Genomic DNA, 244,006 nt, shown 5'->3' on the forward strand with positions numbered 1-244,006 from the left:
TCAACCCATGACATTGTTTGCTGATGATAGCACTATTACAATTCCATGTAAGGACATTTATCAGTATAATCTTGACATAAATAACTCTATGACATCTTTAATTTCTTGGTTAAAAAATAATAACTTGAAAATCAATTTGCCTCTCGTCTGTGGCGGCCATTTTGCGCGATTCGGCGCATCTGTGTCAGCACTTCGTGGGTGGTCCGCGCGATACCGGCGCGTGTATTTAAAATTACAATATCTCAAAAGTCTTAATAAAAGCTTATATAAAGCTTATATCTTTGAAATCGCAAAGAAATAGGCTAACATAAAAATATGTATTAGTCCAGTTTCAATTTGTAATGTATAATTAGTCCTAATTTGAAATCACGATGAGCTATTATTTTCCCAGTTTATAGTAAAAAATACGTCATAAAAAAACAAAAAAAAAAACGATTTCCAAAGTTTTTTCTTTACACTGCTGAATTAACATTAATTAAAGTAAAAAGAAAACAAACACCACTTGCCATATGTTTTATTTACACAAACACGTTTAACAAAAACGCATCGTCAGCCGCGAGCCGGCCGACTACTTTTCAAGTGTCTAGTATACGTCACAAGTGGGTTCCAGTTACTTCAAGTGCGTGTTTATGCATAGTTAATGTTCTTTCCCGTTCAATTCGTACAAGTAAGAGCAAGAAAGGTACAGCATTACGTCATAAAGCGATAAGATAAAGCGACGGTTCGCAGAGGACTCCTGGAGTCCGCGCCACAGATGACCGTTTTTTGACAGAGAGCTCCTGGAGTCCGTTCAACAGACGAGGGGTTTGACGAAAACAAATATAATGCATTTTGCACAAAGACTGCAAAATCCACTAAACAAAACTAATCTATGATTCTTACACTGTAAAGGAAACTACTGCTACCCGTTTTCTCGGTTTAACCATAGATAGTCGACTTAATTGGAAAGAACATATTGACATATTATGTAAAAAAGTCAGTAGTCTATCTTATGCATTACATAAACTTGCCCACACTATTAATCTTGACGCGTTATTATCGGCATATTACGGCCTTGTTGAGGCTATCCTTAGATACGGTATTATTTTTTGGGGTAATTCAACGAATAAGGATATGGTTTTTAAAATGCAAAAGAGATGCATACGTGCTATGTTCGCTATCCATAGTACTGACAGCTGTAAACCATTTTTTATTAAACACAAGCTCCTTACATTACCGTCCCTCTATATCTTTGAAATAGCTTTATTTGTCCATAAAAACCCTTATCTTTTTCCTCGCAAATCTGATATCATAGAACGTAATCGACGTGATAATAGCAGGCTTTGTGTTCCTCCTGCTAAAACAGCGCTAATGAGTAAAAGTGTTTTATGTAGGGCTCCAATTATTTATAATAAAATTCCAAAGCATGTGAAGAAGTTAAACATAAACCAATTTAAAAAAGCATTAAAAAAAATATTAACTGAAAAATGTTATTACAATATTGATGACTTTCTTAATGATAAATCTCTTTGACAGAACAAAATTATTCATAATTTTATGTATGTAACTAGTGCTGACATATTTAATAAAATCGTAATCATGTTTGTTATTGTAAATTAATTATTATATAATGCGATTAATTAATGTAATAAAAAAAAAATCATATTTGTAATAAGATATATTTTATGTATGTTAGCTTCTAAGTACGCCAGTTTATTTTTTATTTTATTTTTTTGCACGCCAGTCATGGTCAAACATGTTGAAACTAAATATCCATTCCACCTGTAAGGGTCAATTCCCACTGAAAGAGCAGCGGCCGGCAGCGGCCGTAAGAGCACGGAAAATGTAGGAGCGCGGCGCGGTGCGGCGACGCGCGGCGCCGCGCGGCCCGCCGCGCTCGCGCTCAATCCCTTGCAATTACGGCCGCTGCCGGCCGCTGCCGGCCGCTGCTCTTTCAGTGGGAATTGACCCTAATGATCACAGCATTATTATTATCACCTACACATGTTTTTGCAAATAAATCTCTCTTTATCTTTATCATAAATTTTTAATAATTGCTTGGAGATTCTGGTAACTACTTTTACTTAATGACTGCACAAGTGCACAAGACCGTTCAGGGGGTACAGAACTGTTGATCGCAGCGACAACAATTATAAAATTAATCGCATATTTGTAAGCGACCTAAGATTCCGCACAAGATTGGTTTCGATAAAATAATTTATCAATATGAAAGGCCTGTATCGGCATGTAGGGCAAATCAAACCATGTGGGACATACGAACAAACATGTGGTGTGTTACTTTGTTATTAATTGCAGTTGCAAGCTGTGAGTGATTTTTCTTTTTATATTTTATTGAAAAACATAATTATGACTATTCAACATAGAATATAAATTTCTGATGATACCAACAATTTAGCTTTTGAATTAAAAGAACGTCAAAAGAACTCACTGAAAATGGTATATCTTAACAGTTAAATGGTGTAGCTCATTGAAAAATGCGATTCGCTATTATTTTTTATTCGTTTCGCTTGCTATTTTTATTGAAACTACGTAAACTTCTGTTGTCAGGTAATGCAGAATCATTTGAATTAAAGACGGCTGAGCTGTCTTCTCAGACTGTCAGTCGAATTGTAGGCGGGGTGGAGACCACCGTGGAAAGGTATCCATTTATTGTTCAGGTAAGGTCCTGCATGCTCATCGTGTTGCTCGACGAGGTGGGCAAGCTCTTTGAGCGAGTTATCGCAAACCGCCTCGTCGCGCACCTTGGGGGGATAGGGCCGGACCTTGCGGACCACCAGTTCGGTTTCCGCAGGGGGCGCTCAACGGTGGACGCCATCATACGCGTGAGAGCTCTCACGACGGGGGATGCTGTGTCCCGGAGGGGGGAGGGGGGGTCGTCTTGGCGGTGCCTCTTGACATCGCCAACGCCCTTCCCTGGAGCTGCATTAGGGAGGCACTCCGGTATCACCGGGAGCCGACCTACCTTCGTCGCGTGGTCGAGGCCTATCTGTCGGATAGGTCCATCATTTACCCTGGTCACAACGGGGAATGGAACCGGCGAGAGATGTCGTGCTGTGTTCCGCAGGGGTCGGTTCTGGGGCCACTCTTGTGGAACATCGGCTACGACTGGGTGCTGCGCGCCGACCTCCCTAGCGGCGTCAGCGTGGTCTGCTACGCTGACGACACGCTGGTTCTGGCACAAGGGAGGTCGCACCAGGAGGCGGCCGACATAATGACGCGCGGGGTTGCGACAGTCATCGAGAGGATCCAGCTGCTGGGCCTGGAGGTGGCCTTGCACAAATCCGAGGTCATGTGCTTTCATGGGCTTCGGAACGCGCCACCTTCAGGCTCCCAAGTCACGGTGGGGGGGGTTCCCATCGGCGTCGAGAGGGCGATGAAATACCTGGGACTCGTCCTCGACAGCCGGTGGAACTTCGTCGAGCATTTCCGACGTTTGGGCCCCAAACTGGAGAAGTCAGGTGCTGCCTTCAAACGGCTCCTGCCTAATCTGGGAGGCCCAAACGCCCCCTGCCGTAAACTCTACGCGGGGGTCATGCGGTCCATGGCCCTTTACGGGGCCCCGGTATGGGCACGTTCGGTACGGCCGCGGACTGTACACTACCTGAACGTGCCCCAAAGGGTGATAGCCATTAGGCTAATCCGGGGGTACCGCACGATCTCCCGCGAAGCAGCTGGCCTACTTGTTGGACTTGTCTTGTCTTCTTGCGCCCGTACGACTGGCGCGAGGCTCAGCGCCGGGGGGAAACCCCGTTGCCGCGGCAAGTTGTCGCGCAGCGGGCAGAGCACCGGCGCGATCTCATGGTGGCCTGGACGGAGCGACTGTCGCAACCCAGTGCAGGGCACGCCACCATCGTGGTGGTAAGTCCCCTCTTTGAGGAGTGGCTCGGGAGGAGTCATGGCGCCCTCACGTACCGCATGACGCAGGTCCTCACCGGACACGGTTGTTTCGGTAGGTACCTGCACCGAATCGGTCGTGAGGAGGCGCCCGGGTGTCACCATTGTGCGGACTGCCCCGAGGACACGGTGGACCACACAGTCCAGGTGTGCCCCGCATGGGAGGGGCACCGCCGGGTTCTCGTCGAGGCTTTGGGCGGCGGCGACCTCTCGCGCCCGGCCCTGGTTCAGGCCATGGTCCGGGGCTAGAGGGAATGGGATGCCGTCGCCTCCTGCGAAGCGGTCATGCTCGAGAAGGAGGAGGCGGAACGCCAGAGAGTCCGCACCTCTCATCCCGGCCGCCGCGCTGGACCAGGTAGACACCATGGGCGCCGGGTGTCGCGAGATGACTCCCGGCCACCGTAGGCGTGGGTCTGTGGGCGGTGAGTTCGGGGGTGGCTCATCGTCCCTCTATCTACTTAGACGACAGACCCGTGTCGACGGCGCGCGTTGTTCCACGCGCTCCTCAAAGAGATGTCAGCAACCCCAGCGGGGCCCAGCAGGGCCAAGGCCTGCCGGGGCTGCGGGTTGTTCGAAAGAGACACCGCGGCCCTGGTACATAAAAGGCCTATGACGGAACACGACGGTTTTTAGTCAGTAAGAGTCTGACACTCCCTCACCGCTGCTAACCCACAGCGGGAGGGGTCATTTGATGATTTTTGACATCGTTATGGTATATGCGCGAGTCGCTGGACCCGCACGTTTTTAAAATGCATGTAACCTGCGCATGTGCCTCAACATGCGCAAGCTACTTGCAACGTGTAGATGCACCTGTAAACACCAATTCACCGACAGCATAAACTAATAAATAATGTAATTTTTCACGATCCATTTTCTATGTACACAGTTGTTTTACGAAAAAAAACGGACGTTTATGCTGTCGGTGAACTTGGGCCTTAGTATTTTACTACACAGTAGGCACGGGGGTGTAACACCGCCAACTTACAGACTCAATAAGGCTTCTTTATGAAAGTTTCAAAAACCCACATAGAGATTTCGGCAAGGAATCGAACAAGAGACCTCGTGCACATCAGTCGCGATATCGACGACAAGACCAACGAGGCAGTCAAATTACCTATTTCTGTATGATGTAATGATATATCTGGAATGCATTAATATGTTGCAGGTGCTATACAATGGACAGTTCAATTGCGGGGGCTCCTTGCTGACGTCACGGCATGTTCTCTCTGCGGGGCACTGCTTCGTCAATAAGTGAGTACACTAGTGTCACTAGTTAGTACCCCTTTTTTTTTGTTTCAGCTGAGGAAAATGCCTGACGCATATACACACCGCCCAGGGAGACGGTGAGGTTATGTGGGGCTTGCATCCACTAAAAACCTCAGCTTTTGTGCCGTCTTCTCGTACTAACTTTTGGGGTAAGTCTCCTTTGGAGACCAACAGGATTTTGGAGTACCTACTGTTTTAACCCCTGGGCAGGTGGGCCAACAGTACTTTTGTAAATTTCTTCAGCTCCCTCAGTATCCAAGGACGGGTAAAAGGGGACCACGAGACCTAAGCCTTACTTTTTATACGTCAATTGATAGAGCGTAGACTACTTGCGATCTTAGGCTTTGTAAAAGATATTTGAAACCATTTTTGTAAATTGTTTGGTGACTTATTTCAAAGGCTACGATTGTTCTAGCCTCTTATTTAAAAGCCGTACCGAAACATATTTTATTCCTGTCAAACATCTATGGACCAAATGCAGAAAGGCTACAATAGCTTATTCATTACGATTACCCAGCACTTAAATCAATCTTAAGAGCTGGTCATTAGATAAGTATAAAATTAGGCACACTCGATTCGAGCGCTACATTTACATACGCTATTTTATATTTATTGGAAAGGACTTCCCCGTTCTTATCGCGCCGAACAATATAAGTGTGAATTTTGACGTCACGCATGTCTATTAATTATCTTTTAGTGCCCTACCTAACTATTAGGTACTAGAGATTTCTTATCAACAGGAGAAACCTACATATCTGTCGATTTTAATCATAATCGAGTCCAGTTGTTTTGACACAAACAAACTGTCTCGAAAGAAGTTTCTAAAATGAACAAAGATCCTATTTTTTTGCAGATTCGGTTATGTACTACCAGCTATCCTCTTTGCCATTAGGATGGGCACAACATTCCTGAACACTGGTAAGTTTGGATAACTCATATCTTGTTCCCGCTCAAAGTTAAAATTCGTCTTAATTCTACATGATGTAAACAGGTGGATCTCTGCACCAAGTATCGACAGTGATAGTCCACGAATCGTTCAACAACCCGTCCCGGGATAACGACGTGGCCGTGGTGGTGTTGAGTACAGCAGCTACCCTCAGCTCCAGCGTGCAGTTCGCGGTCCTCGGACCCCGGGGACAGGAGCTACCTGACAACACTTCCGTCACCGCCGTCGGGTGGGGGCTCACTAATGTGAGTACGAGAATATCAGCAATTTGTGTAAAATATACCTGATCGGGCCATTGACAGCTCTTGAATAAAAACTGACGAAAGTGTACAAATATCCAATCCGAGACGCAGATATCGCTGTCTAAGGTACGTTTTAGAAGGGCTGTGGGTTGTTCGGGGGCTGCGGGTTGTTCGAAAGAGTTACCGCGGCCCTAGTACATAAAAGGCCTACGACGGAACACGACGGTTTTTAGTTAGTAAGAGTCTGACACTCCCTCACCGCTGCTAACCCACAGCGGGAGGGTCATTTGATGGTTTTTGACGTGGTTAAAAAAAAGGTACGTTTTAGAAGCGAGCCCCTTCGATTCAAAACGTAATTTCATGTAAATGCTCACAAATCAGTAGTAGGTACAGCTGGTAACCGTTTTCGACAATTTAATTAAGATTGAATTTGACTAGTTGGAACCCAGGGTATTGAAAACATTCTTTGTTGAACAGGTGAATAATACAATGGCGTCAACAGTATTGAATGAGGTGACCGTACTGAAAGTCAACCGGTCGGTCTGCGAGGCTCGTTACCGCCTCTTGGAGGAGATATATTCTGCTCCGTTCCCGGTGACCAATAGCATGATTTGTGCCGGAATACTGGATGTTGGAGGTAAGCTACCCTTCATCAGTATGTCATCATCTACCTCTATAGGTATACTACTATATACGATAGGTACCTACACAAGGTAGGTACATAGTAGGACCTATGTATATTCTAGGTATATTATAAAGTAGATACCTAATATTTTTTGTTTTGTTTGATACTACTGCACTGAAACGATTTGAAAAAATTAGGCTATATTTTAAGGGTACAGCAAGTACATGGTTGCCACGGGACGCGGGTGAAAGCTGGTACCTACCAAAAGGTTACTAAGCTAATGTTTAATCGAAGTTCGTCACAAGTATTTCGAAAGAAATTCTACGTATTTTGTAATAGTGAGCAGTTTAGTACGTTTAACATAATAAGTATAATTAGGTAATTATAAGTAAGTAAAATAATGACGTATCGATACGTAGTGCCAATTTATAGCAGCTGATTACAGCTGTCCGGTTAGACTGGTAACCAACCTCAAGATAGCTGGGAAAAGGCTAGGCGAATGTCGTAGACCGTAGTGCAGACTTTTCCTCAAGTTGGCGGCAATATACTTCGAGGGCTTTTATGATGACCAATCGCAAATCATATCTAAGTGATAATTAATCATCTTTTCTTCCTCCGAGCCTTTTCCCAACCATGTTGGGGTCGGCTTCCAGTCTAACCGGATACAGCTGAATACCATTATTCAACATAGAGCGACTTAGGCAGTATTGAACCCCCTCAATACCTACAGTTTGCACGAACAACCCTTACGTAAGCAAATATGTATGGCATATACTCCAAAATTACAAGAATGGATAAAGTGAGGAATGATTACATTAGAGGAAATCTGAAAGTAGCGCCAATTACAAAAAAGATGAGAAGTAGAAGATTGTCATGGTATGGGCATGTAATGAGGAGGGATGATACGCATGCAACAAAATATGTGCTAAGTATGAATGTAGATGGATGGAGAGGGAGGGGAAGACCTAAGAAAAGATGGATGGATTGCCTGAAAGATGATATGAATAGGAAGGGAGTGAGTGTCAGTAGTGACAGGGGAAAATGGAAGAAATTGACATATTGCGCCGACCCCAAGTAAAATTGGGAACAGGGCAGGAGAAAGAAGATACTCCAAAATTAAAGAAGGCTAACTATGTTTCAGGCAAGGACACATGCAATGGTGACTCGGGCGGGCCGCTGCTGTACGGGAATCTGTTGGTGGGAGTCACCTCGTGGAGCTGGGGCTGCGCCGAGCCGACGTGGCCCGGCGTGTACGCCAGGGTCGCGAATTACACCGACTGGATCGAAGCTAAGGTAACCAACGTTAATGCCTGTTTAATGACATATAGTGAGTGCACTTGTGTCCAAGCAAATGCTCGTGCACTATAATACGTCCAGCGTAGTGGGCTAATCTCCTTTCCTGAGAACAGCCGCCGTGGCCGATAATCGGCTAGCCAGGTGGACAATTGGACATCAAAAATATAAATAAGTAAATCAACAATAACCCGTCTTTTCTCAGATTGATTGATCTTCGTTACAGATTCAGCAATATAACTCGGCGACCATCAGCAGAGTCGGGGCCGTTACTCTACTCACGCCTTTATTGTTCCTGATACTCAACTTATAAAATATTACTAGGGAGACGAGTGAAGGAAGGCTTCAGAAGGCTTGGTGAAGTTAAAATGTGATATAATCATCGGCACGGATATTGAGCCCTGACTTTCACCTGCGCAGAAGCGATTGGTTTATTGCCATAAGTGTACGGTGCGCAAAGCGATCTCTTCCGCCGAGAGCTCAATATCCGTGCCGATAACTATACTTATATGTACAGCATGGATGTTGTATTTTGGCCAGACTGAAGAAACTTGTAACGTACAAATTAGATTTAAAACTGCCAACGAAATTCGGGTCGCGATAATAACACTGGTTAACATACCTATTATTATTTTTTTTTTTGTGCAAAGGTGAAATATACAATTTCTTGTAGAATATTTGATACATAATCGAAGTCCAGAACATAAAGTTGCACTAGCACGTAGGGATTTAGAGATATACCCCTCCTAAAGTACCAAAAACGTGCTAGTGCAACTTTATGTTCTGGACTTCGATTACGTATCAAATAATCTATAAGAAATGATATATTTCACCTTTGTACCAAAAATGCTGTTGACCAGTGTAATTGAACAGCATAGTCAACATCATTTATATTTTCCTACGGTTATAATAATTTTGACTGAGCTGAACAATTCAGTGTTTTTTTATAAGATTAGGTAATGTTGTAGGTAGCATACCTAAAGTGTCCTTTTGTATTGAACCTACATTGAATAATAAATAAAATGTAAATATTGAATTAAAAATGATTTGGTTTTAAAATATGTTTTTTCTTACTGAACCTATATAAAATCACAAAGATCGAAATAATTGATTGATGAACAGCAAAGTAGACCATTCTTACACATTCGTAGATCACAAATATGCAATTCGTTTTGCATAAAACTATAACCGAACTGGCTAGCAGTATTTAAGCTGACATTTCCGGAGACAATTAATTTACTGGTAATATCAGCATACTTAGCTTGTGCATCGTCAAACAATTAACTTACTGGGGCCCGATTCTCCTAATTTTACTTAAACGCCATTCGATTCACGTTCGACTGCGATCCAATCACGCCTCGATTACGATTGAAGCGTATGTGGCATTCCGCTATTTTTTCTTTGAAATAAACGTTTTTATCCTTTTCCGTCATTCAATAATGAATCATTTTGTCTGCTAAATGATTTACGATTGCAAAAAGATTGTACAGCAAACTACCGTATAGACCAAAATCACCAAAATAGCAGACCAATCGCACACCAATCAAATGTCAATCTAATACGATTGGTCTTTTATTAGTAGCAGAATGCCCGATACGGTTAAAACTGCTATTACGGTAATATTGCGATTCGATTTCTATTCGATTTTGACATTATTAACTTAGGAGAATCGGGCCCCTGACTAAAACACACTGGTGAAGCGTGTGAACAGCCTGGCTGAGAAAATGACATAATTAATTTTATGTATTATTTAAAATACATATATCTTAATTGAAGAAAGGCATTCACGCTTCACCACCCGTGATGTCCCTTCTTAAGCCCTTTATGTACCAGGGCCGAGGTAGTCCTTTTGGACAATCTCGCAGCCCCGGCAAGAACTCGGCAATCTCCAAGGATCAACCTACGAGAAGCCAGAAACACTAAACACGGAACCGTAGGTACTTATTACGCCATGTTACATAGAGCTTTCATACTATAGGATTTTGGGATAAGCGCAGCAGGATGACACAATATTTATATGGTTGAAGAGGTAGGGCATTTAAGAAAATAAAATACTCGGAATGAAAAATGTTTATTGAAGTATTATTTTTACCTAGAGTCTGTAGGTATTACGCAGTGCGCTCAGGCGACGTCCCAGCGTGGTGCCTGAAAAGTTACAAAAACATTATTTTTAGGCATATTGGTAAATAGAGATTATTTAATACTGGAGATTTAAGGTTATGGCACATTATAGCGGCACCGCAACAGCACGGCTGCACACCAGCATTTCAGTTGTCATTCAATTTAGAGCATTAAATCGTGTGTATTATAATATATTTCGTAATGTCAATATGAAAAAACCAACGGCGAGCAGTCGGCGCGCTTGCCGCTACCACACAACTCGACTCGCCGCCCGCGTGCTGCAAGCGAGCGGACCTCATGCGTACAGCGCGCCGACGGCGTGCTAATTGCGCGCCGACTCCGGGCCGGCAGCGAAACAACGTCATTACGTCGTGTTCAATCATAACATCAATCATAATCGTCTTAAAATAATATTGAGTTTGCGGTGACAGCAAGCTTACACCTCGCGGCTGGCGCGCCGACGGCGAGCGGACAGCGCGTGGTTGGCGCGCTGTCCGCTCGCCGTAGTCTTAATTCGAGGCGACGCCGTGCTGCAGCCGTGCTGTTGCGGTGCTGCTATAATGTGCCACAAGCTTTAGTTGGTTGGTTCTCCCTGGTTTAGTCAAACTGAGAGGTACCTTTTCAAATGTTGCAGAAGTGTACTTCTCTGCGCATACCTCTTCCCGCAGCGTGGGCAAGAGTGTATTTTTTCACCAGAATGAGATGTCATGTGAACTTTAACGTTGTACCGCTTTGCAAACGACTTGTTGCATATGCTGTGAAAAATAGTGAGAGACATTCGATAAAACAATGGTTTGTTAGAACATAATTATCTCATGTGAGTCTTATATTATCCATACTCATAATGCAAAGAGCTCGACGCTTGGGGCAGTTGCTCTGTGGATGTGCTGCTCTTGTCATGATGAGGTCTTCAGTAGGCATGATAAACATTTGGGTACCAACTGCCATTTGAACAACTTTGGCAGTTGTTACGAGTAGTCTGAAGCTAAAAAGTCTGTCAATCAGTCTTACCAATGGGTATCGAGTTGCCTGGGTAACTATTGCGGAGGTCAGATAGGCAGTTACAACCTGTTAGATTAGAAGCTGACGAAAACATAGTTGGGAAAAGGCAAGTCAATAAGTACTAAGTTTGATTTCTTCTTTTGAACACACAAATCTTATCTATTATAGACTTTATTCAATCTAACAGCCAAACGCCTTTCAAAGCTTGCAGCAAAATGCAAATAAGTAATTTGTTTAAGGTACGAACCTGCACGAATATGGCTTGACGCCGGAATGCATCCTGTGATGGTACTTCAATTGATCAGCACTGGAGAGGATCTTGCCACAGAAATCACACAGGAACTCCTTTTCTTTATTTATTCCGTGTTCCTGAAAGTAGACAAAAGTTTAGAACATGGAGAACAAAATGACTGGCGTAGATTTCATAACATAAAATCTCTTAAAAAAGAAGCGCGCCAAAACGCGGGTGTTCGGGGGACGAGGAACGTTAACGCTAGCTCTGCCCTCTACTTTGGAACCCACCCATTTTTTTAGCCAAATCAAAGATTGTCTTTATTGACTATCATATTTTTTTTGGTTTCAGTAAACCGGAGAAATAAGTAAATGAATACCGGCGTATATGTATAGTACAGGTTGATACATTATCTCAAACTTATAATATTTTTAGAATTACAGCCTGAATAACAAAAGTAAAAGTAAAAAATCTATCATCATCATCATCTTAGCCATAGGACGTCCACTGCTGAACATAGGCTTCCCCCTTAGATCTCCACAGATACCTGTTGGAGGCGACCTGCATCCAGCGTCTATACATACCTCTAAATGCAAACTAAGACTGTTGGCACTATCACACTTTTGTCCGCAATGCACACATATGTACCGTTTCAAGCTTGACGATTGTGGATGCATCGAGCTTCTGTGAGCTGTTAAATATCTGTAAATACAAGTCTTTTGTTTTAATAGTATGGAGTGAACTTACACTTACTACTTCTTGTGGGAGAGATAATCGGGCTGATTTTTTGTAGGACATTCTTAGTAGGATTTTCTGACCGACTTTTCGTAGGGCACTCTTACCAGGATTTTCTAACCAACTTGTTGTATTACGTGTGCGTTGCACTATTGCTCATAGAGTTAGAGAGTAACCGAGTGTTCTATTTTTCTTCTACAAAAAATTGGTCACCTATCATGGGACGTGAGCAGGTAGCCTTAGCCTCATCAGCAAAGTTGCTCTTCTGTTCACCGACAACATAAACGTCAGTTTTCTTAAAAGAGCTGTGTACTACGAATAGTCACATTTAAGTTTAAAGGTAAGAAGTTGATTTAAGAAAAACTAATGTTTATAACTTTGGCCTAAGTTGATGATCTAGCTACGGTTTCACAGTGTCCTGTTATCTGCCAGATAACTAACTGACACTTTAACGATAACCAATTAAATTTGGCCTTAGTAAACAAGTACATAGGCTTATAGTTTTTTCTGGTTGGTACTGACCTGGCCATATGAAAGGCTAGCCCACATATACTGCAGACAAAAGGCTTCAGTCCCGTATGGATGTTCTGATGCTGTTCATACCAGGTCTTCACGTTGAAACCCTTGCCACATTTCTCACAGGTGTACTGGAAATAGAATGGGGTTGCTTATATAAATTCATCTAGTTTATGCTACCCTATAAAAAAGTAGGATAGGGTAAGGATAGGGTGCTATTCCCAATATTGCTATGTATTTGTTTTTAGACCCCGGAAAAGGACATAGAGTTTTTGTCACCATCCAGCTACGGGAAGCAGTAATCTCGGGATGCGGGTGAAACCGCGGGCAGAAAGCTACTTTGAGATAAAATTACTTGTACGGGATTGTTAGTCTCATCTAAAGATAAATGTTGTTTCAGAGACCACACTATGATTTTTAATTGCCCCATGCGGGAATCGAAGCCACGACATATAGTTAGGTGATGCAAAGGCCAGTCCCATTACATTGTTTGCAAAACATTCAAAACAATATATTATAAATTGTATATAACGCTACAAACCTTATGTACAGACTGATGTCTGTTCTCATGTTCCTTCAAAGCACCCTGATAAGCAGTAGAATACCCACAATTGTAAGAACACTGAAGTTTTACACCACTGTGAACCCGAGCGTGCCGAATGATCTCCATAACTGTCTTATATGTTCTTCCTGTGAAAAATACATATAAAAATAGATGTCTGCTTATGTAGTATACATAAAACTGCAATATGACTAACAATATAAGCAGCTTTGTTATATGGCATATTTGTATGCCAGAAATGCTGAATAGATTGGGATAACTTTTATACTTTGATGAAGTAGAACTAAAAATATAACCATATTAATAGTGTACAGTTTGTGAAGATATATAAAAAAAGTTTTCATGCTGGATAAACCAATGCTTATCATTTTTTATTTAATACATTGAACGCTAAATGATAAGGTTTTTCTAAAGTTGTGGACATGAAGTAAGGCCTAACTGAGTCATGAAAGTTTATGCTTATGATAAGTGTTTTTTTAATATAAAATAATTTCTTACCGCAAAGCTTACAAATTAACGGTCTCTCATCATTGTGACTATCAACATGTTTTAAAATATCTTTCTTTGTACTAAAATTTTCCTCACAAATATCACAGCCATACATTATACTACCATCTATTTCTTTTTCGGCATATTTTGTACTAATATTCTTATTTAAATGTTCTTTATGATAATGTTTATTGAGATCTGACTGAGAATCACATGGTTTTAAACAAGTGAGACAAGTAAATTGTTTTACAGACTCCTTGTTTGTGTCTATGGTATGATGCGGTTCATTTAATGGCATAGAGTTATTCTCTTTTCTTTTTTTTCTTGGTCGTTTCTTATTTTGAATTTCTGTAGGGCCAGTGTGTAGTTCTTTTTCTATTTTTATAGTTGAAAGTGTTGTTTCATCGTCTGAGCTACTGTGGTTGCTATTAAAACTATCAGCCGGGTCTTCACCTTTTAGACTGTTATAATCCAAATTATTGTCTTTATTTTGAGCTATGTTAAGTTTTCTTTTACTTTTAATTTTGCATTTTTCTGTACCTAATTCAGTATTGCTATCTTCATTTTTTACACACTGACTATCATAAAATATAATTGGTTCAGTTTCTTCTGCTTTAATAGGAAAATTATTAGAAAAATTTAAGTAATACTCCTGCAAAGTGCCTTCTTTTAAATACTTTCTTAATTTATCTTCGTTTTCTTGTACAGTTAAACAGAATTTGGTCATGTCTGATATCTTTTTAATGCATTCATTGCATAATTTGTTTGGCAAAGATTCATCAGTTGATATCTGAAAACAGGCAAAAGCAAATATTTTTGTTACAACAATATAGGTAGGTAGGTAGGAATGGACATGGTATTTCTATATTTAACCCTTGTTATAAAAAAATTACATACACTCTAAAAAAAACATGCTAAAGATTCACTCGTCCGTGGTTTAAGAATAATGTTGTTTAACTTTAATTCATAAAATCATATATTCTTCGCTAAGCAAAACTTTGAAAAGTAAACTTTAGCAAACTTACGTCTATAGTCAGAAAAGTTCGAATTTTACTAAATATGTCGCATTCTTGTATCTTGCACATGTTATTGTCGGATGATGATAAACAAAATCGACATAAATATCCAATATCCATGGTCATTTTAAATTATAAACTGAAATCTCTTCACATTTTCGATTCCATTCCATTCGATTTGTTTGTTGTCAAACAAAATAAATTATATCGTTCCAGTAAGGCATGGTCAAATTCAAAGCATGTCTATTCGCTATCTCTTTCTTGTTTGTATGGAAGATGAAGCAGACAAAAAGAGTCGATTCGTCTGCAATGACAGCGGAAGAGTGGAACGCTATTAAATGTTGCCATAACTCGAGTGTTGATTACCCCTTCAATTTATACAACTTGTTACCTACGACTTTTCTCGAGTATCTATTATTTATACTAATATATAAAGAGGAAAGATGTGATTGTTTGTTTAATCATCGCATCGAATAGTCTCCGAATTTACTGAATCGATTTGAGTACCTACTGGCTGTTTTATTCGGGAGAGAGGAGTTCCCACAGGATGCGGGTGCAACCGCGGGAGAATACATAGGTTGTATATAATATTTGAATATCTTTTTTACAAGTTTTTGCGAGTTTTAACCTAAATATTCGTCATTGTTGTTATTTTGTTGGATTTCGATTCACATATTTTCACTCCAACGAAATATGTACCAATATTATAAAGCTTAAGAGAGGATTTGCTTTATGTTGGCTTGCTTAAATGCGCTAATCTCAGGAATTACCTATATATCCCACTGTGGCAGGAGTGGAAGGAAGTTTCAGACTCTTGCTGATTAACCACCTATGCCCTCTGTGTTTTAGTTAGGGCATCGGTGATTCATTCATCATGTGAAATTCCACAATTTAAACAATAAAAATTGCTTTAAACATAAACAACTAAATATTTTAATACATGCGCTTTTATTGATTCATAGTATTTCGTTGGTTCTATCTTTAGTATTTTTTATTGATAGACCTCTTTTTGTCACGGTGGCTCGGTTTATCATGGGGCAATCCCAGTTACTAATTGCAGTAAATATTTAAAAATTCATGGAACTCTTAAAAAAATATAACTTTATCATATCCTGACAAATAACATAAATATTTATCCGTAATTCCATGTGAATCATAAATTAAAAACGCTAATTGCGTTTAAGGGTAAGTTGCGATAAGATAATAATTAGCCTCTGTACTAATCTGTTTAATACAAAGCCCCATGGGTAGTTGATAGTATTCAATGGAATATCGGTTGTACGTCTAAAGGAAGCGTCCTCTGATAAAAGTACATCCCGTCCAGGGCAAAGACTATTAAATCAAACTGTTTGGATATATTATATTTTTACCTAGTTTTGTATTTTCTCTGGGAAGTTAGTTCTGTAATTTGCTGATTGCTGGGGAGTTTGTTGCGCCACTTCGTCTTCCCAGCAAAAACTCATAGGAAGTGGTGCAGTGTGGGCGTTTTGGGGGCTGTCTTTTGTATTTTTTTTGACGTTCGAAAAGTGCGCAGCCAAGTTTGAATAAATGAGTTTTTGATTTGATTTGTAATAAATATCTGAAAAATAAGTATTTTGATCAAATAACAGATATGTATTTAAAAATGTTGTAAATTGTAGAGGAAGAGATACTTAATTATTCCAAACTAGAACAGGCAGAGGCTGACAAAGATGATAAGTAATCCTAAATTACCATATGATTCGGAACAAAATAATAAAAAAAGAAAAAGCTAAGTACAGACATCAACCACACTAAAATGTTCATTAACACTTAGCAACGTAGGCATGATCAGTGCCGCTGTACAGTCTGCCATGGAGCAACATCTTTGTTGGGTTTCATGAGAACAATATGCAACAATATAAATGAAACAACATTTAAAATGCGTGCGCACCGACAATCAGTCTAGTCCTAAAATATGAAGTAACATGACATGAAAATAATTTATTGTTTTAAATATATTAATTAAATAACAGAAGTATATTGTGTTAAATCGGAATAATTTAAAGTGAAAAATGTTTGTAAAGTGTTTATTATTGTTATTTGTTCTCAGTTTTGTTGAAGCAGACCGTAAGTAATTTTTTAGTCGTGTACCTAATATTAATTTTAAAATATTCGTTTACTTTGGATTGGTATACTTAAAACAATCAAGCAAAGTAGGACACCATAGAGGATTAAAAACATACAATTTTTTGGTACTTCAATGTATAGTCTGAAGAGGAGTTATGTAGGAGTATAATGTTATTAACTATTGAAAAAAGCTTTGAAACAAATATCATTAAGTTATATGCTGGTATTTTTCTCTTTACATTTTCTAATAGGTTTACCAATTTTTGCATGGTCTCAGGTCCATAAATCTTTACTATTTTTTTAAGTACTTCTTTTACATTATTTGCGTTCTAAGATGAAATTCAGTATTACTGAATTTGTCTTAAACAACTAAACGTAAGCTTAAATGCTCTTGCTACTAAATAGCCCATACTTTGGGTGGATACCTAACTGTAGATCGGGTTAATATTAATGCGAATGTATACTTCTTAAGTTGCTTTGTAAGTTTTTAGACTTCCAAGTTGAAGTGTCTTAATATTCAGAAACCTACACTTTTGAATGCTTAGATGGATAGGCGATAGGTATATCGGAGTTGACTTATCGTTCAAATGTTGCGTTAAGATCTTTTCTATGTAAGAAATATTTCTTTAAAACTATTCCTTGATTAGCATACCTTAAATAAATACTCTTCTGTAGTTGCAATGTGTAATTATATGATAACTTTGCATAGTGAGTGATTTTTGGTTTCTGCCGTTTCCGTTGCTATCTCGGTTGTGCCCATCCGCCTGAAGCTGCGTGGGCGAGTATCGTGGAATAAGAAAAAAACTGGATATGGAGTTATTTTGGACTCCTATGATTTTTGTTTTTTTTTTTTTGCTTAAAATATAAGTTGTTGGCCTAACTGGATAGCTAAGTAATCAGAAAATTTTGTTATATAATCTCATGAAAAAAATACGCGACTTTAACGTAGCCTTTCTGACGACTTTCTGAGGTCTGACGTAAAATGCGTCCCATGAGTACCTAGATATTTTTTTTCATTCATTCCCTTTTTCTTCTTACCTCCCCACTCAGAGACATTTAATGATTACTTAAGTCACTCTTTAGTGACGGAATGTCATATAAATCCTTCACTAAGGAATGGCTTAAGTAACCATTAATGACTCTGAGTGGGGAGGTTAGCCTATATTGTTCCACCGCTGGGTAAATGCCTCCCATCTAATCTTCCAATTTACCTTACGACAACGACTTATTTATAAATATACGTATTAGAATATTAATATGTACGTTTATATTTAGAAACACAGAAATCATGACACTGTTTATTTGCAATAGTTAATTGGCTTTCAGATAAGTTTTAATTAATACCTACTTATCTGATGTTCATTAAAACGTGAGTAAAACATGGGATTTCCTGGATAGCCCTGTAGGTACGTCAATATTGATTAAACTATAAACTTCCTCTACAGAAGTACTTAGTTGTTGTTTTGATATGCTAGTAGGTAGGTACCTTATTAAGGCCTACCCAATAGTCGACCATTAAGTATTATGTAGCTATGTGTGTAGGTACGTTCATTATTAAATACCAGCTTCTGCCAACGGTTTCACCCGCATCCCGTGGGAACCTCTGCACGAATCCGGATATAAAGTAGCCTATAACCTACCTCGATAAATGGGCTATCTAACACTGAAGTATTTTTTTCAAATCGGACCAGTAGTCCCTGAGATTAGCGCGTTAAAACAAACAAACTCTTCAGCTTTAGAATATTTGTATAGATATATTTAGTTAGTAAAGTTTTGAGCGGTTTGCGCAACAAATGCGGTAACTCTCAGAGAAATTCAGTCGAAATATACGCGGAACTGTAATCAGATCCTGACTTGCTTAGTGCTTCCATCCACGTCCTTAGGTTTTAAATGCTATGTCGTCGTTTTTTCTTCCATAGTACCTACAAACTTTATTCGGTCAACGGGGATCGTGCCTTAAGACTCGCCCATTACGTTGGATGGCAAGATATTTTATAGTATAAATTAATTGAAATAGTGATTCTTGCTTAAAATAATTGCTGGAAATCCACACCACACCTATATTTCAATTTCCTCCCTAGATAAAAATAGTTACACTCGCTTTCCTCTTGATATATTAAAATAGTTGCATGCGTTACCTTTATTATTTACTTTACACATTCAATTGTCATTATAAATATGATGTTACTCGGATTATTGTCGTGTTTTCCTGTAAATATGTGCACAATGTGATCTAAAAGCAACACAATTATCTGTAAGTGCTTATGTACTTATTTTATAACGCTGAACAATTTGTTTGTTTGTACGCGCCAATCCCTGGAACCACTTAACCGGTAAAGATGTTGAACGTTGGTCCTAATTTATTTAGTAAAAAAGTCCAAGGAAATATCTGACAAGGTTAAAATAAACAACAATACAAACTTACCTATCTTTGTGTTAAAAACACGAGTTTATAATATTATCAGCCGGACGCATGACTCTTGATGGAACGCATGACATCAGACTTCCGTCCTCGTGGAAATAAGACCGTAGCTTGCAGCTTTTTGTAAAAAACACACGCATAAGTTGAAACCCCGAATGATAATATCTATAGGCATATCTGATATCATTTGCCTAGCCTTTTACCGATAGAATAGATAGAAGGATACGAATAGTGCATGTGGCGTTTGGAATATTTTCCGATAAAAATGACAAACGCAATGACTCTTTTCGATGACATCATAATTTTTTACTTTTTGGAAAGAAAGTGGCAACGTCCAGATGTCAGATGATCAGTTCCCTTATTTTAATCAACAAAAGATTCGTTTTGCTGGACGGTAGTTTTATGGCTAAAGCTTCGTATAAAAAACGAACTATCCGTGAGCAAAATGATTCATTTCTGGTTTATAAAAACCAGGATCGACTATAAAAGTAAAAGACACAGCTGAAATTCTGAAATTTATTTGTTGCAGATTATCGTTATTACCGTCCCACAGGATCAGCATGCGTGGTCCCTCGTATCCCCCACGGCCGCGTGCGACCGAAGCAACGGGGGTCTTTTATAAAATATATCTGTTCACCCGGATATACGTTAGTGGGCAACAAATATGCCACGTGTAGAGCTGGACGGTGGGATGAACCAATACCTATTTGTGTTAGTAAGTATTCTTCATCATCTCCCTAGCCTTTTCGCAACTGTGTTGTATGGTGCAGCTGAGAACCAGTGTTTTAGATGGAGCGACTGCCTATCTGACCTTTACAACCCAGTTACCCAGGCAACCCAATACCCCTTGGTAAGACTGGTTGTCAAACTTTCTGTCTAGAAATTAATATATAAATGAATCCCCTTAAAACGACAGGTTAACTTAATGAGAATTCAAATAAATATACTTTTGTATTTTTTAAGTATTTTACTAACATGTTTGTATTCTTTTATTAAGAGTCCGGCTGCCCACCACTGGAAGAAGTAAAGAACGCAGTGACTATCCCGTCTCATAACTGGGCTTGGGTGGTTTATTTTTGTTTACCCGGACATCAACTTGTTGGCTCACCAGCATTATACTGCGATGGATCACAGTGGAACGCTACTGTTCCGGGATGCTATGGTAATACATTATTTATTTACTATATGCAGTCTAGAGACAAGCACACTAATTTAAGTATATTAAACCACAGAGGCATTGTATATAGCGATTTACCCTGCTTTGTGGGTAAATTCTATTGAAGTGGTAATACATTTTTTGAATTCAGAACAATAATTTTCCCGCTTTTTGTAAAATGGTTTCGGTTTCAAATTCATAATAACAAAATTAATATTTTAATTCAATGTACTGAATCAAAATTTTGAGGGCGGGTGTTTGTCGCTATTCAGGAAGTTGTCCTGTGTGACTTTATTGATTAGACCGGAATTATGAGTCAACGAACTATCCGGAACAAATGTGGCTTACGCCCTCTTTACTTTCTTTCAAAAAACCCAGACTAACCGTCATTTGCACAAACGTCCATTAAAGTTAAAGCTTCATTAAATCTTTTGCTAACACTTTTTATCTTGTTGACAAAGAAAGAGTCAGCGATAGATTTAAAGAAGCTTTAACTATAATGGAGCTTTGTGCAACTGCCGGTAAACCCCGAAGAATGTAGGTAATTTTAATTATTAAAAAATGGTAGGTGGGTTGCTAATGGTATTTTTAAAAAATGTGTAACTGCATATGTACTTGTTTTGTAAATCACAAACCTTAACATATCTTAATAATAAAAAATATGTCGCTAAATAGGTACCCTACATTGTTTTTAAATTAATAACTTTTACCAGATAACTCTGCGAAAGTGTCGACTTTTTGCGACTTCGAAGACTCGAACGTTTGCGGGTGGAAACGGGATGACTTGCATGACTTCGACTGGCGATGGTGGAGTAACAGGACTCCCAGTTCCTTCCTTCAAACTGGACCTACTTATGATCATACCTACGGGGCTAATGGCACAGGTGAGATGTTAATTAACGATATATTTAGCAACAATTATAACGTCCACATTTCTTACAACAACTGATTTCATTGAAACTTGAAAGTGAAAATAATAGTTATTAAACAAAAAGTTGTTTTAAGAAAACTGATGTTTATGTTGTCGGTGAACTTAGGCCTTATTAAATACATTAGATGAAGGGTGTTTCTGTATATTTTAATTTGATGTCAAAAGTGCTATTCAGCTTAGTTTGATAACATGAATAATTTTGATTTTGGTAGAATAAATCTTTACCTTATTTATAATACTTTATTTGAAATTAATAAACCAAATGTATTTTATCGGTACGGCATAAGTTTACTTGCTCATTACCTGTACCATAAATACCTAAATCTAGGTATAATATTTTGTACGATGCGTCCGTCGCGTACGTACCGATAAGTGGACGCTTAACTTATATACCTACATAAGTTGCATGAAATAAAAGTCTGAAAGCCTAAAAACTGTGTGTACCCCCACGAGGGAGAGAAGCAAACGAACCGAGAAAAGGAGATTACAGAAGAGTTTCAATTGTTTTTTTTAAATTCTTAATGTGTACTTTTCATTTGCAGGTCACTATATGTACATAGAAAGTACGGGAGCCGTGCCGAATGATACAGCCCGGCTGCTGTCACCAGTGTATGACGCTTCCGTGGCTAAAGATGGCTGCTTCGTCTTCTATTACCACATGTACGGAAGGTAAGTAGACCTTGGTCTTATGATGAGGTACCAATGAAATTGTCCGGGCACATTTGTTCGCGAACAAGATATGTGTACACGTTGGTGTCCACTGCTACAAAGGTTACAATTTCGAGGACATTGTATTACTTATATCATTGTTTTAAGAAAGAAAAAAAGAAAGAAAGAAAGTTTATAAACAGTATTGCACACCGGTGAAATCTCTTCTTGAGACTTTTAAGTAAGGTTCAAGGTGGCGTAACGTGGACTATATGGACAAAAAATCTCAATTGCATCAACGACTCCCTTTTATAAACTCGCCCTGAGAGCAAAAAAATATGAATTGACTGTTATGTAATTATGGTAGTTAAGTGAGGGCCTCTATATTTGGAGCCCCGGGCTGATTTCCAATAGGAAAAGTGATGGGACCTAGGTAGGGTTTCATGACGCCTCCTTTACGCGAAGCCAAGTGCGAGGACTGAGGGCCAAGTTTACCTAGCTTCTATTTAGGTTATATCTAGAAGAGAAGTTTCTCTCATTAGCCTGATAATCAGCCTGATATTTTTATAATTTCAGGTCTGTAGGTGGTCTCAGGGTCTACCAGAAGCCCGATAGCGTATCCATGTACCAGCTGCTGAGTAAAGCAAGCTCAGAAAACTACACCCTTTTCGAGCAGTGGGGAGACCAGGGCAACGAGTGGTATAGCGGTGTTTCCATGCTTTCTGAAGTCAATGAAGATTTCCAGGTTTGTATTGAAGATATTTTTTTTAATAACCAGAAATAAAATTTAAAATAGCCAGAAAGTATGACAACCAGTCACCAGTCTTACCTGGTATCGGGTTTCCCAGGTTTGAAGAGGTCAGGTAGGCAGTCGTATAAGAAGCCAACCCTCTGGACTCTAACGTAGTTGGGAAAAGGCTAAGCATGATGGTGATGATGACTTTAAATAGACAAGCTTTGTCAAGCAAACAATTTGACTAAAAATAGATAAATCATTCGGAGAACAGTTGTAAGGCATGGACTCTAGGAGACCATATTTTGTATTTAAGAAATATAGAATACATGCTAATATTAATTAATTAATTTACCATCAACAGATTGTGATAGAAGGCATAAGAGGCGAAAGCTTCATGAGTGATATAGCCATTGACGACGTTTCTATACAGCATGGCGAAAACTGCACCAGAGCCATAAGTGAAGCCGTCACACCACCTTCTATATTACGTGAGTAGAAAGCCCATTTTCTTATTAATAACTTCCCTGTCTCATGAATCATAAGTCACACACCCATTGTCTAGCTATTGTGTCTGCATCGTGGACAATGAAATGGTTGAATATCTAACCACGTCTCTAAACCTTTCTGACATACCTACTAACTTTAAGTATTGCAGTTTTGCAGTTTTGAAGTATTGTCTGACATTATCTCTATAGCTATTTCAATATCAAGGTGACTGTAATCTACCGATATTCAAGCTACCCAAGATCAGGATGGTTGGCGCTCAATCTGTTTTCTCGTTTTTCCCTATCTCCTTCTTCTTACCGAGCGACATGGAACACGATAGGAGTGGCTTTCATCTTTTGGCAGTCTTTGCGGCTACTAGAAACCAGAAAATCTAACAAACATTCTTACCCATTAAACCAGGATAACAGATAGCAATAGTTACTCCGTGAAAGCACTGGTACTCAGCTGCATGCAGTTAGACTTAAAGCCGAACCCAATTCAGTTGGGAAAACGCTTAGCAGATGAGCAGGCGAGGCTTAGATCCAGTTATCTATTCATCAGAAAAATATTAAGAATGGTGAAGAATCTAACAATAATCTTGGTATTCACAGAAGAATCGTGCGTCGGTCGCTGTGACTATTTCGGCGAAGCTAAGACCCCTCGCGGCTGCAGGTGTAATCTAGTATGTGTGGTCACACAGAACTGCTGTCCTGACTTCTTGGACGTCTGCGATTTTGATGCTAGTAAGTATAGGTTTATATGATACAAGATTTTTCGTTCAAAAATTGTCTTCAAGGAAAATTAACAATATTTTCTTGGCTGTGAATATATAAAAGGTGTGAAGATCTACTTTATTTATTTCTAATTGGAGAGGCTTTAAAACTAAAACTTATTAAAGTTTCATAACATCTGAATGGCTATCTAAAATCTTTGAAGTAAACAAATGTCCGTTAGTTGATCACCAAACTCTTTTACCTACTTAACATAAGTACAAAAGTGTTTCTTTTTTTTGGCACAGATATCTATCCAACAGCACCGGATACGTCTGCATCAAGTGGACCACCACCACAGACACAAAAACTAATCGCTACCACCACTGAAACATTACCTCCCACAACTTCTAGTACCACTACTACCACTAAAAGAACCACTACCACCACCACCACTACGACTACCACAACTACTCCTAAGCCTAAACCAACCACCCGTGTAACATTACCTACAACGAAACTGCTTACTACAACGACTACTACTACATCTGTTTCAACTACAGCTAGACCTACCACTGCTAGGCGAACTACCACTACTCGTAAACCTACGCCTACGCCTAAACCTACTACTACTAGTACTACTAGTAAGCCTAAACCAATACCACGTAAAGAAGCTACTACATTAACAGTGTCAGTATTTCCGATGACATCGACGACAATATTGTTTTCGTCGACGAAACATGAAGATGTAAAAACTACAGATATGGGCAAACATGCTAAAATGGTTGCTAAGAAAAGTGAAGGTAAGTTTTTAAGATGGTAATTTGTAGTTGGTTTATTATTGGTCTTTTATTAACCGACTTCCCAAAAAGCGGAGGTTCTCAATTCGACCGTATTTTTTTTTATATGCAGTTAAGTCGGTCTACTTGGTTCTTGACAGGAGTCACAAGAATGGGCCCATGGGCGTACTTCTTGTACTCGGAATTTAGTTTTGGATTGTCATAAAATTTTACTTCCCTGTAGGTTAGGTACCCACAACCCCGGCTGTTAGCAGCATAGCAAAGGGTTGTCCCTTTGCTATGCTGCTAACAGCCGGGCAGATCGATCGATCATACATAAAGTTAAGCAAATCTTGGTGCAATGCAGAAAGTTTGACTACCAGACTTACCGTGGGGTATCAATTTTAATGGGTAACTGGTTTGAGGAGAAGGTTAGATAAGCAGTTGCTCCATGTGAAACACTGTTACTACGGGGTCAGCTGTATCCAGTTAGACTGGCAGCTGACCCCAACGTAGTTAAGAAAAGGGGCAAACAGCACAATAGGGACCCAGTGTCTTTCACTTCACCTTTTTCAAAGGTTTATCCTCATTTCCAGGCATGAGTGGTGCAACAGTAACAGTGACAGTACTACTGGTATGCATAGCAGTAGTCGGCATACTGTCTGTCGGCTTCGTCATGTCGCGGTCGTCGCGTGGCGTGGCCGCGCTGGCGCGTATCCGTGGCCGTACTATGTCGGACCCAGAAGTGCATTACCTTAAGAGCGATGTTGAAGATGATTAAAATTAATTTCTAGTTTTATATTTGTTTGTTTTATTTGCAATATATTGTAGTGGATTTCTTAATGAGGAAATATTACCTATGTACTCTGCATTACATGATGGCTGGTTTATGTCTAGGTACATACACTCTTTTGCAAAAAAAGCGGGCACCTATGCGAAATCTTGGTTTTAAGGACTTCACGTGCATTTCAAAGGGTTTTAATGACTGTAGTGCGTTACTAGCATCGAAAGGGTTAGCCAAGCATGCGTAAGAGTGTATTCTAAATTTGAATTTCGTAGATTTGCTAAGAAACTGGTTAAACATTGTTTTGGACTAATTCCTGGTAGAAAGTTCGTGGGTGTTTTGAAAAGTTTTTGAGGTGATTTTCAGAAAACTGATAATGCAGTTTTAATTGATGATTAATGTACCTTGCTGTTAAATCAAAACATATTTGAAAAACTATGCGTATTTGCTAAAATCTTCACCTGCTCTAAATGGCCCATGCTGATGATTGATGGCAATGTTAAGAGTTTCGGTATTTTAGTGTAAAGCGTTCTATTGTTTAGATATTGTACCCACGCGGTTTAAAATATCCCTCTCTCATAAATAAACATAATTTAGAGGAGTATCAATACTTTGGGCTTCGACGAAACCAATTTAAAGTTAGCAGAGCCGTTCACAAGTCGGCTCCTATCATACTTTGACATTTAAAAAATACCTAATTTGGTGATAAATTCAAAAATTCTCATATGAAAAATAATGAGAAGGGTTAAAACTATCCAAAAAGTCAAATTATTGCCGTGTTGAAGCTCTCGATAACTCCATAGGTGTCGGGTTACTAAACGATGATTTCGCTGAAATACACGTGAAGTCCTTAAAACCAAGATTTCGCATAGGTGCCCGCTTTTTTTGCAAAAGAGTTTATAAAGGGGGATGTAAGCTATGTAAGTATATTATGTGCTAGCTTTCATCCGATTCCTGAGGTAACTACTTTCCTCGCCCGAAAAAAGTAACTAATAGAGGAAAGTGTGCGACAAAGTCAAGGAGGTCCAAAAATACAACCTTTAGGAACATACTAGAAGCACTATTAAATAATCACAACATGAGAATGTTTGTGTAAAAATATTTACTCAACCTTTCGCTATCCTGTTTTTGCGTTTTACCACACACATTACGTACGAAACATAAAAGCATTTACTCATTTTGAACATAGAAATATGGAAATCCCAGCCCTAAAATAATAATAAAAATTAACATCACCTAAATACACAACCCAAATAAATAAACCCAAAACTTGCCACAGATAACGAAAAATTGCTTATATTTTTGAGCTGGCAACACAAAACCCTGGTATCCCTGTATCGCGGAAGCGCGGGCTAATACGAAACGGTGACCTCGTTTTTGTGTTACCCCGTTAACACAATGTCACCCGGCAATGGTGGCGCAGCCTTCGGCGGCCTTATCGCGCGCTATCGACCCGCCTCGCGGCCGCCATCTTGCGCCGCGCATGCGTACCGCGAATGCGACATCACTGACGTTTCAACAAACCCCACCAGTATCAATCCGAAAATTACGGAAAATTGTAAATAAAATTGTAAATAGAATTCAAACAAAAAAGAAACGTGATATTTTTTATTTATCGACGTAATATTAAAAGATATGCCTGTGCGTGGACAGACTGAACTTTCCTGAAAACAAGTTTTGAAGGTAAGTCGATTTTGCTATTATAAACTATTTTTAAATCGAATTATTGTTTCACAAATTGGATTTTAAACGTCTCGGAGCGCAGTTTTCGTTATAAACACGGGCAGTAAGTTCGTTTGCTTCTCCTTTTATGTAACAGTGAGTTATAAGAATTTATACATATTATGTACGTAGGAAGTGCGGTACTTGAATACATTGTGTGAATTTTGTTAAAATTTCGAATAATTCAATCCCAAATGATATTCCACGGTTTTAACTTCAAAATACTTACGTATTTTATAACAAAATTAACTGAATTCTTGCATGAAATTAGGTTGGTAACTACTGAACTACTTGTCGAATTTTTAGGTCAAAGACGTTTCGTTTCTGCGGCTAAGAAAATATTCTAGCTTCTTGCCTACAAAAATAATAGTTTTGCGACGTTTACAGATTATTTTAAGCTCATTGTTGTACATAAATGTATGTAGTAATATACTTAGTACGTGAAAAATATTTTTCAGGCCTCGATTTCGTTTCTATATGTATTAAGCACAATGCGTACGTTTTTCTCACGACCGTGTCGCGAAAATCGTAACATTAGGGAGTCAAGTCACATACTTTTTTTATTGGATCGTTTGGTATCTTCTTTTGTTTGTAAAAAATAACATAAAAAGTACGCAATTTTCTTGAAGCTTTCGACTTTTTTATATAGGTAAGTACGTGTGGCAAATATTAAGTAGTTCTTTAAGTACAATTATTTTTTGGTATTCGTAGAAAAACATATTTTTAAAGTTAATTAATAAACGTCATTGCGGTTTAACTTGTTCACTCTCAAGGCCAGTTTCGTATGGCATTTGTCCTTGGGCAGCAATCGTGTAGAGTCATCTACTATGCCTTAGTATAACATGAATGATTCATGCTGTTATTCAGATTAAAACTGGTACTATTTAAAACGTTTATTTTAGGTTTAACACATTCCGTTGTTATCTTACTTCCTTTCGCAATGTAAGTAATTTGTTAGTATATTTGTTTTTATTGAATAAATACATTATTTACTAGCAATTTTCACGCGGTTTGACCCGCGTCCCGTGGGAAATACTGCCCGTAGCGATATAAAATTAAGCGTAAGGTACTTGCGAAGAGACTAGCTTTCCAACAGCGACATTTTTAACGGTTCATTAGTTCCGGAGCGTTTGGGGTACCAACAAATACACAAAAAAGATTCCTCTATATTGTATTAGTATAGTAATCTACACATTGTATATATTTACAGTACGACAATTGAATACAAAAACCGACTTCCCAAAACACTAAAAAGCAAAAAAAAAAACTATTTTTAGGTGCATCGTCGGCCTAGAAGTCGGTGTCTAATGGATGTTACTAAGTTAATTTTGCCACCGACTTCTAGGCCGACGATGCACCTAAAAATAGTTTTTTTTTTTGCTTTTTAGTGTTTTGGGAAGTCGGTTTAATTTTTTTGTAAAAAAGTTTTTTATTTAAAGCTTTTCAGTGATACGAATAGTTGTCACTATCCATACAAGTGAGAAGTTCTCATCAATACAAAGAATATAAGTCCAAATACGAGGTATTTTACATATTCAGTTGTCGAGTTCCCTCGACTTACTTTCTCTGGTCTCCATCATCAGATCAGCTCCAAACCTTCACTGTTGCAAAGGTCTTGTCAATACAAATAATTTAAGCCCAAACACGAGGTAGTTTACATATTCAGTTGTCGAGTTCCCTCGACCCTCTCTGGTTTCCATCATCAGATCAGCTCCAAATCTTCACAGTTGAATAGTGCTTTTAGGCGTACACCTGAGTGTCAAGTTTTTACCCTATGTATGCCTACAGCTTTCGAAGGTTGCCCTCGATTTCTCAGGGTTTCCATCATCAGATCCTGACCTGATGACTATGGGACCAACTGGCAGCTATTCCGAGTCGAACAAAAAAAGAATCACGTAAATCGGTCTATAAACCTCGGAGTAATCGATGTACATACATAGAAAAAAAAAAAAAAAAAAAAAAAACATACCGGCCGAATTGATAACCTCCTCCTTTTTGGGAAGTCGGTTAAAAATAACACAGAATTCTGCCTCGCGATCTCGTAGCAAACTCGTAGCACTGAGAGCATTCTCCGTGATTGGATTTCTTAGAACATAACTTCCGTAGGCATTTGTAGCACGCGTAGTCGGCTACGAATCTTGAAGTATATTCTTTCTACTAAGACTATCTTTCGACTTTATGTTGCCTACTTAATATTATTTTGCTGAAAAATTTTAAGTGATAAGAAGATATTTTTGGCTCTATAGTATTTATGAAGAGCGTTTTTTTTGGTTCAAAATACAATTTTCATGTACATTCTCCTTTTATACTTCTCATAAAGTCTTTGATACTTCTGTACAAAATGTAATAGATTAAATTATGTCCTAATCCTAATACAATGAAGAGGAAACATGTTTTTTTGTTTGTTTGTACCCTAATGGCTCCGAAACCACTAAACCGATTTGAAAAATTTTTTCACTGTTGAAAACCTACACTCTTCCTGAGTAACATAGGCATACATTTTATCCCGATACGGACAATAGTTTCCACGGGACTCGAGTGAAACCACGGAAAACGCTTAGTAGTAAAACATAGACGCTGTACCAGGAATATTTTCGGCTCAGATTTGGAAATGTATTCTATTAAATATTTAAGAAGGTATGACAAAGTGTAGGGGCACTGTGTAGGCAGCTGTTCCGTGATATTTTGTTGCACTGTGGGCAGGCAATGTAGGAGGATAGACCGAGTTCAGCGTCACGTGGGAGTGGTACCTTTCAGATATTTGTTGGGATTTGGATTATTATTTATTTTATTTGTATTTATTTAATAATAGATTTCGTCTGTTATTCGTCCGCGTGGAACTAAAACGTTGGGAATATTATCCCTTCTAGGTATCTGATAGTTATCGTTTCCCGCAGTTTTAGCCGTTTTCTGAGAGAAAAACTTCGTATACCCCGACAGTAAATACTCTACAAATGTACAAAATATACGGTTTTGAAATAAACCCATAGCGTTTTGCAATAATTTGCGTCAAATGAAGTATGTTTGTCTATTATTAGCAATAATACTAAGAGCAAAGTAAATGGTTTAGCCATACACCTACACAAATTCAATTCTTAGTCTTGATCTCGAAAACTAATCACAAAACGTAACAAAAGCTTCACACAAGCGTTTTCACCATAAAATGCGAAAAAAAAAACAAAAGAAAAGGCAAAAAGAATATCGAAAACTTTTAAACCAGTAAATCTTTCAAGTTCCAAGTTTCCTTTCATAATAAGAAAGTCTGTCTAAACTGCGTATAGCTTCGAGAGTCTGGCATCGAGCCGAGATAAAGGCATTAGGATGAGTTTCTTTAGAATCTCATCAAGTCGCCCCCGACTGAAACTGCAGCTAGTCTACTGTATTTTTAGATAGAACTTGAAAGGTCAGTTTAAGGCACTAAGATATTATATCTATTTCCATCGGGTTTCCAGTCGAAATCATGAAAATTATTTCAACATCTTGGGTCTCTCTGTCACAATTGCAAATCAACTTTAAGTTGGTTTAAGATATCGCATGATAAACAATTATTAGTTTCTATATAGGTTTAGGTATATAACTTTATAGTTTAAACAAAATAGTTATAAATAATATTTTGATACTTAGTTTTAATATTTCCATTACTATACTTAGATTAAAAGTTATAAATAATTAAATAGTTACTCTTAAATAATCTTTTTTTAAACGACAAAAATTGGTCGCGAAACGTGAACTCATGTCATTGTGTACCTACATTAACGGATTACGTAAGGAAACCGATATCCAAAATAGTAAATAATACTATAAATGTGAATGTGTTTGTTTGTTTGCTCCGCTTTCACGGAGAAACGGTAAAATCAATTGAGGTAACATCTTACTACGTAGATAGGTGATACCTCTTTTTGGGGGGCGAAAGAGAGTACCAAACTCTTACTGACTTGAACTCATCCATGCTTCTTTTGCAATCCTTTGTGTTCACGAGCCCCAGTGACTACACCACCACTAGGCCATTCTTCAGCCTTTACGGTAGTAACCTGGGTAAGGTAAGCCAGGTACTTTTTATCCATCATCTCGCGAGGCCTTTTTCCCAACTATGTTTCACAACTTTTACCTAGTTACCCAAAATAGTTCTTGTAGCGACTAAAACTGAGGAAAACAGACAGGTTCTTAATTAACCTTTATTTGGGTTGTAGTGGTTTAGTTAACTAATTACTGCAATTAGTGTGGGTTACTGGGTACTCCGATAACGATGAGGTAGTCCAGATTAGTCCTGAGAAGGGGTCATTTAATGTAGATATGGGAATACTCTGGAAAATAAATACACCTTTTAGACTTTTGTTTATCAAAAGTATGTGAGGAATGAAGTATGTATAGTTTGTTCCTCTTTCGAGCAAAAAGTACTAAATGGATTTTGATGAAACTTGCAGTAATATAGCTTAATATCAGAAAACATAAAGACTTCCTTTTAACTACGTTCGAGATGTGCCCTCATAACGGGAGTAAAACCGCGGGAGGTAAATACCTCGTAATTTTTAAATAGCTTTATCATAAAAACAATTAATATTTTCTTCATAATCTAGAACATAATAGAGAACAATTTACCCACAATAAATAGTAACACACAATTATTAAATCCACTGTATTAACATTTGATTGTAACCCTTCTCGCAAGTTTAAACATTCAAAGAGAAAAGCCTGAGGCTACGGAATACAGCATTATTTATTCAGTATATACATATATGTGATGTTACTTTAATACCAAATTCTATAACATCAAGGGGAATATACTAATGGGAGTCATGGCTATGAAATCTCGCTTTGATACGGTTAATTCTATGGTTAGAAATACACGGTCGTAATGGGATTTTGTTCACGTCCTATAAGCATAAGTATCTTTTGTTGAGGTTTGCCATCAAAGTTTTCTCTTGTCAAATTTGTGACGAGCAATTCTATAATTATGTGGAGGATAGTAACATTGATGAAATAAGCATATATGTCTTCTTATACTAATTACGTAAAATATTAATCTGTGTAAAATAATCATCTGCCTATTTTTTCCCAAATATTTGGGGTCGGCTTCCGGTCTTTAGCAGATTCTGCTGAGTTGCGAGCGACTGCTTACCTGACTTCCTCAAATATGTAATACTAAGTTAGTAGTAGTCCTTACCCTCAACCTAATGGCTGATGTTCTCAAAAAGCATACTCTTTCATTGTTTTAATTAAACAGAAGTAAGTAGTTTATCAACAAAACACTTTACACCCACTTCAAATTCGTTATCAAGTTTCGTGTAATCGACAGCTACCAAAGGTTATGTTTGAAGGGTAGTTAAGTAATTGTTTGCGTTCAGTTCTTCCCTTAATAACTATAAATGCAATATGGTATACACGTGCCTCATTCGGACTTATACCATATACTGTACAAATACAAAGCCAATATTTTTATTGGGAACTATATTTTTTGTCACCAAAATTTATATTTGTCATCAAGTTGTATCACCTAATAAATAGATCTATCGCCACGAAATATTTTCGTTCTCAGGTAAACAAAGAGTGTTCCCAGGTATGAATTACCAAATTATTGTTAATATAATGTGTTAAATATGAGATGGATTACCAATAAAATTGTAGTGCATTACATGAATATAAACTTCGTTCTTATAATAATAGTTTTATTACTGAAATAATAGCTTGGTGCTCAAAATGGTAGATCTGTCACCAAATAAATCGATTGATCGATCCCTGACTGCGACTCCTTTTTATTTGTTATTTTGTCACCAATACAGTAGTTACATTTTATTTCGTTCAGTTATTAAAATAATGTATTCGTTACCAATTTAATACATCAGTTTATAATTTTAATGAAAATATGTTCAAAGGGAAGAGGAAGGGAAGGGAGACAAATTGGCGCGCTTTCGGGCCTCAACGAATGGGTTGTAGGTTGGTTGTAGGTACGATCATACGATGCGCGGAAAATCATGGAAAATGCAACTGCCCTGCGTTTTACAAAAATTATATGTGCAAGCATATTATCGGATTAGCCATAGGCGTAAAGCTGGCCAACCCCCCACCAGAAGCAAAAAAATTACTTATCTGCCAGAAAAGAAAAAGGGGGCGCCCTTCAAAATCCAAACCAGCGCTGATTATTCAGTGATTGTTATTTTTAACAATAAATATTGATTATCTTGACTTTAATTAAGTGTTTTATTTACTATTAGCTAGAAATTTAATTTAAATATATTTATACTACCTGTGGAAATTAAGACCCTTGGGGGAGGCACATGGCCAGTTAAGTAGTAGACTCTTTTGGTTGAAAGGATGATGACGACCACCCTACATTTTTAGACCTTCATGAAATTTTCTAGTGATATAATATATGATTTATTGGTGATCTCTTTAAATTAGTTTGCTTAAAAACTATTAGGACAAACCTATTATAATACATACAAAACCATTTATTTGGTACTTGACCCCATATCTCCATGATATTCGGTAATTTATTGTGGAATTGATTTTATATTGTTTGGTGACTACATTTTGGTGACAAATCTACTATTTTGAGGGCAAACCCTATTATTTAAAAAACACAAAATGAATTAAATTGGTGACAGCTTAAATCATACCCATTTTTATTTCATATGAACCTATTACAGGTTCTTATGAAACGTCAATACTTAGCAAGGAGCAGGGTTTCATGGGATAGGTCTTATGGAGAAAAGCCGCCAAGAAACTTCGTATACATTCTTTTCAAAACAGAAATGCTTACTACTGCAGTGGTAGAATTTTCTAGATGGGGTAGTTTGGTCCACAACTTCTAGGAACACGGAAAAAAACTTATAGGAAAATAGTGCAGGGCGTTTTATTGGCTGCCTTCTAATTTTCAACCTATTTTGAAACATTGAAACATCTGTGCATCTTATTATAACAAAAAAAAATGAAATCCTTATCGATATTATTAGAATTGAAAAATACACGGACCCTTGTCCACCTAAGTGATGACATAAAATATGAATTAATTATGTATTGAAGGTTCCTACTACGGTTATTTATCTGATAGCGATTATGACCAATTTGTATGCATATGATAAATATTATCATTTAATTAAGTAAAGGTCTACTTGTATGACTGATGGTTACGTACATACTTATATAGAGGATTAACTGCCTCGTTGGTCTAGCTGTCGCAAGTGCGGCTGCTGAGCACGAGGTCTCGGGTTCGATTCCCGAGTCGGGCCGAAATCGCTTTGTGGGTTTTAGAAGACTTTCACATAGCAGCCCGGAGCCTGGAAGGTGGTGATTGATACACCCGTGCATCGGAGAGCACGTAAATGTCGGTCCTGCGCCTGATCTCTTTCCGGTCGTGTCGGATTGCCGTCCCATCGGGCTATGAGAGTTAAGGAATAGTGAGTGCACCTGTGTCTGCGCAAATGCTCGTGCACTATAATATGTCCTGCGCAGTTGGCTAATCTCCTTACATGAGAACAGCCGCCGTAGCCGATAATCGGCTAGGAGAACATCATCATCATCATCATCATCATATAGAGGATAAATTGTGTTGATTGTGTTGATTGAGTTGTCATGTAGCTGAATTTCGTAGAACGTCCTCTTATATAAATATGAGTGAAAATTTTTGATGAAAGATCATAAGATTGTTGTTAAAAACAATAATAAATAATACTACCGTTAACAATAATAAACCAATGAAGGTTTAGCTACATCGATTTAAACGAAATTATTGAAATTTCAGTAACATAGTTTTACGATCTAACAAAATTACATCTGGATTTCCGATGTAAAATATTTTATAAACTCCACGGCGAGCTGGACAGCTCCAAGCTTTACTGGCCGGCGAGGCCTGTGCCGAGATGCCGCTGCCGGTACGCGGTGCGGCGGCGCGGCCCCTGACAGCGCCAAAGCGACGCCGTCAATTTGACTTTTTTCTGTGATTTTGTATTTATTTTTCTTGTAATATTAGTGTTTTTAGTGTTTTTAGCCTATAAGTGTAAATAAAACGAGCCGCAGCACACAGATGCGCATCGGGAATGATATGGATTATAGTGCATGTCAATCTTCTGGATCACTGGATGCCCTAGAGAGATGCCCCCTGTGCCCCCAAGCTCGTTTCTTCAGAGGTAAGCGAGGCTTGAGCGTGCACATTGGGAAGATCCACAAATCCCAATGTGCAGGCTCTGCTAATGCGACCGCTACAAACCCGACACCAACCACCGATCCTTTCTGGCAAAAATTATCTAAATTAAAAAACTCAACTCCGGTATTAAAGCGAGTTCCCCGTGGAGCCAGGCCCCTGGTTGCTCAACACTTGGCAGGTTGTGTTCGCCTGGCTGCACGGGAGAACTCGCAACGTGCTTGGGAGCAATTGCTCACCTTCCCATATAGAGTTTTACACGTTCAGAAAAATTTGGCAAACAAAAAGTCCTTGACAAAACAAATTAAAGACAACTGCGTAAGTTTAGGCCATGAAGATTTCGATACCAAATTACCGACCCAAAGAATTTCTAATATACCCCGCCTAGTGGAATCAAAGCTAGGCGAGGGTGACATTCGGGGGGCTGCTAGAATTCTCTTTAGTAGTGATGTGGTGGCTCCGTGTTCTCCAGACACGCTCTCCGCTCTGGAGAGTAAACACCCAGCCCCAGCAGATGGCCTCTCTTTTCCCGACCCTCCTGATTCAGACGCACATACCCTCACAATTTCAGGTCGACACCTGGTCACAGCCATAGGCTCCTTCAGGAGCGGCTCCGCAGGCGGCCTCGATGGCTTGAGTCCGCAACACCTGAAGGATCTCACCTGCCCAAGCGCCGGGGAAGCAGGTGAGTCGCTCTTGAAGGAGCTTACGGCCCTGACCAACCTTATGCTCTCCGGCAAGGTGGACGAAACCGTCATAGACGTTTTGTATGGAGCAAACCTCTGTGCTTTGCGCAAGAAGGATGGCGGTATTCGTCCAATTGCCGTGGGGACCACTTATCGTCGTATGGCAGCCAAAATCTGCTGTAAATTTTATAGTGAGGACGTTTCGGAAAAATTTCAGCCCCTGCAGCTAGGTTATGGCTCGAAAGGGGGCTGCGAGGCTGCCGTACACGCCCTGTCGACCTACCTAAATTATGGGAACGGAGATGTCATCTTGAAGGTTGACATTAAGAACGCATTCAACTCGGTGAACAGGGACACCTTGCTGGCAGAAGCCAAAAAAGAAATACCCCAAATTTTTAGTTTCCTCTGGCAGTGCTACAGACATCCAACCAAATTACTTTATCGGGACAACCTATTAGAATCCGCTGTTGGCTGTCAACAAGGTGATCCCCTCGGGCCTGTGATCTTTAGTTTGGCAATTAACCCAATAATTCGGCAACTAAATTCTGAATTTAACGTCTGGTATCTCGACGATGGGACCCTGGGAGGCAACAGAGATACCGTACTTAATGATTTCATTTTTCTAAGAGACAAACTCCATAACATTGGCCTTGACCTAAACATTTCCAAATGCGAACTATTTATATCTGACACAACCGACAGACAGACGACACTCCAAAATTTTAACGCAGTAGCCGATGGCATAAAAATAATAGACAAAAGTTCTCTTTGCCTCCTGGGGTCACCAGTACTAGAAGAGTCATTTTCGGATTTTATTGAGAACAAAATTCAAAATTTCAATGATATTTCGGAAAGGTTATTCAAAATTAATATACATTCAGCCATCACCATCCTACGATACTGCTGCTTTGGCCCCAAATTAACCTACATCTTGCGTGCTTCTCATTTATGGAAGCACATCAACCTTTTGGATCAAATTGATAAAATAATTCGACACACACTTTCATCAATTTTAAATGTGGCCTTGGATGACAAAGCTTGGTCTCAAGCTACACTTCCCATCCGTATGGGAGGGCTTGGCGTCCGCAAAATTTCCAGTATTAGTTTACCGGCATTTATTTCCTCCGTCCATGGTACTGACAAATTGATCAGGAAAATCCTACCTATTACACTGATCAATTTTGAGGTGCCATGCCTGGCGGAGGCTATTAATGCCTGGAAAGTCACATGCCCGAATACCGATCTACCCGCCAACCCATCCTCCCAGAGACAGTGGGATGAGCCGCTCTGCAGAGTAATACGGAAAAATCTCATTGATACGTCAATTACTTCTGCGGAGCGAGCACGCCTACTGGCTGTGGGTGAATGGGAGTCAGGTCTTTGGCTTCACGCATTTCCGTCGGCAAACATAGGCACCATGTTTGACGACACCACTTTCAGACTCGCTGTCTGCCTGCGTCTGGGTGCTTCGTGCTGCACTCCTCACCGCTGCCATTGCGGGGAAGCTGTCAACAGCCTCGGTCACCACGGCCTGTCGTGCAGTCGGAGTGCGGGCCGCATACCACGACATGCGAATATCAACGACGTGATCCGTCGGGCTCTTGTTGCCGTCGGCGTGCCAGCCGTACTTGAACCAAATGGTTTGGCACGCGACGATGGCAAGAGACCAGACGGCATGTCGCTATTTCCGTGGAAGATGGGTAGGACTTTAGTGTGGGACGCGACCTGCGTCGACACTCTTGCGCCATCCCATCTTCCTAGAACTGCGTGTTGTGTCGGCTCCGCCGCTTCACAAGCAGAGGACCTCAAACGGCGCAAATATAGTAGCCTTATCGGGAATTACATGTTTGAGCCGTTTGGGGTCGAAACTCTCGGGCCGTGGGGTCCGAGTGCTCACGCGCTTGCGAAGGAAATTTCTAAGCGCCTTGTTGACACTTCCCGTGACCCAAAGGCTGGCTTTTATTTCGCACAGAGGTTGAGCATTGCCATCCAACGTGGCAATGCTGCCAGCCTTCTGGGTACATTACCCGGTGACAGCGATGAGGAGCAATTTTTTGATGCTATGTATTAGTTTTAAGTTGTATATAGAAGTTTATTTTTAATTTTTAAAATTAATGTAAATAAAGTACGTTTCGTTGATTGCGTGGCTCCTAAGTCTTTCAGTGTTTGATTCCAGAGTCGGGTAATTTTATTGGAGATCCAGTGAAAGATGCTAGTAGCTCGCTAAGGGTTATTCCCGCTCGGTAACACCCTTTCATCAACACTGTTGACGATCGGGAAAAAAAAGTTTCGTTCGTTCACAGTGTTGACGAACGCTACTTATTATTTTAGTGTAAAATGGTTATTATGCACATGATAAGGCCACTTTTATTTTCTAGTTAATTGTGTTTTAAAAGATCTAACATAATCCTTTAAAACATTTAAAAAATCCATGACATTTTGTTTCCATATTTAAAAAATAAAAACAGCATTCATGGACACTGCGAACGAACGAAACTTTTTTTTCCCGATCGTCAACAGTGTTGACGAAAGAGTGTTACCGAGCGGGAATAATCGCTCTTTCTTTTTAATTTTTCTAAACAGCGAAAGGTACATAAAGTAGGTACATAAAGCTACACTAGCCGATTTCCGGTTTCCGGATCACCCGCAACCCGTGGGACTGCCCGTACCGGGATAAAATATAGCGTATGTTACTCGAGAAGAGTGTAGCTTTCTAACTGAAAGAATTTTTCAAATCGTCGGTTTAGCAGTTCGGAGATTTAAGGTCTCAGCACACATATGGGATCGGAAAGGGATCGTAACCGTAACGCCTTTCGCCTCGCTGTCAACCAGGCGTCAACCTACCGTATGCACGTAACGAAAGCGTATCAGCAGCGCCTGTACGTCAACTCGGCTACGGCTAGGCGACACCGCGCTTACGCCTCGCCGCCCCCTGGCTGACGCGCAACACGAATGAAATACTCCTTGCGAATGGCGGCGTCTTTAGCAGGCAAGTCGCGGGAGGGGAAAGGGGAAAGGGTGGACGAAGAGATGTGAGCTCGGGTACGGAGAGACGTAAGCGCGGGGACGGAGAAACGTAAGCGCGGGGACGATGAGCCGTAAGCGCGGGAATTCAAGTTCGGAGCCTGTTCCGAGGCGAGGCGATTACGTTATTATTCCGATTAGTGTGCGTTGCAGTAGGGAGTTTAATACAAACCATTCTGAACGGCTCGAGGCGATACGGTGACGATCCCTTTCCGATCCCATATGTGTGCTGAGACCCTTAAGGGCACTAACGAACAAATAACTCCTCTTTATTCTATTTATTATAGCTACACATATCCTTGTTGACTATAACTAAATAGAAAAATGTATAACATACTTTCAACCCCACTTAAACAAAATATTTCCCTCGAAACATGAGAAATAAGATTAATAAACTACTCGACGAAACTAAAAGGCTTCCCGAACATGATTTCCCATAGGAACATCAACCCCTACCCATTATAGCAATAGCATTTAATAACATACTATTAAAGTCTAAATTGGCGTAGTTAGTCTCTCAGCGAGTGGTCTGATTTAAGGCTTTTAAAGAGAATCATTTTCTAGGTATTGATTTTGGTCTAGGTCTTAGGTCTTAGTTTCATGAAAGAATTGGTTGACAAATCTTAATATGATTGAAATTGTCGGTAGACTGACTGATCATTAGTAGTAGGTATATGGTCTAGGTATCTGTTTTTGGAAAATGAAAATTTCACTCAATAAACAAAAAGAAATATCCTCTTTGTTAAGATGTCATGTTTTTCATAAAGACATTCAATCTCTTTACGAAAAACATGAAAATCTTTAATTTCAAAACTATTTTCTCTGTTATGTAGACAAGGCAATTCAGATACACAAAGGACTTTTACTTAACATTAAAGTAAAATCAACAACGATTTGACATATCACGTGCCTCAGGCTGGGCTCAGTTTTCAAAGCGATTTATTGTAACAAGAAAAATATTGGCAAGAGTTCACGAGTATTTTCGGGCCACGGAGTAAGGAAAGAGCGGAGATCCCAAAATGCAGGTAGCTCAGGCGCTTTCTTCTAGGTCAAATTCGTAAGGTTCATAAAACGATCAGTTATGACTGATTTACTTAGGCGTTCGGGTTCTTTGAGATATGTGTCAACGATTTTTGGTATTACAAAAAATGGTCAGGTCCAAAGAGGCGTATCACAGCGAAAACAGTAACGTTCCTCGTCCCCCGCTCTTTCTTAGGCGATTTTCCGTTATGGCTCCTCCGCTAGTCATTTTGTTCTCCATGTTTCGGGGGCACCCGCTGAACGATCGAACTTTGATTTGTCTCGGCTTCCGTTGTATAGAACGACTCTTTAGAAATATTCTTTTGTTTAACATTTAGAGTGGTTTTGCCCCCGACGTCACCCACGCCGACTTCCAAAATGCCACGTGCATTAAAAACATATTTTTAGCCATAAAAAATTTGATTGCTCATTTTTCTTTCAGGGTGACATAATAAATCATTTCTATTTTAAGTACGACTTTAGATAATCTGAAACATGGAAAATTTTGCGACATTTTATATCTTACAAGTATTTACTAATTTCTCTTGGACTTGGTACATGCCTTAAGCAAGACTTAAATTACCAAAACATTAAAAAAGAGCTAAAATTATATTTTCTTTATGTCTATCTAGCCGTGGGGTGCCATGTTTCTTTAAAAGGCCTATGTTAGAGTTAGGTAATAGTATTAAGTATTATTTGTAGCTTGTTTCTTCTACAAACATAACTTTTATATTTGTAGTATGCAAATTACTTATGAAATAACACTCGCTTCTAGTTTACTGTTACCAAGTTTATTTGGAGCATATCGATCAAACATTAATGTTATCACTTCGGAATGATAGTCGAATTTTGCACTTCTAACATACAAGAGACTAGTCTTCATACTTTATGGCGTTTGAATCAATAATGCAGGTAGGATTAAGAGCGGGGCTGCGGCCTGCGGGATTGTTCGAAAGAGATACCGCGGCCCTACATAAAAGGCCTACTACGGATAGTCAGTAAAAGTCTGTCACTCCGTCACCGCTGCTGACCCACAGCGGGACGGGTCATTTGATGATTTTTGGCGTCGTTAAAAAAACGTAGGATTAAGAGTACCCACACACTACAAACTAAGAGTCGGTCGATAGTGTGATTGGTCTCATAAATCAGTATGAAGATGAATGATAGTACGCACATTATAAATCAATCAGGTATTTAGCCGGTATCAGGCCGACTGAAAACTTTGATTGGAATCAAGACATTCTTTAGAAAAAAGTTACCAGCCTTCTGGTCAACTGTCGGCCGACGGTTTAGTCTGTAGTATATACTGTAAAAGGTATGTAGTGGATAGTTAGCAATGTTGTGGATAGTTGAAAGACCTATTGAATAGCACGAACGTTTTGCATGCATAATGTTTTTTCACTTGAACAGAATTGTTTCTTCGAAATACTTCAATCAATTGGTTATAAGTTCAACATCCTGAAACTATGTTGCAGTAGTTATGAACTTATTGATTATTTTGTTATAAGATATATCTATTGAAATATATCTTTTTCGTCACTAACGTTGGAATATAACAAATTTTTACATTACTACGTAGCTATGATTATAAAGCCGTTTTGTGTTTTGCCGTTGGTTCCCCAAAGTCCATCCTACTATATTATGGGTATTAGGTAAGCACTATATATTTTTAAATATTACTAGCTTCCGCCCGCGGTTTCACCCGTCCCCCGAGGGAATTACTTCCCGTGCCCGGATGAAGATAAAATCCTACGTCTGCATCCTGTTTGTAACTTTCTGAGCTATTTTCAGCCAAATGTAACCTACTTGGTTGAAAATAGATACTCGAGCTAGAGGCTCCAAAACTATTGAACCGTTTTTTTTTTCACTATTTGATGCTGCACTATCCCTGAGTTATATCAGCTATATTTTATCTGGACACGTGATGTAGTTCCTCCAAGACGCGGGTGAAACTGCGGGCAAAGAGCTAGTTCAGAATATTTCACATAAAACAGTACATACAGATATTTTCTATTTCTATGATACTTTGAAACAGTTATTCCAGTAATCGGTTTGTTTAGCAAAAGTGTTATAATTATTATAGTTTTTTAAGTAGCATAACAATGGTGGTATATCGTGAGTCATGGGGTTATGGCACTACACGAAGGGGCAAATTAATTTCCCTGTAACACGTCACTTGTTTTCCAATTGTTATGGAAAAGGAAAATTAAATGTAATGTTATATAAGTATGGTACTATTGTTTTGATTGATCGAGTCATTAAGAAATATTAGTTTAGTTGATTGGTTTACTATATCAGCGTATTTAACTATCACGCAAAGGAATAGTGTGTATTGAATTATTTTTACTAGCTGTTACTCTGAGGGAACTATTTCCTACAGTCTGATAAAAAGTAGCCTATGACTTTAACAGGCTATTTGTGTGAAAAATTTCGTTTAAGTCTGTTTAGTAGTTTTGGGCTGAAAGCTGGTCATACAGACATAGTTACTTTTGCATTTATAATGTTAGTTATACATACATCTAAAGTAATCTGGTTGCCAAACATTTTTATACGAATTTGATTGCTCTATTAAGTCGTTTCAACAACCTAATTATTAATATCCTGATTGGCAAACAAACAAAACATTGACCCGGTAATAAAGATATTGGTTCGCCTTGACCGACACCATTTTCATACCGTAGTTATTGTTAAAATTTGGAAAATGGTACCGTTGCCAAGTATTTCCCCCGACTGAAGCCAACTGGGCCATTGGGCTTGACAACTGGACATAAACCTCACATCTTAACGAGGCCTTAAGGACAAAAGGGATGAAGGAAGACAGCTCATTTTCCTTTGAAATGTTAACCTTTTATCTAAATCTCTTCTGTAGTAACGAAAATAGAAACGAAATTAAAAGTGCTGCCTAATTGTTTTTTGTGGTGATTAGAACAATAAGGATAATTGTAACGTTAAAACGTTAAGCTTTTGAACAAACAAATTCTTCGGCGTTTTAATATCAGTATAGACTATATTCCACTCGCGGTTTCACTCGCCTCGCGGGGAAACTCCTTCCCACTTAGAGGTAAAAACTAGCTACTTAGTAGGAGTAAAGTAGTTAGTGTTATTTCAATATATAATCTATATTACTGCCTAGTTTCAACATTTCAGCAGTCGTTTTTCCGCGAAAGAAGGACATCCATCTATCCATACATACAAACTTTCGCATTAATATTATAAGTACTAAATAGTATTTATAACTTTCTCCATAGCATGCGAAAAACGATGTTTTCACGTCTACACATAAAACGAACTAGCCAGCTTATCGACCGGTCAGTCGTACTTTAAAATATTAATACTGCTACGGAGAAACTTGTTAGCGCGTTGAATTATATATGAAAAACTGCTCCAATAACCCACTTAAGTTCTTATGGTGGAAGAAATTTATTGCAACCACGTGACTCGTGTGATGTATTATATTTACTTTATATGCTTCACTTTTATGTAGGTCGTTAAACTTATACTGGTTGAGAGGATATAGGATATGACGTTATTTTTCTTTTAACTAAGGAGTGCTGCGTTTTTATTGTTTTAGAATTTTATTTGTTACGTACTGTTTAAAGTACATACGCCTAGGTACTTAAGCTGCAGCTTAGGTATCGTCGCTTTTTGCTCAAGTTTTTATTTAGGTAGGTATCTGCTCTAAGCAATAATTGGGAGAAAAGCGTAATGAAGAAATTTTAATGCATTAAGTTACTTTATTAATGAAAATAAATAGTAAAGTAACTACTTAAAATAGTTGCTATTATTTGATTGCTTGAATGAATCGAACAGGCTCCGGAAATACTGAAACGTCACATCGATAATTCTTTACCTGTCAGTAAGCTACACTATCTGCGCCAAACATGGGCCATATTTTATTCGGGTACGGGAAGAAGTTTTTCCGGGATCCGAGAAAAACTGCGTAGAACACTTAGTATTTTATAATTGTAGTACTGCAGCTAATGAGATGTTGAGTCCGATTCCAGGTCAGGCAAGTTTGTATATACTTTCTAAGGATATCTTAGACACCAATGACTGTGTTTCGGATGGCACGTTAAACTGTAGGTCCCGGCTGTCATTGAACATCTTTGGCAGTCGTTACGGGTAGTCAGAAGCCAGTAAGTCTGACACCAGTCTAACTAAGGGGTATCGGGTTGCCCGAGTAACTGGGTTGAGGGGGTCAGATAGGGCAGTCGCTCATTGTAAAACACTGGTACTCAGCTACATCTGGTTAGGCTGGAAGCCGACCCCAACATAGTTGGGAAAAAGGCTCGGAGGATGGATGGAGTAGCTAATGAGATGTAGCCATTATATAACGCGGAACTGTAAATTATCCCCCATAGGAGATAACCTGACACGTAGGTACCCTTTTTCGCAGACCAATCTTTAGGGGATGGCGTTGAAGCCAACCAGTGTTGAAAGTTTGTTGCATCCCCGTGGGATATTGTGGAACACAACTTTTGTTATTCGTTTACAACTTGTGCTCTTATAAGAAAATCAAATAAACGAGAAATGGGAAAGAAAGGCGTTTCATTATCCGCTTTTATCTTACTAGCCGTTTTCCCGTGGTATCCCGCGTCCCGTGGAAACTACTATCTGTACCGGGATAAAATATAGCCTATGTTACTTGGGAAAGCGTGTAGCTTTCCAGTGAAATATTTTTTCTACTCAGTTCAGTAGTTTCGGTGCCTTTACTTACCGAGTACGGTAGACTGCACATCAGTGGTAACTGTCATGCACCTTAACTGAATAGTAATAAGTACGATTTTTCTATAAAACTGTTACCACTGACCTGAAGTTGACTGTACAAACAAAAATAAAACAAAAATATGTTTCCTCATTATTTATTAATATTAGGTATAGATTGGTCCAAAGAATTTTTCGGCTCCTTATTTTTTCACAGTACATAATTATTTTCCAACCAGTTTTACCTATTCATAGGGAACAATAAAAAAAGGTGCTAATGAGCTTTTGTACCTGCATCGTCCGAGATAAAAAATAAATAAAAGTAAGTATCATGTTTTCCTCGTTGTGTACATGGGACAGAGAGTAACAACAACAGAAGCGCCTTGTTTGTTCAAGCTTCCCAGAGGTACCGTAAAAAGTAGGACTTATGGCGTTACGTCACTAATGACAATATTGCGGCTTTCGTCACGTTACAGAGGGGATAGGAGGCTGGGTAGGTATAATATAAAAGCTAAGAACATAGTTGCTTACATTATCTTTTATAGCTTTATTTAATAAAGCATATGTGTGAATATAGTGATTGTGTTGAATCTCCCTAAACAGGAGTGAGAAACTCCACAATTTAAACATATGCTTCAGTAAGACGTTGGATCAAAGAATAATATTAATGCTGCTCGACTTAAGGGATCTATCAGACAGGGAGAGGAGGCATTCTGACCGCGTCAGTCAAGTAGAAGTAGTACCTAGTAGTAGAGCTCGAACTCAGAACTGACTGCTTGACCGCTGTCTGTCTGATAGATCCCTAATAGGTATGATGATGTCCAATTTTAATAAGGCATAATATACTGTAATCTTCTTACTTATTTAAAAAAAGTTATGATGCTTTATTGTTCTGATAACCTAACAAAGCTTGTTGTATCCTCGTTAAAAATACAATGGAGAAAAAATCTAACAATTTGTCTCGAACCTCTTTTTAAGGGTCTTATTTGTCTAATTTTAATCCGCAATAACCTTAGTCGAACTTCAACTATTTATAGATATAAACGTTGAAAATTTTCCAAGCTTTCAAGTGGTTTTTATTTATACTAATTGGGAATCTGAGCTCTTCACTTGGAAACAGTGTTCTCTTTCTATGTTTTGTGTATCAATATGTAGACCATTCACAGTCATAAAAACCACTCGAAATATATACTAGACCTCCTATACCTAAGATTCCTATACCTAAGAATATTCTTTGATACGTACTGCAAAATTTTAGTCGATCCATAGTTGGTTTGGGCTCTTGAATCAATATGAAGATGAATGGTAGTACGAACATTACAAAGATCAGGTATTTAGCCGGTATCAGACCAACTGAGAATTTGATTAGAATCGATATTTTCTTAAAAAATATATAGGTAATTTTGCACACCATCGGGTCAACTTTCGGCCGACTGTTTAGTCTATTCTATAGAGTGCGGGTAAGGGCCTTATCATACTAGCGGATTGCGAGCGTCTCCAAAGCGGAGCGGGTGTATGCATAGCGTGATTTATTAGGCTATGACAGCGGTTTAGCCTTGAACATAAAATGGCAGCTCATTTACGTCTAAGTTATTCGTTGAATTATGTAAGCCTGTTGAGAATTTAAGGGGTTTCAGCACGGTGCTACTAAAAGTTTAAGAGGAATATGAAGAAAGCTTGAAAGAAATAGAAGAATAGGGGTAAAAACGGCTTAATGTATAGAAAAGTGATCAAGATAATCTTGCTAGAAAAATAACGGATTCGGAGAATTAATAAGACTCTACTCCTTTCTTAATCGTTTACCTATCTAAGTACAAACATTTCATTTTTCAATGTCTAAAAATAAATATTATATGGTGGATCTTTTGAACAAATAATACCAAAAGTTACGTGAATTACTTTAATAATTTCATCGTGGTAATTGTTAAACGTACTTTGGTCTGAGCAAAACGCAAAACCGAAGCAATTTGTGTTCGCATCTGCGACCAAATGTAGGGTCGAAACTATTCTCCGCTCGCCCAATAAATTTTTGGAGCCAGAAACCGAATTCCGGGCAAAATTTAGGGATCCAATCTTTCTAATTGTCATAATAAAGATGTTTTTGGAGGTCAAACGGCTCCTTTATTTTCTTGAAATTCAATCCGCTCAAATTCTTAGAATTGTACAAGGATTCAAATTGATAGACCATTTTCTGAATAACTAAGGCAGCTTAATGTAAAACAAAAGCATAGTTGGTAAATTGCGTTAATTTAGGTATAAAAAAATCATATCGGCGGTCCCTAAAAATACTAACGTTACATTAGGTAATATGGTTAAATAGTAGGTATAATAATACAAACTTAAATATAGAGGAATGTACAATGAAAGCAAATAATATATTATAGTAAATAACAATAGTAATTGTATTATATGAGGAAGCCATGCGAACTCAACTGATATGAAAATAGAATAAAGTCTTTACGAGTTCGAGTCAGTTATATACTGAAGCTGGTATTGTAGTTCTTCAGATACTGAAATCCTTCTAAATCCTTAAAAATATTGTTATATTGAATCCTTACAGATGCGATAGTAACTTTGTCTGTTTGTCTAAATCAAGGTGCGACAAAATTCCTTAACTGATTTCAATAAAAAGTAGTTTCCACGGGATTAGGAATATAAATGAAGGACATTTTTTCACTGACAGTTAGTGTAAAATATTTATATATTTATATTTAATGTTTTCTGTGGTCTTTTCATATGATTTTCCGTTATAGATATAGTCCAGTTTCAAGACTATTGCTATTATATGCCGAATATTAACCAGCATATAAAAAAACGTAGGTAGGTATTTACATTCACATGAGTACTTAAAGCATTCAGCCCATTTTAAACATTAAAACAACTACAACATTCCTTAATGAATGTTGAAACATGTTTCATCTAGACGAGGGTTAACCCTTAAATAAAGTGCGCTGAATTTTGAAATTTTCCACGTCCTTGCGGTGCGACATTTCAGTAATTTTCTTTGTTGCTATTGTCCTGTAAGTTTTTGTTGTGCGGGAGATTATGTTGACCCTTGCATGGAGGTGGAAATGTATGAGCCTTTTGTACTTATCTACTCTCTGGTTTCTATTTGAATCTGAGATTTGTATTATATGAGGTGGCATGTTCGGTGAGACTTTAGCCGTAAATCTATGGCAGTTTTGACTGGCTCCCATGTCTTAACCAAAGAGACGATTACACCGAAAGTTTTTATGAAATCGGTAGGTTAAACGAGGTTTTAGGTTCTATGAACTGGGAAATGTCGTGGAACTTGTCAAACCTTTGTTTAGAAATCAATCGCTTCTGTAACATAAGTTTCAGATCTAAGTTCCTTCGTCTATTGATGGTTTATTTTATAGCTGCTAAATAAATGTGCTCCTTGAACGAACGTTTATCTTGTTATTGCAAATGATCCAAAAAAATCTTTATCATTTCTGCTTTATATTGCATTCAAAATATTTTTCCATTGTTACATAATAAACGTATTAAAACCTTATCCAAGTGCAACCCCTTTGTCTCTAGAAAATAAACGGAGATTGGGATAAAACAGCAAATAACAGCCAGCGTTCCATTGTTGCAAATAAATACGTATTCCTTGATTATTTTCAGCGAGTCGCTATGAACAACAAATATTGCGAATACAAAGGGAACGAGTAATTGAAAGAAAATAAAGATATTTCAAGACTCTACATCAAATACCGCCTTTTGTTTTATTACGAGTTTTAATAGTAGTGTTTTGATAGAACAATATTATTTAACGTTTTGACACCACCGTAATTTACAAAGGTTGTTGCTTTACGCAAAACCATTTATAGAAAATTATGAAATGTGTTGTATCTATGATTTTGTTTTATATCATGGCATGATTTCGTCATCGCTTCTACTTGTATGACCGTTTGCAATTAAAGCTGAACTGTGTATAATGTCTACTATGGTCCAATATTAGGATTTTTCGTTCTAATGATATTTTGTGCTGTCTTCCATTTCTATTACTGCAGACTACCAATCATCTCCATACTGATTTATGAGTCTGATTAAACTATCGATCGACTAAAAATTTGCATTGTATTAAAAGGTCGGCCCATGGTTAAAGAAATAACATGAATGGACATTAAGTCAATTTCAAAGTTATCTATTTTCTCTCTCTTAATGACATTAAAAGGGTAACGAGCCGAAACAATTAATTCTTAATTGTTGCGCAACAATATATTTCCTGAACTTAGCATCCTTCCGACTGAACTTTTTGACCTCTGTACAGATTAGGTGCCCTTACAAACAACTTTGGCTACTCTGATTTTCTACTCGGAACAATGAAACAAACGTTCTCTTCTGAATAATTAATTATTTGTAGGATTCGACTTTAAAGGAATACCCATTTATAAAATACTAGCCGCTTTCCCACAGTTTCACCCGCGTCCCGTAAGACCTATTGCTTGTACCGTGATAAGATATAGCTAACATAGGCTCAGGAAAATAGTTACTTACCATATTAAAATATTTTTCAAATTGGTCCTGTGCATTCGGAGCCTGTAAACAAACAAAAAAACGTTTCCTCTTTATTATATTATAACATGGTATAGAGATTATACCTTTGTAGATATATGAAAATGCTCACTGAAATGGAATCCTCCGTTTAGCTTCAAACAGTTGCCACTATTAATAATTTAATGATGGAACAGATACACCACTTTCGGACCATGAATATTTTATTGCACACGAAAATTTTCCTGTTTATTTTTGGAGAGACGACATGATAACGAAGGTATTAATATTCATCTCTTATTTTAATATCAATGAAAATAATTAACGATATCCCTTGAATAAACGAATAAAGGGAAATAAAAACGGTACAATAATTAAAAGCAATAACGACGCAATGGCGTCTTTCAATTGAGCCTCAGTGCTTCCTAAGGCTTAGTCTGCCTTTCTTTTTATTTGCATTCATTCTATTGAATGCAATTGAATACGATAGCTTCAGTTGTACCGACTGTGGCCCTATTTATTGAATCCTCTAGATATTGGATCGGCATTTTATGGTAATGGACAGCATTATTAAGAGAAACGAGGAACTGTAGGCACGAGGGGTCGAGAAGCAATCTGCCATTTCACAAACGATTGTCGCCTTTATGTCAACAATACTAGAGTTCGTTTTCCTAAAGCCTGTGATTTCACCAATTGTCTAATATGATACCGAAATATTATTTTCGACAAAGTAACTTTGTAACGGACTCTGGTTATGGTGAATAAATTCACAAACAGAATTAGCAATCTCAGCATTAATACCGTTAATAAAAACATCCTCACTTCAAAATGAGTCAAAATAAATTCGACAAAAGCCTCGGATATTGATTTCTTATCTTTGTATGTCATCAAAGAGAATCGACGGAAAATAGCTGACAACGAAATAGGCACTTCAAAATAATAAGCTCCGGAAAAAATCACACTGAATGAAGATTATAATCATTATAAATATAGAAAATTGAGAAACCCATCTATTGTAAATTAATTTGAATATGAAATAGGGTGTAATACATTATTTAAGAGATACCCTGAGAGATAGGGATTAATGTAATGTCATCAAGATGAATAATTTAGTGTTCGATACATCTTTGGGGCGCTTTGATAGAGTAGGATTTCGGGCTCATGTATTTTCCTCGTCACTTAATGATACTGAAGTCAGTTCTAAAAAGACGATTTCTTACAGATTCCAGACAAAAAACAATATTGATTAAATTGAAGACTAGTAACATCCTGGATTTTTTAACACTGACGGGAGGAAATACTAACTATTTTTTTTAAATAAAACAGTATAATTATTGTTCCGATTGTATCCGAGTTTTACGGTTAGCCTAGTTACTGAATAGATATTTTACTACTAAGTATATTGGAAACGTAGGTATATTGGATTTATCATTCTGATCTAATACAGGAATGAACATAGAGCTACTGACTATCATTCGACGTAATAAACATTTTGCTATATTTTTGCATAAACCCAATGGGTTTTCACTGCTCAATGCTCATGCATAGATATGAAAAGTAATTCAAGCATAGTGAGACATAATGGGTGTGTGAGCCTGGTAAATTATTCATGAGGTTGGTAACCAGGACAATATAGCGTAGTATTTTGCCCGACATTTTATATTTCATACTCCGTATGTATTATAAATTGATGTATTTGACATTCAGTCTTGCTTTATAGGCGATAGCTCTGGCTTTTGAACTTTAGTATGATTTGTAAGCAAAAGCAATGTTTAAAGTCAAGAAAGTTAGGTATGTTCCTTTCTTTTTTAAGAATTGCGACATTTTATCTTCGTTTGGATGAGAAGATATCTTACGAAATGAAAACGTTATTGTTTTTGAAAACACATGTAATAAGATTAGCAGATGTGTCACTGGTTATATAAAAAAGATTTTTGATGATTATTTACATAATGTATGCATAATGTATGAAAATATTTTCCAACAGAAGCAGCAACATGATTGATCCAAGCTCCTCCGAAGAAGACAGTGAGGATGAACATAAGAAACAGCCCTCTAAATTACCTAGTGAGTAGTAGAGCAACACTTAAGATAAATTAACAAGATAAAGATAAAAATACTTAATAAAGGTCACCCCATTCTTGAATAATCAACTAGTATTTATCCATGTTTTTATGCTGTCATTACTGTAAGTATGTACATAGAAGACGACCTCTGTAGCGCAATGGTCACCAAGCCGGACTGCCGAATCTGAGGTCCCGGGTTCGATTTCCGGTTCGGTCGACATTTGTGTGATGAGCATGCTTGTTGGTCGTGGTCTGGGTGTTACAATATGTATTTATAAATATGTATATTTGTAGCTATATGTAGTTTATCAGTTGTGTATCCATAACACAAGTTAATTAATAACTTACCATGGGGCTAACCGACCGTGTGTGTGTGTGAAAAAGAAGACTTCAGTACCAAGCCAAGTTGAGCCTAAAGTAAAATATAACTTTCGTACTTCTACCTCCACCCGGGAATACACGTGTAAAGTTCCTCATACCTTACATGATACTTCCATAAATAACTTTTCTTACAACAGTTATGCCACCCGGTTCCCTGGCGGGTGGAAGACCATCAGTGCGAGGGAAACCAGAACTGCCTAGAGGATCAACAGCCGGTCTGCCAGGTAAAGGTGAAGTAGACCATTTTATTTATTTATCTTTCTTTCTTTTTTTGCTTAGTTTTATCTCATTTCAATTGGGGTCGACTGTCCTGATCATTCCTTGCCAGAGGGTTCTATCCTGGTTCGTCAAGTTATTGATTGATTTCGTTGAAACAATTTCATTAATATATCAAGTTCTAGTACCTCTAGAGTGGAAGCAGAAATAAACTTTGAATTTGTCATAATCAACAAAACGTCCATTGTATTCGTATTCAATAGTACGAAATAACTCAACTATGAAAGTTTTCATTCAGTCATAGTTCAACCGTATGCCTTCTATTGTTCGTCTAGACTAGAGAAGAAACCAGGCTTATGATTTCCTATTCATTTTATACTCAGAACCGTGCACGGTTCTAGATAATATTTTATAAAAAAAAAATGTGTACTTTCAATGTTTATTAACATAATTAAAATTTCACAGTTAAGGGTAAATGTTCACTGATAACAGAAGGCACATGTATTGATTATCTATTTACGTAATTGTGTTTCCTTATAAAATTTTCCATTACTGTCACGTTGTCTTTACCTGTGATCCTACATACATTTCAAAGGTTTTACGCCTTTCAATAAAGAATATTGTTCTAAAGGTCCAAGTCCACTAACAACGGCACCGTTAGCAGCACCTCTGCATCCTGCCACAAGACAGAGAGAGGCTGCGGCCCTAGCACCACCCCCTCATGCGTAAGTACCTAAACTATCACAAAAATAATTTATAACTCACGTCCATTTCCATTCACGACACATTCTAGAAAGGTTTAATGCTACTTTAGAAGTAATTGCCTTGACCTTTCCCGTTCCTGAAACCTTTAGAAAATACCCTATTAAACTAGTTAATTAGAAATCAGTATGTGAAAATCAATTTCAATTAATAAATCAAACGGAAAGTTTAGATTTGCTGTAGAATATTTACATTAATATTCTAACTAGTGCTTCTGATCTCGCTTATGGTTATTATCAAATTTATATAGTGCTAATAGTTTGTAGTGTCAAGCATAACCATAAGTCTATATACACTGACTAATTGAAATATACTTGTGTAAATACGCAAAAGTTACATAAATGGAAGAAAGGACATATACACTAAACAAGTTACCATGTCTGTGTGTAAAGACGAATTTCATATACATTGATGACTTAATGCTATAGATCGAGTAGATCATTCTTGCGCAGGACGTCGACTGGAAGTGCGAGTTCGGGGGAGGCACCAGCACCTTCACCAAGTCCATCTGGTGCTAGCCATTCTGACAAGGATCAGGATCCCCAGGTATGTTTAGGTTTTAATATTAAATTGACGAATTGTTTTAATTTTAATATTTTTAATCAAAACTTGAATGGCGATGATGTAAAGTTGTAAGAATGTACCAGTTTTGAAGTATTTAACATATTATATTAATGTATAGCACACATTTACAATACTTCATTTAAAATTATGTGCTTTTATTTATAAATGATGTATTTGCAATTAACTGTCTTAAGTAGGAAATTTTATTAAACTAGTTGTTTTTCTTAGGAAAAAATCGAAAAGCTAGAGGAAGACAAGAAACGCCGTATTCAACTATACGTTTTTGTATCTCGGTGTATCGCTCATCCTTTTAACGCGAAACAGCCAACAGATATGACTAGAAGACACACGAAGCTCACTCCGCACCAACTAGAAACTATTCAAGCTCGGTTTCAGGTAAGATAACAACATAATTTCCAACGAGTAAATTATCCTTATGAACAAAAAATATGTTAACGCCAGCTTAAGAAGTATTTTAAACAAAATTATCGAAGTTCCTGATGGCTTAGTAATTTTATTTTAAAAACTCTTCTGAAAATAGGTTGAAGCTCTTGAGGTTACCTAAACGATATTTTACAAAAGATTAACAGCGCTTAGTTTTTCTAAAATCTCCAAGAATACTATGTAACAAAGCTTTTTCCTTGCTTTCTTGAACAGTATTTTTCCACAATGGATCATAAAGTTTCTCTAAGTATTTTTTTCCTTTTTATTTTCTAAAAGTATAGTAGAAAATATAAAAAAGAATACTAGAACAACATAAGCTACAGTGAATATTCGTAGTATCTCTGGAAAGATTTACGATTTATACGTTTCCGATATTATGGTACGGAATCCTAGCATAGCGGATATCATACGTCTATTTGGTAATAAACGTACTGGCTCACCGACTTTTATGTCTTTCCCGTTTTAGCTCGAATAGTTTTGCTGTTAGATTTGGGTGAGCATATGTAAGTAAAATTGTCATTCTTCAGGCCTTCCTCAAGGGTGAGACACAAATACTGGCAGACGAAGCATTCCAGAATGCAGTACAGTCCTATCATGACGTGTTTCTCAAGTCGGAGAGAGTGGAACAGATGGTCAAGTCAGGGGCCTGCTCCCACCACGACTTCCGTGAAGTTTTCAGAAACAACATCGAGAAGAGAGTCAGGTTTGGAATGTTAGGGTAGATCTCAATTTGGCATTGCATGCCGGAGGACATTTTAATTATTATTCATCATTGCAAGATCAACCGTCCAATTGGAATCTCTAAATTCTACGACTTCATTTTCAAGACATCATCATTGGTTTTTAAATTCCTCGACTTCTACATATTTTCTATTCGGCTCCCTCTGTATAAAACTCGTACTAAGACATATGTTTTACAGGTCTCTCCCAGAAATAGATGGATTAAGTAAAGAAACAGTTCTATCATCGTGGTTGGCAAAGTTTGACTGTATCATGAAGGGTACAGGTAAGTGTCACGATCTATTTAAAACTTTAAAAGTGGAGTAAGTTGAGAAGAGCGAACATAATTTAAAAACTAAGGTTCTTTTAAAGAGCTGTTGAGGTACTAATACTAAGTAATATTAAAAATAAATTGGTTAAGTAAAAAAATGTATTAATTAAATCATGTAATTCATCAAAATTTTAGGTAAAATGATTAGAATCATAACTGGAATTTTTGCAAAACAGAAAGTTCGCTTTTCTCAAAGGTAAAAGCTAAAGTTGACGAAAACGAAAAAGAATTTCTTCGAACTAACTATATTTCCTTCATTTCTAATGCTTCAAACGTACATATTTGTAAAGATTTTCCGGAAAGTTTAACAAACTTGAGAAGTGAACTGTCCTTTATTCACGATCAAGGTTATTACTGAACATTACAAAAACAATTCTCAGTACAATAACAATACCATTACAGAAACGTACAGAAATAAACATGAATTAGTGGGTAAAGAAGATCAAATATTCTAAGAAGAAAACGAACTTCTTAATGGACAATGTAGGCGAAAAGAAATCAGATACTTTATTGATGAAACGAATGTAAATAATGAAACGCCTGTTCATGACACGCCTACAGCTTAACGCCGACTTCCAAAGCTATTTACAAATACTCTAATTATAAAATTGATTTGATTTCTAATTAATCCTTTAGTTGCCAATTTAGTGGAAATCAAATCAATTTATGAATTTTAGAGAGGTTTGATTTTGGGATGCCCTAAATAAGTCTCTACAATTTCGGTAATAGGGTGTTGTTTTAACAACTACATAGTTACTTGTCTTCTTTTTCTGAAGAAATTTCTTCTCGTTGACGGCAGCTAAGTTTGGAGTGAAGGATCGGGAGCATGCCGCAGTGTATGACGCATCAGATATTGATGTGCTTAAGTTTGCAATGTGCCTTTGAATGTTTGTGTAGCGCTTGGGTCTACGCGAGCCTGACTACCAGGGTCTTTAACCTGACCTAAAATTGGTTGTACATTTACTAATTCTCTAAGATCACGAAAAAATATATATCTATCTTCTCTAAGATATTTCTGAAGAAAGGAAACAAAAATTGTGTCATTTTTATAGAAGACACAACGGAGAATAAAAGCATAAATGAATTTATTTGGACAAGAGTTAGATCCGAGGAAATGTAATAAATATATTAACAATCTCCCAGAGCGCGAGGTAATTTGCGAAAATTCGTATCAATTTGTATCGCTAGACTGCCGCAGATATACCAAATTATTGGTTCCAAAAGTAATCGGTTTGATTGGATTACTTAAATACTTGGATGCTGGTTAACTTTTCACTGTGTGATAATTAACTGTTGAAACTACATATATAAACTGTTGAGCTCTGAACGAAACTGATTACATTAGTTTTATTTAAGATATTCAAAATTACATTGCCTGGCTCCGTAGACACAAAGATATGATATGATCTGTGTGCGGTAGTGACAACTTAGTTATTTTTAATCAAAAAGCCATCAAGTTCAATATCTATCTTTTATTTATTTTATTTCAGAAACATTTTAATATTAATATCGTGGGGTTTCTTAAGATCACCATTTTTACTTGAGTTCGTTATAAAATGACATGTTTTATTGGTTGTTAAATATGTTATTAATCTATCTTTTAGATATACTAAGGTACTAATCAACTTATTGACGAATCTCCATTTTGTATGAAATATGATGATCCCGTGTATGTATTTTATCAACCATTCTCAAAATAGGATCATTTTTGGTTTATTGTAGCATTTTGCAAATTAAACCTTCTGGTCTGATCACACTAAAGTTTTTATTAGGTGGCATCTAACATTATAATGATCGATGTCGTAAATATAATCGATAATTAACTATAAGCAAAATGGTACAATGCAAATAAGTTTGTTGGTTGTTTTCCTAATAAGAATTTAATAGACTAATATAATGAAAGTCCGATACCGTAAAATTGGTACCTACTTGTAAACAGTCAACAAACTTTACCATGTAAATGCAACCGTTTGTATAGGTAATGTAGAATGTAAATGTCCTAAAACTGATGTAAGCACACCTTTGTGACATTTCGGAATAAATTTTGACTACCAGTGACTCGACGTCATTTCGGTCATCAAAAGTGTGCTTATCAAAATTAGCGTCAATGACAAGTTTGCAAAACACTGGTCCTATAACTAAATGTACCTGAAAATGTGTGTGCCTGTGTCTGTCTCACTGTCTGTGTTTCTTTCCCTTTCTCTCACGACATGTCTCTCTCACACATCCTGAACAGGAATAACAGGTATCACTCGACAAGATTTTCATTTGTTTCCTTCCTTTTTTCCATAATTTCGCTTACGTCTTGTGCCGTTGCTTGATTTTAGTATTTGTTGTACATCAAGAAAAAATATAGTTGCAAAATGGATACTTCCGAAGGTTTTAAAAAATAAATCACTGCCCCATTCCTTTTTCAAAATTATCTCTACTTTAACGTTATTCAAATCAACGTCTGTTATATTTTTTAAATAAAACGCTTTACATACAAGAATAATTTTCTATCGATCTTTCATACTAACAACAACCACAGCATAACATTCATTTATATCATCCGCATTTCATTTATAAACTTTACAATTACACGCGGTTGTTTAAAAAACACATTTATAAATATTTTTAACATTTTGTTACGTATAGGATTATGGATTTACAAGGTAAGTTTAACAATAAGCGCACTGCATGATTTGATGTGTTTTAAATCACAATCTTGGCTTTCAGTGTTAAGTACACCACAACTGTGTTTTTTATTCTTAGGCAAAGCAGCATTTTGAAATAACTTGAACGGATCTTAGATAAATTACGTATCAATTTCCATTTGTAATCTGAACGTGTTCACAATTGACGTGACACATATGTACTTTTTCCTCTACATAAATATTTTGATTCTCCTACGATTCTCTTGTTTTAATATCTACACAAAAACGTCCAGTTTTCATCCCAATTTTACCAAGTATCGTAAGAACAAGTCCACCTTCAGGCATTCCTGGAGACGACGAGTCGAAGAGACCGTCACGCGCGCAGCAGCAGAGCCTCAACGCTGAATGCATCCTCAGCAAAGAACAGCTCTACGATATGTTCCAACAGATCCTCGGAGTCAAGAAGTTTGAGCACCAGTTGCTTTTCAATGCTCTTCTTGTAAGTATCCTTATTTGAGTCTAGACTTTCTTCTGTTATGATATCGTCATAATCGTTAGAAAAGTCTAACGTATACAATACTAGCTGTTGAAGATTAATTGGTTCTTTGTGCTTTTTATAAATTTTTAATACTGTATCTTCAAAAAAGGTGATTGAGGCTAAATAAATGTTTCAATTTTTCCTCCGTCAAAATTGTGACAGATTCCGAGAAGCCTTTCATTGTGAAGGCATACTTAAGCTCAAGGTCCCAAAATAGAATTCTTTTGAAGCTCCTAATTCACATCAAAGCATTCGTGTTACTTTGTGATCGCTAATAATTAAGCTTATCTGAAGGTTAATTAAATGGGCTTGAATAAAATATTGTTTGAAATTGGCTGATTTATGTACTGGAGTAATTACATATTTGAAATGCGAGAGCAAAAGCTTCCTTAATTTCAATCTGCGAATAGATTTTTTGAGAATGATCATGAATATTTTAAAAATATTATGAACAAAAGGGATTATATTCACAGTTGGATTCAGCCGATGAACAAGCGGCAGCTATCAGAAGAGAATTGGATGGAAGAATGCAAAAAGTTAACGAAATGGAAAAGGTAAGACACGTTTTTGGCAAAAAACTTCAACAAACAAAGACCAGAACTATGAAATTAGAAACTATTGAAGTTGATACTGATGATAATAATGTTGTAGAATCGCAAGCTAATGCCAAAGTTCGTGCTGAAAGAGATGGAGTCGCTATACATCGAAGAATTGAAGTCGTCTATCAACCTCCTGATGGCCAACTTGGAGTCCTTGCCCGTTTCTAAGGGCGGGGCCGACTCCAAATATGGCCTACATAAAATCAAGCGGTATAATCACAGGTCAGTGTTTTAATATAGGTGTAAAAAAGAAGACTTTTTTTTTGTTTCGCTTTTCACACGGAGAAAGTTTTGGGAAAATATCCAAATGTTATAAATGTCTTTACGTGTGAAAAGATTTCTGTTTCAACAATTTGAGAATGCATTTGCAACAATAATTGCAAGTTATCTACCAACTGCTAAAACTGTTTTTTAGCAAGCTTGACTGCTCCAGGACAAATTCCGATTTAAGTACCTAAACTGTTACAATTTCCTGCAAATGACATTTCAGTAATGAATGAATCTACAAATTCTTAAAGTTGCAAATGCATCCTATTGCAGATATCTAAACAAAATTGAAAATTATTTAGTATGAGTGTTTCATTCCATAAATGTCGATGTTTGTCAAATAATGCTGTATTTGAATTTGATCGATGTTTGCTGATGATTGATCAACGATAAAAACTAATATCGGACATTCTTTGGTATAGAAATCTCTTTTGCTAGGTTTTCGATCATGTTATGTAAGACGTTACATAAGCCAGCTAAGCGGTATTTTATCTTTGATTGATCTATCTTGAATGAATGTTGAATTCAATTGGATAACTATTTATATACCCACTTACATAAAATCTATACTGTTTTATGAAAATGCGCGTTCTATGCAAAGAATATACATTTTTATATAAAGCGCTACAACTTCTTACAAAGTCTTGTGTTGTTTGTGTATTCTTCGCATGAATGATATGTATGTGTACTAATATTCTGTGTCTGTTATTCATATATGGACGTAAACTTTTCAATTTTGTGTTACGATAGTCAAAATTCTAAATTGAAAAGGATACGCATTTTTTGTTTTACTTCAAACGTCAAAAAAGCAAATACGCTATACATTTTTAGAGAAAATACAATTTAATGATGTATATGTGAGAAAATTACTGAGGATGTTTGGCGTATTTGGAATAATTTGTGAAAATAACTAATAATTAAAACAACTAAATAACTGTTCTAACAACATGTCTTGTTCATCTTCTTCACTATTAGAAATGTTTGGTTTTGACTGATATACTCATCTGGATGTAACGTTGATTTTCATACCAAACTTATCATAACTAAATCTTCTTACTTGTGTTCAAACAAATGTATTTCATTCGTAACATTTGCCAATAATATCTATTTTCGTATAATCGAAACAAAAGTTATTAAAGATGCTCATATGGAGGCAAATGTTACTAATCATCGGAATGGTTTCATTACTTTCACACATAATGTTGAACACAAATTAGACAGAATAATCATTCTAACAGTCAATAATATCCTTAGACGTTCATCCAGACATTCATTGTTTCTACTTGTTGATTTCTATTTGGTTTTTTCTGTCCCTGGCACATAACCGGACGGTAATATTAAAGGAAGTACAAGTAATGAGTACAGAATTGATAATTTAAAGCACGTGTCTTGTGTAGCAGGACCCCAACACATTCCCTACATGAATGATACAGTTTGCAATCCTTATGTTGTCAACCGGACCACTGTAGATATGTAAAAGTAAACTAGAGTAGAGCTTACTGCTAACATTAATAATTTAGATAAAGAAAATAGTGGTCCAATTAAAGAAATTATTAAACATAATGCAAAAGACAACAATGGATTTATTAAAGCTTCCACAACACTGCCAGAAGTCTTTAATAAGCTTATAGTAAATTAAAAAGTAGATGAACATTTTTATAATTCTAGTCTAAATAGCTACAATAACACCTAAGCGTCAGCTTAATATTACAAACGTAGATAAAATGCCCCAAATGTAAAAACTAGTGTCGTAAGCTTTTAAATATACCCCACAGCTTTAATTTTTGTTTCACATTTTTACTCCTTTTTATTATGTTTATCTAATTTTATAACTATAACTTCATTTAATATATTAGATCTACGCTTCATGCTTCGGTAGGGCTTCGCTTTCTTATTTACAAATTTCATTACACCGATCACGAGGCTCCAGTTGAAAGCACTAGACTATGTGGCATAGATTGAGTAACTTCACCCCTCAAAGTTAAATCGACTGAAGTAGACTCGACATGGAAGTGCACTATCGGATTTATTGCCTCGTCTTTCACTTTATTTTCTTGACCTCTTTCCTTGGCTTATGAACTGGAGTCTCTATTATCTAACATTTCGCTTTACACATTAAATACCTTAACGCCATTTTACCAGTACTTTAGTTATAGATAATGTGTTCCAACGTATTTGTAATGTTACCCTTTTGTATGCTTAATCATTCTTGGTATCGGTGATGGGATCTCATAATGTATGCCACCAATCACTCCTACGGGCTTGTGAATGTAACGATCGCTTCCTTCCCTTAAACTGTGGATATCATTCCTAACATGTAATTCATAACAATGATCAATGATTTTAAATGTTTGTGAAATAATTTATGTGGGTTAAATATATTTGGTGGTGGTATTTTGAAATGGTTGCTTGATGGTGATTAGATCGAACGCTGGACCGGATCCGAGTCCAAGGTTGAGTAAGCAGCTGTGTTTCAGATCGCAAGGCTCGCTTGCCAACAAACTGACGGGTGAAGCTGACGGTGGTGATGTGGACACTCAGCTCACGAAAATGGATGTAGTGCTTACATTCCAAATAGAGGTAACTTAGAAGAGTTATGGTGAACCACGTTATGTTAATCTCGAACAAATGACTTTTGTTTTTCTTAAAACTTGTTTTCATCAGATGTTTCATTTACTTTCACAGTTCTATTATGAGTTACTTTATTATACTCGTTTACAGTTCAATATTGTGTTTAATCAGTCAAGATTCCTTAATTCATTGTTTCATTCGTTGTGGTTTGTTTTTTAATTTTATGGTAGCTCTTCAAGGGCTGGTATGTACCACGGTAGCATGTATCTCATAATATTGCCATGTTGAACACATTCTAGGTGGTTGTAATGGAGGTGAAAGGTCTGAAGTCTTTAGCACCAAATAGAATAGTTTATTGCACTATGGAAGTTGAGGGAGGGGACAAACTGCAGACTGATCAAGCTGAAGCCTCTAAGCCTATGTAAGTTACTTTTACTATTACTTGGTTGAAAATCTTGTTCACGATCTTTCTCATACAGTAAATAAGCAAATGGACAATTGAGCACAATACTGATTTCAATATCTGATGGGAAATATGGTATAAAGTATTGGTAGATGACAGTCTGACTAGTGATTACATTATTTTGAGGACTTGGTTGATCCATATTTTATTTCAATACAGCTGAATCAGACTGGAGACTGAATTCGTTTTTAGTGGATGCCAAAAATATAAAATATAAATGTCATAATTGCGGATTTATCCCATGTTTATCAAAAAAAAGCATTAAACAAATATTATGTTCCTCAGACATAATATTTACATATTTAAAGGTTTTTTTAAGACTTGTGATACATTAAATCATACTTATTTAATGTATCACATCCCTAATTCCTTGTATAATGACCAGGTGGGATACCCAAGGTGACTTCAGTACGACACAGCCGCTACCTGCTGTAAAGGTGAAGCTGTATACTGAAAACCCTGGAGTACTGGCCTTGGAAGATAAGGAACTCGGGAAAGTAGTGCTTAGGCCGACACCTTTATCTAGCAAAGTAAGTATTAAAGGACAAATTTAGATTTTTTTGATGATAAAATTGATTTTATCAAGTTTGAACTTGGCCGCAAAACAGCACTTTTCGAAAGTCAGAAATGTACACAAGACAGCCCCCAAAACGTGCACCCTTCTTGATAAACATGTTCTTAAAGTGACTAACGATCCAGTGCCTTAATTTAATGTTATACAAAGAAGGAAACCGTTAATTAACATTCTTTTATGATGTAAAGTCTGAAAACCTTCATTCACAAAGGTTAAAAATTAATGCACAAGGAGATTAGGAGAGTAAACAGGCGTCTGGCAAAATTGCTTACTACTTACTTAATTTAGCTATTTAGTTCTTATATTTTAATCAATTGTTTTATGTTCACAGGCACCTGAATGGCATCGTATGACAGTACCAAAAAATCTACCAGACCAAGACTTGCGAATTAAGATTGCCTGCAGAATGGATAAGCCACTTAACATGAAACACTGCGGGTAAGCATCACACTGAAATTTCTATGTAAAAAATGCGTACGGTCCAATATAACACCTTGTGGTACTCCCAAACGTATGTATGTGTCAGCTATATCCACGAAATCAAATGCGTTTGTAAAATCCAAACAATTATTCTTCCCATTGAGTGCTCGTATTAGCCGAGCGATGTGCGAAGTGCGATACATTTGTTTGAATCTTATCTAACTAATGGCTAATAAAATAACTATTGTCGTTTTTAATTATCTGATTAATTTCACATATTTTCAATGCTATTCTTTTGAATTTTAGCAGCTCCTTTTTAGTCATATTTAAAATATGTTTGTTTTATTTTCAGTTACCTTCATGTAATAGGCAAGAATGTTTGGCGCAAATGGAAGCGTAGATACATGGTGCTCGTTCAAGTGAGCCAGTACACGTTTGCCTTATGTTCGTACAAAGACAAGAAGTCGGAGCCGGCTGAAATGATGCAGCTCGACGGATTCACAGTCGATTATATCGAGCTAGCAAGCGGTACAGTACTCATTCTTGTTTATTCTTTCTAATATTAATAAGATCTGTCTCGATTAAAAGCCTTATATCACTTTAGGAACCTATTTTTGATAATTAGCAATACCTTATACCAATAGCTGGTATAAGGTATTGCTAATGACTCTCTCAAAGTAATCTCATCTTTGTGATGATTCTCTGATTCTTGAGGATTGAAGATGGCTTGGATGAATGTTGATACATGTTAATTCAGATAACTTTAGCTTGGATCAGTATTCAAGTAACTTCATTAAAAGCTTAAATATTTCAATTTTTATATTAAGGACAAAATCTATGTTCCAATACTATTTTAGATTCTAAGGATCTTTTAATTATTGACAGGTTATATTTAAAGTTCACTAAAATGTTGTTTTGTTTTACAGCTCAGCTGATCGTCGGACAAGGTAAGGCAAACAAGAAAACAATAGGTAATGAACATTTTTGTGATTATTATCCTTTTATATTTATAGTTTTCCTTTCTATTTTCTCTCTTGTTACATTAAAATCTGCACTTTAGAAAGTACCCACTTGGAATCAAAGCTTTAGTTTTTAATGGGTTCGATACCCAGATAACACTTTAAAGTGCAATTAGAATGTATGTGCCTAAGAGCCCCAGCAGACTGCAAACTAAAGTGTCGACTGATTTATTGGACCAATATGAATAAAGTAAAACTTATTATTAAATAATAAGTTTATTAATTAGTTAATAAGTGAATAGGTATTAGATTCTCTTCCATTCATGAGCCCTATGTCACGAGCTACCATCTAAAAGTTTGCTGTTTGCGGTGGGTCTTACACTATCAAAGGCTCTATTTAAAACTACTGTTTCAGAGAGAACAGTTTCCAAATATGAACTATCAAATTAATTTCCAACTCATGCCAAAATATCTTTCCTATACTATAAATAGCAGCAAAAACTACGAAATCACTACCCTCAGTGTTTTTGCAGAATTGGAGGGTGCTAAATACTTCATGAACGCCGTGCGTGACGGGGAGTCGGTTCTCATGGGAGTCACTGATGAGAATGAATGTCATTTGTGGGTCATGGCCTTATATAGGGCTACTGGACAGAGTCATAAGCCTACGCCGCCTACTACGTCTGATACGCATCATAAAATTATGGGAGGTGAGTTGGTGCTCGCTACATTATAGAAATCGGACTTTTTGACCTTCAAGGCATTTAAAAGAATGAACTGAAACAGAGCTTCTTACGTTGAATTTACACCCAGTGAATGTATATCGCATCATATACCATAATTTGCTATTTGGTCACAAAACTGTGGGAGAAAACTAAATTGTTGGCTATGAGATGTCCAGATAGAAGATATAAATATTTAAACATCACCAACCAACCGACCATATTGAATGTCACTAATAGATTCAAAGAAATTATCATATATTTCTGAACCATCTTTAACATAATCTTCTTTCATATCTTTCAGACGCAGATAAAGCTCGCAAGCATGGGATGGAGGACTACATTCAAGCAGATCCCTGTCAGTACGATCACCATCAATTGTTCTGTGTGCTACAGTCCTTAACTTTGAAGTATCGCCTGCAGGACCCTTATTGTTCTTTGGTAAGAATAATTCAGAAGATCGTGCATACCTAAAAAGGGGGAAACTAACGAAATAGGATAAATGATAATAATCAGAAAATCCTTCAAAAGTAGACATTGACGTTGACATTGCATCTAATGTCACCTTTAAATTCAACTGAACTTCAAATTTTAAACAGTTAAAAAGTGGACTTCTCTGATATAGACCATTATGGTAATCATTTATAGAAAAGGCAAAAGAAGCATTGAAAAGTCTCCGTATAACATTATTTTTTATCTTTCCAGGGCTGGTTCTCTCCTGGCCAAGTATTCGTTCTAGACGAGTACTGCGCAAGATACGGGGTTCGAGGCTGTTTCCGTCACTTATGTTACCTATCAGACCTCCTCGACGTTGCTGAGAGCGGGTCTCAAACTGTGGACCCCACACTCATGCACTATTCCTTCGCGTTCTGTGCCAGTCATGTTCATGGTAACAGGTAGGTAGTTAGCTAGAATATTAATAACAATTATGTAAACTTTATCAAAGGCCTATGTAAAGTAGTGGGTAATGATGATGATGAAAATCTTAGTAATGTTTCAAATGAAAGACTTGAATTTGGGACTGTAAACAATTTAAATGCATTTGACTATGATGTAAATCAAATGGTTTTGTTAAAATAAACAAAAATAACTATTAAAAGAGGCTTTTGTCTAGCTGGGGGTTAGAATTATGTGATGAGTAACAAAAATATGATAAATGGCCCATTGTATTTATTATTGTAAAGATTTACAATGATGCATTTGTAGTATACTTGTAAATAGAACTTGTAAACAGGTTGGTATTGAATGGTACATAAATGTGTTAGATTTGGTGTCCCTCAAGGCAATGTATTAGGACCGTAACTGAATGTGAATGTGATTTAGCCGTGATCTATGGATAAAGAAAGCTGTATTTGACAATATCAGTGCAATTGAATAAGTAGTAGACATATCTTCAAAGTTGGTTATTAGAATCTGAATTGATACAAACTACGAAAATCTTGAAACACAGAACTATTTCCAAAAGCATTAGTTTCTTGTTCATGTAGAAGTTATTCTTCAAATAAAACTTTCAATGTCAAACGCAGCTTCTAAAACACCAGAACTAATGAACCACGACCTACTTAACCTTTACCTCACTGAACATGGGTGTGATGTTGCTTCTGACTATTATATAGTAACTTACCTATACTAACTGACTATGCAACCGTACTAAATGTGCTTACTAACTATGCCTGCTTCACCTTACTAATGTACTATTTCGGGCTTTTGGATTCAGCAGTCCAGGTTATAAAATAATATTTAAATATAGTAATGTTTCAGTCATTAATGAACTTATGTACAAAGATTTTTATACTCAAAGATGGCAGTAAGAAAACGAGGTAAACATAAAGTTTAAAGTTGAGTAAACAGATGTTAAGATAAATTCAATGAATAACACAGACGTAATGGCTAATAAGTCAACGTTATTTGAACATAAAGATTTCAAATACTGTTAAAATGAAGCAAAAGCAATGACACTTTGTCTCGAAGCAAACAAAATTAAACAGCATACACTTTTTTTAAAACAAAAAGTCATAGACTCAAATACCGAAGGCAGAGCAAACAAAATCAAATTCACACTCTCCCTTAAAACTAGCAATAAGTTAGTATAAGCTGCTGATTTCACAGCCTACCCTGTACCCCGCTTGTGCCCTACTAGAGTAAGCCCTACGCCGGAAGTGGTTCACAGTACAGCGACGTTGCCTGGCAGGCCGGACGGGGTGGGCAGCATCACCGTGCAGGAGAAGGAAAAGTTCGCAGAGATAAAGGAACGGTTGAAGGCGTTGTTGCAGCATCAGATCACTAACTTCAGATATGCGTTCCCGTTTGGACGGCCTGAGGGGGCACTTAAGGTTGGTTTGTCAAAAAGTTGAGCTCAATAAAGATCTAAATAGTAGCTTCCCTCCGCAGTGGAACTAAAATGAATGATTAATTAAAGAACTAATCAAATATAAATAGAGTAAATAAAGACTCCTCTGCCTCAAACGTTGATTATTAATATCTTCTCTTTAGAAGACACTATATTGTAAACCCAAGAGACTAGATTAGATAAGCAATTCTTGCTCTATATTTATTTGAAAAAGACTTGTCACGATTGCCTTAGTAAAGTACATATGTATATTGAGAAATATTTACTCGATTGTTCAGAATCCATGTAATCTTCCAGGCGACCCTATCACTATTGGAGCGAGTATTGATGAAGGATGTGGTAACCCCAGTGGCACCAGAGGAAGTCAGAGCAATGATACAGACGAGCTTGGAGAACGCAGCGCTCTTGAACTATACGCAACTCAGTCAAAAGGCTAATATTGAAGGTAGGATATTTTTGTTCAAACTCCTGGCAGCAGATTGGTCAACATGACTTGACATTGACATCAGTATAGAAGATGATGATGATAGATGCTTTAGTTTGACTATGTAAGCCAAGAAACAACATTTATCTTTCAGAGGATCTAAGAGGAGAAACAATGGTTACACCAGCAAAAAAACTGGAAGATCTCATTCATCTGGCAGAACTTTGTGTCGATCTACTACAACAGAACGAAGAACATTATGCCGAGGTAATGTAGCTAGATCAGTCTTTCTTCCTACCCAAATATAGCAAGTTTCTGAGCTTAACATTGATATTTGTGAAGATTTTGATGAAGCATCTGAAATGGATTGTATCAATGTTATGCTCATCAATGTTCGCCTAAATATTATATTTATGTCTATCCTGAATGTCGTGGTTTCTGTTTTGGTAAATCATTATAATGCGACCGAGTAAATGAATATTCTGAAAGATAACTATAACTTATGTTAAGTCTTTACATTTGCTCTGAATAAGTTCGAATTAAAATGTTTTACCAAATGTTTAAATGTTGACTGGATAGCATCCTATTCTCCTGTCGCTATTAGTATGGGGAATGTCAGGCAGTATTGTTATATTTATTTCATGAGGTTGAAACGGAAATGGATTATTTTCATTTCAATCAACGGTACACGATGCTTTCTCTTAATTGATATCCAAATTATTATCAACAATGTCAAATACTTTATCGTCATCGTGTACTTCTTTAGTTATAAAACAAAATATTTATGTTTTCCTAAATTATGTATTTTATGTCGCTTCGTCGTCAAGTGAATGTTATATAAGTTCACTTTCCGACATTGATGTACGCTAAGAAACTATGACTTTTATTATCCACTTCTATCTTATATTTTATTTCTCCGCAGGTTTATAACACAAAACCGGACTCTAGCGGTCAACAAAATGTAACTACTCATGAATTTGATTTGTTGCTCGGCTGAACGAATCACTTGTCAATCGTTTGTTCACATGATCTTGGTCATACTTCACTTTGATTGGTTTGATCACAATATAAAAGGAGTAGACTCGATAAATGATAGTTTGACTCGCTTGGGCAAATGCTTTAATGTTACTTCAATAGTCAAAAGCATTGCATGAATTACGAATGATATAGACGATTTTGATTGACTGAGATCAAACTTTTCATTCTGGGCTCAAATCAAAAATGTTTCATTCTTAGATTTAATTTAAAAAACCAATTGGCCGGGTTTTTAGTCGTTTATGTCTGCAATGAAAAGTGAATTTTGTATATTTTTTCTACAGTCTACTCCGACTTTCGACTCACGAAACATACATTAGTTACAGGAACAAATGCTTCTACATGACAATCTAGGACATACAACACATTGAGCACATTACAATTATTATTTTCAGTAGTGCGCTATATTTTATTATTATTTATACATTTTCTATGCTTACATTTTGCTTTATTAATGTGATTATCTGAAAATAATTTAAAAGGTACTGGAATTGATAACTGTGATATAACATTCTCTATATCTACAACAAACTCCTAAAAGACATGCAGATGAACTTTTGATTCAATAGTAGCACCTTTTAAGCTGATTTTCGTTTAAGCACTGACTCCTATGTAATCCATTACAGTACACATTAGATTGTCAGTACAGTAAAGCATAGCACATGTCATGAAATACTCTACTAGTATCAGTACTCTATTCTGTCAGCTTCTAGAGTGTGAAGTAGTGTGGTCCTATCATTATGTTGTGTTGAATCTTGCATGTCCACCTTTAGACCTGTATTTAAATTACTGAAATATTTGTCAATTAATTTTGCATTTATTTTTAATTCCACCCCTAGGGTTTCGTTAGTAAATATGACTTAGTTAGCCGTATTAGAATCCGGCTAGCTATTCTCGAAATTAATTTAATTTTGATCATTGATAAGCATGGACACGATTAAGACGTTATGTTAAATTATCACATAATGTTACCTATGTATTTTTCCAAGAATTGATGTCAAAAATATAAAATTACTATAAAGAAATTAAGTAACATTTCATTAAGAAAAACGAATCCAATCATTGTAAATGGTGAATGATTAAATCATCCACATATCCAAACATGCTATCGTTTGGACAATTTTTTTACATTCTCACTCTCTCAACTTTGAGAATGATGATGATTTCTGAAAATATTTAAAATCCATCTATCTATACACAGGCTTTCGCGTGGTTTTCGGAGCTGTTGGTAGAGCACGCCGAAATCTTCTGGGCATTATTCGGAGTTGATATGGACAGGGTGCTGGCAGAACAGCCCCCGGATACCTGGGATTCCTTTCCCCTGTTCCAGATCCTTAACGACTACCTCAGAACTGATGGTGAGTCCAAAAGGATTGATTACTATCCAAATCCAATCTTTGGAATCTATGCTCTCTAACGACGAGCTTCTTACTAACTTTTTCCTTTTCCTTAATGTTGTGTCGTAGTACCAGTAAATGTTAGTAATGTGATATGAGAAAAGAAAAGAATTCAAAATATTGAATTTGGAATATTTGATGTACTTTTTCCCGTCTTCTTCCTTTTCTATTTTCCGTAAAGCTCCTTTTATATCATCACCAGAAAATCTAAAAGGTGGCAGGTTTCATGAACATCTTCGGGACACGTTTGCTCCTCTTGTTGTGAGATATGTGGACTTGATGGAGTCTTCGATTGCGCAGTCGCTACATAAAGGTTTCGAAAAGGAAAGGTGGGAGATTAAGGGGTAAGACTAAACTTTATTATTATTTTGTTCGTGTAAGTCTTGTGGTTGTTCAAACATCTTAAATGTATGATAAATTGGCAATTTACAAAGCTTCTATTATGCATAATCATTGATATTATTTCATGTCGTTAAGTATACTTTTTTTCTTTGATAAGACTAAATTCCCACGAAAAAATATTTCACCAGCAGAAACAGTTATAACAGACAGACTAACTTGTCTTCCTTTTCAGTTTTTGATTTCCAATTTAAACGACACCTATTTATTTAACGCCATATTTATATCCAAGCAAAACTCTTGTCAAAATTTGCATGCCTATTCATTCATACATGCCAATTTTACGATCGGCCATAACACGTGCAACGTTAACAGCAATGGCTGTTCAACAAGTGAAGAGTTGTTCTGGAAGCTGGATGCGCTGCAGTGCTTCATCAGGGACCTGCACTGGCCGGAGCCGGAGTTCAGGTCTCACCTGGAGCAGCGGCTCAAGTTGATGGCGTGTGATATGATGGAGACGTGTATACAGAGGACTGAGGCTTCGTTCCAGGTGAGGAGGATTTTGAGGAATGTGATAAAGTGGCATGTTGCAATGATTATAAGATAGCACAGCTTAGGGGTGCTGTCCTTTACAAATTACAAAAGGTCATACTGGCACAATTCCACACAATTGTCTTAAATAATCAGAACCTTTATTTCTAAAACACCACTCTATATATGAGCAACCGCTTCATATTTCTGTATGTATGTTTACCAGTCGTGGCTGAAGAAGAGCGTGACGTTCATGTCGACGGACTACATCCTGCCAGCGGAGACCTGTGCCATGGTCAACGTGGCTCTCGACGCTAAGAACCAGGCACTCAAGTTATGCGCAGTTGAAGGGGTAGATATTGTGAGTACTTATATCTCTTTTCACGCAGGTGCAAGGCAATGGACTACAATTAATGGAATCCAAACCCCCAGATTAAATTTTGAAGTCACGTAAACTCTGCCTGATGTAAAGCCTACAACAGACATAGTTGGCGAGACGGTTCTCACCCAAATAGGCCAAGAACTTGATGTAGAGGAATTCATTAAATTCAGATATTGGATAACCAAGTTTTTGCGTAAAAGGGGTGAGGTCTAAAATATTTGAAAGCAAAATAAGATCAAACAATGGTTCATGTACAATGGCGAAGCGAAATTATAAATTATCCTAAGTAGAGATGCCATGAAATTCAGTAAAAAGAATAATAGACCATTGACTAGAATAGTAAAGTGGAAATATCAGACCACGCGCGATTGTTCTCATGAAATATACAGTCGTACAAATGGAAGATAATAGATAATCGCTATAGAGCAAAGCGCTAACATAACTATCATATTAATCACATCGTTGGCTTTCACATCATTCAAAACATTCAGCAAACGCTTGATCATATTCTAGAAGTCAGATACTGCTAGAGTAAGAAGCTTCGCTTTCTATTCAGAAAGGCCAGCGCTTCAAAGTAAGGCCATACTGTCAAATCAAGCCTTCATTTCGACAAAGTGACGAAGAATTTGCCGAAGAATTGAGCTGCAAGGTGCTTGGCCTCAGCTTTAAGACTAAGACCGAATAGCTATGCTTTCTATTTCAAAAGTTCGGTAATTCTTATCGAGAAACGTCCGATTTTGGATAACCAAGTGCACATCGAACCACCTCCGACACACCGCTAGATCAAGGCCTTTCCATACTCCAAGGACCCACCTGAGTTGAGAAGCAGCCACTGTATGTAAACTATCTAATTCTTGCATGCTGTTCCCAAATGAGCTTGAAAATAATTGGATTGCATGAAAATTTACAAAAAACGCTGACTTTCGCTGGTTGGGCTCAATTATCCAGAAATGTCTAAAATTACCATTTCGCGACTTCTTCTATGGTCTTCAGAGCTTTATACCTAATTTGGAATATTTGCAAAATTTTCTAGGCTACGACGCCTGATGAAATTCTCTTTTCAAATCTATCATTTTAGAAGGTACAATACTTCGTTTATTCAGACCAATATTATGCAACTCACGTTTCCATATCAGATCTTCATACATATATCGTCTGTCCGGCACTCAGTCTGCTTCATTTCACCATCAATCCGCCACTTGCGAAAATATCCTTTACTAGTTCAATCCATTTTTCAAGCTGGCCGAGCCGAGAGTAATTTTACTTGCCCCTGAAAATGCCCTACCTATTCTAACACCCAAAATACGCTTACCAAAAATCATAAATGTTCCAAAGCCCTTTTGGATCGTGAACGCAATGGACAAACATCGGAAAATCCAATTTCTTCTCCAAAAGAACGTCAAATAAATAAGGCAGAAAATAAGGATAGGTACGGCATAATGCATGAGCACGAATCTGTGTTGCACGACTCTATGTTTTACAAGAATTCGGGGATGTCAGATTGGTGATGCCAATTTTAATGTCCCCAATAGATCTGAATTGGCTGCAAATGTCTGTTGACCCCGATGTCTATCCTTAAAGCCAGTCATGAGCACTTCGAGACGCTTAACTGTCGCTTAAAAAGTTAGCCGTTGCCTTGTTTTCCTTTATCAGAATGCAGGGAACTATTCAAATGTCAATTTAAGAAAGACAAGCCCTAAGCCACTTCTAAGAGTGGTGATCAGAGTAGAAGCTGCTGCGAAATTATTATGTGTCTGAGAGCTCCTAGCCCGGATTTATACAAAATTATTTTTCAAAATTCGTTGGAAATATGATTTGGACAATTGGCATTTCTAGAACGTGAACTTGAGGACTCATTTGGTCTTCTTTAATTGGTATTCCTGAAAGCTAAGAGCTAAGAGCTCTCCAGTTGGGGCGATATCTTCTTAACCCCTTTAAAAAAATTCTGAGCAAATAGATGCGAGATGTTTTCCATGCTTTTGTACCTCCCGGCTTATTTATTGAATAAATTATAATATGTGTGAAAGGGAATACCTTTCTTGATGTAACTCAATGGGGCGTTTGACTTCTTTTGGGTTACATTATTCAATTCATTAGTGAGATATAAAATTTACCAGATTGAATGTTTATTGATAATTATGTGTAAGTAAATTTACTACTACTTACAAAAGAGTCAAACCCCTATTGCATGTGCGATTAGAAATAAGCTTTTTTAAAAGACAGGAAAAAGAACAACAGCAAGATATTAATCCAGGAGATGAACCTAAAGAAAACAGTTCAAGAGGATCTTAAACAATGGTGACAACAGAAATGCTAATAAAGATATTTTCTCCCCTTTAGTACCAGTATCATACGAAGATGGATGCGCAGATAGAGGCATGCCTCCAGGGCATGGCTACTGGTATGACGACCAGGCTATCAGCAGTGCTGGAGGCTACGCTTGCTAAGATCGCCAGGTTCGACGAGGGAAGGTGAGCAGACTATATTGATTGTAGCTTAATGTTTTCGGGAGCTGACCCGGCTTGGGAAAAGGTCGGGCAGATGATGATGAATTTCTTTGGGTACCTGTCATGTAGGTAGTTCTTAATTTTGTATAGTAGTTCTGTATAGATCTGTAATACACAGTAGGGGCAAAACTCTGAGAGACTTGATTGCGAAATATTGTTAAAGAATGCTGCCATCTGAATTCTTTAAGTTCAGGTATTATGACCTTTCGAAGCTATTTAACAAAGAAAAAGTAGTTTATGTAGATCCAACCCCATAAATTGATCCGGGTACAGAATTAAGATTATATAAGCAATTTCAAAATCAACTCTTTTTGTTTTCAGCTTGATTGGGTCAATCCTCACGATAGCCAATGTGTCGGGTTCCGGCAAGGACATCGGCCAGGGCTACGTCAACTTCATGAGGAACTCCATGGACCAAATAAGATCGAAGGTGAGGACTTGTTATTAATACTTAAGAGCTTCTTGACTTGCCTGCAAGTGTAATGTTTTGGATACGAGACAAACATACACCGTCATTGAGACCACGTTTCTTAGATGTAGAGAACATTTTGATATAGCTTGTTTGTGGGGTGGCCCTGTAAAATAATTATATCATACCGATAGGCCATCATGTACCTATAGGTATCTATATTGCAACGTGTAGCCTTTTCACTTAACAAGAGACGCTGGAGACGTTCCTAGCGTACTCGTAAAAGACCGGGCAGACTTTAACCAAACCGTTATTGAGAGCTGGTTAGGATACTTTCCACAATCATTGAAGAAAAAAATTGTAATGACACGAATATCGCGTGATATAAACCACTCACACTCAGTACTTTTCGTCGCACTCAGTACTAAATTGTAATTTATTCGTCTTCAGGTGACAGACGAGCTATGGATCCTGCAGCTGTTCGAGCACTGGTACGGCATCCAAGTGGGGCTGATCAACACATGGCTAGCGGAGCGACCCGCACTTCATCCACAGCAAGTTGCCTGCCTGTCTATCATATTGAAGGTATAGCAACATACACCTATTTCCAACAAGTCCCTTTTTAAATAAAGATAATCGAGAACTTAGATTTTGTTGACGCCTGAATTATTTGCTTGTTATTAAAATAAATAAAGATGAGATTTCTGAGCGGAAAAATCATCATCTATGATGTTGCATGACTAAAAAAATCTCCCTGAAAATGAGGAAATTAAAAATTATGGTCGTCTTGACTTGTTTTGTCATTACAATTTCAATTCCCCTTATTGGCTGTCCGTTAAGAATAACCCTGAATCGTTAAGAAAAAAACATACATAGGCACATGATATTACTTATTATATTTTTGTCATTACAGAAAATGTACAGCGACTTCGAGTTGCAAGGAGTGATTGACGATAAGTTGAACTCGAAGGTGTACCAGAATGTGGCCGCCAGGATGCACACTGAAGAAGCCACGTGCAGTTTGCTACTCTCACAGCAAGATGCCAGGTAAACAAGATAATTATTTAACCATAATTATTTATATACGCAGTAAATTATATAAAAAAGAAGAACAACAAAATCTGCCTGACTATTGCATAAAAGATTCTCAAAGTCCAATAGCGTCAGGAATCAGCAAATCACTGTAGTAATCATACATTAGCTGAGCTTAGAACTTGCACAGAACACCTTTACATTTGGTTCACTTTTTATATTACAACCGTTATTTTGAATTACTCCATTTGAGATGAAGTCTACGAATTGCCATATTTTTTTTTATGATTCCGTATATAAAACTTAATCAATTATAATTTTTATTGACTTTTGTGAAGACATTTTATTCACGCCATGTATAGTCGAACAAGAATCTTACATGCTGTCATCATCATTTCAGACTTTCATCATTTTTCACCTTCAAATTGAGGCGGTGAACTAAATTCGAAGAGTAACATTGGCATTGTATTGACATATTGAAAATACATTTGTTTTAAACCTTTCAGTTTTTTTATTTATTTTTTTGACCCTGTTCCACCACACGCACCATAACATTAGATACCTCAAAATTATGGACCTATCTAATGTGCCATTAAGTAATTTAGCACAAGCTTGAACCATAATCACCATGAAACATAGACATTGTATGCATAGCTTATTTAGCAATGAAGATAATCCCGGATGCCATTAAATCAATCATTACGATGATATAGCACAGTTTATAATAGTGTAACAAGGTTTTGGCAATGTTCGTCAATGCTAAATGTGGAAATTCCCAGACAATTATGAAAAAAGATATAAATGAGTAGGTATATGCATGCTAACTCACAGCAATTTCTCACAAAACATTAGGAATAAACATTATTTGCAAATGATTTTCTAATATTCAAACATTTTTAAAGAACAACGGGTATAGAAATAAAAATGCTTGTTGTACCTATATAGACCTAGATGCATTAAATACGCTTGAAACGAAGCATGCTGACGGGATAAGATCTGAAACTTAACGAATGAGCGAATGGATAAAACAACCGCAACCAGTTTTCCAGTAGTGGTTCTTAGACACGTTTCATCAAAATTGGCTCAACCCCTATAAAAGTCATTAGCAGTTTTGCAACCGCAAGGCAATTGCGTTTATTTCAGCGGTGGTGACGACGGTGGGTCTGAAGAAGGATCGAGGAGCGGCAAGTCCAAGCTTGAGGCGCTGACTGAAGATGCCAAGCTTGGCAATGTTACTGCTGTCGTTGGAAAGGTAATAGCATAAACCAGCCATAATGCACTGCACTTGTTTGTTAGTATTCCACCGTAGACACAGAAGCCAATTTAGGAGAAAGGTAAGGATATTAGCTACACAAACTTGACGAAAGATGTAGAAGAAGTATGTACAGTTCACACCAAATAACTTTATAATGAGGAAGTTAGCCATGTGACTCCTTGCGCATCGAGAAGCTTTGCTTCTCCGAAATTGGCTACCTACCTACATATTAACTTCGCAATAGTTAAAAAATAAAGGATTGATTAATCGCATATGTGAGGCGTCAATTGAGAAGTTATTTGCGATGAACTGTAGAAAACTTATATTATCCAGATAGATACTGCAGGAACATTCAGTTTTGTATAGATTTTTTAAGTCATTCTCATGGTCAAAGTCCTACAGGTCATTACCACCTAAACAAAATATTTTCCACGAAGAATATAAAGAGGTCTTTTTATTTGTAGAGATTTATATCGTCCGCAATCACGGATGACTATGATATAAATAGGAACATGAATCGCAATGACTCACGCTGAATAGAGAATAGGTGTGCTCGTCTTCTGCCAATGAACTTATCACTTTTGTATTTGATATTTATCTAAACTAGACTAAATCTATAATAGACACATAGGAGCTAGAAATATACATACAAAATTTCCTAACTTCTCACTTGCTTAGTAATTGGTTTTCGTTGCGCCTGTTAGTCTACAGCGAGCATAATTTAGCTTTTAACGAAAAGTTTGCTCTTCAAAACGAGTACCTAATATTTAATATGACATTATCACATAATTTTAACGCTTTTCCTAATCTTAAACCGAATCTAGGTCTTCATTGAAAATATAGATAGGTATTGCATATACGGATATTTAAAGGCGTCATGCTAATCAGCCAACCATTTCGTTTATAAAAAAAAATATGCACATCTGAATTTTGGCTCACCAATATAGATCGACCATACAGCACTTAGTTACATGGATTATACTATTCTAAGAAAATGTACGAAGATGACTGTAACACCAGGTATATTGGCTCGGCTCCAGGTAACGGTAGAATTGATTGGTATTGAGCTGTCTAAGCGCTATGGTGACCTTTACACTTCAGCTATTGCAAAGGTTGGAATTGACTCACACTATCACCTAGGACGGCGTGGGACTGATTTGAACGTATTTATTTCGATTGGTAGATTTCAATCTTCAACATACACATTTACATTAAATTCTACAAGTAGAAGTACAGTTCATATTGTGGATAATATAAAGGTATTCATTATGTGGGTATTAAAAGTTTGAACACTGGTATCCCCTGAATGCTTTTGGGCAAAAATCTTTCAATTTCACATTTATGGCATACACATTTAAAATGGTGGAGTGTTGACTTTATAAAAACACTTTTACCTGCATAATATACGAGCTCTTTATATTACAGGTTGGCAACATCTTTGGTCGCGGCATTGGGGAGTTATCAACGAAGCTTGGAGGCGCTTCTTCATGGTTTTAAAACAATAAATATCTCATAAAATACATTTCTTTGCCTCTATACAAAGTGAGAAGAGAAAACAGACGATTTTTTTGTTAATACATCAATATAATACTCATTGAAAACATTAATATTATTCGCCAATGGTATTAACAGGTGCTTGAATTCTACGCGTTATTGTGGAAACGACAATATTGAAGTTGAATATTGACAATTAACAATAAAATACTCGTAAAACCTAAATAACATTGAATCCATATCATTAAAATTTTTCTTATTGATGTATTAACAAAAACACTCAACTATTCTGTGATGATGATTAAAACAATCGTTTGCATTCGTTAAATAGAATGTTTGCCATTTTGAATAATATAGATCATCAAAATGGCGTCTTACGCGCTAGGATTTAATCATAAGTGGCCAGTTTATGCATAGCTTAGTGTGATTATAGTGTAAACGAGGATTAGGTTTTGTTTTATAAAGGCTTGATGTACAGTTAGGGGAACATTATTCGTTTATTGGAAGCAAATAAAAATGTATTACGTACCTATGTGTGTAAATTAAGAGTAGTATTTGATAAACACGATTCGAAGAAAAATATATAATAAATATTATATTATTACGAACGCATACATACACAAAATGCTACAATAAGGAAACATATCGCTTTGGCAAAGGTTATATTCGGTTATATTTAACGCGATGTATTGTAATTATTTACAAAATTATATGTAATTAAAAATATTAAAAGAATGGGGGGTGGGTAGTGAGTGAGTGAAAGTAAGGAATCCTTTCTCAATTTATCAAAGTTACGTTTTCTATATCTTTTAGAAATTGTTACTATCTTCGAATATAAATACATAGTTTCCTGCAAAATATATCAATATGTTATACACATTTCATTGAACTAAAGAGTGTCAAGCACGTTAACATTAAAGCAGAGCAAAGTTTTCAAAGCAACTCTTTCTATACCTACCTAAAAAACAGTATTTTTCTAACTAAATCCACTTTTTAAATCATCGGTTTGATCTCTTTATAAACTCTACAATGCATTTTTATAAAAATACAAAATAGGCGCCATACAGCTTAATTATTTTTCGAAAATAAATATTGCCAGTAATAAAAAATGTCCCCCGCTTTTTGGGTAAAATTGATTTTTATAAGAATGCATCTTTAAATTTACAAGTTAGCCACTTTTCGCTATAGTATAATTCTCTATATTTTAAAGCTCTCTAGATTCTAATGACAATCTAGCGACACTTTACCTTGATTAGTCGTCAAAATAATAATACATAACTATTTATAAAAAATATTATTAATAGTTATATTTGTTAACAAAATAATATTCTTCTACGCTAAACACCTTACAAATTTTTGAACTAGGAGAAAATTTAAAGTTCTTAGATGAAATTAATGATTAAAAATATAGCGGTTAGTCGCTATGCTGATTCGCCTTACTAATGTCTTGTTCGGAACGGCTTGGAAATAGAATAATGTCTTACTTTATTTAGATAGACTTGATTTTTCGTTGTCTGATTAGTTTACTAATTTTAAAATCAAGCTTGGAAGCTTCCAAAATTTATAAAAATAAGAATAAAATACAAAGTGCGTATCTTAAATCAGAAGTAGAAAGTCCCGATGAGTTACTGAATGTATATTAGAGAATGATAATAAATCGCTGAATATTGAAATATTGACTATGAATGTTAAAGTCCAGCACCGTACGACTTGGTAAAGAGATGATTGTAGTTATTCCCAATATTTTATCATAACACGAAATTATATAAACCACTTAAATAGGACTGTATCGGCACAGTAATCATGTAATGAAAGTAGTGCTCATATAATTGAATGTAAGGAATAATAATCAAAATGATATAATAACTAATGTTACATTTGTTTTAAAGTTGTATTTATTATGAAGTTTCAAACATTCCTGAATTATGTATTTCATGGAAAAGGCTATAGTATGTTTTGTTATCTTCGCCTTGTGTACTTCCTTACTTTTTAATACTTACCTATTTCAAAAATCCTTAAATACTAATTAGATGAAAAAGTTTGTATACTTGGCATTACTTTCTTTGAACCTTCATTTCTTTATTACATGTTAAGTTGGGTAACGAGCTCAATAGAATGAAAACGTCAGTTTTGTAGTGTCTAAGTGCATTATAAGAGCCGACTGAAGATGTAACTGCGTAGTATACTGCTTGTATTATTTCGCCATGTTGGAAACTCGCAATTCCTTTCCTAAACCACTAATTGACGTGCCTATTTCAGACTACATTTAAACAGCCGATAATAGCTTCATAAAAAGGTAATTGCGAGTTTTTAAAAGCTTCGAAACGCCATTGAGTGCATCGCGTGTGTAAGGGGATAACAATAAAAAATATTTACAATAAAAATGTTTACTGTTCCTTTGTTCTTTTATTCCTTTAAATAGCTATATTTGGAAATTCGCGCCTTACACTTAATCATATTTTGAAAAAGTCCTCCTCCACGCCTACGCATGATAAGTTTATAAAAGCTACCTACTGCACGGATTTTGGTTACAATTTATGTCATGAGGAAGGCACAGGTGGGAGGGCCGTTAGTACGGAATAGAAACGAGTTACCTTTTTGAAAATATCCTGAACTGTAAACAAAACAAATTGGGGTCCCGTAGATACATACATTTATTAATCCTAAAACAATCAGTAAGTATTTTAAATCAGACTATGGAGAAAAAATCCTTACTCCGTGTAACACATTAAATTAATTGAAACAGTTCTTTCATCGCAAATAAAACCCGGAACGGGCCACGGGGTCGTAAAAATATGCCGGCCGGTGTCGGTGTGAAGTAACTAATAAATACGAGGTGCTACATCTATAAATATCAAGTTATTCTTATAATCTGTAATAAAATATCGAGATTTTATCTCTTTGTCCTGGTTCGTTCAACAACAAATGAAACTCTGGCTATAATGCAGTAATATCTAAAACTGGAACATGCAACACTGTCAAATAAAAAGTTTTTATTGTTTGATCAGAATCAGATATTGAAGTTTTATGGATTATTAATATTATGTTGTTCTAACATGTAGTACATACCTATAAATATATTATTAACAGTAGCTTATTCTTTAATTATTATTATAATAAAACATAATTTTATTTTATTTCGGTTAGTTATTTCGATTCACATAAACATTGATTCAACACCACACTTCGCGAATGCGATTACGACCGGTCTCAGCGGCAATGCGTGCCAACAGGGATTTTTAAATATTTGACCTATTTTTAGGCTCCGCTAATAATAATTAGAAAAGGTAACGTGAACCTCTCAGCTGGCAGAGAATTCCGAGAGCCGTATTGCATGGGGAGATTATATTTATTGTTGTGGCAACATCGTATCATCCTGTGGTGCTACGCGGAATAACAGTATTCTTGTGACTTTTGAAGTCAATGAGACTTTCATTAATCTATTGTGGCAAAAACATTGCAAATGGAATAAAGAAAAGTCAATAAAGTGTTGAATCGTTTTTCTGGATAACAAAATCGGGCGAAATACAAACACAAAGTAGCAACACTGGAACATAAAAAGTTTGACATTTCGAAGTGAAATTGTGATCGCAGTGAACGTGTGTGTAATTTTTTAACAAAAATATTTATTTTTATGTAGTGATTGTTAGGAAACTGTAAGTTTTTGACATAAACATTATATTATTTTTGCTTTGTAGTTAGAATAACGATGCGTAGATGGTTTGGCAGTAGTATTTAGGCGTACTAAAACTTTATTCCCGGAAATGCCGTAGTGTTTTATTTAAAAAAAGAAAAAAGTGAAAATAAGACCTTTGTGGTTGGATCATCTGTGCATTCCGATGTTATTACGCAGGGCGGGGTCGGGGAACCTTTCGCGATGGATTCCCGCGAATAGTTGAATTTGAGTGAAATATGTGCGCGCGTAATGTGTATCTTAAAATAGACAAAATGATTGGCAAAGTATACGAGTCAATAGTAAAATGTGTTAGTAGGTGATGGTCAGGTAACTGAAAATAATTATTGTTTTTACCTTAGCCTAAATACTCTGGTTGTGTCACAAAATATTTTTAAAAATACATTTTTTCAAGTACATTCTATTTTCAAGTTGTCTAATTTTATTCTTATTTGACTGTAAAGATTGTTTTGTTTTGTTAGATTTCCAATTTTTAAGCAGAAAAGTTATTAATGTAGGTATTTAGAAATTATTTTCAGCTTACTATTAATGTCAATCTGGAATACTTATAGTTTACATCATTTATTAGGGGCTGCTTTTGTAAAAGATTTAAATAAGTAAAGAACATCATTACTTACATTCAAAAGGCAAATAATACCAATAAGAAAGTATTAAACTAGAAAGTAAATCAAATCAAGAAATTGGTTATTCAGTCATCATCATCTGTATTTTATACAGGGAACTATTTGTTTATACAAGGAAGGCTAACAGACTAATTAATAAAGATATTTAGATACTAACTTATTGACAATGACAAGCCCCCATATATGAACCACGTTACAACTTACAATTAAGTAAAATTAAAATAAATAAGACACATTATATTAAAACGATACAATTTTATTACCAATTCAATTCAAAATTTGAATTCTACATTTAAACACCATTCTTTTACTTTTTCTTTCCCTAAGGGCAGGCTAAAGTGCCGGGGCTGCCGGTTGTGCCGGGGCTGCGGGATGTTCGAAAGGGATACCGCGGCCCTGGTACATAAAAGGCCTATGACGGAACACGACGGTTTTTAGTCAGTAAGAGTCTGACACTCCCTCACCACTGCTAACCCACAGTGGGAGGGGTCATTTGATGATTTTTGACGTTGTTAAAAAAAAAAGGGCAGGCTAAAGTCTTTCGAACAAAATGCATAGTCTTTCATTGATTTAAACACCAATATTATGACAGAATACCAACCATGATGCCATAGAGTACACAGCAACAGATAATAGACAATAAACTATTTAACCGAAGTTATTTAACTGATAACGGTAACCATTAGGATAACTGCATTCCCGGGATTACACAGTGATAAGATGCAGACATTACGGTTAAAGTTAAACTCCCAACTTTATTTACAACAGTCACTTACTAATTGCTTAGTTTACTTTTAGAAATGAATATTTAAATTAACTGTTGTATTGGACAACTTTTATTTAGCATTTTAAGAAATATTCATGAAGTATTTTTAAAAGAAAATATGATTTGCTTAGGATAACATATTAGAATATTGCTTTTGGATGGTAATTAATAACAAAAAAAGAATAATATTAAAAGCATAAAAAATGCTCAACACAGTTTATTGTTAGTAGTTTTGTATTTTTTTGATACAAACATGTGAAAAATAGGTCCGAATTATAAGTTGCTGACACTTCATCCGAGCAACATTTGCAGATAATTCATGAACTACCTACTTATGGTTTCAAAAGAAACAATAAGTATTTTTTTTTGTTTTTTAAGAACAATAAAATGTATTCACCCAATTTTTATGCACAAAACTTACAGGCTACCTCCGATTTACCAAAGGCGGTTCATTGACATCGGCGTGCGTTATTGCCCTTGAATTTTATTATTTTATCGGGCTTCAGTAAAGACTGTCGCAAAAAGTCTTTACTTAAAGCAGGCATATTAGTCACTAAATAATATTGTTAAGATTCTGTTAAATGTGGCTTCTTCATCAAATATTGATCTATGTGGCTTCCAAATAGGTAAACCGAATTACTGGGAATAGCAGCTTTTTTAACGCACACTTATTACGCTGATTAAGATAGATATAGAAGCGACACAGCGAAAATATATGGTCTTACTACAAAAATTGAAACACTTGTCTAAAAAAAATGTGGCTGCAAAATGGACCTTATTTCAACGTCATAATTTGTCATTTTTTTAGACAAGTGCTAAACTGACGTTTAAAAGTTTTTGTGGTAAGACGGTTTATATTAAAATATTGCCTGTTAAGTTCCTACACTTACCTATCACTTTTGTATACGTAGATTCAGATTTATATATGTTTTCTGGAAAAAATATCTACAAAATTGTAATTTTTTTCAGCCAACATTTTTGATAAAATATTTAGCTACCCTACTAACAGCCCAAAACATTAGTTCGATATATTTCTTTGAATATGTAACCCATTATTACGTGAAGCGACAAATTCTTAACCTACATACGTCCCCCATCGTAACCTAATTTCGTTAGCCACTGCTAGTTTTACGTAATCATTAAAAACAGTTGTCACCCAGTTGGTATTCCTTGAAAATATGCAGTTCCCGTTTCGAGAATTTCGTCTGAAATGTGGATAAACCAAAACTATATTGTCAGCACCCTCACCTGCTTAGGTACCTACTTGGGACTTCAGAAGGGACAAATGGGTATGGGTTTCTGTCAGCAGAAATACGACACTCTTTCTGCACCTACAGTGGCACGGGTGACCTGATGATTTTGAAGAAGAGCCACGTTTCTATTTTACACAGAATATTTGCATAGGGGCGTAGCCTAGCCTAGCAGCCCATGACTGTTAAAAGATTAGATGTCCTGAATAAAAATGAATGCTAAAAGCAAAAAAAAAGCTCAGTTTAAAATCAATTTCCTGGATTGACATTTTGAACTCTCAATTTCAAGTAAATGGAGTTCAAAGAACGCTGTGGACAGCTAATTCCTAGAACCAATTTCGACAGAAATGATTTTAATTCAGTTCTTAAGTAACCAGTAATAATAATTCGGCTACATTACTGTTTGAAACACCAAATTAAACAGGAAGAGAGACAAAAGGTATTGTTGATATTGCAGTGTAGCGATTGCAAAATTCACGAGACGATTATTGAGAATCATTTTGATACAATCGAGAATTGAGATCACATTCATTATAATGAAAATATTGAAAGTCATAATGTGATGGCAGAAATAATACTTAGTGAAGATGATCAATCAAATTACGCCAAGATGTGTTATGCTTGTAAAGAATTAACAAAAAAATAAAATAGTTAAATGCTTTACCAAGATCATTAAGAGTTTCGTTTCCACTCATAAGATTAATTATGATTGATGATGAGAATCAGAAAGTATCTGACTGTTTAAAAATTTGCTTTTCTATAGATGTCATACATAAGTTTACAAAAATGTACTGACTTGAAGAAGAAATTTTTCAAGGATAAGAAATGCATGTTACTGATGACCAAAAGAAACTTAGACTCATAAATTGTCAAGTGTAAATCTTGCGGTTGAATACGCGAGCCAAAAGTAATAACAATAAGGTCAGGATGACGTCAACTTTCAAGTATTTGTAACAACGTCCCGTACAAATAAGTACTCATACTTCAGTACAATTTATTAAACCTTATGGGCTCGAGAAAGTGTTGAATATAGAACTCGAAATAAAGGACCTATTTATATTCGTCATCATCTGCCTAACCTTTTCCCAATGTTTTATGTTGGGCTCGGTTTCCAGTCTAACCGTATGCAGATGAGTATCAGTGTTTTACAAAAAACGATTGCCCAGACAGCCCCATGGTTGTCAGACTTTCTGGCTAATGATTACCTGTAACGACTGCCAAAAATGTTCAAATTACCTATTTCTCGTAACCTCCGAAACACCATATTTATGTTAAAAGAGGAAAGAAAGTACAAAAGGAAGTTGAAAACGTGAACGCAGAAAGAATGAGAAATGATAATATTTAAACGTATAAGATCAATAAGCTATTCAGTTTCCCAATAAATAACGCAAAGAATTCTAGGTGATTTCTAAAAATAGAGAAGAAGGTAAACAAAGATCTAATAAGCACTAGAAACGATTCATCTGGTTTCGATTATAGTCCAATATTTTCACAGTACGAAATAGAAATTCTAAACAAACCGTTCCGTACTAGTTTTAAAAACAATGTTGAAAAATTGATTTACAATGCCTAAAGGAGATTTATTTCGCCGTGTGAACTTTTGGCAAAAGTCATTAGTACCTAATGTACCTACGTTAATTTGATAGCTCATCTGAATGAGTTTGAAGTTGTCAGACTCTTAATAAGTCTAATGATCAACTCCAAATAGTCTAACATCGACGATTTATCAGACTTTAGATCCGAAAGTTTAAAATAACGTTTTTAGGTCACGCCAAGTTATTCAGAAAGTTAATGATCGTGTCAATTCGTGCCTAAGACGCACAATTGGCTTCATTGGTAACTGTGATTGAATTAGGTCTGCAAACATTCATTATAATCAATACTGTTTGCCTTACACTCTATAAATATTGTGATAGTGTCGTAGGGAGTATTACGTTCCTACATCTAATTATGTTGTTATAGAAGGGTTTACTTACGCATACCAATTAAAGGGATCTTATTTTCTAGGAATTGAAATTTATATCTGGGTCAAAAGTTTGAAAGAAAGAACGTTCTATCTAAGAATCTACGGATTACATAAAATATAAAGTAATACAAGTTTGTACCAAATAGGTCCAGTTCAGCATTATAGGCCAATAGCTTGTGGCTAGCTGGTTTTTAAATGCACTTAACTGGGCAAAAACTCATAGTCTCATACTTTATGTAACTGACTATATCAGAGCAAGTTTGAATTTGAAATTGATAATCCGTCTTTGTTCGTCATCATGCTTTTAAACTATAATAACAAATTCAATTTGATTTATTTTCCTGTTTACGAAATTGTAAATCAGCTGAAATACAGCCAAACCATCGCAGATGACAAATTACCCAAAGATATCCTCATTGAAATTTAATTTTGCATCATAATCCCATCCGTCTTATGAGCATAAATCTACCGAAGTATTGACCATTTTTCTGGTGTCTTTACAGTTTCGTTACAAATGATTGAGCACTATAGTGAAAATTGCTCGCATGGTTAAGTTCGCGTGGACTTTTTTACTTATCTATATTGAACAACTGAATTAGTTGGTTTTTGTTGATTTGTCAATTCGTTTCCTGTTTACTGTTTTGATACTTTGTTACATTAAAACTTAATTTTTGAAATAATATGTCGAGTCTAGAGGTTTGATTCTTCGTCGTTATCAAAAATATATTTTTTTTAAGTTCTATAAAATTAAATCCCACCAAAAACATTAAATGTAAAAAAAGCCAAGCCTCTACGCAATTCTTCCACCGTAAAAAGTTTTGAGATCGCATTTAATATTGTACTCATGGCCAAGTCAATATTATTGTAATGTGAACAAAACTATTGAAATAGTCACAAAATATTGATTTATTATTACAAATAAAGTTGAACAGGACTTGGCTTCTATGCGATCTCAAAACGTTGTACGGTGGAAGAATTGCGTAGAGGCTTGGCTTTTTTTACATTTAATGTCTTTGGTGGGATCTAATTTATTTTTTGTAGGACTTTTTTTTCTAAGTATTTAACAAATTAAATTAACTCACATGCAATTAACTAAATATGTACACCTAAAGTAGCACGTAAAAAACATTTTTTTTTAATAAACTAAAAACTTTTCGAAATCGTCGAATTTTCGAATCGAATATCTTTTAGAATCAAAGAGGTTTATTTTAGAGATAGATGGCACTATCACATGAAATTATTTGTTTTTTTTAGTTCTACTTTTACTAGGCTATGTAACGAAACCATAGCGCGATTTTGACCAGCACAACGACATCTATCGAGCGAGCATGGAGTAGGTATTTATCGTACTGCATTAATATGAAAGATTTTATTATTATTCATTTCATTTTAGCTAGCTTTTGTATTCATATGTATGTATATTTAATACATAATAACAACGCCACACTATGTAACAATAAAACAAATAGTAACATTTTGTAGCTACATAAATAAATAACAAAGTTATCAATGCAGTCAAAATTCATACACAATGTTCTTGAAAAACCGCAAATATAAATTTGTTTCCAAATTTTTATTATTTTTTAAGGTTTTTATAATTTTTCCTTTACATGTAGCTAATAACCTATCTTGGTGCCAAATTTGAAGGTTCTAAGTTTGCTAGAAGTACCTTAGATTTTTGATGATCGGTCAGTGAGTGAGTCAGTGAGTGACAAAATGGTGTAACTTTGATCGCCCATAACTCGTAAACTATTCATTCAAATGTCTTGTAATTTTGAGACTGAGCTTGTTCTCTAATACTCACTCTTGGTCATCGTAAACCTAAACTAGCTTTGCCTACATGGAATATACAGGGGGGTGAAATAGCCGCGAAACGCTTCGAGAAAAGATGGTACGGCCGTGCCCGCTTTGCTTGAGTCTTGGCTGGGGCACTGCCGTGCCCTCAGATACACGTGCAACTAGTCCCCTATATCTATTGAAGAGTACATTGTTTTTAAAATGATTCACATTTCAACACTATTTCTCAATGAATCACCTGAGTTCATGTTTCAATGAAAAATATGGTCACAAAAGGTATCCTAATAACAACTTAGCCACTACGTGACAAAACGTCTATGACACGATTTATAGCAATATATAGCGATAATTAATTAATTTATTAGAAGCGTTTATTACATTGTAGTTTGTATATCGATGAAGGAATTTAAGGTGTTTTTATTGTTGGTTTTAATTGCTTTAACTTTCCCTCGTCAAATGGCGTTTGTTTGCACTTATGTTCACGCGATTCATGACGGTAAACTTAGCGAGGTTCTCTATAACCATGACTGGTAAATCAATAATGAATAACATTATTGATTAGCAGACAGCATAATTACTTATCGTAATTTAAACATTGACACTGTCATCTCTTGGAAATAGCATTCATTATGTACACATGTATGTAAAAAAAACAGTAGATCAATCGAAATGACTTCAGTAAAATTATCTGTAAATCAAGACATACACTCAAAATTTCACCAGTTGAACTTGCTATAAAACATCCGAAACTGCCAATACTTGATAAGTTAAACCGATATTTATCTATTTATTCCTTTATTTCAGGCAACCAGGGCCCATAAAAATATAAATACACATAAATGGTACATAACAATACTTATAAACTAATACATGACATACGGTTTTACTGTAAAAGAAGGTACCTACCTATGTATTATTTAAACTGCTGAATAGTTCTGATCTGTGTCTGAAATTAGCATAGTTGCAAGCCCGAATATCAAAATAGAGCAAAATGATAACATCAGCCAATGTCGGGTAGTGTTGCCATCTCCGTTGTGTCACCTTCGAAAAAAGTCCTTACTACACATTTTCATCGATCGCCCTGCCAAGTTTTCGCAAATACATTTTTTACCAATATGGAACTTATCATATTAGCGCTGACAGATACTCAGAAATTCTAGTAACCCAGAAAAGAAACTGTCTAATGTAAGAAAGACATAATTACGTTGTTCAAAAAAACATGGGTGACACACTTGACGAAATTATTTGGGTGTTTGAGAAGTTTAAGCCTGAGAAAGTCATGGCCATCGAAAACAATGCCAAAAATTGTAGGTCTGTCATTATTTTTAAAGCCAAATTCCAACAAACGTACTAGTGATAATAAGGCAAGTTGCCCAAGGTAGGGTTCATTGAAAAAGCAAGTAGAGTCAACAATATTGTTTACGGAAAATGTTATACTGAAATGTGCGGTCGTCTTAGCTAGAATGACCTCGTTAAAAACAAAAGAGTCATTGAAAGCGCCTTCGTCGAACGAACGTGTCATTTCTGCACCACGAATTTGAGGTCGTCACTACTTAGGGCACGCCACCATCGTGGCGGTAAGTCCCCTCTTTGAGGAGTGGCTCGGGAGGAGTCACGGCGCCCTCACGTACCGCATGACGCAGGTCCTCACCGGACACGGTTGTTTCGGGAGGTACCTGCACCGCATCGGTCGTGAGGAGGCGCCCGGGTGTCACCATTGTGCGGACAGCCCCGAGGACACGGTGGACCACACAGTCCAGGTGTGCCCCGCATGGGAGGGGCACCGCCGGGTCCTCGTCGAGGCTTTGGGTGGCGGCGACCTCTCGCGTCCGGCCCTGGTTCAGGCCATGGTCCGGGGCGAGAGGGAATGGGATGCCGTCGCCTCCTTCTGCGAAGCGGTCATGCTCGAGAAGGAGGAGGCGGAACGCCAGAGAGTTCGCACCTCTCATCCCGGCCGCCGCGCTGGACCAGGTAGACACCATGGGCGCCGGGTGTCGCGAGATGACTCCCGGCCACCGTAGGCGTGGGTCTGTGGGCGGTGAGTTCGGGTGGCTCATCGTCCTTCTGTCTACTTAGACGACAGACCCGTGTCGACGGCGCGCGTTGTTCCACGCGCTCCTCAAAGAGATGTCAGCAACCCCAGCGGGGCCCAGCAGGGCCAAGGCCTGCCGGGGCTGCGGGTTGTTTGAAAGAGATACCGCGGCCCTGGTACATAAAAGGCCGTCATTACACATCCAACATATGGACATACTTGATCAACATAGTCACCTCCGTCAACTTGTGTCAAATTTTCAAGAATGTAATGACACACATGAACTGGCATTAAGGCGGATCTCAGAACTGGAAATTGAGCTAAGCAAGGCCCACAACACCATCACACAGTTGGAAGCTGTTAAATCCAGTGAACAGTCTGCGAACACCTGCAGTCTTTTCAATGAGTTAGTTGGTAGTTTGTCCGGACCCTCTTGTAATGAGCCAGTTGTAACAATTGACTTGACCAATGACACTTTAATTAAAAGTAGAACATTTACATCTCATAATAAAATAAAAAAATATTTAAAATTAAATAGAATAATAGGTAAAATTAGAAAATCTTTAAAGAAACAAAAAGTGTACAAATCAAATAATTTCCTTAGGAAAAAGAACATTACTTTAATTAGTGATTTAGGACTATGTCAATCAGAATTGGACGTATGTAGGTCATTTCATGACACTGAAATACAGCGCTTAGAGGAGGAGCTTCATGTTAAAGAATTGTGTCTTAGGGATATTTTCCAGAAATATGAAGCTTCACAACAGGACTTGAGTGTGCGCATGCAGGAGGCCTGTGAGTTGGCAGACATAGTGAGGTGCAATGCAGAGAGGTATGAGTCATTGACAAATAACCTTTCCTGCAGTTGTACTTGCTCCCCGACACCTGAGCCCCAGTCTGTTACCCCGGCACCACAGGTGACTCAAGTGGCTGTTACCCATAATTCTGATTCTGTTACAGTTTTAAATAAAAGTATTACATACATTTTTTCAGACAAATTTGGTCAAGGTTTAGGTAGTATATTTAATCAGTGTTCGCAACAATATGTAATTAACAATTGTTTACCTGGTGCCAGTTTTAGCCACTTAATAAATACTATTAAATTGACAAAGCTAATCCCCTATTCTACTATAATATTACTTTATGGAGATAGCTTTAACGTTACAAAAAAAGATATTATAGAATGCATTAGTCTTGTTATACATTTAAGTAAAATAAATAAATGTAAATTCATAATAGGTGCCTTACCTTACTCTTACAGTTTGACTGAGGAACAAAATAGGCACATTTTTGACCTAAATATGTTAATGTACAATAGGATTAACCGTCTTGAATCTATTTCAGTTTTTGATGTTAATCAATTTGATAATAGATTTAAACTAACTGAACATTCTATGTATTTGCCACCTAGCTGTAGACGACACATTGCTAATCTTTTAGCATATAATATACACATAGACACAGGTACTTGTCATGTACCTCCGGATATTGTTAGTAATACTACTAACATTCTTATTGATATGCCTAGTAGTTTAAACTATTAGGCACGACAACAGGTGAGTCAAATGTTTTGAATCTTGTACATCAAAACATGCAGGGCTTATCTGGCAAGGAGTTAGAGTTAAGTTTGTTTTTGGAAGGTTTTAATGTTCATGTCTTATGTTTGACTGAACATTGGTTAAAAGAACCCGAAATATTGTTTTTAAACGATAGCAAATATACTGTACAAAGTGCGTTTGTAAGAAAGAATGCCATACGAGGTGGATCTTTAATATTAGTTTCTAACGAGTTAAAATGTAAACAACGACAGGATCTGGTTAAACTTTCTCTCGAGCGCACTATCGAGTTGTCTTGTGTAGAACTTGAGCGATATGTTATAATTTGCGTATACCGCCCCCCCACAGGTGATTTCAACATATTCGAGTCAGTTATAGAAGACTTGTTTAATAAATTGAAATCTAATAATAAAAGTAAAATAATATGCGGAGATTTTAACATAAATATATTAGAGGTTTCTCCATTAAGTATTAGACTCGTAAACCTATTTAAATCTTATAACTTAGTCAATTTGTTTTTTGAACCTACAAGAATCACGGCCACTTCTTCAACTTGCCTTGATAATATTTTTTGTGATTGTAAAGCCTCAAGTTGTATGGTTCTTAATAACCTGACATCTGACCATTGCGGACAAAGTGCTTGTTTTCCCATGGTAATCCGCAAGAAACCATTTAAAATTGAATGCAGGCCTGTTACAACTAGTCGATGCAGTAGATTTAAAAGTAATATAAATAAAAATCTTAAACCTTCCATTCTTGCAAATGAAGATCCTAATGTCATGTATGGATCACTCTTTGATGTTGTAGAAAAGGAATTCAATTCCACGTTTAAGACTAAAACCATGACTGTCAATGCTACCTCTGCCAACTTTAATAAATGGGCTACTGAAGGTATTTACAAAAGTCGAGCGAGGCTTTACGAGTTATACGGTATGAAAATGTACAGGTTTGATACTCCGTTCTTAGATTATGTTAGAAAATATTCAAAATTATTTAAACAAATTTGTAATGTTGCTAAATCAAAATATTTAAGTAATACAATAAAAAATTCTTCTAATAAAGTAAAGACTACTTGGAAAATTATTAATCAGGAAACTGGAAAATCGACAAATATTGAGAATAAATTAGAAATATTCGCTGATAATAAACGTATTAGTAATGCGGCTGACGTAGCCATGGCATTTAATGAGTTCTTTGCCAGCATACCTTTAACTACGACTCGCTCCTTGAGTTCTTCTGCTACGGACGCTGAGAGTCTCCTGCATAATAGTGTCCCTAAGTGTGACGCTATTTTTAGTTTTGAGCAAATAACGCCAACTGATGTTATTAACGTTTTTAATTCACTGAACTTAAAAAACAGTGGTGACTATTGGGGCATTTCCATTAAACTATTAAAGAATATAATCGACATTGTTGCCCCCTATCTTGCTATCACATTTAATAAATGTATTGAAACCGGAGTTTTTCCTGACCTCATGAAACTAAGTAAAGTCATTCCCTTATTTAAATCAGGCGATAAGAAGGATGTAAATAATTTTAGACCCATATCCATCTTACCCGCTTTTAGTAAAATATTCGAAAAATTAGTACTCAAGCAGTTACAAAGATATTTCAATGTTAATAGCCTCCTTCATAGTGAACAATATGGCTTTACAAAAGGTCGTTCAACAACAGATGCTGGTGTAGCTCTTTTAAAACACATTTTTAATGCGTGGGAAAACTCTCAGAATGCCATTGGAGTATTCTGTGATCTCTCCAAAGCATTCGATTGCGTGCACCACGATACGCTTCTACGTAAATTACGTTATTACGGAGTCCAAAATGAAGCTCTTAGCGTAATAGAATCATATTTAAATAACAGAGTGCAATGCGTAGATGTCAATGGCGTCAAATCATCAGGTTTATCTGTCCAATTAGGTGTGCCACAGGGCTCAATATTAGGTCCGTTCTTATTCCTGGTATATATTAATGATCTACCATTCCATCTGAAGAATATCTGTGACGTTGTACTGTTTGCAGATGACACTTCACTTATTTTTAAAGTCGACAGAAATAGGGATCAATTTAACGACGTAAACAGTGCACTTTCGTTGGTTACACACTGGTTTAGTACTAATAACTTGGTCTTAAATGCGAAGAAAACAAAATGCCTTAAATTTACTCTACCGAACGTGAAAAACCTAGGCCCGAATATTATTTTAAGTAACGAGGTTCTAGAAACTGTCGAATCCACAGTATTTCTTGGTATATCAGTCGATAGCAGACTTCAGTGGGGCTCGCACATAGCTAGCCTCGCGGGAAGGCTTAGCTCAGCTGCGTACGCCGTCAGAAAAGTAAGACAATTCACTGACGTAGAAACAGCTCGAGTAGTCTATTTTAGCTACTTTCACAGCGTTATGTCCTACGGTATTCTTCTGTGGGGCAAAGCTGCTGATATTCAAAACATATTTGTTTTACAAAAACGAGCTGTTCGTGCGATATACCGGTTAGGTAGTAGACATTCGCTAAGAGAGCTCTTTAAAGAAATAGGCATTCTTACTGTGGCATCACAATTTATCTATGCCAATATACTTTACATTAGGCAAAATATTCATTTGTACACCAAAAAAAGCGATGTTCACAGTATTAACACTAGAAACAAGCACAAACTGTGTGTACCCACTCACAGACTTCATAAGGTTCATGGATCATTTTTGGGGCTCGGTATCCGCTTTTACAATAAACTACCTCTAACTTTACTACAATTACCGTTTCATGCATTTAAATTACAAGTAAAGTCAATTCTTTCAAAGAAGGCTTATTATAGCATTAATGATTATTTAAATGATAGGAATAGTTGGTCGCTAAGTTGAACGCAAGGCAGCTCATTCTTGTTATCGCTATAACTAAATCTTAAACTTATTATGATTATTTTTTACATTGATTGACATTACTTCAGACATTAATTCTGATTTTTTCTTTTTTTAATTACTTTGGGAACTTCTGTTAAATTTTACTTAGCGTTGTTGCTTTATGGCTTGCTAGTACTGCAGTACTTCTTACATGTTCTACTTTTGTTGAATAGCTGCAAGCACGTCATGCTCCCTTAGACGGTATGGCCAGCGGTAGCGTTGGGGGTCGGGTTGTCCCCTTCCCTCAAAAATGTGCGAAGGGGGCGATGGCTGATCCTCGCGTTATACTCGTGAACGGGTGCTGCTGGCGGTACCAGGTCGTGTTGGTAGCTGTTGACACTATTAATAATAGTATGATTTTCTATTAGCTTTTTTTGGAGAAAATAATAATACTGTAGTCCTAGCAGGTACACCTTGTTTGTGTTGTACAGCTACAACATAACCATCTGCGCATGTGGGTGGGCACGCCGATTTTATGCTTATGTTAAAAATACATTTTTATTTCAGTAACAGGAGGCTTTAGATACAGTTAATAGACTATAAGTAATGCTTGAGTGCTTAGTATTTATGGGTATAAATCTGTGTGCTAGCCTACTTGTGTTAAGTTTGTATTGTTTTTTCTTTCCTAATTTTATATAATGGTTATCATGTGATAATGATATTTTTATTTGACTTGTTTTGTATACATTCTGGTTCTTCAAACCTTACAGACAGACATGTGTTGCTGGGGAGTTTGTTGCGCCACTTCTTCTTCCCAGCAAAAACACATAGGAAGTGGTGAAGGGCGGGCGTTTTGGGGGCTGTCTTTTGTTTTTGACGTTCGAAAAGTGCTGATTTATCAGCCTAATTTGAATAAACGATTTTGAGTTTGAGTTTGAGTTTGCCTATGACGGAACACGACGGTTTTTAGCCAGTAAGAGTCTGACACTCCCTCACCGCTGAAAAAAAAAAAAAAAAGGACGTCACTACTTAATGAAGACCAAAGAAAGGAAGCCATTTGATGTAAGGATAAATTAGCTTCAAAGTGCTTTATCCTGTTCTACATAGCGCTTAATTTTGTGGGAACATTGTTACATTGTTATCCCCTTTTTTTGGAAGCCAATTCTTTGATAACCAATAAATAAAATCCTATATGACCGTCAGAGAATGAACGACACGCTTTTTTTTAACGACGTCAAAAATCATCAAATGACCCCTCCCGCTGTGGGTTAGCAGCGGTGAGGGAGTGTCAGACTCTTACTGACTAAAAACCGTCGTGTTCCGTCGTAGGCCTTTTAAGTACCAGGGCCGCGGTAACTATTTCGAACAATCCCGCAGCCCACCCACTGTAGGGCTTCCTTCTAAATCTTTACGTTCATTCCCTGCTCATCACATCACGCTTCTTTAAGAACTCAAGATATGCTTACATGACCCACTTGCGGAAGCCGCCGCTGCGTCTTGACATTTACGATTTTAAAAATAAGTTGCTGCAGTTTGACAGCGGATAAACAAACCTTTGTTTTATATGGCTTTTATACGTTTAATGTTATTGTTTGTTAAAAATTCGGGAGCACCTTTTAAATAGATTCTCGGAATGATATTTTAATAGCGGCATTTGGAAAAACAAGATTCAGCCGAAGCAAAATTCCAGTGAATCCCTGACTGTATAAATCACATTGAGTATTTTTGCTAAAAGCTGAGAGTCATATCGCCATTTTTTTGCCGAAAATGTTTCAAGTTTGGAAGCATTGCAAAAACAAGCTTCGAAAGCAAAATAATCATCGTACTTGCTTGCGTAACCTGTAATGAAATTGCACCCAAAATAACATGTCTTATTTTGCTTTTTTCATTATTTCCAAATTACCGCTAGAAGTTTTGTCTTCGTAATTTCTAAAGCCACAGCCTAATACTATCTCTACAATATCCGATGATTCACCGTCATCTTTGTCCAAACGGAACTACCTACATTCTATAATCATTGTGTGGTCTAAGTACAATGAAACTGGTGTCGGATGGCGCCACACAGATATGCACACGTAATACCACAGCTAATATTCAGTTTTGTTCTCGTTCTTCATAGTTTAAGTCACACGGACACACAAACGTACTTCGATTATGTTTTTTGTGGACAAAGTAACCAGTTTGAAGATTGCCCAAGTGCTTGAGAAATGTATTGTGGACAGTAACTAGTGTTAAAAGTGCAACCTTCAAGTATGCAGTGCAACTGAATGGATCTTACTATGAAATCAGATAGGTGTTATGACATTGATTTGCTTGATAATGTAAATAGGACAAAGGTGACACTATGAGGTTTCTTTTCAGTAAGTATTAAACAGCGTAATGGGTTTTCGCTATGCGACATTGATATTATTGTTTAACTGTGACCCAAAAACGCCTAACAGCCACAGTTTCCTGACAAAATGTTCGGATCAAATATCAAACGCTTAAAATTAACTTTGCCAGAATGAAAATAAGCGAATTATGTGTTTCCAAAAATAGTTGGCGCGATATTACGTAAGAGACGGTGATATATGTAAGTGTCAGGAGAGTTTCGGACCAAAATGCGAGTGGCTCGGCTCAAGACAAGGATTGATGGCGCGTGGCGTCCTTAATAAGAAGTTAGTGCCCATTTACTATGACTGGGATCTCATCTGGCGTCTGCCAACCGATAGGTTTATATGATAAAATCCATTCATTTGTCTTTGCTCTTTCTGTACCAGCTACGCATGTCTAATTATATTGAAGCAAGTCATTTATTCCGCTGCAGCGACCCGGATAGTTCGTGCATGATTGGAGATCTTAGATCAAGAATCTGAAAGCAAAAGATCATCAAAACCAATTGTTTTGTATATCACAACACAATCTGAACTATCCTTGACATGTAAGCGATACGTAGTCGTATATCATGAGTGACAAGTAAGCTGTCCCACGAACAAGTTCCAAGAGCATTTGTTCCCATTATGATTCAACTTGAAAGTTGTAATTGCAACCACGAGGAAGTCTCAACAAAGCCGTGATATATTTTAACCCAACTAGATGAAGTGCTGAAGCATTGTCTGCTGTGACATAACCGCTTCGTGCGGCTAAAATTAGCCAATCGAATCTGCGTGCGCCCGCGCATCGCTGCAGGTGCGCTCAGTGTTGCCGCACGCGAAAATGCAACCCGATGACGGGTAACGAGCTACACGAACAAATCACTTATAAAATCAATCCATGGTAACAATTCCTGGAATTGTACGTGCAACTTTTGGAAGGTAAATTATTTGATTAGGTAAGATCTTAAAGAGGTTTTATTTGTGAGAGATGAAAAGGAAACATTGTAAGTAATTTAGATAGGAGCATAAAATCTTGAATTTGTATCGAGGAATGCAGCGATGACAGGTGCTCCTAACATTACTTTCTCGGCCAAAGGCTACGGAATAGATGGGTATCCGCGTATTGGACTTCTAATTAAACTATATCGTGGTATGCGTCTTAATTTAGCTCGCGAGGGTTTAGTGCCAAAGTCTCAGGTGCGAAGTGTATTATCAATTACTGAATACCATTCCGGCACTAGTTTTGATTTAGATTATTGCTTCGGTTTTCGTGTGAAATGTCAGCAGTTCTATATTTTGCGTTAAGAGCTCGTTACAAGATTCTGCTGCAGTATTCCGTTCAATTTTAATTGTGCCGTAAATCTTGGATTCTGGCAGACAAGATGTGATTTAAAATACAAAACTTTTCTTCTGTTTAGAAAAACAATCTGTCGACGAAATAGAGTAACAACTGACGGACAGCTTACATCAGGGATATTTACATGTCTATTGCCCCAATTGTATACGAAACGCCTGTCAAAGTATTTAGAAAACTGTCGATGTACGCCGAAATGGTGCTAACATTGACTGTTTCATGTTTTTTTGTTTTAGCGCCCTATATTTTATGGAGAAGTTAAAAACAATTAAAAAACTATGCTAAGTCGAGTATCAGTTCCTCTAATACATCGATATGAAAATAACTGTAACATATCGCACAATGGATTAGACAGTATAACATAATAATTATAACCCAAACACATTTCTTTCGCTCATTTATTTAAAAATATTAAATAAACACAAATCATAAACGATAAAGTAAAATGTATTAAAAATATAAGGTTGCAAACATAGAACCTCCTTTTATATTAGTGGAAAAGAAAAAATGGCTAAACCAGTTGCAGTATAAAATTGCTCTCACAAAGAAATATCCCAGATGGTCAGTCGGAGCGAGGGAAATGCCACGCGTTCCTCCTCTCAAAACGCCGCAGGTTTTAATTACGTCACATATTTGAAAGCTTTTAAGTGCTCCCTTGTAAATGTCGTGGTAAATGATACTGGTGAACTCGCTTCCTGCTTCTAAAGGCATATTTTGTTCAACTGTAAAATAAAGTAAAATTTGAGAGATGTAGTCTTGAAGGCAGATTTGCTACTCGCAAAAAAGAGCGAAGAAACGATGGATGGATTGTGTAAAAGTCGACATGGCTAAATATAATGCTACTTGTGAGATGACGGCAGATAGAAGTATGAAGGAAGAAAAAGGTTGCGAAGACCCCAAATAAAATTGGGACAATGGCAGGAGTATGATGATTAAGATGATTTGCTACTCTTGACTTTTAAATGGAAATGATTTAGAAGCATATTACTTCTTATACCATTTACGAATTTGAAGTCACAATTTTGTACAAACAAACGTAAGATTTTACGGCTACTATTTTGTCATTAATTATTCCCCTATTTTGCGTTTCAAATCAATTTGTTCAGAATCTAATAAATCATAACCACTAATTAATGATGAACTGTCGTAAAATGGCAGAGGAAATACTTTAGGATTGCCAACTGGTTCTGTATGTGGCACTGCACTAATATTTTAAAGCTAATTTATGATAGGTCTGGCTTAGTCAAACACGGTCATTCTTAGCGTATCGGACATATGGCTTGTCTCAAATTTAATATACCCTTAGCTGAGTAATAATAAATAATAAGTGCTGAACAGGTTCTAAATCAAGATTTTATCGCTATAGAGTTGTAATAATACTAGTAGAGAATCTACTTGAAGTTGTGTTGATCAAAAACAAAATACTTGAGTAGGTAATTAAAAGCTTTCATTCAATATTTCGGTAGATTGAAGCGCAGTTGTGCCACTGTTGCACGTCCCTAGTCTGAACCATCAGATGGCCAGCAAAGGTTCTTTTTGGTGTGCTTGAAAGAGGCCTGTATTGAACCTGGTTATGATATGAGCTGATGATGATTTCATCTCACTTATGGAAAATCTGTTTTCCATTTTTGTAGCTATTTAAATTCAATATTCTGAATGAATACCTGATAATTCTGAATGTATACCCGAATTAATAAACTCATTTCTATCTAGCCCCCACGACATAATTTATGGATGAAAATATACATATTAATGCTGCAGGCAGTATTTAAATGTTAGATGAAGTCGAAATTGTAATAGGCGCCATAACAATTAATACAAAACATACCAGTACCTAATAGCAGTAATGACAATAAATTCGTAGCCCAGGGCACGGAGTGTCTCTCGTAAACTTTAGCCATAACTTTCTCATGCCCAAATTAACGTTTCGAGATAAAGGTAAAATGTGTCTTCTTTCGCACAATTTTCAGCAAGTATAATGTCCCGTAAAATGTTTAATTCATACATTACATAGGTTTGGGTAGCTACTGTACTATTATTTCCATAATTTTGCAAAGATCCAAATCCGTGTTCGGCTTTCCCTCAAAATTGCTCCCGTTAAATATAAATACGCGTGCAAGGTATAAACAATTTCGCATAAAACCCGTGTGAATCCAATGTGGTTGGTACGTCCGTGCATTACACCCACTCAACATACAAATATAAGTATACACCGAGAGATATGATCGAAATATATGAGGAGCGAACGACTCGCAAGCCATTCCAGATATTAACATGCTTTCACTTGAGAATCCTGTATATGAAGTCTGGAATAAGAACCGTTGATGAAGATTTTATGATTTGAAGAAAGTGGATGAATACGGAGTACCCAAGGTCATGATAGTTAGCCCTCTTTGAGGAGACCTAAGCTCAGCAGTGGACGGCAATAAGTGAAAATAATGATAACAAAAGAACTGAATATTTGTCAGAAGCAGAGAAAGTTATTCGACGCTCTTTTATGAACGCAATTACCCAATCGATGGTTGGCACTGATTAAGCGACTTTTAGCATAATGAATAAAAAACAATTGATGATCAAGGTAACGATTACGAAACATCAGCACAAAGATCAGCAGAAATGTATTTTATTATTCCATAACACGAAGAAATTGTGAATAAATAAACAACCTAATATGTTAGTCATGCGTAACAGTTGCATTTGCATGAAAGTATCGAAGCTATACTCGATCAGGAACTACATTTAAGGTAAAGGAAGATAAAGCAACACGCTTGTACGTTGTTGCTTGTATAAAATCTTTGATCAATTCAAAATATATGATAGTTTATGATGTAGGAAAGCTTCCATCCTGTTTACTAAGAATACTGAATGATATGTTAACATTAGGTACATCTTTTATAGATCTGTCTTTATGTTTTTATATATCTTCTGTTTCCTGAGTTTGCATATTTCAATTATCGTTTTATGTTTCCTCAGATTCATTCCTCTTCTTTGTTATCCAGTCTGACTTTTGAGCAGATTTTCAAAGGTTCTTTAAATAATAAATCTATCAGTAATTTGATTACTTAGATCGTGTTGATCAGTGAAATCTATCGTTGAATAAAAACATGGTAAAACTGGTAGCTACCTGGTCAAGGCGACAACTCCCAAGATGGTTACTTTTCTAATCAATTTTCCTTACTCGTTCGTGATCTATTGGTGCTACAGTTCTAGAATTTTCTGTTTTACTTATTTATCATATGAAGGAACTGTTGCTATTGTTCTAGAGTAATTAGGCTTTGTATCATCTGAAATCAAAACTACTGCTGTTTTTCTTATTTATTCCAAAGGGCTTTAGACTTAGAAAGGAGATGGCCAAAAAAACACCCAGAGTCGACAGGAACTTCATATGTATGATTGGATTCAGTATAATTTGTGGATTTTAAAAAGTATTTCAAATCATCTAAAAACCATGGGGTTCTCTTTTTATAACGTTTTTTCGATCAAGATTTTAGTTCACAAAAAAGTTTACTTTTACTGTTTGATGTTCGTTAGAAGTTGAATGCAGACTCGTGATTGGACCGTTTTGCATTGCTAAGTCATTTGTTATATTTGACAATGTCACATGGCGCGATTTTCAAAGACAATTTCTCCAAAAACATATCATAGCCAGTTGTGAAGGTTGCATGTAACTGTGAAACCTCTCCAAGTAGGTAAGGTCGGTGCTTAATCGCATCTGGAGTGGTTAAATACAAGACCTTTTAATCACCAGGCCAACTCAGAAACTATGGGGATATTACTAGTGGCTTGTATAATGTTAGTTTACTTTGCTTTTTTATGTCCTTTGATGTTAATAATCTTTAAAATCAACATATATTCAACATAACCTATTTTTGCGATAATATGAAATAGCTCCAAAACCCCATGGATTTCAGTCTGGATTTTTTGGCACCATCAAAGGTCTATCATAAAGAACCTATTGGTAACCATTTCATTGCTGTCGATTCTGGGTTTTTTTTCTATGAAAATTTGGCCATCTCCTTTGGGGAGTAAGGCTCATATTAAATTTGGATGGAGTGTTCTAAATAGAAGTCCACACACACTTTTATCCCTTCCGTTGAAGTCATGTTCACACTACCTCTAAAAATGCTATCATGGTACTAAATATTTTAGTGATCATGACTACTAATTTCCCAACAGAATCAAGTCCCACTGTAAAATTAACACGAACTTTAATATTAAATAAAACGTAACTAAAGTAAAAGAAGCCATTTTATCCACGGTGTTAAGTCGTTCCGAACGTTTACGTACCGACCAAAGTAATGACCGTTTGACCGACATTTGCTTAACCGTAATCTTACGAATTAACCGAACGCTGAGTTTGAGGAAACGGTTGTCCTGTATTGTGCATCAATAATTTCATGTCTTTATTACTCTACCATGTTCGGGATTGCTTTAACTTTTCTTCGGAAATTATGGATTTGATTTTCTGACTTGTAGGAGCGTGTTTGTATGCTTACAAAAGGCATTTGTCTTTAATTTCTTCCTCTATTAGCACTTCATTCGCTTCTTATGAATGGATGCCACACAGCTTTTAATTTTGTAATGTATTTGGGGGAATTTTCGGATCGTAAAGAGTTTCCTGATACCGTAAAAGCGATGATTATTTCGTAGTAATGTCTATCTATGCGTTGATTGCTACCTAGTTAAATGTGCTCCTTACAAAGTGTCTGATGCCAGACAAATAATTTAAGCAAAAATTTTCACATGACACGAAAAGTCTAGAATCAAACTAGACAATTAGGTGTATAACACCAGATTTATTCTCGTATGTTACGACATATCAACGTTATAAGCAACACTGTCCTCATAGTTCTAAAAATAATTGTTACATCTTAGAAGTACAGCATAAAACGGTTGTTTTCCTTTATCCTGTTTTTACCCAATATTTAATTGAAGATAAACAGGTGTCGTATTTCTAAGCGCCATGTTTAATTGGGCCGGTTTAAATTTAGAAAATTGACTTTTTAGTGTTGCCATACTCTTGTTCTGATTCACCGGCCGCTCGCTCGCTTTTAACCTATAAACGAATGGAGAATAAATATACTGTGAATACTTGGTTTGCTTGTTTCTTTTATATTAATATATGGAACTTTTTGGTGGAGTTTTAAGAGTGCCAGAAATATAGGGCTTGGTGATTTGAATGTTTGCGTGAACGTATAATATTTTGAAGAAGCTGTTTGGGATGAATTTTACGTTTGAGAAGAGGGTATTGGATATGACAATGTATTAATAACTGTGAGAGCAAACATTTACAACGTGACTTGCATTAATCAGATGCGAAAACAATGTCACTAGATTTAGCGGTCACGCTGGTGACTGCAGCATGAGTACTGGCAGATGAAACAAACTCTTTGTCCAATAAAGGTCATCTACGTCACAAGAAATATGATGTGATGGACTATTTTGAAAACTTTAATAAGATTTTACAAAAATAAACTTTACATTCATTTCGGTGCACAGAATTTTGCATAATCACAAATTACGCAGCAAAATCCAAATAAACGTGAAAAACGAAACGTTACATGGAATGGCGCCAAAATCTTTACATAAACAAACATTTATGAGACTACCCACGTGAAGCGAATTGTGAATTCGTCCCGCTATTTGTTACGAAAACTATAGCTTGACAAGATTCTTTAAATCTGCATTATGCTCTGGCCCTAGTTGCCTGAAAAAAGGCATAAATATATATCTATAAATAGAAGGTTATCAGCACATGTTTGTACAGTTACCATAAAATCTTCACTAAGATACCTATGTACAAACTAGACAAGTTTCTAAGCTGATCATCGAAGAGTCAACCTATAACAACGAATAGCTAAACTGGAACATTAACGAAGAATTTATGAAGTAACGGAGTATGTTGAAGGGAATTACTGCACAAATTACTTTATATTTAGATCCTGGAGCTTGTTCTGTTAAGATCCTAATCACTGATCTGGAAATGAGAGAGACATATGAATGACTTTGGCTCAAAGAAACCGTACCTAATATCTATGACACTTCATGCTTTATCCTGTAGTGAGAATGTTGGCTGATAATAACATCAGTAGGGTATCTTCATTAAGGCGACATGCTACATTATTTCGGGTTTCCAGTCAATGGATCCACTACCACAAAAGACAGTTTCATATCAAATTGAACATTGTCAAGATCCCCCACTACCCTTTGCTTCGACTGACCCCTACGTAGCATGACTGATACATCCCTCACCCACAACCGCCTACCACCCTGTGGGTCATCATTCATCATCATCAGATGAATCAATATGTTAAAAATCTTCTCACTCTCGTATAAATATCATATGTTTTGGTGGAATACTCTCAGTAACACGAAAGCGTTCGAGAGAGCAAGTTAGAAAGGAATTTGTTGAAAAAAACTGTAATAAGTGTTTATTGCCAGTTAGGTATTCAGTGTCAGTGGTTGTGCTATTGTGTGAAACGGAACGACAATGCTCATCATGGCTCCAGTGTCTTTTGGTAAATTAGTGCAAACAATTTTTTAAACCCCTAGTGTCTTTAAAATGTTTTTGTCCTTTTACCTATCGGTCTTTACATTCCTTACAAGTTTTAAATTAAGTGCCTGTGTGTACCTTATCATTATATGTTTCAACATTTTTATTATTTCAACTATTACACTTGTAGTTAGTTACACTTTTGTGTAACCCAAGCCTTTCCGTATTCTAACAGGAAATCCTAAAGCAAATATGGCCAGTTCACATCGAATATTCTGTGTTAATTTTCAATATTCTTCAAACATTTCAACGACTGTTTACATTCCCAAATCATAGTACCTACTTCAATACAGAATTGACCATAAACGTGGCTTCAGTTGCCTACCAAATTTCGACAGTCCACATGGACGTTCGACATCTTAAAGTTGACAATGTCTTAAGAGAAATCTCCAAAAACGACCACGATGCTAACTAGAGGTACTTAATCACAATAATCACATATTCGCTGACGGATGGCCGACGATCGCGTGTCTTCGCGATGGGGCATTAGAAACCTGCCGTCTCGCTCCGAAGCGTCCTACAGCAAATGAATAAATTAGATTCCCAGATTTATTATGTTTTTAATTCCGTATGTTATCGCGATAAGTGACGTGTGAATTGCATGTCCGCTACCGTTTTATTGGTGGCGATTAGCAATTATTTTTATGAAGTGAATATAATAGCTAGAGTTTAGTTTCTGGGAAGAAAAATGTTGGTATAGAAATACTGGAAATTTGTTCATAACTAAAATCAGTCGTGGTCACAATCTAAAAACGTCCACTGCTGGCCTATGCCAAGCCGGAGGGAATTGCAAAAATCACGGACATAACTATACTTTTCACAAAAAGACAAATTAGTCAAATTATATACCAAGAGCGTTTAGAAATAAGCCAAAGGGATTTTCAGCTACGAAGCGAAATCACTACGTGCCCTGGCTGCCGTTGGCTCAACTCCTTGACACAATTGGCCTTTCTTAACTACTCCTTGCGTCAGGAAGAAGTGGCAATCCGTATCGGAGCTTGCACGGCAAAGTGCTTAGCTTTACATCTTCAAAAGAATGGCTTTTATTGGGTTTGTTCGGAACAGTTAGGGGCTTTAAAATCTCTTTGGGTTTGTTAACAGTCAAAACTGTAGCATGTTACATACAAATTAGGTGTAAGAAGCATGTTATGTTTCCTTTTAATTTTATTAAAACGAACGTCTTTAAAAATCTTCTAAAAAAAAATCCGATAAACTGTGCACCAGCTAACAATTCCTAACTTTGATTTTATCTTTGTTTGGATACATTTAACCAAAGAGGCTCTTATTGTAAATCCATGTTTTCAATATCAAATCACCAGAATCAAAATCATAATCACCATAGTATGATCAGGAAAGTGTAAGATAAAAAATCTTCCGCAAAAAATAACGTGACCTCATTGCCAAAACCAGCCAAAGTTAAGGTTAACAATGCCATTAGTTAAGGTCTATTTCCATAGCATAATTACTAAGAAACGCTAATGTATTTCGCTAAAAATAAATAAAAAGGCGGTACTCGCGACTTTCACTAACATTACTCACTGTCGATTTGAATATTTATGAGTTTTTATAGCACTCTTTTAGTTAACCATCTTAAAGTAATCACGGTTTTGTAAATTATCATCTTGTTAAAAACCATTGTTGCTTAGTCATTACACTCATTACTGTTAATACGTGTATTTAATTAATAATTTAAGGCTGCTTTTTTGCTCAAGAAGTTATCTTAAATTTTTAAGTTTATTATAAGAGAAATGTTTTTATTTTAAATAAAATAGGCATTTGCAGGCACTTAGCATGGTTCTGAAAAGTTGACTTTACGGGGAAGAACCGGAAAGAAACTGAAACGTGGACCTCTTTATAAATAGCATACATATGTCAAATAAAGACTTTTCTGGAACTACAATTTTAACAACTTTCCCCTTCCCAGATTCCCTATTTTAAGCAATGCCCCTATAACAGACCAAAAACACAACCATTTGTGACCGATGACTTTATGATCAATTTTCTTTCGCAGAGCACAAAGCAATGGCTCTAGCTACGGCATCAGCGACGATGGAGTCCTCCCAGTCCCTCATCCAGTCGGAGTCGAGGGTCCAGAGGAGTTACCAGGAGGTCCAGGTCTCCGAGCAGAGGACGGTCAAGAAGAAGACCAAGTCCAGACGGCATAAGGATGAAGGGACCATATCGGTGGTAGGTGTTTTTGTAAATATTTATTTATGGTCCAATTTATTATGTAGAGGTCCTCAATGAAGAAGAAATGTGCTTAAGATATTGTGAGGTCCTGGAATGCGAAGAACAAATTAATATGCAGTGGGGGTCAGTAAAAGCCCATTAGCGGGGCTTTATTCCTCATCTTATCATTGAATCTTACTTCACTTGTTTGTACCGCATACTCTCTTACTCATGTTTTGGACAAATAAATTATCATGACTATAAACTAAAAAAAAAACTACAAGATTGGAATCTGAAGTTTACCTAACAACAGTTTACCCAAGTCTGCCATAAATCTAATGCATTCTCCAACGTTGTTTTCAGTCAAAAAGTTCAGAGAAGCTGTTCAAGAAGATGAAGGCTGCTGACGCTGACGCAGCCCCTCACTGCGAGAAGTGCTCGCGTCCCGTGTATGCCATGGAGAGGATCAAGGCCGAGAGGAGGGTCTGGCACAAGGAGTGCTTCCGGTGCACCCAGTGCAATAAGCAGCTCACGTAAGTATAGTTTGTTAATTTAGCTTTTAGGGTCCGTTAAAAGATAAGTCAACGTCTGCCCAGACTACCCAACTATTTTGGGGTCAGTTTCCAGTCTAACCGAATGCAGCTCCAGTGTTTTACAAGGAGCGACTGCCTATGTGAACTCTGCAATTCAGTTATGTGCCCCGATACCCCTTGATAACCTGGTAGTTCGACTTTCTGGTTTCTTACTACCCGTTACCCGTAACGTAATCTGGCACTCAAAAATAATGCAATTAATTATGCTGTTTTCAACAAAAGCCTGATTCATGGGAAAGGCCTAGTACCTAAATAAATATCTGTCAAACCTGAGAAGGTGGTGGAAGTTGGGCTTGTCGTTTGTTATAAAATTCAATTAGATTTTTATACTTATCACTGTTGTTGTTGTTCACACAGAGTGGAGACTTACCAGAGTGACCACACGACGCTGTACTGCAAGCCGCACTTCAAGCAACTGTTCGAGCCCAAACCTGTCGACGACGATGACGTCACTGACGGTAAATACTCATACTTTGAAAAACTTTAAAAGATAAGGGCAAAATTTTTGTTTTTAAGTGTGTATTTATGGTTGAAGAGGCTCTGTAGAATATTTGACAAATTGGAGATATGAGAAAACACTCAGTAGTGTTATACGTGAAATAGCAGGTGTAATTATACGTGGTTAGGCAAATCTTGAATTGAGGAGACACGGTGGGCTGGCTTTCGTACCACCCATTATGATTTAATGGAAATAAGAGTATTTTTATACTTGATTGGGCGAACGAATTTAAGTACAATATGTTAAGGCCATGGATCCAAACTTCAGGAATGGCACAGGTGCTTAGGATACTATCCAAGATTGAATTAAAACTTCCAAAAGCATACAAAATTAATTTCATTAAATTTTTCGCAGCAGCTGCCCCCAAAAAGCACCAGATGATCATCTGTGAGAGCAATCCTGTTGAACTGCCGCCAGATGTCGTTAGAGGTATGTAATCGTTTCATATTTGTACTAATAGATGGCACTATATAAAATATTTGGGCGTACAGCTACTACAAAAAGTAACAAAAATATTCTTATATTATTATAGATATACTCTTTATTTACATAGATATTAACATATACAATATTATAGATTAATATTTTTACTTTTTGTACTTTTTGAAATGTTTGAACCAATTTGATAAAATCTTTCACTGTTGAGAAGCTACACTGCGTGGCATATTTTATCCGGGTATAGGAGATAGGTGTAAATGGAAAGAGCTGCACCGACAAGAGCTGGGCTCTTAAATTAATAATGATGATGATAGGAGTGTTTAGAAGTGTCTCTTAACTTTATGTAATTTCCCATATTAGCAAATAAATAATTATTATTTAATTTCGGGATGAAAGCGGTGTCTGAAACTATATAGTCCGAAATATATCAGGTAATCACGTCGGATTTCTTCCCACAGCATCAGACAAACCAGACCTTGGCTTGGAGGAGTTGTCCCAGCTGGACGTGAAGTCCAGGTTCGAGGTGTTCGAGCGCAAGGCCAAGTCTCCCGAAGAGCCTCTGCCGCAGGAACCTCGCGTGCCCAGGGAGAAAACCGCAGCCATACTGTCCAAACTTGCCAAGTAAGTCATATATATTTTGGTATATTTTTGACTCACATTCTTAGTGAAGTAATTCCTGTACTTTTCATTTCAGTAGTTAACCATTTAACGCCTTGCGCATTTGTTCGTATAGATATTGTCGTAAAGCTTCGCTTTTCCGAAGTTAGCTACGCAGTGTCCTTACCATATTAAACAAAAGAAAATTAGAAATCTATGTGTCAAATGGCTTACCTCAGAAATACAAAGTTATTTAACTGTATAAAGCGTAATGAAAAAATAAAAAAAGCATTTATTAGGATAACAAACCGGGCAACTGGGTTGAGGAGGTCAGGTAGGCAATCGCTCCTTGTAAAACACTGGTACTCAACTGGATCCGGTTAGACTGGAAGCCGACCCCAACATAGTTGGGAAAAGACTCGGGAGATGATGATGATAAATTCGTTACTTCAGCACTCCTTTCCAGGTTCCATTGTGAAAACCTATCAAATAGGTATAGACAAAAACAATGAAAATCGTGCAATCTGTTTCTATAATATAGGCCAGACATAGTTGATTTTTTTGGATATATCCAACAATCGACAATATGCATGCCGAAATAATGACATACATTATTATAGCAAAATGCAAAATATTACTATATCGTCGACTTCATTACATGTATATAAAAACTGATTGAATCAATAAACACGTTCAAACTTCATTTTTTTACTTAAAAACCCAAATCTTTTCACCTGCAAACAAAAACCACCAACAATAAATACATAAATAAAATATTAATAATAAAGTATCAAAATGATTCACTCCCCGTATACACTCCACTTGCGTCAGCGCAGACTAGCTCGTCTATTTTTGTTGCGCATGAGAACGGCGGCCGGTACTTAGTAGCGGGTGTTACCATATGTAATGTGTACATTGATGGCTATGTTATGAAATATTGTTATATTTTCAATGTCGAAATGAAATTTTAGGAGGATTTTTAATCCCTGGTATAGTTATCGGCACGGATAATAAGCTCTCGGCGGAAGAGTGGGGATCGCTTTGCACACTGTACACTTAAGGCAATAAACCAATAAATCACTTCTGCGCAAGCAATATCCTTGCCGATGATTATAGGTATTTGTGAAGAAACTATTTCATATGCAAAAAGAAACTGTTGAGTGGTTCCCAAGTTACAATTTTGGCTTTCATACTAATTGATTTAACCGACTGTAGCAGCCAAAAAATGTGAAATTAATACCTACTGATAATAATATCATACCTAACTTTAAATTACCAAATTAAGAAGCAATAATTACTTATATGAAAATGATAAATCATGGTTGACTATAATACAAAAAAAAAACTTTGAAACCTAAATACATCCATACACACAACCACGCAATGTATTCTAAACCGCTCGAATCCTTCAATTCCACTCAACAACATTTTTTCAGTAACCCAACATGTTTCATAGGGTTTTTTGTCGGCAAACTATTTTGTATCTCTCCTACACCTTACTCCTTTGAGATAAGGATGAAAATCCCATGTTTTGAAGATTAAATTAATTTGGTAATTACTAAGAAACTGATGGCTATCACATTTTACGCGGCGTGCCGTGAAAGTCGAACGAGAAATTAGTTTAGAAATTATTTTTATAAATTGTTTGACGTGACAACGTGAATTTTATGTGGTGAAGATTTCTCTGGAATAGTTTTTTTTTGTGTAGTTTCGTAGTCTGGAACCTTTGGGCGTAATGCACAGGTATTTAGATGCTTGGGATAAATTCAGTAATTATATTTTTGTTGACAAAAAAGTGGTGTTAAAAATTAACCGTGTGTGTCTGTGTAATTGTTAATCAAGTCGAAAGTATTTTTCTATATAAAGTGTTGCTATATAAAGTTTTTATAGAAATGTTTTTCATAAGTGTAAAACAAAGAAAATTCTTCAGGTTTTTTAGATACCGTCGTATCATTATAGGTCTTTGATCCGAAAAAGTACAAATCGACGCCAATTTTTTCAATTTACATTATAAATCTTTCTGACTTAGACACGTTTTTTTTTTTGTGATTCTGTAAATATCTCGTGATAAGTTTGTATCATACCACCACATGTAATAAATATATTTTTTAAGGTTCAAAGCGAAGGGCATGGACGTGGGCGTATCGGACGACTACCTGAACGGTGTGCCCGTCGAGCACAGCTCCAGCGAGCCTGAGGATGATGAGGATGGTGAGATTATACACTTTATTTTAGTACTCATAGTGGAAGTACACGTCTATGTTTTTTCATATAGTAAATAATCTTTATGTGACTTAATTTAAAAAATAATTTTAAACAGCATTTTAAAATAAGATGTGTCAATAAATACTGTATAGTGGAGGATACTGCTTATCTTAAAAGCATTTAAAGGCTCTAAGAGCTCTCAAAACTAAAATGTTGCTAATTATTTACATAGATGGAGTTTAGGCTATATGTATAAAAATCGAAGCTACATTGAGCGAGTATCATATTATTTGCTATCACAACCAACGAATCAAACTTTATCCAGCTCCATTAGGCCACCGTATTACTTTTTGTAGGATGTTCTGACTAGGATTTTTAGTCTAATGAGTTATCGGACGCGGGCGTGCAGCCTCAAAGGACCGAAAAAATTTTATATCCTTGATACTTTTCACAGACGAAGACTCAGTACTAAAGAAATCTTACAAGCACACCGCCAGCCGCGAGCAACCTGTCTCATTCTGCAACATGAGCGAGATCGTCGGCAAGTTCGAGACCGGCCAGCACTCCTCCTCCGAGAGACATCGCGAGAGGAAGCAGGAGATACAGAACATACGCAGCAGGCTGTTCATGGTGAGTGTAGCCCACTGTTGGCCAACAATGTACTAAGTGTATCGTGGGCAACATGCTGTTTTGTACAAGGCTGGACAAAAAATCTTGAACATAGAAAAACCTCAGTAAGTTGTGGCATAATGTTTCCTTTATCCAATGGTTTGTATAGGGTGAAGTTTGTGCACATAAAAATTAACTCTTAAGGCGAGGAAGTGGTCAACAATAATTCCATAACCGGCACGCGCATCTAAGGCGCCAAAAGGGGTCGGAGCGTCTGAGCGGGGCGAGGATAACAATACGCGCGCTAGCTTATAACTAAAAGTCGTAAGCGACAAAATGGTTTTGTAATTTTATTATTTAGGAATGATAATTTGATAAAAAATCCTACTACAATTTTAAAGAGTATGTATATACTCAACTACTAAAAAAGTTAAGAGGCTTTAATCGGTCCCGTTTGCCCATAATATGTGAATCTCTTTTTAAAAAGAGGTATGTTTGATATATTTTTCTCTGTTATAAAAGTTACCTAATCATGTTTCTACAACTAACAAAATAAGGTTTATATCATGAACTTTCAGGTAACCAAGTTGTATTTTGATCCGTTTTGTATTTACTGAGAAAAATTGACATCCTTGGCGCCAAAAATTCCAATTCGTCCTCTTAATGTTATGTAAAAAAATATATTTGAAAGAACTATTGAACACTCGGTCATCATTTGCATTATAAGAAAAGCTCCCTATATAACTATGACATTATTTTTTCAGGGCAAACAAGCTAAAATCAAGGAGATGTATGAACAGTCAGTCCTGCAGAGCGAACAAGGTAAGATATATTTTCAAATAACATTGTTCACAATTTTTTTTTCTAAGATTTCAAATTATTTTACAGTTGGAAAATCTAATAAACATGTTTTATGAAAAAAAAAAACTTAGGTAATGCTAAAATGAGAGCGACTAAATATACTCTTCATCGTTGCCTTCTGGAAGTTTTAAATTAAAGGCTACTTTTGTATACTTTTAAATCACGGAATTTTCGTACCAGCGAATGTGTTGACAGATCAAAACTTATAATGAAGCGAACAAAATAAATTAGGCAATAAGAGAGTCGTCAGTTGCCAAACATTTTCAAAGATTACGACATAAAAGTAACGTGTTGTAATACATACAATATTTATTTTAGACACTTCTAATTTCAACGAAAACGAAATGGCTTCTGAAACTGAAGGTAACTTGCTCATAGCACCATATTACCGTCAACATTGTAATGAATTTATTCTGTCATTTCGTTCAATATTATACTCGCTACATTTTTCACAACACATAAGCATCATTCCACATCTTCATATACTACATACCTTTTGAAACGAAAAATAATTCTTTTACTCAATCTACATACTTACTCACAAGTCTACATCTCTTTATTCTCGCTCTCTAGAAAATATTTCGTTACATATACATAAGCAGTCCTTTTGTACGATTATTTGTTATTAGTTATTATACTATATCCTTCGTTATGTGCTTGCTTTAAATATAAATCTTTACTTCTATACGAACACGTGTGGTTCAGTGGAACCGGTACGTAATAAAATTATTTCTCTGTTGGGAAGCTCACATATGCTATATTTTGTCCGGGTACGGAAAGAAGTTTAACCAGGAAGTGGGTTAAAATGAGGAAAACAGTTAAGCTTGGGTTTCCTAGGAAAGCGGTGCCGTCATATAGCGGCCGTAATATTACGAGCGCAAATAGACGGTCGTCTTTACGGTGATGACATGTGGAAAGTTCCACGGCCGTTTTAACACACCGTCATAAACTGTTGTTAGTTGTATTATACTTACTAACCTGTTTTATTTAATATTTCTCAAATTTCACGACACCAATTCTGTTTAAGTTGACTTTTTCTATAATCTTTACTTTTTTATATTATTTACTACTTCGTGGTTACGAACGAAATCTATTAAAATTTCGTCGTCCTCGCTGCTCCAAGAGTTGTAACAAATTTTTGACGTTGTTCCGAAAAAAAAACACAAATACGTATTAAAAAAGTTTCACCGCTTTCAATAAAACGTTCACCAAACTATCTGACACCGTCAAGACGGCCGTCATGCAAATGGCGGCACCGCTTTTTGAAGTTACGGCTCAGTTACCGCTCTATAGGAAACCGCCCCATTTTGTTTACATAGACAACGTTCTAGTGACGTCATTCACCGCTGTATTACGGCCGCTATATGACGTGGTCATATAGCGTGGTATGGTCAAATAAATAAATAAAATCTTATTTTCTTTTTGCAATATTTCAGGAGTAACTTCAGCAGATAAGATTTCCCGTGAATTGGACCTGAACGCGGAGAAGGCTCGCGCTATCAAACAGCGCTTTGAAAACGGAGAGCTCTTCAACGATGAGAACCAGCCGCCCAAGAACCGGGAGATTGATGATAGAGCGCTTTTTAATGAAGGTACGTGATTATACATGAAAAGAAAATTACATGGTCTATGTTGTAAGGAACGGTCAGCAAAACAAGTGAATTTACAGAATCAGAATTACAAAATACTTAACCATTAAAATCTTAAAAAGCAAAAGCTTTGTTCAGCGACTTTTATATTTCTCTGATGTTCTAGAGTCGACCACTAACTTCTAAACGGAGATTTTAGTGTTCAGATGCTTTGTGATTTTGATTATATTACCGGACATTGTTGCTCATTAGACACACAGCTACGACAGCTCAAAAAACAGTACAATATTTTCTGATTGAAATTAGGTACTATTAATAATATGTATTCTTATTGTTTGCGTGATGGCAGGTATCGGCAAGAAGTCTCGCTCCATCTTCTTGGAGCTGGACGCGAACGCCAAGAACCTTCCCCCCACCTCCCCTCCACCCTCCGACGTGCCCAAGCGCAAGGAGATCGTAAGTTGCTTACTATTTAATACCCTCATATGTACATCAAATATTTGATTTGACTTTTTTTCTCTTTGTGAGGAAAATGCCTCATGTGGCACTGACATTATGGCATTCAACACCCTCCATCCCAGACACAATAGAAAACTATTGTTTGTTTACGTTCAACGTGTTAGGGAGAGTGAAATGGAAAGTAAATGAAGACTGTTCGCAGACTTCTAAGTATTAAGATTTTCGGAGCCATTTTTTCGTAAGGCTCAGCTAAAATATATTTTTTCCAGTCGAATCCACTTCGGCAGCTGAAAACATAATTTGTCTAAAACTTACACTTTTAATAAAACTTATTTTCTCCACTACCCTAACCTACGAAAAGAACATACAAAAAAATATCTGTACTACAATGATTCTGTCATTTCTTCCACAGCCATTCATCCCTAAGGACGTGGTCCGTGCTGCCGACAAGTTAGAAGACGTCAAGATCGAGACGTCTGACATTTCAGACCGGTTCAAGTTCTTCGAGACTTACCAGCCCAAGAGCGAGCGCAAGGAGTTCCGCATGACACCGCCGAGGCAGACACAGGTATTCAAAACTTATAGATAGTTAGAGATGGTCGTAGGTCTATCGAATGGTGGATTAGTCTGAATCATTGTAGTAGCTAATCTTTAACTGGACTAAAATTGATCGAGGAATGATCGACAGCAAAACTACTGATCAATCAAACTATGAACTTATGTTTGCCCTTTTAGAAATATTCCATCTAATGATTATATACCAGTGTTTTACAAGGAGCGACTGCCTTAACCCAATAACCCCTTGGTTAGTCTGGCATCAGACTTACTGGCTTTTGACTACTCGTAACGTCTTCCAAGGATGTTCAATGACAGGCGGGACCTACTTCTTTAGAAAATAGACATATTTTTTTATATTTTTCTTTCTCCTAGCGTGCAAAGTCCCCGTCTCCGGAGATCTACCACGAGCCCAGCGTGGTGCGGGCAGAGGAGGCAGCCGCCGACACCAGCGTGGCAGCAGCCAGACACACCGCGCAGCGCATGATCTCCGTCTTCCGCCAGCTCGAGCACCAGCAGAACAAGCCTGATGATACACAAGGTACATACATACAGAGGCTACAGAATTGTTCGCGCGAGTTACCGCGGCCCTGGTACATTAAAAGGCCTACGACGGAACATGATGGATTTTTAGTCAGTAAAAGTCTGACACTCCCTAACCCACAGCGGGAGGGGTCATATGATGATTTTTGCCATCATGTAATAAAAGGTACATACATAAAGAATAGAAGATAGATCAAATACATATTAAGAAAAATATTTTGTGTTAATTCCGCGAGACAACAAATCGAGGCTCGGATGCAAAATGTAGTACTACTCTCATGCAAATGCACATGCAGCAAAGTTAATCACGCATATAAATAAGAGAGTTGCCATAAAAACCTATTCTCGTCACATGTTTCGCCCCTCTTTGGGACATCCTCAGGAGATTTTGACTACACCACTTTGGAGCGAATTAATGAATATCGCGCCCGAGCGCTTAATGCCTAATACCATTTTTTAAAAACAAATCTCTAATTTTATATTATAAAAATAAGTAAAAGATTAAATATAAGCCGTCCGCCCAAATGTGAACGACATAGCAGTATTGAATGTTATAATAATGACCAAATAATAAATACTGTTTCCATTCTTCTCCAGGCCCCAAGCCCCTAAAGAGGTTCACCCCTCCCCCTCCCGGCGAGAACAACCACCAGGGGGAGTCGTCCGAGGAGTACTCCTCAGAGGAGGATTATGAGGAGGACAGCGAGGATGAGAGGCGCAGGGTCTACCTGGAAGCACGGCAGAGGGATGAGGCGCTCAAACAGGTATATTTGGGCTGACTTTTCTGAGCTATGTTATATACTTCATCATTGAATTTTTTATCATGCAACAGTGATACCTTAATAGAAACCTGTTTAATTTATTCTATGGCAGCCATATCGAATTCTAACTGGAAGATTATTTGAAAAAAAATGTTCAAGTTTATCATTATAGCAGTCAAGAGACTTAACCGTAATAGAATAAGACTTGGCTACTATATAATAAAAACAGTAATCTTTAAGATTCACTGTTGAACAATGCAAAAGAATATAGATTCCAAAATGATGCTCCTTTAAATGTTATTAATACATCTTTACCTTTTAACTTAACTTCAGGCGCAACAGCTAGCCCGCACGAAGAGTTTCCGCGACCGCTTCGAGCACTGGTCGGAGTCAGAACCGCAACGCTCGCCCTCCAGCGTCGTCATCGAGCGACACGCCGACAACGATGACGACGGAGAGTCACAGCTCGAAACTGCCAAGAGGTAACCTTATCTGCCTAGCCTTTTCCTTACAATCTTTAGGACACACACTTTCTATCAGTTAAGCTACCATGCTCCATTTGAGTAGGTAAACATTCTTTAAAATACTTTTTTCGCAAATAAATATTACATAAATAAACTACTGCTGAAAATAAAGTTTCAATTAATTGTGTGTTGTAATGTTCATTTATTGTATTTACATAGATTTCATTTTACAGCTGAATTTTAAATTTAAAAAAGTGGTTGCAACGTTGTGCTCTGTAACCCTACAATTTGTTTTATAGGTTGTTTTTTTGCAAAACAATGGGCAGCTTGAGTAATAATAATATACGTATTGTCCGCAGCTTGCGTCAAAAATTCGAGAGTATGAACGTGACGCAGACGAATGTAACGAAAACCTTCGTGCCCAAAGTCAACAGATTTGTGGTAAGTTAAATTATTATACATTTCATCTTTTCTGTAAAATTGTATCCATAATTTTGTCCCACACAAATCTTGTTCGGTATATTAGAACTAAGAGCCCTGCCTCATTAGGACGCCAATGGCGACGTCGCCGGCTACGTATCCAAGCAGTTAGTATTGAAATGTATGGAACCTAACTCATTTGGTGACGGTTTGGCAACGTCGCCAAATTGGAGGCGTGGCCACGAGCTACAGTTCTAAAAGTATAATTGACACAGTAATTTACTTTAATACGAGTACATACATTAATTTATAAGACTTGGACATAAATCCAATTTCAAAATTTTTGCTGTAACACAACTCATTTAAAGTTTTACTTATAAAACATGTTTAATTTCACACACCTTCGTGAGATATCAACTACGAAACTATTTGCAGATATACTAATTCGTTTTTTTTTTGTTCCCAGTGACCGCCTCGAGTAAACTACCACACCAACCAAAGCATTATTAACATTATCGTTGTAAAGTCTCCTTTAATAACTACTTGCCAACTATTATATTGTAGTTCATAAGTATTGGTTGTAGTCTATTGACAAATTGACGGATATTCTCTAGAGTAGAAGTATTTATTTACATTTGATAACACGACTGATAGAGAATGCATTTTAATACAAAAAAGTGCCTTAAAACCTGCAATTTACAAAGTGTTTTAGAAAAAATATATATAGAGTTTTATAGTCGAATCTCGTTTTTTAGATAAATCAATTTATGATGTTTTTTAGAGTATTGTTCAAAACGTATTCATTTTCGTATTTTTCATGAAGATCATTTAATTTAATATCTATTTATAATGTTACATACAATATGTGGAAACATTTTATGTTGTAAGCTTAGTCACATGTTAATGTAGAGAGAATTATCAGAATACTCAGTAAGATATACCATTTATATCTTATTTATGAGGAATTCTTTATTTATCTTATTTACTCTAGTTTATTTTTTTCTTAAACTTTTTATTTATAAGTGTCGTCCTTGCCGATCACGTGTTGTGATTTTTTCAACTGGCAACCCTGTACTCTGTCTTGCCAGAATATAGTTATAATTTAATCTCTCTGTGCCATCTCAATGTTCTATTAATCTCGTATTATTTAATAATTATTACTATTGTTCATAATATCGCATGTTTATATTAATTGATACATCTTGAATTGTATTTTAGGTAATTTTTATTATGTGACTGAATATTGGATTCTCTGTATTTATTTGTTTGTACTTAAAAAGTTTTGCCGATTTTTATATTATTCGAGAGTAAGGAAATGATTAAATGACAAAATTTTCATTCTTGTTTTCATTTCCATCATATCTGAAACATATTCTATGACAAATAGGTAACCCTGTCTACAAACAAATAAAAGATGATATATCAAAAATAATCTATTTATTTAATGAAAAACACAATATAATAAAAACACAAGTTAACAAGGTCAAATAAATAACATGAGAGACATTTTACCTAAATGTCATTTAGGTACATGTAGGTATAGGCACCGTGCGGAAACTATAGATGGCGTTATAATCCCGACAGTAGAGACACCGTGCGAGTAAAAAAAGAAACTTTCCAGACCCATTGGTTGTCACTGTCTAGTCTGTAAATGTGATTTTACAATTATTAAAAATATAAAATACAATGATTAAAATTATAAAATATGGTTTTCTACCAATAAACAATGATCGGCAGCGTGGTCAAAATATATCAAAAGGCCAAAAGCTATTCGAGTCGGGCCATGTTTTTGATCTCATAGAAACAGTTGGCCAAGAACAAGAAACAATATTAACTGGCAAAATTGTTGCTCAGACAAAAATTTCAAATGTATATGATGTTAAGATAACAGTAAGTACCTTTTTTAAATTAATTGTTATTACAATATCTTTAGAAAATCATTATTTCTATTTTTAATTTTTATCTCTGTCCGTTCAGCTTGATTGCAATAGAAACATTAAAAGTGCAAATTGTAATTGCAAGGCAGGTCTATCAGGAATTCAGGACAATGTAAGCACGTCTGTGCCTTAGTGCATTACGTAAATTCTGCAGAAAGTGCAGAATCGAAAACCAGGGGCCCGATTCTCCTAAGTTAATAATGTCAAAATCGAATAGAAATCGAATCGCAATATGATCGCAATAGCAGTTTTAACCATATCGGGCATTCTGCTACTAATAAAAGACCAATCGTATTCGATTGACATTTGATTGGTGTGCGATTGGTCTGCTATTTTGGTGATTTTGGTCCATACGGTAGTTTGCTGTACAATCATTTTGCAATCGTAAATCATTTGCAGACAAAATGATTCATTATTGAATGACAGAAAAGGATAAAAACGTTTATTTCAAAGAAAAAATAGCGGAATGCCACATACGCTTCAATCGTAATCGAGTCGGGATCGGATCTCAGTCGAATCGAGTCGAACGTGAATCGTATGACGCTTAAGTAAAATTAGGAGAATCGGGGCCCAGTTATGCACAACAATGGGGCAAACCAACGTACCGACAGTTAGATTAGATTAGATTAGATTACTCGGGCTGGTTTCCGCAACTCCACGACAAAGCGCGTATTTTGCGTGTGAGGGTGATAATGGGTGTTTATTCACTCGATCCACCCCAACTCCTCGAGAAAAGCCAGCAGAGGTTTAATTCTGCTGACTATCTCTTGGATAGTACCTGGGTTACCGAAGTACTTAGCCCTGTATATGGCGGTTTCAGGGCAGTCTAGTAGCACGTGTGCCGCTGTTTCTTCTTCCCCCATGCAGGCTCTGCATAAGGGACTGTCTGTAACTCCTATAACATAGAGGTGTTTATTGAAGGAGCCGTGTCCAGTTAGAACTGCCGTAAACTTACGTAAATTCTGCTTTGATAGGCCCATCAGCTGTTTAGTGAGGCGATCGTTGATGGTCGGGAGGGCCATCTTCGCCTGCCTGCACGCGCTGTGGTTAGTCCAGAGGTGGTTGTGTTTGTGCCTAGTACGCTGTCTTACCAGTGTTCGTAGGTGGCCGAAGGGGAGTGGCAGTATGGGTTCTGGTCCTACTGCTGTTTGGTCTGATCCCCTTCTCGCCAGCTCATCCGCTGCATCGTTGCCTCGGGAGCCACTGTGTCCTTTTATCCATTGAATGGTTATGTTATTTAAACTGCCTACCTTGTTTAACCGTTGGTGGCACTCGTGTATAAGGCCGGAGTTTGCGCAGTGTTTGCTTAGGGCCTGTATTACTGCCATGCTATCTGAGAGTATTCGGATAGAGTGACCGGTTACTTCCCGCTTTATGACTGCTTCGGCCGCTAGGGAGATGCCTATACATTCAGCTTGGAATACTGTATTATGTACTCCTAGGGGTGTGAATATGTGTATGTTTAGGTCTTCTGAGAAGATGCCTGAACCTGTGCCGGTGCTTGTTTTGGATCCGTCGGTGAAAATTCTTAGTTCTTTGGGATTATGTCCCTCGTAACGATGATCCTCAAAAAGTTGGATCCTGTATTTCTTATCGAATATAAAGACTTTGGGTATGCGGTCGTTTATAGCCTGCATAATGGGAAAGTCTGCATAAAGATTGTTTAGTATAGTTGTGTGTTTTGTAGGCAACTTGCTCCAGAGATTTAGGGTTTTGAGTCTTAGAGCCGTCATTGCTGCTTCTTGCTGTGCAAAGAGGTTCAGCGGCGGCAGACCTAGCATGGCTTCCAACGCTGCCGTTGGTGTTGTCCTCATGCCACCTGTGGCTGCCATGCAGGCTTGTCTTTGGACTCGCGCCAGTTTATTTGCGACTGTAGTTTGGTCGGTTTTGGGCCACCAGACTAAGGCGCCGTAAGTGATCATGGGGCGGATCACTGTTTTGTATAGCCATAGTATTATCTTAGGGGATAAGCCCCATTTCTTCCCTATCATTTTCTTACATTGCCAAAAGGTAATGCTGGCTCTGTTTACTTTATTGTCTATATGATTACTCCATTTCAGCTTACTGTCCAGAGTGACGCCAAGGTATTTGACTTCGTTGGATAGTTTGAGTTCTGTATTGAAGAGTTTAGGTAGTTTGTACGGTCCCAACGTTCGTTTGTTTGTGAACATGACTAACTCAGTCTTGGTGGGGTTTACTGAAAGGTCAAATTCCCTGCACCACTGTTCTACGATTCGTAGGGCCTGTTGAGTAAGGTTGCAGATAGTGTCAGTTACCTTGCCTGAGATGAGGATGGCAAGGTCATCCGCATAACCTATTGTGTAGTCGTGGTTTGCGTTTAGTTTTGTGATGAGATCATTAATCACTAGATTCCACAGGAGCGGGGACAGTACCCCTCCCTGTGGACATCCTCTGGCTATTAGTGCTGATTTGTCATCATCTTCAAAGCGTACCACGCGTTTGCTGAGCATGTTTGTGATCCAATCAGTTAGCATCGGGTTAACTCTGTGTCTGAGTAAACTCGTTGTTATGCTAACGAAGTTTGTTTTATCAAAGGCTCCCTCAATGTCTATAAAGGTGCCAAGGCAGATGCCTTTTTGTTCTATTGCCTCCTCTATCCGGCTTACTACCAGATGAAGCGCTGATTCTGTTGATTTCCCCGAGCTATATGCGTGCTGATTCGGATGCAGGGGGTTGTTTCTTAGCGCACCGTCCCTCAGCTCTCGCTCACATAACCTTTCCAGGGTTTTTAGAGCAAAGGATGTCAGGCTGATTGGTCTGTAAGATTTTGCGCTTGTGTAGTCTCCTTTACCTGGCTTTGGGATAAAGACTACTTTGACCTCCCTCCATTTTTTGGGGACATATCGAAAAGCCAGGCATGCTCTCATTAGTCTTAATAGTCTATATGAGATGTATGGTCCTCCCCATTGCAGGAGCGCTGGGAAGATTCCGTCCGGACCTGCTGCTTTGTATGGGTGGAAGCTTTGAATTGCCCAATGGAGTTTTTCCATTGTGACGATTTTTTGTGCGTATGACCAATCTTCTTCAGTTGGTGTTTGTGTTACCTCATGCCATTCTACATTTTGCGTGAAAACGCATCCTGGGAAGTGGGTCTCAATTAGGACGCGCTTCGTTTCTTCCGGCGATGTGGTATGTGTGTTGTCTGGTTTTCGGAGAGTGCCCAGACCAGGTGTGTTTTGTTGTGCTAGGATTTTCCTTACCCTGTTTGCTTGTTGACAGGACTCGATGTTACCACAGAACTTGCGCCATCCCCTGGTACTTCGGAATCTGATGCATTTCTTGTACCTTGATTTGGCCGCCTTATAGTCGTCCCAATCCTCGTCGGCACATGTATTCATTGCTCTGTTTAGAGTTTTTCTCACTTGTTTACGCCTGCGTTCTAGTTCCGCACCCCACCATGGTTGTTTCCCTGGTGTTTTCTGGTATGCAGTTTCGGGGCAGGCTGTTTGATAGCTGTCTATCATTGACTGTGTGAGGTAGCTTACCTGTTCGTCAATTTGTACTGTGTCCACGTAATTTGTAGGGTCCCCGAGTTGCGCAAGTTTGGTGCTGAGCGTACGGGTGTACGTCGCGCGGTCCGTATCGCGTGGGTTCCGTTTCGGTGGTGTTTCTTGTATACAGACCTGTAGGTCAAAGCGGATCCATCTGTGGTCTGAGCAAGATGCCTCCTTAGAGACATGCCATCCTGTGATTAGCTCCGCTACGCTCTCTGATGCGAGAGTCAGGTCTATAATTGTTTGACTTCGTCTAGTGACGAAAGTTGGTTCTGATCCAGTGTTTATTAGTGATAGGTTGGTTGTGAATAAGTAATCAAATAAGGTCTTACCCCTATCGTTGTGTGTATCCATTCCCCACAAAGGGTGGTGTGCGTTGGAGTCAGTACCGATAATCACTTCCTTCCCTTCTCTCTCGCAGTGATTCACCAGGCGGGCGAGGTCGTAGGGAGGAGGCTCCTCTGCTTCGGGCATGTATACCGAGGCGAGGGTGATCTCCATGTTTAAAGCAGGTTGCTGTATTGAGATGGCAGATTGGTCTCTGCAACAGAAATCTGATAAAAACTGTGTTTTTATGTTTTTTGTTGTATAGATGCACGCCCTGGGATGGTCGTGATGTATGTCTACGTGAATCTTACCTCCAAGATTGGAGAGTCCTCTGTGTGTGTACCGACAGTTACTGGGTTATGATAAAGGAGTGACAATGGCAGAGTTGTTTCCAATTCCACCAATAAGTATTAAAGTATTACGTGTGTTTTACAACTGCATTTATCCATTTAATTCTTTTATCCCTAAGCCATGGCATGTGAGTACTATTAGTAGGGAAATAGTAAAATTTTACACCCTTGGAGTTGTTTTTGGATGTATTACAGCATCCAGCAATACAACAATACATTTTGATAACTTAAATTAGCAAAATTGAACACGAATATTCAGAATTTTTTTCATGGTTTGACAGTACAATTTTTGACACTTGAGGGAAAAGTTTCGGATATAAGTCACGAGATGGCAGGGTCATCGCTACGCACGGTGCCTTTAGCACCGTTTGACAGATTGGCAATATGGAGGAGATAAGAAAATAAAGTGGATGCCTACGGGACAATGAGATACATATTGACCGACTAACACGTTAATTCAATGAAGTTAAGATCTTTGATTCAGTCGCGACCAATCTTTAACAGATCTCTCTTGAAACACGAATACTAATTACTAGTAACTGATCGTTTTCATCACGCCTGCCGTACATTACTTAACCACAGAAGGGGCCTCACCTACCTGCTCTATGGCATCTCCGGAAACAAATAGATCAGTTCGGTCTAGCTAGACATGGAGCTGTACCATTAACTGACACTGACATTTCACGCACACTGACGTATTGACGTTTTGATATAACACCCCGTTACCAATCTATCTTTTATACTACATCTATGGTCGAGACATGATCGAATTACAATTAAAAGAGTATACAAACAATACATTTATCACAAATGACGTAGTGTATGTAAACATTTCTGTCAAATTCCGCCATATAAAGATGTAATGTTATTTAATGTCGCATAACATAGCGACTCCTCTTAAGATCCAATGGTCTGGGTTCTTAATGGTGGGCAGCCAGAGGGGCGTGATAAACGTCAAACCCGTTCGCACAGGCTTCTTGTACACTGGACACTGTTCAAAAAATAATAAGAAATAATTTATTTCAAGTAATTAAAAGTTATAACTTGTGTTGTGGCAATACCTACTGAAGCTTTTCAGTTATTATGGCAACACTGATACAATACATTGGACATGGAATAGGTGACCCTTACTGGTGTAAAAAAGAAATATATTGTTCATTTAAAATTTCGCAAGATTAGACTGGCAAGAGATTTTTGAGCAACTGTAAGTTTCTTTCAACCCACATTGAGCAACCGTGGTGATTAACGCACAATCCTCTTCCGTGTGAGAGAAGCTTGTGCCCAGCAGTGTGACGACAAAAAGGCTGATGATAATAGTTTCTTTATCGAGGAAATACCTACTATAACTTGTGTGTGTGTATATTGTATTTGTGGGTGACTATCCTGTTGGTGTGCTTAATATTAATAAATAAATACCTGGTACAGCTTAGGGTCCTTGGGTGCAGTGGAATTGATGGCATAAACATGGACCACTGGCAGCACAGTGAACACCACTTTGATGGTGGACTCACACAGACGCAGATTGCGTCGGTCCCAGCCCGCGCCGTCCAAGAATACCCCGTGAATGTATACACCCTCCTGTAACGATTAAAACGTTACTTAAAATCAGCTGATGTAATATGTAGTTCCACTTAGGGTCATTCCCAATTTATTGAGCAAATCAGCTTTTCATATAAAGAATTTCGACATTAGCCCCATACAACATGTCAAATAACTCCATAAGCTTCTTTGAAAACGTAGGTATTCTGTTCTAATTTATGGCAATCCAATGTCAGCCATAAGGGTCAATTCCCACTGAAAGAGCAGCGGCCGGCAGCAGCCGTAAGAGCACGGACAATGTAAGAGCGCGGCCCGCCGCGCTCGCGCTCAATCACTTGCATTTACGGCCGCTGCCGGCCGCTGCCGGCCGCTGCTCTTTCAGTGGGAATTGACCCTAACACTAGGAAGTGGTGAAAGGGGGGCGTTTTGGGGGTGTTGTCCTTTTGTAAATTTGACGTGAAAAAGTGCTAAAAACTAGCCTACTTTCAATACACATTTTTGACTTTGACTTTGAAGATATGTTCACAAGACATTTACAAACTTTGAAACTTGATTCTCATATTACTTGTCATAGGCAGAATGGTCGACATTGGCATCGACATGCATTGCCATAAATAAAGATAGAATAGACATTTGATAGCCAACTGTACAATTTGCTCAAACTTTTACGGAGTCGCAAACACAAAAGACTGACCCCAGCGACCGTTTTTTGAAAGCACTGAAGAACTGTCTATTCACAATCTATTGTTTCTTCTTGTAGAAACGAATAGGTAAGTTCTGCCGTCGATTGATTCTTTTAACACACTAATTGTACGAATAAATAAATATATTACCGGTGGTGGAGTCTTAATTTCCTCGTAAGTGAACTTGGTGACATCATTATGCAACGTGACCATGTCGAGAGCCCAGCCCTTGTGCGCACGCGTCACTTCCTGACGCATGGCCGTCAAGAAACCTGCCAAGTTACATTATGATATCGGTAAAATTGATATAGATATCAGAAGGTATAAATTTTCTAAACTTTCCTGAAAGTCAAAGTTAAATTCATTTTTATATTTTTAACAGGGGCATGAAAGCTCTTTCAAAACATCAAAATATTACACGCTTCAAACTTCGTAGACACTTTTTATAATTTACTAGCTATCCTTGAAAAAGTTATGTAAAGCAAATTAAGCTAATAATTAGGTCTGTATTAACAAATCATACAAAATAATTTTAGTGCAAATGTAAAGAGAAAAATACTATCTAATAAACATACAATTCAAGAAATAATATTGGGTATACCTACCTACCTATAATATGAAATATGAAAGGTTTAAAAAGACAGACATTCATAGTTCATCGCTTACCTTGCGGATTAAAAAATCCAGTCATCCAAAAAGAGTTTGGTCTGGCCTGGAAGCACCACGTCGAGAACTGTATGGTTCGTTCCAAGAACTCCGTGAACCAAAACCCTAGCGTTGAGGATGACCAGGAACTCCTCAACCAGATGTTGGGTACCTTGGCATCATAGATATTGTCCAGGGAGTCCCTAAGTGCCTGAAGTAAGAAAGAACAGCTTAAAGTTCACTTCGGAACCACAGGGTTGCAGACTTGCTTGTGAAAAATGCGTGCGGGCAATGCGAATATGAGTCACAGCATAGCTATTAAACACTAGCGGTCGCCCGCGACTTCGTCCACGTACATTTTTTTTTATCGCTATCGGGCAAACTACAAATGTACACTTTATGAACTCCCTTATGTATTTCCTTATGCACACTATGTACTCCCCTATGTATTTCCTTATGTACACTCTATAAACTTCCTTATTTATTTCCTTATGTGCACTCTATGAACTCACCTATGTACTCCCTATGTATTTCCTTATGTACACTGTATGTACTCCCCTATGTATTTCCTTATATACACTCTATGTACTGTCTTTGTATTTCCTTATGTACGCACTATGAACTGCCCTATGTATTTCCATATGTACACTTTACGAACTCTCAATGTACACTCTATGAACTCTATGTATTTCCTTATGTACACTTTATGAAGTCACTTATGTACACTCTATGAACTCTATGTATTTCCTTATGTTCACTCTTTGAACTTTATGTATTTCCTTATATACACTTTATGAACTCCCCTACGTATTTCTTATGTACACTCTGTGTGTGTATGTGTTATGATATTGATAATGACCTTAAATCACCCACAGATCATCATCATCTATTCACAGTCCTACTGTTGCGTATAGACCACATCTTATAAAGACTTGGCCGTAGTAAGTATTACAACCCAATTGATTGCCATTACAGGTGAAGAAGTCAAAAAAATTATAACTTTCAAGTGACTTCCATAATTACAAGAACCTAGCATTTACAAGAACCCCAATTTAACTTACCTCGTTCATAATGATAGTGCCATCAATAGCCAGCAGTAAGTCCTTCAATGTAGTTCTTACAAGGAGAATGACTTTCTGCATTCGATCGATCTCCTGTCTCAAGAAAATCACCATGGAATGCAATATACCGTAGAACCTCAACCTAGAAATAAATTTTAATGTTTCAGTATTGTATTGATCAATAGGTACATTTTCAACTTTTCGATATTCCGTTAGGTAGGTACCACGGAACATATCCATTAGACACATGAAAAGAGAACATACAAGTTCAATGCTAAATGATCGACTAAACAGAACAGATATTTGCCTGACAAATGTAATGTAAAAAATCTAAGAGCCAACAAGTAAAGGATATCCCTATTAAGACAAAGATAATCACTTTTATTTTAAACAATTAACCGTCAGTTGCACAAAGGTCCATCAAAGTTAAAGCTTCTGTAAATCTATTGCCGACTCTTTGTCAACAAGATAAAAAGTGACAGCAATAGATTTAATGAAGCTTTAACTTTAATAGAGCTTTGTGCAACGGAGGTTAAAACACTAGCCAACCTTAACAACATAAACAAAAGTCAAGAGTAGAACATAGAAACATACCTAGCCAGTACTTCATGAGGATCAAAATCTGGTGGTACTTTGTCCAGCATCTCTCTAGACTGCCGGTACACTGACGCTTCACGTGTCTCCCCGCCTCCAGAACTCGACTCTTTCGGCTGGATTGACAGGATCGTATCCAAGAGCTCCTGAGTGGTATTCCGCTGGTAACTAAAGTATAATTTATCAAATTAAATCACATTACAAGCTAATATTTAAAGGTAAAATGAATGATAAAGGATGTGAGTATATTTGTTACTTCTTCACGCAAAGACTACTGAACGGATTTTGACGAAACTTGGCAGCAATTTAAATATAGCTTATACAAATACATACAGAATACTTTTAATCCGGATGCCTGAAGTAATCTTCTTGGGATGCAAACCACGGAAAACAGCCAGTTAAGACAGACATAATGAAAATAATAGGAATCGACCACTAACGTGATATCAGCATTGGTATGCAAGCCATAAGCTTGCGGAGGATCCACAGTTTTCATCTTATCAATTTCCTCCACGTACTCCGGAATGTTCTTATACTTGAGAATACCATAACCCTTGTAGAATTGGAAGTCATCAGAGAATATCTGATCAGAGAACCAGACTCGACAGAATGTGACCAGTAGCCGCGTGTCATAGTCATCTGTCACACGACCACCGTACTGGACAGCGGACACCATGTAACTAGAAGATTAGTATTGTGATCAAGTAGTGGTCTTCTGGTATAGTTCTCGCCAAAGTTAATGGCGGCTCGCAACTAGCTTTCAAGCACAGATTCGCGTAGCCACAACCTTCGGGAGTCTTCTGCTCGTTGATAACTAAATATTAATCCTATGCAACGTCTTGCGCGAATTTAAGAGCCACCATTAAGTTTGGCAATACTACAAAATATGGAAGATTGGGCATAGGTATTTACCGCACAGTAGTCCAGCTAACCGACTGTCCTGGCTCCAGAGAATCTAAATGATTCTGCACAAACATGCAAGAAGACAGCCAGTCTGCTGAATTGAACTCGTAAGGTATATTCCAACCTAGAGGACCGAACTTCCTTCTCTCTTGCACAACGGTGTGTAGGAAGGATATTGTGTAAATCAAAGGCAAATAGAAAGGACTGTCGCTGTAGTCGAGGAAGTCCTGACTCATGGAGTCGTAGGTTCTCATGAGACCTGCTTTGATTCCTAGAAAGGAAATTGGACTATCATAATATTGTCTGTTTAATGGTAATAGATTATGATGGTGGTAAATGATTGAATGGATAAGGTGCTTACCAGAAGGCGGCTCGCAGGTGTACTTGATAGACATCTGCAGTAGTGTAATAGGGAATTTCTCATGAACTTCTGTCGTTATCCACAACCTAGAAATTTTATGTTGACTTAACTGTAGTAAAAGCCGATATATACCTAATACTAAGTCAATAGAAGTAGATTTAACTACCTGAAACATTCGTGTATCTGCTCTGGGTCCTTCTCAAGTTCGCCAAACTGTTCCATGACCTCTACCATATACTCCAATCCCAAGTGACAGTTTTGCAGCAGCACCCACAGGCCCTATAGAAATTGACATCTCATCATACTATTTGTTACCTCCTGTTGCGCATACGATTGAATGGATTTTGACGAAATTTTGCAGTTATCTATGTAGCTTATACTTAAAAATAATATGTAACCTATTTTTATCAGCGTGCGGGAATTGGTTCCATTAGGAAGCGGGAGAAATTAATAGTGTAAGCTAGTTTCCTAATATGTCATAGGACTTGCGGTAGTAATAATTTTGGACCTTACCTCCTTAAGACCACGATCTATAAGTTTCCTAGCATGGATCTCCTGACCTTGTCCCATAGATATGGATGAGCAAATATTCTCCAAGCGCTTAGCCGTCACCTCGATAGAAGGCGTCGGATCTGAGCCCATAGCCAAGAATCCGATCAACGGGACCAATGGCCGTGACTCTAATACCATTTGCTGAAACATAAATATAAGCATTAAATGATTGTCGAAGTCGTGGTGACCTAGTGGGTAAAGCACCAACCTCTCATGTATGAATGTGTGGGTCCGATTCCAGGTTAGGCAAGTACCAATGCATCTTTTCTAAGTTTGTATGTACTTTCTAAGTACTATATCTTAGACACCAAATGTTGATAAGAAGGTGAAGGAAAACATCTCGAGAAAACCTGGACCATATAGTCTGAAATCAGCAACCCGCATTGAGCAAGCGTGGTGATTTACGCTCAATCCTTCTCCATGAGATGAGGCCTGTGCCCAGCAGTGGGACGATAAAAAGCTAATTAACTAAATGATTGTCAATGGGACCTACGAGTACACAGTTAAGTTCCTCACCTCATAGTTGACGATAACAGCTTCGGAGTACCGCGCCCCCATGGAGCTGACCACGTATTTCCTGTAAGACACACATTATGATAATATCTGTCTGACCAATGAAATGAGCTTTACAAGGCTATCACACTAGCAGATTTTCCGACCTGCTAGAATTTATCGCGAAGGTTTTTGATGTCAATTTTGTACGGTTAGTTCTCAATTTTTTACTTGCTCGGAAAACCCGAGTGAAAAATCCGCCAGTTTGAAATACACTGTCACTAAGGGTACTCACAAGCTCTGTGCGAGCGTTCTGTCAGGGGACCAGGCTCGCACCACCAGGAGTTTGCGGAACACGTCCAGACTCTGGTAGCCGTCAGGCAAGGGCTCGTCTTCTGGAGCCTCCTTGTCAAACCTGGGAGTAACACAATGTTGAAGATATAAATCATCAGTTGTCTAGTACCCATAGTGGTTAGTTTGGGACTGGATGACGTTGGGTCAATGTGTAAGAAATCTTGGAGATCTTTGAAGGAGTCAAGTGCTTGCTGCATAGCAGGATATTTTTATACTAGTAGCACTGCACCTCTCTACCAGCTCCCGTTCAATATGCGTTGAATTAAGACTTGTCGGGGCTGAGTAGTAGTTCGAAAGAGTTACCACGACCCTGGTACACGAAGGGCTCCAGAAAGAACAGAAGTACCTTTCAGTCACTAAAAGTCGAACATTCCCATCCCACACACAGCAGAATTTCTCACCTAACGAAAATAAAGAATGACTTATAAATAGATAGGAAACTCACCAAAATTTCCATCCCTTCTCGTTATTGCAGACTTGGTTAAGTATGTTAGTGAACTGACGCAAACTGGATAGTTGGACCAAGTTCAACCATGACATGTCTGTCACCCACTTGTACGGTTTGGGAGGACAGGCGTTCAGATCTAAAGCAGCGCCACCTGTGGATAGCAATGTAGGTATGTAATAAAGATTCCTGGGTCTTTCGTAATTGTATCTCCATCTCCAATTATCTTTGGGATTTTTTATGGATTAATTGGGAATATCAATGGTGCTTCCCCATAACAACGGCGTATGACATGATGCTACAAAAATGTAAGCTAAATGAGACTGAAACCGCGAAAGCAGAGCTGAGGTTCTATGACGTTTTCCATGTGCCATAGAAGCTTGGCATCCATACTATTGCCCCAGCTAGATAATTGGTATCTAAAGAGTTCAATTCTTCACCCATTATCAATATATTGGTTTTAACCTCTAAATTAGGTGATAATTCATTATTTGGATAGAACGTCACCTTTGATAAACGTCTGAAATTCTTCAAAAGTAATGTACTCCTTCTGTAAGTCTATCTTCAAAGTGAGCAGTACTGTGAATAAGTATTTGTGTTTCTCATAGAAGCCACGACTTATGAACTTAAATACATCGAAAGTCTGTAAAAGATGAAGGAGATGACGCTAGTACGAAAATAAATACGTATCAGGCACATCAACACCACAATTTTGTGGCTCAGCTGTAACTTATACATCTTTGGCAGACATTAAGGATATTTAAAAGCCAGGTAGTCTGTCCACTTAAGGGTTACCGTGTTGCCCAAGTGAAGTTACTTGGGTCAAGCGATCAGACAAATAGTCATTTCATGTGAAACATTGATATCCAACTGGATACAATGGATTTAGAAGGTCTTCTTCCAGGTATAAACCTGAGCTAAACGCAAGGCTGATTATGATGAAGCTTTCAACAAAAAGTTTTAACGCGTGTGATGTTGTTTAACCTGCTTCACCTGCTGTGCAATTCTAAAACTATATTGGGGTAGTCTTTAAGTCTATAGATACTGATCTCTGCAAAAGTGGGCTGCAGGGTATACCAAACCTATACTATACCTACCTATACTATAACCTATAGGGGCTACCAAAAACTTACCAGATAATCAATAATGAATCCAATCCTCCTAAAAGTGATAGGGCTTTGCGGGGACCGCTCCAAAGAGATGTCGAACCTCTCGAGGAACTGTGCCAACGAGGTCTGATACATGTTGCAGACCAGAGACATATTGCAGACGAGGAAGTACAGCACGGAGCCTCGAGTGGCGACGGGACGGTATTCCTCGCGAGCCGCGTTGATTTTTATCTCTGTTTCCTTTGCTACGTCTAGTTTTTCTTTCACCTGGTTGGAATAATATTATTTATTTATTTCACTTTCACCCTCCGAGCCTTTTTCCCAACTATGTTCTTACTTACTTATTTATTTCACTTTATGCAACATAATATTATATGGGTGGACTTAATGCCAAAAGTATTCTCTCCAGTCAATTTTAGGGTGATGCAGAGATAAAAGGTGCATACGTAGATTTATTGTTTACTTAGCTAAATTTTGCTAAACAAAAACTATCATTCTTTGGTTACGGAAAAAAAACGATCAAGTAACCAACACTTGCTCTTGTATGTTTTTTCCTTATTTATGTTTTGTCTTGTTATTTCAAAAAAAATTCTTCCAGATACGGTCTGGATACCTATGGGCAGATAGAAGGATAGAAGTCCTTGTAAACTATAAAATGGGAAATAACCTCAATGGCTGTAGACTTGGTGACGTTCAACACTTGAATAAGGGACACATCTTCCACAAGGGACCCTTGAATGGTGGTCAGTTTGTGCAGTAGATTGGCCTCCAACTCCTGAATCTTGCGCCTGTTAGCGGTTACGTCCTTTATCAGTTGAGTTCGTTCCGCTTCCATCTCTGCCTTCTCCGTTAAGATTACGCGCCCTAACAGCTGGTCTTCCAGACCTGTTGTGAAGATGTTTGTCAAATAAATTGCAGATATTATGACACCAAACGAATGGAACTGTTCTGGAACTACATAATGCTGTTCTGGAACTACAACATGAAAGCTATAGGCCAATTACTGCTAAATATGGAAAATTAAATCACCCATAAAAAAAGAGTTTTCTATTTAAGAAAAAGTTCTTTAGTGCCATTTCAATACCTAATGTTACCACGTATTGCAGTGTCAAAATATACAATCCTTTCAATTACGAGTCCCATTTTTCTTGGTAACTATCTTACACAATATGTAAACTAGCAATTCTATCATGAACAGGTTCATCAGTAATTCTCTAACCGTTTCTAACTAAGTGGGTTGAGGAGGTCAGATAGGCAGTCGCTCCTTGTAAAACACTGGTACTCAGCTGCCTCCGCTGAGACTGGAATCCGACCCCAATATAGCTGGGAAAAGGCTCGTTAGATGAGATGATTTTGAAATAAGGTATAATACCTTGCATCGTCACAGTAAAGTCTATGATTGAAGTCCTGGCAGAAATCTCAGGTGTGTAAGCAGGGTTAGGCAGTTTTGTTGTTATATAAATTCGGTGACCAGCTGTCACGTCTATTTCCTTGTCTCCTAATTTTACCTGAAATAGTATAATATTGGAAATAATATTACCTACTTGTGAGATGATATTGGATAGAAGCATGGAAGAAGAAACGCTGGGAATAAAAATTGGGATAATGGCAGGAGGAAGGTAATGATTATAAACGACTACATTACAACTCAATATGTAAAAGTAATCACTAACCTTGTATGTAGATCCAATTTTAATATAGTTCTTCTCGAGTACATTGTCCAATACAGGATCCAACTCTTCAGCAACGTCTTCTATAAGCATAGGTCTGCCTAAAGACACGCAGTCTTCTATATGGTTCCTGAAAAATAAAGGTAATTAATAATAATTACAAGTTAAACTTTTGCTTAAAAGGAGCTTTTATTATTTTCTGATATTGCCAAATTCCATCAAAACCCATTCATCAGTATAATTTAGAGTGAAAGAGGCACAAACATACATAAAATCCTTTCAAACTTTCGCAATGTTTATAATATTATATAGTAGGATTTCTGTGACATTTTCATTACTTTTTGTGGTTGGAAATCATCAATAAAATTAATCCCTCTCACTGTGTGTTAGCAGCGTAAGGGAGTGTCAGACTAACTGACTAAAACTCATCATGTTCCTTCTTAAGCCCTTTATGTACCAGGATCGCGGTAACTCTTCCGAACGATGCAACAACCCCGAATATTGTATTTACCTGAAGTATTTGTGGTTCAAAGTAGTTACGATCAGGTCGTTGAACTTCTCAGTATTCTTGATCCATATCTTGCCCTGTGTCTGAGGGTCGATAAGTAATGGATATCGCGCGGCTTTCGTCACAATTATACCGTTCTGTATTGACAATTCGTCAGTTGGCAAGCCGCATAGATTCCATTCACCAATCTAGACAAAATTAAAATAATAGATAAGACGTTTTTATTATTATTCTACAAGCTGTGGAGTTCAATATAAAAAAATATTGTATTTAGTGTCATTAAACATCATTGTCGTCATTTGAACATCTTTGGCAGTCGTTAGGGTAGTCAGTTGCCAGAAAGTCTAACAACCAATCTTACGAGGGCGGATCGGCTTGCTCAGTAACTGGGTTGAGGAGATCTGATGGCAGCAGCTCCATGTAAAAATCTGGTACTAAGTCACATCTCAGGAACCAGTGTTTTACTAGGGGTACCTCTCTGTCCTCCTCAACCCAATTACCCGGGAAACCCAATACTAGTCTTGTTCTTCTTTTTCTTCCTGCCCTGTTACCAATTTTATTTGGGCTCATTCTTCCCTATCATTTGTCATACTAAAACTCACTCCCTTCTTATTCATCTCATCATCATCATCATCAATACGGTAAGACTAATAAGATAAAACTTACCGTTGCCGTATCGGTAAGTTGGTCCGTGATGTTTAAGTTCATAGATACAGGTATTTTCCTTCGTAGTAGTTCACTCAGCCAGTTGCTGATGAGCAGTGCGCGGAACTCTTGGTTAAACGGCCCGGAATATGACAGGAATCTGAAAGAGTTTGCTCATTTCGATATGGTAAAAGGGCGAGACAGTAACTTTACAAATGACAAAATAGCTGCCTGCGTAAATAATATTGTAGCAAGTACATATGAAAGAATTACCTCGTTGGTCTAGCTGTCGCAAGCGTGGCTGCTGTGCACGAGGTTTCGGCTTTGATACCCGGGGGGTCAGGCCGAAATCACTTTGTGGGTTTTAGAAACACTCGTGCATCGGAGAGCACATAAATGTCGGTCCTGCTTGTGATCTCTCTCCGGTCGTGTCGGATTGCCGTCCCATCGGGCGCAGAGAGTGAAGGAATAGTGGGTGCACCTGAGTCTGCGCGAATGCTTGTGCACTATATGCCCTGCGCAGCTGGCTGATATCCTTACATGAGAACGGCCGCCGTGGCCGAAATCAGCCGTGGACGCCATTATGCCATTATATTTTAATGAAAATCTACAGTACGAAGTAAAGCTGGCTAGAAAAAAAGCACAGGGCCTCCTTATCTTTTAGCGCTTTGGTTACGGTCTTTGAATGAGAAAACCAAAGACTATCCGAGAAAACGAACAAAGTTTGTCTGCGTCTGTTTAATTTACATTATAAAAAATGAATTTGCTAATTTGACTCCATTGAATACCTTTACTATCCGTACTCCTTCACTTCTTAAACTTAAATTTTAGAGGCGTAAGTATTAAGTGTTAAGTGGCGGCAGTGTGGTGGTGTTGTGGTGCGGCACCGCACCCGTATTCGTTGACTAATGACACTTACCCAGTCAGCAACAAGATATCTCCACCAATCTTTCAATCTCAGACTTGAACAGCGCCGACTGTTCAGTCCAGCGCACTCTCTCGCCACTGAAGCCGTTGATCAGCGCAGTGGCTGCGTCCATCTTCTGCTGGCATTTAGCAGCATCGTCCAGCACTGCTTGCTTTAGAGTCATGGCTTCATCGAACTGACGCTGCACGTCTACTTTTTGCTCTTTATATGTCATAGCTTACACCTTTAATATGTTCCTTTACTAATACAAAACTTACCCAGTCAGCAACAAGATATCTCCACCAATCGTTCAATCTCAGACTTGAACAGCGCCGACTGTTCAGTCCAACGCACTCTCTCGCCACTGAGGCCGTTGATCAGCGCAGTGGCTGCGTCCATCTTCTGCTGGCATTTAGCAGCATCGTCCAGCACTGTTTGCTTTAGAGTCATGGCTTCATCGAACTGACGCTGCACGTCTACTCTTTGCTGATTTGATGTCATAGCTTACACCTTTACTATGATTCTTTACAGAAAAACTTACCCAGTCAGCAACAAAATATCTCCAACCAATCTTTCAATTTCAGACTTAAACAATGCCGACTGTTCAGTCCAGCGCACTCTCTCGCCACTGAGGCAGTTGATCAGCGCAGTGGCTGCGTCCATCTTCTGCTGGCATTTAGCAGCATCGTCTAGGACTGCTTGCTTTAAAGTCATGGCTTCATCGAACTACCGCTGCACGTCTACTCTTAGCTCATTTGATGTCATAGTTTACACCTTTAATATGATTCTTTACTGCAAAACTTACCCAGTCAGCAACAAAATATCTCCAACCAATCTTTCAATTTCAGACTTAAACAATGCCGACTGTTCAGTCCAGCGCACTCTCTCGCCACTGAGGCCGTTGATCAGCGCAGTGGCTGCGTCCATCTTCTGCTGGCATTTAGCAGCATCGTCCAGCACTGCTTGCTTTAGCGTCATGGCTTCGTCGAACTGACGCTGCACGTGGGCTAGTTCACGCTGGAGAAGGATAAGTAGCGTTATTCGTCACGTCTTCTAACAAGTACTTTTAGCATGGCAAAGTTCAAGCGCCAAGTCAAAATGAGGTAAAAATGTTACTGTCACCTTATGGCCGTTGCCCGTTCAAAATATTCTATGTATTTATTCTTTTGATTACTGGAGATGAGAGATAGTGTAGGGCTTATGTCAAGATTCTATCTCTAGTAAGCAAAACAACAGATAGATAGAATATTGGGAACGGCCGTAAATCTTTATGCAGGTAAAGTGTAACTATTCTTAAATGTATCTTCTGTCAAAATTCAACTAGGTAGGTACCAGAAAAGAAAACTTCAGTTTTCCGAAAACTGATTGCAGGGTAAACGTTGATGTAACGGTAGTACTGTCACAAAAAGATTTTTCACCATGGTGTAGTTTTACATATACAACTTTTCTAGTTGACATTGAATTGTACAAGCTGATTTTTTTTCCGTGTTATTTTATAACATTGTATGAATCACCCAATAAATGAATAAGCACTAGAACACATGTCGTCTAACGTACCTCCTTGGCTTCTAACTGCGCCTCAGCCGCTTCCAACTCGCGCTTGGCCGCCTGATACTTGCCCTGCATCACCGCCAAGTTTGCCTTCAGCGGCAAAACATCCTTGTTCACCGAGTAAAACTGAGCCATCGCGATGGTCCAAGATATCAGACCGGCTACGTTACCACAAGCTATTTTGGCCGCTTCGAAAGTATATAGTCTGTAATGTTAAAAAAATAAATAATCAAACGCTCTAAGAAGAAGAAGAAGAAAATAAAAGAAAGCTTTTATTTACGCTCTAAAAAGAAGATAATAAATTAAAATTTCTCTTTAACAATTTTCACTATAGCAACTTATGACCTCATTTTATACAATTTATAAGAAAAAAGCTATTGGCTTAATGCGGCTATCATTTGAACATCTCTGGCAGTCGTTACGGGTAGGTAGGTAGAAGAAAGAAAGTCTGACAGCCAGTCTTTTGAGCAAGCTTAAATTGTCCAGGTAACTGAGTTGAGGAGGTCGGATAGGCAGTCGCTCTATGTAAAATACTGGTACCTACACAGCTACATCCAGTTAAAGTGGAAGCCGATCCCATCAAAGTTGGGAAAAAGCTAGGCAGATGATGGACCTAAGATATGGATCCTTTATCTCCTGCAAAGAAATACTAACAAACTAATTCTTAGCATAATTAAGCATAATTTAACACACGGGAATGAGAAGTAAGGTTGCAGCAAGTCGACCATCTCAGCATTGATTTCATCTTTTGGATAGTTCTTCAAGTTACTCAGGAATCGCGCGTCTGCCATTACCTAACGAGAAACGATCAGAGAATTTGCAAGTCACATTTCTTTAGGCAAATTGTATCTATAAAACGAATTGAAGACTTTTAAACATAAACCGTCGTGCCACAAAAACTTAAACGTCTGTTGAACACTTGTCTAAAACAATCTCAGATTATATATCACGTTGAAATAAGGTTTTGCAGCCACACTTCTTTTAGACAACTGTTCAACAGGTGTTTATTTTTTGTAGTAAGGCTGAATATTTTTAGTTAGGAAACTAAACCAAGCAATTTTTTTGGACAACCTAATCAGGACGATATAGAATAAAATGTGTCATTTAAAACGTTACCTTCAAAGATTCGGCCCAAGACGCGGTCAAGCACTGTTTCTCGGGATCCGGTTTAATAGGATCGATTCTCTTTCTGAAGAGTATGATGACAGCATCCATAATAAGCGTGATGAGATGAGGAGGCTTGCCGAGCTTCCTGACAGTGGCTATGTCGGCAGCATTAATGGTCTGTCAATTCAAAATAAATGTATTTCGTACCTCTTCACTGGTACTCTTCATAATAACTTACTTACGTTCTTGTCGTTTTTATTTTCATAACCTTGTGATACTTCTTTATTTTACGAATCCGAGTACCTACTCAAAATTTGTACACCGATTGAGCGGTGAGATATGCTGTACATAACGTAACCTATCTAAGTATCTGTAACCTACCTAAATATCGTGTTTCTGCAAATAAAGATTCTTTTTAATATTAAATTTTTCAATTTCTTATCTTTATGTTAAAATGATCTTTAATATATTTAGCTATCTTTACCAGCAAGGCAGCCTCAGCCGCATCCAGCGCAGGCTTGGCCGCAGCCAGTTTATCCTCAGCGACTGCAGTCTCCGCTGCGATGACGTTGACGAGCTTGACGGCGCGGTCCTTCACTTCCAACACTTCGGCCTTCACTACCTCGGCGGCCGCCTGCGAGTCTGCTACGGCTTCTAGCACCTACAATGCATGTGACATTAATAATAGCTATGAGTTACCCAGTAGATCCACATCCGGTTAGACTGGAAGCCGACCCAGACATAGTTGGGAAAAAGGCTCGGGAGATGATGTGTTACTTAGCAGATAAGGGGACTGCATGAAGAAGCCAACTACGAAATACACAGTAGGACTCTCTTTTCCCAAATTCAGAGAAGGCAATTCGGTAGTACTGGAGATATATCAGGTGTCTGACCGAAATGTGCACTTTGAGACACCGAGAATTAGGGCTGCTTTCTTCAAAATCAACAGAGTTAATTCGTCTGGTCCGGCAACCTACTCATCTTACACTACTTGAATACGTAACGTACCACTTCCGCTTTAGCCGTAGCTTCCTTTATTTCCAGTTCTTTTACTTCCAACTCTTTCTTCAGTACGTCAACACTCGCTGCTGCTTCAACCAATTTACCCAGACCAGTAGTCATTCTGGAAATACAAGTTGATGTCACCAGTTGCAATGAGGAAAGACTTCGAGGATAAAAGGGTTAGCAGATTGGTAACCGTCTACGTTATAACGCGTTCCTTTGTGTTTCGGAAGGCACGTTAAGTTGGTGCAATTTTGCTATCATTTGAAGATCTACGGCAGTCAGGTCAAATAGGCAGCCACTTCATCCAAATCACTAGTCCTGCACCTCTTAAGCTGACCATATAATTCGTGTCAAGCTAGACAGATGATGTTAAGATAATCAATCTTCTGCAACCTAATAAAATTTTAAAAACTAAATCTCGTACCTTCTCGCCATTTCAGCGATACTGTCATGTTTTTCTTTGTAAAGAACTTTGTAACCTTCCAGGAAAGATAGATAGGACTTGGGTGTGACGTGGGTTTGTCTCCTAAATCGTTCGTAGTAAGAGACGCAGGTATCTGCTACGTTATCTTGTACTATGCCCATAATTTCTATCAACTGCTGTTTGGTGTCTTGAGAGCATACCACCTATAAGGACATATTTTAGGATTTAAAGTAATACTTATTAGTAAAGCTATAAATGACATCGTTTATCGTGGTATGACCATGTACGAATGTGTATGTCACGTATGTGTGAATAAATGGAGAGACATAGGTAGACCGAGGAAAAGATGGATTAGTCGCCTGAATGAGGACATGAATAAGAAGGCAGTGAATGTTAGTAATACACAGAGACAAATCGAAGCGGAAAACAAAGTGCGCCCACCCCAAGAAACTTGAGAACAGGGCACGAAGAAGGAAAGCTAAGCTACTTATGTATACTGGAGAAAACCCTATTATATTACTTACTTGGAACTCCCATAAGAAGTGATGTGCCACTTCGATTAAGGCTTCTTTCGGCCATTTCTGGAACCAGTCCATTGTTGACCCGGATATAAGACCAGGGAACTTCAGAGCTCGACTTCTGAACTTTTCACCCACCTACAAACAACTTTTTAAATCGGATGATTGGATCATAGTTAGTTAGTTAGTTATAGGTAGGGTAGGGATAAATATATATACATATTCCATCTTGGAAATAGTTGTCTCATAGTTTCTAAGACAGTACGTTTGGAATAACCGGGCAAATCTAAAGTTAAAATTATATGGCAGCGCAGTAAAATTCTTAGAAGCAAAACTGTCTTCTACACAGACTAGCTAATTCGAAACTGTTCAAATTGTTTGGAACATATTTTACTTACCGGTGAAAAGCATAAAACCACGTGCAAGTTAGCTCTGGAGCGAATGATGAAGTATTCATACAGCACATCTGGTACAGGAATTCTTCTAGGAGCATATTTCTTCATTATAGGCGTCAACTCGTTCAGTATTTCATCTGAATTATAGAAATTTCAATGTCATTTAACAATTCTGTAGTAACCAATTTAATGTATGTTAAAGCAGCAACAATGCTGATTACTTTCAATGAAAAAAACTTATTTGTATGAGAATAGACCCTCAAAATCATAATTAAATTGTATGACTCAATAAGTGACAAAACAATATAGGTAAAAGTCAGCTTATTCAAAGAGATCGTCATTCAAGAAAATTTTGTTAAGTACAGTATACAGAGAGCGAGCAATGTAGCCAAAGAATATTTTATGATCAGATACCCATTTCTTCTTTGGGGAAAAGATTGGCGATTTCTCCCGAACTGAGGATATTGTTGAGGAACTCCAGAAACTGTTCGTCTTTGATATCGTTGTCAGTGAAGATGAAGGAGATACCGCGGCCTTGCAGACCAGCGACGCGGTATAAGACCTTAATGTCGTCCATAAAGTTGTTCACGTTGTATGATCTGAGGATAGGTAATAATAAATATTAATATATACAATACATTATATGAATAATGCATCGTTTATACATATATGTAGAGATCAGGTGCAGGACAGACATTAACGTGCTCTCCGATGCACGGGTAAATCAATAAACCAACTTCTAGACTAAGGGCTGCTTTGTGAAAGTTTACAAAACCCACAGAGAGATTTCAGCCCGATCTGGAAATCGAACCCGACAGCTCAGTCATAGCAGTCGCGCTGGCGACAACTCACTATACCAACGAGACAGTCAAGTATAAGAGTGAAGATATACATCACATGTAAAGCGTAAAACCACATGATCAAATATATACTTGATCGAAAAAATATATAACGTTATATAATTTACCTTGTCAAAGTTATTTGATAGAAAGAAAAGTTGGCGATAAACGATGCTAGTTTAGTTAAACTCTGTTTGCCGGATCCGCCGACACCCACGAGCAAAGCATTGCCACTGTAAACACATCAGGTTGATCAGTTTATACCTTATGTTCTTTTTTCATATATGCTTAATGGTAAGCTGTGAACGCCTCTCTTAGATTCCCCGAACACCAGAAAAGTGCGTTGCTGGCCTTTATTATAAGAAGAGAGGAATTAACTAGAGTTTACCTACTGAGGGCGTTTTTATGACAAAGGAAGGGTTGTTTTAGGAGGGGAGAAAAGATTAGGTGCCTGGTATCCGCCAAAAGAAATACAGCATCAGAGACCTCTTTACGTTGTTGTTCCGTGAGATATACTTCTCAGCCCAAGCCAACCCAAATAAGAAATACTGTTCTATACTACAACTAATAATATAAGACTTACCGTGGAGTGTTAATAACTCGAGATATGATGAACAGATGAACCATTGCATCGTGGAAGAACACTAAGTCCAGATGAGCTCCTCTTATTTGCTCATTGAACGTCTCTTGGAACGTGTTGAGTTTTTTGAGGACGAATTCCCAACTGCAAATATACGAATTCTTTTATGTTACACTACTACCTTCCGCCTGCGGTTTCACCCGCGTCCTAATATGACTGTCTCCCGTAGCCGGATGGTGATAATCTTATGATCTTTTCCCGGGTCTAATCTGTGTCCCCTCTTATTTTATATACATATATTTAATCAATAGTGAAATAGGTATATTCTTTTACTTACACACACACACACTCAATGTCTATCTGTCAGTGGTTATAACTACAAAAGCATTAAAATATCAGTTACTAACGATGGCAACTCCTCGTATACTTTGGGTGCATCAGTGCTGAAGTCTTCCTCCTCCTCGCCAGTGGGCTCTATGGGCTCTCGCAAGAAGTTCACAAAGAACGTCTCTTCCTCTGGAAACTCGCTGCGGTACTCAGCTAACTCTTGTGCGGCAGTTTTCCAGAAATTTGCCGTAAACCATTCCTTGTCGTCGAATGTCGTAAACCTAAGTAAAATAAACATTACAACTGTTACATATCAATATATTTAGGTACCCTTGAACTAGATAACTAGGTAGCAATTACGAGTAGGTAGAACCCAGATGGTCTTACTACAAAAACTTAAACATGTGTCAAGCACCTGTCTAAAAAAAGTGTGGCTGCAAAATGGACCTTATTTCAACGTCATAATCTGTCATTTTTTTAGATAAGTGTTAAACTGACGTTTAAAAGTTTTTGTGGTAAGACGGAAAATGTCTAACAACCAGTCTTACAAAAGAAGTTTCAAGAGGACAGATCATCATCTCCCGAGCCTTTTTCCAACTATGTTAGGGTCGGCTTCCAGTCTCACCGGATGCAGCTAAGTACCAGTCTTTTACAAGGAGCGACTGCCTGTCTGAAGTCCTCCACAACACAGGTACCAGGGCAACCCAGTACCGCTTGGATAGACTGGTGTCAGACATACTGGCACGCAACGGGTAGTCCAAAACTACCCGAGTACTACCGGACGGGTAGTCCGTTGCGACTGCCAAAGATGTTAGATGATGATGATAAAAATACAGGTAGCCAGCGGAATCCAGTTAGACTGAAGCCGGCTCCAACGCTTTTGAGAAAAGGCTAGGCATTTGAAGAGTTCGGAGTACACATACCTGTCAGATATGACTCGCAAGCACTCATGGAACCACAACTTGAGTGCCGTTTTGACTGTTGACATCTCCTCTCGCTTTATGTACAGTATTCCCTCCCATATACGAGACAGATCCCTGAGGTTGAATACATAGTGGAACTTTGCAGGTGTTGGCAACATCTTTATCTGTGTGATTCAAAGTTATTATGGTTACCAGTGCATCGTGAAAGAATACACAATCAAGGGTTTTGTTCGTCAAAGATTTTGTAGTAACCGAAAAATGCACAAGTCTTTCAATTTTGCGAGATCTGTGACACCTTGACACACATTACCTATACATATGCGGAACAAACATCTATCTATATAAATAAAAATGAATTGTTGTTCGTTAGTCTGATTAAAACTCGAGAACGGCTGGGCCGATTGAGCTGATTTTGGTTTTAAAATGTTTGTAGAGGGGTCCAGGGAAGGTTTGAACGATACGAAGTTCGCGGGATCAGCTAGTCCTACTTATATCCTACTTATATTATAAATGTGAAAGTTTGTGAGAATGTATGGATGTATGTTTGTTATTCAATCACGCAAAAACGGCTGGACCAATATGATTGAAATTTCGTATGTAGATAGGTGATACCCTGGTTTAACACATAGGCTATATATTTTTATCAACACACCACGCGGGCGAAGCCGCTGGCGGAAGCTAGTAATACACACATTTTTACGGATACATTTGTAGCTGCGCAGTAAGTCAAAAATCAATATAACGATTTAAAAATAAGGTAAATTGACTCTTTATAAGAGGCCATTTAAACCCCTTTACGGGTAGTTTTGTAAGAAACGCCTGGATTACTTATGCATACCTTAGTTTGTTGCCACATAATACGAGTGACAGGCACAAGTTTCGGCATAAATTCCACTATTTTCTTATCGAAGCGTTGTTTACAGAAGTATCCTGCACTGATTGTATCTGAAATTTATTATTATTTTATAACCAATGATCGAAAGATGAAGTTATTCATAACAAGCACAAATCAAAATGTCGTTAAAGTTATATGATAATGTTACCAAATACGCATGCAACAAAGTGTGTGATAGTATGAATGTAGAGTAGATGGATTGAGAGGAGGAGGAAGACCTAAGAAAAGATGGATGAATTGTCTGAAAGATGACAAGAATAAGAAGGGAGTGATTGTCGGTACGAGTGACAGAGAAGAATCGAAGCGGAAGACATATTGCGACGACCTCAAATAAAATTGGGAGCAGGATAGGAAGAAGAAGAAGATAATATTACCAAATATTTTGTCCATTGAAATCGTGCTGGGTAGTGTACAGTTGAAAATGTTAAACTGTCTCTTCAGACGTGGCGGGATATCGTTTCGACCACCACCTAGAATCATTCACATATGTTTTTTCATCAGATGCACAAAGACAAAATATGCTACTGTTTCATTAAAATCTCCATTAGAAGGAATACCTGGATGAATCATAGCCCCAAACATCTGGATATCGGCTATGGTCGTGAAGTCTCCAGGCTTGTCAAGAGAGAAGAAACCACCACATTCCATCATTTGTCGAACTATTTCGTTGGTCACCTGGAATAATTTGATATATTTAACTAGCTCCTACCCAGCTCACTCGCGTCCTCTGAGAATTAATCCTCGTAATCAGATAAAGAGAAGCCTTTCAGAAACTGTGAATTGACAATCTAACACTGAAACATTAATTGTTTGACAGCCCACTTATCAAGGCAGGCGATAGGCTACTTTTTATAAAGGTGCGTGATAGTTCAGGGGACGTGGTGGCTTGTGTTTGAATTGTTCGAAAGAGTCACGCCGCCCGACCCTGCCACATAAAAGGTCTAAGAAGGAATATGATGCAGTAAGAGTCTGATATCCTGACTTTCCCATGAAAAACAGGGGGCATGGGTGAAACCGCTTCCAAAAGTCAGTATGTAACATATTTTACCTGATCTCCCCACTCGTTGACCACAGGCATGTTGATATCGTCGACGAAGACGGTCATGGCTCGACCGCCCGGAGGCCCGTATGTCATGCCCACTCTCTTCTCCACGTATGACTCTATAATACGCTGAAAAACAAAGTTAAAGTTAAATAAAACGTAGGCCAGGGGCTTGATTCTGCTAAGTTAATAACGTGACAATTGGAGAACAATTGAAACTCAATAGCAGTTTTACCCTTAGCGGCCATTCTGCTACTAACAAAAGGCCGATCGTATTCCAATGACATTTCATTGGTTTAATATGGGTAATTCAGTCGTAATTGAATCTAAGCTAGATATCAATCGTATGTCGCTTTAGTGAAATTAGCAGAATTCAGCCCCTGGTATGTGCAGGTTTACGCCACCGACTTTGTCGAGTGAGACAATTTGAATTGGACCCAACCAGGGAAGTAATGGGACATACATATCTATTGGGCCATGTCTACCTTTATTTTTCACTTGGATATTGCTTTCAAATGTCTTGGATGATATATTTTATACAGGGTTACTTGTAAGTAGACCGCATCCTTTCATGAGGTGATAGTATAGGTCAATATGGACAAATTTGACCATGGGATACACTGGGCAAAAGTTAACCCGTTTCAAGATAATCGAATTTCAAGATCTTTTCTTAACAAGTCGTCTAGGTACACTTATAAATTTTTATTATTAGTCTCGTTTTTGCGGATTTTTGTGTGTTTTGTGTCTTTTTGGATAGCTAGATAAATGTAGATGTTTTTTTTAGTATTCTGCACAAAAAAATGAAGAGTACTATTTTTGAGAAAATTGCTACTAAAAAAGTAATTGCTGTTCGCTATAATTTCCTTTGTGATTTGTACAGTTTTATGGTTTGTTATTATGAAGTGGTTCATCTTCTATCCAAAAACACACAAAAACGAGACTTTTGACTATTAATAAAAAATTTTACGTGTACCTAGACGACTTTTTAAGAAAAGATCTTGAAATTCGATTATCTTGAAACGGGTTAACTTTTGCCCAGTGAATGCCATGGTCAAATTTGTCCATATTGACCTATACTATCACCTCATGAAAGGATGCGGTCTACTTACAAGTAACCCTGTATATGTATGATTTATTTACCAACAGTTTTTATGTACCCAATCAATTAATTGTGTGGTAATGCATGTCTCAGATAAATATTTTTTTGTCAACAATTGGACTTCAAAGATCTCAAGACTTACCTGGAACATATTCGGTGTAGTAGCAGACGAGAAGTTGATAATTTTGAACAGTTTGACCTCGTTATCATACTTCATCATGTAACTCTTCAACATAACAGTCTTTGCTGTGCCCTGTTCACCGATTAGCAGGACAGCCTTATCCTGAGATGCGATAGTGGTGATCAAGAACGTGATGCAAACGTTGTCAATATTCGGCACGAGGATAGAAGCGTACTCAGGTACGGAATCAGAGGGGTAAATATAGTCCTCCACACTTTCAGACCTGAATAAGAAAAATATCTTTGAATTATTGTCAGCTCGTAGCCAAGAAACAGCCACACGGTTCGATCGATCATAAGGTGAAGTAACGCTTGACACGATAGGTCCGTGGATAAGTGATCATCTATGTCATAATTAACAAGTACCTGAGGATTTGAAATTCATTAACAGCCGTTACGAGTAGTCACTAGCCGAAATGTCTGTCGTCACAACCACAAAATCTTACATACAGTACATAAGGAAGTGAGTTGCTAAGGCATCTAGGTTGAGGATATCAGATAAACAGTCGCTCTAAGTAAAACACTGGTATAGCAGCATCAGGTTAAACTTCAAGCCGAACGCAACACAGTCGGGCAGATGATAAATTGATCAGATGAACAGAAGAAGTAGTTACTTCTTAGAAGTATTAAAATAAAACTACGCACTTCTACGGATTTTATCGCGATTACAGGTATTAATATTATTTATTCACGAAGTTTCGATCCCTCTACAGCATCCATTTTCACGGGCAGAGACGAGGTAAAAATTGTTTTATTTAACTGTCTAATATTAGCTAAGTGTCAGAAACCAACAGAACTTACCAATGTTCCCATTGACCGCTGGGATTAACATTGTACTCAAAGGGCATGACCCACTCCTTAGACTTGGCGCCGGGCCAGTCCATCTTCACGGGAAGCTTGGTCATGAACTCGGACATCCGTGTCCGCATGTCCAGCTCGAGGACTGCCCCCAACGACCACATCATGGCGAAGATGAAGAGGCGCTCAAGGTGACGGTCGGAGTGAGCCTCTGCAAATATTTATGACTGCTCATTCAATTTGCAGAGCCTCGCGTGGTACTTTAGGTAAAGCTGACAAAGTTGTCAAATTATACTTCAAATAGGTACTACATAAATCAAGCTTGGTGATGTGGTTTTACATATAAAACCTAAATCGTACACTATGTTAAATACAAGAATATAATGAGAAATCGATTGACTGAATCTTTTTGTTATTACTTACTGCCACCAGGCACTTCAATTTGTAGTAATCCAATCAGTACATCGATACATTGTCTGAAAAGTCAGAGATAACCAAATAAACATACGTATATCATACAAAGACCATCGGCAAATTTCAATAACCAACTCCTATCTGGTAATACGGTTACTAGAGATATGAATTTGGCTTACCTATGTCAAAATTCTATCTCAAGTAAGAAAATCAAAGCACACATAGGTTATTGAAATCCTCAGTATACTTAATATTTTAACTTCATGCAAATGTCAAAGTAGCACACTAACCTGATGTAGATAGCTTCTAGAAGTTTCATCTTAGCGACCAGTTTCTGCTGTACATAGGAGTGAACCTCGTCGTATACTTTATTGAAAGCGTGGCGGAAGCAATCAGCTTCTTTTTGAGGGCGCTTCTTTAACCACCCCTGAGAAAATAAAGGTATCATTGTAGATTGTTTTTTGAGAATTTATAAACGAAAGCAGTAAGTGCAATTCCATTCAAAGTGCTAATTGGTGGAAATCACACCTTCTAAGTTCTCTTGTAGTTTTATAATCCAGTGGAGATAACCATTGTGGGCACTGTGAGCATTAGTAACAAGCCTAATTTACTTCTTTTTATTTACTCGTTTATATGCTTTCCCTAAATACCCCTTATCTACTTCCTTATGTACTCCCTTGTCTACTTTCTTATGTACTCGCTTATCTACTTCTTTATATACATCCTACGTACTCCCTTATGTATGTACTATCCTTACAAACATCCTTTTTACCCATTACTTACTTCTAATATAGGTTGCCACTTAAGCACCGATGAGGATAGGAACACCATGCCCATTCGACTGACGGTGGCCGGAGAGGCATTGTCCACGTTATCCGGCTCGAACACCAACTTGCTGTTCTGTGCCATCGTGATGCGGTCACCGTTGGCCAAGGTCAACGTCTTATTGTCATCCAACACCGAGTTCAAGTTCTCGATCCAGACGGCATCCACGGGACCGTCTGGTGAAACAATAATAATAATTGAAGGTCAAAGCTTCACTATTTACACACCGTATCATATATCAAGGGCTGATTCCAATAACCTAACTATTTGTTGATTCATACTATAGATAGGATTGTGACATTTATTCATACTTAACTGCAAAACACTACTTTTAGAAAATCAAAATTAACAAAGGACACCTCCCAAAACGACGCCACTTCCCGGAAAAGTACTGTAAATCAAAAACAAACCCAAGACAATCCAAGTTGTGTCAGTCTTCTTCACCTTCAACGCTCTGCGCCACAGCGTAGAGAATATACCATCAGTCCAGTCATTTGTAGCGACATCTAAACGGCCGAACATTTGCGGTGCTGTGATGGCCTAAAAAATAAATGTGTCAGCATTGAATTTGCCTTTCATATTATCTCCGATTTGCTATTAACTACATTACTGCTGAATCGTACTGAAACTGTTACAATTTAAAGTGCCATAACTACAACCCTTGTCAATTAGCTTTCCCGCTCTGATGTTAGCCATTCCAAGCCTCGCAAGATACTCTATAGCTAACTTCAGACTGATTTGACGAAAAAAGTATTCATATAATAAGTGGATGTTGGTATGATGGCTGACAGAGAGAAATGGAAATGGAAGACTTGCTGTGGAAACTTCATCAGGCAGGAAAAATCAAATTTATTTAATCGTTAAAAATTTATTTAATCGTCTCTCGGATGTGGTAAGTCGCAGCCGGAGAGATAATACTAAACTATGTGTAGTTCGATCAAACACAACACTAATGCACAATAGCATTTTATGTTTGGCCCCAGTTATCTATAATAAAATACTAAAAGAAATAAAGACTTTGAATTTAAAACTATTTGAAATACATTTGATAAAATATTTAATTGAGAGGCCTATGTTCAGCAGTGGACGTCCTATGGCTGAGATGATGATGATGATGAGAGGTGCTACTATAGCTTGACAGACTTCCTAAACACCTAATATTATGACATTTTTTATCGATTATAATTGCATTTTTACAATAATATTTGTACGCTGTTTAATAACGGCAAAACATGAAGATTCTTATTTATTATACCTTTAACACCTTGTATACTCATGTACATATTACAAATAAAATATCTTTATCTTTAAAAGAAGAAGTACTAATTTGATAGTATACGAACCTTAGGATTCATCCTCATCTCCTTATGCGGTTTTCCAATTTCAGTGAGTGCAGCCATAAGTGTGTGTATGCAGGTTGTCTTGCCCGACCCAGTGGGACCCATCGTCATCAAGCCATGCCGCACCAGAGACGTCTCGAACAACTGAATGATCTTCAAGTTCCAATCTGGGTGATTAACTAGTCCAGTGCGTTCAGCTACCAATACTATGGCTCGCTGCATTTCTCTGAATTGCAAAGAATGAATTTAAGACCCTTTTTATGCTGCGAGATTGTTGTAAATAGTTACCGCGGCCCTGATACGTAAACAGCTTAAGAAGGAACATGATGGGTTTTAGTCAGTAAGAGGCTGACAGTCCCTCACGCTGCTAACCCACAGCAGGCAGGGTCATTTGATGATTTCCCATCAAATAGAAAACCCTTTTATGAGTATAAATAGGTAATTGGTAGTAAAATATATTTTTACCTTTGGACAGTTTGTGTGAGTTTCATACCAGGGAACAAGTCTTCAATCAATGAAATAAACAGAGGTTCGTCCTCATCTACCAATTTGGACACGTTCATCTCCCTGAAATATACCAGAATGGAATTAATATGCTGAATCTAGCGTAAATGTATCTTATCTACTTAGGTATTAATGTTATAAAATGGAAGTTTTGACTGGATTTTTCAAATCGGTCGAGAATAATGGAATAATCTTTCATTTGGGCTACCTAAGCCAGTTAATCGAGAAAGGCTATATTTTATCTAGTTGTATGAGGTAGTTCCCACAAGATGCTACTAAACCGCTGGCAGAATAAGAATCTTTTATGAGAAGCTAGCAAATAATATTGTCTTACTTTAGCACTCTCATCATGATGTTCTCCTCAGTATTTTCTGGATTGGCACGTTTTTGTGCACCCATAGTCCTCAACACGGACAGTATGTTTCGCAATCCGAAATCGTAGTGCACTTGTTTCGATAGCTGCTCTTCGCATAGTTTGTATAACGTGAAGAATTTACGGGCTGTGGGTAATATTGATAAGAATTATTCAGTTCAAGTAAACTGGTTCAAAGGTGTTGACTCAGAGTTCAGCTAGTCTACATAGCATAAAAAGGCTCATTTGTCTATTCAGCATAAAGGCTCATTTTCACTTTTCGCATGATTGCCGACCAATGAAATTCAAAGGGGTTGCTATAAGACTAGTGATGGGTCTATCTACGATTGCTTAGATCTCCTCTTTTAAAACAGATGTACGGAAAAGATACGATTGTGATCCAGATGGCTGAGAAAAAGTACTTTAAAAGTACGATATTATACCTAATACGATGTTATCTTTAAATCCGCAGCTGGCCAACTTGACCCTGATAATGATCTGTCTGTCCGGGACCATCATGGCTACGGAGCGGAACTGAATCTTCAGATTTTCAGGCAGTTCTTGTCGACCAGCATAACCCGGGTTCATGGTGATGATGAAGGCAAATTCCGGGTTCAAACTCACTGTGTCGCCATCACTGTTAGTACATTTAATACATATAAGTTGATACGTAGGAGATACCATTAGCTACCATTAGCTCTTTTTGGGGTCGACTTCCAGTCTAACCGATTGCAGCTTGGTACAAGTGTTTTACGTGGAGCCAATTTTACCACCTCAACCTGATACTCCTTCGTAAAACTGGTTGTCAGACTTCCTGACTTCTGACTTAAAGAAGCTAATATCAAAGCTTCATATGACCCACATACTGTACTGTACGGTAAGTATGTATCTGAGTTCTTTTTATATTTATTTAAGTTATTTGTTAGTCCTTGTAAAACACCGGTACTCAGCTGCATCCGGTTAGACTTGAAGCCGACCCCAACATAGTTGGGAAAAGACTCTGGGGCTGATATTTACTAGTAAAACAGATGCCAATAAAGGACCTGAAAATGAAGAACTCCCTCTTCTCCCTCCTGGCAGTGAGACAGATGTAGATCTGTTGTGCCGCCACAGAGAGCACGGGCAGCTCGATGCGGTTGAACTCGTCGAAGCAGCCCCAAGTGCCCGACTGGGCCAAGCCCTTGTATATACGGCCCAATCCTGAGAGGTACAAAGGTATTTAGTAAACAAGTACAGTTTGACAGCCACATATGGGAAATTCAATCATCTGTAATCATTGTTGCTACGTCACTCATTGTGTTTTACATTTGTACCACAAGAAAAACACAGATGTGCGTCTAAAGAGTGTGTTAATATGATATTCGAAGACTCATTTGGAAAACCGACTACTTATGTTTCCCATAAAATAATTGTACCAAATCAAAATTTGCAGCGGTCTCATAAACGGTTATACATATACGTTGCGAAGAGGGTTTCGTTATTCAAACATCTTGTCTCTTAGTAGGAACTCGCTCAACGGAGAATCTGTCAGACTGTCTGTTGTGGACACTGACCTCTATATTTATCACTGGACAGGCTGTCGTCAACGTGCTTTTGTGCCCGTTTGATAATCGCCATTTTGGCGCTGTTAGACGTAGCGAGTGTCCGTGGTACTAAAATTATTTTACAGTGAACCAATGAATAAACACTTCTCTCACAGCTATTTGAAATTATACGTCAAAATTAGTTCTATGGACACTCGCTTAGACGATATTGGCGCTTCAAATGGGCACAAAAAAATTGCTGTCAAACGTACGGAACAGCCGGTCCAGTGGTAAATATAGAGGTCAGTGGTTGTGGATAATTGGGTATCTGTTTTGACATTTTAACTTTTTTAGCTTTAATTGTCTGTGTAATTAACATTTTTACATATTCTATTACTTAGATTTTTTATTTGGGACACTTCAATTAGTATTTGTTCTGTCAGGTGAATAGGTATTGTTCTTCTCGATGTTCAAAAATAAATAATGAAATAAACATTAACAAATTGCCAAGCATAGAGAACCAACGAAAATGCAACGTGTCACACTCATGTGTATCTTGTACCTATACAAATAAATAAATCTGAATCTGACACTAGTGCGGGTACCTCGGAAGTCCATCTGGTCGGAGCAGTTGAAGACGATGACAAGCTTGCCGAGGGTGCGGCCCATGTCCTTGGTGGTCTCCGTCTTGCCGGTGCCGGCGGGGCCCGCCGGGGCCCCACCCATGCTCATGCCGATCGCTTGGGAAAGCGTGATGTAGCAACGATCCGTTAGCGGCGTGATTACCAGCCGTTCGGTTATGCCTAGGTATTCGTTCTGCAGATTTTTAATGGTAAAATTAATTGCCTTGATATTGGTCTTTGGGTCGTTGGAAGAACACTCGTCTTATATGGTATGCTAAAGGCTTGTGATGAGAGGGAATGGAACTCTATAATAAGTGTGTTGATGATGATAATGTGGTAATTTGCACACGCTAAGGAAAACTTCCTGATACGACGCAAAAATAACACGAACTACATAGCCCTCCTACATAGTATTTTCCTCATGTGTAATACCGACCTTAATGTAACAACTGATGGAAAGAAATCATAATTGCGCCCCAAATAAATTGTGAACAGAGCAGAAAGCAGACTATAATTTCATGTAAAAGTATAAGTTGTTATCACCTGATATACAAAGTCAACATCTGTGATAGAAACTAAACAGTCATCAGTGTCCTCGATGTAGTAAAATCGAGCTTGCTTTTGCCACTCGAAGTCCCCTGGAGTTTTGATTCTCATCTTCACAAGGTCATCAAAAATATCCCTGTAACACACCAAAACGTTTATCAACATTATTACATAAAAGGATGAACCAGTCATCTAAATTAATAATTTTACTAAAATACATGTATGTAGACTATGTTGAAAATGTGTAGTATAAAAGAAGTAAACATGCTGCATTAAACCCGAATAGAAATAGATAAGGATAGGAAGAGAATGATGACAACATTCAAATTTTCAAGCTAGTACTTTTCTGATACCCTCTCTTCAACAGAGGCATACAAAATAACTAGCATTTATAAAATTATAAGAAACATACCTTTGATGTACATGTATAGTGATCATAGTTTCTATCTGCGTTCTGTCTAGAGGAGCAAGATCTGTGATAGTCTGATCAATAAGACCGTTCAGCAAATCGAGAAACTTCTGATTGGTAAGTCTCATGATGAAACGATCTGCCTTTGCTTTTTTCAGGGCATATTCTGCATCGCTTGTCCATAATATTTGCATTCCCAAAAGACCAGCCTGGAATCAATTATATATACTAGAGACTCGTCGCCATTTCCAAATATGCATAAATTATGATCTAAAACAGCGGTTGACGACTTTGTACCATAATTTTGTGTAGTTTGTTTACCTGGCCCGGGAAATTCCAAAACCCGACTAAAAACTCAAATTCTGGATCGCCTATCATTGTCTGCGCAATGTTAGCGATAATATTTTTGACGGTGTTCTTCATTGTATCCAACAAAGTATTTAACCAGATCTGTAACAGTTTAGAGTATAATAAGTTTTGAGTTTTGATGAATATCATCATGGTAGATATTATAACATTTATTTGTTTATTCACCTCAACACCACCGACACAAGCCACAGGTATTTCAAGTGGTATAGATTCTCCATTACTGGAATTCATCACGACAATTCTCTCCTTATCGTCGAAATCGACTGTGTAGATCGCGTCGAATATACTCGGCAAGTGACCCTGAAATACATTTTAGTCGCACTAGTTTCTGCCTTTTTTTCTACATTTCTTTTTCTTGATTTTTCCCTACATAAGATTCTTCAAGCAATGATAAAACAAACCAAGCATTATTCGCGAAATAGGTCAAGTTTCACGATCGATAACCCTGACCAAGGCAAGAAGGGTGACATTTTTTAAAAAAGATGATAAATAGAAGAAGTGAAGTATAATCAAGATAAAAATAAAGCACAAATAAAATAATGTAAAAACATCGTAGCGTATTCAAATTTATTAATTACATAGCTAATCCCTAATAAATACAAATGAGTACCAACCTGTATAGAATGAGGATCGGAAGCCTGTCCAAGGATCTCCAACAACACAGGATCGGAGACGAAGAAGAACCTGGGGAAGATGAGACGCTTGGTCTCCAAGTAGCCAGTCAGGGACTTTTGGCAAGCTTCGAGCTGGTCATACAAATGCGGCAGGAGTTGCTTCAACGTGTCGTCCGAAGTGCATGTCTCGACACAATTCACGATGTCACGCGCTCGATACATGATTTTCACGTAAGTTTTATCGATTCCCTGCCAAATGTAAATTCCTTTTTTATTTTAAGGTAGTGGGAACGGATGAACGTAAAGAATTCCCGGATGGATAATATTCCTTAGAGGATTCGCTCTAGTCGCACTATATTCTTCGTCTACAGTCCCAAAGACTTGTGCATTTTTTTGCGCGTATGCGGTGAATTTTTGTCATCAACATTTTGTTATTTTTTTAGGGTTCCGTACCTCAAAAGGAAAAAACGGAACCCTTATAGGATCACTTTGTTGTCCGTCTGTCTGTCTGTCTGTCAAGACCCTTTATCTCAAGAACGCGTGGACGTATCAAGTTGAAATTGACATGAAATACTCAGGTCCATTGTCCCTTTAAGCTGTGAAAACATCAAACTTCTAAGCCAAGCCAATCAAAAGATACAGCCGATTATGTCGATATTTTCAACAAATTTTCGACATTCGCAAGGGAATCAAAACCTACAGGATACTTCCCGTAAGCTCAGAGTCTTGAAATTTGGCATGAAGCATTGTCATATAATGCAAATATAGAAAAAATTTCGAAAATCTAATTTTTTTAGTAATATAATATAAAAAAATATATTTTAATAAAATGAAACTTACTACCTTATTTCTCACAAACGAATAAAGGTATCAAATTGAAATTTATACCAAATACCTAGGTCTATTGTCCCTTTAGGCAGTAAAAAAATCAAACTTCTAAGTTAACGCGATCAAAAGATACAGCAGTTATACCGACACCTGAGACGAATTTCCGTCACACGCTAGGAAATCAAAACCTACAAGGTACTTCCCGTGAACTCAGAATCTTGAAATTCGGCACGAAGCAACGTTATATAGTACAGATAAAGGAAAAATTCTGAAAATGATAAATTTGAAGTTACATAAAATATTATTTTTGCTTACATGACATAAAATATTTTTTTTTATAATTATAAACTTACTACCTACCCTTTTTCACATGAACGCGTAGAGATATTAAAGTTGAAATTCATATCAAACGCTTCTTAAATATAATTGCCTCTAAACTGTGAAAATTTTTAAATCATGCAAAGGTCATTGGGCACCTTAGTATGGAAACCATACCCACGGCGGATACGAACGAAATATAGCACAGTATAATGATAAAGGCTCTGATTTACTATGGCATTAGTCGCATCAATGTGAACCATGGGAATCTAGAGAAAATCAGGCGTAAACATCAAATATTTTCCTCATTTCAATGGGGAATTTAAACGACCAAGTTTGACGGATTTGAGAAATCATTTCTTTGCAGTGAAAGAGTATACTCGCCGTTTATTTCCATTGTCATCAGGTCAGGACCTGATGATGGGAATCCTGAGAAATCGAGGGCAACTATCAGAAATTGTAGGCATGCATAGGATTAAAACTTGATTCTCAGATGTATGTCTGGTGATACTATCAAACAGTGAAGGTTTAGAGCTTACGTGATAATGGAGACGTGAGAAAGTCGAGAGAACTCCTCAACGGTATGTTTTAGTTACGTCGTGTTTGGGCTTATATTATTCGTATTGACGAGAACTTTTCACAAAAGTTAAAAATAAAAACTTTTTACAAAAAAAAACAACTTCTAAAAACAACAAGAAAACTGTTTATATGCATCGGTCTAGATCTCGGTGGTCTCTCTAGACACCGACTTCTAGACCGATGCACCTAACATCTTTTTAATTTCTTTCTTGCTTTTGTTTTCTTGTTGCTTTTTTATATGTTTGAAGTTGGATTTGTTTGTAAAATGCTACAAAATAAAATAAAGCCGACTTTATAAAACAAAGAAAGGGACAAAATTATACTTTTGTCAAGGCTCTAGAAACGTAAAGCCAGCAGCCCCGAATCCTACTCTATCTCTAGCAGTCGTTGTTACAATTCCACAGTTACAAGTCGTCAGGCGGTTTCGAAAAAAACCTGAAACTGGGGCTCGTTAGGTGATAAATCCCTGAAAAATAAAAGATCCCATTAGTAGTGAATTCTCATCACCTAAAATAAAATAAGCTCCAACACAAGGTTACGTTATAAATTGTAAAGGAGTTCCCATAACTATATTTGATCTTTGCTATCGATCCCACAATGGCAGTCAAACCTATCTAGGTGGAAAGTCTTCGCCAATACGAATAAAATAAGCCCAAACACGTGGTAGTTGCAACATACCGTTCAGGAGTTCCCTCGACTCTCTGTAGTCTCCATAATCAAATCAGCTCCAAACCTTCACTGTTTACCAGTACCCTCAAAAATACACTCACATATCTGGTTTTGACTCGATGCGTGCCTACAATATTCAAGAGTTGCCCTCGATTTCTCAGGGTTTCTAGATCTTCCAGAATTGGCATCTTCCTTCTTTATGAAAAGTCTTTAACAATAAAAACTAGCATTGCAACCTGTACGATCCTCTGAAACTGCTTGTCTTTTATATTTTTCAAACGATCCTGGACATTCGTCTCCATTGAATTTTAATAAAATATTTATATTTAAAGAAACGTCATACCATTCTCCACGATTTAAAACTACTTTGATTCATGTCCGTCACTTTTTACAAAGCGGGTCAGATATGCCCAATGACCTTTAAGACATAATTAGTTATTTTCAATCAGATTTCTGAATGATGACTATAAAATGTTGTATATAAATAACTTTAACAAAATAACTTTTACAAGGTACTGGCCTACTATTTTAGTTATATTATAAAATAAAAAATATTAACTATTTTGACTCTCACGAAATTACCATAACTATGATTGTTCTAAACTGAACGGTTGGCGCGAGACTCACTTTTTATCTATACAGGATTTGTACGGAACCCTCGGTTCGCGAGTCCGACTCGCACTTGGCCAGTTTTTATTTTTTATGTGTATTTATGTCTTGTGTTGTGTCAAAAAATATTTTTTCTTTCTTTCTTTTTCTTTTAACGTTTGCAATAAGCCACTTCCCGCGAACGGGCGATTGCCAGTATTATAGGGTACCGCATCAACATCAAAGGGTCCACGTCGTGCATATACATATACAGCTCATGTTTTTAAAATTTTAATACAAAAATCTTACCGCAAATCTCTTGGCCTCCGCCGGCAGTTGCTTGGCAATATCGCCGCCCACAAACACCGCTTCCAGATACATCCATAGATTCTGAACTTGAAGCCACTTCTCCAAAATCTCGCTAGTATTCACCAGTTTGTTTATCCAAAGTAAGATGTCTTTCTTAAATGGCGCGTTGTACCTTTATTTTACAGAAATAAATATAAGTATCTAAAGGTAAGGGTTTACATGCTAAAAGCTATGTGAAAACTGGCTACATGGTATTGAAGAAGTCTTGTGCATGAACGTGGATGGGATATACAGAAATAGAGAACCAAGGTAATCATGGACGGATTGAGTGAAGGACAAAGCACTAAGTTAAACATCAAAGAGAGAGGTATATAAGAGAAGGACATATTGCACCGATCCGACCTATATGAGATGATGATGTAAAAAGTAAAAGAATGTAGGTTATAAATGGCACACCTATTAGAAGCTAAAGAGTTGAGAATCATCAAGGAGTCTTCAAGCAAGGTGATGATGTCCAACGTATCCTGTGCCTTGATAAGGAGCTCGCCTCTGTTCTTAAAGTTGGCGAATTGTAAATCAATCAGAGCCCAATCCATCGTTACTTGTTTCAATTTAGCTTCAATGTCCTTCTCTTTCACCGCACTAATGCAAATGTCCTGTGGAGTCATAAAATTAATAAATAGATGTTAAGTTATTATATATTTTAATTTCTGTTCATCATTGAATTGGTACCAACCTCCACATCTTCTTTATTTTTCAGTAGTGGTGCCTCCATGACATTTGCCAACGTGAATGCTTCGGATTCCACGTCCAAGACGCAATCTGTAGAGTAAAATATAAAGGTGAGTAGCCGAATAAAATAAATAAATGTATTAGAACATAAGGTAAGATTCTCTTACTCATCAGTTTTTCCAGTCGCCTCCAATGCCTATCCTTCATAGATTTGTCAGCCATCAATTCCAATAACGGACAAGTTTGATTGAAATCATCGATTTTGTTCTTCAACTCAATAAAAGCTGGCCAATCTTTCATACCCTTTGGTAGTTTTCGGCATCTATTAAAATAAAGTTAAAAAAACCGTTATGATGTAGATTTGATGCATAATAGCTTTATAAGTAAGGCTGCGGGATTGTTCGAAAGAGTTACCGCGGCACTGACACGTAAAGGGCTCAAGAAGGAACATGATGGGCTTTAGTCAGTAAGAATTTGTTACACCCTCACGCTGCTAACTCACAACTGTTGGGATCATTTGATGATTTACAATAGAAAAAACTGCTTCATAAAGTACATTTTCTCACCTGAGATCAAATTCTGCTAACTGTGCAACAATTTGTTCAATTTGTATCTCGACCCATGGGGTTTCGAAATAGCCGTCGATTGAGTTCATCACGGCCAAGTACAAGCTGTACCTGTTTGGTAGAGAAATTAAAGGTCAGTAAATAGAACTAAAAGCATTCTGATTGGTCATCTTCTTCTTGTTATCAAGTGAGTAACAGGTTCTATCACCTATCAAGTCCTTGTTAGTGTTTTCTCGAATCTATCTCATGATATAACAATTGCTGGGGAATATTCGAAGGAAGAAGCTTTACGTGCATTAAAAATTCCAGTATCGGCTGCTATGTAAATAAACAGTTTTTGCCTCTATCTCCTAAATAACTGTGGACACTACGATGTTTTATCACACTTACAATTTTCCCAACAAATTGAACTCCTTCTTCTTCTGGTGCAGGATCGGATAATCCTGTACTTCCATACCAAACAGCTTTTCACCGCTGGAGTACATCTCAAACCTTCGCCAGAGTTCATCAAATCGTGATTGGAACATTATTACCCTAAAACCATATCGGGTATTTATGTTATAATGTAGTAGTTTTCTTTTCCTTTAATTTGATGTTAGTCTTAAAAAAACTGATATTAAGTACCTACTCAACCGAAAAGACTACATTCATCTAATTATCAGTTCTGTAGTAAGTACCTGGGCTATCGGATTGTTCGAAAGAGTTATCGCGGCCCTGGTAGAAGGTAAAAGGCCTACGAAGTAACATGATGGGTTTTAGTCAGTAAGAGTCTGACACTCCCTCACGCTGTGAACCCACAGCAAGAGGAGTCATGTGCTGATTTCCTATCAACAAAACTTCTATAGTACCTACTTAAGTAATAAGAGTCTGAAAGTACAGTCAGCACCAAAAGTCGATGAACAGAATCAATATGACAAAACACCTGTTCACAATAAAATGCCATAAGTTATAGTCGCAACTAGGAAACAAAATAGACTGTACACCAGAAACTTACAAAAGTCGTTAAACACGAGTATTTCAAAAGTATCTGTGCACTAGTATTCCTAAAGTCGCTGTACACCATCAATCCAAATGTCGCTGAACATCATTGTATCAAAAGTCACTAAACAGCAGTAAATACAAAATTAGGTTAACAAAGTATATTTTTAATGTTGCCGTGTGTTAATGTACTTTTGACGCTTATGTTGTTCAGCTACTTTTGGGACAGTACTTGCTTGACCTTAATAATGTTTGATAACACGTTAGTATCTATTTCAATAATTTTAATAATTATTTTGGAAATACACTCTTTTGCAAAAAAAGCGGGCACCTATGCGAAATCTTAGTTTTAAGGACTTTACGTGTATTTCAAAGGGTTTTAATGATTCTAGTATGTTTCTAGCATCAAAAGGGTTAGCCAAGCATGCGTGAGAGTGTATTCTAAATTTGAATTTTGTACAATTGCTAAGAAATTGGTTAAACCTTGTTTTGGACTAATTGCTGGCAGAAAGTTCGTCGGTGTTTTGAAAAGTTTTTGAAGTGATTTTCAGAAAACTGATAATGCAGTCTTAATTAATGTACCTTTTTTTTAGATCAAAACATTTTTGAAAAACTATGCGTATTTGATAAAATTTTCACCTGCTCTAAATGGGCTATACTGACGATTGATGGCAATGTTAAGAGTTTCGGTATTTTAGTGTAAAGCGTTCTTCTGTTTAGATATTATACCCACGTGTTTTAAAATATCGCTTTTTCATAATTAAACACTATTTACCTCCCCACTCAGAGTCATTTAATAGTTACTTAAGCCATTCCTTAGTGAAGGATTTGTATGACATTCCGTCACTAAGGAGTCACTTAAGTAATCATTAAATGTCTCTGAGTGGGGAGGTTAGAGGAGTATCAGTACATTGGGCTGCGACAAAACCAATTTAAAGTAACCAGTGCCGATCGCAACTCGTCTCCTATCGTACTTTGACATTAAAAAATACCAATTTTTGTGATAAATGTTAAAATTAACCACATGAAAAATGATGAGGAGGGTTTAAGCTATCTAAAAAGTCTAATTATTGCCGCGTTGAAGCTCTCTATAACTCTATAAGTATCGGGTTACTAAACGATGATTTCGCTGAAAGGGAGTCAAGAATTCAAAGGTATTGACCAAACGTAAGTTTCTTAAGAAATGAGCAGATAGCCAATTATTGTTATGATTTAAGCAGGAAAGTGCTGTAGATGCTAGGAAATCTCGGTGCAGGCAAGTTTATTTAATAAAATGTCAGTGGGATGAAAACACGGTATTTGAACGCTCAGACTCATAGATCTTCGGAGGTCTACGGAGTTTCCCAAGAGACGAGGTTGTTTGAAAATCAGTGATTACGAGACCTTAAGACCTCGTGCTCACAGTCTATGCGCTATGTTCTGTATTTTGTAGAATTTCAAGATTTTTAAAAATGTTAAAGTCCGAAAGGAGACGAGTTGTGATCGGCACTGCTTACTTTAAATTGGTTTTGTCGCAGCCCAATGTACTGATACTCCTCTAAATAGTGTTTAATTATGAAAAAGCGATATTTTAAAACACGTGGGTATAATATCTAAATAGAAGAACGCTTTACACTAAAATACCGAAACTCTTAACATTGCCATCAATCATCAGTATAGCCCATTTAGAGCAGGTGAAAATTTTATCAAATACGCATAGTTTTTCAAAAATGTTTTGATCTAACAAAAAGGTACATTAATTAAGACTGCATTATCAGTTTTCTGAAAATCACTTCAAAAACTTTTCAAAACACCGACGAACTTTCTGCCAGCAATTAGTCCAAAACAAGGTTTAACCAATTTCTTAGCAATTGTACAAAATTCAAATTTAGTATACACTCTCACGCATGCTTGGCTAACTCTTTTGATGCTAGAAACATACTACAATCATTAAAACCCTTTGAAATACACGTAAAGTCCTTAAAACTAAGATTTCGCATAGGTGCCCGCTTTTTTTGCAAAAGAGTGTATTTCCAAAATAATTATTAAAATTATTGAAATAGATGCTAACGTGATAACATACATTATTAAGGTCAAGCAAGTACTGTCCCAAAAGTAGCTGAACAACATAAGCGTCAAAAGTACATTAACACACGGCAACATTAAAAATATACTTTGTTAACCTAATTTTGTATTTACTGCTGTTTAGTGACTTTTGATACAATGATGTTCAGCGACATTTGGATTGGTGGTGTACAGCGACTTTAGGAATACTAGTGCACAGATACTTTTGAAATACTCGTGTTTAACGACTTTTGTAAGTTTCTGGTGTACAGTCTATTTTGTTTCCTAGTTGCGACTATAACTTATGGCATTTTATTGTGAACAGGTGTTTTGTCATATTGATTCTGTTCATCGACTTTTGGTGCTGACTGTACCTATCACTAGCTTCTCTAGCAGTGAGGCCGGGAGTCAAAGGTCCAAACGCGTCAAAGTCAGCGTCAAACTTGAGCACATCTTCCAAGAACGTGGCTACACCTTCAGTTAACTCCGATTGTAGTGGACCTTGCATGTCGACTATTCTTTGCTGTACTTGCTGAGACTAAAATAGGAAAATAAGTTGGTTGTAGTGGGGAGGATTGATTGGAGAGATCAGACTGATGGATAGATAGATAGATATTAGATAATAATTTATATGAAGCTGATGTCAAAATTCAATCTTCAATCTAAAAAGAACAGATAGATTGGTTATTAAAATCCGCAGTAAATGAAAGACCACGTGAACGGACTATCGATACCCACTGCCCTGAAGACAAGCCGATAATAGAGAAGGATGGAAAACCTTACACTATCACTTCAATAACGGTATTTAAACATTAAGGACGAGCTAGAAAAAACAAAGAAGTCAAATAACCTTTCCTAGAAATACTCCAACGTTACTTCTTTAAAGTATTTCTGTCGTAGAAATAAGCAAATAAAATTATATTTGAGCAGTCCTTAAAATTGGATGCAGTATTTCGACCAAAAGAATATAAAGTTACTATACTTCGGCCGTTCAGAGAATGCGTTCCTGACACCTATCAGTTAGTCACGACTAGTGATGGGCACAACATAACACTGAGTTCGTTACCGTTCCTTCAAAATGAACCGCCGCATTATTTTAAGATTATTTTCGTTTTAAATTGGCGGAATCATTTGTTTTATATTTTAGTTATTTAAGTGGAAACCAAAAAAAGGTAATATTCATATAATAAAATTGTTTTATTTATTCTTTGTTACAAGTACATTGAATTGAATGTGCGAACAGAATATTAATCAGACTCCGATTTGCTTGAGGAGGTGGTGTCTTCATCATCATCTTCGCCTACATGTATAATTATATTATTATCAATAACAGAATCAATCCTGATATCTCGGTCTAACAAAAGCCGGGTAATCAAATAAAAACAGATCGAAAACACTTGAAAAACGTGGTCTATGCGCACGAAACGACAACGGACGACTGTTTTAGCGTCACAAAATGGCGGCCCATAACGCCATTTGGGGTTACCATTTTTAATCTAAGTATAAAAATGCGGTTTGGTCATAGTTTTATTTTTATATTTCATAAACGTTATAATTAAGTCTTATAGTCCATTATTTTCCAATTCTTAAAAAGAAAATCAAAACGTATTATTTTATATTATAACTGTATAAGAACAGATTACGATACTTGCCTGTTATTTTTAGCACAGCACTACAAAATATAAACCGCTGACATAACCTTGTAATAGCGCAGTATAGATTTAGAAAAATATTGTTTACCAAGTTATTTGACACTCAGTTTGGCACAAAATTATAACATTCATTGATTATTGATATAATAATGTTGTTTTAATGCTCCTCAATTGTTAAAACGGTAAACAACCAGCAAAAATATTTTTATCGTAACTGCAACGCCATTGCAAAGTTACGTCGTCAGTTCAATCGCGACGTGTCAGGAACGCATTCTCTGAATGGCCGAACTATAGATTAGGAACTGTCATACTTAAAAATTAACTAAAAAATAAAACAGATACGTACAGTTAGAAGCATATTCTGGAAAGCGTATCTCAGTCCATACACCATGTCTGCATCCTCTTTAGGCACATCGATACTAAACTGGTGGAACGTGCCGTAACTCTCTTCTATGAGATCCAGTTCCATATCCATACTAGAAATTACAAAGTTGGAAATATAAGTTTTGTAACTACCTGTGTTACTAACTTGCATACTGGCTGAAATTACTGTGAAGACCATTTCGACTTTATGCAGGGATTGTGTCATGTTGGAAAAGCGAATTTCATCATCATCTATTATACAGGGTGGCCCATCCATAGGCGTCCAAAAGAAAAATTTAGAAGCACTATGCTATGGGGTATCCGAATCACCCCCATATATGTTCAGCGATTTTTTGTACTTTAGGAGCTAGAATTATTTTTATTTTTTTCCATAATTTTCATTTCAACATTGTTTTTTCTATTTTATCTTTTTTTTCCTAACGTTTACAGATGTTTTTTTGGTGTAATTAATCATCATGATAGTAGCTAACACCTGAATAAAGCAGTTTGGCTAAACATTCTAGAACTTACATAAAATTTTATCAGAAATTCAAAATTACTGTTGGAGTTCAGTAGCCAAAAATGTTAAGGGCTTAAAAAAAATTATAAGGGGTGCCAGAGGTTTCTAAGCATTCTTAAAAACTGCTAAGAACCTGTGACAATAAATATTATTCATAAAAATCAGACCTTAATAGTGGTTTTTCTCCTGTTTAAAAATAATTTTAGCTCCTAAAGTACAAAAAATCGCTGAACATACATGGGGGTGATTCGGATACCCCATAGCATAGAGCTTCTAAATTTTTCTTTTGGACGCCTATGGATGGGCCACCCTGTATATTGGGATCTGCTTCTAGTCTTACTGGATGTAGCAATTACTAGGCCAATTAAAAAAAAACAGGATGGGTTGCACGATGTAACGATTAACCAAAGCCTGGTGACGGCTGGTTATATTTTGGTTATAGTTCAATTTACATGGTGCAACCCACCCTCAGTGATAGATAGGTATACATTACAGTAACAGAGGAAGACTATAATCCAATCTGTATTAATGTGTCTACTTATATTTACCCTATGAATTCTTCTCTAATAAGCTCGAGACACAACATGGCTACTCTGACGTCATCCAAATCCTTTATTTTCTTGCCCATAGTCTTCATGCGATCATTGATGAACTGCATCAACTTGATCACGCGGTCTTTGTAAGCGTGACATAACAGTTTACCCAAGATCCTCTTCCATTCGATCGACTCCAAGTGTAAGGCCAATTTTATGTGTCCTGAAAAAATCATGAGCAAAACTCTTGCACTAACTACCTACATTGTAACTCATAAGGCCTATATAATATTAAAAAACCGGCCACGTGCGAGTCGGACTCGCGCACGTAGGGTTCCGTACCATCCAAACTAATATTCTATATATATTTATGGATATCGAGCAAAAATGAGCAAAAAATCACGTTGGTTGTATGGGAGCCCCCCAAAATATTTATTTTATTAAAGTTTTCAGTATTTTTTGTTATAGCGGCAACAAAAATACACCATCTGTGAAAATGTCAGCTCTCTAACTATAACGGTTCATGAGATACAGCCTGGTGACAGACGGACGGACGGACGGACGGAAAGAGGAGCGAAAACAATAGGATCCCGTTTTACCCTTTGGGTACGGAACCCTAAAAATGAATTTTCGTTTGTGACGCCAAAAATATTACGAAATGTATTTTTGTCGGTTGCGAGAAAAGTATCAGTTAAATGATCACCATCTGAGCCATAGGATATTAACATACTTACAGCTGCCTAAATTTTAGATTTTTATTACATTGTCAGGAATACTTCTGAACTGGACTAAAATCTGGGCATAAGCCGTTACAATATAGGCTAATATGGCCGAAATCGGGGAAATTGGTAACAAGCTACTCTTTATCAAGATGCAGGTGAAAACTTGTGCTTACCCATATTAATCTGTATAGACCCGATTACATGTCGATTAGGCAAACTCAGAACTTCCTCCGTCTGACCCTCGTACTTGTTGAGCATATCTTTTACTATGACATTCAGGGGATTCGAATCTACAAATTCTTGTACTTGATTCACCCTATCTTCTGCCCATAAATGAGAAAATCTTCCGTAGCTCTGTAAAACAATAAAACAATAAATTTTATTAATCATCGTCTTTCTACTTTTCTATTTATAGTTGCCGCATCGTCTTCTACCATACTTTTTCTAACTGACGTCACGACCGGTTTTCACACAATCTTCCTCTTCCTTCCGTTTGTATACCACTACCATCATCATCATCTAGCTTAGCCTTCCTATGAGCATGATTATTGCACAATAGTAATATTTATTCGTGATATTTGGTACATACCGTTAGCAGCTTTTCAATATCTGGTTTGTACATATACATCATCCCTTGCAATGCCATCACGGACCTGACAATATCTTTATGTTCCGACACCATTCGGAAGTAGCTCCTAATACCACTAATGTTGGACCCCGATCTACTTCCTGCAAATAATTGAGGCACATTCTCATTAAGAGTTTTAGTGTCCAACTTATCTATTATCTAACAATGCAAAGGCTACCAATCTCACAAGGATCCTTACAGTTTTGGGTTCTGCAAAACATTCTTTGACATTGAACTTTATATTTATAGACAAAGATCAATAGTATATTGAAGAAATTTTACTGAGTAGCTAGAAGCTGATGACGGAACCGTATACGGAACACTACACGTGTGGTTGGCATACCAACTGTATTTAGGCTTACGCGAGATAAATTTTCGCAGGTCGAACGATGGGAAAGCTTTCTCGTATGGTTGCTACCATGCCATAACGAATCCCAATAAAAACGTAAAATTAAACTCCATCTCCTGACGTACCGGTAGTAGATCGTACTTGGGTTGACAACGAAACACCGCCCAGCTGTTCCTTCTTAATTTGTTCCTGTTGCCCCCACATGAACACGTAGCGATGGATATCCATTATGCAATTTAGGACCACCTAAAATCAACGAAGTGATCAGAAAGAAAATAAAAGAGGTACTTAGAGGATAGTAACGTAGAATCATCGGCACGAATCTTGAGCGCTGACCTTCATCTGCGCAGAAGTAATTTATTGGGTCCCTTTTGTGGTATGAAGTGAGGCGCGGTGGCGGGCTAAAGCGGTGATTGGCCCGCAGTGCATCGCGTCATAGCTGTCACTCGGGATTGGTTCTTTGTTAATAAATCACTTCTGCGCAAGTGAAGGTAAGCGCTCAGGATTCCTGCCCGATGATTCTACATGCCGCACAGATGTAATCTTTATCCTCGATTAGAGGCTTATTAGACCAAGAGCAGAAGTCACCTTAGATCGAACGAGTACTACTCGAGGACAAGATTTTCTATCGAGTTTGAATTACTTATCAGCTGTCTTAGATACATAGCAACAAGCAAGATCATCAAATAGAATACACGCTAGGAGATTATTCATTAAGGATATAAATTATAGCACCTGTGAGAATGAAGTTTGTATTTCATCCAAAGTAGGCTTTATCGATATTTTGGGTATTTGCAAGTACATGTTAGTCAACATCAGCGGTCGCAATTTCTTCTGCTCTGCTGGATCGGTAGTCATTGTTAAAAAGCTGAAATAGTAAATACCCATATTTAGTCCGCATATCTTAATAAAAAAATTATCGCAATGAAGACTAAGGCTGCCTGTCCACCGGAGCAGAGCTAGGCTGCGGAGTGGAGAAACTGAGAAATATTAACCAATAGGATTGAGGAGTGGAGATTTTGTGCAACCCTCTTGGTTAATATTTCTCAGTTTCTCCACTCCGCAGTCTAGCTCTGCTCCGGTGGATAGGCAGCAAGGCTGCTGTCTTCTAAAACTCGACAATAACTGGACCAATTTGGCTTATTTTTTAAATGTTTGTAGAGAAGTAGTATTGTAGGTCCAGTGAAGATTATGGTAAGATGAGGCGTTAAAGCATTCCGGGTCAGATAGTTTAAAAAATAATAATGCATAAGTTAACTCCGTAACTATTTACTAATAACATTTTGCCAAAGAAGGGTACATCATCAGTCCTGGCAGTCAACTAGAAAAGAATAGAACAGTACAATACCTTGAAACAGAAGCTCTTCGTCTCAAGATATCAAGACTTTGTCGAGTGCACTTAATGAGTGCTTCCACACATTTCGTTGCAAAGTAAGCAAACAGCTCATTACATTCGTTGACTACTGGCACCACATCGAAACGGTCAGGGTTTTCTATCTCCATAAACACTAGAAAAAACACCATGTATTTATTCACCACCAAAGACTTACTTGTTATTGCAGTATCTTCAGACTCATGCAAGAAGTTCTGCTGACATACGATGCGAGAACTGAAGGTATCTAGAATCTAGACAAATCATGCATACGCGAGAAAATACAAGAAATCGGTCACATTCGTGCTTCTCGGGTATTCTGGGCATTATTCATGATTTCTATAGCCGCAACTATTTTAAACTAGCTTCCGCCCGTGGCTTCGCCTGCGTACAGTTCAATTATATCGCGTTTCCAAAAGAATTCTTCAAAAGTCCGGGATAAAAACTATCCTATGTCCTTTCTCAAGGTCAACTCTATCTCTGTACCAAATTTTATTAAAATCAGTTCAGTGGTTTAGACGTGAAAGTGTAACAGACAAACAGACAGACAGAGTTACTTTCGCATTTATAATATTAGTAGGGATTATAGTTACAATAAAAAATCTACCTGTGTCTTCAGAAGTTATTCGGGTAGCTGAAGTAACTTGCTTCAAAGCTTTTTCTATGTCCAACCTTACAATAAATAAAACATTTAAAACATAACAAACATCATAATGTATGTTGGTTAATGTAACATCATCATGTGAACTATATTCCTCAATACTCACCAATTATTCTTCAAAGCCTGTATTTGTTTAGATGGAACACTGTCTAAAAACTTATGTATCAGTTCTATTACAGCGATTTCCGCATTCCAAGATTTTTGTTGAAGCTCCAAAGCTATAAAAAGAACAGATATCAAACATTTTTCTATCAAAACTTTAAGTTGGTGTTGGCTACTAGTCTAACAGGGTGCTGCTGAGTGCCAGTGTCTTATATGGATCTACTGCTTATTTGACCTCATCAACGAAGTTGCCTGCTACGACAAAGCTTCTGGCTTTACTACCCATAACCGAACGATTGCCAAAAGTGGACGAACGGTAGCAGGGATTGACCGTCAGAATCGGTGTCACTCCTCATAGATCAACTCGAAACACATATAGAGAGTTGCTACCTAATTGCTACCAGCTGCCATTAGTTACTACCAGTTGCTACCTTCTGGTTTTGAAGATTAGCTACCGAAATACGGAGGGAGCTGGTTATGATTTATATAGTGGTTAACATGTTGACCAATAAGGTTACTTAGCAACGAGCTTCTCAAATATAACAAAAAACAGATACCTATTTCATCGCGTCTCTGGAGATTTTCCTCATAAAAGTGTGCAGGGTCCACAGCCTCTTCCGGCAAATAAACCAGCAATGTTTTGGTTATTGATGCCAAAATCGCATCTATGCGCGCTTCCTTCATGTCCACCACCTATGTATGAATAGTTACATTAATATTATATCTACCTAAACATAATTATAACTGTCATCATTTACAGACTTCTTATCGTCCCACTGCTGGGCACAGGCGTCCTCTCACACAGAGAAGGATTGAGCGTTAATCACCACGCTTGCTTAAGGTGGATTGGCGATTTCAAAGTCCAGATTTCTTCAAAATGCTTTCTTCCACTCTTTGATTAGTCATTGGTGATTCCAACTACACTTATTAACGTCATTTAAGTATCTAACATAAAGTCCTCATTACCTCTTTGACGAACAAGTCTACTTCTGTCAAAACTTTCTCAATATTTTCGCAATAAGAGGGTATTTCTAGAGATGTCCACGTTATTGTGGAAAAGCCAGGCTGGAAAGCATTCTCCAGTTTTATCAGCTGTGCACGTAATAATGGTTGGTATAGCTTCGGCATGCTCCTATAGCAAAAAAATATTTTTGTAAAGCATACTACCCATGGCCATCACATCATTGATTTATTATCCATCTTTTTAACCCCTGCCCTGGTGCAAAGGGATGTTAAATTTTGACCGTCGTGACACATAATCTGTGTATCTGCGGCAAAGTAGCTTCTAAATGGCGGTACAAATTTGGATGTTTTTTACAGTTAAAAGCTGGTGTTTAGTCCTTTCGCATCGATCGATTGAAAAATAACAATCTTACATTCGAATTTGGTTGTTTCTGTCCACCAAATATTTGATCCTCTCATAGTTGCCAAGGATTTTATCCTTACAAAATGCAATGATTTGAGCTCCGTCAGGGACACCTAGAATATGGTTTTATATATATTATACTTAGTTCGCTCATATTGGTACCTACTAATAATAATATAAAGCTAAAGAGTTTGATTATTTGCTTGCTTGAACGCGCTAAATACAGAAACTGCTGGACCGAATTCAAAAACATTCTTTCAGAATTTATCAAATCGCCCATGTATCGAGGATGGCTTCCATTTATCCTGAGGCCTTGCCGGCAGAAGTGAATAGGTATATATAATGTAATTTTTCTTACGTAGTCCCAACTGCCACATGTACTCGACTTCTCGAATGCACTCTGGTATGTAAATACTAAAGTTTATGATATACATATTTGTCGCCGGATTGCGAAGCAGCAGTGGAGCAATTAGACCTAATCGAACCTGAAAGTAGCATTATGCATTTTAAAATGTTTGTTCAGTTTATAATTTAAAGTACTAAAAATATCATCATTAATATCTGCCTAGCCTTTTCCCAAATATGTTGTAATCTGCCTCCAGTCTAACGGAAGCTTAGTACCAATCTTTTACATGGAGCAACTGCTTATCTGACCTCCTCAACCCAGTTACTCGGACAACAAGATACCCCTTCTAAGAAAACTTGAGTGGTTTAATTTTGTGATCGATCCACCCTCGGGGCTGTTATAATTAGCTAGCTTACTGAAAATATATTTGTTTATATAATATTACCTGTCCAACATTTTCGGCCCAGGCGTAGTGGTAAATCAATTCGAATTCAGTGAAGACAATCGTTAGGACATTGTATAATTTGATACACCTTTGCGTATTCTGAAAAAAAAGACAGAATTAAATAAGATTGGGAGTGCTGAAGAATATTCCTTAGTTTTCGTCTATTGCATAAAGGTTTAATTACGAAAAGTCCCGTCTTTTTGAACGCCTACGCCCTAAGCATACCCCTCATAAAAATTTTGGAATCCTAGCAAGAGCTTGCAGTTTCGGGGTCTCTATTACTTGGGATTGAGGTATCCTTAGAAAGAGTTACCGCGGCCCTGGTACACAAAATGCCCTAGAAGGAACATTGTAGGTTTAAGTCAGTAAGAGTCTGATACTCCCTCAAGCTGCATCCACAGCGGGAGTGGTAATCTGTTGATTACCCATAAAACCAACACTAATAGTTTCAGACATTTCTTGATGAATCCTTTTTCTTTTGTTTTCGCTGAAATAGTACCATCCGTGGCTGATGTTTTATACATACCATATGTGTAATAACTTCATGATGCTTTTTAAAAACATCCATGGGCATGTTAATGTTCTTATCATAGAACCTTATCCACATGACTCGACCGGCGACTGGTGGCATATTCCTTGGCAATTCGGGTTGCTCCTTTTCTTCATTATACCTATAGGATTTCGTCATAAAATATATTGGAATCATGATTTATTGTGATTGTATGAATTTCAACTTTATTTTTACATTTTATTTATTAAAGGCATGGACATAGACTCAAACTACAAATATTAATATGTATTAGGTATGCGGTACAGAACCCCTAAAATAAATGGAATAGAAAATACCTGTCTCGTAAAGCTTCTATTTCAGCTGTGTAGGTACTGATCAAATCATAATACTGATCTTCTAGATACAAACAGTCTAATTTCAGTTTCTCAAATCGTGTTAAAAGATGCAATGCAATTTCTGTTGTTGGGCATTTGTTGACGCTCTGAGGAAAATATATGGAATTGTAGAACCAAACTCTTGTTTTTTATTTAAAATTAAAGTTAAATTGTGTTAAAACAATACTTACATTAATCATAAAGTTTTCAAGCAATAATTCTTGATTTGCCACGTGGTCTTTGTATATTTTGTAATCCTTATCAAAATCTGGACGCCTGTATCAGAAACGTAATTGAATTATTTACTGAAATTCAAGAAAGTAAAGTACTTTGGTGGCATTAATTGGCCCAAGCTCACTGACAATTTAAACGTAAATTGTCTTGAATTTTTTCAATATTTTTATATGGTCAATTTTCAAAGTAAACAAAAACATACGTTTAAGTTGTCGGGTGTTCCTTTTTCTCCCCGGGATTTAAAAAACAAGATATCCTTTGGATTCCAAAAATATTTGGTTAACTCTAAAACAAACCTGTGATCCAAAGCGTCATAGGTTTTAGTAGAAATTGTCTTGAATAATTTATTAAAATTGGTAGCAAATTCCTCAATGCCTTCCAAAGTAGTTTTATTTAACACATAATACGTAATGTATGTGTGGAATAAATCTATTATCTGATAAGAGAAAAAAAGATATAATTATTAATTTTTATTTGAAAAAAGACACAATATTCAGAAATACGCGTAAATTCAAGTTCAAGAATTTAGCAATGTTTTTAAATTTTACATATCAAGAATTCTACTTTCAGAACAGATCGGATACAATAAAATATTCTAAGTCCCTATATATTACAGAAAACGTACTTTTTGCAATCGTTTCCTAAAAGTCTCAAACTTTCCGAAGATATACATTTCGGAACAATCAAAAGGTCTTTCGTCGGCTGCCTCCATCATTTCTTTCTGAGTCTCATTGTAGCACTCTCGGTAGAAGTAATATAAACTCAAGCACAGCTGAAACATAAAAGTTAAATATTTTTTACGTAACATCAACTTTCATAAGAATAAAAAAAATTGCCCACGATTTCCTTCGCGTTCTGAGAGAAACTTAGGTCTCGTTCCAGATAACAAAATAGCCAATCTTCATCTTAGGGAATCATTTATGGGCTTCGGAATTGTTAGAGAGAGTTACCGCGGCCCGGGTGCATAAAAGGCCTACGACGGAACACGACGGTTTTTAGTCTGTAAGAGTCTGACCTAAGGGTCAGTAAGGGTAAGGGTGAGTAAGCTCACCGCTGCTAATCCACAGCGGGAGGGGTCTTTTGATGAATTTTGACGTTGTTATAAAAAGGGCATCATTTATTCTTAGCAAATTGCATCTCAATTGGTTCAACCGTTTGAGAATAAAAACATACAAAACTCATGAAAGCATAATATTAGTAAAGCAAGAATTTCAGCTCACTTTAGCTTTGTACATAAAATTGATCTTATCCTGGTTCCAAATGTTCTTCTTTCCATTATTCGTAAGGTAATCCATACACATATTGAGAATTTGATTGGTGATTTTGACCAACAATGTCGATATTTGCTTTGTAGTGTTATAGTATCGGGACGTGGCGAATATCATACGAATTGTGTATAACAAGCCAGGAATGTATTGTTGGGTGGTAGAAGGATCGCATCTAGAAGAAAATATTATAGTAAATATCTACGAACGTATATTTTGCTGTAAAGCAAATTGGACAGAAGGCAAGCCAAACCCCGGGAAAGCAAAGAACTGTTTTTGTACGATAACTATTGTGGTATGAGAAGAGAGCAAGAGAAGAATCTTAGGAAGAGAAGTATCTTAAATGAAAGCAGTATTTACTTACATAAGCTTTATATTATTGTTATATTGTATTTACCTGTACAACGGTTCACAATATTTCTCCAAAGCATATAAATATTTCACATTATCAAAAGCTTCATTATAATAATCAGTGACTAGATTATCCAACTGGCGCCATTTCTAAAATGAAAATAAATAGTGTTTTCATTTCTAGACTTTTCAGCAATTTTTTGTAAGTAGGCAAAGAGTGAACTACCTACTAATATAGATAAGGGTCCATTTAGTTAGGCCAAAGGAACAAAGTAATTAAGAAACATTCAGACTCCACCAAAGCGGATTGAAGTTTTTAAGCATCCAATAGCATTCTTCCGCTCAGGGATATTAAAGAGAAAGCAGAATATTTGAATAAAAAATCTATTGTTATTTTTTTTAAACTGTGGCGTCTGCCTAAGGCTATAACAAGAACATAGTTTCTTGATCTTTAAATAAGTAATTAGGCACCTACTTATACAAAGAATGTTTGAGAACACAGAGAAAAGAACGAAAGACTGCTCTGCGTCTGTTTCACAGAGGATGGAAAGATGATCTGAGATGTCATGAGGCAGGTAGGTACCGTGTGAATGACGAAAACATGTATTTAATCAAAATTATATTGTGGGTGTCTATAATACCTTCAAAAGCTTCGATTTAGCACGTATCAGCGTGTGTATGTACATCATGGTGGGTTCGCTCTTGATGTGCTCTATGATAGACGTGAAGGTGGTAAGCTGTCGTCTCCAATGGTCCAGCTCAGCTAGCGGACCTATGTTGGAAGGCTCCCGACGAAGCTGTTGACTTTGTACTAGAACCTGGAAGCCAACGATTAAATCATCGATATATAAGTCAGTCGGGTGGCGAAATGTATCTGATAACCTGAAAAAACGGAGCTACAATTTGTGCGAGTCTTTGCATGTATGCTATTTAACGTTCAATTTTGTAAAAAAGAACTCTCGATTCAGTTACCTGGGCTGGGCAACACATAATGCTCTTGGAAAAGCCGAGACATGAAACTGAATGTGCCTTTCGGAACACCATGATCTTTACCACTACTCGGTCATATTTTAACTGCAACTCTCTATGCTGAATAACAAATTCAAGTAGGTAAGTTTCAGTTATATGGTTACCATAGTAATCTGCCTGATCCATTGCTTAACGTAAGAGCATATCTCTTCCAGCACGGCAGTTTTAGTAATGGCAGCTTTCATTTTCTCTTCGTCCTTTAGTTCGTCCTCATACAAGGCGAGATTAATTTTAAATCTTGTACAGCAGTCCAAATCGACTTTTGTTTCTAAAATAGAAATTCGATCATGTTAAATTGCATTGTTTGAGCAAATACCTACCTATTTCTAAGATTGAGGACAGGAATTACTTTTTATTTGCTTGTGCCCCAATGGCTCTGAAACTACTGAACCAATTTGAGTAATTCTTTCACTGTTGGAATGTTAGACTACTAAATATCCCCGAATGACATAGACTATAATATTTTGTTCGGGTACGGGAAGAAGTCCCCCGGGTGCCGCGGATAAAACCAAAGGAAAAGGCACTTGATTTTGTATTATAGGCACAACAGCAACTTGCTCATACCCTGTAAAGGTTTGTGCTTATATATGTCACCGTAAGATAACAAACATCGTTAGATTACAATCTATCTCGAGAGATTGTAAACTGTCGAATTATTGTGAACCGTAACATCTGATTGCAATTTAACGCATTATTTTTCGCTATATTATAATCTATCGATGAGAAATTGTCAAATTGTCAACTGTCCGAAAGCTCTCCCTGATTGGTCAGTCTTTTTGTAAGATCGACCAATCACGACCAGCCGTTCTGTTCCCATGGCTAATTTGTTGGTTTATCGTTCCAACTGCTTTTCTTTGGTTAATCACATCCTCAACACTTTTATATAACTAATTCTAAAGATTTAAGTTATTTTCAACAGGAAATCAATTTATAATCACGAAAACACAGTTGTTTACACAATCGACAACAAACGAAATAAACAAACAAAATGGCGAATGCCGGAGCGGCGGGGGCACATTATGTTCTACCAATCAGCGCGCAAGATGCATTCCGCTCTACGCCAGTTGACAATTTGACCGCTTTACATCGATAGATTATAATATAGCGAAAAATAATGCGTTAAATTGCAATCGGATGTTACGGTTCACAATAATTCGACAGTTTACAATCTCTTGAGATAGATTGTAATCTAACGATGTTTGTAATTTTACGGTGACATATACATAGTCACAACACCCAACTTTGGAGAAGCAAGAATATATGACTAGAGTTCTACAGTTGGCAGTAAAATAAAGTAAAATTAACTAACTTGCAAGATAGTCATTGAACAGCATGATCTTGGAAATATAAGTCTTTATTATATCCTTGCTATTAGGATTAGGTGGGTTGATGTCGCCCCATCCTTGGCACGTATTGAGAGCGGGCATATAAACACGGGTCATGGTGTTGTAAATGCCTGACACAACATTAGCACTTTCTGGATTTATATCGAATACCACGAAGTAAAAATCCTGAAATTTTCAAGTGTGCACAATCAACATTTTACTACATATTCTTAAAACGCACCCGGAAACAGAAGATTTTCGTACGTTGACCTATGTATACCTCACGCTTGCGTAGGAGCCAACGTGCGAACGTGACAGCAATGTAACTACGCGGTTGTAACAAAGGCAAGAATACATGGGTCAACCTACGAATTTATTTTGTCTCTACCCGCTATATGATGAAGTATGAAGTTTATCAGCAAATGTGATGATGCATTATTTTCGATTACTAGACAAGGCTCGACTGCCAAACTTGAAGAAAAGTAAACTATTCAGACATGAAATTCTCATACCGACTGATGAAACGATTTAAGTTTTGGTTTCGCTATTGCGAATACATCCTATGGGCAACCTAATAAACCCCGGTGAATAAATGTGTTCCTAATGATGATGTGCCTAAGTATAATATACACTAAGGAGCATAGCTGGGCATTAACTCGTTAATCCGTTAATCGTTAATTAACGAAGTTAACATTTTGATTAGCGGATTAACTTTTAAGTTAACTTTAAAAAATGTTAACGGACATGTTAACTTCCGTTAATTATGCAGAAGTCCGTTAATCGTTAATCCAAAAAAATCAGACCAGATTTCAATCGAGTCAAAGGCCTTCTCATAGTCCACAAATGCTAGACACAGGGGCTGATTATACTCTTTGGTCTTCTGTATAATCTGCCGCACTGTGTGGATGTGGTCTATGGTGCCGTATCCGCTCCGAAACCCAGCCTGCTCCGGTGGTTGGAATTCGTCGAGTCTTCGCGCAAGTCGGTTCGTGATCACTCTTGAGAACAGCTTATAGACGTGGCTTAGGAGGGAAATAGGTCGATAGTTCTTCAGCTGGGTTTTGTCTCCCTTTTTGAAGAACAGGACGACAGCACTCCTACTCCACGCCTCTGGAGTTCTCCCTTCAAACAGGACAGCGTTAAAAAGCTTCTGGAGCTCCCCCAGTACGGGCTTACCTGCTTTTAATAGCTCTGTTGTAATGCCATCCTCGCCAGGGGCTTTTCCATTTTTGAGCTGTCTCAGAGCGATCTCGATTTCGCCACTGCTGACTTCTGGCAGGTCTTCGTTGAAATGGCGTGTTAATGTGGCTCTAGAATCCTCATTTCCGGGATCAGGTCGAGATGCATGCGATGCGTATAACCGGCTATAGAAGTTTTCCACTTCCGAAAGGACTGCCGGCATCAAAGAAACGACTTCTCCACTTGATGTGGTCAGCTTCGTCAAGTGGCTTCTTCCAAGAGATTGTACGAACACCTTTGACCCCCGATTCAGCTCAATTGCTCTTCCAATGTCAAGAGTATTGAAGCACCGGATTCCTCGGGAAACAGATATTTATAAATCGATTTATTAAATACAATACTGCTTTACCCTCAAGCGCTGCAGTAGAACGTCTGTTTTCCACGGATAAAGACATTTTAACACCAAAACGAGCCTCGCTTTTAGACGAGAACTTCAACATGTTAATGTTTATGAAGGGAAATATGCACCTTATGTCCGACTATTAAATTACACATTTATTTGAATTATACAAGTATTTTGTTTTGTTCCTAACCAATCAACTGTTAACTTACTTTAACTAAAATGTTAACTTCCAGAACCTAAACCAATCAACAGGTTTTATAAGTTCACTAACGCAACGATATAAAAATGCAATTTTACACATAGTTAACGGATTAACGATTAACTTTAACTTGCGTTAATTCTTCCGAAATGTAACGCATTAACGTTTAACGAAGCAAACTTTTTTTGTAGCGGATTAACGATTAACGAAGTTAACTATTTTATTAACGGTGCCCAGCTATGCTAAGGAGATAAATGAATGAAACCATAATTACATCGCCAATATTCCTCGCATCAATAGCTTTGGTTTTGAACCTGTACATGGCAACACACTTGCCCTCGGTGCCGATAGTGGACGCATCAGATAAATACGTCCTCTCCATTTTGCCCTTCTGATTGGGCACAAAGCGACCGGATTCTGTAATGTTGAATAGAATCCAGATTTAGCCATGTATACTAATATTATAAAGAGGAAAACTTTGTTTGTTTGTTTGGTTGTAATGAATAGGCTCAAAAACTACTGGACAGTTTTTAAAAATTCTTTCACCATACGAAAGCTACATTATCCACGAGTAACATAGGCTATATTTTATCCCGGTACGGGCAGTAGTTACCACGGGACGCGGGTGAAACCGCGGGAAAACGGCTAGTCAAATATAAATCATGAAATGTGTTTGTTGCAACTTTATTGTATTTACTCCTATCCATAAAGAAACCCCATTAGATTTTAACATCTGCCATCTTCAGTTTCTATGAATAGTAGTTCCTATCTTGATAAATAGGTATTCCAAACCTAGAATACAGCATTCGACAGAAAACCTTGTTTAAAGAGAATTTATCGCGTCCTAATTTTAATTCGATTATAATATAAATCGCCTTTGTCCAGTAGTGGATGCCTAAATAGCATACATGTTATTTTTTAAAATAAATGCTTAATTCTCCTTACCCATTTTTACGGGAGGCAGCATGGCATCACACAAAACTACACAATGTCTTCCACCTTCTGCGATCGCGCTATCTAAAAGCTCTATGTGCACATCTGAATCGTAAACACCTTCCTGCAACAGGATACCTACATTAGCATATGAGACCGTATTTCTCTAATGTTTTGATGGTAAAGAAAGATAATATTTATTCCTTTTATATCTGAGAAGAGGCCTGTGCTTCTTATAGACAAAGAATGTGCGTTAATAACCACGCACTCATAACGTTTTCCTTCACCTTCACTCAGTGATTAGTGTTCAAGTTACACTAAATTCGATAGTATACACACGCGTAAGTAGGTACCGAGAGTCAACTTACCAAGACGTATTCTTGGGGTTTATTTAATATTGCAGCAGCATTCTCTAATAAATATCTGTGTTGTTGTTTAAGAGCTCCGATACGATTATTCCGTGCGTCTTTAGCTTTGGCCTAAAAGCAAAATAGATAATACTTTTATTTAGAAATATTAAGACCAGGTATATCGGTATATATATGTATAGAAATACTAATATGTATAGATATAGTTGCAAAAATATAAATGTGAATATGTTAAGAAAGAGAGTACGTCCAAAACAACGATGAGTGGATCATGTGAAAGATAAAATGGCTGAAAAGAATCTTTGTTAAGTACCAACAGGTAAATGATTACGATAAAACTAAAACTATTTATTTACTTGCTTGTCTTTATAAGACTCGTGACCCAACGCCAATGTGCTCATAGACAACCTGCTCCTCCTCTGAATTCCCGCTATTCGCGAGCTGAGATCAAGTATGGCTTCCAGGGCAGCCTTATCAACTTCCACACGTTCGCCATCGGTAAGCGACATTTTTCGAATAGAAGACGCCTTCTTGGCCAATTGTTTGGACACATCGTCGACCATACCGGCATGGTCAGCACCTTCGTCCTCAGTAATCTCGACAGACTTCCTTTGTCCATCAGGTGCTGTGCCTTCAAGCCCTTCTTCGCCTCCACCAGGCGGAGGTTCTGTTTCCTCGCCACCTTCCATGTTTTTCCAATACTATTTAAAATTATATCCAAATATAATTTTACAATTAATATTTATTTTTTACAATTAATTCGTTCAATATTGTACAAAATTAATATTCAAATGTACAAATAAACTTCAAAGTCATTGTCATTTTTTTAATTCTTAATTTGAAAACATAAAATAATAGACAATTGCACTGCCAGTAGTATCTGAATAGTATTCCCACAGCAACATTGTATGTACCCTCTTTTCTTACATTTCTTATAGGACCTTTAGAGAAATACCTACCTGGTGCAGTAGGTGCACCAGTACCTACATACAAGTACATAACTAGTAAAAACCTATGTATTAAGCCAAATTAAAAACAACTCAAAAGACTAGACTCAATATATGAAAACAATACGTTAGTTAATATCATTATAAAGGCTGTAAACTGAAAGTAGGAATGTTCGCTGAAACTTTAAATAATGCATTCTACAAATTCTACAAGTACTGTAGAAAGCGTCCTGTTTGATGGTCAAGTAATAAAAGAGGTACATACTTTTATTTCATTAATAAAATTGAATATATATTTTTTTAATTATTTTCACAGTGAGAGCTAGATTATTGTAACAGCGTCATCTAGTAGCTCCATAAAACTCAACATCAGCAAACCATAGACAATCAGCTCAGCAAAAAAGCAGCAGTATGTTCCCAAATAAATGATAGATGGCGTTATGAATGCCATTGACAATTTGACAGCAAACTAATTCGCTATCTGTGGTAACGTAAAAACGAGTTTATTGTCTTCCGTTTTGTTCCCCAACGGCTCCGCCAGTGAATAAAATAAAATGAAACGTCAGTCTCCAAACGGAGAGAATTGATTTGAATTAAATAGTATTCAAGCTGAACGCGTATTCGCGACCTTGTGTCGCCTTATCCAATCGCATTCGGATCTGTAGTTACGGCCGGTGCTTCTGTTTACATCCTATCAACCGATTATACAGTGAAAATTCAGTCGTAAGATTGCCGCGGTTGTCGGCGTATGCCTATTAGAACTATAATACCAAAATAGAATGCAATCGTCGTGTTAGGATGTGAAGGCTCCGTGAATTCGGTGCGAGCTGAGCTGACCTCACATCTGAGTAAAGACATCGACCCACGCTGTTTAATAAAGTGACTCCTACGCGGCACAACCACTGAGGAACTGCGTCGTCTAAACATTACAATGAGCAAAATTATGAGAAATACCAACGTGTCGTGTCGTTAACTTATGCTCTGCTATTTTAAATCTAAGTTAAAGTGTTTATTTTGCTGAAATCTGTGCGTCTGTGTGTCTGAATGAGTCAGTCTGGAGGTGTTGTGTAGTGTTTCTGTTTTGCTGGCCAAACTACAGAATTCCGTCAACACTCAAGGCTACTTTGTTAAGAAACCTGATGTTCTTCAACTCTGCAAACTGGTGCGTAACACGTATTTATAATTATTTGTGTATCTCAATGTCATTTGGTATTTTGTAGATTTCTAGAGGTTACATTGATTTTTATTTTTTTGTCGATCTCTTTTTAACTATAATGCAATAACAATTTATTGCCAAATGATTCTATAATTTACTTATAACAGATTAGTTTGGCTGTATTGTCAAGACTAAAGCAATCATTTAACATGTGCTAAATTGTGTTTCATTTCTACATGTGAATGTTTGAAAACCTATTTCAATTTCTAAGTTGTTTATTATTGGAAAACTAAAGCTAATAAGTTCTAATACACTAAATTTGAGTGTTAATCTTGACCTGAGTATCATTTTCCATCATTCACACTTTGTAAGCAAATTGAAACAAATCGATTTAAGTTGGCAAACCTTGGGACTCCTTGTTTTTGCCTAATTAGTCTCTACTCTTGTTACCTTGGCTATAGATTCGAAATTTCTATTTTTAAATACTATTTTAGTACATAAACAACCATTAAATCTATTAAATGCATCATTTAATTTACTAATTAACCATTAGGCATAGGTAATTGAAGTTAAGCCAATTTGATTTTAAATCTATTAAAATGCTATTAACAAATCCTTTTTCCAATAAGTATTCTTTACTTAAAAACTAAATGGTAGATAAGGAAATGCTGTTTCTACCATAGTTGGTCCACACTAGCCACCATAATCAAAGATTTTTCATATGATACACAAATTATTAACATTTGAAATTAGAACAAGGTACAAGTAAATAGAAACCCTAACTGTATCAACTGCAGTCAGGAAACATTATATAACAAACAACCTCATTAGTAATTAACTGATTGGGCCACTTTCTAACTTATGGTCATTTATGGAAACTACACCAGGCTATACCGATTGAGCTATATCATACTTGGTTTTATTTTATCTATCTAAGCAGGGAAAGTATATGTAGCAATGTTTTCTGCATATTTTTTTGTTTTTACTCATGTTTGTAGGAGCTACAAACTTATGATGTTCATTATTTTTTGATGATGGTTGTGAAAGTAATATAATTTAAACAGGTTGATTTCACTGGCAAATTCTCTTGAAAATTCCAATATTTTTAGACTAATTAAGTAAAGCTTCAACTGACTGTACAATCACACAAATACTTAAAACCACATTGGTTTTCAAGCGTTCAACGAATGACGTATCTCATTAAAACCTCTTAAACACAGGTCTCTTTGCTGCTAAAAGATAATTCTAATACTTTATTGCCATTTAGCAATAACTCAGAACAGCGTACCATTGTGTAACATAGTAATAATTTTACAGAACGTAATGGCAGATGACTAAGTATGCAGTTCTTAGCTCAGCACTAAAATTAAAAGGCGTTCTTCATTTCTGAGAATATTCCTCTGATGGTGTTGGAATTCACCTGTTTATGTTGTCATAATAAATTGTTATTGTTTGGATTACAAAATTGCAAACAAAAATTGCTGTATGTATTAGTAGGTGCAAGGAATAAGTATTTTCATCTATCTTACTTTATGGAAGTAATTTATTGCATAAAAGGCTGTAATATTTAAGTACATTAATTCTTCATAGATAGGTTTAATAAGTATCGTGTTATTTTACTTAATTTTTCGTGTCTCTTCGATAACGAAAACTTTGGTAAATTTTCATACTTTTTGTAATTTAAAATCCGGGTCAGTTATAACTAATTTATGCAAATCTAACGTAAGTTTTTTATTTAATAGTTATAATCATAATAAAACTTGTTAAACTATACTAACCAAATCATAACATAGGATTTAAATATTATGATTCTATGGACTTACCTACTTATAGAAAAATGCGAATCATAAATCTAAATTTTTATTAATGTTGGGAAAAAAATGAAGATAAGCGCTGTGCACTATTTCTTTAGGTTTTAATTTTTCGAGTTTTAGTGGCAAAAACTTCTTGTTAATCATCTAAAGTTATATAAAAAACTATCCATTCTTACGCAGTTTCACCCACTTCTTGTGGAAAATATTGCCCTTACCCAGGTAAATAATATAGCTTATCTTACTCTGGGATAATGTAGCTTACCAGAATTAAAAGAATTTTAAAAATCAATTCCTTGCTTCGAAAACGAACAATCATCCTCTCTATTATATTAGTATATTATAGATGAGAGAGACCACAAAAAACCAGACCAATACAACAAAAAATTAATACATACTTATATTTTTGTTGCAGCTACAAGAAACAAACCAATATGGCCGCAAAAGCCATAAGATAGTCAAATAGTACAACTGAAATGAAAAGTTCCTGTTGAGTTAAGTGAAAATCATTCAAAATAAAAAAGTCTGCGGCTCTGCTGTGTTACAAAGTGAGGATGGATGAAAGCGATGTCATCATATCATCTACTGAGATCATTAAAGGTAGGTCAACATCATTATTGTGGTTCAAAAGATTTTTTAAACCGATTTTGTTGACATTGGGTCAGGTTTTATCTGCTGGAAACGCTGTGGATGAGGTGATAATGATTTTTCTGTGACATTTCGCCACTGTATCAAACAATCGATTGATGACTAATGCCAAATTTATTAAAAATAGTAAACATTAACTACAATAGGTACACAGGTGTAAGCATATGGTACACTCGGCTATTGTCGGTTCAATCAAGGTTGGGGTGCTAGATAAACTATTAAGTGTTAATTTATCTAGACTTTTAATCCAAAATCCTTTATTCTGATGTCCTCGTTTTATTTGTCAGAAAGTTCACGCTAACAAGAGATTTTAACAATGACTGAACAAAAGTTTGTTAATTAAAACCATTGTAGGTTGCGCGAATTCCGCTCTGTTGGATTAAAGTATGAGAGGAACTCGCGAGCCGACTCCCACTTGACTGATTTAAATAACTGAATAATACATATGTATTTGATACCTTTCTGATACCAAATAGAGCCAGACTGACCATCTGGTGTAACACGCTAAGTTCGAAATACTGAGATTTTTATGGCACCTCAAGCGGTTTCTAAAGTCCAAGTTTCTTCCTTGAAACTTTTTGACAAAACATTGTGACAAATATTGTCACAATTACCTACTTTTATGTGGTTGTGTATTTTTTGTGGTGTGTGGTAAACAAGAATTTCATATTTGATAATTGCGGAATGTTTAAGCTTAAAACTGAGATATATCGCACGGAACGTAAACAACTTACCTAAATGTTTAAAAAAACTTCTCTATTAGGTATGTACTAAAGTTTTCCCATCGTAATAATAGTAATAAATAAATCCATAGTAATAAAGTTGACACATCGGTTAGCTATCTATCTTGTTTAGAAGATTGCTTAGCAACTTACAGATTAGATATAGGAAGATAAGTATCGGCATTTAATCGTTAATTGTAGGTGTACACTAATAGCATTGTTAACATTTGTTTAGCCGACATGTCTCAAGGTAATCTATCTTGAACTTTGTCTGGTTGGATTAAAGTAAAAATCATGTCTGTCTAGTAACTATAGAAAACCTTACCTAAACCAGTACCTGCCACCATTTTTAGTTTTTATGGGAAATCATCCCGTGGTTTTAGTCAGTAAGTCTGACAGGGTATGTCACCACCATGTTCCTTCTTAAGCCCTTTGTGTACCAGGGCCGCCGGCCGCGGTAACTCTCTCGAAAATTCCCGTAGCCCCGGCAGGCTGTAACCCTAAGGGGCTCCGCTGACATACCTGCTGGTCTTAGACATTGTTACAAATCGAAAAATCTATTACAAAGTTCCTTTCCTGTGCATTATTGAGGAACTTTGTAATAGATTTTTCGATTTGTTTGTACACTATGAAGTTTATGTATAGCCATCATACGAGATGCTAAATTTCAAAGGAGGCTGAATCATAAATACGACCGGAAAAAGATTTGTCTCTTTCAAGCTAGACTGGAACTATGTACTCTTGTCCAAATAACATATTATTAAATCACTGAAAATATGTCAAACAAAAATATAAAATTCTCTTCATGAACTCAAAATCTCATCTTACAAACAAGTATTGGAGTTTCAACTTAAGCTTATTAAGTTATAAATAAGCAGTAAGTGCTAAGTGGGCGGTTCTGTCAAGCATGACGTCGTTATAGTTGCACAAATGTAGTTCAGGTTTATGCATAGGCTCCATTGCATCTGACCTTCTAAATGATTGATAGGAAGATGTATTACCTACGTATTATTTGCTAATTTATTTATAGTACTATGTCAACAAACATTGAGTCAAATGTGTATTTCTGGATTGTGGGTGCAATGTGATTCATGTTAACTACGTCAAATATAAGTTACGCAGTATGGCTCATTAATGATTATAAATGGTATTAATAGTTTTTTTAATCCCTGAAGGAAAAAGTTAAAAAATAAAATTTAAGAGAATTCGAACGGTCGAGGATTTTCAAAATTTTTAATTCTTGCGATACTCCATATATACTTCGAATTCCAAGATTTCAGTCAGTTTTCAGCATGGACCCCCATGCATATTACATACGAAGATTAGTTGACATTGAATAAGAGAGGCAATCTTACCTTGAGACTAAAATTTTGTATTCTTAAAAAGCTTGCCTTATTAAAATAACCATTGACTTAACCTTGGGAAAAAAAGGAATCTGAACTTGAAAGCATTTTGTAGGTACTATGTTATGAAATTTTTATCGAGTTTCGAGCCTTGAAAAGGGTAACATCAAAGTTATTTATGCCCTCCAAAACTGAAGGGCGGCTGTTTTGATTTAGTTCTTGATAACAATGAAAACCTGAAAGTTACGCACTAAAATAACTTACTATAATTGAATTATCATTAACAACTCTTTTACTTTAATGTTTATTTTGCTAACTGAATTTCATAATGGAAAACAAGTCCTTATCAGAATCCTTAGGTATATGTATTATGTGTACATATTACTTATATGTAAATACGAGTGTGCTATTGTTTATTACGTTTATGTCTGACCGGTTTTAGATACAATTTCGCTGTAAAAAGGTTAAAGGTTAGTGAAGATGTTTTTAAGACGCGAGTTCAACAACTAGTAAATATGAAAGATTGAAAAGATCAGTAAGTATAGAAAAAATGCCCTTATAAGTTAACAAAATGCGTCTTTACTGAATGCAAAAAAAATAAAATTGGAACAGGAAACCTATCAGAAAAAAGTGGTAAACTTTTTCATGCTAGAACACAAAAGCCAGCTGAGTCTACGCTAGTCCAATTATTCTTTAATCTATATAGGGCAATATCCGCTGGCAACATTCGTTATAATGGAAACTGTCTAACTTATCCAGACTAGGATATAATGAATGTTAAAAATACTTAAAGGGCAAAGGCGGAACTTCTTGTTCATAATCGTAGAAGAAAATACGATGATAAATGTAATAAATATTTCTTGGTTTAGTATAGTAGGTACATTTTAAATGTTATCAAACATTTTCTACCAGAACTAACTACATATTTATGATTGCTTATCAGTTCAAAATTAAATACCTATGTAAATAAAAGACCGCGATGTTTTACAATTCTAATTCTATTGCGATCAAAATTCATTTCCGATTTCTCATTTTGCATTTATTAGGCGTCAACTTAACCCTTCGATGAAAAATTAAAGAAATTAAGGTTGACCCTATAACACTCCCAAAACTGGGTCATTTTCTCAATGCTGACTATTATTTAAACTCAATTACTTTGTCATACTGCAATGATTTATTTAATACCTCATGGAATACTTGCACGAAAAACCTATTAAATTGTTTTTTTACGTGAGCTGCCTTTCTAGAGGATATTTGTCCCTATTTACGCTGCTATTGAAACTATAAAATTGTTTATTTGAAGAAAGTCTTTTTGGAAGTATGGCTGAAACCTATGTTGAGTAGTAGACATCCTATGGCAAAGATGATGATGACCATTTTCACAGCCTATCATCATTATCATAAGTTACCAACAGCACATAACCAAGACCTTTTTGGGGTCGGCGCAGCTTGTTTTCTTCTTTCATACTCTTCTACCTAACGTCATCCCTCAAGTAACATTATTTCTACCTATATCCACTTTTATAATTTCATAATCTTAACCTAGACAATGAAAATAACATTTTAAAGATGTTTCACAAACTATTGAGGTATATCTTTTTCTTGCCAAAACACCAACCTCAATCGAGGCCATTAAACCTGACAAAGAAATAACATTAAAACACGCTTCACTGGAAGAAAAATGTAGCTGCCATTTTTGCCGTGGTGGTTGTAACCGCAGTCTCAGCTGGGGACGCAATGCATACCATTTCATATTATGCATGCATGCACACTTACGTCTTTAGTATTTTGCTCAGCTACATGTAAGTACTGAAGTTATTTTGCTATCACCATATTTTATGACATTTCCAAATCTACCTCAGGTGTTTCCCTGAAGTTTATGGTCATTGTCCTTTCGTGGTTAGCTCGTTAGTACATAATTCATATCTGTACTTGGAGTTCTGAGCTTGTGAAAGCCGAATTTATTTGGGTTGGTCTTCTAAGTACCAATATGGGTGGTCTAGGTTTATTGCAATGTTTGGATCTTAAATTGTATCTATGTAGGCGGTTTTCTCTTTCATCTTAAAGTTGAAGTCGCCTATTAGCTAATTCAACGCTGTATAAGGTAGAACAGGATAGCTCGATTGTAGAACACCACATTTTTGCGCTAGCGGTAAAAACTTGCCAGACGATTGGCATTACCCACATTACGCTTGATAATCGTTTTCCAATATCGCCTTTAGCCATTTAACAATCTCTTTGCGAATACAGAGCAGTAACTGAGATACTGTCTGGCATAAAAACTGAAATAACCCTTTTATGTCCTCTGTTTACATCTAACACTAGGATTTTATAGCCTTTACTTTCAGTTTCTGACAGTATCCCTCCATTTAGGTGTGCGTTGTTCTTGAAAAAAAAACGGCTGTTGGAGCTCTAATCCCATCTTCAACCATTACCGACGACACCCGTTGTCGTTCACAAAAACATGAACCGTAATCTGATTCCAATATCGAGACGAGATATATTCAAATGTCGTTGTATTTACGTAATTCAAAGGTCTCTTGATTCGAAAGGTCAAGTAGGGTCGTTTCCAATTACCATCGGAATAACATTACTCTAAGTAAGTTATGTCTGGCCCAGACAGACGTCCCTTGAGATGAAATTTCGCAATAAGGGTTTCGAATTACATGTCTCACAAAACTGAAAATGTTCCACGGGAAGCTTACCCAGTACTGGATTCATGTAATCATTCAATACATTTTCTACGAAGTTAGTACTACTCGCAATACCAAAGTTTCAGTAAAAAGAAAAGCTCTGTCTACCACAAAGGTCGTGTTGAAAACTTTCACCAAAGTTCATGTCAATCATTTTGCCTCCATTAGGTTTTAGAACTTTGACCTTCCCTTTTTGCCCTCAAGTCAAGCCACTTATCTTGGCATAACCATAAACTGCAACTTTATTATCATACGAAATCATGTAAATGGTTCTGCTTGAAATAAACTTGCATTGATTACAAATATGTCTTGAGTGACCTTCGCGTTAGATCGTTATCAGAACTTTTTTCAGTCATACATAAACATAAATTTAAGCGCAGCCATACGATTTGCTGATTTATAGTTTCCCCTTTTAAAGCAAATGGAATAAGTTATGGTTTTGACGTTCTATCTATATGGACAGATTGCCAATAAAACTATACATTAATAGTTGGACGCCCAATTGAACGTTGTCCAAAATTTGGGGGAAGCTGAAATAAATATATCCCATATCTATCTTTATGACAAGACCAGAAATATGGATGTTCGTTGCATCTTGATCAATAAGCTAATAGATCTTCCAGTAGGTTTTTCATCGAAAACATTATTGGCTTGTTGTGGCAGAGCCTTCCTAATAAGGGATACTAGATCTAATGAAATTGATTACTGAGAGTGCTTTCATTATTATTTTTCCTAAGACGGCTTTGTAGAACGTTCATAACCTAATTATTGTCGCACAAGGCGAGGAAGCAGTCTATCTTGATTGCAATCAATTTAAAAGTGATTTATCTACCGAAATCCTTATGCTAAGCGAAAAGAAACGCCAAAAGATTATTTTTCACTTTACAAATGGTGTCCTCATCAAAAATCCATCAATATGAGAAAGGTATCACATCAAAAATACACAAAGCAATATCGTAGCGTCCTTTCAGCGTAAAAATATTGTGACAGCCTAGTCGTGTATGTAACATATATCAATCTGAAATGTTCCCTCTACATGAATGCGTTAACAAAATCTACATATTTCATCGTTTGCATGTATTGTAACGACGCTTGCTGCTACACTAAGAATATTAATATGTGTTTAACGTGCATTTTCAACCCTCTGTAAGTGCTGTTCAGTTATTTATGTACTCCCTAGTCCATTGTTATGTGCTGCAGAGTTGGTTTATCATAATTTGCTTCCAACAGCAGTTTTAATAGTTCATGCTGAAATTCAGCTTAATTTCATTATGAATTCTCTTTACTTTATCTACGAGTTTTTCTACGTGATGTTGTTATTTTGTAGTCTGCTTTGGCTTTCATAAATAACAGTAACGGATTACTTTGAGCACACACAATATTTTTTTTATGTTCTCATGTAGCATTCTTCTTTTGCACTGAATAAATACGTAACATATTCATTCATCTGTCAGGCTAGTAATCGTAATTTTATAACCATCGAAATTGATTAAAAACGAATTCATATTTATTTAACTAAATTGGTATGTGGTAAAAACAAGTCGTAAAGTTGTAACATGGTAATTACCGCTCCCGTCTTCGCTTCGCTATAAAATGGGACACTTCCTTGAAGGCCAATATATTTCAGTCTGCTTCAGTATTTTGTTACGGCTTTGTAGATTATTTTGGCCTTGCTCGTGAATTTAGATGGATAGTTTAATGTTTTGTAGTTGCTTTGAAGGCGAGAATCAAGGTACGCTTCTTCCAAAGGTACTCTCATTGTGATGAGCCCCACCTTTTCATCTATAGCTTTATTAACATTAATTGGATTAGTACGGACAGCGACCTTACCGTAACTCCCAAGCTTCGTTCATCCTTTTCGAAGGCTTTAAGTTCTACATAACTCGCTCTTTGTCTTTGTCAATTTAGGTAGCACTTAGGACGTAACGGGACTACTTTATGAAAATGCCTCCTGAAATTACCTTCTTGATTAAACAAATAAATTGTCCCTTGTTCTCAGTCGGCGGCTTATCCTTGGAAGGTCGCTAATGGTGCCGCGTTTCTAGACTTTTAAAAAACCTTATATTTTGAACTTATGATCATCATTGTTGACTAAATCAAATGCCTCTGTCAAAACCAATTTTTTTCTTACCACTCTACACAAGTCTGGTTTTCACGATATTCGTAATAAAAACTTTGAAAAGGCCTATTACGATTTATTCCGTGTTTGAAAAACTCATTAAAACTCACAACTTCCATTACTTTTTTGCTTGAACAAACCGTCAGTTTGACGCAACAGCACGGTGAAGTTCCAAGGTCGCTCATCGCTCAGTTTCAAGTGGGCAAGTACAAGCTAGGCTAGTCCACTGAAATAGCTGTAATTTCCTATTCGAGTGCTACACATGCAATAAAGGTGCGGCACGAGTGTCAGCCTGACCTTGGGTTACGTAAGTGTATGCAAACTTGGGGTGTGCCCCAAGGGCGAGCGCGCGCGATTCCTTTTATTAGCGCCGAAGTATTAATAGATTTTTGTAGGCGTTCCTTTCTGAATGAATGATTTATATTGGTTTTGTTTCCGTTTGATTAAAGTTTACAACTGCATTATGGTATTGCATCGAACCATCTACCATCTGGATTTGTATTTATATTAAAAGCAAACCTGTTCTGCAAGAGACGCGGTGCAAGATTGTTGCTACTATTTTTTGTAGTTTGATATTTACCTTTGCTCGTTTTATTAAACTTTGGAGCAGTACTTCTTAATTTGTCAAACAATTCTCCGTTCTATTCTATTTTTGCAAGAATCATCAATCACTATTTACTTGTTACTCAATGTAAATATGGATCATCATCCCAATTTTTTTGGGGTAGGCGCATTGTATTATTTCTTTTTTTATTCGAGTGTAAGACTTCTGTATGACATTATATTTGAATGACTATGTAATTTAGTTTAGCCTTTTACATCCTTTACCTTTGATGGAAATAATATCATTATGCCAAGCTGACAAGGAGCGGACCATGTCAACATTACGTAACCTTGAGCGGTGAACAATTATTTAACTACAAATTGATTGGACGATGACATCACAATCGCTTTTGACCTTACGTATGGTCAGGGGCACGCATCATCATTTGGAATCATTGCATGGAACGTAATCGGAGTTACAATTTTCTGGTTCTTGTGATTGGTACTGCAAAATGCACGTAAGCTAAAAGTTCTATAGGCTATTAAATTTCACGTGGCCATTCATCAAGTCAAATAATTTTATGGCGCTGCGGAATTAAATCAGCGCTTTTTTCTTAACTTGAAGGTTCGCTTGCCATTTCCTTAAAGTAATGTTTTAAAGCACTAAGGTCTGCTGTAAATTGCGGAAGATTAGACTGCTTTAATTTCACGACTCTTCTTACGTTTTAATGTCGAGTATTTTTATAACGTTCCTCGACTTCCGTCTTTTCCGTTTCCGTTCTGTGTCCTTCGTTACGCCTACTGCATAAAATTAAAATACCTTAAAAAGCTTTTTTTACTGTGGCGTCCGTTGTTTTTGTAGGCACTGATAAGGCTGCGTAAAAAGATCAAAGAAAGAGGTTCCTTTAGGTACTCCTGTTGTTTACAAAGCTACTGTCTGTCTACCTACGCAGTGTCTGAGGAAACTATGTAGATATACTTATATAATATTTTTGCTATCTTTAATGACGTTAATCCTTGTTCAAGGCAGCTACGGGGAATGGTCTATTTTAAGATGTTTAGACGAAGCCTAGACGTAATAAATACCCATATTCGAAGATCACAAAATCTGTAGATATGATGATGACCCTCTTGTAGGATCTTGATTCCATATTCATTCTTTCATTATATTAAATGGTGAGATGATTAGTTTGGACTATCGTTTTGGTCATTCCTTTCTATCATATCTTTTAACACAAACACCGAAACGCAAAATGAACGGTCAGCTATAAACCTAGACATTTTTATAATTGAAGAGACGTTGGTTAATAAATCAGAATCCTTGTTCCATTTTCTTGACAAAAGCTCACAAAAGCTTTACGACTTCAATGTAGCCCGCATCATGGAGAAAGATCTTCGCCTAGATTTATTTGTTCAATCAAACTTCTTCGGGTTCAACATCTCTTTCAGCAAAGTTATAAGTCTTAACTGGATGTTGTACTTCAAGATGATTTATGTTATCTTTGCTTACTTACTTACGATTCACTGTATTCATGTCTATCAATAAACATTTTCCGAGATTGTATTTTGGTCTTATGGTCGCTTTCATCATTGATTTCAACCTAACTTATACCTAGGTATATGAAAAAAATAGATTCCTTCAATCTTTGTTTTTTTTTTTTGCGTTGTTTTAAATGTCAAGTGTTCAAACCTTTTTAAGGTTCAGAAATAAGACCCGTAAAAGGGATAATTTACTCCGTTTCTCTATAAATGTTTGAGTAGAAAAACCATTAGGTGTATCTTAAAATAGGTTCTATTCGAAGAAGTTATTTTTCATGTTTAGTTTTGCTAACAGATTTCTTTTTAATATACCTAACAGTTAGAAATGTGTCGCATGTATTGATAGCAATTATGATACTGCCCTAGTTGTCAAGGGGTAACTGTGTTTGCCATAAGTCGCCAGAAATTAAAAGACCATACTGGTATGCTATAAAAATCGTTCACTATTGAGGGTTTTCTATGATACTTGGAAAGACTCTCTACGGTACTGTCATGTCTAAATTGTAAGCAAGAACTACACAAGAGAGCTTAATATCATGAATAATGATATAACAATATTAGTTTATACTTCTAATATCTCTCTGAAGACAGACAGAGTTTCCTAATACATACTAACAGACTACTGAATGAACAAACATAAATAACATTATTGTATTGTGTTAGTGAACTCGGGTAGTCTCGTGAGGATTTCGAGTATTCCTTTACAATAATGTTATTCTAACTTATACATATCTGAAAAGTATAGCTTTTGTATTAATGTGAGATTCTTGTTGCTAGGTTGGATTATTTTGGGTAGTCATGTCGTCTATAAGTACATGGAGGATTTGTACTTTAATACACACATCAAAAGTGTCTAGGGATCAAGCATTTTTATGCGGATTTCTTGAGATTGAGATGTGGCTTTGTAATAAATTTATGATTTTATAAATTTATATGGATCCTTTTTGGTGCATTTCATAATTTGAATCAGGAACTGTGAATCAAATTCGAGTAAAAGATGAAAATCAGCTGTCAATATTTTCCCTATAAACACATACAACGCATTGAAGACATTATTAGTGCTACTGTTTCCCTACTACTGATTAAAACCAACGTTATTATGGAGCGGCGACGTCATTTAAGCAGGGAAGAAATGCTCAGAGCCGTGGGAATGATAGAAGCTGGTTCCCGGCAACGTACTGTGGCTTTAGCTCTGAATACAAGTCAGAGTGTTATCAGTCGACTTTGGACACGTTACCGAAGCACTGGTACCGTAGCTGAGCGCCATGGAGGACGGTATCGCTGCACCACACGGAGACAAGACCGATACATTCAAATCTTAACTCGAAGAGCTCCAACAATAACCGCCATGATGTTAGCCGTGAGGCTTCATCACTCTTCAGGGAACTTAATTAGCGACCAAACAGTCAGAAACCGCTTGCATGAAGTGAACCTTCATTCCCGAAGACCGCTACGGGTACCACCTATAGCAATGCACAATCGTAGGATTCGATATCAATGGGCTCTTGAACACAGAAATTGGGCAGAAGAACAATGGCGTTTCGTGTGCTTTTCTGATGAGTCTCGTTTTGGTATGAGACCGGATACAAGACGTATACGACACTGGAGAACCCCTGGACGCCAACAGCGATTAAAATCCTGCCAGGAAGTCCATCCTTATAGTGGTGGAACCATCATGGTATGGGCGGGTATTTGGATCGGCGGAAGAACTGAGTTGATTTGGATCAGAAGCAACCTCAACGCTCAAATTTATGCTGAGACGATTGTATCAGACGTCATCGTTCCTCTACAAGTGCAAATCGGTCCCTTATTTCAGTTAATGCATGATAATGCACGACCGCACACCGCAAGAGTTGTAAGACAGACTCTCGCGGCAGCTAACATCAATGTCCTGCCCTGGCCTGCTCAGTCGCCAGACTTGAACCCGATTGAGCATGCATGGGATATGCTACAGAGAAGAGCTCTGCCGAATATGGAGGGTATCCAGTCGCAAGAAGACCTTTTTTTGTTGTTGCAACGAACATGGGCGGCCATTCCACATCGTGATTTGGATGAACTCATTTTGAGTATGCCAAACCGATGTTCTTGTGTTGTTAGTGTTCGCGGTAGAAACACGGATTATTAATTGTTTAAGTTACCCAATAAACTTTTAAAGAAAACTGTTATTTCAGTCTTTTTTTTCGAACTTTTGTGTTAGTGTTTCAAATGTCAAAAATCCCTTTATTAGGAAAATGGCAAATTTCTTTATTAGTGCAAAGGTGACTTGGTTTATCGTTACTGTGACAAACGAAAACACTTTATTTGATGAATCCTTAAAGAAAATTTTAATTAATATCAATCAGGAGAAAAGTTATTGCAAAAATATATGTTGATCCCTAGACACTTTTGATGTGTGTATTTGAAGCCACGTGACGTGATAAAATAAATTGTTGCACTATTAAAATTATCACCTTTGTCAAAGGTAGGTCAAAGGAATTATGTTCTTCAGGGGTCGTTTTATTTTAAAAATCCCCACGACATCTGACCTCCACAATATCACCTTTTGGTCACAGACCTATGCATATCTTACGAAGTAGATCGTTCATATGTCAAAAAATTAAACATATATATTCATATGTCAACAAACTACCTGAAACACTAAGAAATGAAAAAAAGACACATAGGTATATTTGCAAACAAATTGAAAAAACTTCTCCTAAGCAAATGCTACTATAGCGTTAAAGAATATCTTGACGATAAAAAGATAGTCGAATGAATAACTTGCAAAATAATGTTTTCCTAATCTACTATTGTATCTATTATTATTGTATCTTATTGTATCTACCACTGTAATTAAACTTTCTAGCCTTCTTTTGCTGTGCTGTGCCCCAACAGGGTCCATAATATGTACCTAGCTTTAAGCCCCTTGTAACATCCTTATAACGTTATGGTATGCAAATAAATATGAATATGAATATAAAATCGTAAAAAGTTTTTAGGGAAATAGTTTAACACTGAAATTGATATTTTAGTTGGATGTTAAACCATGCTTGGCACTGCCGTTCGATAGGAATTACTGCTCGTTTCAACTGCTTTTAAACATGCAACCAAGTCCTTTGTCACCCTAGTTTAAACGAGTGTTTTCCCGCCTTTTTTCATAAAAAAAACCTTTCTTGATCCTTCACCTTTATCGTGAAATTATCGTAATAATGTGTGGACTTTTTACTGCAATGGAAGGGTTGTAAATTAAAACTGGCCTTTTCACGTCAGGTCGTTCATAAGTCAAAACGATTAAAGCGATGATTTGAAGTTCCAAGGTGCGTGACGTCACGAAAAAAGTAATTAGGAAACCACCTATTTGCTATCGTCAGATAATTCAGTCTATACTTCGGCCGTTCAGAGAATGCGTTCCTGACACCTATCAGTTAGTCACGACTAGTGATGGGCACAACATAACACTGAGTTCGTTACCGTTCCTTCAAAATGAACCGCCGCATTATTTTAAGATTATTTTCGTTTTAAATTGGCGGAATCATTTGTTTTATATTTTAGTTATTTAAGTGGAAACCAAAAAAAGGTAATATTCATATAATAAAATTGTTTTATTTATTCTTTGTTACAAGTACATTGAATTGAATGTGCGAACAGAATATTAATCAGACTCCGATTTGCTTGAGGAGGTGGTGTCTTCATCATCATCTTCGCCTACATGTATAATTATATTATTATCAATAACAGAATCAATCCTGATATCTCGGTCTAACAAAAGCCGGGTAATCAAATAAAAACAGATCGAAAACACTTGAAAAACGTGGTCTATGCGCACGAAACGACAACGGACGACTGTTTTAGCGTCACAAAATGGCGGCCCATAACGCCATTTGGGGTTACCATTTTTAATCTAAGTATAAAAATGCGGTTTGGTCATAGTTTTATTTTTATATTTCATAAACGTTATAATTAAGTCTTATAGTCCATTATTTTCCAATTCTTAAAAAGAAAATCAAAACGTATTATTTTATATTATAACTGTATAAGAACAGATTACGATACTTGCCTGTTATTTTTAGCACAGCACTACAAAATATAAACCGCTGACATAACCTTGTAATAGCGCAGTATAGATTTAGAAAAATATTGTTTACCAAGTTATTTGACACTCAGTTTGGCACAAAATTATAACATTCATTGATTATTGATATAATAATGTTGTTTTAATGCTCCTCAATTGTTAAAACGGTAAACAACCAGCAAAAATATTTTTATCGTAACTGCAACGCCATTGCAAAGTTACGTCGTCAGTTCAATCGCGACGTGTCAGGAACGCATTCTCTGAATGGCCGAACTATAATTTATTATCTCCTCGACAGACCAACATCTCATACATTGTAAATACATACTTATCTATTAAGTTTTTTACTCAATATATTCTTTGCATAAAATTGTTATAAGACCCATGCTATAGGTATCGATAACCCAACTATTTCATGTTCTACTTAATAAAATAATAGTTCCGATTGAACAACAAAGTTTTCATAGTTTACCGAACAAGAAATTAGGTTTCAAATCACGCAAACACTATTTATTATGTCTTGCCAAAAAAACTGCATAGTAAAGTATGTATAGTGCTGGAATGAAACAAAATTTACTTTAGCAACTAACGTAAAATATTTGTCTAGCCGTCGAGACCACTTCAACCTGCATATGTTGTATAAGAATAACTTTTAGTATTATATTTTCCTGTAGAATTTTGACATTTACTTTATATCCTTAAGATCCGTTTTGATACAAAAATTAACCTACATTTCCAAGACATGGCGATATATATGTGCTTATTTCTCGATTCCAGATATGTTTTCTTAGCCCTTGTTTATAAATAGCAACTTGACTTAACAAACAGTCATATCTAGTGACAAAGATGTATCATTATTATATTCTACTAGACCCATAACAGCAAATTGAATCTTTACAAATGCTCAAAAAATCACGCCAAACAGTAAGACAGCATGCAATGCCGAAGTTAACCGGTTAATACCGCTTACAACTAGACTATAAAAGTCGGACTTTTATAAACTAGAAGTAATTCTTCCAGACAGATTGTACTTCGCGACGCTGAAGACTGGTTACAAGCCCAAACCTACCAGAAACAGCAAATATTTCCACATAGAAGATGAGATTGTGTACGAGAACTTCTACTTCGACTTCGGGCCTTACCACCTCTGCCATCTGTACCAGTTCTGCAACAAGCTTAATGAAGAATTGGAGAAGAACCCGAAGAAGAAGATCGTTTTCTACACCAGCAACAATGAGACGCTACGGCTTAATGCGGCCTATCTTATTGGGAGTTATCAGGTATTGTGTCCTTTCAATTTATTTTTTATCATCGATCTATTTGAATTGTCCTTTTTTAGATATGGGTCTTCGTCTAATGCGTGCCCTATCGCTTGATCGACATCCATTCTTCCTACAGTGTTTTCTTTGCTTTATTGAGACTGCCCTTTGAAATTTTTTTCCTTGCCAATACTTAAGTTTATATCACAAAGTGTTAAGACCCCTATTTTTAGGTCTCATTCTACTTCAGGCAGCTCTTGAATATTTAAAACAAATCCAAGAAGTGTTGAACTAAGTATCAGGTTTTGAATGTTGACTTTTACCTTACCTTGACATTTAACATCGATTAGGAAAATCCGTTTCGAGTTAAATTCTGTGAAAAATTACGAATGATTTCATAATTTGCAGCACCCTAGACGATTTAAATAAATGTTGCTACAGACGTATTTTTCTGTTCATCCATGTGGAATGATTTAAACCCTAGGCTATATCGTCAGACATGAAATCATACGGTGTGTTTGGTTCCGATACGATTACCACGATCCGCGGAAAATATCTACATCCGTACCACAGTATCAGGAAGACTTAGAAAGTCAAGGTTTCATACGTAGTCTGGTTATATACACGAGTTTATACATAAGCTGTAATAAGCACGTGGTATTGTCACTATAATCCTTCCTATGGAAATGTTTATGCTCTTATAAAGCGAGGGATTTCGGATACATTGATCCCTTTTCTAGTGATAAATTAGCAGAACGCATTATAAATGGACCAAGGTACTTTTCAGACCTCTTATAGGATTATATTTCAAGAATGACGCAAGCCTACAACTAATACCTCCTCCCACGTTGCATAACGAAGTACTTGAAGTTAAAAATACATCGTAATCCTTAGGAAATATAACCTGGTTAGTAATCAGGGGTAAATGGTCAGTTCCCACGCGCTCACTATTATCCAATGATACTCTATGTCTGGTGGAAACATGGAGAACAAAATGACTATCGGAAATGCCATAACGGAAAATCGCCTATAAAAGTAGCGGGGGACGAGGAACGTTACTGTTTTCGCCCATATATGTGTTCTTTGGACCCGACCATTTTTTTTTCTGATATCTATCTCAAAGAATCCGAACACCTCGTTAGCTCACTCCCATGTCCACCGTACGAATTTGACCTAGAAGAAGGCGCCTGACCTTCCTGCATTATGGCATCTCCGCTCATCCTTCCTTACTCTATAGCTGGAAATTACCACCGAGATACCTACGTTATAATGGAAATTACCACCGGGATATACAGCCGAGGCTACTCTCACGGAGTTACGGATTTAGTTGATTGTGCCCGGATTTAGTTGAGGATCCAGTTCCTCCGTCTGTGGATTATAGTACTGTTGTAGTTGCTCGTGTAATAGCTAAATTGTCGCAGTATATGGTTAAGTCCTCATCTTGTACAAATGCGTTGGTACATTTGGTTTTGATTATTGTGCATGCTTTAGTTAAGGCTGTGGCCTCACAAATTGTGGAAATTATATCTAAGCCTCGGAAAGAGAAATGTTATGAGACTGACTATTTTTAGGGTTCCGTACCTCGAAAGGAAAAAACGGAACCCTTATAGGATCACTTTGTTGTCCGTCTGTCTGTCTGTCTGTCAAGACCCTTTATCTTAAGAACGCGTGGACGTATCAAGCTGAAATTCACATGAAATACTCGGGTCTATTGTCCCTTTTAGGCTGTGAAAATATCAAGCTTCTAAGCCAAGCCAATCAAAAGATACAACCGATTATGTCGATATTTTCAACAAATTCTCGACACTCGCAAAGGAATCAAAACCTACAGGGTACTTCCCGTAAACTCAGAATCTTGAAATTTGGCATGAAGCATTGTTATATAATGCAAATATAGGAAAAATTGCGAAAATCTCATTTTTTTTGTTATATAATATAATAAAAATATTTTAATACAATGAAATATAATAATAATAATGTCGGGACACCTTTTCACACACGGTCGGTTAGCCCCACGCTAAGTTATTAATTAACTTGTGTTATGGGTGCTAACACAACTGATAAACTACATATAGCTACATATATACATATTTATAACACCCAGACCACGACCAACAAGCATGCTCATCACACAAATGTCGATCGAACCGGGAATCGAACCCGGGACCTCAGATTCGGCAGTCCGGCTTGGTGACCTTTGCGCCACAGAGGTCGTCGAAACTTACTACCTTATTTCTCACGAACGAATAAAGGTACCAAATTGAAATTTATACCAAACTAGCTTCTGCCCGCGACTTCGTACGCGGATCCTGTCCCTTATGCCAGCGACTACGGGGTCAACAAAATCAAAGATCTCTGATATTGAATTTTAAGGGCCCGTTGACTTGAAAACACCGGAATACGCATAACCATTAGAAACGTTCCATATATTTAATTTTGGTACTTTAACGGCAAAAGCACAGCAGACTAAACAAAATGCTGAGAACTGAACCGCAATAGACGTGACCATAGGGATAAAAGTAGTAATTCTAATTAGTCGGCATTTAAGTTGTGTGTGGCAAAAATATTACACGTATTATTACGTAAAAAACCATTAAATAGATGACAAAGTCGTGGTGATTTAGTGGAAGTCGTGGTGGTTTAGTGGGTAGAGAACCAATCTCTCAAGTATGAGCGTGGGTCTTTGATTCCAGGTCTGGCAAGTACCTGCCAATGCAACTTTTTTAAGTTCGTATGTACTTTCTACGTATTTTTTGGATACCAATGACCGTTATTTGGAGGGGATGTTAAACTGTAGGTTCCGGCTGTCATTGAACATTCTTGGCAGTCGTTATGGGTAGTCAGAAGCCAGTAAGTCTTACCAAGGGGTGTTGGGTTGAGCGGGTAACCGGGTTGTGGAGGTCAGATAAGCAGTCGCTCCTTGTAAAACACTGGTACTCAGTTGCATCGTGACTGGAAGTCGACCCTAACATAATTGGGACAAAGGCTCTTGAGATAATAACGACAATAATAATGAGATATAGGCACCGCAGGACATCTAAGGCTGATGACGGGGAGTAGCGACCCCGCGGGGCTATATATACTGAGTTCTCCAGGGAGAGTATACTGTCCCCCATCTCCGGCCGGTCAGAGTGAACCATGACGGGGGTAGGTCTCACGCCTCTGGCTTGGCTTGGCCGTCCAGAGTGGAGTGGAGTGCTAGAGCAGGATTAGTAGCCCTGCTCGGAGGGTAAGTACAGGGAGCGCGTAATCTGCGTTTAAAGTCCGCCGAGGGATCCTCACCCTTCAGCCGCTCATGTCCCTGTTGCCCTCTTGTTGCTATTCAGTGACTGGTTCCCGGGGGCCCAGTAAGTGAGGTGGCGAGTCTCCACCTGCCGTTTTTACATGTACCAAATACATTGTCATCCACTAACATCCCATCACAATAGCCCAAGTAGTTTTCCTCCATAGTTAGCAATAGTTTAGCACCCAAACAAACAGATTACCTACAGTTCAGTTCGAAGGTAATTAACTGGCGGAGAATCTTAACACCGCGATTCAGAAATGAGACGAAAATGCACAGCGTTCATCATCCCTTATTTTATCACCCGTGGGGGTTGAATGGGGGTTGAATTAATCAAAATCGTATTTAAGCGAACGTCATCATAAAATTCTGATTCGTCATCAGGACTTCTTCATAAAATCTAAGAAGATGTATACAAAATTTCATCCCCTATTTTATCCCCTTAGGGATGGAATTTATCAAAATCCTTTCTTAAGGGTTGCCTACGCCATAGTAGCTTTATGCATGCAAAGTCTCAGTCCGATCGGTTTAAAACTGACAAAGTTTCATACAAACTTTCATCCCCTATTTTATCCCCTTGGGGGTAGAATTGATCAAAATCCTTTCTTAGCGGATGCCTACGTCATAACATCTACCTGCATGCCAAATTTCAGCCCGATCCGTCCAGTGGTTTCAGCTGTGCGTTGATAGATCACTATGTCAGTCAGTCAGTCAGTCAGTCACCTTTGAGTTTTATATATTTAGATACCTAGGTCTATTGTCCCTTTAAGCAATGAAAAAATCAAACTTCTAAGTTAACGCGATCAAAAGATACAGCAGTTTTACCGACACCTTAGACAAATTTCCGTCACACGCTAGGGAATCAAAACCTACAAGGTACTTCCCGTGAACTCAGAATCTTAAAATTCGGCACGAAGCAACGTTATATAGTACAGATAAAGGAAAAATTGCGAAAATGATAAATTTGAAGTTACATAAAATATTAAAATATTATTTTTGCTTACATGACATAAAATATTTTTTTAATAATTATAAACTTAAATTACTACCTACCCTTTTTCACATGAACGCGTAGAGATATTAAAGTTTTGAATAAAAAGTGAAATTCATATCAAACACTTCTTAAATATAATGGCCTCTAAACTGTGAAAAATTTTAAATCATTCAAAGGTCATTGGGCACCTTAGTATGAAAACCATACCCACGGCGGATACGAACGAAATATAGCACAGTATAATGATAAAGGCTCTGATTTACTATGGCATTAGCCGCATCAATGTGAACCATGGGAATCTAGAGAAAATCAGGTGTAAACATCAAATATTTTCCTCATTTCAATGGGGAATTTAAACTACCAAGTTTGACGGATTTGAGAAATCATTTCTTTGTAGTGAAAGAGTATACTCGCCGTTTATTTCCATTGTCATCAGGTCAGGATCTGATGATGGAAATCCTGAGAAATCGAGGGCAACTATCAGAAATTGTAGGCATGCATAGGATTAAAACTTGATTCTCAGATGTATGTCTGGTGATACTATCAAACAGTGAAGGTTTAGAGCTTATCTGATGATGGAGACGTGAGAAAGTCGAGAGAACTCGGTATGTTTTAGTTACGTCGTGTTTGGGCTTATATTATTCGTATTGACGAGAACTTTTCACAAAAGTTAAAAATAAAAACTTTTTACAAAAAAAAAAAAACAACTTCTAAAACAACAAGAAAACTGTTTATATGCATCGGTCTAGATCTCGGTGGTTAAATAAATATAGATGCATCCTCTAGACACCGACTTCTGGACCGATGCACCTAACATCTTTTGGGTAGTATTTAAACGCAAATCAAAAAATATCCTTTTTCTATGCAATAAGATTCCGAATTCCCATCAAAATTACTGATTGCACAGCAAAATATTCAACTCAAAATATCACTAAACACACTACAATTTATTTTTGCAGCGTACAAGCTTTTTCATCAATGCACAGCTAATAATCTTAATGCATATTATACATGTTAACTCTTTTTCTTTTAAATATAGCTTCTATTTTTATATTATTTACAGCAGTTTTTCTGAATAAAACAGCTTTTTATTAGTCACAGTCATCTTATTATTTATTAATTACGGCATAATGAGATCAGCAAAAAAACATAAAATTAAATACAAAATTGTGATTTATTGAATTATTTATAAGCGTTCACGCTTCCTTTTTTGCCCAATAGGCAACATTTTTAGCTTCTGCCGGTGGCGCCACGTACTTGAGTCCGATGATATGCTTGCACATACATACTTGTTCTTAAAAAAAATGGGGCTGGTGCATTGTCAGTCATTGTCAGTATTTCCTTTTAGCATACATTTCATATAAGTAGTCATTAAAAGGCTACTACTATAATATCATATTTCAGAATGTTTATAGTCAGAATCATCTTTTGGCATAGTTTTGGAATTTTTATTTTCCTGTAAGAAGCATGCAAGCAAGCCTGAAGCATGCAAGCAGGCATGCAGCATGTAAGCAGGCATGCAACATGGAAGTAAGCATGCAACATGCAGCAAGCATGGCTTCTGTCACGGCTCCGGCGCTGCGGGGCTCCGGCGGTCCCATGCGAGCTTATCGTCGCAGATGATTTTCACGCTCACCACCGCAGCTTCGGCTTACTGGCCGGCAGAGCCGGCCAGCCTCAACCGCGTCGGCGAGCGTTAAAACTACCTGCTCCTCAGCTCGCAGGCCGCCTCGCCCTTCCGCGCCTACGCGGTTTTGAATTGCACTCTAGGGGTAGGCAAACAAGACTACGTGGAGTCGGTTTTGCAGCGATTCGTTTTCGTTACTAGCTTCAATTTTTAATACAATGTTTTTTAATTGAACTCTATCTTACTCGCTATCTCTTTATCGCGCCACTCTGCACTCCAGTGACGAAAAAGTGCGCGAAGCCGCGAACCTTTTCAGTTAATTTGTTCTGGTTTTAGAAATAATGCAATGTGACAGGATTTTTTGTTATAATAATCATTAAATTGGCCGAGCATGGCTTCTTGAAAATTAAGACAAATATGATGAATAGGTTTTGTTGTACTTACTGGTTAATATGCGACTGGGATAGTTATTTTGCTATGAAATATGGAAAATTTGCTGTGCAGTCAGTATTAATGCTATGTATGTAGTATTTTTGTACAAGACTAAATTTAACTGTATTGCATTATAATAAAAAAAGCAATGTCATATTGATGTATCATTTCGAATTATCTGCAGTTTGAGTTTTGTTAAACATTTAGTTTATTTGTAGTGAAGTAAGTTATTTGATGTAAAAAAGAATATAAATGATGAGTATTTATTGATAGGCGATTATTTATTTGATATGCAATTTATAATATCCCACATCTTTTTAATTTCTTTCTTGCTTTTGTTTTCTTGTTGCTTTTTTATATGTTTGAAGTTGGATTTGTTTGTAAAATGCTACAAAATAAAATAATGCCGACTTTATAAAACAAAGAAAGGGACAGAATTACACTTTTGTCAAGGCTCTAGAAACGTAAAGCCAGCAGCCCCGAATCCTACTCTCTAGAAGTCGTTGTTACAATTCGACAGCTACAAGTCGTCAGGCGGTTTCGAAAAAAACCTGAAACTGGGGCTCTTTAGGTGATTAATCCCTCAAAAATAAAAGATCCCATTCCTGCAATGGCTGCTTTAACCCAAGTTAGTAGTGAATTCTCATCACCTAAAATAAAATAAGCTCCAACACAAGGTTACGTTATAAATTGTAAAGGAGTTCCCATAACTATATCTGATCTTAGCTGTCGATCCCACAATGGCAGTCAAACCTATCTTTGTGGAAAGTCTTCGCCAATACGAATAAAATAAGCCCAAACACGTGGTAGTTGCAACATACCGTTCAGGAGTTCTCTTGACTCTCTGTAGTCTCCATAATCAAATCAGCTCCAAACCTTCACTGTTTACCAGTACCCTCAAAAATACACTCACATGTCTGGTTATGACTCGATGCGTGCCTACAATATTCAAGAGTTGCCCTCGATTTCTCAGGGTTTCCAGATCCTCATCAGATCCTGGTCATCCGGATTGGCACCTTCCTTCTTTATGAAATGTCTTTAACAATAAAAACTAGCATTGCAACCTGTACAATCCTCTGAAACTGCTTGTCTTTTATATTTTTCAAACGATCCTGGACATTCGTCTCCATGGAATTTTAATAAAATATTTATATTCAAAGAAACGTCATACCATTCTCCACGATTTAAAACTACTTTGATTCATGTCCGCCACTTTTTACAAAGCGGGTCAGATATGCCCCATGACCTTTAAGACATAATTAGTTATTTTCAATCAGATTTCTGAATGATGACTATAAAATGTTGTATATAAATAACTTCAATAAAATAACTTTTACAAGGTACTGGCCTACTATTTTAGTTATATTATAAAATAAAAAATATTAACTATTTTGACTCTAACGAAATTACCATAACTATGATTGTTCTAAACTGAACGGTTGGCGCGAAACTCACTTTTTATCTATACAGCATTCGTACGGAACCCTCGGTGCGCGAGTCCGACTCGCACTTGGCCGGTTTATTTCGATGTACAATCCCTCACATACCTTTAAACTTGTATTTATTAACCCAAAGCCTAAAACAGATTTCCCTAAAGTAACCACAGTATGGGTTGCTTTACATAAACCTATTATTTTTGGGTAGACTCACAATCTGGACAACACGAACTAAATTAACTACATTCTATATCATTAGACAAAAATACTATGTTTACTCAATCTAGTTACGGATAACAATGTAAACACCTATACATGTAAAATCAGCAGGTATTTACCACCTGTCATTCTATGCTCAAAGAACGCTAGCCGCATGAATGCTTCCATATTCATACACGAGTGAACATGTTAGCTTATCCCGGTCTACATAAACTTCACCAAGGTTATTTCCTCTCTCTGCCATTGGACATGACATACATACGTACAGTAAACTGCCTCGTTGCTCTAGTGGTCGCAAGCGCGGCTGCTGGGCACGAGGTCTCGGGTTCGATTCACAGGTCGAGCCGAAATCGCTTTGTGGGTTTTACAAACTTACACAAAGCAGCTCGTATCCTGGAAGTTGATGATTGATTCACCCGTGCATCGGAGAGCACGTAAATGTCGGTCCTACGCTTGATCTCCACCACGGTTGCTCAATGCGGGTTGGCGATTTCAGACTTGACATGACAGCATCATCCTTCGAGCCTTTTTCCAACTATGTTGGGGTCGGCTTCCAGTCTAACCGGATGCAGCTGAGTACCAGTGAGTACAAGGAGCGACTGCCTATGTGACCTTCTCAACCCAGTTACCCGGGCAACCCAATACTGGGTAGCACGTAAATGTCGGTCCTACGCTTGATCTCCACCACGGTTGCTCAATGCGGGTTGGCGATTTCAGACTTGACATGACAGCATCATCCTTCGAGCCTTTTTCCAACTATGTTGGGGTCGGCTTCCAGTCTAACCGGATGCAGCTGAGTACCAGTGAGTACAAGGAGCGACTGCCTATGTGACCTTCTCAACCCAGTTACCCGGGCAACCCAATACTACCCGTAACGACTGCCAAGGATGTTCAATGATAGCCGGGACCTACAGTTTAACGTGCCATCCGAAACACAGTCATTTGTGTCTAAGATAAACTTAGTAATGTAGAGTGAATTCTGAGTAGAAGGGAACGTATGAATGAGCAGGAAGGAATGTATGAGCGATGAAGAGTGAAAGGGAGTGAATGAAGATGCTAAAGACGTTAAGATTTTAAGATTTGTAAAAGAAATAAAAACAGTGTTAAACTTTCTTCGCAGTGTATTTTTTTGCCACTAGATCCCACAGTAAGTACATACAAAGTTGCATTGGTACTTACCTGTCCTGGAATCCCTGGAATCGAACCCATGCACTTATGAGGTCGAGACTACTTTACTTGAGAGGTTGGTTCTTTACCCACTAGGCCACCACGACTTCCATTACTTGACATGACAGCACAGCCGTAAAAATGATTGAAGGTCTGGTTATATTACCGAAACTGACGTGTTCGCTTGTCATTTGTTATGGCTTGGATATAAACTATTAATCATATCTGTGTCTTGGATTTGATGGCATAAGGGGTCTTTTGCAAACTACAGGTGGGACACCCATTCAAGTTTTTGATGGCTGTCTGGAGTATTCTAAATGTTTATTTTTCTTTATATCATATAATTTAAAGAATATTGCGTAGTACAGTTCTCAGTTCTGGGAAGTAAAACAATATCAGTTTCTCAGCAATCCTTTGTTCAAAGGATCGACTTCAGTGTAATTTTCAAAGAGAAAAGCACTATAGATTGTTTGTGTTCTTTTCGTAATATCAACGCTAAACTTTACTGTCATCTATCTAGCTTCGTTAGTTTTCGAAACTTGTCTTATTTTTTTTGCGATCATCTATAACCTTCTCGCACAAGCTACATCAATACATAACATACATTTATATATAACAGAGGTTTAAATTGATAAAAAATAACTACATCCAGAACAATACCAAGATATACTCTTCTCAAACGTCTATTCCCTCTTCCAGATAATTTACCTAGACACGAGTCCAGCAGCAGTCTACAAGCAGCTCACAGATGGCTCCGACTGGTCCCTGCTGAACTTCCGCGACGCCTCCGGAGGTCCCCCACTCTTCGATATATCCCTCCTCGACGTGTTGCACGGCGTGAAGGTAGCCCATGATGCCAGGTTCTTCGACTTCGATAACTTCGATGCTGAACAGTATTTGTTTTATGAGGTGAGTGGGATACCATTGTTTTTTAAGCGACTTTCTAAAAAGAGGGTTCTTAATTCGGATTAAGAGTTTTATATACCGAAATCTATATTTTATGGTAGGTACTGCTGAGAAAGACGAATTATTGATATTAAGTAAGTTTGCTAGTATATCAGCTAGAAAGAAAATTATTTTAAACTTTGCTACCATCCAAATGATAATTCAATTAAAAGCGTCATTTTATAAGCCAGATCAGAAACCTAATCCTGAATTGAAGCACTCGGTCCTTTCTCATTTATATTTAACTAGCTTTTGCCCGCCGCTTCGCTCGCGTTAAGAAGTATACAAACTTTCATCCCCTATTTTATCCCCTTAGGGATGGAATTTATCAAAATCCTTTCTTAAGGGTTGCCTACGCCATAGTAGCTTTATGCATGCAAAGTCTCAGTCCGATTGGTTTAAAATTGACAAAGTTTCATACAAACTTTCATCCCCTATTTTATCCCCTTGGGGGTAGAATTGATCAAAATCCTTTCTTAGCGGATGCCTACGTCATAACATCTACCTGCATGCCAAATTTCAGCCCGATCCGTCCAGTGGTTTCAGCTGTGCGTTGATAGATCACTATGTCAGTCAGTCAGTCAGTCAGTCACCTTTGAGTTTTATATATTTAGATACTTTTACACAAAAGGCATTTTTACAAAAGCCTCCCCCTGCTTCCGTACTTAGGGACTGCTCGATTTACAAAAACCTTAAGGTTTGAAAGAACATTTTTTGCACTTACAATGAACCTTGGAACAAATAATTGAATAGTTTACAAGAATGTCGTCGACCTTTCACGCAAAGTGTGGGTAGCATATCCGCGACACAATTCGGACATCCTACACAACTAATAAAAATTATATTTATTGGCGTAGGTACTGTTAAATTGCTGTGAGTACTACCAAAAATATGGCAAACTTTGCCGATTCCAATGATTCTGCCACTGATGGCTGCATCGTCAAGTTCATTCAATAATAGTAATGTACTATCGAAACTGAATGTCGATGCAAAAATATAATCCAAGTCTAGGGGAATTTATTCTCCCTCCAACTTGGCACCAACAGACACATAGTAAGGGCCAGTTTCTTCATCAAAAGTTAAAGTAATGTCTAAAGTAAAAATAACGGTCAAATTCGTTTTTTCAAGGCTAAAGTGACAACAAAACTAATAGAAAAATTTAATTTGACCGTTACTTTTACTTTAGACATTACTTTGACTTTTACTTTGGCTTTAACTTTTGATGAAGAAACTGGCTGTAAGACACATTAAAATATAACATAAAAACTAACCACACCATTTAACTTTTCAGAAAGTGGAAAACGGCGACCTAAACTGGATCATACCTGGCAAAATGCTGGCCTTCTCCGGTCCCCACCACCGCTCTCGCCTCGACCGGGGCTACCCCCTCCACAGCCCGGAGCACTACCACGATTACTTCCGCAAACACCACGTGACGACCATCGTACGACTCAACAAAAAGTCCTATGACGCCCGGCAGTTCACCGCACATGGGTTCGAGCATAGGGAGTTGTTCTTTGTGGATGGGTCCGTGCCATCGGATCTGATTGTCAACCGGTTTATAAGGATCACAGAGATGGCTAAAGGTGCCGTTGCTGTGCATTGTAAAGGTGAGTTTTGGGCTGATGTATTGACATTTATTTTGTTGTTTATAAGCTCATCTTAGATCAGTGGTTCTTAACCGGTGGTCCGCGGACCACTGGTGGTCCCTGGAGGCATTCCAAGTGGTCCGCGAAGCTTTGCTTCGCGACGTTGCTATCCATCTTACTTGACCAACAGAAAAAGAATTAATGTTTGAAATGTAGCCCTTTTACGTAAGTTTTTTCTTAAAAAATAATTAAAATTTCCCGCTCGCTTCGCTCGCGTATTCAGAAACTATATCTCGTTTTAGCATTTGTCAACAAACAAAAACAAAAAGTTAAGTACGTTTGGGCTACATTTTACGTAGTTTTGGTACTGAGTCTTAAAAAATAATAAAAATTTCCCGCTTGCTTCGCTCGCGTATTCAGAAACTATATGCCCTCGTTTTTGCATTTGTCAACAAACAAAAAGTTAAGTAGGTACGTTTGAGATACATTTTACGTCCGTATGAGTCTGAAAAAAATTTCGCGCTCGCTTCACTCGCGCATTTGTAAGTAGTACTGATCCAAAAATTTAGAAGTTAGTAAAGAGAATGCAGTCACAAACATCTCTTTACATTAAAATCTGTAGCTTTTAGTTTTTTGCTAAATAATAAAGAAACGAGTGCTAATTATAAAGTGTGCTTGTATTCTTTATCAAAGAACCCTCAATTTAGGCAAACCAATGGGGTGGTCCCCGGCAAGCCAAACTTTTGGTAAAGTGGTCCCTCATGACAAAAAGGTTAAGAACCACTGTCTTAGATGTTAATGTCATGTTATATACAGAAAGTGCAATAGTTACAACAAAAATGTCGTAGAATCTACTTATGGGCTCTCAGACTGCCGGAATTCACCGCGCAGACAAAAATCTTTCGCTACAAAAAAGACAAAAAGTTTTCTATTCACTTCTTCGTCATCGCTCAAATTGGCAGTTGTTAATTGTTGATTGTCCCGCGCAAAAGAAAAGTTATATGAGAAGCCCCTATAAACATTATGTTAGTGTTTATATATTGGTTATATATTCTTTCTTTTCACACTGTCTATCTGTACCTGTCTCTTTTATTCTAACTCTCCCATAACGGGCCTGCTGGAAGAAATTTCTTTAGAGATAAGCTGTACCCTTGTACAATTGTTTCTATTATTCATTCTTGTTTGTGTTTTTATGTGTACAAAAACGATTAAATAAATAAATAAATAAACACCAAAAAATTTGAGTTCGCCTCCAAGCGTAGAAGCTAGTGAAAAAAGTCATTTTCGGCATGCAGTTCTTTACTTATTGCCTTTTTAGAGTTACATTGTTAAAAAATGAAAATATCACTTCATTTAATAGCAGTATCACTCCAATCTTGTTCTATATGTTCCCAGCGGGCCTCGGTCGTACAGGCACCCTGATCGCGTGCTACCTGATGAAGCACCACGCCTTCACTGCGCGCGAGTCCATCGCGTGGCTGCGTATATGCCGCCCTGGATCCGTTATAGGCCACCAGCAGTGGTTCCTTGAGAAGTAAGTGTTATATGCAACTTATTTGGATTATTTTAAATATGTATGTTGTAGAATGTCAGTTTAAATGAATTAAATGTTTTCTTCCTGACATTGACAATTGACGTTTAGTGAGCTTCGTGATTAACGCTCATTCCTTCTCTGTATGAGAAGAGGCATATGCTTTGATGGTGAGAGTTCGAGTTATGTGAACCCCGAAACATTGTCAAGTTACCTGATACTCAAGTATGACCGATTATGAGATATTTTGACTTCCTCCTGTTATATACCTTACCGACTAGCGAAAAGGACTATGATAACTAAACAAATGACAGACGGTATCAACGGCTGAACGGCCTTTCTGAGATTCCCGGGGAACTTGCTACGATAGATCTACGGATACCGTGCTAACTTGGTCGATTTGTGCGGCTTTTCATACTAGATATAGGCAAGGTCAAGCAACCAGGCATCCGATATTATTTTACCTTTCACATTAACATTTATTTTGAACATATTACCTTTTCCCCCAGCGTCCAGCCCCGCATGCATGCAGAAGGCGAGTCGTACCGGCGCCGACACAACATCACCACGCTACCCGTGTTCCCGCGCGGCATCTACAGCGAGCCGCCCGCCGAGACGCTCGACAACAAGCCTGTGCTGCACACCAGCAAGCTCACTAACAAGGTAACTACATCCCGCAGCCGGGGTAAACAGTAGCCGGACTATCTAACACTGAGAGAGATTTTCAAATCGGATCGATTCTTGAGTGGTGACACACGATGTGACATCATATATCGGGTTACTGGTTAATATATGTCGATTATACCAAGAAAAAAGAAAAATACGTGATAATAAAAAATGCATTTTTCAAACAAAGTAAATAGAATAAAAATGTGCGAAAATTAGAACACCATATAGAAGTCAGTCATTACAAACAGCTGAAATTCTCCCTTGAAAACTGACAGTTGTCAACTGATCAAAACATTCGATACTCCTAACTTTATCTCTGCTTTACACATGATGTTGTAAATTATGAAAACGAAAAATGAGTCCTGTGGCTAAACCACTGAATACATGTGATAGAATTTAATGTGATTATGAACGACACACCCGATATGTATGTTACGCGTATATGAGACATCATGGTTCGTGGGTGATGGGACCTCTATGACAGTGACACTTATGTATGCAGGCCGAACGCAGAGCCTAGATCCCACAATACAGGAAATCCTAGTGTGGGATCTAGAGCCTCAACCATTGTAAAAATTGTGTTCTTAACAAATATTTATTAATTTTCATTTTTTCATATATCTAGCTATCTAACTATTAATTTTTCCATGGTGCAGTAACCTAAAAAAAAATGTTATGTTGTGTCTTCCCCGGCATTTCGAAAATATTGCTCTAAATAATCATTTCAATAACTATTTACAGTTGGACAACGCTAACGTGTTGAACGCGAACGAGACAGACTCCGAGAATAACGTCACATCAGTGATTGGCAAGTACAAGACTACCCCCACTCCTATGCTACCCACTAAGACCGTGTTCGCGCCAAAAATGAACTACATGATGCCTACCAACAACATACGCAACGCCAACAACACCAACTTGAAACAACCGCCGAGAATCATCAACAGTACGCTAAAATCTCACTACGCGTCCAAAACTTCCACCTTCCCCCCCACTAGAAGTGCCAATTCTCAAGCCAATAAACTTGCCGGGGGAGTGAAACCGTTCACTGGTAAGAGTAGCTTCCACGGCCAGAGAGCCAACCTCGCCCGCCCTGCCCTAGGCTACACGCACGGCGCCAGCCCACTCAAAACCTTCACCAGGAAAACTGTCAGCGTCAACAAAATCGCCAACAACGACAGCGCAGTCGTCACAACGCTAAACAACGTAACTTCAACCTTATCGGCGCTGACAGAAAACTGCCATTTGAACGGCAAGAATCGTCTCCCGTCTGAGCCAAACTTAAAATCAGTCGTCCAAAATAAACCTACTAACTCGAATTTGACCGCTCGCAAAAAATTGATAGTCAGGTCAAACTCCAGCTCCCGTAAGAAGGTACCGAAAAGTAATTTGCCTAAAAGCAGTCTTGAATCGACGCAGGATTTGTCTTCCAGTGACACAAACGTCACGAACATTTCTGCGGATTCTCTGGAAACTCCCTTCAGGTTCAGACGGAAAAGGGACAAGTCCAACAGTCCAGAACCTATGGACTGCATCACAAACTCTGTCATCACAGCTGACGTCACACCTGATAATTTCGAAGAGACAAACAACTCGCAAGGAAATAAGTTGTATAAGATAAAAGCGTTGAGGAAGAAATGCCCCGCGTTCGGCGTCAGTTTGCTGAAGAAGGACGGCGTTCAGACGCGGTCGAGTAGTTGCGCCAGTAGCTCGACCGTCAAGAAGAAATGATCTCTGTGAAAGCCCGACAGCTAGTAGTGTTCGTGTCTAGACGTATAGTGTAACGATGTGCATAGCACTCGACGGTGTTGTCGTTTATACTCTTGATGAATTTGTTTAGATGCTTCCTAACATTTTTTTAACAATCGACTGAACTTTTTTATTATTGAACTCATATCAAGTTAAAATCTGCTATAAATGACACTTAGTCTAAACAAATTCATCAATGTTTTTGATGTATAGTTGTTAACGCTACTTGACCCCGCGGAAAGCCTACTGTAATCTCATTAGTTACTACTGACGTGAAGTTAGCGAGTGGTCGATTGATTGCCTGCCGAGTGGATCATTATATGTTTTATATTTGTTGAAATACTTAAGTTACAATATTTTGTGGCATTTTGTGTCCGTAGTGATACATACGCTCTGAACAGAGCATTGGAAAGTGTTCAGTGAAATATATACACATACAACAATATAAATACATATTATATAATATCAACAGTTGAATATATTATAGTTGACTATATATACTTTGAATATCGTGCCTCTGTTATGCGGTGCATTCACGTAGAATGTCATTGAAATAGAGATTTTATAATAAGCTTGCTATACAGACAATCAGTTGATCGGTAGTGTTGTAAGGAGAAATATTTTTGTAGTTAAAATTAATAAGTGATTACAAAATGCCATTTTCTTTAGCTTTTATTGAGCCTTTTGTTGTTTAGATTTATGAATCGGTTGAATATGTTACATTTTGTTGTCGTCTTGTGATCATTATCAGTTTTATATAATATAGTATATAGTAAGTATGTTTATTCGCCATGCTCAGATATTTTATGAACTGCTATTATTTTTGTGATTGCTTGATGTACACTGAGACTTGGTTTGTGCAATATAAAGCGTATTTTATATAAACTAGTTGACATATGACCTGACATTGCCTTGGATATATTTACTACATATACCGCGATGAGTCTTAGGTATACACTTGATAGTTTTTATTGAAATAGTCTAATATAACAGTATATATACAATAGTATATAATTTTATACAGTATAGTACTTCTTAGTGTGCATTAATTTAAGACGGTTACGTTTGAAAGTTGTCACAAATGCTGTGTGAGGGTAGCTTAACATTATAATGTTAATGTTAGCTGTAGACGTGTTAAGTGTTTATACGTTTTTAGGTGAAACTAATTATTATATCGTAGCATTGTTTAGTCACAAAATATTACAGTTGCGGTGGAAAAATAACTTCTATCACCCGACCTTTGCTCTTGTAAATGTTATGGTAGATATCACAAAATTTATAGTATTGTTTTTTTTTTATTATTTGTGTATAGATTGATTTACTTATATGCTTGTTATCGTCTGTTACTGTACTTTATAAGTATTTTATTTTTTTCGCAGTATTTTGTTTTGAGAATTTTTTAAAATATATTTGTTATATTTTGACCGCAACTGTCAAAATGTTGAAGCCTATCTGAAGTTCCAAACTGTACGAATTTACAGTGTCATATCAATTTGTACACGCTTGTGTAACGCGTCCTGTCGCGGGCGACTATGCTTCTGAATTAGTATTTTGGTGCCTACAAATACAAAAACCTATGTGTTGTTTTGCCTACTAAAGATAGAATTTTGACCTTTAGAAGTAATATCCAGATAAGTATCTGTCTCTAAGGGAAAATAGTGCCGTCTCTAGCTCATATAGCGCCTGGGTGCAATCATTACCCAAGCGCCCTCTGTATATTGGAAAATTATGAGTAGAACATATAGATAGAAGTCCTAGAAAAGTTTTAAAGTCCTCAAATATCTTATTTTCTGTAGTATTAGTTGGTTGTGTGGACATAAAATAATATATTTTTAATTCTGAAACGATGGTATTTGTAGGCACTAAATGTTACAAAATAACTATAAATTCATTACTGTTGAATGTTGTGAAGACTGTTGTCTATGCCATTTATCGTAATAGTATTATTTAATTAATCTGTACTTACAGTTTGATTCTTAATTAAATTATAATTATTTGTTACATTAATAGATAAAAATAAAATTATATAATTTACAAGAGTTGTTTATGGTTGTCATTCTATTTTCTTTCTAATGTTCCTTTTGATAAGTTGTTTCAAGAAAATATTTTGTAATTACAACTCTTTATTGAAATTGATTTCGCGTGCCATTTCTTTGAATTAAAATAAATATATAGATTGAATTGTAAGTACAGTGAACAGTATAATAACGATACGCTTTAGAGGTGCGGCAGCTAAGGAAGGTGATTTGTTCTCTAGTAATCTGTTGTCGATAATTTTACTGTCATATCGATATATCGATGTTTGTTTACCTTGCACTAATGTTCATAGATGTGTAAATAGGATATTGGTTTTGTTAAATTCTTTCTTAGTGACTTGATATTTGGGCGCGTTTTAACCTAAACAATTTTTAAAGGAATATTTTATCCTCTGTCAACTCAAAGATAGAAGCACATCACAAAGTTTCTTTTGAAGAATCATGATTCAAAAGTTAATAGTTTTGACTCTTATAAGCGTTAAGAAATAAAATTATTTCCTTGCACTTAATTCAGCCATTGGTAAAAAGGCGCTCGAATATTAATCACTATAATAATTATTATTATTTTCTAAAAATCTTCATTTCAATCATTTGTACAGTTTTATCAAAATGCAGTGTTATAATCGCAATGTTTTTGTACTATGTATTTAAAAAAAATTTTTTATTAATTTTTATCATTCGTTTTTTTTTGTGCCCTAAGGTCCAAAATACTTTTGTTTTTTATTCTCCGATCAATTTTTCCTTCTATTTTTATTCATATCTGTTTAAAACGGTGTTTTCATTTCAAAAACTTTTTGTGTTATCATTGAAAATTTTGGTATTTTATCAATGTTTTTGAAAGACCCTAAGGCAGTTTTCGAAAATAAAATAAACATCTTTAATATATTCTTCTATTTGGGACCTTGTGGCTAAAAACTGCAATGGTGCAAGACTGTTTGATTTCCACTTTACTTTAAATCACAATTACACTAAACTTGGATTATTAGATGCATAAAAAAAATATATATGTAGTATAGTAAATAACGCTTGCTTTAAGGACAATTGCTTTGTGAAATATTTTTGTTTTTATTTTTTATTATATTATGTATTCATATTGCAATCACAATACACAGGCGTTTATTAGTCCAAGTTTACAATCAAATATGCGAAATATAATAATTTGTAAGAGTTGTATTTTTATTGAGGATATTTTTATAACAATAATATGTTGGTGCGCAGGAGTGGATGGATAAGGGACCAGAGCGTTGTAGAGATACAGAATTTGTATTGTCATTGTTTTGCATCTGTTGTCTAGATATAGTTTAAAATATTAATTATGTTGTGATCTTGAGATCTAATTAGTTACTAATGTAATGTGCACTTACCATAGGTATATATTTGTATATAACCGAGGTATCACCAACGTTTCGTGGTGTACAGAAATATGCTTCTGCTTAATAAAATTAAAAAGATATATTCCAATTTATTTTTGTTGTTTTATTTACATTGTCTAAAATAGAGAGAAAGGGTACAAAATAAGCAAGGCGGAGTTTCTTAATTATTAGGTATTTAATACCAGACAATATATAAATATTAAGTAGTTACTACATATAACGTATTAACAAGAAAGGTAACAAAAAGTATGACTTACAATATTTTTATTACAAGTAATGTTTGTTGCATAAACTCTAAAGTACGTGCAACCATTTTAAAAGTTTGATAACAAAAGAAAGAAACAGGCAGTAGAAGTCTTCGTTGCTAAATAAGCGATGTATATATTTACTCAAGTAAACATTAATCGCTATAGGTAGTCAAAGGCCTAAGTTCACCGACAACATATTTTTAACGACTGTTTACTAGGATTTTTTACATTTAGTTTTCAATGTATATAGTTGTGTTAGGTAAAACGGCTGTTTATTTGAAAATGGTTTTTTGGCCCAGATGTGTCTTTGGGGGCTTGTCGGGATAGTACAACCCTTTATTGTCCAAATTTAATTATTTCTTTGATTGGTGGTAGGCACGCGCTTAAACAATGTTACCTGATGATATGCGACGTAGACAACACACTTTCGACTTGATTTCTGATTCTACTCCATTAAACACCAACAAATCTGGCTGCGTTCAAGCCAAACTGAATGTCAGCATTCTTCGTCTAAGCATATTACGCATAATTGTCGGTTAGATGGAACGAAAAAGTGAATGGTATGGAAATACAATAAGCTGCGTACAGTTCGCTCACATTCGGCAGTCAGTTTGGTTTGAGCACAGCCTAAAAATAACTAGGGTTGTACTATCCACGACAGTCATCTTTCCTTACGAATATTCCCTAAAACCTGTCCCCCTAGTATTCATACTGCGACACAATAACGACAAGCCTGGCGACTGCCGACCCTGCGAACATGGTGTGCTGGTACAGCGACATGGTGAGCTCCAACTCCACTACTTGAGGACCTTGGAGTGAACACAGCAGGGAGATCACGCAGGTGTTGCCTGATGGCCGCATGCTGAGGATGGAAAGAGGATTATCGTCAGCTAGTTGATATGCTTGATAAGTAGGTACTTAGTTATAGTTCTCGCCCAACTCAATGGCGGCTCGCAGCTAAATTCAGAGCACAAGTACGCGCATGTGGGCTTTACCAGCTAGCTGCTGTCACCCGATGTTATCTAAATATGGTTTTGGAGCAGTGACTTACCTTACGCAATGTTCAAAGAAGCCAATACCTAGTAATAATTTTTCGAAAACTATAATTCACAAGACCGTTTTCTTCAGATTGTTTGGGATTTCAGGATTTTTGGTCTTTGGTTTCTCACTTCTAGGGAACGTCATATTAGTCAAAAACTTGGTTGAGGAGTTAAGTCAAAGTTTGGACCTAGTCTACTTATTGGCTCATTAAAAAAAAAACATGAAAAAGCCAGAAACTTCAACATGGTGAAGTATTTTGAAGTAGGTAAACTTACTCAAAACAACTGAGGCCAGCAGGGTTGACTCCTGGCGACGCTTCCACAGATATCATTCTCATCTCGAAGCTCACGACAGACTCCCGCCACGCCGGCCCGTGCATTGTGAACAAGTCCACCTGGAAGTGACAAATGAGTGAACAGGACTGGTTGGTCATAAGTGCCCCTTTAAAATCATAAAAGATGTGTTACTTAAATAATTTAAGTTGAAAGTTGCTTAGTCTTCTTAAAGTAGATAAAAAATAAAAAAGTTACACGTCGTCTAGTAGCACCTCCTCTTTTTCTTTGTTAGGTAAAAATACATTCGATTCACATTATCACACACAAACGTTCCCCAAGATTATTAATCTAACTCTAGTTTAAAGTCTTTTGGCTAAATAAATGGCTAAAAAAAAAAACACATTCTCCTGAAGAAGACTGTGGTACCGACCTTTATCTTAGGTAGGTTGATAAGCTTTAAAAATGATGCACGATTACAAATAATACAATTAGTAGACAATCATTTTGTACTAACACTTCCTGAAGGCAGGTAGATGTTGGCTACGAAGGTGATGAAGTTGTAGCTGTAGGTGCTGGGCCGCTGCAGACACGTCCAGTCGCCCACCTGGCACGAGCGCTGCACGCGGACGCAGCGGCTGGAAGGTAATTTTACAACTTGTTATTGGAAAAAGGGTTTATGTGGAAGTAAATGGGGCTTTTGTTTGTGTGCCATTCATATATAAGAGTCCTTGTAACAGGTCGTTTTTGCATAATGAGAATTTTGATATTAAGAGGTAATTTGTGTCCTATTCACTTTGGTTTTAAATTTTCTACTCCACTCATGCCAAGTTATAAAGACTTACAAATTGGTCTTCTCAAGTAGACATGAAAAAGTCATGTCTACTGTAGTACGTTCGCCTGTGACATGGACAATATCAAATCTGGCTCGGCGAAGATGAAGGCATGGTCTTATTCACAAAAATATCTGGTATAGAAAATAGAAGTGGTAATTCCTGTGGATCGATGAGTATAGATTTAAAATGCATTATAAATCTTGATAGCCTACAGCAATTAGTACTAAAGGAAGGCGTTATAGATGGATTGTTGATTGCTATTTAAGCTATAGACTGACTCCCCGGTGGGGCCCACCAGGGCCAAAGCCGCAGCCCTGGTACATAAAAGGCTTCAGAAGGAACATGATGTGTTTTAGTTATAGACTTACTGCTTATCCTCGAGCCGATATCCAGCAGGACAGTCGATGTGGTGGCAGTGGTAGCTGCCGCGCGTGTTCTGGCACACGTAGCCCGGCTCCGCGCTGTGCGCGCAGCGAGCCTCGCCCGTCTCGCACTCATCTATGTCTGGAGGAAGAACATAAGCAAATCACATAAATCAGATCTTCTAAAAAGTACCCTGCAAACTTTTGAAAAAACTTTAAAATGAATAGTACCATAGACCAATGGTGGTACGCACATAATCACGATCATATTTTCTGGCCATCTGTCGGCCGACTGTTTAGACTGCAGTATGTGGTACTCTAAGGAAAAGTGTAAGATTTTTGATAGAACCTTACATGACTAGTTGGAGATTAAAAATCTTGGCAGATATTTCAATCGATCACATTTGGGATAGATTGTAGAAACAGTTTTTGAGATAGATTGAACCCAGCTAAGCTAAACATACTTGATGCTAATCATAAGAAGGGGGAAAATACAATCGAAGAGGAACCGAACCAAAATCATCGCTATGGCTATGAGCTATGGGCGACTGTCAACGAAGACCTTGACAGAGATTAGAACTGGACCCATTCTTTATTACTCAACGGTTTATTTAGTAGGTCCTTACCGACGCAGCTCCTGCTATCCTCAGAGAGCCTGTAACCAGCAGGACAGGAGCAGCGGTAGCTGCCGGGCTCGTTGATGCACTCGCCGCCGCACAGCTTGCCACGGATTCGCACTGAGGAGTACTCCTCGCATTCGTTCACGTCCACGCATTGTCTGAGAAAGATAAGCAAATAGGTACATAGGTCATAGGACATTTAATTTTATTACTCAAAGAAGTCTTACACATCAGCGTGTAAAACATAAATAGACAAAATTGCAGGAACTCTTTGCAGAATATCAAGTATGAAATCTTGCGCTATCCAAATTTTCATTAGAAGGGTAGGTACCTACTTGTTTCGACTGAATGAAAGATAATAAGACTAGAGGCTTGATCTGTTAAACCTAACAGAATGTGAAGAGAAACCTGGCTGCTGGGAAATGTGTGTTAGGAATACTAAGTACATTTTACCACATATTTTGAGCATGCTTAATCTCTTGAACGCCGCTTATTAGAGAACAATAGAAAATCCATTGTGTCTCGCGTAGATCTGCGCACAAGGGGTTAAAGCACAATAATGCAGTAAAAATGTTAATTTGTAAATCAGGCAGTCATGATTTGGTTCCTCTTTGCAAATCTACCATATTTTTACCGGGTTATTTTAAGTTTAACTTACTTCGTCTCCTCATCCAGTCGGTACCCCCTCTTGCAGTAACACCGGTAGCTCCCCCAGGTGTTGGAGCAGCCCTGGCTGCAGACCCCGGGGGTCTCGGAGCACTCGTCCACGTCCACACACACCTTGTCGTTGGAGGGGGCGTTGCGGAACCCTTCGCGGCACGCACAGCGGTATGAACCGTATGTGTTGAGACAGTCGGCGTTGTAGGCACATGGCTGGGGGTGTGAAATAGGGATCATTTTATCGATGCCAAGAATGGTTGATCAGCAACTTTATGTGTAAAAAGTACTTAAGTTATTTTAATTAAAGATATTTAAAGCCAAGAACAAGAACTTCATATTGACTTTAGAGCTTTTTTTAACTTGAATATATTAGAAAACCATACAAGGGCATTTTATGCAGCAGTCTGATAATCTGTTAACCAGAGGCCATGTCATCTACCTACAACTCGTTGATCGAAAACCACATGTGGTACCCTAACAACTTGTAGATTTGTATCAATTTATCTTCCTACTACTAGACACTGGCCTCCTCTCATACAGAGAAAATTAGAGCGTTAGTCAAACCGCGTTGATGATTTCCGACTTCATTTCATAGTATAGGTTTCCTCGAGAAGTTTCCCTTCACCATTCTACAGAAGTTATGAATAAGACTCACGTTGCCATGCATGCACTCGTTGATATCCTCGCACTGGTTCTGCCCGACGAGCCTGTGACCAGCGGGGCACTGGCAGGAGTAGCCTCCGTAGAAGTTCTCGCACCTCTGTTGAGGACCGCACTCCGAGACATTGCGGGCACACTCGTCGATATCTATAGGAAAGGTAAGGAAGATTATGATAATTAGTTGCTGGGCAGTTTGTTGCGCCTCTTCTTCTTCCCAACAAAAACACATAGGAAGTGGTGAATGGCGTTTTTGGGGCTGTCTCTTGTAATTTTTGACTTTAAAAAAGTGCTGTTTTGCAGCCAAGTTTGAGTAAATAATTTTCAATTGAATTTGAATTACTTAAAAGTTTGAAATAACTAATCTGCAATAATAAAGACGATAACGGAAAATAATAATGTTTGTTCTATAGTTTTAAAGACCTCATCAATTTTTAAGACTTTGTGGCTACAGACGACTTTATTAGTTACGTTTATAGTGCATTTATAGTGTTTAGCAGTAATGGCTTTAGAAGCAGCGTTTTAACCCTCAAAACAATTAAAAGAATTACATAGTTTGCATCTAATTTCAAAAGGTAGTCCCAATTTTGTTTGGCATATGCTGCAGCTTATTTTTGATCACCTTCGATTGATCTACTAATTTGTTCTCATGGAAACTTTTCTTCCCCACTCACCATAACACCTCTTATCAGGCGTGAGCTTGTACCCCCAGGGACAGGAGGCCACCATGGCGCCGGAGTCGGGCAGGCGCGTGTAGGCGGGGCGCGGCGAGTAGGGCCCGCGCTGCCCGTACTGCGCGCCCACTGTGATCACGTTGCGGCCCGAGGTGGATGCGGGGGATATGGTGCGGGCTGTTGATGATGATGCTGGTGGCGCTGTGGATTGAAAACATGATGAGGGTTATGTTTTCGGTGGTCACATGAGGTATAAATATGTTCTCTGATATTTACTGGCCCTAGGGCTTCATGATTTATTAGGTACTGATGAAAAAATGCGTGCCGGTTTATGTTAATTGTGTTAATCCACTGGTTGAAAAACTGCTAGGTAAATTTGATTCTTCGAGTATTTGCAGAAGGTCTGATTGGGTCTGATTGGACCTATTGTTTTGAGGAGCTTTTCCAATGAATTATTGCTTCCATTGTCGCATAAAGTACATTCTCAACATTATTTAAGGCTTGTGTTTAAACACCACCCAAAAAAGTACCTATTTTACTACCAAAAAAATTCTAAACGGTTACCAAAATGGATAAATAGTCACCAAATAACGTTTCCAAAAATATTATTAAATAAAAGCATTTTTTCGTATTATTGACTACTAAAAAAATATATGGACGCCTTTAAAATACACTTTAGACCAAATATTATATATTGTCACTACTTAGATGTTACCAATTATGTAATACCATGACTTCTAATTTGGTCATTTTTGTTAGACTAAAAAAGCTAACGATCGCTAGAATATTTCCCAAATACCAATTATTATACTGGGGTTCCCAAACGTACGTTGCTTATTTATTGTTATATGAATTTGGGTGTAACTCAGTACGTTTAAAATGTAAGCACGCAACATGCAGCAACATGGCTTCTGTCACGGCTCCGGCACTGCGGGGCTCCGGCGGTCCCATGCGAGCTTATCGTTGCAGATGGTTTTCACGCTCACCACCGCAGCTTCGGCTTGCGCCTCAGCCGCGGCGGCGAGCGCTGAAACTACCTGCGCCTCAGCTCGCAGGCCGCCTCGCCCCTCCGCGCCTACGCGGTTTTGAATTGCACTCTACTAGGGGTAGGGCAGACAAGATTACGTGGAGTCGGTTTTGCAGCGATTCGTTTTCGTCACTAACTTTGATTTTTGGTATTAATATTAATCTTTGAGTAGGATAGAATTTGGTGACCATTAATCCATTTTGGGAACCAAAAAAAAAATAATTTTTGTGCGAGATTTGCGATTTTTCTGATGTTATTTAATTTTTTTTGGATCATAATATTATATACTTTAGTGCCCTTCTAATAAAGTCAATTAATTTTTTTTGGAGTTGTTTATTTTATTTGGTGCCTCAGCTTAGAGTCCTAAAAATATTTTTGGTGACCGCCTAAATTATACCCATTATTTAATGCAAGTAAGATCCAAGTTCACCGATAACATTGACGTCAGTTTTCTTAAAACAACCGTTTATTAGGGATTTTCACGTTCTATTTTCAAAGTAACTTACAATAAGTTGGTCTATCGACCTCCCCGCGGCATCTCCTGCCGCACTCGCAGCGGTATCCTCCTTCTACGTTGATACAGTCTTCCCGAGGTGAACAGGTGGCTTTGTTCGTTGCGCATTCATCTATGTCTGCAGATTGATATAAAAATATTCATTAAGCATGTGGCTTCTTAACTGAAAATTCAAAGCACTCCCCAAAAGCTTTTTCATCACTTATTGATAGCTTTGTCATGTCAGCCGAAAGACGTCCACTGCTGGACAAAGGCCTCCTGCTAAATCTTCAGCTACCCGCATCCACTGCTTCCCGGCGACTTTGGACAGATCGTCAGTCCTTCTAGCAGGGGGATAGCTTAGGCACTCTAAAATTCCGATGATTTTTTAACACATTTTTAACCTTTTATTACTCTGCCTGGTCATAATAATAATGATCTTACCAACACATCTGCCTTCACTGGTGTCGTAGGTATAGCCCAGCTCGCAGGGTGCCGGTGGATACCTTCGTCCCGGCCTAGCTGGGGTGTAACCCCATTCCGGAGAGCTTACTGCAATCAAATTATCTTAATTAATAGAAGAAGGAGTTGTTATTTGAGTACATATTTAGATAGAAATTAAACTGCAATAGGTGCGACGTCGCGTCGTCGATGAATGTAGCTTTCCGATAAATACGAGTTTAAGTAGCGTAGTGTCTAAGTTACTCTAAAATTGCAAAGGACGTCCGTTTACTACGTATAGTGGAATCGATCTAGGTTTTTCTTTGTAAACGCACCGCATTACAGGATTTATATTTGAGTAATGTTAAAAATAAACTCACTTGCAGTCCTCTCAGTGGTGGTACTAGTGGTAGTGGTACTAGTACTGGTGGTGATCACCACGCAGTAGCCGCCGGGCTCCCTGCGGAAGCCGGCCATGCACTCGCAGATGTAGCCGCCCTTCTTGTTCACACACACCTCCGTGTTCTTACAAGAGTGTTGGCCGAGGGAACATTCGTCGGTATCTGGAAGTTAAAGTAAAATATTATTTCAAATAGGCCTTTGCAGACTCTTAATATGTTAGAACGTCAGAACAGTTGTAAGGTTACGAAAAGTTGGATATGCTAACAAGTTACAAGTTACAACACTCAACGTTCTTTAAAGCTCACTTCTATTTACTTCTATTTGAAAAGTGTGTTATTTATTCATTTTTACTTTATGTACAAAAATGGTACATCGGCGGACTTAATGCCACAAGGGAGATAATAATTAGGTAGATACAAAAAGTAGATTAACAAAAAAATTATAAATATAATAATTTGAAAGAAAATAAATCATGATATGTACCTACTTAATAAAAACATAGTGATCACAGTAATGAAAACAATGCACAGGCCAGATATTGCTATTCTTAAAATTTTTCTGTTATTATAATTTTGTCATTCTCTAAGCTCCTTCATTTGGTTCATAATTTTGTGCTAGTTGGGCGTCACCTACGCCCCAAGCAGTAACTTGCAATAGTTGATAATGTTTATTTTTTAAATTACTGTTGACTTACCAACACAGTTGCCTTCAGCATCTTTCTCATAGCCATCCAAACAATGTAGATCATTAATATCGAACCCTGGCTCCGGTTCATCAGGCTTGTCTCCACCTATTTCATTCGTTCTCCTGTCCTCTGGTGTTTCAGGAGTCGGTTTAACTGGAGTTCCAGGTCTTGGCGGTAGTTCTGGAATCGGAGGTGGCTGTGGCCTGGGTTCAGGAGTCGTGTACACATCAGGTCTGTAACGAGGATCTGAGCCTGGTCTTCTAGGGTTGTCAGGGCTAGGATAGTATTCTGGTCTGCGATAATCTGGTCTCCTATTGTATGGGTATTCAGGCCTTCTTGGTGTAACTGGTTTGACTGTGGTACTCGTTGTGGTTCTTCTGGGGTAATAGTAGGGAGGGTACCTGGGTCTGACAGTAGTGGTGGAAGAAGTGGTAGTGGGTTTGGGAGTGGTGGTAGTGGTAGTGGTGGTGGTGGATGTGGTAGTGGGTTTGGGGGTGGTAGTAGTAGTGGTCGTTGTGGTGCTAGACGTTGTGGGGATTGTTGCTACTGTTGGAACTGTTCCGCTGTCGGTTGTTGAGTTCTCCTCGCTGTAAAACAACATTGTAGTCTTAAATAAAATATTTTCTTCATTTACTTCACCACCTCCCAATACGGTCCATTGCGATTGACACCTCCATGTTATGTATTTCTTTTGCAGCTTTTACATAATATTGTATGTTAAATGCACCAACGATACTACATAAATTACTAGATTCTCCTAAATCCCGAGGCAATATATTCATATTTCTATTTTATCGCCATACTTACTCGGAGTCATAATACTCGTACTCATACATGGGTGGGTTGGTGGTGGATGTGGTGCTGCTGGTAACAGGCTTCCTGGTGCACGTGAAGGTACCCAACAGGTTCAGGCAGTGCTGTCCGTTGTCGCAGTTGTCCAGCTTCAGAGAGCATTCGTCGATGTCTGGAAGAGATTGCTGATTAAGTTATCAACATAGAAATTGGGCAATGCAACGATGAAAATGATGGAATGTAGCGAATATATAGGTCTTTAGACAAGTAAATAAATGAAAGAACTTTCTTCTAAGCATCATTGACGCAAAGATAGCCCAGTGCAATTCTTTTTTAAACCTTAGCTTCCTGTTCTTAAGTAGGTTATTTTCAATTTTGCATCGCATCTCATTTTCTCGAAACGTTAGTCTTCTTCTCATTATGATTATTTCAGTGTACAGACCAACACAAGACCCAGAAGTGGAATCCAGCTCGAAACCATTCTTGCAGCGACATTCGTGTCCTCCAAACGTGTTAATGCAGTTCTGGAACTGATCACAGAGATGTGTGCCCTCTCTGCACTCGTCGATATCTGAAATGTAAAGGAACACGTTACTACCAAAGATAAATTAATAGAGATAGAAATCGTTTATTTAAAGTCAGCTGAAAATCATCAGTTTTTGAAGGTCTTCAAAAGACAGCCCACATAACGCCTGCCCTTCACCATTTCCTATGTGTTTGTGCTGGGAAGAAAAAGTGGTGGAAGAAACCTCTCAATGTTTTTTTCTTCAGTACAAATATTACCTCCTCAGGCACGGTGGAGTGATGACTTGCGCAAGACGGCTGGCAGGAGCTGGATGCGAGAAGCCGAAAATCGATCTCAGTGGCGTGCACTTGGAGAGGCCTATGTCCAGCAGTGGACTGCGATAGGCTGATGATGATGATGACAAATATTACCATATTGATGGTAGACTCACCTTCGCATATTGATCCACCTGGACGAGCCCTTGTTCCTTCTTGACATGTCTTAGTCGCCAACCTAGAAAATGCCACCATGAAGTTATCTAAGTTAGAAAAGAAGATATTACGTATGCCGTTTGTAAAGATGAGCAGGATATAAAGCTGGCACTCACTTGGGTAAAGTGCTAATTTTGGACTTGCAATTGTAAGCTCCGGGTAGATTGATGCACACCTCAGTCCGCTGGCACACTTCTGAACTTTCCTCACATTCATCAATATCTATAACAGATCATTTTAGGATTCTTTAACATAGGCAACTTATCTTCTTCTTCAAACCTTAGAATATTGAGTTGAGACTACAAACATAACATTTTAATTCCCGTATTATGGAGGAAACTGTTCAATGGACTTTCAGTATTTAACTGAACCCGTGACAAGATGTTTGGTTTTGGCACTTGCGCTGATGGCTTACAAGGCCTATACGGAAGGAAACTTAGGCTCATCAAATGCTGATGTAGTTACTTTAGATGTAACCTGATGATACATGTGGAAGCTTGTAATTAGCAAATTGTACCTGTTTATATATGTATGTTATTTAAGCATTAATGTAAGCTTACCTTAAAATTAAATAAATATGATACCTTCGCATATCCCAGTAGCGCTGTTGACCTTAAAACCGGGAGCGCAGCGCTTGGACACGTGGTCCTGACAGAAGAAGCTCCCGTGTGTGTTGATGCAGTGCTGTGATAGATGCTGGCAGTCGTCTAGGCTTTCACCGCACTCGTCAATATCTGAAAAAAAAAGGAAATTATTAACTTTATTGAACAGGAGATGGTTACTGATGATGACAAGACATAGATTGTGGGCGATGAACGACGAACGGTAATAAAAGTTAGTTTAACATGAGCGCTTTACAAGCTTTTATTTAACTTGTTTGTAAATCAATTTAAAAACAAGAGAGGTCTCATTCTTAAATCAGCAGCATTGGGAAAAATAGGTTACAAATGAGTTTTATATCAGTCGAAGGCAATAAATGACCACTGTTCCTTACGACTAACAATTATCCTGTACTAAGCAAGCAAAAGCAAATATTCCATCATACTAACCAACGCACTCATCATCAGGTCCCGCCCTAAAGCCAGGAGGGCAGATATCGTTCTTGGGAGAAGTGGAACTGACGGTAGGTTCAGTGACAGCCCCAGGTAAAGCCTCTGTGAATGGCTTGCCGGTCTTCCCGGCGCACTTGTACCCGCCTATCGTGTTCTCGCAGAGGTATTTCGGACAAGGAGGCCGGGGCAGCTGGCATTCGTTGATATCTGGAATTCATTATTTACATATATGTATATGTATATGCGCATGTATTTTCTTTGACTAATAAGAAAAAATAAGTGTGGGTTATGTAGATGCTTACATATATTTTGTATTTCTTCTTTTTTCGCCAATGGAGTGACATGGGAAAGCCTACAGAGGCTAACTAGGTTTAGGATGATAATTCAAGATGACTTCGTAAATAACACGAAAGAAGTAAAGAAAGAGGGAAGTATGTCACTGATTTACGTGACGAAATACTTAGTATTAAACTCACCATCGCACACCTGGTTGATGATATTCCTCTTGAAGCCAGGAGGGCAGCTGAGGCCCACATCCCTCTTCTTGATGGGGACACACTTGAAGGCTCCGGGAGTGTTGTGACACACCGTGTCCTCCGCTGTACACAAATCATCCGTAGCTTCTGCACACTCATTTATATCTATGTGTGTAATGAATAAATACATACATATAGAAAAGAAGCAGAAAATGAAAAATAAAAAGAATACATATGGATAAGAAGCAGAAGATGGAAGATAAAAGTAATGATAAGTACTGTAAAGGCAGTGTTTTTAATTATTTTAGTGGTGCAAAAGAAATTATATAGATGGAATAAGAATGAACTGGATAGCCGAAATGATGTGGCATATAGGTATATTTGATATTTATAGATCAAGCTTCTATAACTTTATTTCAGAATCACGATGTACTAAAAATATATCAGCCATACCTTTACATGATTTCTTATCAGGTTGAAGCCTAAATCCTTCCCGACAGGAGCATCGTATAACTCCATCGTCGTCATTACACTCATGTTCACAAGAGTCCTTTTTACACTTCTTCTTCTCCACTTTCTTCTCAGTAGTGGTCTCTATCTTTTTCTCTGTTGTAGTCTCAGGTTTCTTTTCTGTAGTCGTTTCTGGAGTTTCTGCTGCTTCCTAAAACGTTAAAAGAATCATCATAACTTGTTTCTGTTTCACTTTCAGTCTTAGTCTGTGGCATATTTGAGTCGGTCGTTTCAAAGCCTTTCAGTTCATGCTTTCGAAAGGGCTTATATGTAATTAGATTAAATTAGTGAAGAAGAAGAAACAAAAATAGGGATTTTTTGTTTTGCATAGCACTCGATATTTTAACATATGGTGATAGACAATCTTAGAGCCTAATCCTTCACAAGACCACTCTCAATACTTAAGTTTTTATTTTGCTGTATATTGTAAAACGATGAATGATTAAAGTAAATCTATATTTACCAAACAGCAGGCATGGAACGCCCCTTTCCTTAACGCAGTCGAAGGACTGACACCTTCGGGAGACGGTGCAGCTCCACAGGCTGCCTTGCCTTGAGACTCGCCCGTCCATCTTCCAAATGAACACTCCTCACAACACGTCTGGAAATAAATTAAGTTTTAGGAACTATCTTACAAATATTACAAGGCTGAAGATTATTTTGATTAACTCGCTAATCTACAGGTAAGATTGGAAAACAAATCAGTCAGTTCGATAGCCCATTTATCGAAGAATTCGTCAGAAGCCAGTTAGACTCAGCTGCATGCAGTAATACTGGAAGTCGACCCCAACGTAGTTGGAAAAAGGCTAGGCAGATGATGCTACACTTTCTATAATCGCAAAAACTTCCCACAGGGTGCTGTTGAAACTGGCTTAAGCTAGGTTTAAATTTTAATAATCAATCGAAATATTGTCACCCAGTGGACACCCCAGAATGGACACCGCAGGCGGGGTAGGCCCCGGAAGAGATGGCGTGACGAACTAGATGCCTACTGTCGAGACTGGTGGACTCGGTCGAAGGATCGGGAAGTGTGGAAGCGAGATGGGGAGGCCTTTGCCCAGCAGTGGGACATTATAGGCTAGTAATAAATAAAATAAATAAAAAAAATAAATTAAAGGAGTTGGCATTACCGTTCCGATCTCCGAATCTGCAGTACTACATCGCTTTGAAGCAGCTAGTTTCATCCCAGCTGAACATGATTCTTTGAATCTAAAAATCAAATCAATTATTAAGTAGATAATCTTTCCTTTATCCATTTATTATTGAATCTCCAATACAGTGTTTTTACCATAGAAATAATGTATATTTAAATATATAGATAGATTGACATACTTTATTAGTTACACCAATTTTAATTTTTTTATCTTAATCTAGTTAAAGTAGGTGACATAATGGGCGGTCTTATCGCTAAGAGCGATCTCTTCCAGACAACCTTAGGATGGATTGAGATTTATATTTACATAAAAGAGAAACAAAACTAATAAAGGGCGTCTTCCAATATAGGAGACCCCAGCAGGCAAGGAGAACTTTTGTCCATTATTCTCATTATATCTACAATAGATCTAACTCCTTACAAGAACTGCTGTTCACAGCAACTGGCCACCGCAGCAAGACACACAGTCATCTGCTCCGGTTCTATATCTTCAGGGGGGGCGACGCTTGCGCATGACGCTACTGTCATGGCCGCGCTCTCGCCGTGTGCGCAGCATGTGTCCGTCACTTCTAGCTCTTCTGATGATGATAAGGCTGTGGAAGATGGGAAAAATGATATTAAGGTAAGAGGTTTATGGTCGTCTCTGAGATTAATTAAGTCTGGTTGTAAAGCCTGACAAGGCTAAAGAATGATATGCATATTTGGTAAGCCTATTTGTGAAAACTTTTTAATGGCCTTCAAGTGTCATACTATTTCAATCATATTGTTTCTACTAGCTGTGAGTTTTCCGAAAATGTTAAAATGAAATAAATAATCATGGTGCTCTGCGCCTATATAACTTTTTTTAAATTTCTTTGTGTCCAAATATGTAGGTAAGTATATTTTAAAACAATGTTTTTTGGCAGTTCTGCAGTCGCATTATTTGGGAGTATCATGGCTGTATTTTATTCGAATTCGGGAAGGAGTTTTCAACGGATGCGGTTGAAACGGCCAGTTCGTTCAGAAATAACTGAACTCCTACGGCCTACTACTGTTATCCTGTATTTAACTAAAGCAAGACATTGTCAGTTAACTAGTTAAATACGAATCGCTATTTAAGTGCAAACCGCAGTTTGTGGTGTGCAGTAAGCATTATCCAATTCAGTGGAATCAGGTTGAAGAGTCACGGGCGGACCTTATCGACAATATGCATCAGAACATGCGTAGGATTCACTTCATCTACAATGTAGTTTCATGTTGTAAGATTGCTATGACACAAGATCCTATTTCAGTCTCAGTATATCTTTCCCTTATGTCAAAATGATTGTTGTTATTTAATGTGTATAGAAAGGGTCACGGTTCTGAGGAAGTAGTGTTTACCCATGGGAGTCGAATGCAGCTTTATCCGGGTTGATAGGCACTTATATTAATTAACTTGGCATACAAATAAGAACTTACATTTCAAACTTAATTCACTCATAATAAAGCTACCAATTACTAAATTATCCTTAAAACAACATGATTACATAACGAAATGCAATTTTATTGTTATTAGGGTACCGGATACAAAGGGTAAAATGGGAGACAATTACAAAGCCTTTGCTGTACGTCCGTAACTAGGCTGTATCTCATAAAACGTAATAGTCAACCATTTAAAAGTTTCATACATGACAATGACATCAAAAACTGAAAACTACAACACAATAATAATTATTGACATTTTTAATTGTCATGTATGAAACTTTGTACACAATAATAATTATTGTGTTGTAGTTTTCAGTTTTTGTTTTTTTAGAACAAATTATTGTTCTACGAGGGTCGTAGGTATCAGACATAATTCTAAGTCGTTTTATTCTTAGATTGATACACAACGGAACCCTTCGCAAGCGAACCGGACTCGCACTTGACCAGTTTATTACTTGTCTAGCATTAATCCAAGCTCATGTGTGTCTTACTAATTGTCTGATTAGGATAAAGTCAAGAACACATGATGTTGGTAGTTGTCACATAAATTGTCGTGAGATAGGATCGTGTGCTCACTGCTGGCACAAACAGTTTGCATTGCTTAATAAGGCTCCGTGGTTGCACACGATCTTGATTTTCATGTATTTTGGAAAGAGATAGATGAATGAGAGTTTACTTAGAAAAAGGTTTATGTAGGGATTCCTAGAAGTTTGCTTCCCTTATTTTCACCTTATGAAATTCAAGAAGGTTCAAGATTTTCACAATATTCTAATGAAAACTTTCATTTATGTATTGTCCGGTATTGCGCGGCTTTCTTCTTATCTAGAAAAGGCCTTCACCACGATTGCTCAGTGGATGACGATTTAAGATTTTATAAATCCAGGTTTTCTCAAGAAAATTACCTACCTATTTATTTTCTTCAAATTTAGAACCTATTAGTCATTGATGTTCAAGCATGTACCTACTCTTCTATTCAATTATAATTTAAGATAACCTTATTTCTTTATGGAATGCGACACCAAAAACCAATTAAGGTAAAGCACAAATGCCAATGCCAATGCAATACAAGCTCATTTCCGGTTGAAAAATAATAGACATAAATATTTCTAATTAATTCTCTGATTAGGTATTATAAAGTATGACTAAGAAAAGCGACATTATTGAAATAAATCCACTATCGACAAGCTTCAATGTTTATAATAAACGCATGATAATCCCGATGACCTAATGTTCAAAGATGCAGGGCCGATGTATGTACTGACTACTGACTGACTGACCATAAAACGTGCTGTGTACAAGCAAACGATGATTTTATTACACCTGCCCTGAATTAATGAGGCTAATGATTACTTTATTACTTGTCGGTGATACTTAGTTGACTTCTAATTAAAAGACTGATATAGATACTAGTATGAAGTCGAAGAGTTTGTTTGTTTGTTTGCTTAAAAGCGCTAATCTCAGGTACTAAAGGAACGTTTTGAAAAATTATTACATTGTTAAATAGCCAATTTGCCATAAATAGTCTTTGCAATTTACCCAGGGAGGCTATAGGCTACTTATTTAAATAGGGCAATTCAGTGAAACCGCTTGATGAAGCTTGACATGGTTTCAATTTGAATCAAAGATTCAAAAGACTGAATTAGGTACATACGTTTATTTCAATTATGATTTGGGTTATTCTGAACGGTTCCTGTTTTTAAAACAAACATAAGACCAACTTTTACTTCGCCCAACTTAATGAAACTGAAACCAAAACTCAGCCAGATCCAGATCAGTAGTACCTAAGTCTTACTCGACACGGAAGGAGTGATTCAACACCAACTAATCAATTAATATGAGGTAATGACAAGACATTGTCCTCACGTGATGATCATACTACGGAGTGCGAGGGTAGCGTGACACATTTCTCTTTCATCATTACGTGACCACTTAGGTCTTAGATAAACAGATTATGAGACAATTTCTATGAAATATTCTTCGTTTGTTCGCGGAACTAATGTCACTCATTTAAGTGTTGTCTAGAAGCTTTTTGACGATGCAGTGGTAAAAAATGTATTGAATCAACAAAACACTCTGTGCATTTATGGAGCGAAAAATGGCTAGCGTAGGCTACTTCAGAAAAGCAAAGTCGACTGTCGCGAACTGTAATTTATGACAACGTACATCATAATATTCATAATGTACATAATTAAGAGTTTTCCTCCAAAATCATATAAAGATTTCAATAAAATCAGAAATTAGTCCGGTTTCAGCTTTACCGGGGCTGCGGGATTGTTCGAAAGAGTTACCGCGGTCTGACACTGCCTCACGCTGCTAACCCACAGCGGGTCATTTGAGAAAAACAAGGTTCAGCATTAAAATAGTCTTGTTTTTACACAAATAGTAGCGGCTTACATAATCCTTTTATGCCTTTAAAAATCATCTTTTTACATTTCCTTTGTGAATGATTTTGTACTTAAGTGAATTTTCTCAGTTTTCCTAAATTTTTCAGGGAATTATGTGCTGAGAGACTGGCATAAGTAGGAATTGTGTTGAGCAATAAAAATGTTGAGTTAATTTATTATTAAATATCAAAAACTTATCCTCTTTTAAAGTCCTCCCCTTTAGTTTTATTAGTAAGTTAGTAAGATAGGAAATACCCACTTCATCTCGCTTTTAATGAAAAGACGTGTAAAATGCTGTGTTCAACCTATTTGCAAAATAAATATCATTTATCATTTAAATACATAATACCTACCTAAATAATATCTACTGGTGATAATTTATTAATATTTAATTAGGGTACTAACAAGCTGACTGCAAGCTGACTGGTGTATACCTAAGTACCTGCGCCTAAGTACATTTAGCGACTAAGCATTAACCCAATTCTAAAGTGCCCTAATTATTAACTAAACTGTACTTAATCGGACAATAATGATAATCGTTGGGTAATCCAATATACTTTAATTGTCGCTGTTCGATTAATTTCGCCGTTTCGCGTAAGTAGCCAAAATTGGTTTAGATTAAGTGAACTAAAGACTTTTATTTCTTCAGTTTTAACTGCTTAGGGACATAGATAAAAATAAGCGTTTGTCCCTTTTATGAATACATAAAAAGGCTACCAAACACTGAAAGAATTTTCAAATTGAACATGTAGTTGGTATGTAGTTTAGTGTGGGAGTAGATAAGTGCACATAAACAAAAAAAATCTACTTTAACCTAAGCTTACACAATATTTGTGTTAAGGTCTTGAACTTATGTGAGGCCAAATCGTTCTTGAAAGTTAACTAGTTGGTATTTATCCTACTGAGAATTAATTAATCAGCTGAAATAATTAATCCAAATAGTGCTTACAATCATCACTATTTCTGAATTTACTTTTATCAAGATAATGCCAAACTTTCTTTTAGGCACTCTTTGGAAATAATTCTTAGATCTCCATCCGTTGTCCAGGAATTGGGTTGATGTTGCTGTGATTGTTAGACGATGATTGATGGAGCAATATCCTAAGTGGTGACCTAGGAAAAACTTTACTACCAACACAAGTTTTAGGTTAGAGCAATACCTTCTCCAGAACTTCTTTACTTGATTTATGTAAGTCCTGACATATGTATCTGTAAAGGTATCTAACCCTTGTAAATAAGTACTTACATAATTAAAGCTTTATGGGTAAAATTAAATCAATTAAGTAATAAAGTTCGTAGATAATCTTACGAGGCAGTTTAATGTGTGTTGTGTTTATCGTTAAGAATAAATCCTAATAAATTATGATAAATTAACCTCCTGAATGCACTTGGAGAGGCCTATGTCCAGCAGTGGACTGCGATAGGCTGATGATAATGATGATAAACCTCCTGAAATAATATATAAAAGACAAAAAGACTAACCCTCAAAAACTCCAAGTAAAGCTAGAAAATGGCGCCATTTTAACGTAAACTAGCGGCTTAGCGGAATTGTTTAACTTTAGAAAACTTGCACACTGCAGACTAAACAGTCGGTGTTATCCAAAAAATATTTTTTATGAAAATTCCAGTCGGTATCAGCCGGTATCAGTCGGTGGGATACCGGCTAAATACCTGATCGCTGTTATGTAAGAATTACCATACCTACTGTTTAATGAGCCAAAACAAAATATCGGCCGACTAAAAGTCTGCACTCCGCGGGTACTCGTACAGCACATAGTCTGAGGCAAGTAGGAATTATTAAATATTTCATTAAACGCCGTGGCGCGATCCACAGCGATATGGGATAACGTTAACCAACGTGCTCTATATTAATAAGATTTTTATAACTACGTTTGCATAAAGTTTGCGAGCTAAATTATTTTGTGGGCATTTTAGGACTAAAGAGCAACCTTAATGCTTTCGTTTTCAGTTTTAATATTGCAAAACAAAAGTATAGGAATAGAAATAATAGGAATAGGACACCACATAGACTGAAAATGTGGTGTTTAATTAGTAAGACTTTTTTTTTACCTTGTTTTTGTAATTTTCTTTTTATTTTCTCATTGTGTGTGATACGTGTGCGTCTTTTTTTTTCTTCTTCTGTTTAGGGTTATTTTTTACTCCAATATTTTCCGGACTATATTTTTGCCGTTTTGATGTCAAGTAATTGGCCCTTTTCCTCTAGGTGTCGTTTGTCAGCTTTCCACAAAGAATTAATTGAAGCGAGTTGATTAAAGAACTTTCTTTGTCAACAGGCACTTCTTTATTTATGTGACCTCAGCATTTTTAAAAGCTTTAGCTGGAGGTCAGATATATTATTTTTTTCAGACTAATTTCTGATTTTATTGAAATCTTTATATGATTTTGGAGGAACACTCTTAATTATGTACATTATGACTTTACGAAAAACACTTAAATATCAAACCCAAACGCTACTCTTGTAATCAGTCGTGTAATAAACTTACGAAACTTTATCTGGTGACGTCATAGGTGGATAACCCGGCCACATGAACCCATAGTAACTCTGGATCGTGTCACATTTCCACTAATCTGCTTTAGCTTGAACAGCAAACAATTTATCTTTAATTGTAAGTTATCTACTTCTTAGAAATCGCGGAGGTCTTGTTTTTTAGTATTTTTTTAAGAAAAGTAATATGTATTAAGATGTTGCCTACTTTTATCGATGTTTGTTAGGTCTTGACATCATTTTGTGGCATACTTACTTATTTATCGTTTTAATGTACTGACTAGCTCATTCACTCACTTGCATATCCCTGCATTTTTCTCACTTTTCGCATAGCCTACGTGCTATACTCGGGATCTCGGGATTTTTGTATGTAGCTCAAGAATTTCTGTGTGGTAAGTTACATGTTTCCTTTCTTCAAAAATATTAATATTCATATCGATCGTTTATCGCATTTTATAATGTACAGCATGGGGTCCAAATATGATACAATAGTAGGTAATTAACAGTTATGATCCCTGATTTGCATAGCTTAATAGTTATGTATATAAGTGAATACTAAATACTTAGGTACATTTTGACGCAATATTCAGACTTAACCAATTTAAAATTGATGTTGTTAACAGCGGTCGTAGATCTCCTAACAAGTTTAAGTTAGGTTAAAGTTGGCAGAACTCCTGACCGAAGTTATGCATAAGTTATCGACAGGCATCAAAGTTTGCCGAATCGAATCGACTGGGAAGCTTCTATATCAAGAACCACTTAGTAATCAACTTAGTACTGCTGATTGATCCTAAGACGATTATTAAGTTGGGTTTAAGCATATACTTACCTAAAATGTGATATTGATTCTATGTTAAAATTAATTACGTGTCTTATTTTTAGATCGTTGCGTTAAACGTTTCAAAGGATTGATTCGGCAAATAAGTCAAATTATTTAATTGTACTTATGTAGTTGAATTAATATTTTTATTTTTATAGATCTTAATAGTAATTTCCACCAACAGACGATGCACATCATAGTTATACCTAAATACATACCTAAAATAAAATGATATTTAAACAATTGTTTTCCAACAAAGAAATTACTCACCGCTCACAAAACTCGCCGAAAAACACAACACTAAATTGAACACGAATAAAGTCTTCATTTTCAAAAATATAGAAAAAAAAACACACACTTAAACTAAACTGAGGGCGTTTTCACTAAGTTATATTTAGTGTTTTTAGTAACCATAGTTTAGTAGTTTAGTATTTAGTTATTTTAGTAGTTTATTCTGTGTTGAACCGAGATTCCGCGCGTCTTTGGAACACTCGCGGCCAGCAATGATAGGGCGCGCGGGTCATACTGTGATAAGATTTCTGCGCATGACACCCGCGCAGTCGGGGCATAGTTCAGCGGGAAAAACTTTTCGAAAACAACGTGTTTTTTTTTTAAACATGTGGGCAGTGTTGTTAAAAGGGCAGTCTTGTTTCAATCAGGTTATGGTATCCATAGCCAAAGTAAACCTTGGTATCTGAAACTTTGGAAGAAAAGTCATAATTAATTATGTACCTAATACGTATCTGCGTACAACATTTACGACAAAAATTCAGACTTATTTACAAGATTTCAAATAAAAGATAAAAGAGTCTGAACCTTACTTATTATTAAAAAGCGTAAAAAATCGCCGTCTAATGGGTGCATGCCCAAGAAGCAATTATTTTAAATAGTTCATATTTTTTCTGGCAATACAAATTCAGGAATTTCAAATATTTGTTAGTATTTTTTTTTTTTGTAATTTTCCCCGCTAACAAGTGGCGCAACAAAATCCCGCATCGAGGAGAGAGTGTGAACAATGTGTGTACTCAGTAAGTTGCTAATTAATATGAGATTGTGTGTACTTTTGTCTGTACAAGCACACTTTTGTATGCACATTGTTATAGTAGAGCGAAAGGGAACGTGCAATCTGTACTAATTACTATCAAACGAGTTTACACCAAATTAAGGGAGGGTTATTGTTTTAAATTACTTATTTGTTTTGGCTACGGCATTTTTAAACGTTGGTTTGTTTTGAGAATGTTTCCTTGAGCAAGCTGGAAGGACTAACTAGATAAAAAAACTGCTCTGCTCCTGGCCTTATCCCAATTTTATTTGGGGTCAGGACAGCATGTTTTCTCCTCAAATACCTACCTGATAAAAAAGTATAAGAACATTAAAGAATTCAAAGAGTGTCTCCTCAGTTTAACTCGGTCAAAAATTGTTTCGATCTTTCAGAAAACAACAATTAGAAATTAATCATCTTTCTTCGAGGAAAACGTTGGGTTTTTCAGCAGGGAATAGACATATCAATAGACCATGACCTGTGACACATTTCGCGATACAAAGGCTGGTTCTAAGTATATAATCTTGACTTAACTAACGAGGCCGATAATAAAACATTTTCTTCAAATTATTATTTAACGAAATACTTAACTCTTAGTTTCTTTACAAGATATCGTTATGAAGCGAATTTCGTAATAAGTAGTAAATATATAGTTAATAACATTCATTAACCTTAATGTTATCAAGCGTCAACACATTTTGTATTAGCCAATTCGATTATTTCCAATTTGAGATAAAACTAATTGAGTATTTGATTCTATTTGCACCAAAATTCGTTAATTTGATAAAAACTTAAATATCCTTCGTTGTTCAACATATTAAAAAGTCATCCAATAAAAAATTATGTACCTACATATGTATCTGCTCCCAAAAAACGAAGATATTGCACTATAACTATGAAAAGAACATATTTTCAAAAAGTCGAAAGCCTTACCCTTAACTACTACTTTTATATTACATAACCGTGAATTATGAAAACAATCAAAGATCGTGCTATTATTAGTGAAATGTACACAAATATGTGGTACATGCGCGCACGCATCGCTTTGCGTGGAAATTGGGCACGGCCAATGGGTCAAGTGCGAGTGATAACGACATTAAGTAGGTACCCAGCCATACATTTCATAGACCTCATTTATACATGTCTGTACTGACTTGAGATAAACGCTTTGCTCTGAGAAAAACAAGAAATTACTTTCAATCCAATATACCTACGATTCACACCTAAATCCACGCAAGCGGATTCCGCGTGGAAATCCGCTTCACCATCGCGTCGAAGCGTGATTTAAATTAGACTTAACCAGACATTTCTGATTATGGAACTTTAAATACGGCAAACCGTATGGTTAGGCGGTGCTGGACACGGGAACCTTAAAACCGCGGTCTTTGCCGCCCGACCACTAGATCGGGCAGTGACAAGTTCGAGCGGATTTCTATTTAGATCAAATTGTGCTACGCTTCGCCACCAACTGATGCTGAGCTTGGTGCCGTGTGTGAATCACCATATCGTGTTACCTGAATAACCAATTGCGAAAATTTTAACTGAGTAAGTATTTAGTCATGGTAGGTACCTTGTCTGTAAGATTTAGTTATGACTTTCGTAAGAAGTCATACTTCAACCACAAAAATAGCGCCTCAAAAACATTGCAAATTCAAGGATATTATGCGTCAGTTTGACCGAGATTTACGTTGACCTTAACGTACCGGAAATCCTTAGTGCAATGATGTTTAAAGAACTCATCGGAACCGAAGAGACTTGTTTTGCAAGATTTCATCTCAAATTTTATGTTTATATACATTTTGTATATAGTATTTTATTTTTAGATTTGTATAAAGATAAGTAGTTTAAGTTTGTATATATAGTGTGTACATTACATAAAATAAAAATCTCATTTTGTTGCATACATCTCAAATTGAATATAGTCATTGTAGAAAGGTCAGACTGGCAGTCGATCCTTGTAAAACACTGGTACTGAACTGCATCCTGTTAGACTGGAAGCCGACCCCCTATATCTATTCTATATACATATAATAAATCTGTAAAAAAACTGTGTCTGTACATTGAATATATTAAAAAAATAATAATTGGGTGGGGTTTAGAAACAGTAATGGAGCACAAATCCAAAAAAAATTTCTGTCTGTATGTCTGTATGTCTGCATGTCTGTATGTCTGTATGTCTGTTTGTTTGTACACGCTAATCTTCCGAACTACTGAACGGATTTCAATGATTTTTTCTTTGTTGTATCAGTATTAAGCCTGGTCAACATATAGGCTATAATTTATCTTCGAAACTTGAAGACCTGATGCAGAACTCCAACAGACCAACAAAACTATAAGAGATACAAAAATGGTGCCATGGCAAAAATTGTTTCATGTGATAAGCATTTTCAGCTGAGATAATAAATTTGAAGATCTGGAACACCTGATGTGGAACCCCAAGAGCCCAGCTTCTCTGTACCATATACAGGTATGATGTTTTAGCAAAAGTTGTTCAATTTGATAAGCACTTTCTATTGACTTATACAAATTGAAGATCTAAAACACCTGATGTGGAACTCCAGGGGCCCTGCTAGACTATAGCATATGAAGATATGACGTTTTAGCAAAAGTGGTTCAATCTGATAAGCACTCTCTATTGACGTATAAACATCGAAGATCTGGAACACCTAGGGCTGCCATCCGTCCGGGTTTCCCCGGATTTGTCCTCGTTTTGACCCCGTCCGTGGGACGTCCGGGCGGGTTTTCAAAAAGCGTCCGGGGAAAACCCGGACACTTTTCATGTAAGAAAGTACCTAACTGTATTTCCGTATTTATCGGCATTATGATACAAAACACTAACCTCATTCGGTGTAAGAGTACCCGTCCGGGGAAAAAATGCGATTTACGTCAAATGTCCGGGTTTTTTTAAATCTTTGTCCGGGTTTGGCGAAATTCGAGATGGCAGCCCTAGGAACACCTGATGTGGAACTTCAAGAGCAATACTACACTTGAAATGTATAGAAATGAATGTTATGAAATAGGTATGGCGAATCAAAAAAAAGTAATTAGTCCGTCTTTTAGATAACCCTAAAATAATGGACACGTATTTTTCTTTTCTCTCTCTCACAAACAAATAATAACGAAGATACAACACGCTTGAATTTTGTGTTAAGTCACTGCTTAGTACAAATTTTACATACCTAGACGTGGCGTCACGAGCCCCCACTCTCCGACTTTGTTGCGTTATATCTCATTATTATTTTGTATGTCTCTTCCAGACCTCGGGACTACAGAGTTCCAAATTTTTGGGAGGTAAACGTGGAGCCGAAGCCAACTAGCCGAAGCCCTTTTGAGACAACTTTAATGAAATGGTGACACAAAACCGACGATTATCCCTTTATACACTATAGAAATGAACCCAAGGACAATCCCCGGTGGGCGTCGTTAAAAAAAGACAATCCCCGGTTCTGTGCTAAACTATTGCTAACTATGGAGGAAAAGTACTTGGGCTATTGTGATGGGATGTTAGTGGATGACAATGTATTAGGTACATGTAAAAATGGCAGGTGGAGACTTGCCACCTCACTTACTGGGCCCCCGGGAACCAGTCACTGAATAGCAACAAGAGGGCAACAGGTACATGAGCGGCTGTAGGGTGAGGATACCTCGGTGACTTTAAACGCTGATTACGCGCTCCCTGTGCTTACCATGAGGCACCTACCCTCCGAGCAGGGCTACTAATCCTGCTCTAGCGTCTCCTCTCTGGACGGCCAAGCCAAGCCAGAGGCGTGAGACCTACCCCCGTCATGGTTCACTCCGACCGGCCGGAGATGGGGGACAGTATACTCTCCCTGGAGAACTCAGTATATATAGCCCCGCGGGGTCGCTACTCCCCGTCATCAGCCTCAGATGTCTTGCGGTGCCTGTATCTCATAATTATTGTGGTTATTATCTCCAGAGCCTTTGTCCCAATTATGTTAGGGTCGACTTCCAGTCACGATGCAACTGAGTACCAGTGTTTTACAAGGAGCGACTGCCTATCTGACCTCCACAACCCGGTTACCCGCTCAACCCAACACCCCTTGGTAAGACTTACTGGCTTCTGACTACCCATAACGACTGCCAAGAATGTTCAATGACAGCCGGAACCTACAGTTTAACATCCCCTCCAAAAAACGGTCATTGGTATCCAAAATATACGTAGAAAGTACATACGAACTTAGAAAAGTTGCATTGGCAGGCACTTGCCAGACCTGGAATCAAAGCCGCACGCTCATACTTGAGACGCTCGTACTTGATTGGTTCTCTACCCACTAAACCACCACGACTTCCACTAAGTCACCACGACTTTGTCATCTATTTAATGTTTTTTTACGTAATAATACGTGTACCTAATATTTTTGCCACTCACAACTTAAATGCGGACTAATTAGAATCACCACTTTTATCCCTATGGTCACGTCTATTGCGGTTCAGTTCTCAGCGTTTTGTTTAGTCTGCTGTGCTTTTGC

The 244,006-nt window shown here is 37.3% G+C and overlaps 8 protein-coding genes across 43 annotated transcripts; 5 read left to right on the plus strand and 3 right to left on the minus strand.

Moving 5' to 3' along the window:
* The first annotated feature begins 2,218 nt into the window (after nt 1-2,218).
* LOC124642682 (trypsin CFT-1-like) lies at nt 2,219-8,960 on the plus strand. Of its 2 annotated transcripts, XM_047181281.1 has the most exons (8): nt 2,219-2,304; nt 2,548-2,657; nt 5,060-5,145; nt 6,014-6,078; nt 6,152-6,351; nt 6,826-6,985; nt 8,115-8,266; nt 8,493-8,960. In XM_047181281.1, exons 1-8 carry the CDS (start codon nt 2,244-2,246, stop codon nt 8,577-8,579), a joined length of 921 nt encoding a protein of 306 aa, XP_047037237.1. In that variant the 5' UTR covers nt 2,219-2,243; the 3' UTR covers nt 8,580-8,960. The 2 variants fall into 2 exon arrangements, with proteins under 2 accessions (XP_047037237.1, XP_047037238.1); XM_047181282.1 differs by lacking the exon at nt 6,826-6,985.
* Nucleotides 8,961-10,320: 1,360 nt separating this feature from the next.
* On the minus strand, nt 10,321-19,665 carry LOC124642681 (zinc finger protein OZF-like). 4 transcript variants are annotated; one of them, XM_047181278.1, is made up of 8 exons: nt 19,453-19,665; nt 13,933-14,713; nt 13,414-13,562; nt 12,879-13,003; nt 12,206-12,323; nt 11,637-11,758; nt 11,005-11,142; nt 10,321-10,411 (listed from the first exon to the last, which is right to left on the minus strand). In XM_047181278.1, the coding sequence occupies exons 2-8, from the start codon at nt 14,648-14,650 to the stop codon at nt 10,375-10,377; spliced, it is 1,407 nt and encodes a 468-aa protein (XP_047037234.1). In that variant the 5' UTR covers nt 14,651-14,713; nt 19,453-19,665; the 3' UTR covers nt 10,321-10,374. The 4 variants fall into 4 exon arrangements, with proteins under 4 accessions (XP_047037234.1, XP_047037235.1, XP_047037232.1 ...); XM_047181279.1 differs by lacking the exon at nt 19,453-19,665 and adding an exon at nt 16,310-16,403; XM_047181276.1 differs by lacking the exon at nt 19,453-19,665 and adding an exon at nt 14,949-15,198.
* On the plus strand, nt 16,797-25,694 carry LOC124642679 (MAM and LDL-receptor class A domain-containing protein 1-like). Its single transcript, XM_047181275.1, has 10 exons — nt 16,797-17,027; nt 19,979-20,164; nt 20,447-20,611; nt 21,319-21,489; nt 22,079-22,205; nt 22,761-22,929; nt 23,282-23,408; nt 24,018-24,149; nt 24,425-24,919; nt 25,492-25,694. Exons 1-10 carry the CDS (start codon nt 16,973-16,975, stop codon nt 25,674-25,676), a joined length of 1,812 nt encoding a protein of 603 aa, XP_047037231.1. The 5' UTR covers nt 16,797-16,972; the 3' UTR covers nt 25,677-25,694.
* A 1,436-nt stretch (nt 25,695-27,130) lies between these two features.
* On the plus strand, nt 27,131-80,262 carry LOC124642637 (calcium-dependent secretion activator). 27 transcript variants are annotated; one of them, XM_047181180.1, is made up of 36 exons: nt 27,131-27,362; nt 51,466-51,545; nt 52,063-52,155; nt 52,773-52,866; nt 53,341-53,449; nt 53,696-53,863; nt 54,439-54,614; nt 54,832-54,917; nt 57,199-57,207; nt 57,940-58,097; nt 58,610-58,690; nt 58,788-58,957; nt 60,346-60,354; nt 61,480-61,582; nt 61,873-61,994; nt 62,422-62,566; nt 62,942-63,048; nt 63,383-63,558; nt 63,957-64,001; nt 64,523-64,699; nt 65,016-65,152; nt 65,417-65,607; nt 66,852-67,044; nt 67,359-67,506; nt 67,640-67,752; nt 68,408-68,446; nt 69,722-69,878; nt 70,099-70,261; nt 70,632-70,806; nt 71,014-71,148; nt 73,510-73,640; nt 73,998-74,106; nt 74,536-74,670; nt 74,999-75,132; nt 76,261-76,369; nt 77,798-80,262. In XM_047181180.1, exons 2-36 carry the CDS (start codon nt 51,476-51,478, stop codon nt 77,867-77,869), a joined length of 4,239 nt encoding a protein of 1,412 aa, XP_047037136.1. In that variant the 5' UTR covers nt 27,131-27,362; nt 51,466-51,475; the 3' UTR covers nt 77,870-80,262. The 27 variants fall into 27 exon arrangements, with proteins under 27 accessions (XP_047037136.1, XP_047037120.1, XP_047037122.1 ...); XM_047181176.1 differs by having other exon boundaries at nt 27,132-27,362; nt 53,332-53,449; nt 54,439-54,623; XM_047181164.1 differs by lacking the exon at nt 60,346-60,354 and having other exon boundaries at nt 53,332-53,449; nt 54,439-54,623; nt 61,426-61,582; nt 71,014-71,139.
* Nucleotides 80,263-81,314: 1,052 nt separating this feature from the next.
* LOC124642659 (LIM domain and actin-binding protein 1) lies at nt 81,315-118,742 on the plus strand. 5 transcript variants are annotated; one of them, XM_047181243.1, is made up of 18 exons: nt 81,315-81,522; nt 106,654-106,829; nt 107,175-107,344; nt 107,762-107,862; nt 108,258-108,332; nt 108,800-108,962; nt 111,052-111,149; nt 111,598-111,773; nt 112,517-112,574; nt 112,932-112,976; nt 114,050-114,205; nt 114,552-114,658; nt 115,074-115,229; nt 115,592-115,757; nt 116,357-116,523; nt 116,854-117,002; nt 117,344-117,425; nt 117,871-118,742. In XM_047181243.1, the coding sequence occupies exons 2-18, from the start codon at nt 106,665-106,667 to the stop codon at nt 117,871-117,873; spliced, it is 2,037 nt and encodes a 678-aa protein (XP_047037199.1). In that variant the 5' UTR covers nt 81,315-81,522; nt 106,654-106,664; the 3' UTR covers nt 117,874-118,742. The 5 variants fall into 5 exon arrangements, with proteins under 5 accessions (XP_047037199.1, XP_047037197.1, XP_047037198.1 ...); XM_047181241.1 differs by lacking the exon at nt 81,315-81,522 and adding an exon at nt 104,474-104,607; XM_047181242.1 differs by lacking the exon at nt 81,315-81,522 and adding an exon at nt 104,474-104,607 and having other exon boundaries at nt 108,261-108,332.
* Nucleotides 118,743-123,893: 5,151 nt separating this feature from the next.
* On the minus strand, nt 123,894-180,732 carry LOC124642697 (dynein axonemal heavy chain 8-like). Its single transcript, XM_047181299.1, has 91 exons — nt 180,400-180,732; nt 180,044-180,154; nt 179,688-179,799; nt 179,017-179,159; nt 176,946-177,147; nt 175,741-175,904; nt 175,249-175,425; nt 174,654-174,757; nt 174,212-174,431; nt 173,617-173,763; nt 173,288-173,427; nt 172,949-173,033; nt 172,719-172,864; nt 172,399-172,543; nt 171,873-171,971; nt 171,440-171,566; nt 171,092-171,194; nt 170,682-170,847; nt 170,273-170,408; nt 169,720-169,831; nt 169,560-169,624; nt 168,929-169,088; nt 168,316-168,448; nt 167,706-167,826; nt 167,193-167,332; nt 166,777-166,957; nt 165,897-166,104; nt 164,812-164,941; nt 163,188-163,351; nt 160,183-160,326; nt 159,793-159,903; nt 159,394-159,548; nt 159,231-159,316; nt 158,951-159,150; nt 158,495-158,666; nt 155,204-155,452; nt 154,755-154,889; nt 154,542-154,670; nt 154,224-154,429; nt 153,809-153,947; nt 153,248-153,458; nt 152,163-152,319; nt 151,563-151,756; nt 151,102-151,267; nt 150,729-150,830; nt 150,267-150,489; nt 149,334-149,463; nt 148,882-149,099; nt 148,389-148,525; nt 148,108-148,160; nt 147,688-147,895; nt 146,849-147,110; nt 145,614-145,736; nt 145,123-145,240; nt 144,940-145,035; nt 144,509-144,615; nt 143,671-143,834; nt 142,828-143,028; nt 142,424-142,564; nt 141,969-142,073; nt 141,416-141,600; nt 141,005-141,138; nt 140,613-140,744; nt 140,089-140,291; nt 139,668-139,782; nt 139,144-139,320; nt 138,669-138,836; nt 138,246-138,346; nt 137,559-137,757; nt 136,807-137,018; nt 135,116-135,254; nt 134,453-134,637; nt 133,945-134,071; nt 133,644-133,779; nt 132,939-133,156; nt 132,296-132,538; nt 131,670-131,805; nt 131,163-131,316; nt 130,659-130,778; nt 130,388-130,448; nt 129,833-130,012; nt 129,486-129,598; nt 129,320-129,405; nt 128,968-129,229; nt 128,496-128,735; nt 128,056-128,223; nt 127,462-127,603; nt 126,422-126,611; nt 125,906-126,027; nt 124,950-125,111; nt 123,894-124,524 (listed from the first exon to the last, which is right to left on the minus strand). Exons 1-91 carry the CDS (start codon nt 180,730-180,732, stop codon nt 124,399-124,401), a joined length of 14,052 nt encoding a protein of 4,683 aa, XP_047037255.1. The 3' UTR covers nt 123,894-124,398.
* A 766-nt stretch (nt 180,733-181,498) lies between these two features.
* LOC124642624 (dual specificity protein phosphatase CDC14A-like) lies at nt 181,499-218,016 on the plus strand. The gene is made up of 8 exons (XM_047181140.1): nt 181,499-182,152; nt 184,373-184,557; nt 198,636-198,895; nt 208,732-208,941; nt 210,269-210,587; nt 211,962-212,100; nt 212,607-212,760; nt 213,508-218,016. Exons 2-8 carry the CDS (start codon nt 184,512-184,514, stop codon nt 214,495-214,497), a joined length of 2,118 nt encoding a protein of 705 aa, XP_047037096.1. The 5' UTR covers nt 181,499-182,152; nt 184,373-184,511; the 3' UTR covers nt 214,498-218,016.
* A 64-nt stretch (nt 218,017-218,080) lies between these two features.
* Nucleotides 218,081-238,990, minus strand: LOC124642623 (fibulin-1-like). Of its 2 annotated transcripts, none has more exons than XM_047181139.1 (24): nt 238,745-238,990; nt 231,743-231,914; nt 231,299-231,377; nt 230,632-230,769; nt 230,112-230,319; nt 229,659-229,781; nt 229,180-229,389; nt 228,715-228,864; nt 228,247-228,352; nt 228,091-228,152; nt 227,577-227,705; nt 227,150-227,306; nt 226,352-226,929; nt 225,636-225,818; nt 225,259-225,366; nt 224,828-224,953; nt 223,295-223,495; nt 222,619-222,770; nt 221,962-222,176; nt 221,310-221,461; nt 220,690-220,825; nt 220,003-220,123; nt 219,489-219,607; nt 218,081-219,034 (listed from the first exon to the last, which is right to left on the minus strand). In XM_047181139.1, exons 1-24 carry the CDS (start codon nt 238,800-238,802, stop codon nt 218,872-218,874), a joined length of 3,846 nt encoding a protein of 1,281 aa, XP_047037095.1. In that variant the 5' UTR covers nt 238,803-238,990; the 3' UTR covers nt 218,081-218,871. The 2 variants fall into 2 exon arrangements, with proteins under 2 accessions (XP_047037095.1, XP_047037094.1); XM_047181138.1 differs by having other exon boundaries at nt 229,659-229,823.
* Between the last annotated feature and the right edge of the window lie 5,016 nt (nt 238,991-244,006).

This window comes from Helicoverpa zea, chromosome 25 (assembly GCF_022581195.2).
Source record: "Helicoverpa zea isolate HzStark_Cry1AcR chromosome 25, ilHelZeax1.1, whole genome shotgun sequence".
Taxonomy (NCBI): Eukaryota; Metazoa; Arthropoda; class Insecta; order Lepidoptera; family Noctuidae; genus Helicoverpa; species Helicoverpa zea.

Bases quoted from the DNA above. Each gene is read 5' to 3' on its own strand.
- LOC124642682 (XM_047181281.1), top strand. From the start codon at position 2,244: ATGTGGGACATACGAACAAACATGTGGTGTGTTACTTTGTTATTAATT. The intron at 5,146-6,013 runs GTGAGTACACTA...ATTTTTTTGCAG, and splicing joins GGGCACTGCTTCGTCAATAA to ATTCGGTTATGTACTACCAG. The intron at 6,352-6,825 runs GTGAGTACGAGA...TTTGTTGAACAG, and splicing joins TCGGGTGGGGGCTCACTAAT to GTGAATAATACAATGGCGTC.
- LOC124642681 (XM_047181276.1), bottom strand. From the start codon at position 15,065: ATGACCATGGATATTGGATATTTATGTCGATTTTGTTTATCATCATCC. The intron at 13,563-13,932 runs GTAAGAAATTAT...TATTTTTCACAG, and splicing joins GTTAATTTGTAAGCTTTGCG to GAAGAACATATAAGACAGTT. The intron at 11,759-12,205 runs GTATGTATAGAC...GTCTACTTTCAG, and splicing joins GTCTTAGTTTGCATTTAGAG to GAACACGGAATAAATAAAGA.
- LOC124642679 (XM_047181275.1), top strand. From the start codon at position 16,973: ATGTTTGTAAAGTGTTTATTATTGTTATTTGTTCTCAGTTTTGTTGAA. The intron at 23,409-24,017 runs GTGAGTAGAAAG...TGGTATTCACAG, and splicing joins CACACCACCTTCTATATTAC to AAGAATCGTGCGTCGGTCGC. The intron at 24,920-25,491 runs GTAAGTTTTTAA...CCTCATTTCCAG, and splicing joins GGTTGCTAAGAAAAGTGAAG to GCATGAGTGGTGCAACAGTA.
- LOC124642637 (XM_047181158.1), top strand. From the start codon at position 51,476: ATGATTGATCCAAGCTCCTCCGAAGAAGACAGTGAGGATGAACATAAG. The intron at 54,624-54,831 runs GTTAGGGTAGAT...TATGTTTTACAG, and splicing joins AAGAGAGTCAGGTTTGGAAT to GTCTCTCCCAGAAATAGATG. The intron at 68,447-69,721 runs GTAACTACTCAT...ATCTATACACAG, and splicing joins ACTCTAGCGGTCAACAAAAT to GCTTTCGCGTGGTTTTCGGA.
- LOC124642659 (XM_047181241.1), top strand. From the start codon at position 104,580: ATGCTCATCATGGCTCCAGTGTCTTTTG. The intron at 115,758-116,356 runs GTACATACATAC...ATTCTTCTCCAG, and splicing joins CAAGCCTGATGATACACAAG to GCCCCAAGCCCCTAAAGAGG. The intron at 117,003-117,343 runs GTAACCTTATCT...TATTGTCCGCAG, and splicing joins CAGCTCGAAACTGCCAAGAG to CTTGCGTCAAAAATTCGAGA.
- LOC124642697 (XM_047181299.1), bottom strand. From the start codon at position 180,732: ATGGAAGGTGGCGAGGAAACAGAACCTCCGCCTGGTGGAGGCGAAGAA. The intron at 171,195-171,439 runs GTAAGAAAAATT...ACCATATTCTAG, and splicing joins CATGTGGCAGTTGGGACTAC to GTGTCCCTGACGGAGCTCAA. The intron at 147,111-147,687 runs GTAAGTTCTGTT...TTTCTTATTCAG, and splicing joins AGCGGTCAATGGGAACATTG to GTCTGAAAGTGTGGAGGACT.
- LOC124642624 (XM_047181140.1), top strand. From the start codon at position 184,512: ATGGATGAAAGCGATGTCATCATATCATCTACTGAGATCATTAAAG. The intron at 210,588-211,961 runs GTGAGTTTTGGG...ATATGTTCCCAG, and splicing joins CGTTGCTGTGCATTGTAAAG to CGGGCCTCGGTCGTACAGGC. The intron at 212,101-212,606 runs GTAAGTGTTATA...CTTTTCCCCCAG, and splicing joins CAGCAGTGGTTCCTTGAGAA to CGTCCAGCCCCGCATGCATG.
- LOC124642623 (XM_047181138.1), bottom strand. From the start codon at position 238,802: ATGAAGACTTTATTCGTGTTCAATTTAGTGTTGTGTTTTTCGGCGAGT. The intron at 224,954-225,258 runs GTAAGATCATTA...ATCAATCTGCAG, and splicing joins CAGTGAAGGCAGATGTGTTG to ACATAGATGAATGCGCAACG. The intron at 223,496-224,827 runs GTAAGTTACTTT...TTCAATCCACAG, and splicing joins GGTCGATAGACCAACTTATT to CGCCACCAGCATCATCATCA.